At 37.6% G+C, this 288358-nt stretch overlaps 5 protein-coding genes and 2 pseudogenes across 8 annotated transcripts in view; 4 read left to right on the plus strand and 3 right to left on the minus strand.

Annotated features, from left to right (window-relative positions):
• Window positions 1–2627: 2627 nt before the first annotated feature.
• LOC107530235 (annexin A2-like) lies at window positions 2628–3825 on the plus strand (annotated as a pseudogene).
• A 4260-nt stretch (window positions 3826–8085) lies between these two features.
• Window positions 8086–61377, minus strand: CDC123 (cell division cycle 123). 3 transcript variants are annotated; one of them, XR_015715536.1, is made up of 14 exons: window positions 61041–61377; window positions 56657–56728; window positions 47371–47428; window positions 47078–47110; window positions 43600–43695; window positions 41668–41774; window positions 33932–33980; window positions 31130–31205; window positions 29390–29512; window positions 28468–28496; window positions 16355–16483; window positions 12219–12356; window positions 9366–11366; window positions 8086–8836 (listed from the first exon to the last, which is right to left on the minus strand). XR_015715536.1 is itself a non-coding variant. In XM_016203922.2 (13 exons), exons 1-13 carry the CDS (start codon window positions 61112–61114, stop codon window positions 11340–11342), a joined length of 1011 nt encoding a protein of 336 aa, XP_016059408.1. In that variant the 5' UTR covers window positions 61115–61377; the 3' UTR covers window positions 8086–11339. The 3 variants fall into 3 exon arrangements, 2 of the variants coding, with proteins under 2 accessions (XP_016059408.1, XP_087679759.1); XM_016203922.2 differs by having other exon boundaries at window positions 8086–11366; XM_087823633.1 differs by lacking the exon at window positions 61041–61377 and adding an exon at window positions 60305–60450 and having other exon boundaries at window positions 8086–11366.
• Window positions 61378–61422: 45 nt separating this feature from the next.
• On the plus strand, window positions 61423–93804 carry NUDT5 (nudix hydrolase 5). Its single transcript, XM_087823637.1, has 11 exons — window positions 61423–61612; window positions 71820–71929; window positions 81750–81817; window positions 84594–84692; window positions 85833–85882; window positions 87119–87226; window positions 88536–88631; window positions 89259–89360; window positions 91225–91233; window positions 91368–91421; window positions 93564–93804. Exons 2-11 carry the CDS (start codon window positions 71867–71869, stop codon window positions 93671–93673), a joined length of 759 nt encoding a protein of 252 aa, XP_087679763.1. The 5' UTR covers window positions 61423–61612; window positions 71820–71866; the 3' UTR covers window positions 93674–93804.
• Window positions 72800–76297, plus strand: LOC148094243 (zinc finger X-chromosomal protein-like; annotated as a pseudogene).
• A 2735-nt stretch (window positions 93805–96539) lies between the features above and the next one.
• On the minus strand, window positions 96540–124626 carry SEC61A2 (SEC61 translocon subunit alpha 2). Its single transcript, XM_087823643.1, has 12 exons — window positions 124557–124626; window positions 122622–122689; window positions 121490–121555; window positions 111040–111118; window positions 109809–109940; window positions 109579–109688; window positions 104590–104743; window positions 103455–103615; window positions 102935–103132; window positions 100295–100486; window positions 99758–99834; window positions 96540–97614 (listed from the first exon to the last, which is right to left on the minus strand). Exons 1-12 carry the CDS (start codon window positions 124561–124563, stop codon window positions 97428–97430), a joined length of 1431 nt encoding a protein of 476 aa, XP_087679769.1. The 5' UTR covers window positions 124564–124626; the 3' UTR covers window positions 96540–97427.
• A 4655-nt stretch (window positions 124627–129281) lies between these two features.
• DHTKD1 (dehydrogenase E1 and transketolase domain containing 1) lies at window positions 129282–169865 on the minus strand. The gene is made up of 17 exons (XM_087823650.1): window positions 169691–169865; window positions 158900–159055; window positions 157502–157713; window positions 156512–156706; window positions 154242–154511; window positions 149713–149884; window positions 147032–147230; window positions 144994–145306; window positions 143960–144044; window positions 143329–143468; window positions 139722–139872; window positions 138490–138596; window positions 137339–137503; window positions 134361–134443; window positions 133849–134018; window positions 132047–132132; window positions 129282–131239 (listed from the first exon to the last, which is right to left on the minus strand). Exons 1-17 carry the CDS (start codon window positions 169845–169847, stop codon window positions 131138–131140), a joined length of 2763 nt encoding a protein of 920 aa, XP_087679776.1. The 5' UTR covers window positions 169848–169865; the 3' UTR covers window positions 129282–131137.
• A 26561-nt stretch (window positions 169866–196426) lies between these two features.
• The window catches only part of UPF2 (UPF2 regulator of nonsense mediated mRNA decay), a 108124-nt gene continuing 16192 nt past the window's right edge, over window positions 196427–288358 (plus strand). The window contains exons 1-19 of one of the 2 annotated variants that reach the window (XM_016203930.2): window positions 196427–196489; window positions 201428–201807; window positions 204918–205697; window positions 212741–212901; window positions 224093–224287; window positions 229414–229566; window positions 230763–230866; window positions 236360–236445; window positions 253640–253748; window positions 261634–261747; window positions 264054–264170; window positions 267187–267372; window positions 269689–269892; window positions 270763–271038; window positions 273446–273629; window positions 281754–281893; window positions 283527–283631; window positions 283929–284027; window positions 287263–287430. In XM_016203930.2, coding sequence (XP_016059416.2) covers window positions 201446–201807; window positions 204918–205697; window positions 212741–212901; window positions 224093–224287; window positions 229414–229566; window positions 230763–230866; window positions 236360–236445; window positions 253640–253748; window positions 261634–261747; window positions 264054–264170; window positions 267187–267372; window positions 269689–269892; window positions 270763–271038; window positions 273446–273629; window positions 281754–281893; window positions 283527–283631; window positions 283929–284027; window positions 287263–287430 — 3543 coding nt within the window. In that variant the 5' untranslated portion in view covers window positions 196427–196489; window positions 201428–201445. The remainder of the gene's footprint in view (window positions 196490–201427; window positions 201808–204917; window positions 205698–212740; window positions 212902–224092; window positions 224288–229413; window positions 229567–230762; window positions 230867–236359; window positions 236446–253639; window positions 253749–261633; window positions 261748–264053; window positions 264171–267186; window positions 267373–269688; window positions 269893–270762; window positions 271039–273445; window positions 273630–281753; window positions 281894–283526; window positions 283632–283928; window positions 284028–287262; window positions 287431–288358) is intronic. The other variant, XM_016203929.2, reaches the window with a different exon arrangement.

Here is a 288358-nt window from a genome sequence, read left to right on the forward strand (position 1 = left end):
ATCATTAACTCTTGAAAGAGCACAATGAAATTAGGCTGTTCTAAAAGGAGTAAGGAGATTCCAAATCTTATTTTGTATGCTTCAAAAAGTTGTTCCTGTGCTTGGAATCTAGTTCATTAAAGTAGGAACCACTTGTGTCAATGGTCTTCACTAGAATTTTTTGAGGACAATATATATACGTTACTTGTGGGGAAAAGTTAAAAGGGCCACAGATGAGTCAAATACAGTCTGCACAAACTTCAGATTATTCTTGTACTTTTTGAGGTAGGATGACAGAGGGTAATGAGCAGGCTTTGGACTTAGATTCGTCTTCTATAAGATGGGAGGAAATTATTGCTTGATTCATAAAGCTATAGAGCTAAAAATTAGGTAGTATACATAAAGCATTTGGCACTCCCTCTCCTAGAATATTTTTATTATGAGGTTGGTCATTTCTTGTGTCTCCTGAATGGACACATTCTTTTCCAGTTCCCCATCTGCTGCTTTCATAGAATTGTATTTGAAGCACTCCTGATATATCTGCTCTATTTCAACTAAACTTTTACCCCTACACTGCTCCCTCCTCTCCTCATCCCAGGTCAAGTGGAGCAGCTTGGGAAATGCACATCCTCTATCTCAGGTAGAAAGTGAGTCTTGGGAAGCTGGAGGGATGTTGGTCCCATTACAGGCAATGCTGTGGTAGGGAAAAGGCCAGGTATGCAGGTAGGCTGGAGAAAGGAAACACAGAGGTCTCTCCCATTAGAACCCTTCCCCAAACTGAGAGAAAGGCAGAAAGCATAAAATGTTATTGGTTTATTATAATATAGAGGTAGACAGCTCACTGCAATCACATAATGATAATATATTAAGAGCTTCTATTTACTGAGCACTTACTATGATGCCAGGAACTGTCCTACATTGACTTCTGGCAACAATCCTGTGAGGCAGGTGCTATTGCCATCTCTATTTCATAGGTTAGGAAACCAAGGGCACAGGAGATTCAATACCTTGTCCAGGATTGTGCTGTGAGCAGCCAGCAGAGCCAATTCTCACCAAGGCAGTCTGGCTCTCGAATCCACTTGAGTAATCCTTGGGCTGTGCTGACAGGCAACCACAACCTGAAAGCCTGATTTTCTACTTAAATGCAAAACAAGCAAAACACAAATAGAGCTACCTACTAAAAGGTTATCGTTCCGAAAGATTTTTCAATGTGCAGAAGGCATGGCTCCCCAGGCAGTGGTCACAGATGTCTGTGCATGGCTCTTGTTGAAAAGCGCTTGTTGTGCTGGGGAATGGGGACCGGGAAGGAGGCGGAATGTCTGAAAAGATGAGTGGAAAGCAGCCATAGAACATACTGAAGTTCTGCAGAATTTTTTTTTTTTAGAACAAGTAAGTGGAAGTAATTACACAGTTGGAATTTATTCACGGTTTAAGGGCCAGTACATGTTGGATCATGAGTGTTGCGAGATGGGATCTCAGCAATAGTTTTTTGATGACCCAGTTCAGTTAAGGAAAGACAAGAGCTTGTTAATAACTGGGCGTATTGATCTCACAATGTGAATAAAAAAGACAGATTAACATACACTGACCTTGCATTATTCAACTTGCCAACCTTGGGAGTGATGCATTAGTCCTGGTGGTCCTCCTGTTGTAGAAAGTGCTTTTTTGCTTTTTGACTCATTTTGAATTGTTCGTAAGTCAGAACACCTTCCATGATGCTACATTACATTCCATGAGGCCAAGATAGAGCACAGACCAAGCACGGCGAGAAAAGGATACCATTCTCACCCTCTCTAGGTTTACAATTTGTATTATTGAATTATCACCTATATCCCACAATACTGGACAGGGGTCTGGCTGTAAAAGAAACAATAATATCAAGATGCTGTGAATATCCTGGCACAGAAAGCATTCTTTGGATATAATTTCATGAGGAGCAAGCCACATGAGCCAGGCCTTAAAGGCTGGCTTTTAATAAGTAGAAGATTGGGGTGGGGGTTAAAGGGGTGGGAGTGGTGAGCCACAGCAAAATAGGTGTGATAAAGACATCCTCGGCTCTCTCAGGTAGTCTAGGTTGGCTGGAGAACAGTATGTTCATACTGGGCTTCATAAAGACAGGCTGGCAATATTGCATAGGGCTTTGAATGACATCTAAGAAGTCTGTACTTTAAAATTAAAGAAATTTTAAAATTTCTAAGAAATGGAGAGCCTCTGAGAGGCTTTAAGCATTAGAATGACTGGAATTGTGCTTCAGGAAAATTATTGCCATAGTAGTACAGAAAATTAAAGCTTCTTGAAGTGGACATCTAAGTTTTGGGGAAATTTTGAACCAAGTCTGATGAATAAGAAAGAAGTGTGATATGGAACTGTGTGTGACATTTGGTCAAAAAACAAGGTATTCAATAAAATATTAAATTTTTTTCTGTGGCTTCTAAATGGATCTAAAAAAACTTCCAAAAAGATTCAAGAAAAGGTTTTAGAGTGACAGCAGCATCACAAAAATAAGTGTAGAGTCTTCCCTAAAACACCCACCTTCGAGGACAAACCATTCTAGGGCAAAATCAATGTTCTTCTTTAAGGGAAACCAGAATTAGCTTGGCATCTGGGGACACTCACAGCTCTCGGCACCCAGCCCAGCTTCTTTCAAAATGTCTGCTGTTCACGAAATTCTGTGCTAGCTCAGCTTGGAGGGTGATCACTCTATGGGTCAGTCAAAGCCTACACCAACTTTGATGCTGACTGGGGTGCTTTGAACATTAAAACAACCATCAGGACCAAAGGTGTGGATGAGGTCACCACCGTCAACATTTTGACCAACCACAGCAATGAACAGAGATAGGATGTTGCCTTCGCCTACCAGAGGACCAAAAAGGAACTTGCATCAACACTGCTGTCAGCCTTGTCCAGCCACCTGGAGAGGGTGATTTGGGGCCTATTTAAAACATCTGCTCAGTATGATGCTTCGAAGCTGAAGGCCTCCATGAAGGGCTGGAGACTGATGACTCTCTCGAGATCATCTGCTCAAGGAGTTGAGCAGGTTGCTGCAAGAAATTAAGGGTTTACAAGGAAATGTGCAAGACTGATCTGGAGAAGGACTTTATTTCCAACACATCTGGTGACTTCTGCAAGCTGATGGTTGCCCTGGTGAAGGGCAGAAGAGCAGAGATGGCTCTGTCATTGATTATGAACTGACCAAAAGATACCCGGGATCTCTCTCGTGCTGGGGTGAAAAGGGCTGATATTCCCAAGTGGATCAGCATTATGACTGAGCAGAATATGTGTCACCTCCAGAAAGTATGTGAAACGTACAAGAACTACAGCCCTTACGACATGTTGGAGAGCATCAAGAAGGAAGTCAAGGGAGACCTGGAAAATACTTTCCTAAACCTGGTCCAGTGTATCCACAAGCCCCTGTATTTTGCTGACCAACTATATGACTCCATGAAGGGCAATGGCACTCGTGATAACGTCCTGATCAGAATCATGGTCTCCCACATTGAAGTGGATGTTGAAAATCAGCTCTGTCAGGCCTGGCCGGGCGTGGCTCAGCGGTTGAGCGCTGACCTTGGATCCAGGCGATCAGGGTTCAATTCCCGGTCAGGGCACATGCCCGGGTTGCGGGCTCGATCAATGACTCTCTCATCATTGATGTTTCTGTCTCTCTCTCTCCCTCTCCTTTCCTCTCTCTGAAATCAATAAAGATATTAAAAAAGAAAAAAAAAAAGAAAATCAGCTCTGTCTGAATTCAAGAGGAAGTACGGCAAGTCCCTATACTACCACCTCCAGCAGGATACCAGGAGTGACTTCCAGAAAGCACTGCTGTACCTGTGTGGTGGGGATGACTGAGGCCCGCAAGGGCTCTAGCATCCAGGAGCGGTGCTCCTATACTTCCAGCTAACAGTTCTAGAAAATCAGCTTGTGACTAGCCCCCTGCACCCACCCCTGTGAGCACAATGTTAGCATTGCCCCCCTGCTAGTCCCTATCTCAGTTGCCTAAACATTGCCTTGCTTTCCCTTCTAGTCTCTCCTTTTAGCCAAAGAAATGCACATCCCAAGGAGCTGGAAGTGAAATCTATGATGTGAAACACTCTGCTTCTTGTGTACTGTGTCGTAAATAGACGAATAAACTGAATTTTTAGTTTAGAAATTTTTTAAAAAATCATAATTATTACTTACATCACACAGTATACTCTTGAAATAGGTCTATGGCTCTCCACCCCCAGAACCAGCTTCTGGAAGTGCGACGTGACCTTCCCCTCACCCGTGACGGCTCTCTGTGCATCAACCTGGCTAGGCCACCGTCCCGTTACTCACCCCCACTCATCAGGGTCCTGCTGAGGAGGGACTGTGGCAGATGTAATTAAAGTCCCTCTCAATTAGCTTTAAGGGAGATTATTCTTGTGGGCCTGACTTAATCAACTGGAGGGCCTCCAAAGCAGGGTGTAGGTTTCCCTGAGAGAGACAAAATTCCACCCGTGGACAAGAGCTCGATGCCCATGCCCATGGAGTTCTAGCCTGCCCTAGACTTTGGATTTGAGTAGCCATCCCCTTACTTACATATATCAATCCCTTATTTATACACAAGCATATGTATATACTTACATATATGTTATATGTGTATATACATACATATACACACAGTAAGATTTTACACATACCTATCTATGTATGTACATATATATCTCATACTGGTCCTGCTGCTCTGGTTGAATTCTAATAGTTTACTTTCTTTATGAGAGCTAAGAAATTATTCTATGAGCAGGATGTACTATAAATGAATTAATTACATAAACACCATTGTTAGAAATTGTATTTAAGTTAAAACTAAAGCTGTGTGCTTTACTTTTCTGAGGTGCACTATAAAATCGCACCATTCTTACAACTGCAGCAGCTCTGGTTTATAATCAGATCTCACATGGCTTGAGCCTTAATCTGGGGTCTACAACCTGCTGAAATCATGTGTTAAAATTTTTCTGAGGAGAGGCCATAGCTTTCACCAGATCATCAAAGAAATCTATTTCTCCTCAAATTATTAAGATTCGCTGTAGCTTATTTTGAAAGTTATTCTGCATTTATACTCAGTTCCCAATGACTGATTGTATATATGCTATGAATGGACAGTTGACTCCCCAGCTGCTCACCTTGTTTCAAAATTATTGCTGACATTATAGAGATTTTCTTTTTTTCCCCCGAGAGGGGTTCGGGCCACTTGTAATTAGTAGGAGAAATTCAGTTTAAGTTTTTACTTGATTGAAAGTCCATAAATGCATGGTGAGATAATCTACCTAGAACTCTACACATTAAATGTGAGTCTCAAATAGTCAAGAAAACAGTGATGCACAAAATACAATTTAAGTCATCTTTAGTTCATACCGAGGCTTTAACAAAATTAAGTAATGATCAATTAGTGAATCTCAAAATAATTATATTGCTAAATATTAACTTCTGTTGTGTGGAGAGAGATTTGTACTACTTTATAAATTAAAAATCACTATGAACCACCAGTGTAAATTTGCATTAAACATCCATATTAGGTCTTTTAACAAATTAAAAAATTACTACTTAAAATATGTGAGAACAATTTTTTATCTTATTCAACTTAGCAGTTTCCTACATAGTTGAACATAAAGCCATCTTTTGGTTTTCTTTCTTGACTGGCCACACCTCAGTCTAGTCCTACCATTCTACACAGGTTCTAACTGTTGGATTTTCCCCCAGAAAAGCTTTGCGGCTTTCTAAGGAATCCCATCCATTCCAATGGTTTTAAATGTTAATGCATGCCAACTCCCCGTTTTCATTTCTAGCCAAACTACCTTTTGAGCTCCATCCAATACTTCTTGACACCTTTATTGGGAGAAGTCACTGGAATCTCAAATTCCTCATGTCCAAGACCAAAATCTTGATTTTCCTCTCTTAGTGATCCCTTCTAGTCTTTCTCATTATTAGAAAAACAGAATCACCGGCACTCCAATCAGAAACCTTGAGGAGGACTATGCTAAGTGAGATAAGCCAGTCAGAGAAAGACAAGTACCACATGGTTTCACTCGTGTGTGGAACGTAGCTAACAAAATAGAAACAGACTCAGATATAGAGAACAGACTGGCAGCTGTCAGAGTAGGGTGAAAAAGGTGAAAGGATTAAGCACAACAAAAACAACAAAAAAACAACTCATAGCCACAGACAACAATATGGTGATTAGCAGAGGGAATGGGGGTAGGGGAGGGAGAAGAGGGTAAAAGGGGGATAAATGGTGACGGAAGGAAGCTTGACTTGGGGTGGTGAACACACAATACAATATACAGATGATGTGTTACAGAAGCGTGCACCTGAAACCTATATAATTTTACTAACCAGTCACCCCAACAAATAAAGGAAACCTCGGCATCGGTCCTGACTCCTCCTTTTGCGTCAAGCCCTACATCCTGTCACTGCTTCCTCTCGCCTGCATCTCTAATCTCCTACCTCATTTCATCTCAATAGCACCCCTGTAGTGGAGGCCATTAGCACTCCTAGGCATCATTCTAACTGATCTGTTTTCCACAGACACCAGAATTACATTTCAAAACCCCCAATTAGGCTAGTCTCTCCTTTGCTTGAACCTCTCAATGGCTTTCCACCTCACGTGAGAATGAAAACCCAACGTCTTGGTCAAAAGCCCTGGCATGGTCCAGGCCCTGCCCATCTCTCCTCTCACCCACAATGACCTTTGAGTTGCTGCAACTCTACCCCAGGCTCTTCCCACCGTAGGCCTGTCTTGCATGCCTGCTCCTGTGTGGAACACTTGCCCCTTTCACATGGTTGGTTTCTTCTCATCATCAGATCTCAGCTTAACCATCACCTCCTAGGACAATCCTCTCATCAAAGTAGACATCTGTATCGCACTCCACTATTGTTTACAGTACCCGCTCACCCCAGTCCCTCTCTCTTTACCTGTGTGTTTAACATGGTGTACCATACTGTCCGATCTGGGAAGGCAGGGACGTTGAGCACCCAGCAGTCCATTGAACATCTGCCAAATGAGTCCCTGCAGCAGTGTTCTCACCTTAATGCTCCACCTGTTAGCTTTCCAGTCTGTATATTTAAAATTGTTGTTTTATTTTGGTTTACTTGTTTAAAAAAAAAAAGACACAATTGAATGTATTCTTTCTTCAGGTAATTAATGCCAGACTCACTGCCCAAACCCATACATGGGGCTTTTAGCTATGTTGTCAACTACTTAGTGGTTACTAAGCCCCATACTCCTATTTCCCAAGCCTCTTCTTGATGTGTACACGTAATATATTTGCACTGTGTGCGAGTGGGGAGTTTACCATTATTTATTTTCTTAGCATACTTACTAAAACTGTTTTCTACGAGCCAATACAACATGTGACTAAATAACATTTAAAGAGAAATTTTGTTTGGTGCAGACCTGGTACCTCTTTGTGAAGCAGCAGCTGAGGAAACTCGGGCGCTCACCATGGCCCACAAAGAGCTCAAGGAATGAGTCAAGGCCGAGAACAACCACTTTATTAACCTGAAGGTGGCAGGCAGGATGGCTCTGTGAAGCAGGTTAAGATGAGGCATACAGCACCTATTAACCTAAAGGCCTACTGAGAAGAACAGGGTTTCTGGATGAGGCAGGTCAGATTCCGATTTAATGGGCCAACAATCAGTGAAACACACACCCGCCCAGCTAGACATGCAGGATGAAGATACTTCTGTATGTTCCAGCAGCAGGCAGGGGGTGTCTACCAAAAAGGAGACCTGCTACTTTACTCCAGAACCCAGTACTCCAGACCACAACGACATTCTCAATTAGAAAAACGCAATTTGGTGCCACCACATCCTGACCACTACAGTATAGTTTTTTCTCCTTTCATTTCCCCTTCCCCATTCCTTTATTGTACAAAGTACATGCACAAGATCTGCTTTTTTTAAAAATTTAAATGGTACATTTTGATCGACATCAAATGGAAATGTGATGGGGGAAAAACACTGGCTCTGTAAAATATCCCTTTTCTCCTTTAGTGTGGCCTGCTCATTCAGCTCTTATCTTTATAGTCCAATAGTTATTTTGCTCTCTCAGTTAAACAAACAAAAAATAAATAAAAATCTTTGCATACCTTGTTCAATTGGAGAATTTTAATATTTTTCATTTATTATTGTGAAATCAAGGACAATTTTATAATTTTTTTTGTTACAGGTAGGGCAATGTGTCTTTAAGTAGGGACAAATTACAAAAAATGAATCCTAGATAGGTTTCCCTTCAAATCAAGCGTCTTGTTGTTTAAATAAACTTGTTTTTATAAAATATGTCTAAAAATGGCTAAGTCACCTCTCAAGATCAGCCTGGTTAGTATAACATGAAACTGGTTAATAAACATGAAACTGAATTAATCTTTCAAAGACAGTTATTTTTCAATTTCTCTGTATTTATTATCTCTCCTTTTAGTTACTCTACATACAAATATGTAAGATGAATTTGCACTTTTATTTAAAAAACAATTTTTTTGAAAACAGCATTATTAAAATAACTTGTCAGCCTGGCCAGTGTGGCTCAGTGTCGACCTAGGAACCAAGGGGTCAGGGCACATGCCCAGGGTTGCGGGCTTGACCCCAGTAGGAGGCGTACAGAAGGCAGCCAATTGATGGTTCTCTTTCATCAACGTTTCTCTCTCTCTATCCCTCTCCCTTCTCTAAAACTCAATAAAAACGTATTTAAAATGGTAATAACAATAATTTGTCCTTGTTGAAACATAGCCTAAAAAATATTAGGCTGAAAAATCCTTAGAGAAAAACAGTTCTTTTGCGGTCTTGATTCTGCTGCAATTAAGGTTTTGCACACATCTCAACTCTTCTAGGCAACAATTTTCTCCTGTATTAAAAAAAAAAAAAAAAAAAAAAGATAGGAAAGGAGGGAGGGAGGGAAGGAGGGAGGAAAAGGCACTGAGCTGAATGATCTCTCAAGTCCCTTTCCACTCAAAATTTTCTTGATTCTGTTATGAAGACATTAATAAATACACAGAGGTCTGCAGAGCAAAATGATACTAGCTACAATTGTCAGGGGCTCATCACGTGCGATGCACTATATGAAAAGCTCTACATGGCTCTCTCATTTAATAGATGCATATACCAATGATTATTATTCTCCGACTTTATAGGAAAGAAAACAAACTTAAGCTCTAAAAACTCAGTCATATAAGGTTTATGTGGGGTTTTTCCCCAGACACAATCCTCAATTACCAAAAGGAGAAACAGCTGAGTAAATAGGAAAAATTATGAACTTAGAAAAGAAAAATCAAAGTGAGACTTTTTAAAGCAGCACTTTTGGGCAAAGTCCGCTGTACTGGAGGAGCATGGTACATGCCACTGCCTGCAGGACAAAGGGAACATGAGATGCCAACCTGTCAAAATCACCAGATGCAATGTCTTCTCTTCAGAAAACAGGATTTCAGGACCAGGCAAAAGAAAAACACGGGTATTTACTTTCAGAAGTCAAGCGAACCTGAGGTACTTCCAAGAAAGAACAGATAATGCCCAAAATAAAAGAATTCAAAAGTAATCTTTAAACAGGCATAAGTGGTATTTGAATTTAAAAGAATATTTTCTTTATGCTACCCTATATTTAATATTAACATCAGGATAATAAACTAAAATTAAATATAGTAAAGGAAACAATGAACAAAAATTACATTTTTTAATGTAAAGTGAGAGTTGAACTCAATTTCCCTAAGAAAATAAGTGCAAAATTTTAATGAGTTTTACACCACAAACTGTATTGTTTATGAAATATTTTGCTTGATTCTTTTTATTATATATAGTCTGAATTTTTTCAACTGGTATCAATACATTTATTTATTATTATTATTTTTACTAGTAAAATATCACCATGGTGAAGCCAGTTTCCAGTGTTAAGTTTAAACCTACTCACACACACACAAAAAAGCCTTCCGCTATAAGCTAACAGACACTCATGAGCAGTTTAAGAAAACGAAAATATTTTTGAAGCACCTATATGTCAAACAATTGACCTCAGAAATGGCATTTGAGCCCCGCTGGCGTGGCTCAGTGGTTAAGCGTCAACCTATGAACCAGGAGGATTCAGTCCGGGCACATGCCCAGGTTTCAGGCTCAATCCCCAGCAGGGGACATGCAGGAGGCAGCTGATCAATGACTCTCTTTCGTCCATTGATGTTTCTCTCTCTCCCTCTCCTTTCCTCTCTCTGAGATCAATAAAAATACATTTAAAAAAGAAGAAATGACATTTGATACACTGAGAACAAAGATCACAACTTGATCTTTGTACTTTGTATTTAAAGCATGAATATCAAGTGCTTATAACTGAGAAGCCACACAGAAAGCTACGGGATTGTGAGAGTCCAAAGAGAAAGGATATGCTTCAGCATCACACATAAGCTGACATAACTGTACAAAGAAGGCAGCTCTGTCTCACCTCTCTTCATATCTTCCTTGCGCAGCACTCACATGTGTCTCCTGTGCTAAGAAACATCCCTCCAACTAGTAAGATATTCTTTGATACCATGTTAAACAGATACCCTGGGAAACCATAACGTCTGTTTCTTCAAACTGCTCTGACGTAAAATAACACATGAACAGCACTTAGCAGAGTGTCCTGCATATATTCAGTGCCAAATCAATAAGATATCACCATGATGATCATCACCATCAATTAGGCCACGGAAGAATAATTACTGAAACTGTGGTCTAAAAAGTGAATCTACCTCTCAACGATTCTAGTATCTTTTAAAAAGGCCAAATTCTAATTAAATCTGTGATAGCTTTACTAATATACGCTATATTAAGATGGTTGTAATATATTGGAATTTTCAAGGTTATTTCAGTTTGAGAAGTCTGCATTCTTTTAGCTATACCCAAATTGAAGCTAAACTGACAGAAAGATTAAATGAAAATCCTCAGAGTAGAAAAAATATTTTCTATAGTAATATGAGGTTCTATTTTTTCCAACAGAGAGGGAATGATTAGATTAGGAAAGAATCCACTTCTTTATAACAAATATAATTTGCCCACCTACCTGATAGGTATAAAAATAGCACAAGAAACAAAAATACATCTAAATAGACTGAGTCAAAAGAGAAAGGTACTTCATAGAAAGTATTTTATCATCAGAACAGTATGGTTTCCTATGTTTAAGTTCTATTTATTATGTTATTTTTACAAGTAGCAAAGTCCCTCTGTTTTTCCCCAGCTTCATATACATGAATATAAAAAGCAACTGATTTCCACATTGCCCACCCCACCCCATCCGACTGGGTTGACAGGAAGTTGTGAACCATGAACAGCTTCCTGAAGGAGCAGTGGTTTCCTCCTTCACTTGGTCTTGAACTCTAGCACTCTACTCAGTCATCCTCTTGCTGATTTCTTTTCTATCAAAGGAAACCAAGACTGCATTAAAATAGCACATTCTAACTGGCACATTTAATCAGCCAAGATCATTTGTTCTGTCAGCAAGTATCATTTTTTAGAGGCCTTGGCAAAAGATGTGGGTGAAAATTATCATGGAAAAACATGCCTGAACTTATTTACTCAACTAGTTTATCACTTTGGCTCCGGGGCATATTATCCTCAGGTATTTGAGTATTTTCTACTCTCTTTTCTACAGGTACAAATATTCCCACCCAGAAACACACACACGAACATAAATATTCACTTTCTCCCTTGAGTGACCACAGCACGGCTCTGATCTCCTCTTAGCCCTGTAACTCCAGTGGACATACTTTCTTTAAAATTAGTACTGTGAAAATGATTCAAAAAGCATGCACATCATAAAAACATTTTTTGGCATTCTAATTATTAAGTAAGTTACTCCTTCAGCCCTAGCTGGTTTGGCTCAGTGGTTAGAGTGTTGGGCCTGTGGACTAAAGGGTCCTGGGTTTGATTCCAGCCAAGGGCATATACCTCAGTTGCAAGCTCATCCCCAGCCCCGGTGGGAGCACGTGCAGGAGGCAACCAATCGATGTGTCTCTCGCACATCAATAATTCTCTTTCTCTCTCTCCCTTCCACTCTCTCTGAAAAGCAATGGAAAAAATATCCTCAGGTAAGGATAAAAAAAAAAAGTTATTCCTTCAGCTCACATTACAAACTGTTTTAAAATGACCCAATTCAGTAATTCTCCTTAAGTTCATAGACATCAAAGAAGTCTAAGCAGAACAAGACTAAAATAAAATATTAAAAAGCCAATTTGAAAACAAAGATGCTAAGTACATATAGGCTTTACCAGCTTAAGGAAATCGATGAGTTTGTGAGCATCTTCCCCAGTAGAGAGGTCTACAAAGTCCTTGGGCAGTCGATAGCTCAGATAGGGACTGGGCTGCACTGTAACTTCACTGTTTGTACAACGGAAAGCTGGAGAATCCTTTACCAAAAAAAAAGAGAGAAAAAAAGAGGAAAGTCTATGAGAAATTTTAAGTCTCTTCTCCAAACTGGAAAAGATTCTATCAAAACAATTTCAACTCCTTGTTCTCTTCTGTACTAAGAAAGGATGAAATAAGATTTTGAAGTAAAAGAAGACACCAAGACTATAAAATATTTCTACATATTGACTACAATATAAACATGAGGTACCTGAAAAGTGTCATCCTAGAGAGCGAGGCCATTCCCTAAATGCTGCCAGGGTGCAGCCTGTGTGCAGTACAAATAGGGTATGTGTCTCTTTAGTTCTGAATGGGTCACAGGTGGCAGGCTAGTTATTGGTGGCCTCGAGCAATCTCATACAGGCCAGACTGCTTTATAAATATTACCGTTTTCTTCAGGTGCAATTAGGAAACACTGCCTTAGAAAGTAAAGTTAATAGTGAGGGGAAGCAACTGCTTTGAATTCCTAACACCTTTATACTTCTATGTAATTTAACTTATTTATGTATCTGTCCCATCACCTATGCAAAACTGCAAGCAAAACTGCAAATTCAGGTATCACACTGAACAAGTCTTCACATTCTTTCATGTACAGTTGACCCTTGACAACAGGGAGGTCAGAGCAGTGGAAAATCCTTGCATAACTACAGTTGGCCCTCAGCTTATGCAGTCCCAACCTTGGAGCTAACCCTTCAGCAGTGCAGGTTTTAACTGCATGGGTCAATTGGAAAAATATCCAAGTGCAAGTGGGCACATGCAGTTCAAACCCATGTTGTTCAAGGGTCAACTGTACCTGCTTAGAGCCTGCATATAATATTTACACGTTGCCTTGTGCCAAAAAGGATTTCAGAGACAGAGGCCTTGGGTTTGGACTTCACTATGACAGATATCTAGCTGAGGGATGGATGTGTCCAGCAGATGGGGACAGGCAAGAAGATTGAATGGAATAAGACCTAGAAAGCAGGCCAGTTTTGACAGACCAATCATCTGACAGATATTCATTAAACACCTACTTTGTGCTGGACCTTTTTCTAGGTATGGGAGATAAACTGATAAACAAGACAGGTAGACAGCCAAACAAATACATTAACAAGATTATTTCAGATAGTACAAAGTGTTATAATAACAAAACCACAGGCTGCTATCATAGAGAACCAGGTAGGCCACTTTAGAGGGGCAGTCAGATAAGACCTTGCTAAAGAGGGGACATCTGGATGGAGAGCTGGAAAGTATGATAAAAACAGTCTCCTGAGATCTGCGAGCAGAACATGGCTTTGAAGGCAGTGCAGAGACGCAGGGCTTTGAGCTTCAAGAAACAGAAGGAGGGGCAGGTTTCTGGGAAGTGGAAAACAGACAGGACGTGACGCTGGGAAAAGGCAGGAGCCGGTTCCTGTTTCCCTTTGTTATCCCCCAACTTCCAAAATAATGTTGCTTAAACTGGAAGGAAGGAAGGGAGAAGGGAGGGAAGAAAAAGGAAAGACTTGATCATACTTGGTCCATAGATTGACTCTTGTACAAACTTCTTCTATTCAATAACTGTGTCTCTCATATTTAAAACTAAGCCTCTCTTGAATAATTTACATTCTTCTCCTAGACTCAGATTTAACGGCCCACAGTTGTAAGATACCAGCAGGGCAAAATTCCTTCTCATTAATTCAACACTCATTAACTGTGCCTAGCAGTGCGCTATGCCCTGCGGATACGTGGAGAAGAAGCACTGCCCCGTGCTCAGAAGCTGGCCATCTAAGGCAGGGCACAGACAATTCAGCAGGCAGGCGCCACACAGTGGGCAAGGGCATTAACAGGGAGAAAAATCGAGTTGAGTCAGATCTACAGAAACAGGGCCAAAGAGGCCCCAGGACAGAGTAAGGATGAAAAGAATTATTTCAGAGATGGACAAAAGGAAAGCTGGTCACACTGAAGGCAGGGCAGCAGCCAGAAGAGCCGGAAGAAACCCAGGAGGGGAGCATGTGCCCCAGAAGCCGAGGGAAGAGGAGTGATGAGACAAGAGGGTAGCACATTCAAATGGTGCCAAACAGCTGGGTGAGAGGAGGGCAGTACATTGTTTACTTGAATTAACAACAAGGCCGGGGAGCGTTTGCCAAGAGCAGTCTATGTGGATGGCAGGGACTGAGGTTAAACGGGCTGGGGAGTGACGGGGGAGAAGGGTGAGAAGCAGCAGGCAGCAAGGACAGATGGCCATGTAAGGAAGTGGCTGTGACAATATACAACTACTGAGCAGTTACAAAAAAGCGAGTTCCTTAACAGCATGAGGTAAACTAGTATGACCCCACTATGTAAAAATGTGGTGCATTTATACAAAAAACTGTCTGGAAAAAATATTAAGTGGTGAGGATGGCTATTTCTAGGTGGTAGGATTCCTAGTCTTGCTTCTCTAATTCCCTTCTCTTTTTTAAAATTCCCATGTTAAAAAAAAACAAATAACTGGATTTTTTTTATTTATTATTTTTTTGTTAATCCCCACCTGAGGATATTTTTTCCATTGATTTTCAGAGAGAGTAGAGAGGAGAAAGGAAGGGGAAGAGAGGGGGAGAGAGGAAAAGAGGGAGAGAGAGACATATCGACTGGTTGTCTTTCACACGTGCCCTGACCAGGGATTCAAACCTGCAACCCAGATGCGTGCCCTTGGCCAGGGATTGAACCCACGACCCTTCGTTGCATAGGCCAACGCTCTAACCAATGAACCACATAGGCCAGGCCAAAAACATCTGTTTTTAAAAAGATGTAAAATACAATACTCACAAGTTAATACTAAATGAAAAATTTGAGCCTGGCCGGGTGTGGCTCAGCAGTTGAGCATCGACCTAGGATCCAGGAGATCATGGTTCAATTCCGGGTCAGGGCACATGTCCGGGCTAAAGGCTCAATTCCCACTAGGGTGTGTGCAGGAGGCAGCTGATCAATGACTCTCATTATTGATGTTTCTATCTCTCTCTCTCCCTCTCCCTTCCTCTCTCTGAAATCAATAAAGATATACTTAAAAAAACAAAAACAAAAAAACCCTTGAGATATATAAGTTCATATGCAGTATATCTGTATGTAGAAAAGGCATGTGGGTCTCAAGGCAGTAGGATTATGGGTGATTTAGAATTTCCTTTAAAAATGAACATGTAGTACTTTAATAGGCAGACTGAAGCTTTACAAAGTTGTTTAAAGGAAGTTTGGCTGTGAAGATATGGGCTTAAAGATTTTGTCTTTGTAAGATGGAATATCTGAATATGGTTAACTACTGAGAGGTAGGAATTGGTAGGCAGAAAGAGACAGGAAAAACAGGAAAGACAATAAATGACAGCACAAGGTATGTGGAGAGATGGGAAGGAATGATATGCTGGGCAGGTGGAGGTGTGACTTAGGAGGACGGCTGTAGACAAGGTTGGAGGTTTGATGACAATGAAACTGACTGAATTCTCACCAATGGATTATCTTTTCCTATGAAGAAGGACATGAAATCCCTGCTGCGAAGAAAAGGAAGAGAGAGGATCAGAGGAGCATTAAAACATGTGAAATGCCCACTGTGGCTGATGGAAGAGAAGCTGATGAGGGAAACGAAACACTGTAATAAGGACCACTTGAACTTGGGGTAATGGCCATGAAGAGACCCTAATCTGAGCACCTGGGTCATGTGCCTCTGTCACTGTCAGCAGCCTGGGGACCAGATCAGAATATACAGACCTGTGAACTGACCTCACCCACTGGGATAAAGTTATTCCAGGTAGGCAGAACACAAGGAGCCAAGAAAAAAAAAATTACCAGAAAAAAATATATCAGATGACCATTATTTCTTTAAATAAATTTGAATGAATGAATCTGCACGCACACCTTTTTTTGCTCACCTCCATGGGAAAGAATCTATTAGTAAATATGTTATATTCTATACTTCCCAAGGGTGTAAGTCACTGCCTATCCTAGTGCCTAGAGAACTACCCATTACTGAGAGGATTAAAAGATTTCCTTTGTGTCTTTATTTTTACCATCTTACCTGCTCCAGAGCATCTCCTTCACTAAAATCACCTTTTAGGTTTCGTTCAGATATCAGTTCTTCCCAAGTAAACAGCAGTGAATCTGTTACCTCACCAAATGGATTAAAATCGATTAGCCACACCTTCCCCTGTAGGACAGAAAGAAAAATTAAGAGGCATAGACTAAAATCAAACATTCAAACTCTATAATCTGTCTTATAAGAAAGATCATTTTCATATTATTTTACCTAAAATACAATCTTTAAAAATCGTATAACTTATTTCAAAGATAGTTAATTCCCCCAGGTCCCATTAGAGAAAGTCCTCCAGGTTTTATTGAAAAGGAGCCACCTGTCTAAATCAAGTGTCACTGCCTTATCTAAGGGAAGGCCGCCTGTAAATGCAGAGAAGAGGCCTAGAAAAGAAAAGCTGATGAAAACATATATTTCAAGTCCTGCCTCAAATCACATGGGAATTTAAGTCAAAAATCCAAGCAGGAAAAAGGAAAATCTCACAGAAAGTTAAACTGAGCATGACTCAAGTGCGGTCAGGGGGTGTCTGATTATCTTTCAAGATCATCTTTGCCCTGCGGAGGCAGGAAAGAGCCAGAACTTCCTGAGAAGCTGCTGCTGCAAAGGGTGCTTTTTTTAAGTATATAGAAACAGGCATGGAAATGCTCAGTTTTCTTTCATTTTAATGTAATATTTGTTTGTCTACATGTTAGAGCTTAATAGCACATGAAGGGGAGAGCTAAAAAAATATATCAATCCTTAAAAGAAATATCTAACTTCTACTCTGAGGAGAGGTAAGCAATGTGACAGGCTCAGGCTCAGAGGAACAACCCTTTTGAGCTGTCAGAGTGAGTTCAGTTAGTGTCAGGGGCATCTTAGGATAAAGTGGTAGAGCACTGACATTAAAGAACTGGGAATCTGAAATCCTGCCAAGAGAGTAAAGACTACAGATGACCACGGTGATATATGTGACATTTACTAGACACGTGTTTCCTTCAAAATTTTATCTTTGCTCCTCTTGATTTTTCTCAAAACGTTCATATCATTGAATCGTATTGTTGTTGATAATTAGGTTTTTCTGTAAATGAGTAGTAATCATGTCTTGATCAGACATAAGTGTGTGAAATTACAAATGCCTAAGAACTAGGTTGCCGAGCTACCATCACCAATATCTAGCACTGTTCCTCATATGGGTTAAAGAAAAACTTTTTTTTTTTTTTTTTTAGAAAATTTTTAAGAAATATCTTATTAGGCCTTGCTCCCAACAGCAGAAACATCTGTTAAGTGGCAAAGAACCATTACAGGAAGTTTGCACCACACATCGTTTGGGTAAGTTCCTCATTTTATACAATCCCAGGAGAAAGCCTACATCAGTTCCGCATCCACTTGTACAGTCTTTGACTACATGAAATAACGTGAAGTAATGTCAGCCACAAACTTCTTGATACAATGTCAGCTTTGCTTCTGGGGCAATTACTAAGATGTTTTTGATGTGCTATATGTTATTTCAACAAAATGGGTATTTTCTGACTTCCAAACCCTTTCTCCTTGAGGTTTTATAACCAGTAAAACCATCTCATTATAAAAAGAAAAAATATCGGAATATAAAGTTCTATAAACTAAAAATATGGTATACTGTAAAAAACAAAACAAACTTAAAAACACAAATAGATGACTACTTTTAGAACTAGTACCTGGCAGAGTTTGTTCTATAGTTCAGAAGACATCCGCTAATTCAAAGAAAAAGAAAAATAGCTGTCATCAGGCATAAAACTATCAAGATGAGGATTTTATAGCTAGAACATGGTTTTTATGTGACATCTCAGGCAGGAGACGACCTGAGAAATATTTTTAGGCAATCCATCAGATAAGACCCACATATAACCCTTCTTATAATCTACCAGCTGACCAGCCCCACAACCCAAATAAATCTCTGCACTAGACAGACACTATGTCATGCACTGGGGCATAAAGATTAATAACACAGAATCTATTCCTTCAAAGAGCTCAGCCCAGACCAGGCGACACACACCAAAAAAGAGAAACAAAAGCCATCCACAATCACAGTACACAGGGGACAACGGTCCAATACAGATAAGAAGAGGGTATTATAAGACTCTAGTAGAATGTAAGGAGAACCTACCTAAATCTGCATGGTGAAGCTGGAAAAGCTCACCATAGTAACTCAGAATTTGAAGATGAAGGTGATGATGATCTGGGAGGGTGGATGGTGGGAAGAAAATCAGACCATTTCGGGGAAAACAACAATAACAAAAACTAACAGGTGTGAAGGCCATGAAAAGACAGTCCACTCTGGGAACAGGTTATTTTCCAGAGTGTACAATAATACATGGGGGTCCCAGAAAATGGGGGCTACGGGAACTTTAAAAACCTCTCGTTCCAAATCAGATGAAAAACTGGTTAAAATAATCCCTTTAAATGTATAAATGAGATTACAAGAAAGGGGATCCCAGGAGCCAGAAATGAGGAGGAACCTAAAAAACAGAAATAAGCATACAAATTGATGCAGTGGGAAGCCTTGGGTGAGCTTTCCTCCCAGGAACCTCAGGGAAGGGTTTAATATGCACACAGGACAGGAGACTGGCCACGAGGAAGGGGATCAGAACCAAGAAGTGAACTTCAGAGGGCTACTACCTCAGTCAAGGAAGTATAATATAAAACTCCTAATGACTAGAAAAAGAAACAATGAGCTTGTCTTTCTCTAACTGGAGTTTGGGGAACGTGGAAGCAGCAAATGAAAAATTTTGAACTAAGAATCTTTGGGATTCTCACAGATTAAAAAATAAGTTCACTGAAGATGAACTCATGGTAAAATAAACACACTGGTTTACAAAACCAAGAGTAAGTAACATGAATGAGAATATGCAAATAGAACAACCAGGGGTTAAAGCCAAGAACTGAGGAAAATCATCATCAATCTGAAAGACAATACAAAATAAAGATACTGGTGTTAGGACAACTGGGTAAAAATCCAGAAAAAGACAAAGTTGAATCCATTATCACATGCCAGGACAAATGCCAAATAGATCAAAGACAAATGTACAAGCAGTAAGCCATAAAAGAACTAGGGAAAAAATGGGGAGGTATTTTTTTAAACTATGACTCAAACTGAAAAGTCATAAAATAAATAATATATTTGATCTCCATGGCAAAAGACTAATAAAGTGGGATAATCCCAAAGGCCTAATCTCTAGAATACATAAAGCACTCCTATATGTTAAGGATAATAAATAAGACAATAGGAAAAAATGGAAAAGATATGAGGCAAGAGTTCACAGAAATGACCCTTATGTATATGAAAAAGATAAACTGCATCCTCATTCATAATTAAAAAAATGGAACTTGAAACTATTCTGAAACATCACTTTTCATCTATCAAACCCACCACCACCAAAACCCTAGAAAGTTTGACCATATACCCTGCTGGCAAGCTTTGAGGAAATACCCAGGTATATTTCCAGTAGAATTATTTGGTGTAGCTTCGACAGAGGGTAAACTGCAATGTATATCAAAATTAAAATGCATTTAGCCTTTTGAGCTAGCAATCCCACTTCTAGGAATTTATCCTGTAGATATATTTTGCACATGTGTGAAACAACATATATATGGGATGTTTGCCAAAGCACAATTTTCAAAAGACAGAAACAACTTATGTGTTCATCCATAGGGAAGTAACTAAACTAAACAGTGGATCCACAGCACAAAACAGTGGGCCACAGTAAGAAGTTGAAAGCTCTCCAAGACACATTGTTTTAAAAAAACGTTTGAAAAGCAAGGTGTATATCATATGCCAACTCTGTGTAAGAAAAATGAAACAAAGATATTCCTTCTTTTTGCAGGAAGAAATACTGGAAGGATATGTAAGAAACTAATAAAAATGAACTTGCAGGAGAACAGGGGATCAGAGGTTTCTACATATATTTTCACACTGATTTGATTTTTAAGCAATGTGAACGTATTAGAAATTAAAAACTTAAAAATAACTCAGTAGGTTTACAGAGCAATGTTTTCCAGGGGCTAGGGCGCAGGGAGGGTCATGAGAAAATTTCGAGGAGTGAAGTAGTTTTACATCATCATTGTAGTAGTGGTTACAAAACTAGATGTGTTTTTCAAATTCATACAATTATACACTAAAAAAGATAAGCTCAACTCTATGTAAATTATATCTCAAAAAAATCTAAGCAAAAAAGAAAATCAATAATTTTAAATGATTTGAAATATAAAACAAATCAAACCTAAAACACAAGATACTACGAAAAAATAAGCAGATTTGAAAAGTAACCAAAAAGAATCTACAGAAATGAAAAATATAGCTGAAACAATTTAAAACTTAGTGAAGCCCTGACCAGTTTGGCTCAGTGGCCAAAGCATCGGCCTGTGGACTGAAGGGTCCTGGGTTTGATTCTGGCCAAGGGCATGTACCTTGGTTGCAGGCTCAATCCCCCGCCCCAGTAGGGGCACGTGTGGGAGGCAGCCAATCGATGAGTCTCTCGAACATTGGTGTTACTCTCTCTCTCCTTTCCACTCTCTGAAAAGCAATGGAAAACATATCCTCAGGTGAGGATTAAAAAAAGTAATAATAAAAAATAAAATAAAATTTACTGAATAGGTTAAACATATCAGATCAGAAATAGCTGAAGGAGAACTAGTAAACTGGAAGATATATCTGAGAAAATCACAAAACACAGTAGAGAGAGAGAAAGAGGCAGAAAATGAGAAGTCAAGAGACATGAGGATAAAGTGAGAAACTCTAACATACCTACATGTAAATAAAGTTCCAAAGGCCAAATGATAAAAAAAGAAGAGGCAATACTTGAAAAGGCAGCTGAGAATTCTCCACAGTTAACAAAGGAAATAAATTTTTAGACCTAGGAAGTATGACCCAAAAAAGAAAAGAAGCCAAATAACAATGGAACAGTGTCTTCAAAGTGCTGAGACAACAGAACCAGTCAACTGAAAATTATATACCCAGCTAAGCCTGTCATCATGCATGAAGATAAACAAAAGCTTTTCCAGCCAAGCCAAGGACTAAGGGAATTTATTACAAAAGAATATAGTACTGGGAAGAATTGGATCCAGAAAGCTGTGAGAGGCAAGAAGCAGTAGTAAGCAAAGAAACTGAACAGCAACAATCATGACTAATTTAGGGCTATAAACACAAAGTGGAACTAAAAATCAGACATCACCTGTATGACAAAATGGGTGCTGGGAATCAGTATATGAAAAAGTCTTTGCATCATGAGGACAACAGGAAGTGAAATTAACTTCAGAACTTATTAAATATCTACATTACAATTTAGTGGTAACTACCAAAATTAACAGAAATAAAAAACTAAACTTCAAAATTATTGGGGGGGGGGGAGGAAGAATCAAGAAAAACCCCTAATATAAATTAAAAGAAAAAAAAACATAGAAAAGCGAAACAAATTGAAAACTCAAGATAAGATGGTGAAAAACATTCAAATATCAAATACAATAAATGCAAAAAATACTCACCAGTTAAAACCAGAAATTATCAGTGATTAAAAACACAAAACCGGCAATATGCTGCTTATAAGACACATGCACATAACCTAAAACCTAATAGCTAAAAAGAAAATGACTGAAAAAGATAAAACTCTAAAACCAAAAGAAAACTGTACAATCAATATTGGGGCAAAACATACTTAAATGCCAAAAGCACAAAAGCATTCTTAAGAATAGAGAGGGTTACCGCCTGATGGTGAGAATTCACTGGGAAAACAAAACCACTGTGAACTAACATTTGTGGAAGAACATAACCCCAGAGTCTATAACACAAAAACTGACAGAATTAGAAAGCAAGAGCTGTTAACATAACCTTGTTTAGTACATGACAGATTAAGTAGAGAGAAAAATTAAGAAAGATACAGTTTTTATGGTTTTAAAGTTTTTAAAAAGATTTTTATATGTAAAAGATTAAACATATACAAAAGTAGATAAAATAATATAAAGAACCCAATGTATCTAACACTCAGTTTCCAGTGATCTTGTTGATCCCCATGGCCAATCTTCTTTCATCTATATCTCACCCATTCCCCCCTAAATCTGTATTATTTTGAAGGTATCATCCGTCATCATTTCATTCACAAGATATAAAAGACTTTAACATTACAAACAACCGTAGACTACCTGACATATTAGAAACTATACTTTCTATTTCAATCACACATAGAACAGTTATAAAAAAGTGACCAAGTTGCAAAGCCAATCTCAACAATATTAAAAAGACTCAAGACTAGACATAGTAACAAAACAGTAACATAAGGGGACCGGAATAATTTTTCAAGTATCTAAGGCAGTTACTCTAAATTCTAATGGTGCATTAGCATCACTTAAGGAGCACCTTACAACACATATTCCCAGGCCTCGTCCCAGACCATCACTTTACATACATGCCATTAGAATCTATCAGCACTGACTCTACTCACCAGCTGCAGTAAAAAAGTGGACACATCAAAATATTGCCAAGCCCACACACTTTAGTTATATTTCATATAGAGACCATATAAGAGTTAGTTTTCTATAACAAGAGTCATAAAATTATATATTAAAGAAAGTGCCTAACAAACAGTGATACAAGTCCCACTGACTAAATGCATATTAGTTTTACATCATGTTTTAAATCTCTCTTCAGAAACTGTCAGGGTGTTTATATTGGCATGCTTCTCACTTTAAAAACATACAAAAACTTTCAGTTGTGTAAGATCACAGCAGTAATTACTTATGCACTTCTCCAACTTCAATTAAGACATCTGCAGAACTGGACATTTGCCAGGGTAATACTGAGAGACTGGCCATTTAATTGCATTAACATATAATTGCTTCAGTTTTAATATCTGTAAAATGGGAACAAACAATACATACCTCACAGGGGTATATGGATTAAGCAAGATACTGAATTAAATGAGAATAAAGTTTGGGGCAAAGCGCTAGGCTTACTCCCTAATTGACTTTATCTAGCTTGTTACCATGCCAATTCCCTGGGTTTCAAGTCTTGAAGATTAAGCTCCTCAAGATCAGGAGATAATTTTTTTTTTTTAATCCTCATCCGAGGATATATTCTCATTTGCTTTTCAGAGAGTCCAGGGAGGGAACATCGATGTGAGACACATTAATTTGTTGTCTCCCGCAGAGGCCCAGACCCGGACGGGTGGGATCGAGCCTGCAACTGAGACACGTGCCTTTCAGTCCATAGGCCGATGCTCTCACCACTGAGCTAACCCAGCTAGGGCAGGCGATCATGTTGTTGGAAGCATGGTATCTAACACATCACAGGGTCTCCATAGATACTGGCTGCCTGAGTGCCTGGACATGGCTACATAGAGCCCTGGGCTTCTGTTTATCAGCTCAGGTTTCTACCCATTCTGTCACACTGGCTTCCCATTCTTTACCTAAGGTTTGTTTCCACTAAGTTGAAACTTTGCCAAGGAACATCCCTCTTGTTTACCAAATCTCAATTTATAACTCCTCTTTCTGATCCTTAATAGATACATCACCCATGAAGGCAGAAGGGTGAAGACAGTGTTATCTTTTGGCTTAACAACAGTTAAGTAAACAGTTAACAGTGATTTGGAAATATGACCATAGGGGCCAAATCCTTTTGTCCAAAAAATGATTCAAAGGTATCACAAGCATCACTTTACAGAGGCTGATGGAATGAGAAACACGGGGGTAATAACATTTGGAAATATATGGGCGATATATTTGGAAAACACACCTGCTGTCTTCTTAACATCTAAGTCAATAAGCACTAATCATGGGACCCAAATTTCTTTGAACAAGGTCGCATGTCTTGATAGTGAAATCTCTGCTGTAGGATTTGTTGTCAGGTTTTTGTTTTCTTTTTCATTATAGAAGTTTCCATCACTTTTAAATTTTAAAAAATAAATATAAACTACTCTAATCCTCATCTTAAGTCTAAAAATAAAAGTGACTCAAATCATGCTAAGGATCTTTAAGTTTACTAAAAATAATTACCTCAATATAAAATGACAAATTCCTGGCCACATTTAAGTGTGCAAACAGACAAAATGTGCCCAGGAGAGACTGCCTTTTGTCTGCTCATCCTAGGGCAGGGCCGGGAGCCTCTGCAGTTCTGCTCAGGCCTTTAAAACCATTCTATGTGGACTTCACTAGACAAGGGCTGGGAGAACTGTGTGGGGAATATCTGATTATTTCTAAATGTTATCTTGAGAAGAAAATAAAGAGGCTTTGTTGAGAAAAAAAATAAAAGTGTGCAAACTGAACTATTTTAAGCATACCTAGGCTTCTAACAGCAGTTGAAAGTAGGACATAAGGTGGCCATTTAGCCATGTTAAATTAATGATGCCTAAAATGCAAATTAAAACCTCAAAGAGATATCACCTCACCTGGCAGAATGGCTATTATCAATAAATCAACAAACAAGTGTTGTTGAGGATGTAGAGAAAAGAGAACCCCAGTATACTATTGGTGGTATTGTAAATTGGTACAGCCACTGTGGAAAACAGTATGGAGGTTCCTCAAAATATGAAAAACAGAACTGCCTTATCACCCAGTGATCCCACTTCTGGGAATATATCCTAAGAATCCTGAAACACTAACTAGAAAAGACATATGCACCCCTATATTTATTGCAGCATTATTTATAACAACCACGATATGGAAGCAACTTAACTGTCCAGAGATAAACAAATGGATAAAGAAGATGTGGTACATGTATACAATGGAATATTAGTTGGCCATAAAAAAGAATGAAATCTTACCATTTGCAACAACATGAATGGACCCAAAGGATATTATGTTAAATGAAATAAGCCAAACAGAGAAAGACAAATACCATATGATTTCAATTATATAGACTCTAAACAACAAAATAAATGAATAAACAAAACAAAAACAAACTCACAGATACAAAGAACAAATTGATAGCTGCTAGATGGAGGGGTGTTGGGGGTATAGATGAAAAGGAGAAAAGGATTAAGATGTGCAAATCGCCAGCTATAGAAATAGTCAAGGATGTAAAGCATAGGAATAGTTTATAATACTGTAATAACCATGTATGGTATCAGATGGGTACTACGTCTAATCACTTTATTGTGCACCTAAAACTAATATAATATTGTACGTCGACAGTAATAAAAAAAAATTAATTAAAAAAAATAAAAAACCCTGGATGGGTAGCTCAGTTGATGATTGTCCTGATATGCCAAGGTTGTGGGTTCAACAAATCGATGTTTCTCTCTCTTCCCTCCTTCTTTTCTCTCTCTAAAATCAATCAATCAAATAATCACCAAATCATCGTCATCATCTGGGAACGTTCAGTCAAGATGGCAGCATAGGTAACCATGTTACATTTTCCCACAAACATATCAAATTACAACTAAACTACAGAAAAACTTCATTCAGAACCACCTAAAATCTAGCTAAGTAGAAGTCCTACAACTAGAAATTTAAAGAAGAAGCCACAATGAGACTGCTAGGAAGGGCAAACGCTCAGAATGGCCTGGTCACACGCCAACATGTACTGGATAAAAATTGTAAGGGATATCTTGGCTGCAAAGGTCCCCACTGTGGAGTGAGGGGTCCCAGCCCCATACCAGGCCCTGAAGCCCAGGGTTCCAGCGGGAATAGAGGCTGAGTGAGATGGAGGCTGCTAGAGTCCCAGGCAGTTCCTCTTAAAGGGCCCAAACACAGACTTACTCTGACTCACTCCCTCTGACCTCCAGTGCTGGGACAGCAGCCCAAAAGGCACCAGGGACATACAGGGAGAAACTACAGTATCTGACATCAGAGCAAGAGCTGGAGGTGCGGGCAATTTTATCCCAGACAAAAGTGCTGGCAGAGGACACTGTTCCTTTGATGAGCCCGCCCCCCACAGAGAAGGCAAGCAGGTTCCATATCTGAGTCTCCATCAACCTGGCTAACACTGTTTGCCCCACCCTGGTGATTCCCTAAGATTCCCCCCACCAAACTTACAAGCCCACCCAAGCTGTTTCCAGGGACTTTTCCATAGGAATGGCCTCTCTTGGCTCATCTTCTGACTTTACTAAAATCTCTCAAACAAGCAGCATCTGCCCTCAGCATGCCCCAGATCTCTTTCTAAGTGCCCCCAAGCCCAGCACTAGGGGCAGCTGGCCTTGGTTCACAGCTGAGCCTCTCCTGGGCACCTCCAAGCTCAACACAAGTAGCAGGCAGCTGCAGATCACTTTGTAGCTCAAGCCGGGTGGCCCTGCACAAAACTCAGGCAGTGGCTGACCTTGGCCCACACCTCCCTGGAGGCCCCAGAGCCAGCACACTCGGTGGACGGCTTGAGATCCACGTCACACTACCTAACCTCCACAATGACACACTTAAGGGGCAAACTCAGCGAGCACCAGAGCCCTGATGAAATAAGTACTGCTTTGTAGGACAGGCTCCTGCACAGCTGATCCTCCATGGTTGTTGGTAGTCACAGCCAGTCCTTGCAGTGCATCAGCCTGGGGGTAAATCCCTCCCACTGATGCGCCAACAGCAATCAAGGCTCAACTACAAGCGGAGGGTATATAGCCCACATGGGGGGCACACCTCAAGTACCCAGCTTTGATGATAGGTGAGGCCGTGCCACTGGACCCTACAGGACACCTACAACATTAGGCCACTCTACCAAGCCCTAGAGATGTAACAGTTCTACCTAATACATAGAAATAAACACAGGGAGGCTGTCAAAATGAGTAGACAAAGAAACACGTCCCAAATAAAATAGAAGAACAAAACAAATGAACTAAACAAGAGAAAGAACTCCAGAGAAAGAACTAAATGAAATGGAGATAAGCAATCTACTGGATGCAGAGTTCAAAACACTGGATATAAGGATGCTCAAGGAACTTAGGGAAACAGTAGGTGAACTTAGAGAGAACTTCAACAGCATAAAAAAGGACATGGAAACCATAAAAAGGAACCAGTCAGAAATGAAGGATACACTAACTGAAATGAAGAATAATTTACAGGGAATCGACAGTAGAGAAGATGAAGCCAAGAATCAAAGCAGCAATTTGGAATATAAGGAAGCAAAAAACACCCAATCAGAACAGCAAAAAGAAAAAAAGAAACCAAAAAAATGAAGATAGTGTAAGAAGCCTCTGGGACAACTTCAAGCATATCAACATTCACCTCATGGGGATGCCAGAAGAAGAGAGAAAGAAATTGAAAACTTACTTGAAAAAGTAACGACAGAAAACTTCTCCTACCTGGTGAATGAAATAGACATACAAGTCCAGAAAGTACAAAGAGTCCCAAACAAGATGAACCCAAAGAGGCTCACACCAAGACAAATCATAATTAAGATGCCAAAAGTTAAAGACAAACAGTGAATCTTAAAAGCAAGAGAAAAGCAGTTAGTTACCTACAGGGGAGCTCCCATAAGACTATATCAGCTGATTTCTCAGAAATTCTGCAGACCAGAAGGGATTGGCAAGAAATATTCAAAATGATGAAAAGCACCCAAGGTTACTTTACCCACCAAAGTTATCATTTAGAATTGAAGGGCATATAAAGAGCTTCCCAGTCAATAAAAAGCTGAAGGAGTTCATCACCAGCAAACCAGTATTACATGAAATGTTAAAAGGGTCCGGTTTAAGAAGAAGAAAACAGATAAAAAATACAAACAATAAAATGGCAATAAATACATATCTATCAACAAGTGAATCTATAATGAATCTACATGGAGATGTAAAATACAGCATAGGAAATACAGTCAATAATATTCTAATAACTATGTATGGCATCAGATGGGTGCTAGATTTATCAGAATGATCACTTAATAAGTTATATAATGTCTAATCATTGGGGTGTACACCTGAAACTAATATAATATTGTATGTCAACTGTACTTAAAAAATAAAGAATTTAAATTTAATAATAATAATAATGATGATAATCCCCAAACTTGTGGTACATAATTATTGACAATATTATTAAGTATATTTTAAGGGGAGATTCTTGACCACTGTGAATTTCAAATACCTGAATTTGAGAAAATACTTTTTGAGCAGTCAGCCCTTTACATTCATAATAGCTATGTAGTCCTTGTTTTAAAGTAATCATTCATAGTGTTTACTTACCCTACTGTCTCTATATATATCGAATACAACTGTAAAAAAGAAAAAACTCAAAGTTAATAACAAACTACCTGTTTCATGATCTAAGCCTCCTTTTGAAAATTAAAATGCATTTTATTATTAGTTACTCCAACAGCAGAATATAATTAACCTGGAGGATTTCATCCTTCTAAATCTCAAAACTTTAAAGATAAAAAGACATGCTGCAATGTCTTATTTACATAATTTTGTTTTTCCTTTCTCTACCATCAGCCATAATCCATTACCTTTAAAAGTTCAAATACTGACATCATCTCAACCAGTTCACCATTATAAACAGGTTCTAAGTACTAGTAAAGGAAGCACCAATCACTGGGGATGGGGAATGAAATGAGAAAACTTTGTAGTAGGGAAGCATAAAATCTAGCTATGCTTATGGCATGACTAATTTTTTTTTTTAAAGTCAAATCTGCCATAGAACCAGGCTTGGAAAGTAGAAAAAAGGTAAACCATAGCAGACATAATTTTAAGATACATAAAAACTCTCTCTCATACACAATATACTTTCAATTCTTAAAACCAACTCTCAGTTATTTACTATATAACTGGAGCTATCTGATGATTCAAATAAAAAAATCTAGAAAGGCAGATTAATCACCTAGCTAATTTAGCTCTAATAACAGCATTTTGTCATCTGTGGAAAGACCCTTTGAAATGTATAATGAAAATATCTAAAATGGCAGGAGAAAAAACTCTCAGTATTAAAAAGGCACTCTGATTAAATAAGGTAAAATTAACACGCAAACCATCAGCAATACCAAATAATAAATATAGTAAAACACTTAAAATAGTGTTTCAAATCCCGTTTTAAAATATGTGCCACTGTGAAATAAGGTTAACATTATGTATTTCATTTCATTTCACTGAGTCAATAAAAAATACTCACAGTCTTCATCTAAGAATTTATACTGTATGTGTTTCTTGAAGAAGTCTTGTATGCATCTGCAAATCTCCTCCTTTTGTTTAGAAATATGATCATAGTATTGTGTGTAGTCCCTTTGAGAAATAGCTGACAAGAAAATATTTTATATTCCGTTACATAATACTCTTTGAAAAACATCAAAACATGACTTAAAACTCTTCTTGAGAGAACCATTAAAGTAGATCAAACAGCCAATCAGATGAATACTGATTGAATTATATATTATTCAATATACAGAAATATCAGCTGTAAAGGTTTATATGGATAGGTGAATCCTAAAGTTCCATAATGCCATGCATTCTTACTTTAGAAATAGTAATATTATCTTTATTAATATTGATATAATTAATATTAATTATAAATATTTTTAAATATTTATAAATATTTTTATTTAATATAATGGAAAGAATTCAAAGTCATAAAAATGCCTATTATGGAAAAAATGGCCCAGCCGGGCGTGGCTCAGCCTTTGAGCGTCGACCTAGGATCCAGGCGATTGGGGCTCGATTGCCAGCTGCAGCCGATCAATGACTCTCTCGTCATTGATGTTTCTATCTCTCTCTCTCCCTTTCCTTTCCTCTCTCTGAAATCAATAAAGATAAAAAAGAAAAAAAGAAAAAAATGAAAGAACTGATTTTAACCCTGCACGCAATCGCTTTTCTTTGATTTTTCCAATGAACTCTATAAACTGCTATTCTTCTGCACTTTCTTTGAGAAAATATAAAATATTCCTCACCATATGTCTTCAATACTAATATTGTATTTCATAGAAACAGTCTATTTTTCTTGTTCATACATGCTACCTTGCCTTCACAAGACTGATGTTTCAAGACATGGAAAAGTAAATATTCCTTTCTTCAGAATTGTTGATATTATTCTAAATAAACTAGAGAGACTTTTAGAAGAACTGCCTCAATTTGCTCTAAGTCTAAGAAAAAGTTCTGTGTTCTGAAAGAAGGGCTTCCACTCAATTTCTTAATCACATGCCAATATGCTCCCGTTTTTAGCTTGAAGTGCAGCCTTTTCAGTAATATCTAATAATATGATAAATTCCAACACCCCATTTCTCTTAGGTAAGCTAATAAATGTCAACATCATATTCAAGAAATAATACTGATTTGATTCTTTTCAAATCACACTTTTCTTGGTTGAAGAAAAATTTGAGTTCATGAAAAATGTGCGGAGACAAAAAAGAGCTAATTATCAATATTTAATTTGATCATAGGGAACAACATAATAACCTGAGCAGAAAGAAAATGGGTGGCTTTTAAAGTAACGCACGTATTTGTCCACATATATTCTCTTGCTAGAATAATAAACAGTGTTCCAATAACAGAAAACAAAGGTTTAAAAACTTCGCTTTTTATGATGCTTAAAATAAGCAGTGTATAGCTAGCAATACTTAGGAGATTCCCAAAGAGACAGCAGGTGACGTTAGACATATCCTAAACTGGGAAGAACAAAGGCCCTCACTTTCCACCCAGAACCCAGACAGACAAGGTAAACTGACAATACTGTGCCCTGTGGAAACTGAACATGGCCTCAGGCCCCTTCAATATAGTATTCAAGAGTCAGTACCCACTTGGTTAGAGGAAGAGTCTGAGATAAAAACTGATTGCTACCCCTGTCCTAATTACTAGAAACTTCCTTCCATCAAAAGCTTGTCTTCTTTTAACAATTACCTTCAAAGGTAAAAGAACTTACCAATAAGCTTGTTTTCCTTGACAAAACATCGGAACTCAGCCCCAGGAATTAATTCACACCACTTTCGAAGAACAAGCTGTAGAAAAAGGAAAAAATGTAATACAACTATATAACAAGGGGATGTTTACTAGTTTAATAGTCAATTTTATGCCTAGACTATGTCTTAACAATTGCCATTATAAATTTTTTTTTTTTTTAAAAGAGGAATCAGAAAACATTAATGTGAGATATAGGGAATAGCATTGTGACCTATCAGTCTAATAAATGGGAAACTGTGATAGGCTCTTTATGACAAAATGCATCTTTGTCATTTATTTGTTTTATGAGATCTGGCATAATATAGACCCCCAAGGATGATAAAGTCAAGTCTTATCACTGCTGTGCCTTAGTTGCCCAGTAATTTCTATGTTCTTCACTCCTTTAAGAATACTAAAAATACAATTTCAAATTTCTACCTTAAACACCATTCTGTGTGATGTACTCTGCTAAAATTATTATTATAGTTTATTACAAAGAATCGTTATAACCCTTCCATGACGTTGGCATTATTTTAAAGTAAACCAATTCTATCAGTGGACCAAGTCATAAATGAGTATTCTTACTGTAATTAATTACTTAGTATACTATTTATACATTATTGAATTGCTGCAATTTTATAAATAGAACAATTGACAAATGTATGCTTCTGAGTCTGTTTTTAAAATGTTCTTTGGAGGGAACTAGTTCTGTTCTTTCAACGTGTTAACTGTAATAAATGACTAGTGTCTCCAGCCTCCCTTATCCTAGCATACCGCTCTTTTCCCTTCAAAACCTGTGAGGCAGAACTTGAATTACTCTAGGTGCCATTCCAAATCCCCCAGTGGGCTCAGAACTCTCCTTTCTCACATCCTGTGCCTCCCATAGTTTCCTGTGCATGACATTCTATAGCAAGCACATATATACCATGTTATATTATGATAATTTGATATAAATATCTCACCCCCACTAAACAGTCACTTCGATAAGGGCAAGGAACTAAGTCATTTCAGTGTTCCAACACCAGTATGCAATACATGGCAGGTGCTTAAGAAATGTTTGTCAAACCCGGCTGGTGTGGCTCAGTGGTTGAGAATCAACCTATGATCCAGGAGATCTCAGATGGATTCCCGGTCAGGGCGCATGCCCGGGTTGCAGGCTCGATCCCCAGTCAGGGACCTGCAGGAGGCAGCTGATCAATGACTCTCCCATCATTGATGTTTCTATCTCTCTCTCCCCTTTCTCTCTCTGAAATCAATAAAGATATAATTTTTAAAAAAAGAAAAAAGAAATGTTTGTCAAATAACACAGTACATTTATAAAATAAGTAGCCACTAAAATCATGATACAAAAGAATACTTAATGAACTGGGAAAGTGTTCACACTATACTATAAGTGGGGGGGAGGGGGGGAACCAGTATGCAAATGGCCTTATGAAGAGTGTATGTATATATGCCTGGCCAGTGAGGCTCAGTGTTTGAGTGTCCACCCAGGAACCAAAAGGTCACCGGTTCAATTCCTGGTCAGGGCACATGCCTGAATTGCAGGCTCAATCCCCAGTAGGGAGCATGCAGGAGGCAGCCTATAGGTGATGTTTCTCTCTCATTGATATTTCTCTCTATATATCCCTTTTCCTTTCTCTACCTATTAAAAAAAAAAAAAAAAAAAGTGCATGTATATACACATACACTCTCTCTCTTTCTCTCTCTCTCATGAAAAGGGAATTAAAGACCCAAATGCTAATACTGAGGACATATCTGGATAATAGGTTCACATTTTTATGTAGTTTTACATTTTTTATAACAACTTGATTTTCTTAAAAAACTATATTGGCTAAAATATACCTTAGAAATTTAAAATGCACCGATTTCAATTTCCAGCATTGCGTATTCTTGTCAAGCTTTGTACGTGTCAAATTATTTTAAAATAACCCCAAACTAAATAAAGAACCCCAAACTAAAATATTACACTGTTCTTATCTATTAAAAGCTGATACTGGCATATATTTTTTCATGGCCATGGTAATTTTTATTCAAGCAAAAAAGAAATGAGCAATTGTTCCATACTAGTATTAAATTTTTGGAGAATTTGCATAATCTTAATTGAAATATTTTAGACAGGTACTACATACATCTGTGGTTTACTAAAAAAATACAAAATGAGAGAGAAGGTGAATCTTCCCCATCCAATCCCTTTGTCCTTCTCAAAGGCAAGGAGTGCTGTCAATTTCTCATATCTTTCAGAAGCATTCTATGAATATATGAGTATATATTATATACATTTCTTTTTAGATACATGCAGACAAGACCACACAATACATAGGATTCTGCTTGCAACTTTCTTCATTTTAATTACTCTAAGAATATTATTTTCCTAGGCTTTTCAAACTAGGTTTTTGTATCCTTAGGAGTCCTGGAACCAATCCCATGTGGATACTGAGAGACAATATTTTTCTATATACATTCTATAGAGAGAGAATACACAGGGTGTCCTCAAAAAATGTATACACTTTGAATGATTATAAAGTCAGTGTTTATTAACATACAGCTCACTTTCAAAATTTAAAAGAATCTACAGGAATGAGTGTGCATACATTTTGGGGGGGGGTCACCCTGTATATTTTTATATGTATAGTTCACAAATTTAAAAATTCAATGATCCTAGGTTCCTAGAGAAATAAATCCAAAAATTTTCATTCATTTCACTTAAGAATAGCAATTCTCAACACTTCATTTGGACTCAACTTCAACTTCATTGAGATGAGAAAAAAAAAAAAAAGTTTCTTACCTCATATTCCATACAAGGATCTGGGGAATCATCAGTACAATGGATAAATCTTTGAGGGGAAAAAACATAATGGAATCTTTTTTTAATGGTGTCAGTATATGCACACACATAACATATTTAACGTGAGATTAGGTTTTACTAAAAGTATTCAGAAACAGAAGACTAATTTGAATTCAATGAACATGTATTAAGCACTACTTGATGACAGGTGTTAGTAGTCTAGGCACCCTGAAAAGTCATTTCATTAGTCCTCAAAACCACCAAATGAGCTATTATAATCTCCATTTTTCTGTTACAAAGAAAAAAAGAAAATAAGACCCAGTAAAGAGCAAATTAGTGACCAAGCCAGAACTATAACCCAAATCGTCTTTTCCACACACCCCCAATCCTCACCCTAGGATATTTTCTCCATTGCTTTTCAGAGACAATGGAAAGGAGAGAGAGAAACATCGATGTGAGAGACACATCAACTGGCTGCCTCCCACATGTGCCCCGACCCAGGGCCAAGGATCAAGCCTGCAACCGAGGTATCCCTGGCCGGAATCAAACCCGGGACCCTTCAGTCTGTGGGCGGACGCTCTAACCACTGATCCAAACTGGCTAGGGCAATCCAAATCTTCTTAATGCAGGATTCTAAATGAAGGCAGGATGGCCCTGCAGTTTTTCAGTTCTTACTGTGTTCTTTATGGATAATCCAGAAGTCTCTACAGACATCAACTCTGCCATCTGAAGTCACACAGCCTGGCCAGAATGGCTCAGTGGTTGAGCATTGACCTATGATTCAGGAGATTGTGGTCCGACTCCTGGTCAGGGCACATGCCCAAGTTTCGGGCTCAGTCTCCAGTAGGGGCCATGCAGGAGGCAGCCAACCAATGACTCTCTCATCATTGATGTTACTCTCTCTCTCCCCCTCTCCCTTCCTCTCTCTGAAATCAAGAGATATTTAAAAAATAATAATAAAATAAAGTCACACAGTTCATCTAATCATTCGCCCACATGCACCTTAAAATTAAAATAGTTGATAGAGCTGGTCATTCCTCCATTAAGTGTATTGCTTCCTCCTCTAATCCTCGGTTTCATAAGCAATTTTTCATATTGTTTATTAAATGTCTATCTATGTCAAGGCTGGCTAGACACTGGGAATGCCAAAATGATTAACAGTCTCTTCACCTTGAGCTCAGTCTGGTAGGGAACGTCTAACAGATAGATGAAGAATTTCAAAAACACTGAAAATAAAAATAAAAATAAAAATACTCTGATAGCACAAAGGAAGAAGTGATTCGTTCTCAATACTCTTTACATTTCTTATACTTGGATTGTCTTTTGTTTGTGAATTCAGGTATGCATTTAAATCTCTGTTAATTTTATATTTTAGCCAGCACCTCTAGAAGTTTGTAACAAAGATTTTTCAAGCTATCTTAGCCTGCCATTTAACTAAAACCAGAAATTATATAAGCATTTTTTAAAAATACATCCACTTCTAAAATTTTTTCCTGGGTAAGTACTTTATACTAATGTGAAAGATGTCTTTGAAATTTTCAACAAAGAAGCAACAGAAGGTAGTATTAAATCAAACTTAACAATTTACAATCTAGGTGGAAAGGAAGCTCCTATGTTGAATTATAAACTCATAATTCTTGGCAGAATAATTAGTTTCTCTAGGTAACCATTAAAACTCCAAAGTATACACAAAAGTTCTTAAATAATGAATGCTACAGCCCGGCAGGGCGTGGCTCAGCGGTTGAGCGTTGGCCTAGGATCCAGGCAATCGGGGTTCGATTCCCGGTCAGGGCACATGCCCGGGTTGTGGGCTCGATCAATGACTCTCTCAACATTGATGTTTCTGTCTCTCTCTCTCCTTCTCCTTTCCTCTCTCTGAAATCAATAAAGATATATTTTTAAAAAAATAAAAAATGAATGCTACATAATCCACTGTGTGAATTACAAACTAAAAAAATTCTTACGTACAATATAGTAAAGATTTTATTTTGGGGGGAAAACACCCAAAGGTCTACTGTGATGAAAGCTACAATGGAATTATGCTAGTATATTTTTTAACTTATTTTGAAATTAGCCAGGAATTTTGGAGAGCAATGTTCTAGACCCAAATTTTTAAAAAATAAAGAAAATAGCCCTAGCCAGTTTGGATCAGTGGTTAGAATGTCAGCCTGTGGACTGAAGGGTCCCGGGTTTCATTCTGGCAAAGGGCATGTACCTGGGTTGCAGGCTCCATCCCCGGTCCTGGGTCAGGGTGTGTGTGGGAAGCAATCAACCAAAGTCTCTCTCTCATTCTGTTTTTCTCTTTCTCTCTCCCCCTTCCACTCTCTCTGAAAAGCAATGGAAAAAATATCCTCAGGTGAGGATTACAAAACAGAAAACAAAAATTTTTTTAGCCCAAATCTACAAGAGCTGTGCTTAGTGGCTAACAGAGGAGTGTCATCTATTTTCTTTCCCCTTTTATAAATCCTCATCCGAGGATATGTTTTAGAGAGAGGGCGGAAGACAGAAACATCAATGTGTGAGAGAAGCATTATCAGTTGCCTCCTGTATGTGCCCAGACCAAGGATCAAACCCGAAACCCAGGTATGCGCTCTGACTGGGAAGTGAACCCACATTCTGGTGTACGGGATAACGCGCCAACCGACTGAGCCACCTACCCAGGGCTTGTCTTTCTTTTATTTCTAACCAAGCTATTCCCCAGAATCATTCTTTCAGCTTAAACAAAGTTGTGTTTCCTGCCAGCCAAATGGTCTTACTATAAATAGGCACATTCATTATGCCCTAAACAATACCTTAAAATTGACATTTTTCTGTGAACTTCATAACTATCATCAACACACAGTTCTTATCATGCTGTCCCAAGTGTTTCACCCATTGAAAGAGAACAAATGTAATACATTCAATGATAAGGATGCATGTGTGTCGAGCTGGGGAGCATCAGAAAAATATGGATGAAGTATAAGAGATAAGGTAGATGTGCCCTATGCTTTACTGCCAGTGAAGAAGGGAAAGAATGAGAAAGGGTACACTGTGATGAGTTGTGCTATAATTAAGAAATCTATTATGTAAGAAAAAACCGGATGGAGGTAGAAATAAGAGAGGGCTCTAGTGGAAAATGTTTAAGTTGAAGATGAATCCCATTCGTTGGGGGTAAGATGTAAGATTAGGGCATCGGTTTACAATATTAACTACTGAAATGGTGTGAGTTCCAGCTCTACTTTGAGCCAATGTTGCAGGAGTAGGGGGAAGAAAATCACAATATTAGTATATGTTAAGAATAATATCCGTGTGACTTTACTCTAGACAACTTAGGAATTACCTAAATCCATTGACTGAGATTGCAATTTCATCATTTTTATAAGTAATAAGAAAACATCCTCAGTAAAGCTTTATAGAGTGGCAGAGAACAAAATCATGAATGCTTAAGTGGCATACCGTCCTAGATATTTACTACGGCATAGTTCTCACTGACAAAACTTTTCAAATAGTTGGAAGGTTACAGCACTGTACCTCACAGTAAATAACTCCTACATATAAGAAAAAAATTTTAAATCTTGGGCAGAATGAAAAAAAAACAGAGCCGGGGAAAGTTAAGGATCAAAATTCTGGTGGTGTAGCTTTATTGCTCATCAGGAACCAAAATAAGAGTTCTGGAAAACAGATTCTATTTCTTCAGATTTCACTGGTGGCAGAAAAGGAAAGATAAAATCAAAATGGCAATGAATTAAGGGAGATTAGGTGTGTTCATACTAATTTTCCTTCAAAAGCAACAAAACTGTCATCTAAATAAATGGGCCTTAAAAATCATGGGGTAAAGGTTCTGTTAAGTCCAGCTTACCAAATCTTACTCCTGAAACTGTTTGCTGCTAAATTTTAGGATTAATAACCAATTTTGGATTATCTTGAGAAAAGAGTGTATAAAAATTATGTTGAAACAGCTGAGTATAAATTACTAAGACAAGTGAAATGTCCTGACCTGTAGATAATCTCCTTAGTCACAAGCCAGTTAGAGAAAAAATGGACTAATTTTTCACTTAGCCCTTTCTTCTAAATGCCAAGTGAATATCAGATATTTTCTCTAGCTTGGCCTACTGAAGTGATACTTAATCAATAAAATAATTAAAGAAGCCTTATGACTCAACAAGTCTAATCAATAGAGTATTTATATCTGGGCAAATAATACACTCAGCAAGTAGAATGCAGACAGATTATGTTGAATGTGTCCTATTTCAACTTCCACTTTTTAAAGCTTCTTGGGTACAATAACCATTTGAGGAACAGGAAAAATAAGAGTACTTAATATTCTATATTAAATTACAATGATGGTAGACACTACTGGAGGTCTACCCTGTAGCTACTCTCAACTTTCATCCTTGCTAACAGAATTGTGACCTTTCCCATCAGGAAGCAATTGTGTTCCGATGTCCCCTACGGGATGCCAGGGATACACGTGCTGACTAAGTAGTCCTCAAGGTGAGGGCCTGGGTCAGCAGCATCAGGATCACCTGGGACATGTTGGAAATTACATTCTTGGTCACCACTCCCAGACTGCTAAACTAGGAACTCAGCAACCTGTGTTTTATCAAACTCTCCAGATGATTCTGATGCCTGCAAAAGTTCAAGAGCCCCTGGTCTAAACCAATTATAGCATTTCTGGTTCCTCTGCCAACTACTGGATTAGGCTAGGTAATGGGAAGAATCAGCCTGAAAGGAAGTCTCCTGGGAAGCTTCCAGAATGCTTTACTTGCTCACATACAAAGAATGAGGGGAATTACACTCCCCCCCCTTTTTTTTTTTTTAAATATATCTTTACTGATTTCAGAGAGAGGAAGGGAGAAGGAAAGAGAGAGAAACATCAATGATGAGAGAGTCATTGATCAGCTGCCTCCTGCACACACCCCACTGGGGATCGAGCCCACAACCCAGGCATGTGTCCTCACCAGGAATTGAATTGCGATCTCCTGGATCATAGGTTGATGCTCAACTGCTGAACCACACCAATAGGACCACCCTGTTTTTGATTCAGATATTGTCATGTCTTATGTGATACCTGGAACTGTAGCAGCATTTTGTAACCATTAGGTGAGAAACTCAAATACCAAGCCAATAGCCAAGGATGACAGCAGGGAAGGACTGAAGGAATCTGGGTCCCTGGTGACCATGATGAGCTGCTGATTAACCCTAGAAATACCCAATCTCCAGACTCCTTAAGTAATATCTTTTTTAAAACCCTGTATGTGTAAAATATTTTTAGTTGGCCTTCTGTTAACTTGCAATGCTGATTATAGTATCTTTGTTTTTGCGAGGCAAGTCCAAAATAGTATAAACAACATAACCTCACTTTCATAATATTAAATAATTGTATACATATCTACATAATTATCTGTAATATTTTATTCTATTCTGTTGTATTTTGATTTGAAGCATTTTGAAAAGGAGAAATTTATAACTTTATTAAGTGAAAATACAGAGAACATTTAGAATAATGTTACTGAAATCACATTCTGGTTTTGTAGCTTATGGGAATAAATTGCTTACGGATTTAGGCTTCAATTTTCTAACCAAAAGAAGACATGATTATGTCACTGATATCACCCTATCCAATTTAAAGAATTACACTGTTAATTCAATCTTTAAGGGGTCCTGAAAGGACTCTGTGACAGAAGTTCATCTTTCATTAAAGGTCCTATCAATAAGGATTTTTACGTTATGGTAAGACTTACTAATTGTTCTGCAACTGACTACCAACAAACTTCCAGAAAAGGGTGACTTAATAGTGCTGCCAGGCTGAAAGCTGAGTGTTTGGCATTAGATCCTGCATACTCCCAATTATTTATATGAAGAGAAAGATGGTATTCTGTGGGTAAACACTCTTAATTTAAGGCTTCAAATTCACTTGATGACTTAACTTCCTCCCCATGCAAAAGTCAAAAGGTACAAAATACAAAATTACTGACTCATATTTCTATCTTCCACTGGAATCACAGTTAATTCATGTAAGACAAAAAGGGAGAGATGGGCTAAGATAAGGCAGCAGATCACTAAACTGGAAAGATGATTTAGAAAACCAACAGCCACAGAGAATTAAAAGTGATTTACAATTATTTTTGGAAAGAAAAAGATTTCCTCACACTCTCACTACAATATTAAAGGTACACAAAAATTGGTATCTGATGAATAGGTACAGAGTATTTTTAATGTAATATATTTCAAGACCTTTGTACTTAAAGTATTAGATGTCAAAGGCTTTATAATGGAATAAAAGATAGTCACAATTTCCTCTAATCAGAGGGTGTTTCACAGAATAAAAATGCTACTGCACTATTACTAAAGCAAGGGTGACCATACATCTAATGCCAATACAGGTAAAATCCTTTTATAATAAACTACCAATACAGCCACACACATTTATTATTACTTAACTTTCTATAATGAATATAATACTAAAACCATATGCCCAAGCTGCAGAATTCAGATGCAAAAGAACTGATGCACAACTGACATGTAGTAAATTTATTTTTTCCTGCCAGGCTCCTCTTTAAAAAAGGACTTGAAGCTAAAATGAATGAGTGGGCAGGCCAAACTAAACTGGATGTATGGAGAAGAAAAGGCATGCATATGCAATATTTTCACCTGCTTAGTTTCTAGATTTTGTGATATGCTTTATTTTAGAGGTCAGTTTAAAGATTAGTTTAGTTGAGATAACTGGTCTGTTAAGATGGGGTAGGATGAGAAATCTAGAAGAATAACTGCTATTTGATGACAGAACAAAAGAAGCATAAAGAGATCACCCACAGCTCAACAGTGCAGTTGTGCTGTCTGGCTATGATGATAAAACAGACTCAAGTTCTTTAGCAACAGAGTAACTGGCAAAGGAAGAAAAACAGCAATTATACTTCTGGAAATTTATCCTAGAGAAAAATTAGGAAAGTGCACAAAGATTTAGACATTCATTGCAGAGTTGTATATAAGGATAGAAGATTGGTCAAACAAATTATGCTATCACTACCTAGTGGAATATTATTAAGGTAATTTAAAATAATGATGCATTTAAGTATTTAATAACACAGAAAATGTTTGCTATACACTGACAAGTGCAACAGCAGCCTACTGCTTAGTAGGAACTATATGATCCTGTTTTAGTTTTAAAAAATTAGAATATAGTTAAACATAAATATAATATAGATATAGGTATGTGTGTGTGTGTGTGTGTGTGTGTGTGTAGATATGGAAATATATATAGATATATATTATACCTACGTAAGATAAAATTCCGGGTGTATATTAGACCAACTGTGGTGAGATCATTGTTTTGTTTAGCTATAGTTCCTAATTTTGTTTTTCTATGCTAAACATATACTGGGGGAGTTGTTTTGTCTATTTATTTATTTATTTTTAATTTTTCAATTACAGTTGACATTCAGTATTATTTTATATTGGTTTCAGATGTAAAGCATAGCAGTTAGACATTTATATACTGATTTTATAATAAGAAGAAAAATACCAAAACATTTAATGGGCAGATATAGAAAGCCCATTTAGAGATATGCACTATATAGCAATTTCTATAAAAGGAAAAGAAAGGTTTGCTTTAATAGGTCATGTGAGAATATGAAATAGGCTTGTTGCATGGAACTGTTATTTACAATAGTTCTGGATCTAATGAAATTTCACCTGTAGAAAAACTCTCACAAGTACGGAAACTACTGACGTGAGAGAACAAGGAGCACACTTACGGCTGAGTGAAGTCGCGAGTGATGAAATCAGAACTCTTGAACAGCAGAAAGATGTCACTGAGGGTTTTACACTTCAGAGAACTATTCATTGCTATCCAGTATGCATCCTAAATAATAAAACACATGCCACTTAGTATATATCCCAACTTAGTTGCTATGACAGAAGCTCAGGCCTATAGAGCATATCAATAATGCTTATTTCTTTAAGGGCTTAAAAAAAAAAGCCAAGTAAGAATTTTAGCTATACTGGCAAATGTCCATTATACTTCTAAACAATGAATAGCATCACCACTGCATGCTGACACTCAGTTAAAGTCCTCACCCTTTCAACTTAGGCCCAAGCAATTCCCTAGGTTTTCCTTGCTGATGATGAAAGAAGGGGATAAAAGGTATCAGAAATGCTGACACGTCAGCTATAAATTACTGACCAATAACTAGTCTGACCTGTTACTCTCCAAGAAAAAGGAGATCCTTTCTCCTTTTCCTGTTTCTGGGGAGTGAGAGCTGGAACACCTGAAGTTTGATAACTAGAGCACTTAAGACCCAAGTCTATCAAATGTGGGAGAGAGGAGGAGAGATATTCTGAACTATCACAATTTTAAATGGTGAATCACACATATAAACCAAAAAACAAAAAAGTAAGAGTATCAGGCACAATAGGCATAAAGCTGCTTAGTGGAATATGCCTAAAAATGACAAAATAATTCTCATTTAAAAAACATACTTCTCCCATAGATAGATCAGACACAGGGAAATAATATAATTTTGAGAAAACTAATGCTTATTTTTAAAAGTATCCAATTGTCTACAATATAGGAAAGCACTTGCACATAGTAGGCACTTAATAAAGAAAAAATAAATGAACAAATGAATAACTTAAAACCACAAATAATTTACCCATCTTAAGTGGAAAGCCTCAATCTAGTTCAGTAGTTAAAGAATTAGTCAAATTACTGCTTAAATATAAAGTAAAAATGAGTTTCAATAACATCTTTATAGTAACTTCTTTTTAATTTTTCCCAATGAAAAAGATGATGAACTTCTGATTAAAGATGTATATTGAACACATAGAACAGTAGAAGAGAAAATAGTGAGGACAGGAGATAAAAGCTGAATCTTTCTGTTCTGGAGTAGGAAGTCAATAATAAATATCTAACACTGAATAAAGAAGTAGAGGAAAATAACAAAAGAATGCACTAAAATATTTGAAAGCCTCTGAGGAGTGGGAAATAGTGAAGCAAAGTGTGTCAGGATCTGCTGATTTTTGTAGAAAGTGCCCAGGAGCTTTTGAAAATTTAAACAATGTACATATGTAATTAATTTTAATAAGTAAAAATAAAAATTAGATTAAGTAAATGTCATTCATTTTAGAATAAAGAAAGATAAGCATAAGATAATTTCTGAAAATGCAAATAAGTCTTTGATTCTTTCAATGAGATTTGCTGACATAAAACTGTTTTCTATTGGATTAGAAAAAACAGTAAATTTTTCCACAGACCTTAACTTAAAAAAAAATCTTGTCAATGTAGTGTGAAAATAATAAAACATAACTTAAGAAGGTATCAGTTGTTTCTCAAATTGCTCTATTTCTAGATCCTATGACATTTAAATTTTATTACGTTTCAATAGAGAAAAAAATCTCTTGGTTAAACTAAACGGCTTAAGTTTTAAAAAGGACACAATATAGATTTCCACCATGATCAGCAGCACAAGAGGTTGAAACTGTCTTTTGGAAAAATGTACAGCACTCAACAGAGCCAGGAAAGTGTACTGCAAAGTCAGGAAATAAAATAACAAGGGAAAATAAAAATAAATTCCACAGTATTTTCCTTAAAATTAGGAATATAATTAGACCTCTGTGGGGACATAAAATGAAATGAATAGCACAGCAAAGAACAGTGAAACAACGAAAGAGTTACTGATGTGGCCTACCCTCGGGGCACTCCAGTTAAGCTTAGGAAATACACTGCCCCCCAGGGAATTAATAGCTTCTTGGACTGTAGTTGTGAACTCAGGAAATTCCGGTGCCTACAGAAAGAAGAAATCATTTGGGCAAGTCAATATCATCACAATAAATATGGAAAACAAGATCAAAATCCTAAGGTTAAACTATTTAGGGTGTTAAAAATAATTCATAATACAAATCACTATCAGAGTTCTGAACTCAGCTAAATAAAATCCATGATCAAATAACATTTGCCAGAAAGGGGGAAAATGTCCAAATATCACTTTTCAAAATAATTACAACCCACAAAGCCAAAGACAGGCATCACGATGCACCTGGGGATGTAAGGAAGGAAATGAACGGTTCTTTTAACACCTACATAAAACCAGTATTTATTTATTAATGAAAAGAGACAGATGAAGTATCACCTGTACATATAGTCCAATTCTCAGAAATAACACCTGACATTTAAAGGCCCAGAAACCTTTTCATTTGCAGGAAAAGATTCTTGGACAAATCCCCAAAGGCTTCATAAGAATGAGAAATAAATTATGTGGCAACTCTATTTAAACATTGCTATTTCCAGAAAAGTTTTAATATAAACAAAATTCAAAAATAGGACCTTGGTGAAGTTAAATTGTTCTTTCTTTTTTGGCTGATTTGAAAATGTGTATTTTATATAAGCAAGGAACCAAAACATTCTAAGTGTCATTTCAACCAGGAAGTAAATAGGAATACAGTTGTAAAGGAACTAAAACATAATTAGTATACTTTGCCTCAAGCCTACGTCACTATGAAAGGAGCACATAAACATGAAGTACAGAAAAGGGGAGTGCGTAAGAGATGTGAAGTGGAGCCTGCAGGAGACACAGAACACAGAAACAGTAACAGATAGGCAGTCACATTATCCCTTGAAATATGCTGCCCTCTACTGGGCAGCTGGAAATTCTGAAAAGTCTAGTAAGTTCTTCAGAGAGGGGGGAAAAAAGTTACAACAGATGTAGAATTAGCTAAACTACACACTGCAAAATAAATCGAATGAATCAAAAATTATACCTGATTTTTTGGTCAGATTGGCAAAAAAAGTATTTTTTTGGTGTGCCACAGAATTTTAGTAATTAGTTTATGTGTACCATGGGATGAAAAAGGTTGAAAATCGCTGGCTTATGTTCATCTTCAAGATCTAACCCAGTTAAGAAAGAGAGAAAACTGTGACAAGACTCTGGGAAACAGACCAAACAATGTAAGTTTTAAAAAATGGAAATATGTCCCCCTAACTAGAAAGCAACTTTAAGCAATAGGCTAGTGAGAAAAGACCGGAGAGACCAAGGGCAGGTTGAACAAACTTACTTTTTTGCTACTGATGTATACGCCCTCTAGACTAGTTAGCAGCATCGCCCTCTAGACTAGTTAGCAGCATCGTTAAGTTATTTGACAGCCTGCCACTGTATCTTCTGTTTGACTTTTCCAGCTTAGATACATAAAATTAAACTCTAGCGAGAGGCTTTCAAAATGAATAATAGCCTTGAGTGCTATATTTTCCATTCACCTTTCCCTATCAAAAGAAATTACCATTTATGCTAAGCCAATAATTTCCTTATAATCACCTGAAGTTGCTGATTTGGCTCCCCTGGAGCTCTATCCACAAAAACCCTTAGCTTAGATCAGCATTATCAATAATTTTGACAAATGGCAGAGTTACACAAAATTTACAACCTGAAAGGATTCAATCCTTAAAGATAAGAAAATTTAATTTTCCTATCCCATAAAACTTCACATAAGAATTGTTTTAGCCCTGGCCAGGTTTGCTCAGTGGCTAGAGCATCGGCTGAAGGGTCCTGAGTTTAACTCGGGCAAGGGGTACATACCTTGGTTGCAGGGTCAATTCCTGCAACCAATGGATGCGTCTCTCTCACATCAATGTTTCTCTCTCTCTCTCTCTCTCCCTCCCTCCCTCCCTCCCTCTCTTTCTCTCTCTCTCTCCCTTCCACTCTCTCTGAGAAGCAATGGAAAAAATATCCTTGGGTGAGGATTAACAAAACAAAACAAAATGTAATACATAAATTTAAAGTAATTCTTTTTTTAAAAATTTTTAAATCCTCACTCGAGAATATTTTTTCCATTGATTTTTAGAGTGGAAAGAAGGGAGGGAGGGAGGGAGGGAGGGGAGGGGAGGGAAACATTGATTTGTTATTCCACTTATTTACACATTCACTGGCTGACTCTTGTCTGTGTCCTGACTGGAGTGGAACTGGAAACCTTGGTGTATCAGAACGAAGTTCTACCAACTGAGCTACCGGGCCAGGGCTTTTGGGTTTTCTTTGAAGAAGTTATAACAACTGCCTGACTTCCTCATGAGTTAAATTAAACCTCAACATGTATTAGAGAGTTTTATATCTATAGGGGAAACATGCTTCTACCTTTTTCTGAAAATTATCTTTCAACAGATTTAACTAACAGTAACCTTTTAAGCTCATTGCTCAATGAGTCAATTTTAAATTTGTATAACACTTCAGTTGTCTTAGAAAAGGTTCCATTCTAAGTGGGATAAAATCCACACTTTAATCATATCCATGGATTTTCTGTGATCTGGGCTCACCTATTTTTTCCAGCTTTATCCACCAGCACACCTCTGCACCACGCCCATTCAGAAAGTGTATTCCTTTTTAAAAAAATTTTTGAGAACATAAAATGTTTTCAATATACAAAAAAAAAATAGACCTGTGTTCTCCTGCTTAACACTTTGCTGACCGGTCATGAGTATACATGTGTTTCTGTGCCCGAATGTTGCTGACTGGTCAAGAGATAACTCATGTCTGCACTTAAATTAAGTAATTTTAAACACCTTGCTGACCGGTCACAACGGAAAAGTAGCCAGTGCACAGGCGAGTTCTGGCTCGAAATAGCCAGTCAGCAATTCATTTACACAGGTATTAATGCATTTAAATGGTTTTCCCAGAGTTTAAGAGAAATAAGTCAAAGTATCAGTTATATGCCTAAAATACTTCCTTTGTACTCAAAGGGGAGAAAAGGGTGGGCCATGTTTGCCTGTAAACAATGATTCAAGTTCTTTTTAAAAATAATACATAATAGCCCTGGACAGTGTTGTTTGGTTGGTTGGAGCGTTGTCCCATGCACCAAAGGGTGGTGGGTTTGGTTCCCATTCAGGGCACATACCTGGGTTGTGGGTTTGATCCTCTGTTGGGGCAGTATGGGAGACAACCAATCTGTTTCTCCCTCTCACATTGGTGTTTCTCACATTAATGTTTCTCTCTCCCTCTCTCTCTCAAATCAAAATTTTAAAAAAAAAATTTAAATAATAAATTTAAAAAATAATAATACATAATAGCCAACACAGAAAATGACATTAGAAATGGTGGGTAGATGGGAACTCAGAGACACGCACTGAACCCTGAAGCAGCTGTGTGACAGTGAGGCTGTCCCATGCTGGCGCTCGGCTCTTACCGTCAGTGTGGCCGTGTTCTCATCATCCGACCACTGCGTGAAGAAGAGGACAGAAAAAAACATTAAGTGTACTGGGCTTCCAAAAAGCAGTGCTCCATGCAAAAATTATACATAAGCAGGTGACATAACTTTTCCTGAACACAAGTATATGTAAACAGAAGTATATGTCAGTGAGATTTCCATGTAATTTCTCACTTTAATGAACAGATGCTAAGATCTAAATGACAGAACCATTTCAGAGATCAATGAAATTACAACAGGCTACAGAACATAGTATTTTATTTTGAACCAACCTGTATTTCTTCTGCCTCATCATCACTGTCTGGCTGAGAACATGTTGGAGGATCTTCCCTAGGAGAACATGAAGCAAAAATTAAGCAAGAAAAAGGCTGTGTCCTATGTAGTCATAATTGCAGGTGTGCAGGTACTGAGTACATAAAAAGCCTTTCAATTGGAGGGTAATACAGTGGTGCCTCGGTTTTCGAATGTCTCCGCTGACAAACATTTCAGTTTCTGAACGCCATAAACCCGGAAGTCAACGCTTCAGCTTTCGAACAGGCCTCAGAAGTCGAACATGCCCCACGGCTTCCGCTGAGGACAAGATCCTGAGGCCCAGCTGTTGGCTGTTGATCCCTCAGTTTTCAAACTTTTCAGAACTCGAACAATCTTCCAGGACAGATTACATTCGAAAATCGAGGGACCACTGTATTAGGAAAAGTCCACTTTTTGAGACAGAAACTAATAAAAACCAATATCAAATTAATGAGTACAATAAAGATGGTGGAATTCTGCCTGGTTCTCAGAAATCACTTAGAAATAAGGAAAAGAAAACTCAAAGTCCACCTCTGATGACACTAAAAATCATTCACAACTCTGAGTTCAGTGATGAGAAAGCGCTGCCAGAGACAAGAAAGGTCATACAGGATGAAGGAACTGAGCAGAGCAAACATCTGAAGAGCTGTTCTGCACAGCTGATGGAATACCCCTCAGGGGCAAGACTCCTTTGTTTATAAAGTGTGTGGGCTGGTGGCCAGGGTTACCTGAGTCTGGACTGGTAACAGAGAGAGGTATGGAGGAGAGAGGGAGAAAGAAATACTCAGACACACTCTGTCTGAAGAAGCAGGTGCTGGAAAGGGCCCTCTAGCAGCCAATCTCATTGCCTGGGGGAAGCACAGGCTGAAAGAACTCAGAGGGGATAACACTGCCCTGGCCCCTCCTCAATACTCAACTACAAACAACTGGCCTAGGAAGAACTCATTCACATAATAGAAACAAATAATAATCAGAATAGGCAGCACAGCATCTATACCAAGAAACTATAAGAAAAAGGGAAATGGAGCCTCTGGTTAACCATGGGCATTTATCTATCCCTATGTTCCCTCATGAAACTCCACTAAAATGACAGGAAAGACCCCAAGAAGACAGAGGACCCAAAAGAAGACAACTGCAGAAGGACGATGGCAACAAAAGTTTGGAAAACAAAAAGCCAAGGGGGGTAATCCACTGAGCAACAGCTAGAATCTGGAGAACCTCTGGATGACAGGACCAAAGCTCTGGTGTATGAACACGGTGACTTGCGTGAGGTCCATAAAAACGGCAGTAAGACACCCAGTCTCCCTCAACTTGCAACCCAAGCAACTAATCCTCTTCCACGCCATGGCTAAGCAGGTTTATTCTCTGGGGGGGGGGGGGGGGGATGAACTAAAGAGGTTTTCGGATCAGGTCCATAATGGTCCAGAGGGATTTGGGAGTGAGGGATTTGGGCTAGAATGAGGAGCCATGTGAAAGTCATACTGAACAGTGAGAGCCCTAGTTCCTGCCTCCTACCCTGCTACCAGAATGCAGATTTTAGAATTTCCCTCTGTGGAAACTGAACCACCCCAGAGGAAAGACCTACAGATGTCATCTGGGAATCTTCCATCAATACCTGCTGATTGCTGGCAGTCTTAGTCAACAAGCCCCACTAAGTACACAAAGTTTCCAAGTATGTGTGTGTGTGTCCCTCACTCTTAAATGTGAATAAAGGCCTAAAATCATCAGAAAACTGAAGGAAGGCTCCCCAAGATTTTTTAAAAGAGTTTCTACAAAAAGGAGAGAAAAAAGGTACATGAAAGAAATAAATGCAATAAAGGGACCAAATGAAAAATATTTCAAACATGATTAATATCCTTACAGGTAAAAGATGACATTGCATCCATGAAAAAACAGAAGGCCATAAGAAAGGAAAAAAGGACAAGACTGAACCTGTACAAAGTGAAAATAGCTGAAATTTGAAAATTCAAAATGAATGGCAAAATCAAGGAAATTACCTAGAAAACAGAACTAAACAAAGAAATAGACAATAGAGAAGAAATGATAAAATGCAGAGGATTAATCCAGCAGATCCAATATCTAAATAACAAGAGTTCCAAAAACAGAAGCAAGAAAATAAGAGCAAATTATCAAAGACATAGTATTTTTAAATGTCCCCAAACTGAAAAATATAAGTCTCCAGAATGAAAGAGCCTGCCAAGTACATAGCGCAATGAATGGAAGAAAAGGGACAAAACTTAATGTGCAAAGATGACTACCATAATTCTTCCCATCATACTAGACAAGCCCTTTTGAAGGGTGACTGCTACTCTTCCCATGAATAGCATTCATTTTCCCATCCCTTTCATCTAGACCGGCTTCAAGATTCATTGTGACCAACAAAAGGTAGCACAAGTGACCCCATGTGATTCTGAGTCTAGGGGTCAAAAAAGCCTTTTTGCCTGGCCGGACATGGCTCAGTGGCTGAGCTTCGACCTAGGATCCAAGAGACTGTGGTTCAATTCCCGGTCAGGGCACTTGCCCGGGTTGCAGGCTCAATCCCCAGTCCAGGGTATGCAGGAGGCAGCTGATCAATGACTCTCTCATCATTGATGTTTCTATCTCTCTCCTTTCCTCTCTCTTCCTCTGTCTGAAATCAATAAAGATTAAAAAAACTTTTTAAAGCCTTGTCAACTTCCACTCTCACTTTTTAGGAATGAAGCCATCACTATCTAAAGAAGCTAAGATTAGTCTTTCTGAGGATGAGCGGCCACATGGGAAGAGAGGGCCAGCTGACAGGCAAGCATCCACTAGATATATGGACAAGGCCATCTTAAAACCACCATATCATTACAGTTGTGGGACCTTAGCAAGACCCACAGAGGACCCGCCCAGCGCCAAGTATTACGGAAGGCTCTGAGATATCGTCCTATGTGCAGGCTAACAAGTGAGCCTATTTGGTTGTTAGCTTTGTGCATCTGGAAACTCAATTCTATGGAATTACAAAAAGTTGATTAAAAGTTACGAAACCGATGTACATTAACCAAAATCACAACAGATTGATAAACCAATGTGTCCATTTCTTGATTTACAGAGGAGGATATGCCTTTCCCATGATTGCTAACATAACACTTAATATATAATATACCCTTAACAAATTTGAATGGAACCACTCTTGGTAGCTTTGTATTTCTTAACAATGTACTTATACTATTATTTCTTAATATTATCACCACCTTAGATATTATTTCTTGGCAGAGTTGAGAAGGTTTAAAACACAAACATATCTAACATGTATTTTATAACTGGCATCCAGTATTATTCTGCCGTCAGAAAGACAAACCTGGTGGAGGTGGGGGAGTGGGTGGGGAGAGATTAATCAAAAAACTTACATGCATATATGCATAACCCATGGACACAGACAATAATGTGGTGAAGGCCTGGGGAGGGGGGAGTGGATGCCAGGTGGAGGGGATCAATGGGGGGGAAAAAGGGTATCTGTAATACTTTCAACAATAAAGATAAATTTTTAAAAAAAGAAGAAAGAAACACAAACCTGGAACCAAAAAGGGACAGTGAGGATTAGTACTTGGGAGCATTGTCAGTCAGACCATTTGAGACACACCCAATTTGTGGTCCCAGTTCAAGTTATCACCTCTACTATAAAAATGTCCCAGGTCACTCCAGCTTACAGTTACCATTTAAAGTAAAAACAAACAAACAAACAACAGTGCTTATCAGAATACTGGAAGCTTTTATTCCAAAAACAAATAACAAAAAAAAAACCCAGATATCTACTTACATTTTTAACTTGGCTACTAAGCCTGGAACCCCAAGATAGGATGTCCCACCCATCTTGTTATTCCAATAACACACTCAAGCACCCACCTCACAGAAGGTACCCAATAATGTGCAATGAAAATGAATCAGTCTCGCCTGGCCAGGCATGGCTCAGCGGTTGAGCATCGACCCAGGATCCAGGCGATCCGGGTTCGATTCCTGGTCAGGGCACATGCCCGGGTTGCCGGAGGCAGCCGATCAATGACACTCTCATCATTGATGTTTCTATTTCTCTCTCTCCCTCTCCTTTCCTCTCTCTTAAATCAATAAAGATATATTTTTTTAAAAAAGAAAAAAAATTAATCAGTCTCTACCAGCAATGCATGTTATCAGCCCCTTTCCCACACCCGCTATGGGCAATGAAAATCAAACCATTCTCTTTCCCTGAACCCTGGAAGCAGCATCAGAATCCTCCTCAACACTTCACTCCAAGAAACCATTACTGATAGATCAGAGTTGGCAAATAAGTTAAATCTAGTTATCACCCTTGGTCTATACTATTCATTTCAATTAGTATAGGCCACCATAGAAAAGAGTGAAGTAACCACGTCCACTTATTCATTCACTCAACAAATATTTATTTAGCCCAGACTGTGCTAGGTTATAAATGTAAATAAGACCCTTGGAAGAGTGTGGAGCCTGGAGTGAAAGGAATATTCTGTTTGCGGAAGTAATGGGGGAAGGCATGAAGAATCAGGAGCTATGGCAGCCCCAACAGCCGTTTCCTCACTTCTCTGCTAGTAAGAACTCCAACTTGCTCAGATGTTAAGTGCCCCTGTGCCTTATGGGGATCCCCCCAATCACATGGTGACTACAGACAAGTCCCACCAATCATGGTTATTCCATTTCCTTGCCAAATAGGGACCCAACCCTGACCAACAGTTGCTAGAGGGTCCCCGGGAAAGTATGCCCTGCTTTCAAAAAGGGACATGAGACAGGACTTCACTTATTCTGACCTCTGGATATGGTTGGTAGTGTGAACATGATGCTTGAAGCTATTACAGTGAATTTGGGCTCCAGAGAGGAAAACCAAGAAATTCAAAAAAGCTAATTTTGAGTCCTAGCATCACTGAAGTACTACACTTTTCCGTAACTGCCATGCCTTAGGGCTTCTTGTTACATGAAGTAACATACTGGACCCACTGTTTAAGCCATTTTTAAAGTTGGATGTTGTCTTAGTCAGCTCAGGCTGCTGTAACAACACAAAATAGACTGGATGGTTTACCAACGGAAATTTATTTCTCACCATTCTGGAGGGTGGAAATCCAAGATGAGGGTGCCAGCAGGGTCGGGTCCTGGAGAGAGCCCCTTCTGGCTGCAGATGGCCACCTGCTTAGCGTCCTATATGGGAGAAGGACTCAAGAGCTCTGTTCGATCTCCTATACAAGTGCTAGTCCTATTCATGAGGGCTCCAGCCCCATGATACAATCATCTCCCAAACACCACACCTCCTCATACCTAATATCTTTGGGGGTTAAGATTTCAATATATGAATTTAGGGGCCAAACATTCAAACCATAGCAAATATTCTATTACTTGCAACCAAAACATCCCAATTGACACAGGGAGCAAACACAGAGAGCACTGGGTGGGTGTCAGGCGAAGGAGAATAGATAAGAGTTGAACAGCAAAAAAGCCACACTTATTTCATGGGAGATGAAACTGAAGAAATTATATTGAGACTTTTTCTGCCTCTTATTTCCTATGGACAAATAACTTGGGAACTTAGAGAAAAGCATTCAATTAGGAATTTTACTTTCTGAAGCAAGGTACTCTACTACACTAAAGTTAAGAGCATAAACTGGTACAATGGTTAATGGGCAATACTGGTCAAGAGTCTTAAACATTGTTATAATCTTTGCCCTATAACTGGAGTCTAGGATTCTTAATGTACAGAAATAATCCTAAATGCAAACAATGTTCTATACAAATATATGTTCGTTGAAGAATTATTTTTCAGTAAAGAAAAGCTGTAAATGACCTAAATGTCTGACAACTATGAGATTAGATCAATTACAGCAAACGCATATACATGAAAATTTTGTAGTTATTAAAAATAATATAATGCCATTTTTAAAGCACATGGGGAAATTATGCCATGATGTTCAATGAAAAAAAGGAATAGGAGCCCTAGCCAGTTTGACTCAGTGGCTATAGCATCGGCCTGCAGACTGAAGGGTCCCAGGTTTGATTCCGGCCAAGAGCACATACCTCAGTCGCAGGCTGGATCCCTGGTCCTGGTAGGGGTGAGTGTGGGAGGCAACCAACTGATGTGTCTCTCTCATCAATGTTTCTCTCTCTCCCTTCTACTCCCTCTGAAAAGGTAATGGAAAAAAAATATCCTCAGGTGAGGATTAAAAATAAATAAAATAAAATGGCTATTTTTAAAAAAAGGAATGAAACTATATAGTATATAGCATGCCCACCGCTTAGGCTAAAAAATGTGTTTAAAAAGACTATAAATTATAATTTGCTTCATTACCTTGCTCTTTGATACATAGTGTGCATTTCTCTGTCACTGTAACGATTGTAATGACAAACTTTCATCTTACTGCACAATCGAAATGGCACTGATAGGAATGAACTCCAGGGGCCGGGCCTGAGCAGGAAGGTGGTTACTTGGGCTGGTGCTCAACTGTATTGCCTGTACCTCTCAACTTTTGCCCTGTTAAATATATGCTATGTCATTAGATGGTTTTAAATCTTAAAAAAAAAGACTAGAAAAACAAATGTGGCAAAATTTGAACAGCATTTGCCTTTAGGTGGTAGAATTATGAATGATTTTTTTCTTTTCCTTTATTCTTCTCTGCAGTTTTCAAGTTTACTTAATGACAAGTATTACTTCTATACTTTAAAAAGAAGGCTGGGGGCATCTTTTACAAATGATAGAATTCTAAGCATTCATATTATTTGCCCTTCCCAGTGTTTACAGAATTTATCTTACTAAACAAAAATAAGTCATACACATTCCCATAGTCTATGTTTTAAAAAAAAAAAGATGCCTAATGAATATATCTCAATATCTATAAATAACTTACTGGCCTACTCACAATAAAAAGACTATTCACATTTCATATAAAGGAGATAAAATGTTCACACAGTAATAGATGCAGCTATGGTAGTCTATAAATAATACTTTAAATACACACACTCATTCAACAAACTGTTACTATCTGAACTCAGGGAGACAAAAAGATTAGTACAGCAAGGAATATCCTGAGAGGGATACACACCCAAGCCCACACACAAAACACAAACACTGAGTTTTAAAAGGAATGTTTGAAGAAAACTAATCAGTGATAAAATGCAACTTAGATGAATCTCAAAAGCATTAATTACATTGAATTAAAGCCAGACACATATATGATTCCACTTACATAAAGTTCTAGAACTGACAAAACTAAGCCATGGAGGTAGAAATCAGACCAGTGTTTGCCTGGGTGGAAAAGGGAAGGTAGGAAGGATAGACAAAAAGGGATATAAGGGACTTCCTGGGGAATGGAAATGGTCAATATTTTCAGTGGAGTGGTGGTGAGACAGGTGTATATATTTATCAAAACTCATCAAATTGTACATTCAAGATCTGTGCATTTTATTGTAAACATACCTCATTTAAATTATACCTATAATTTTCAAGTTTTTAACTATAAAAGTAATATAATCTAAAATTACTACATTTTTCAAATCAAAGGCTCAATAAATATCGCTTTTCTCAGACGGAGCAAATGACATCCACATTCATCGTGTTAGTTGTTGAAGCAGAAACCGGAGTAATTCCTGCCACTTCCTCCTCCATCGCCCAGTTCTGAAGGTGTGAGCACCAAGGCATGATAAATCCATACACTCTCCCTGCTCCAGTGTCACTGTCGAAGTTCAAGCCACTATCAGTTCTCACTTGGTCCAATGCAGTATCAGGCTCCTAACTGGTCAAGTTCCACACAGTAACCAGTCATGTTCATAAATTGAAATTTGCCAAAGACTCTCTTGCTCAGAGTCCTTCAATACCTTCCAATTGACCTCACAATAAATTTTAGGATCTTTAACACAACTACCACATACACACCTCAACCTGAACCCTACCCATCTCTTCCATTTCACCAAGACTCACACCACGTGACCCTCTATTAGTTTCTTGCATATGAAGATTTTCCATGCCTCAGAGCCCCCCTTAATGCTGTTCCCTCAACCTAAAGGATTCTTCCCTCCACCATTCAACTGACTACCTTCTACCCAAACTACATATCTCAGAGGCTTATAAGTTACTACTTCAGGGTTTTCCCTGACCCTCTGACCCTCCCTGCAATCCTCAGCCCACTCTCACCCCAGTAACTTAATATGTCAGTGGCCTCCCCACTTCATAGCACTTATCACAATTTTCACTTATATATTTACTGGTGTGTTTGTTTAATGTTCAGACTAAGATTAATAATGATGAGAGAAGTTAATATTTCTTAAGAGCATACAATATACAAGGCACTGGGCTAAACATTTTACACACTATCTCTTTTTCTCCCTGCCACAATCCTATGAGGTTAATTCTATGGTATCAGTCACCATTTACAGACAAGAAAACTGAGGCACAGAGAGCTATCAGTTTTACAAGATGAAAAAAGTTCTGGAGATGGGTGGTGGTGATGGTTGCCTAACATTATAAATGTACTTAATACCAATAAATTATACACTTTAAAATAGTTAATATGGTAAATTTTATGTTATATGTATTTGACCACAACAAAACAAAATTTTTAACAATTCTAAGGGAAAATTATTTCCAACCTAGAATTCTAAAAGAGTGATGTTCCAGTAAGAGTTAGTATTACGATACTTTAGAAAGGATGGTGGGGGATGAGCACTAAGATAACATGATTTCTGAGCAGAGACCTGAAAAAACACATAGGAACGTCATTAAATTGTATAACGCTTAAACTTTTTCAAGTTTGCAGTAAAAAGACTAAAGCATGGTAATTCTTCCTCTTACAAATAGAGGAACTACATGAATGGAGAAGCATGGAGGTGGGGCCATGGCGGGTTAACTGTGGGGAACAAAATGCTAAGGACTTAAATGATATACCTTAGTAAAGCTTTCTGTTCACAATAAACAATGAATTTCTTATCTTAAAATAACTGAAGAATCTCAAAGGGTCATAACATGCCCTTTTCTCCCTCATCCCCACCCCTATTTTCTAAAGGCAGAGAGAAAGGAATTGCCCAATTTCATAACTAGTAATTATTAGAGAAGGAAGTACTCAATTTTGGAAAGTCTTATTAATTGAGCATTGACAAAAAATAAAGGATCAAAATCAGCACATAATTTTAGCTAGGAAAATAAAGGGGAGAGAATAGTGCCAAAACTAATATATTTATTTTACATGGCAATGGCTGAGATTTAATCAGTACAACATTCCTTTATGATAAAAGTATTAAAAGTGTTTTTCTGATATACTTTACCTTCCTGAAACCACCAGAGTTCCATCATCAAGTAAATAATCCTTCACATTCTGAGGCAGTGGAAGAATGACACTATAAAGAAAAAAATGCATATACCAAAAAAGGTATTATTTTAAAAAACCAAGCATAAGCAGAAAGAAAAAAATTCCAAACTCAATTAATTTTTTAATTACTTGTTCCCATTATTTGACTATGAAGTGGAAAATGTTAATGATGTACATTTGGTGGCAGCAGACTAGAAATTAGAATATGAATAAATATTCCAGTAAGCTAAATTAGGTTCATAAAATTACCACAACTGTCTTTGTGGTAAAGAAACAAAAGTCAACTGAATCCAAAAAGGAGGCTGAAATCACAGAATGGAAGCCTAGTGTGAATTCTGAGTGAGTACAATGATTATATGCCTTTAGGAAATTAGAGACCAGCAGATAATTGCAGCAACAAGGGAAATGCAACAGACAAATAAGAAGAGGAATGGCATCTGACCACCTTCTAGGAGAGAGGGCAAAAGACTTAAGCTTCTGAAAACCATTCTTTGGTTGGCAATGAACACATAAGCCTAAGAATACATATTATGTGTGGATGTTTTCGTGGCATCCTACTTAACTGATCCCCAGAGGGATAAAGTTCTTTAACTGGCCATGCCTTTGCTTAATTTGTTTCAGATCATCATAATCAAGACTGGCAAAGCCATACCTGAAGTCACTTAAGAAACTTATTAGATCACTTATTTTTTACTCTGCAGTAATAAATCACACAAAAAGTCCTGCCTGATACCTACAGGTAATGCTATTATTTTGATCATGGGGCATATGCATTTTTTACATAAAATAGATTATGTCCTGCTTTCAGAGAGTCAATAGAATATCATCAACATAATATGCTTCATTTATTTACTGAATAAGTTTTTGGCACATTACAATGGTTTTTGTGCAAAGAAAAGATTATTTCATGGGCTACTGCGCTTTTAAAAATTAGTATCTGATTTATCTAAGTTACAATTTCACATTCAAATGCCTAGTTCTTCAGGCTTTTATTAAAAAAGTTCAACTACCAAATCTTATTAATGTATTTGTCAACCTGCTAAATTTTACCCAATATCAAGTGAGTCTCTGAAGCTTAAAAGTTGCTTTAAAAGTTTTAACTCTATTATAAAAATAATCTATTCATTTTTCTTTTTAAATACAGGAGTGGGTAAAAATAAGTTTACAGTTGTAATACAAATAAATAATACAATAATTAATAAGTAAATAATACAAGAATAAACTCTCTGTTTCATGTACTCACAAATGTAAACCTATTTTTGCCCACCCCTGTATGTCAACTGTCTAGATAAGCCTTCCCAGTTATTTAACTCTTACGAAGCCAGCAAATTAACCTGTAAGCATAGTGAATCTAAGGTTCTTGAAAACATTCCAATACTGTTTAAACACTTGAAAATCTTTCTTATAGTTTAATGTATCACCATTCTAAACCAATTATACAATTTAAATGTTAATTACCCTCAAAATAGCAAAAAAAAAAAAAATTTAATATATTTTTATTGATTTCAGAGAGGAAGGGAGAGGGAGAGAGATAGAAACATCAATGATGAGAGAGTCATCATTGATCGGCTGCCTCCCGCATGCCCCCGACTGGGAATCGAGCCCACAATCCAGGCATGAGCCCTGACTGGGAACTGAACCACAATCTCCTGGATCCTAGGTCAATGCTCACCCACTGAGCAACTCCTGGCCAGGCAAAAAAGAATGCAGCACCTGCTCTGGCCAGTGTGGATCAGTTGGTTGGAGCGTCATCCCATGTACCAAAAGGTTTTGGGTTTGATTCCTGGTCGGTGCTCATACAAGAGGCAACTGATCAATGTTTCTCTCTCACATCGATGTTTCTCTTTCTCCCTCTCCTTCCCTCTCTCTCCAAAATAATAATAATAATAATTTTTTTAAAAAGCAAAGCCTACGAGAGGAACAAGATATAAAAGAAAAAAATTACAGTACAATATGGTAAATGCTGTGCCAAGTGCTACCAAAACTCAGAGGAAAAGGGAACCATGCTCAAAAGAGTGAAGCCATTAACAAGTCACTGCCAGGCATGCTTTACACATAAGGATGTCAGAGAAGAGCTTAAACTGGTCATTGAAATCCATTATGCAGGCGAAAATCCAATGAGGCTTAACTGGCAGATGTAAAAGACTTAAATGACAAAATATCTATACCATCAGATTGATACAGTTCTATATATACAGACAAGTAACTCTAATGAATTTTTTTTGACACTTTATTCTAATGAAATTTTAGAGGGAGAAGGAGCCTTTACAAGAGGCCCCTATATAACCTTCATGTTTGAGGAAAGAAACAGATTTAGAAAGGTAAAGTGGATGGCCCAAAGTCTTCTAGCTAATTGTTCTAAAGCCTGAGTCAAAGTTCTAGAACTTCTCAAAAAAAATGTACTTCTATTCTTACCTGCATAATCATCCCTGAACCTAGTTAATAAACACCAAATAATAATGCTGAGTAAAAACAACAACAACAAAAAACACACAGCATTAAAGCCTGACAATGGCAATGACAAAGCTAACACAATTTTACTGGATTGGCCTGGGTTGTGGAGAGGTACCCTTCCAGATGTTAGGTTCAGTGATATCACCACATAAGTAACTACACTGAAGAGTTTAAAAAGAGTAAAGAACGGTTTCAAGAGACACAGCTTGGTCATTGACTGTTCAAAAAATCCCACCTCTTGGTTTATATTTCACTCTCAGCTTCATATGAATGTTACACATTTTAAGTGAACTAAAATTATTTTGCTTCAATGGAACGTTGATTAAATCCAAAATGTAACAACAGGCAGCATATTTGTTTACTATATGCCAGGAACAGTGGCAAGCGTTTTAAATGCTTTATCTCATTTAATACCTATGACAAGCCTGTTATTCTCTCAATTTTCCAAATGGGACTTAGATTACGCTCTTTGCTCAAGATGCAAGTGGAACCAAAATTCAAAGCCAGGCAGACTTGGAATGGCTAACTCCAGAGTCCAATTCATTATATTTTACTGCTGAAGGCAAAGAAAACTACACTAGAGGTTGCAAAAGAACTGCACAGAAAGCAAATGTGAGTTTTAAGTGAACTCAGTGTGAAAATGTCTGACAGGTTCACAAGCATACCTTATGCCAACCCAAAATAAATAAATCTATCATAACCTCAAACCCAAAGCCTATTTCAATTATGCAAGGTAATGAAAGACTGGCATATCAAATAGGAAGATTACTTCTAGATAGGTCTGCCGCTGCTGTTGAAGCTCTTCCTTTTCTTTTGGTGTAACTTTGACCATGTTCAAATGCAAAGATTATCTTCCTTTGAGCTACTCTAACCTCCACTGCACCATGGGTAACTGGAAGCTGATTCTATGTTTGAATAAGAGGATGGGAATGAACTGTCTTGAATATCTCCTTATGCTCTTTCAATCCCTCAGAATTTCAAAACAGTTTCCCTCTCTGCATTCACACTCCCTGCACCAAGAGGACAGAATGAAAGGCAAGGGACAGTTTATATCTAACTAAGCCTAAAGAGAGAGTAGGTAAAGTACAGAAAATGCTATTCATAGACATGTAGTTCTTCGATCTATCCCTCTTAGTGAACAAAAGCCTACCTTTGCATCGTGCCCCAGATGGCATGATCGCTTTTGAACATTTGGGGATATTCTCCTAGCTGTCTTGCCTACAATACCTGAGTTTCCTGGGTGAAGGATGAAACAGTTAATCCCATGCTTGCCCTGCAAAATAGGTATGGTTTTCTCCATTGTAGGCTGGAGAAATAAAAAGCAAATATTGTTCCACAACTTTTCCAGATAGCTTCCTCTAACGGAACATGACCATATCTAACAATATATAACTATACTTCACTAATGCTCCCCATATACACTGTCACATTGGAGCTTCACAACAGAATTTGTGGGGGGTATCATTGTTCTTATTTTATGGGTACTAAAAGCAAGTAAGTACCCCCGTGGGTTAGTCAGTGGCAAAGCCGGGACTACCCACTTCTCCTGATCACCTCCCTCTGGTAATTCTAAAAACAATGACGGTGACTGGCTTATTCCACTACTCACCAGGCTCTGACCTTCTCTGAATCATGACATAACCTTCTACCTCCTCTGTCACAGTCCCTGACACGTAACAGAAGGCCCGGCAAATACGGATCGACTTCATTAGTCTCCCTACCTGAAATACCACTAGGAAGTCGAAATCTCGGCCCTGGTGCTCCCATCCAGTCATTACAAGGCCTGCATTTTTTTTTTAACTTTTTTTTTTAATGGAGATAGAACTTGCCCAAAATGTCGCAGTTTCCTTTTGCCATCGTCCCGGCGTGGCCCCCTCCCGTCTTACCTCTTGATGGTTAGGCTTCGAAATAGTGGGTACCATGCAGAGAACTGACAGTGCAGCACATGCTCCTTCTTCATCCTCCAGCTGCCGCCGTCGTCCCTCTCCCTTCCTCCAGCACCCTCCCGGAACCTATTTCTCCAGTTCCGGAAGTACCCAACGAACTATTTTGGCTCAAGAACTCTTCCGGTCCAGAAAGCAAAAAGGAAGTGCCAGTAAAAGGAGCAAACGAGGAGACTTGTGGAGCGTACTTTTACCCTACACTCACACACGCACACAAAAACAGAGTTCGATCCGGAAGAAGAATTCCAGAAATGTTGAGAAGACTAGAAGAAGTGCACGCCCCACTTCCTCTCCTAGACGCGCACTGCCCCGGAAGTTAATCTTCTAAGGCTCCGTACCCGGCGGGGTTTCGACGGGTGCCGGGAGGGGCCATGTGCCTATCCTCATATAAACGCGAGGCGCTGCTGTGTCTCATGCTGTACCGGCTTCCCTGGAGACTGCATCCTCGGACTTCTGCTTTCTTCTTTCGTTCCCCTTCCCAAAGGAGTAGCCTTCCCTTCACCCCACACCTTGGAGTAGGTAACTGGGCTTGGGCCAACCACGTACAGATCTATTTGGGGAAGAGGGCGGGAGCACACCTGGAGCGCGCAGGCGGCCACGCGCATCTCCCGGGGGTGCCCTGGGCTCGCGCGCGGGGCAGCTGGGGGGGCGCTGCGGAGGCGCGGAGAGGAGGGCCGTGTTCAATGCAAGCCTGAGACTGGAATAGGAGAGTTTCGGCTCCTCGGAGTAATCAGGAAATACTAATTTAAGTGCAGTGGCTTAAGCATCTGCAAAGATGAGGAGTGACCCCGTTTCTTTCGTGGGGGAGGGTTATGAGAGGGCAAGAATCCCATCTGTACGATCCGAGGGAGTAGACTTTGAAGTACAAGAGGACAGGTAAACTTGGGGGAATAGAGGAAAGGGGAGCGGTTTCTCCTTTGAGCGTCGAGCTCATTTATAGCAGCCTGGAAAAGCCAGGTTTTATCAGTGTCCATGCCATGCTGGAATACTGAGACTGGCAGGATCCTGGTCTGACTTGTAATGCCATTCCTTTTTCTCCCCTTGCCTCCCCATCACCCTTCGATCTGTTTTCCCTACTCGCCCCGGAATGGCTTATCAGATCGCGACCACAAAATAGAATATTAAGGAAGCTCACGTTTGTTTCTTTAGAATGAAAGAAAAGACTGGCTGCTGAGAACCGTTTTTCTAACCTAGCCCTTGACTCTTACGGTTTCATGCCTTTGGGCTTATCCCAGGTGCCTGTGCCTAAAGACGCACATTTTAGACGTCTCCTTAAAAACCGTACAACTTACTGGTGCATCTAAGCAGTTTTAAATTGGAAAAGTAAGAACCTGACTACAGGCCTCTTTAAAAGGTATTCATTAGATAATTACTAGGTCCTCGACCTACCTGGAGTTAGAAATCCTTCCCCTCGGGAATATGCTTTGTTTCTTGTTTTGTTTTTCTCAAAATGTTATGGCTGTTTCAGTTGGGAGCATTGCTTTTAAAGATATATTTTCAAAACAGAGGTAAATAGATTATAACGTTGCAGTGTTTGTTAGGGAAGAGGGCAGTGGTAGTGCCCTCTGAGATCCAGGATTATGCAATACTTTCTGTTTCGAGGGAGAAAAAAGCAGCAGTATTCCATACATGTTAGGAGAATGATACCAGACCAATAGTAACCTTGTGCCAGATGGGGCAGTCACTCAAATATTGTTTGGATTGACCTAGGACTGGACAGTTTACAGCGAAGAAAATGTTAGCACTGATGGGGTGAATTTGGGTAAGCTGTTTTCTCTTGAAAATAGGGATTAATAAATAAAAAAAAAAGAAAGAAAATAGGGATTAATAGATGTATAGGATAAAGTAGAAACCCAAAACATAGTCATTCTGGGAGCAGTAATACAGTAAAGCCCAGGAAACTTGAGTGTGGTGGTTGTTCAGTGACTTTAGTAATACTCACAGTTGATTTAATATAACTCGTTACACATTTAACCAGCATCAAGTAAATTGACATTACAAACAGATGCTCCAGTATTTTTAATGGATACAGCAAAATTCGCTCTCACTCTTTTTTAGCCACCATGTTTGTCTTCATTTAGCTATGAAGTGTTTATATTCATTAAGTTTCTTTAATAAAACCTTTACAACAATGGAAATAGTTGCTTTTTCTCGTGCATGCCAAAAAATGTCAGTAGCCAAATGATTGGGTGTTATTGTGCAATTTAAAGATTAAATAATGGAAAAAAAACTTTCTTTTCTGTATCCATAACAAGATAATCCTTCTGTGTTAATATTTCCAACTACTGGCTGGTTTTCTCCACTTGGAAATCTAGCCAAAATCTCAAACTGAGTGAGTCCCAATTTGAACAGGGCACCACCCCTTTCTCCTTTCGATATCCCAGTGTCCTTTAAGATCATCTCCTTCTTGGAATTAGCTTTGGAAACCCCTTCCCCAGAAATTGTTTTAGAAAAAAAATAAAGAGTCTTATCTGCAAGGAATTCAATCTTTTCACTTCTGCCACCCAGGCCAAACCGCTGCCTGTGCTATTCCAAGAGGATCTTTAACCCATTAAACTTCCCAAGAGTAATTAACAGTTCATTCTTACTCAGCCCAACCCTCACCCCTGCCAAAAAAAGAAAAGAAAAACTTTCAGCGCCTTTCCATCATTCCTGTACAAATTAAGTACAGGAAGTCTTCATTATCTGAGGATAATTGTCAACAAAGAAAAGCTCACTTAAAGTGAATCCAGCTCGGCCAGAGTGGCTCAGTGTTTGAGCACTGACCTGTGATCCAGGAGATGGCGGTCCAGTTCCCAGTCAGGGCACATGCCTGGGTTGCAGGCTCAATCCCCAGTAGGGGGCGTGCAGGAGGCAGCCGATCAGTGACTCTCTCATCATTGATATTTGTATCTCCCTCTCCTTTCCTCTCTCTGAAATCAATAAAGATATATTTTTAAAAATATAAAATAAAAGTGAATCCATTTGGTTCACTTTAAATCTTATCATAAATTGTACAACAGGACTAATCAAAATATTAAAGTTTTATGATTATAACCAAAACTATCAAATAGAACTAATTGATTCTCTGTTCATTATAATAATTTCTATGCAATTATTCTGAAAGAATGTAGAGTGGCATCTTAGACATGTCCAAGCATTTGATGTTTGACTTTAACACAATCATAGTTATTTTTGCAAACACTGATCCTCTCCCACTTAATTTCTTTCAGAGTGCCTTGTTGATTTCTCTACCCAGTGATTAAACTGTTCCAGCTGCCTAACCTTCATTTCTTAATCAGATGCTTTGCTTATGATTTGAGCTCCTACATCTTTTATTTGGTTGAAAATAGATGGCATTTATAATATTCAGCTTTCATCTGGGAGAGACTAGCCAACATATAATTTCATGTTGTGATTTTTGCTTTAATTTGCAACCTCAGCAAACTGCAAATTGTGATTCAAGCATGATAATAATTTGAACAAAAATAATAAGGAGCCTAAGAGCAAACACCACAGCCTGGCTTTTGGGATTCTCTGTTTAACTTCTTGAATCTTAACTCCCACTTAACTAACCCAGCTGTTACTACTAATGCTGAAATACTCAAGTTTGTGAAAGAGCAATCACTTATCTTCCTCCCTTCAGTGGAGAACTGTAAGAGCTAACTCCAAGAGGAGCTTACCAGAGTGTGTGGTTTGCCAGTTAGGGTTTGACAAAAAAATTCTGAGATGTTCTATTAAAATTACAGATTCCAGAGAGCGAGAGAAATAGACAAAACAGTGTGTTAATTAATAGCTGTGGAACAGCTCTAATAAAAGACTGCTCACATTCCTGTATATATGTTGGAATTTGGGATTAATTTCCAGGTGGCTATTTCCCCCATCATCCAAAAGAGGGAACAGCCAGGTGCCATAGAACCCCAGGAGCCTCCACTTATTTGCACATGAACTTCCCAATCCATAGGAGCCCATACTTCCTTTCCGTCTCTGCTCCCCATCCTGGAACTAGCCCCTCTTACTGTTTTCCATTCTCTTTGTCTATAGCTAATGTAAATCCTTTCGGAATGGCTTACAAATCTTTCCCCTGCTACCTGGTCTATAAAAATGCTTGCAAAACTCCAGGGGAAGACAGACCTATTGTCTTTCCTACCTAGGCATGCTGCAGGTGGTTTAGATTCCATACCCCAAGACCATGTTTCTTTTTTTTTCTGCTAACTGGCCTTATAAACCCTTTCTTTAAAAAAAAAAAAAAAAAGTGAGCTGTGGAAGTTAAAATTTTTTAAACAGGTTATTGGGTGCAAATTTGGGAGAAGGGGGCAGGCATTCGGCCAAATCCAGCCCTTGGAAATGTGTTTGCAAATAGTAACATCCATTATGTGTGGGGTTTGAATGTTTTGTTTTTGTTTTTTTGAGGGGTTGGGGAGGGAAAGCTTGAGAACCACAGGGCTTGCCAGACTCCTATAACTTCACAGCTCTTGCCCCAAATAATATCTCTACTTTGTTCATGGTGGTTCCTTTTATTTGCAATGCTTTCCCTGCCTTCTTGGTCTGTAAATCTCACATATCAAACTTCCTCTTAGTATTAGCCCTTGAAAAGTCTACAGTTTTCTCACCTCCCAAGTGGATGTGATTTGTCCCTCATTTAAACCACCCTGGTATTGCATTATCTCTATAGCAGACATTTGCCTCTGTGGTTGTTTGCTAAACTAAAATCCCCAAGAGCAGGAATAGCAGTCAGTTTGCACTTTGTACACACTTGAACATTTCAACTGCCCATGCTCACAAAGTTCGAGATTCCACTGCACAAGAATTCTAAATCCTGTGACATTTTTCCCTCACTATAGTTTTTGTGCCCCAGAAAAATCACACATTTGACACACCATAGACCTTCACTGTTCAAACCAAACAGTTAAAATGGCTTTTGTGAATTAAAACAGTGGAGCATTCAACATTATGTACATAGATATTTCTTTTAAGTATAACACACAGAGCAAAATGTAGACAACCTTAAATTCTGACTAATGAAGTGGATAAGACTCAAATTAAACTTTACTTTTAAATCTCAACATAGCATTGTGTCAGCTTAGGAAAGCTGCTCCGTTGCGGTAATGGAGAGAAGAGTGTGAAGCATGGAACGGACACCTAATTGTTTTCTGCAGCCTGTTACTTGTAGTGACTGGCCCCCAAATGGCACCATTTAAAAATGGTACAAAAAACAATATTCTTTTTCTGTTTCTGTAGTATATTTGAGATGCTTTTATAATCCTGAAATTTGGGGGATCAGTACAGAATATACTTTTGAAATCACTCTTTAATCACATTTTCATCATTCACCCTGTCAATGGATTGCAACAGAATGCTGTTTCCCCTTGGGCCCATTGCTTAAAGTAATTACCCCAGAGAGGCACGGCCCTGCTTGCCACTTTTTTCCCTTTTGTAATTTGTGTCTGTAGCTTGTTTGTTTTTTTTTGTCTTTTAGTTCTCTACATTCTAGCTTAAATATTTTTAATATAATCTGTCTAAAACAACTGTTTATAGCTACATTTGCCGACCCAGGCTTAATCTTTTGATTAAGGACTGTTTTGTAATTTGAGTTTAGCTAACTTGAGTAAATGAGCAGATGCAGAACCGTCCTTCAGAATAGCACTTCTTTGCCTTTTTGGTGATCACAATCCTTTTGAAAATCTGAGGGATGCTATAAAGATATAAACCCGGGGGACCTAGCAGATAATTTAAATGCCTTAAAGTCTTATGTAAATCTGAAGGAACTAGTGGCCCTTTTGCCCCTAAAGATACTCACATGGTTCTGCAGGAAGGCCCTCTATGCTATTCCAGATTAGGTGCATTTTGTCTAGACTTTCTGGGAATCCAGATTAAGAACACTTTTCAGGCCTGGCTGGCATGGCTCAGTGGTTGGGTGTCACCCTATGAACCAAGTCACTGTTCAATTCCGGGTCACAGCACATGCCTGGGTTGCTTGCTCAATCCCCAGCCGGGGGCATGCACGAGGCAGCCAATCAGTGACGCTCTCATCATTGGTGTTTTTCTCTCTCCCTCTCTCTGAAATCAATAAAAACATATTTTTTAAAAAACCTTTTTCATAGAGAATATTACAGATTATCCTAGCTCTTCCCTTGGTATCTTCTGGTGGTATTTATTCTTTTGAAGAAGAAGATCAAATATGTACAGAAGTTATTTGGGGTCAGAGTGTTATTTTTTAAAAGGTAAAAAATTCACCTAATCCAAGCATTCTGTAGTATTCTAGACAGCTTATGTTGTGTATTAAATGGGGTTGCTTGGTTCCCTAAAAGTTATTTTCTCTTAATTGGTAGAATTAAAAGCTGAGGAAATTTTCCTTCTCTGACATTAATAGAAGGGATGGGAATCTAGAAGGTAAAAGTTCAGGTAGAAATAGTTCTTTTATCTGGGAGTGGAGCACTCAAGTAGACAAATAGCCAACCTTTAGTTAATTTTCATCTGGGTCAGCATTCCACTTTGACTAAAATAATGTAAACTATGTGTCTAATATAAACCACTGCCAGTTAATAGTTACGTAGTAAATTATTATCTGTGGTACTTTCAAAGGGATAACTGCCGGCTTTCTTACACTATATGTATATAGTCAATATGTAAATATGTGTCTCTAAATACCTAACTATCCATGTAGCTTCTTTATTTTGTTCAAGCCTCTTTTAAAAGTCACTAAAAAGGCCTTTCCTGATCACTCTATACATAGCAACACCCCCCCCAATCTTCTTCACTCTCCTTTTCCTTCTTAATCTTTCTCTGTAAAACCTAGACACCAGACATAACTAATGTATATTGTTCCTTTTTCTCCCTTGCTCCCCACGAGAGAGTAAACTCCGCCTTTGTTCCGTCTACCTCTGTATTCCTGACACTAAGAATGTTCCCTCACTTTCAGTGGCTCTGCCACAAGCTGCTTTAGCCAGGTTACCTAAGATAATCAATACTAGTTTTTTACAAATATTAATTAGTTTGTGCATACTTCTTCACAGTTTAAATGAGTGTGAAGATGTACAGACATATCTTTCTCTCATCCTCATTTAACATATAGTCATCTTTTCTTACCTAAGGCCTAAATTTTGCCTTTGTCAGAGTCCTTACTGGAAATTGAATTTCTAGGTTTACCCATAATCAGCAAGCAACAATGTTGGTAACATTTTAATACAAGAGAAATACATTTGATTTTGTAACAGAAATACATGTGCATCAGGCAGAATATACACCCAGGGGACGGTAAAGTGGTTGCTTGGTACAGCAATGCTGTTCATCCCACAAGCCTGCTGAGTCTAAGGCAGAACTCCTTGACTAGTCTCCTAGCTTTGTCAATCTTTGGACCCATTGTGACTTTCAGCAACCCAACTATCCTCAACACTTGCCTGTTGGAGATTTTAAGACTGCAGAGTTAGTGGTTGTTAATCAAGATGTAATTCACACACCATAAAATTCACCTTAAACTGTAAAAGTCAATGGTTTTTACTATATTCACAAGATTGTCCCACTATCACCACTATTTAATTCCAGAACATTTTCATCAAAAAGAAACACCACACCCATAAGCAATCACTCTCTATTCCCTCCTTCCTTCCCCAAGGCCCTTGGCAACCACTAAACTGCCTTCTGTCTCTGGATTTGCCTATTCTGGATATTTTATGTAAATGGAATCATACAACATTTGGCCTTTTGTGTCTGGCTTCTTTCACTTAGCATAGATGTTTTCAAGTTTCATTCATGTTGTAGCATGTGTGAGAACTTGATTCCTTTTTATGACTGAATACTATTCCGTTGTATGGAATACTATATTTATTTACACACTCATCAACTGACAAGACATTTAGGTTGTTTCCACTTTGGGGCTATTAGGAATGACACTTCCATGAACATTTCTGTATAAGTTTTTGTGTGAGCATGTTTCATTTCTCGTGGTTATTTACCAAGGAGTGAAATTACTGGGTAATATGGAAACTCTAGTTAAACTTCTGAAGCACTACCAGGCTGTTTTTCGGAGTGCCTGCGCCATTTTACATTCCGGCCAGTGGTGTATGTGTGAGGGTGCCAGCTTCTCCACATCCTCACTAACACTTGTTATTATCTGTCTTTTATTATAATCATTGTAGTGGGGCTGGTATCTCATTGTGTTTTTCATTTGCCTTTCCCTAAGGGCCAGTGATTTTTAACATATTTTCATGTGCTTATGGGCCATTCATAGATCTTTGGAGAAATGTCTATTTGCCCATTTTCCTTTGCCTGTTTTCAATTAATTGTTCTTTTAATTAGTTATAAGAGTTTTTTACATATTTCAGATACAAATCTCCTATCAGGGTTGCAAACTTTTTTTTTCATTCTGTGGGTTGTCTTTTTACTAGTTTGATGTTATCTTTAAAGCACAAAAGTTTTTAATTTTGATGAAGTCCCAATTTATCTCTTTTCTTTGGTTGCTTTGTGTTTTAGGTGTCATATCTAAGAGACCACTGCCTCATCCAAGAACATGAAGGTTTACACTTATGTTTTCTCCTAAGGGTTTTATACTTTTAGCTCTTAGATTTAGGTCTTTAACCTGTTTTTTTTGTATATGGTATAAGCAGAGGTTCATTTTCATTCTTATGTGTATATCTAGTCCCAGAACAATCTGTTGTAAAAACTATTCTTTCCCCCACTGAATTGTCTTGGCACTCTTGTTGACAATCAAAAGACCATAAATCTATGGGTTTAATTCTGGACTCCCAGTTCTTTTCCTTCAGTGTCTACCCTTATGCCAGTATCCATACCATCTTCATTACTGTGGCTTTTACAGTAAGTTTTGAAATCAGACGGTGTGAGTCATTTAACTTTGTGCCAAGATAATTTTGAAATTGAGTTTAACTGAGTCAAAGACAAGTAGATGAGGAACTGTTTTTCAGAACAAGTCTAAGCAGCCCCACACTAACCTAGTTCTCAGGAACAAATGACTCTCTAGACTTATCCAGCCAGATTCACTTTATTCCTTCCTTCATTTATTCAGCAGTGATTTTAGGGAGTTTTTATAGCAGCATAACTGAGCGATGCTCAAAATTTAACAATGTAAAGAAAAACCTAGTGTCTACGAGATAGTTTTGAAAATCATTTCATCTGAAGTGGGAGTGGTGATGGCAGGGATAACACTTTCAAGAAATGTTGGAGGTAGAATTTTTAGGACTTGCAATGGATAAGTAATGGTTGGTAAAGAGGAATAAGGGATTGGAGATACTTATGTTTCTAGCTTGGGAATAATGGGTAGATACAGTTAGGAAAGTAGATTGTGTTGGGCAGAGTAAAGATCAAGAAGTCCGACAAGGCTGGAGGAGAAAATGGTTATGAGAAGGTTGATTGTTTCTGTTTTGTTGGTTGTGTTTTAGGATGGGGGAAACTTGCTGTCTGAGATAAATATTGAAGATGTGATGGGTAGTTTAGTTATCACTGTAGGTCCCAGAAGAAACAGAGCAAAGCCAGTTTTTCCCTCTAAGTAAGAGAGGTGATGATTCTTAATGGTCTATATTTTCCCTGCAGTTAAAGTTGGGAGGTGGGATAGGTTAGGGACTATGGAACTTAAGAGCAGTGAAGGGTTGGAGTAGCCACTGAGAAATGTAGATTAAAATAACAAGGAAACAGAAAATAGGAATGAAAAAGACAGAGGATCAATTCAGGAAGTCCAGTAGCTAAACTAAATTTCAGTTCCTGAGCGAGCAGAGAAAATGTTGGCTGGTGGGGGGAGGGGGGGAGTATTGGTGAAATAATTCAAAAGCTCCCCATCAAGAAGCACAGTGTGAAGTTTCCAGATTGAAAGGACCCACGTGAGTATCCAGTACAGTAACATCAACACGAAGACATGAATGGCCACAGATTTGCAGAGAAGGAAAGCAGGTCTCAAAGAAAAGGGGTCAAGAATCAGGGTGGCTACGGGTTTTGCAACAGCAGCACCAGACTCAGAACAGCTGAGCAGCACCTCCCAGTTTCTGATAAAAAATTACTTTCAGCCTCTAATTCTATATGCAGCCAGATTATCAATTAACTCTGAGGACAGAAAAAAGATGTTCAGACATTCAGAGTACAAAAAGTGAGGGAATTTAGCCAAGAAAGAGGAAAGAGTAGTAAAAACAAATGGGATGGGGCTGCTTTTCTCATCGCAGGTCTTGTAGTACTAGTTAACTGAGACTTTGAGACATTAAAAACTTTGAATAGGCCACAATGTGAATGTACTTAATACCAATGAACTGTACATTTTAAGATTATTAACATGGTATATCCATTTACCACAAGTAAAAAAAAATTTTTAATGGAAGATAGAAATAGCCCACACAATTCTTAAAGTTTAGCTATGACAGGTTGATAAAGGACAATTGTCAAGGAGTGGCATGGAGAGTAGTATATAATCTTTGTACTGTCCCATTGGAAAGTCTATTAAATTTTGAGTCAGAGAATCTAAAGGTGTTATCTAAGGTGTCTTATGTACATGCACACAAGTAACTTGGCTGCTATGGCCTGGGCCTAACGGGGATGGATGGCTTTAAGTTCTTTCCTGGATATTTCTAGGGCCTTTGTGTTTACTGTTCCATCTAGGGCAGTTCTCCCAAATCCTTATATGAGAAAAGCAGCTTTAATGACAAATTAGTATTTTACCATTAAAATATTTTGACCAGTGGCCTATGAACAAATGTTTAATTCTGAAAAATAAATGTAGCCTAAACATATCTCATTCTCTTGCAGTGTGTGAACTTCTTGCCTAAGAACTGGGAAGGCTAACTAGTTTGAAAATGGAAAACCAAGAACCAGTGGATTCTTCTCGAAAAACCAAACAGTTTATTATTTCAGAGGAGGTATAAACTGTTTTTCACTTCCCTTTCCCCTCCCCACATAAAACTAATTTGCAAAGAAACATAGACTATTTGTTGTTTCAAATTATTGTTTTTAATTCTTAAAGACAGTTTTTAAACATTATTCCTGCTCCCTTAATAGGACTCTGGGACATTGTGCTCTTGTGTGGGAGCAGTAGTGTATCCCTCTTAATTATATGTATTAGTGAAATTGAGATTATTTTAAAAGTGGATTTTGGGTGTTGGTACAAAAATTCTTAATTTTTACTAAAAGTTTCCCTGGGTAGAACAATAAATCATATGTGAGTTTTAGGGCTTAGACATTTCATACTTAGGTATCACACCTTAATTAGCCATTTATGGTCTCAATATGTATAACAATAAAAACCTAACTTTTTAGTTGTAGTCTAAATTCCAGAACAAATGTATGTCTTGTTTGCTACTCAGTTTAGCTTTTAAAGTCTCTTCCTATAAGAACTGTTGCATTGGATAAATTTTAAATCCTTCATCTTGGAACTCTGATCTTGACACCTTTCTGCAATTCTTTTTGATTTAAAAATCTCTCCATGTGGTCTGGGACTTGTGTGGTCTGGTGAATCCCCATACCACCAAGGCAGTGATCTGGTCCCACCCAGTCTGGTGGGCGACCCGTGGGGTGGTAGCGTGGTGCACCGCTCCCCGCAGGCCCTGAGGAGGCCGAAGTTAGGTCCAGGGAGGAACCTGGATGCCCCAGCGGGGTGGCAGAGATGTGCTTCATAAATGGGCAGGGGTTGGGGGAGAGTCACCTGGTGGCCCAGGAGGCCTATGAGGGGCCTCTTGTAAAGGCCTGACCAGGAGGCGAAGGCTGCAGGCATGAGGAGCTGTGACTGATGAAAATTAAAGGCCGTGGATGAAGATGGACTTGAATTACAACCACAAGAGCCAAACTCATTTTTTGATGCAAGTGTTTCAGGACACTTCCCATACATTTCCCATTTGATCATCACAACAGTCCTGTGAGGAGCTGATGCTGCATACATGGACGGTGATCCACTTGTCACGAAGTACCAGAAACTCTTTTTGTTTCAGATATTGATTCAGACATAACTGTGCCTTTGTTCCTGATGACCCAGACTCAGTTGTAATCCAAGATGTTACTGGGGATATTGTTATAGATGATGTTCAGTGCCCAGGTATCATGGAAGAAGCAGATGTATTTGAAAGGGTCATCATTCCTGAGCAAGTGCTAGACTCAGATGTAACTGAAGAAGTTTCTTTAGGACATTACACAGTCCCAGAGGGTGTTTTGCTTTTTGTTGTTTATATATATCTTTATTGATTTCAAAGAGAGGAAGGGAGAGGGAGAGGTAGAAACATCAATGATGAGAGTCACTGATTGGCTGCCTCCTGCATACTCCCTGCTGGGGATCGAGCCCAAAATCCAGGCAGGTACCCTGACCGGGAATCGAACCTTGATCTGGATCCTAGGTCGATGTCAACCGCTGAGCTACACCCAGCTGGGCCAGAACATGTCCTAACAAGTGAATCTATACATGTGTCTGTATAGACACATTGAACCTATGTGGTTCATGATAGTGTGGTAGAGGCAGAAATCACTGATCCTCTGACAACTGATGTAGTTTCAGAAGTGCTGGTAGCAGAGTGTGCCTCTGAAGCAGTCATAGATGGCAATGGGATCCCTGTGGACCAGCAAGATGGTAACATGAGGAACTGTGAGGGATACCTTATGATTTCCTTAGATGATGCTGGCAAAATAGAACGCGACACTCTGGAGTGACCTTGGGCACAGAGCTGGAAATCAATCCTTGTAAAGTGGATGGCACTTGCCCTGAAGTCATCGAGGTGTACATTTTTTTTAAATCCTCACCCAAGGATATTTTTTCCATTGCTATTCAGAGAGAGTGCAAGTGGGGGGAGAGAAACATCAATTGGTTGCCTCCCACATGCGCCCCGACCAGGGCCGGGGATTGAGCCTGCATCTGAGGTATGTGCCCATGACCAGAATCAAACCCGGGACCCTTCAATCCTCGGGCTGATGCTCTAACCACTGAGCAAAACCGGCTAGGGCAGGGTGTACATTTTTAAAGCTGACTTTGGAGAGGATGACTTAGGTGGCACCGTAGACATTATGAAGAGTGAACCTAAGAATGACTATGGGGTTGAACCACTTGATCAGAATAGCAATATTCGTGTGCCAACGGAAAAGATGGCTTATATGACTGTCAATGATTCTCAGCAAGAAGATGAAGATTTAAACGTTGCTGAAATTGCTGACGAAGTTGATTATGAAAGTGATTGTAGGATAAGAGGATGCTGCTGCAGCAGTGGCAGCAGCCACCGCACACAAGCAAGAAATTAATGACAAATCAAAATCTTCATGCCAATATTGTGGGCAGCAGCTTATGGTAATAATTCTGATGGAACTGAAAAACAGAATGGCACTGCAAGTGCCTTCTTGCACATATATGAGTCTGCTGGGCTTGGCAGACTGGCTAAACAAAGAAGGAGAAGACCTGATTCCAGGCAGTACCAAATAGCAATAATAATTGGCCTTGATGGACATCCTTTCACTCTCTGTCCTTATATGATTTGTGGGAAAAAGTTTAAGTCAAGAGGTTTTTTTGAAAAGGCACACGAAAATCATCCTGAACACCTTGTCAAATAGTACCACTGTACTGATGGTGATTACACTACCAAGAAGATAAGTTTATAGAACCACCGGGAGGGCCACAAGCTGACCAGCAAGACAGAAAGCCATCAAATGCAATGAATGTGGGGAGCATTTCACACTGGCGCTTTGTTTACTCACAAAATGATGCAAAAGGAAAGAGGAGCCAACAAAATGCGGTCCTTAGCAAGAACTTTCCTTATATTTGCATGGAGAGCTCAAACAGCACATGCAAATTCATACTGGGGAGAAGCCATATCAATGCCAGAACTACAAATATAAGTCTGTGCACTCATAACTTGAAAACCCATGTAAAAACTAAGCATAGGAGAGAGAGACCACTCAAGTGTGACATTTATCTTCAGACTTTCTCAGATACTGAAGAGGTGCAGCAACATGCTTATTCACCAAGAAGGCAAAACACACCAGTGTCTGCATTGTGACCACAAGAGTTTGAACTCAAGTAATTTTAAACAACACACAATTTCAGTTCACACAGAGGACTACCCCTGTAAGTGTGACGTGTAATAAAGGCTTTCATAGGCATTCAGAACTCAAGAAACACGTGGCTGCCCACAAGGTTAAAAAAATGCACCAGTGCAGACACTGTGACTTTAAGATTTGGGATCCATTTGTTCTAAGCCGCCACATTCTCTTGGTTCACACAAAAGATCTTCCATTTAGGCGTAAGAGATGTAGAAAGTGATTTAGGCAAGAGAATGAGCTTTAAAAGCATATGAAGACACACAGTGGCAGGAAATGATCTGTGGGAGTACTGGGAGTATAGCACTACAAATGTCTCAGGCTTTAAACAGCCAAGTTATTTCCATTCATGTGAAAGACTACCCTAACCCTTGTGAGTACTGCAAGAAAGGGTTCCTAAGACTTTCAGAAAAGAACCAGCACACAGCCCTGGCTGGTGTAGCTCAGTTGGTTGAGCGTCATCCCATGCACCAAGGGGTCACCGGTTCGATTCCTGGTTCAGGGTACATGTGTGGGTTGCGGGCCCAATCCACGGTAGGCAGTGTGCAGAAGGCAGCTGATAGATATATCTCTCACATCAATGTTTCTCTCTCTCCCTGTCACTTCCTCTCTACATTTAAAAATAAATAAATTAAAAACACAGTTAAAAAAAAAAAAACAGCACACAATGCACGGCATCATAAAAGTGGGCCTGCCCCAACAATACTCCTGCAGACGTTTGTGGAGATGTTGGCCTTGACACAGGAAATTCATTTTATAGCCAATCAGTCTTGTTCACATACAATAGTGCATATTGGTTTATGCTGTGTATAAATAGAATATTGCTTCCAGTTCACTTTTTTTTTACACTTTGTTCAGTAGTGTGTTATGAAATCTGTTCAGTTTGTTTAATCAATGGGGAAAAGCAGCCAAAAGCAAGTTGCTTTTGATGAAGTAAACCTTGCTTCTGTACTGAAATTTTCTATCCCAACACTTTTATATTTATTTAAATATTTACCTTGCTTACCTTGATGGTACTCTTCTAAGACCATTTAACGTAAAGTTAGGGTGCCCAGCCGGGCGTGGCTCAGCAGTTGAGCATCGACCTAGGATCCAGGCTATCGGGGTTCGATTCCCGGTCAGGGCACATGCCCGGGTTGCGGGCTGCAGCCGATCAGTGACTCTCTCATCATTGATGTTTCTGTCTCTCTCTCCCTCTCCTTTCCTCTCTCTGAAATCAATAAAGATATATTAAAAAAAATTAAAATTAAAAAAATAACATAAATTTAGGGTAACTTTAGATTGAGTCAACATGATTACTTTCAGAGTAACCTTTTTTTTTTTTTAATTTATCTTTATTGTTGAGGGTATTACAGGTGCCCCATTTTTTCCCCCCAATTGACCGCCTCCACTTCGCTCCCACCCCCTCCCCCGGCCTTCACTCCGTTATTGACTGTGTCCACGGGTTATGCATATATATATATATGCATATAACATCCTTGGTTAATCTCTTCCCACCCTCCGCTCCCCTTCCCTCTTTCCTCTGAAATATGATCATCTGTTGCCTGCGTCAGTGACTCTGGATCTATTTAGTTCGTCAGATTCTTTTGTTCATTAGCTCCTTAAGACCCTTCAACTTTTCCTGTAGTGCTGGTCTGGTGGTGATGAACTCCTTTAGCTTTTCTTATCTGTGAAGCTCTTTATCTGACCTTCAGTTCTAAATGATAGCTTTGCTGGGTAGAGTAATCTTGGTTGTCTTTCCATGTTTTTCATCACTTTGAATATTTCTTGCCACTCCCTTCTGGCTTGCAAGGTTTCTGTTGAGAAGTCAGCTGACAGTCATATGGGTGCTCCCTTGTAGGCAACTAACTGCTTTTCTCTTGCTGCTTTTAAAATTCTTTGTCTTTAACCTTTGGCATTTTAATTATGATGTGTTTTGGTGTGAGCCTCTTTGGGTTCCTCTTGTTTGGGACCCTCTGTGCTTCCTGGACTTGTAAGTCTATTTCTTTCCCCAGGTAGGGGAAGTTTCCTGTCACTATTTTTTCAAATAGGTTTTCAACTTCTTGGTCTCTTTTTTCCCCTTCTGGGACCCCAATAATACGAATGTTGGGCCTCTTGAAGTTGTCCCAGAGGCTCCTTATACTATCTTCATATTTCTGGATTCTTTTTTCTTTTTGCTCTTCTGGTTGGGTGCTTTTTGTTTCCTCATGTTCCAAATTGCTGATTTGATTCTCAGTGTCCTGTACTCTAATGTTGATTCCCTGTAAATTATTCTTCATTTCAGTTTGTGTAGCCTTCATTTCAAATTGGTACTTTATTATGTTATCGATTTTCTCAGTTATTTTCCTAGTAGTATGCTTAAACATCCTTATGAACAAAATTCTGAACTCTGTTTCTGTTAGCTTGCTTGGATCTATTTCATTTAGTTCCTCCTCTAGAGATTTCTTCTGTTCTTCCTTTGTGACATGTTTCTTTGCCTCCACATTTTGGCTGCTTCCAGGTGTTTGTTTCTATGAATAAGGTAGAGCTGCTATGTCGCCTGGAATTTGTAGAGTGGCTTTGTGTAGTAGGTGTCCTGTAGGGTCCAGTGGCTCAGCCTCCCCAGTCACCTGAGCTGGGCCTTCTAGGTGCTCCCCTGTGTGGGCTGTGTGCACTGTCCTGTTGTAGTTGAGCCTTGGTTGCTGTTGGCGTCACTGGGAGGAATTGACCCCCAGGCCACTTGGCTGTGAGGACCAGCTGCAACTACAGCCAAAGAACTGCTGTGCTGGAGACATCCCAGTCTTGGTCCCTCTTCAGTTCCCTGGTTGTAGGACTCCTGTTCAGCCTGATTTCAGGAGGCTCTGAGTGATGGTGGTTCTGTATTTAGTTGTAATTTTGATGTGGTTGCGGTAGGCAGCAGGTGCAGCTGTTACCTACGCTGCCATCTTGATTTGTCTCTCCAGAGTAACCATTTTTCCCCTCCAGTAAATTTCTCACAATAAAATTGTCAGACATCTGCTAACATAGTGGGAGATTTAACAGTTAGGTCTAATTATGCTAACATGGAAGTCATTTACTTGTCTTACTTATTAATCTTTTCAGACCACATGACAGTGAAAGTTTCTATTTGAGCTTTTACATCCCTGGCATTGATGAGTAAAGAACAGTGGCTGGGCCCTAGCCAGTTTGGCTCAGTGGTTAGAGTGTCAGCCTACAGAGTGAAGGGTCCTGAGTTCAATTCCATGTGTCTCTCTCACATTGATGTCTCTCTATCTCTGTCTCTCTCCCTTCCACTTTCTCTGAAAAGCGGTGGAAAAAATATCCTTGGGTGAGGATTAAAAAAAAAAAAATTTTAAACTACAGTGGCTGGGTTTGTGTTTACTTTTCATTTTGTTTAGTGGATGAAATATACGTTTGGAGGGCTTTCTTTGGAGTATTTACATCTTTTGCCAGCATAGAAAATTTGACTGAAAAATTTTGCTTGATCCTGTTGTATTTTGATTATTAAGTCTGTGCTGCTTTGTCTTGGAATGGTTGTGTGCTACAAATGAGACTTACTGAGGATTGTCATTTGGAATCTCCTAGAGGTAATTTGTGGCTTATAGGATCTTTTGCAACTTTATATGTGTAAATATACCCTGAATTATGTACATACACATATATATAACATGTATCTGTGTGTATTGCTTATTTTACATCTTTATACACACAACCCCAAGTAGTAGTAGTTTAAAATCTACAATGAAAAGTATTAAATTTTCGCCCAGCCGGGCATGGCTCAGTGGTTGAGCATCGATCTAGGATCCAGGAGATCGGGGTTCGATTCCTGGTCAGGGCACATTCCTGGGTTGCAGATCAATGACTCTCTCATTATTGGTGTTTCTATCTCTCTCTTCCTCTCCCTTCCTCTCTCTGAAATCAGTAAAGATATTTTTTTTTTTTAAAAAGAAAAGTATTAAATTTTAGTAACATGAAAGATGCAGGGGTGTATGAGAGCATTTTGTAAATGATGCTCTTCAGAGAGACCACTCAGGTGAAGAATTAGAAGGACAATAAGGACACTGGTATTTTTAATGAGTAAAAGTATTTTCTTTTAAGTATCTTTGGTACTTGAAAAATAGAAGTTATTTCTAGATAGAATGTTTTCATACAACTTGAGCTCCATGCCTTTACATTATTCTGAAAAGCTAAGGTGTATCAGACAGACCTTCCTCATTCTCTCTGAGGAGCCCGAGAGAACTGTGTCACCAAGCGAGGTAGGCTAAGGAAGCTACAGCTCCACACACCAGAGATCAGGTGCTAATTACAATTTACACTTGGGAAGTTCAGCCTACTCTGTTATTTCTTAGCTATAGTTAGGAAACTTTCAAAAACTAGCTTTGATAAGAACATAAGATAAAGGTATGTTTTAAGTGCATGAGGAGAATCTTGAGGCCTTACTTGGAATATCACCAAGTCTTTCACCATTTTGTTTTTCTTTGAGAACTGACTTTTTTTAAACATACAGTTCTACCTCAGTCGTAAATTCATAAAAAGGGCTCAGTTCATTAGCATTTATGTTAAAATAAGTTTTGGAGAACAGAAGACAGTTTGGGGGTGCTTCAGTTGGCTGTCAGCACATGAGTACCTGGCATGTCATGGGTTTAGGACTTTTCTTCCCACTCGATAGCTCCCTGGCCACTAGATTACAGTGCTCCATCCACTTTGTGCTTCTAGGGTTTTACCTTTCATCTTTCTCTTTGCCATTGATATCTGTATTCAAGTGTTTATAGGGTGAGATCGAAATATTTGGTGTTTGGCAAGCCTTTGAAGTGCTGAATTGATTTAGTCCAGTTCTAAATCAAGTACTTTAAGCTGGCATGAACTCCAACCTGAATGCCAGTCAAAACCAAAGCATGGCCCTGCCAGTGTGGCTCAGTGGTTTAGCGTCGACCTGTGAACCAGGAGGTCACTGCTCGATTCCCTGTCCAGCCACATGCCCAGGTTTCAGGCTCAATCCCCAGCAGGGAGCACACAGGAAGCAACTGATCAATGACTCTCTCATCACTGATTTTTCTCTCTCTGCTTCCCTTCCCCTCTGAAATCATAAGAATATATTTTTAGAAAAAGAAAAAACAAAGCATGAGCCTGTCCCAGTGGGAGTTCCTGTGCCCTCTTGGCCTCCATAACATGCTTTTTTTTTAATTTAAAAAAAAAGTTAAAATTGTTTGATTCATTTTATTCTTGAAAGGTCTATGTTTTTTCATGAGAACCTTTAAAATCTCCCTTATTTTTTAATTTCTCCCAAAGGTAATGCAAAACACATTTAAAAGTGGAAATTTATTAATTTTAAAGCATCTTGTAAAATTAATACAGAAAATATAATTGGTCATCTACATATTTTTAAATATACTGAAAGATAAAGAAGACAGCATTTTACACACTTTATATTTCTCTTACATAGTCTGGAATCATACAGTTCTTTTTAAAGCATAATATTGAAACCTTTAAAAGGTATTTAAGGGTTTGGTCAAGTGAATATGATAAAATGTATAAAGAGAAAAATGAAATTGTAGTCACTGTTATATACTGGCATTGGTTACAACCTATTTTAATTCTTAAAAAAATTTTGATTAAGCAAAGCTAAAAAAAAAATGGGTGTTTCAGTTAAATATTTTAAAGAGATACAGATTTTTATAAGGACATAATATAAGTTATTCTGTAGAACTATCCTATTACATATTGTATGTCCCTCCCCCTGTATACTTTATTTAAAAAGTATAATACATAAAAAGAAAATCATATAGGGATGTGTGACATTATTGTAATTGTGTATTTGAGAATAACGTGCAACATTCAGGCTATTTTCCTGTTAAAAAAATAAATCTATAAAATAAAACTTTCTCCATGTTATTTGTGAATAGACCTGCTGGTAATTGGTAGGTTGCTTCTGGTAAGAAGTGAAAGGCAGGCCAAGCTGTCCTAGGGGCTCGGTTGGTTGAGTGTCATCCTGTATACCAAATAGGTTTCTCTCTGTCTCTCTCTCTCTTTCCCCCTTCTCTCTAAAATCAATACACATATTCTTGGGTGAGGATTAAAGGAAAAAGTGAAAGACCGGATAGTCAGAAGCATCTACTGCTTTATGTACACAGCGACACTTTCCTGTTAGTACAGTACAATGCCATGGGTAAGTTAGTCCTGGGAACCTAAACTCCTCAGTGTCTAGGCAGAATGGTGCTGAGGGCGCCACTCAGACTGGGTGGGAAACTCATGTGTCATTAGAAATCCAGTCATTGGACATGGTTTCCCCACAGTCAACTTTGTCGTGTAGTCACTGAAAGTAAAATGCCGCTGATATGTTCACATACTAAACACACATACCTATGTGTCTAGCACCCAGATCAGAGACCAGAATATAAGGCACATCCTAGAGAACCCCTCACTCCTTTTTGCTCCCTTCCAGTCTTCCCTCCCTCCTACCCCCAAGAGTTTTCGACTGTCATTTCTTTTCACCTCTCAGTAATACCTCCAAAACTCCAAATAGAAGCAGAACCACCTTTCAGGAAAACAATGTTTAATACTCTCAACTGGAAACTTGCACAAAAATTATTAGAAGGAAAATGTAATAATTGGGAGGGCCATACAGAGAAAATGTGAAAAGAAAAAAACTCTTCTAATAAAATACAACTCAGTTTGAAAGCTTCCCAATTTATCTATCATTTCATCTCCTTTTAGTTAATTGCAGAAGGAAAATGGGTCAAGTTTGAAAAAACAACTTACATGGATCCTACTGGTAAAACAAGGTAAACTATATCTTTTTCTTTATAAAATGCTCAGTATTGGGAGTTCTCAAATTCTCTATTTAGTGTTTGGCATAAACTTTGGTATTTTCCTCATTATAAACTCTATCTTAAATAATCTAATTTAGCTATTTTCCCATTGTTAGAATAAAATTATATTGTACATTTGTTACAACTAGTGAGGAAGCTATTTTAACACCATTCTCCCCAAGTAGATTAGTATGAACTTAAACTTTTGGGACAAGCCTAATTTAAGCTGATAAAGCAGCAAAACAGTTAACAATACAGGTTCCTTCCTTCTAATTAAACCAATTCTAATCTCTAAATTAGAATTAAAGAGGAAACACTGTGTTTGAGGTAAAAGTTACATGCTTAAACCTTGTTCATAGAAGTGTAAATTGGAAAAAAACGTTCTGTAAAGCATTTCACAATATGTACCAATTGCCATAAAAATATGGTTGGGAGCAGAGCTGTCTGGAGCCAGGTCACTGTGGAATCTAAGAGTGTGCTAAGAAAATTATTTAGAATCAAATTTATGCCTGAAAAATGTTCATCAATATTTTTTAAAAAGTTGAAAGCAACCTAAACATTCTAAAAATAGGGGAATAATTGTTTTAGTGTATTCATAAAATCTATGCATCTATCCACAAAGCAGATTATGAAGACAACCCAGCAAATGAGAAAAATTAGTAAATTGATAACAAAATAGGAAATTGTATATATGCTTTTTAAACTCTGCCAAATAATGTGTAAGAAACGCTGGAGCTCTGGCAGGTGTGGCTCAGCTGGTCGGGTGTCCTCCCTTACATGGAGAGGTCACCAGTTCAATTCCAGGTCAGGGCAAATGAGTTGAGGGCTCCATCCCCAGTAGGGGGTGTGCAGGAGGCAGCTAGTCTGTGTTCCACTCTCACACTGATGTTTCTCTCTCTGCTCTCCCTCTCTCTCTAAAAATCTTTAAAAAAATAAAAAGGCCAGAAGGAAAACTAGAAAAATATTAATGGCAGCTGTATGATTAACCTTTTTTTCTTTTTCAGATTTTCTGTTTAGTAATTTTTTATAAGTATCAGAAAAAAATGTATTAAAATAGATTAAGCATTTACTTTGTGAAATGTAAAAATAAAACAGAATGAGAAAATACAAAAATTAACTAAATTCAGTATATAGATTATATGATATAAATTAATATAAAAATTCCATTTAAGCCCTGGCCGGCAGGGCTCAGTTGGTTAGGCATCAGCCCGTGCACTGAAAAGTTGCTGGTTTGATTCCCAGTCAGGGACGTGCTCAGGTAGGGGGTGTAGAGGAGGCAGCTGATCAGTGTTCTGCTCTCTCTCTTCCTCTCCCTCTTTCTCTAAAAATCAATAATTTTTTTTTAACTCCACTTAAGTGATCAAATAAGAATACAGTTTCTTTGTGAGGAAATACATCTATCATCAGCGCAAAAGTACATGGACTTGCCAGTAATTTAAACAATTTTTTATTATATCTATTAAACTAACAAAAATATTAATAAGGCCCAATGTTGGAGAGCTGTGTGAAACATTAAGAAATACACAGCACTGTTAAAATAAAACCCAAAAGAAAACTAAGCACACTACAATCCAACAACACAGTTGAAGAGTATATTACCTATTATTTGAAGTAAGTTTGATGTATAGAACTAAATATGAACAAAGTAGGGGATTCAGAAATATGGGAAGGCCTAAACCTTAAGGAGCACAGTATGTTCCAATGTACTTATATCTGTGAAACTATAGACAGATTAGAACCCAATTTACAGTGATACCATTTGGTTCTCTTCCCTATAAAGTTGTTTAAGTTTGTAACACCCAATAAAACCCTTAACACTAGTCAGTCATGTGTTGGTTTGCACCAGCTCATCTCTTCGCCTCACTCTTCCTCCCTTCCAGCATCATAATTGGGGATGTGTAGCAGAATCATTCGGGGATTATTTTCAAAATACTCATTAGGTCTCAGTGACTACAGAGAGTCTGCTTCAGTAGTTTGGGAGCCGGCTCTAAAGTCTACCAAACTGCCACACTTACATTGCCTACGGACAGCATGTTCACCTTCAGTCTTCCTCACAGGTCTTCCTTGTGGCCTCCAAAGAGGCTTTCCATGAAGCACTGACATTTCATACAGAATGTGAAGCTCAGGAGAATGAAGCTCTGCATTTTGCAGGCCACAATTTATAAATTTAGAAAATGTTTTATCTATTACCTAACATAAAAGCATGTACATGAGGATAAAAGTAGCAGCTAGAGAATCCTTTGTTTCACTGTCTTATTCATGGAAGAGGCTATGGCATGAATTTTAGAAATGTAAAAGTATACTGGCATTATGCCCTTTTACAGAAGTCTTCCTCTTGTGGCCCTTCCAACCTTTTGTATTGGTTGATGAGGGAAGAAAGCAAAATGGGCTTTCCTATAACAGACTAAAAACTGGAGTAACTTTAACTAGAATCAGAATTCTAAAGCTACAAGAGGCCTGTGAAATAACATGCTCTTAATTTCATAGTTTTACAAATGAGAAAACAGTCTCAAGAAGGTCATGGCTATGGGTTAGCTAGTAGGTAAGTGGAGACTAAGATTTTCTGACTCAACCCAATGTCCATCTCTGAGAGTCCCTTTAAGAGATTAGAGCTTTCATGGGGCATTCTTGTTCTAGTGTTTCTTATAGCTGCATTTATATTTTATTGCTCATAGTTGATGGCTCATTACTGCTTATTTATATCATCTTAACCACTATAATGATGCTACTCTTTCTCCCTTATTCCTAGTGTATCTGGGATGGGACCTTCAGTGCTTTTTCCAGCACTGTCTTCTTCAGTCTTTAGGACTAACCTTAAGACGCAGCAGAGAGAGCTATCCCAAAAGGTGTTTTGTCTCTTGCAATCTGTATTACTGACTTATCAGAATTGCTTGTTGGTTGGCTTCTTGCTACTAACAGGAATGTTGGGCAGCTCTGAGTTGTCATAGTAGTCTGATTTTCATAGGTTAATTTGACATATTTGCTGTGTAGAATTTGAGTACAATACTGAAAGATCCACAGTTTATAGAAAGGTGTGTTTTTTAAAGCTAGATTAAATATCTGAATTTTTTCAAAACAGAAATGTGGTGAGATCCAAATCTCATACCAGATAAATAGTATGAGGGTTTCTCCAAGTAACACATCTTATACTCAGTTACTGTAGGGAGACAATGTTGTTGCCTTTCTTATGCCAATCCCCAGAGCCACTCAGATGTCTTCTCTTAGATCCAAAGTCATTTCCTTCTTCACTCCCATCTCTTACCACTGCTTTTTTCTATTTAAGGAATGAGAGTGAAGGGGGAATTTCTCTCATATGCCCTTCTCCCTGCAAACAACATGATTGTTCCAATAACTGGATTTTCACTACAGTGTTCCTCTGAAACAAATAGCTAATCAGGAATAAAGCCATAAACAGGAACAGGAGCCTGCTGTTACCTCATTTTCCCCTCCAATAAGATGTCACACACGCACAACAGAGCACTCTCCTAAATTTAAGAATTCCTCAGTTAATAAATGGAAAGGTCCTGCTTTCTTAAATTGTGCATTTTAGATCACACATTTTAAAATATAAGTTGCATAAATAACCAGCTCATTAGTTCTCATTATGCAGAGTACCTTTTTTTTCATAAGGGCTTATTGTGCACACGCTGCTTAACAGCTTTGAAAGCTGTCGTCACCAGCTGCGCTGCTCCCCTGTAGATTTATGATCCAAACTAAAGTATTTTGAGCATTGCTTTGAAAGGCAGCTCAAGTGACAGCACCCAGAAGCTAAATGTCTGGTGGCAGGTTCTCTTTAGTAATTTTCAGAAGTTGTAAGATAGCACAATTGGCTTTTAAAAAAGTACATATCTTTATTGCTGTGGTCTTGTTGACCAGTTGTACATTTGCATGCTTTGCATTTGTCAAGTTCTTGCTATATACACAACACCTAAGAACATTCTCCTCTTTAGCGCTAATGATTTTTTTTTTTTCTTCTCTGCCTAAACAGAACTTGGGAAACTGTGAAACGTACAACCAGGAAAGGACAGTCAGCTGATGGTATGAGTGCACACCTACTGTAACTCTTCCTAGGAGAAGTTACCACACATTACTGCAGTAGGCTAGGTTCAAGAGGGTTTGTTTTGTTTTTCTTTTCTTTTTTTACTGTCACCAAGATCTCAGGGTAGTTATCTTCAATTACGATCTTTTATCTTTAAATCTAGTATTACTTTTTGCAATGCTGTGTTAACTCTATCAAGCTTTTTTTATAAATAACTTCTGGCTCTTGTTATCTAAGCTCCAAACAGTGTTTTTGAGGGGAAGATGTACTAATATTTATAACCAGACACAAGTCAGTCAATTTTGAAGTTACATACTGTGTCTAGATATGTTATGACTCGTAGAAATCCTTTGTATTCTGTTCAAAGGCTCTGGGTGACAACCTTTAGTTTGGAAAACTTATTTGCACTGCTTCACACTCTCAACCATGTGGTTTAGAGTTGATGAGGAAATGGAATTAGGAAATGACTATTCATTCTATTCATGTTCCCTTCCAAGAGTGAAAAGTTTGACTGCAAAGGTCTCAGAAACAATCCTGACACTCACCTCTGGTCTAGGGGAAGTTGGAGAATACGTCTTTTTTGTTTTTCCCTTTTATTTTTCCATTCTGTTCTGTTTTTTACTTGAAGCAAACAGAGTAGCCTCACAGTGCTGTTTCTCCCTGCTGGGAAAGTGGCGGGGGAGTACTCCTCTTGGGCAGTTCGTGCTTTCTAGAACCCAGTGGGGTTTTGTTTTTAAGGCCAAGTAACTCACTTGATTTATAAATAATATGGAAGTGTGATTACTTTTTCTTTAATTACATTTGTTTAATCCTCACCCAAGATGTTTCTCATTGACTCTAGAGAGGAAGGAAGAGGGAGACAGAGGAACATCAATGTGAAAGAGAACATCTATCAGTTGCCTCACACACACTTCCCAACTAGGGATTGAACCCATAACCTGGGTATGTGCCCTGACCAGAAATCAAACCCGTGACCCTTTGGTGGGTGGAACGATGCTCTCACCACTGAGCAACACTGGCCAGGGCGACTCTTTAATTACATTTTTAAGTGAGAATAACTTCCAAGTTAACTGCCAGTACTGTAGCTTTTCACTCCCTATTGCTAATGGCAAAGATAAGGTAAATTTCAGATGCAGCATTTTTTAAAATATGGGATTTTAGTTAGATTGCTATAAACAGATTGCTGGCATGACTGACCTTTCATTAGACTTCTTTGTTTTATTTCTTGGTGACAGGTGTGACAATTATCCCAGTGCTGCAAAGAACTCTTCATTATGAATGTATCGTTCTGGTCAAACAGTTCCGCCCACCCATGGGAAGCTACTGCCTGGAATTCCCTGCAGGTGAGTCACTAAACACAGGGAACAGAACTGCTTCTTGAGACCTGTTGGACTGAGCCAGGGTGGAGCCTCAATACTGCAGGGTTTAGACATTTAACAACTTTCTATCTGTCCATGTGCTTTTAAGTTCAACAAAACCATTTCTGTAGTGAAGCACCACCTCCAGCCACTCTCCTGGTCCAGTCACCCACAGAGGCGATGGAAGGCATGGTGTCACAGCTCACCTTTCCAAGCCACCTGCCCTCCTCGTTCCCACATCCTTTCTAGCCTCTTAGTAATTGCTTTTCACTAATTTGTCTATTTACTTCATCTTCTATCACTAGCGATCTGCCTCTGACAAGAAATTGACAGTAATAACTAGGCCAGACTCCAAAAACTATAAATGGAAAAGATATCTTGACCCTTCTGTATGTATATAGGCCAAGTAAATTACCTTAATTTCCACTAAAATATTTTTTTCAGTTGCACAATAAGCTATCTGGAACTCACGCAGTGTATTATAGGACTTAATTGGGTTGTTCCATCAGAAGAGATTAGACCTCATTTATCATTAGTGGTTTAATGTTTATATTTTTAAACACCATCCCATACTGTAATGTATAATTAACAGCTTTATTTTCTTTCTCACTTACTTGCCATTTCACTGCAGAAATTAATAGAGTAGCCTGTATCTCACCTTTCTTTTTGCAATTTTTATTCCTTTCAGGAAAATGACTCAGAGTTGCTACTATCCTCCTCCCACTTAACCTCTCTCTCATTCCTCAAAGTGACCATGGTAGTTACCTAAAGCCCACCAGCCTTCAGTTCTGTCCTTTCTGTTCTTCTCCCTCAGAAGTGATCTTCTCGGCATTTCACTACAGGGTCTCAGTATTGTTCTGTGAGGGAGGAAGGCAAGATAGAGAACAACTGTCCCCATCTTACATAAGAGGAAACAAAAAAAGTAACAGTCTTCTTTTGTGCTGTAGTCACATAGTTAGGTCCAAAACCTGGACCGGTCAGCCACCACCAAGCCACTAGTCCTCACAGAGCAATGCTGTCTATGCTGGGGAACATTAGTGCTGAGATGCTCATGGCAACAGCTAGGTCTCAGGAAGAGAACAGATGAGGGCTGTGAGAACCAACTTAATCTGCCTCGGGTTTCATGCTTTTGCCCTCTTTTTTTCTATGAAAGTTCCAAACCTCAGTTTTTATCTGTAAGACTTATTTTTACAATCCTCTGATTCTTGTAACATAGGTCAGCAGAAGCTGTTAGGAGAGGTTAAAATAAAATTGGATTTCCCTCTCCCATCTCACAGATGATTTGGACTTTCAGGTCTCATAGATGACAACGAAAGCCCAGAAGCAGCTGCTCTGCGAGAGCTGGAGGAAGAAACTGGCTATAAAGGTGATGTTGCTGAATGTTCTCCAGGTTTGTATTGCTTTCCAGGTGTGGTGTGTACTTGGGGACAAACTTCTGAAAATTAGCCATGCAGTAGACCCTTCTGTGTATACAAGGATTGATTCTTTGGGTGTTCTTTATGGCCAGAATTCAGATGGCTTTTATTTCGTCGGCTAATTCACTGAAGAGAAATCATAATTTGAGTACCATCTACATGTGAACTTCCCTTCCCCTCCAAATGAAAGCAAGTTTGAACAGGAAGGACCTGAAGCTGGAAAAGAATTAGGAAATTGTGTTGCCTTCCAGAGTTTCTCACATTCCGAACTTTATTACATACGCACCTTATCTGTCTGCCATGCTCCTCTAGAGATTTTTTTTCTTGATGTAGTGAAAAGATTTACAACATGTCAGTAGCACCATCTAACCCCTTAGACTTACCAAACTTTATTGAGGAACTCTGGGGAAAATATGAATACTAACTACTTATATGCTCTGCAGTCTTACAGCATATACTAAGTGACTAAAATAAATTAGTTTTCCTGCATAAATTCTTTGTTAAAGGAATTATGAGACCAGTCTTCTTCCTAGGACATTTAAGTCATGAAACATGACATCTGACTGGTGTCTGTAAAGATGACATGTTGCTTCTCTCCATAGCTATATGTATGGATCCAGGTTTGTCAAATTGTACCACACACATCGTGACAGTAACTATTAATGGAGATGAGGCTGAAAATGTAAGACCTAAGCCAAAGCCAGGTAAGTGAGCACTGGCTATGTTGAAGGTAGATTAATTGCATTAAATACCTGTAAACTTCTAGTTACCAGATTGATTTTTGATTGGTCAAAAGAATAATCATCTTTTGTAGATGTTTCATTAGTACTCTTGTCTATTTTCATAATCTTGTGTGTTTTCGCATTTTTCTTTTTACCCCTTCTTTGATTTTTATGGTTTCTTTATGTAAGATGTTAAATTACACATTTCCATATTTCCGTATGAAGTTTATTCTCACTTAGTAATATTAGCTATAGGACTAAGTAGTAAATAATGAAAATCATCAAAATCACTGATTTCTGTCTTCATATTTATTGGAATGGCATAAGTAATTGTTACAGGACAGCGGCTTATTAACTCTTCTTGAGTTTCGTTATTTAGGAAAGCTTTTAATAAATTCTTTGCTCTGTGTCTCTTAAGTAAGTTTGGAATTAGAAGCTTTAATGCTTCTGTCAGTTCCATCTCCTCACCACCCCCTTAAAAGAAGTATTGATTCAAGAAATCATGAATGAGAGCTATAGTCTTTCATTTGTCATCCTCTAGTTGTTCCTAAATGTTTTGGTATCTCATTGCAGCTAATTTTCAATGCTCAATTTTTAAACTTGCAAAAACACATATAAATGCTGTGGAAAGAGTGTGGTACTTCCTCAGAGAGTTAAACATAGAAACACCACATGACCTGGCAATTACACTCCTAGGTATATACCCAATTATACTCCTAGGAATTGAAAGCAGGGGCTCAAACAAATAACTTGTACACCACCAATGTTCATACAGGTTTCACAGTATCCAAAAGGTGGAAACAATCCAAGTGTCCATTAACAGATAAATGAACAAAATGTGGTACATTCGTATAGTGGAATAACATTCAGCCATAAAAGAATAAAACATGCTGATACATGCTATAGCTTGGACAAACCTTGGTAAACATTGTGCTAAGTGAAAGAAACCAGACTAGAAGGGCAAATATTGTGATTTCACTAATATGAGATACCTAAAAGTGAGAGAATTCATAGAAACAGAAAACAAAGTAGAGGTCAACAAGGACGGGGAAGTTAGTGTTTCATGGGTACCAAGTTTCTGCCTGGGATGATAAAAAAGTTCTAGAGATGGATAGTACTGATGTTTGCACAACAGTGTGAATCTATTTAATGCCACTATATTATACCTTTAAAACTGGTTAAAATGGTAAATTTTGTGACCCAGGTTTCTGTTAAATTCTTCTGGCCTTTTTATTTTTAAAGGCCTACAGATTTGAGTTAGCACTCATGCAGAGTGTGTAGAGAAGTGAGGTTTAAAAAAGGTGGAAGGCCTCGGCCTGTGTGCTCAGTGGATAGAGCGTCGGGGTTGCAGCTTCAATCCCCAGCCAGGGTGCATGTGAGAGGCAACCAATCCACGTGTCTCTCATCAATATTTCTCACTCAAAAAATTAATGAAAAAAATATTCTCAGATGAGGATTGACAACAGCAAAAAAAAAGTGGAAGTGGGATGGGTAAGGTTTCCAGCACCTTAAGCAATTAGAAAATATCCCCCCCCTCCCTAAAGTTGACAGGCACCCACCCCCACCTCCACCTTCCAGGGACCACTATCAAATTTGCAGGTCCCAGGCAAGCATGCGTTTCTTTACCCCCGCCCCCAGGCTGTGGAAGGGAACAAACCTGGTGTTGCGCCTTCCTACTGCTCCAACTCTTTCACTTTAGTTTCCTCTCAATCCCACTCCTTCTGGCTCCCGGGCCAGAGAGCATGTTGAGCACCTTGACACCTTTTTTATTTGTCTTGCACAAAAGTCTTCCAATATTTTACCACTACAGACCTTACTAAAATTTTCCCCTTCTGTTTATTTTCAGGAGATGGAGGTATGTTATTCAACTCCCAATGGCTGACCATGTATATGGCTTAATGTAGTCATAATGGCTACAGGCATTTTGTGTTGCTCTGGTAGGCTCTCCTGTTCTTTAGCTTTGTTTTCACTTGCAGTTTGTTTGTTTAGAATTTGTGGAAGTAATTTCCTTACCAAAGAATGACCTGATGAAGAGACTTGAAGGTAAGCTTTCTTGAGATTATTACCTAACTTTCTCTAGTTTCCCCCTCCCCATCCCCAGCAAAGGGGAACTAAATAGAACTGTTTCTTTATATTCTTCCTCCTTAAAGTCAAATGCTTAGAAACTATTGTAAAACTGCAGTTGGCCAATAATAATTTTCCTTTCCAGTGGCATAGAGTTTGAAAATATGAAGAGAACATTCCATGACAGTGAAAGCTTTCAGCAGGGGGGCTTTTTTTCCCCTCCTATAGAAGAGTCAAGATTGTATTCCTACTAATTAGCCCAAACTATTCTGTACCCTAAATCTTTAACCCATGGCAATGCAGAGGCACAAATAGATATCACTTAGCTGATTCTCAAATATGCTAGTATGTAAGATGGTTCTTTGTGCAGGGTATAAGTTAAAGAAGAACTGAACAATATTCCTTCTGTAAATATTGATATCTACTATATGCTAAGTGCAATGTGCTAATATAATGAACCATACTAACTAGCAGTGTGACCCTTAGTAAATTACTGGTCATGTAGTTACATTGTGTAATTCCTGGCCAGCCCATCTCTTAGGGATTTTGTAAAATAAATAAATAAATAAAGTTATGCGGACAGATGTCCTTTGATACAAGTACATCAGGACATACCGTACTGAAGATATGACGAGGTTTTTTAAGAAGCTCCTCTATGCAGGCTGGGCAGGTGCCTATTCACTCATTTAATTTTTATTTCAAAAATTAATTCAAAGCACTATTTGACCTGAAGCTTTGAGAGCAGTCTCTTTCTTCCTCCCTTAAGTACCAGTGGCTTACAGTTTTATTTCTAATGTCTGTTGCTAATTTGAAAAGTAAAGTAGATCTTTCAAAAACTGCTGTGATTTCAGATTCCTAGAAAGTTTCCATTCCTATTTTGCTGTTTTAAAAACTAGACCTAAAGTAAAAGCCACCCCCAGATTCAAAGTCAAATTTAGAAATTCTCGTACTAAAAAGACTCAATAATTTATTAGGTATTTCCTCAGAGAAAGCCGTGGCCGTCAGTTATAGGCAAGATTTAACTTTGAGTCTGGAAGATCTGACTGGATTAGAGGATCAGCTGACCATGTGTTATCACAAGTTTCATAGCCCCCCTAAGCTTTTCTCATATATGGAACAATAGCCCCTAGGCAGCATGAGTAACAGTAAATGGCATAATGTTGACACATAGTGTTTAAATGTTACATGCTTTTTTTTTTTAAATATCAGAAAATTATTTTTAAAATTCTTTCCTTCTCCCTCTACCTCACTTAACTTCCCTTCTGGCTGTAGGAGAGGGGGAAATACAGAGCAAGAGCAGGAGGGAGGAAGGTAGAAAGAGTTAGATGGGGGAGGGGTAAAAGAGTCAGTTTTCCTAGCTTTACTAGAATTAAAAGATAGTAATCAATCATTTATTCAACAAATCACATTTGAGAAGTAGGAAGGAAGGTTTCTGAGTTCAGTTTGCTACAAGGAATAAGCTTTCAACACTTACCAAGCACCTGCATGCAGATGAGGACATAACCCTGCCTTCGAGGATTAAAATGTCTTGGCTTGTTCCTAAACAAATGGCTAGGAAAACAAGAGACAGATTTGAAGTCTGATAACCTCCCTGAGTGAAACAGTTCTCATTAGACCTCTTTTTAATAAGATCCCAAGATCTCATTCTTGTTAGAAATCTAATCCTATCATGCACACAGTTAACTTGCACGTGCAAAATATGTATCCCCTAAGCAGTGGGAAAGACGCACGTAAACGACTGAGTAATCATCACTATATATATAGCTTCATAGTAGGAGAGTCCAATAGTGAGCTCTAAATGAACAAATGGATCTAAAAAGCTTTGCTATTTTAACACACAAAATCATCATCTCTGATATATGTGCTCCTCTGTATTTATTCTTAATTTTTTATTGTTCTTGTCTCAATGAGCTGGAAATGTAACCCTGCTTTTATATCCTTTATCCTTTCACTAGAATAAGATCTTTGAAGGCAGAAAATATCTTGTTCACCACTGTATCACCAGCATCTAGAGCATAGAGACTAGCACATAGTAGTTGCCCAGTAAATACTGACTGAACGATAAGGGGTATTGTCCTTTATTAACTTCATTGTCTAACTTGTATCCTTTGCTTCCTGTAGCTCTGGTAGCTGAAGAACATCTGACGGTGGATGCTAGGGTCTATTCCTATGCTCTGGCGCTGAAACATGCCAACACAAAGCCATTTGAAGTGCCCTTCCTGAAATTTTAAGGCTAGAGGAAAGTGTCCATGTTTTTGTAAATGAGGCCACAAGGCTGCCTTCACTAAGACTCTGTATTCAGCTAAGTTTAATGGAGATTTGAAATTACCTTTTTCATATAATAAAAACAACAAAGAATGCATGTGGTGGTATGGAATTATAATTATAGATAGGCTGTAGCCTTCATTTAAATGCAAACATGTTTCATCCATTTTTTTTAACTTCATTTGTTATCCAATCTAGTCCAAGAGATAAGGGTATTTCTATAGAAGAGAACTGAATTCTAAATTAGGTCAACTGCCCAGCAAGGCGTGGCTCAGCAGTTGAGCATCAACCTAGGATCCACGAGATTGAGGTTCGATTCCCAGTCGGGGTGTGTGCAGGAACAGCCAATCAATGACGACTCTCATCATTGATGTTTCTCTCTCTCTCTCCCTCTCCCTTCCTCTCTCTGAAATCAATAAAGACATATTCCCACCCTCAAACCCCCAACATAAAACTCTAGCTGAGTATGCTAATAACTAATTACTATATAATTGTTTAAACAGCTTTAAAAGAAACCTATATAGAGACTTTCTGGGACCCTCCTAATTGAATTATCTGCTGTATGGAATTAATCTTCGTAGCAGAGGATGTAAAATCAATAGAGTAACATTCTTAAGCAAATGTTTACATTTAGCTATTGTCATTATATCTAACCTAACTACTACTGAAGGTAAACCAGCTCTATGTAATGAAAAATGGTTAACTCCATTCAACATAACAAGGTTTAAGAGGCTAATGAAAATACAAGGCCCTTCTCTCTAAAGCAGGGGTGGGGAACGTATGGCCCACGAAATCACTTGGTCTGGCCCTGCCAAGGCAACCGCAGTCGGGACTTGAAATTCAATAAATCGAGGAGCTTTTTAACATAACTAATTTTTAAGTCAATAATTTTGTATGATCCTTGAATGATGTTACAAATATCCAAATGGTTATTGGCAGGAAAAAGATTCCCCACCCCTACTCTAAAGCATATGGACACATTTGAGAATCTCATTTCCTATCCTTGCCTCAAAAAAGTACTTTTGTAAAATACCAAATCCATGGTAATAAGATTTATATAATTTGGCACACGGTTGTCTTGGTGTTCAAACATGAGTGAAGCCAGCAAGGTTAGCAAGTCCCAGAAACCCACTGCAAACTACTTTAAAGGAAAAAATAGGATTGTTTTTGGGTCATGCCATGCCTAATGCCTGTCATCCAAAAGGTCTACCAGGGTTGCTGGGCCATCGCCTTACCTCCTGAGCTGGGGCTCTTGCGTTAACTGTTACAGCCTCCAGCAACTCCAGGATCACTGCCTTTTCAGCTCAGCCCCCAACAGAATTCTCAGGATGCTTTCATTGGCCAGCCCTAAGTCATGATTAGAGCCCTGGACCCAGGGGTTAACCACACCCCTCAGAACCAGATAAAATCAGGGTACTAATGCCAAAAATGCTGCAATATAGTTCGTCCACAGGTTCACTGTCTTTTCCAGAGATACTTTTATGAACATAAATGTAAGATCTATTGTACTTCTTAAGGATGGAAAGAATTCTGGAACCAGAGAACTGTACAGATCAAGTCTACTCTCCCAATATATACTGTGAAAATTAAGCCCCAACTACTTGCTCTGATAGTGGCCTTCCCTTGTGCCTGTAACCCCTTTCAAAAAATCCTTATTTTTGCCTAGCCGGGTGTGGCTCAGAAGTTGAGCGTCGACCTAGGATCCAGGCAATCAAGGTTCGATTCCTGGTCAGGGCACATGCCCGGGTTGCGGGTTCGATCCCCAGTCGGGGGCATGCTGATCAGTGACTCTCGTCATTGATGTTCCTCTCTCTCTCTCTCTCTCTCTCTCCCTTCCTCTCTCTGGAATCAAGATATGTTTTTTAAAAATCCTTATTTTTAAACATGGGCATCATAATTCTCCAGAGATCTTAATCCTTTTCCCTCTCAAGGACCAAGTCCTCTAATTTCCCTTGTTACTACCCTACTTCAAAATCAAAAAACAAGGCATATATAAAACATATAGACTCTAGCATAGACCTGTCTCTCCAAATAGACTAGCTCTTCCTGAGCCACTCCCCACAGGAACTGAGAAATGTACTCTTAACTATTGATGCAGAGTTATTCGTAATCCATAACTGTCCTTTCCATTTTTTACTCCTCCTAAGAGTGCAATGTAGAAGTGACAGCTAAATCCTAGAACATAACCCTAATGCCACTTATGTTATCTATAAACATCAAAGGCTGTGCTTTGGAAATTAGTTGAGAATTTGCAATCTGGATGTTTTCATCAACTGGCACTGTTAGTCAGAATTTAAAACTTGAAGGTTTCCTTTAAAAGCCATATTTTTTACCTTCTCTTGGAGAAAAAAATCAGATATAATAACACTAGGTCCCTATTTCTGTGGTTGGTCTGCAGCCCTCAGATGTTCACCAACTGACCATCCTTGAAGTCCTGCTTGTTTTTACTTTATCTGCCTTTGGCTTTGTGATCCTAAGCTAAATAAGATATACTTCCTGCACTTACTAAGAAGGCAAACAATGATGGAAAACCATACTTCTGAAAAGGAAGCCTTTCAAAACTTAAGTCTGATCTCTTTTTGGACAATAAAGCACATATTTTAAAAATGAATTATTGATAAAGAACTGCTACTATTTCAAATGGGGGATGGGATACCATTTGAAACCACTGTTTTCCTGTTTGCAAATGTTAGTGCCATAACTGAGTAACCTTAACTTGGTCACTGTCCCTCAATATTTTAGAATTATACACTAAACTAATTACATTTGGCCTCTTGCAACAGGCATCTCAGGATAGATTTCTGTATTAGTACAATGAACCTACACAAAGCATTTAATATCACATTTTTTTATTTTTCCAACACAACTGAAACAGTTGTATTAAATAAGTTTATTGTCTACTGTTTACACTCATGTTGCTGCTGTCAAGTACAACAACGTACACAGATTCCTAGCATGAATTACTCATTGTTCACCCCCACTGAACTACAGACATTGCTTGAGAATTAGATCTCTGCTTTAGGGATTAAAAAAAAACAACTGGGGCATAATATCTTGAAAAAGCTTTCTCAAGTGACTTAGAATTCGAAGGCATAGCCAATACAGTAATAACAGCACCAACCGTGCTGTCACTGGGAAGAAAGAGGAATGGAAAACAGTAATAATTATAAGCAGTTTTTCTAGTGACAGAAGCTTGAAGAAGCTTGGTTCTGCCCATCTGGGCTAAGTGGCTGCTTTAAGAAGGGACAAATAAAAGGGGAGGGATGGAAAGGGAGGGTTGGAACGTGGATACTATGAGTTTAAAATGTATAAAAAGTAATTATATCTAAAATATAGATAGATAAGCCCAAAATACTGAAAAGTGGCAATCTGAACTATATTTATTTTTAAACAAGTGGGGGGAATAGTGAGTGTTTTGAATGTTGTGTGCAAAACTGATCCACGTTACCTCACCGTCAAAACTGAACACGGCAAGGCGGGTACATTGGTTTCCAGCATCACAGGCAACACTACATGTATGTTTTCTAACGAATAATGTAAACTTCGGTTTTAAGGCAGCTGGTACTAATGCTGCACACAGGCTTAGCTCGGTGCCCATTTCAGAAATGGGACAGTTAGCACTTGGAAAAAAAATGAGGGGAGAAAAGGGAAGCCAGCATTATTTGACAAAAACAATGTGTCAAAATGTTTTCCTTTCACACAAAAAAAGTACTGGAACATTTAGAAAAACAAAGCACCCATCCCACCTACTTCCGCCTGTTCCTTAACAAATATTTCAAAATACTGATAAATAATAGTGACTGCGAGCAGAATTCCAGTGCCAGAGCCAATGGCCCCTAAGAAGTCGGCCAACACTGACAGGGCGCCAATGCACAAACCGCCGAATGCAGCTGCGGTGGGGATATACCTAGAAGACAAAACCAAGTCAGGCAGCAGAGGGAGCTGAAAAGGGGCAACAGAAGCAGCAATATGTTGAAGTGTGATGAATCTAATCCAACAGGGAACAGTCTGCAGTACTGATGGGTTCTCCACAGCATTTACATGTTGATGAAAACTGACTAAGGGAATGACTTACTCCCTGATTTTGAGAAACTAGTAAATAGCCAAGAAAGGCAATACATGATTCTGATGACAGATTAGAATCCTCAACTAGATTTAAGTAGTAAAATGTTTAATACTATTTTAAAATGGATAACCTGTAGCTCCCCCTTCTAGATGAACAGTAAATTTCAAAATGATTTCTAAATATCGTATTTATGTCACAAGATCTGGATAATCCTCTTCCAACAGTACCTCGACCTTGGCTGCACATTAGAATCACCTGGAGAACTGTTAAAAATAATGGGATTGTATTTAAAATACTCCAGGAAGAAGGAGGGGGAAAATGGATTGGGGGAAATGGTAAATGAAACAAGAATGACAGAATAATAACTACTGAAGCTGGATACATTTGGATACATGCAGATTCATTATACTGTTCTCTACAATCTATGTTCTCAATAAAGTTTAAATATAAATCCTAGTGCCTTTTCAACAAATAATTATGTAACAATTGGATATCCACATGCAAAAGAAGGAATCTGCCTCTCACCAAACACAAAAATTACCTCAAAGTGGATCACAGACTGAAATGTAAGAGCTGAGACTCCTAAGATAAAAAGAATAAATCTTTGTGACCTTGAGTTAGGCAGTGGTTTCTTAGATACAACACCAAAAGCAGAAAAAAGCATCCAAAGATAAGACAGATCTATTAAACTTCATCAAAATTTAAAACTTGTGCATCAAAGGGCACCATCAATAAAGTGAAAAGGCAACTCAGAGAATGAGACAAAATACTTGCAAATAACATACCTCACAGAGACATCCAAAATATTTTTTAAACAATCTTACAACTCAGTAACAATAAGAAAATTCAAAATGAGCAAAAGAATTTAAAAGACATTTCTCCAAAAGACAATACACAAATGGCTGATAAACACAAGAAAAGATGCCCAACATCATAACTCATCAAGGAAAAGCAAATCAAAACCACAATGAGATACCACTTCGTACCCACTAGGTGGCTATATGCTCATCAAAAACAAACACTAATGCTGGAGAGGATGTGTGGCAATTGGAACCTTCATACAGGTACAGCCACTCTGGAATATAATCTGGCAGTTCCTCACCAAGTTAAAGTTACTATATGACCCAACAATTCCACTGCTGGAAAAATGAAGACATATGTCCACACAAACCTTCTACAAGTATGTTCATAAGAGCATGGTGGCCAAAAAGTGGAAACAAATATCTATCAACTGATAAATGGATAAATAAATGTATTACCCACACAATGGAATATTATTAATGGATGAACTCTGAAAACACTATGCTAAGTAAAAGAAGCTATTCATAAAAGATCACATATATGATTCCATGTGTATGGAATTTCCAGAATAGGCAAATCTAGAGACAGGGTAAAAAGTTGTTGCCTGGGGTTGGAGAGACAGGAGAACGGGGTTGGAATAGGAATTAACTAATGAGTACAAGGTTTCTTTCTGAGCGGTGGAAATGTTTTCAAAATTAGAGTGGAATGATTACACACTGAATATAGTAAAAAAATTTTTAAAAATAAACACTAAACCATCTACTTCAAATGAGTGAATTACAAAGTATGTGAATTATACCAATAAAGCTGTTTATCAAAAAACTGATGCCTGGGACCCACTCCACACCAAATAAATCACCATTCCTGGAGGTGGGATATTAGTTTTTAAAAGCTCCCAGGTGATTTTATGTACAGCCAACCAACAATGAGAACCTCCTATCTACAATACTTTAACATTTCGCTGAACTGTGAAGGGGAACACAATTCCAAATAAAATAATTGTCATTTTGATGTAGAGAACAATAAAATTTGTGTTAAATTTTGGTCCTTTTTGTGATGTAGAAATGCTTCAAATATGACTTTAAACAAATAAAGAATAATATTTGGCAAGAAATTAAAGATTGAAAAGCTGAGTATATGTGCCTGCCCCCCACCCCCCAAAGATGAAATCTAATGACCTTACCTATTAAGCTCATGAACCATAGAGGTATCTCTGTGGCCCCTCATCACCATTTGCTGTTCTTTAAGCTGTTTGGCTACCTGTCAAGAGAAACACAACTTTTAAAATCAAACTACTATCTCACTGTTCACTCTCTACCAGGTTCTATGTGAAGTGCTTTCCACACACTAATAAGTAAGATACAAGAACGCTGAAGTAGGTACTGTCATATCATTCCTATTAAGCATGAAGAGACTGAGGCTACAATACTGCACAACCATGTCACCCATAAACTAAATCAATGTTCTCAGTCTTTTTTCACTATCACCTCCCTTAAAAAAATTAATACTAAGGAATAAGATTTTGTCAGGTAGAGTTGAGCTTTGGAGGGTCACAAACCATTGTAAAATCTATAAATGTTTCACCTACCAGGAATCATTTTTTACCTCCCTGGGGGGTGACAGTACGTCATTTTTAATGTATCAAAGTTTAAATTACAAAAGTAACTAAGATTTGACACCGAAAATTTATAAATTATTTTTAAATAAACCACATACTTACATCTTTGGCTGAGGAACCAGATACCTCTATCCACGTCTTAGAAAAGAATGCACATGATCCCAGCATGAAGATGATATAAACAACAACATGGACAGGATCCTCAAATATGGCACCCATGGACTCCGGAGGAGAAAGATAATAACAAAGACCTCCCACTGGGTAAGAGCGAGCAGGTCCTCCTCCACTGACATCCTACAGAACAAGAATGAAAAGAACAAATGTATGCTAACTTTTTTATAACTTCAAACTCCTCAAAAATTATGACAATGTTTTAAGCTCAAAGCACCTACAGCTAATGGCTATATATAACTTAAAGATTTGCTTTTGTATCTAATATCTTCACTCTTTCAAAATTATATAGTGAGTACCACTTACATAAGGATGTGAATATATTAACAGAACAGCTATTAAAAAAACACACTATAATACATCTATAAGAATCTTCTCTTCCCAAAGACAGAAACAGGACTACATTTATAGTCAATCTCTGATTACATTTAGAATCTGCAATTTTTTGAACTATATAAGGGTATGCAACACATTAAGACCCTTACACATGATTCTTTCATTTCCAAGTTCTGTTAAGAATGCAATCAATCAGCCCTAGGCAGTCTGGCTCAGTGGTTAGAGGGTCGGCCCCCAGACTGAAGGGTCCCAGGTTCGATTCCAGCCAAGGGCACATGCCTTGGTTGTGGGCTCAGTCCCTGGCCCTAGTCAGAGCACATGTGGGAGGCAAGCAATCGACATGTCTCTCTCACACATCAATGTTTGTTTCTCTTTCTCTCTCTCTCTCCCTCCTCTCCCCCCACTTCCACTCTCCCTGAAAAGCAATGGAAAAAATATCCTCAGTTGAGGGTTAAAGAAAAAAAGAATGCAATCAATTGAAATACTGACAGAAGTCTAACAACTCACTGCCTAAGCTTTATCTTGTTTGTATATTATAAATCTTCTGATAAATATATACAATGGGATTTTGTTGTTGTTGTTGTTAGGAAGGGAGAGGGGGAGAGAGAGAGAGAGAAACATCAATAATGAGAGAGGCCGGCCAGGCGTGGCTCAGCAGTTGAGCAGCGACCTAGGATCCAGGAGATCGAGGTTCAATTCCCCGTCAGGGCACATGCCCGGGTTGAGGGCTCCATCCCCAGTGGGGGGTGTGCAGGAAGCAGCCGATCAATGACGCACTCATCATTGATGTTTCTATCTCTCTCTCTCTCCCTCTCCTTTCCTCTCTCTGAAATCAATAAAGATATATTAAATAAATAATAAATAAATAAATAAATAGAGTCATCATTGATTGGATGCCTCCTGCATGCCCCCAACCGGGGATCAAACCGCGATCTCCTGGATCCTAGGTCGAAGCTCAAGTGCTGAGCCACATCCGGCTGGGCATACAATGGGATTTTTATCCACACAAATATTTAAGAATTTGTATAGTAACAGAAATGGGAATGGCATGTATTTGCTCATATTAAATTAAAGTTCTGGAATATAGGGTGTGGGAAAGCAATTTCTGGTTGCAATGATTAAAATATCTGATTCCTGAATTTATCATTTCCAAATGATTCCTTTACTGTGCCTCTAGAATTACTATTACCAAATCAAAAGCACCGTTTATAGATAAATTCAATTTCCCAAGAATTCTCTCATTAAAAAGGATCTTAGTCAAGGTCACAGTATGCTCTCTACAACCATTCAATGCATTTATTACTTTGAAATTATTATAGTAATAATCATAGCTGGACTATTAGTTCACGAGGGGTGAAAAAGATTCCTCCACTCATTACAGGTAATCAAATTTATGTTGAATGGAAAAGAAGTATTATAAATAGAGCGAATCCTATTTCCTCCAACTAACATTCAAGAATCACTGTCTTATCCTGTTAAAGTTTAAATTTCTTTTTAAAATTACCTTCAGTAAAAGAAATATATCAGTCACTGTAAGTTATAATGTAAATGATACCATATTAAGATAAATGCACATAATAGCACATTTCAGTATAATGACTAAAAAATAATATTCTTTAGTGCAATACAAATTCTAGAATTATATACTCTGCAAAAGAATAAAGGACTTGGCATTTTTTAATTCTATAATTTTAAGGGAGAAAAATACTCCTTGGTAAGGTGATAGAACTTAAATCAATCAAAATTCAATCCTACAATAACAATGTGGCTGGATTGCTTTAGAAGCTATGACAAGGAACCTATAAAAGGAAGTCAGAATTTACTGGATTCTATTTCTAGCATCTGTTCTCTCTTCAATCTAATAATTACATGCCTGTCTCTAGCCCAGTTAATATCGCAAACTAGTTTATTGCCATTCAGGCCATGAAAAACAGAGGAAAACAGGAAAGGATAATTTCTGTATCCCATATATTATCAACAAATAGCTTCTTTTTAAAAAACATTATTGTAGACAATAGTGGAATGAGATTACAAAACAGAGAATCATGAGAGCCACTGTGATGTTAGCCTAAAAGATCACTCCAATGAGATGTGAAAATGCTTCCTGGTTAAATGGCTCTTAAAATGTTATAGCAACTACTTCAATTATGGCTCATCTCTTTCAGTTAAAAATATAACCATGAAATGCACACTACAATAAATGTAAACACTTAGAATAAATGACAAAATACTCACTGCCCACTGTCCTAGTAAATTAACTAAAAAGTTGCCACTGAATCGAACAGACAGCATCTGGGAAATAACATAGAGGTTTGACACTAAGGCCGACTGAAGAATGATGGGGATGTTCGAGGTGTAGAAGAGCTTGATGGGGTAGCTGCTGTACTGTCCTCGATATCGGGCCGACTTGATGGGCAAGTCAACACGAAATCCCTACAAAGTGAAAATTAAAGGGTAAGAGGAACTATACATATCACGTAAAGAATACAGAGAGCCAAAGCAGTTAACAGTAGGGAGTATGAAAAGATAATGCTAATAAAATGGAACCTTTCCACACACAGACATACAACGAGAAATCCCTATTTCATTTTCATTCTAGTTTTTTATTTACACGTCAGAGTCTAAAGAAAGGAATTACTTCCTTGGCTAGATTTTGAAACACTGTCTTATTAGATCCTAACATTTAAATGGCATTCTTCTCTTTAAGTGCAAAATAAAAATCCACATCCCACTTACTTCAGGAGAGTGTACTTACCTGAAAATATATAACAACAGCAAACACAAAAACGGTAGCAATGAGGTTCATGAGATTGGGTAAGTTCTGACGGTAGAAAGCCTCCCTTAAAGCTCGGACTTTGTCAGTCCTGGTGGCCAGTAAATGAAAGAGAGCGATGACTGCACCCTCAAACTCAGTACCTGATAAACCAAGAGAAAAATTAATTAACTGTAGACACATCACTCAACATTGTCCCAAAGGCCAAAACAAATAACCTTGAAGCTCCAATACACAGCAGAAAAAATGAGTCAAAATAATTCATCTGTATTTATGATATAGCCATATGTATAGCTTCTAAAAATATTTAGATCATTGAGGCAAAATGTACGTTTTTTAGAGTAAGTTTGAAGTTTTCTCAAGAGACTGTTCTTGAAAACAACCAAAGTAGAGTAAAACAAAAAAATATTTAGTTCCTAACACTTTGCTTCTCCTTTACTTTCAGGAAGGGAAGAGAGTATTTGGGGGGAAGAGGAGGGGCGGCAGCAGCAAAGCAGAGTAAAGAGGTCAGATTCCAAAGATATATGTTACTCTATCAAGCTTGCCTTCAAGTTTATTCTCCCAGGAACATTAATAAACCATTGTTGCTATTTTCTTAAGGCTGGGATCAGTTTAGATGTTAGCCATTACAAATCTAGGATGGCATTAGAAAGAAGTGGAGATGGGTAAGGGGAAAGACAGAATGAAATATTTCAAAATTTAGGTGCTATTACCAAGCCAAGTAGAATAGCAGCAAAAGTATTAGTGTTTCCCGATGATACAAAGATTAACAGTTTTTTCATCTGAAAAATCTTAATCCACTACCTTTTGATGCCCCCAGGAATGCTGAAATTGGTCAAATCAATGAGTTCTACAGCAATGGCTTAAGCAAATAAAAATTTTGAAATGTTTACAACACTGAAATTTTAAATAAGCAGATGCTAAAATTTAGATATTCTTTTTTAAGTACTATTTCATACTCCACAAATCTCTCCTTATTAACGTTTGAACAATCAGCATTAATTTGTCCACTGGAACAGCAAACCCTGATGTCTACAGGCATGTACTGCTCATTACGTGTTACTTTTCAACACCCATCCAGAAACACTCGTGCAGTCACAGACACTGTGCAATGTACCTCTGCCAGTGTTAATAGTAGTGGGACTAAAGGCCTTCCAGACAATGGTTTCACAGATGTTGGTGGCAATAAAGAGGGAAATACCAGACCCCAGGCCGTAACCCTTCTGTAGCAGCTCATCTAACAGCAGCACAATCAAACCAGCAACAAACAACTGTGGGGAAAGAAATGCAAGTAAGCAGAAGCAAGAAAAAACTCAAGAAAGGGGAAGACAAGCACCAGTGACTATTTTCAAAGTATGGACATGTCTAACATTCAAACCTAACAGTTACAATATCACTATTATGACTCTGCATCTTTTAACACGCTTTAATTTAGTCAGAAGCTAATTCTGAAAATCAGATTGGAAATATTGCTAAGTATTATAGCAGACCTTTTAACTTGTAAGTTTCTCTTACAATAAGGGAAATAAGGCTTATTCCTTTAAATAAGGCTTATTGGAAAAAACATTATAAAACAAAAATGTTCACAGTTGTAGAATTTATGACAGCGAGAAACTAACATATATCCCAGATATCTCCAAGTAAGTGAAAGGCCAAATGAATTATAACAAGGTACAACTAACTGTACACTGCCATGAAAGGAAAAGTATGTGAACTATGTTGATACATTTTTAAAATATTATACATAGTATTGTAAATATTGTGAATGTATGTTATATATATCTATAGAATAAGTCCAAAAGTAAAGCACAAATACACAGATTATAACAATGTATATAAGCATTCTATACATACAGCGACAGATTAAATGTAAATTTGAAGACAGTTAAGAGTTCACAGGTTCCTAAGTTTGTAAGTTTTAAAAAATAAAAGCATACTAATTTTATGTGAAATTGAAAATTCTTAATTTTCCTCTTGGATAAGACATTTCTATAAAAGCATGCACCAATCAAAAATAAGCCCTAGATCCTGGGGGGTGTGGCTTAGAGGGCTGAGTGTTATCCTATGCACCGGGAGGTCACGGGTTCGATTCCAGGTCAGAGTACATGCCTGGGTTGCAGGCTCAATCCCCAGTAGGAGGCATGCGGGAGGCAGCTGATCAATGTTTCTCTCTCACTGATGTTTCTATCTCTCTCCCCCTCTCCCTTCTTCTCTCTGAAGTAAATAAAAATATGTTGTGTTGTGTGTTTTTTAAAAAAATAAGCTTAGACTTGAAAGTGACCTTGGTCATATGACTCCTTGCCTGCGCTTCAGTAACCTAATCCAACAAGAAAAAAAATACACTTTACCCCATCTCACACCTGTCCCCACCCTCCTACAGAAGAAAATGCCACTCCCATTCCTCCCAGCTCTGAAGCATCCCCCCCTCCTCATTATTTACTCAGTTTCCCTGATATTCCCATTAGAAGACAGAGCAAACAAACTACAGTACACCATATTAAGCATGCTTACCTTACACAGGGTTTATTTTTCCTTAACTGTCATTTCAATGGTTGTACAGAGCCTAACTTGTCTATTGACAGTCTTTTAGTTTAACTTTCAATGGACTGGAAAAAGTACAATTCTCAAAACTTCTAAGTGAGTTCATGAATCCTTTACTGCCTTTACTGTTTGACATTTTGACAAGATAAAAGAAAAGTTAGGACTTACTATTGAGATTTTATTTTGACCACAATTACGTAATAAATAAATACTTCCAATCATACAGAAACCCATCTGTGCAGGGGATAATAGCTATCCTCGAACTATCAGCCAACCAAAAAGCATTATCATGGGCTTCTGACTAAATGACTGATTAAATGGCCTGTCCGGAATCACATGGGCATCTCTGAATCAACTGTAATTCAAACCACCTATTCAGCCCAATGTCCATCAGATTAGAGTGATTTCTGTATATCCTAAGAAAGTCAAACTCATTTTTCTAACTGGAGAAAGGAATTAGAGAGAAACCTAAATGAGAAATGGTTTCTATAATTAAAGAAACAAGATAAAAAATGGTAAAAAGCACATACATGACTATGAGAAGAATTATACACCAGGAAGTTATAGCATCTCACTGACTAGAACAGAGATAAGAACTGAATACTAACTGTATGCTTTTGTATAATGTACAATCTATATGAATCTCTAAGGCAGGCATAAAACTAACATTGTACATTTCAACCCTACACATGCATTCACACGCAGACACACAACTTAGTTTGACAAAAAAATACTTACCTTTACAATGTGCCATGCACACTGATAGTTTCAATTCTTTTTTTATTTTAATCAAGAACCACTATTTAGATTTCAAAACTCACTAGTTGAAAAACACTGACCATGTGAATGAAACAAGAATAATTAAGGTGAGAAATACCTTACATAAGAACATGCAAACTGTTTTTAAAACCTATGTTTCTAGGTAAAAACATGCTGATCCAATCATATCTCTTCAGTGTACCCACACATTTTCAGTGTTAGCAATGCCTTAAAAAGAAGCAAATGGGTCATTACCCACCCATGATTAAACATGACATATTTCTCTATACATTAACACTAGAAGAATTTACCATAAACACAATTATTTGTACACTAGAATTTATGTAAACAAATTAATATATATTCACTGTACTTGTTTCATTGCTGGAATATAACTATTCCTGGGTTTGCAACACTGAAAAAACATTAAAATTGCTTAATTCTATTTTATATCAATTTAAATCTCTAATGCTTTAAGAAGTCAATACTTTAACCCAGAACTGCTCAATTGAGGTTCCATAAAATCTAAATCTAGCCTTACTAAAATACTAGGAAAATTTTACTGATGCATAATTTTAAGAGATAGGTAACAATTCTGAGTATCTTTTAAAAATCAGGGTTATTCTAAACTATGGGTTGCATAAAGCAAATGCTAAAGAATAAAATAAAAAATAAAGCAACAATTAGTATATCAATATCTTCAACAATGCTGAAAGCATATGAAGAAATTTTAAGCACTGAAAGTTATTAAACTCAGTTTTTATTCAATGTTCTCTTCCCATCCATTCCAATGCTTCTTTCTCTAATTCCCAAGGGCTATAAATATGCCAATCAAGTGTTTTTTAAATGGAGAAGCAATGACAACGTTATTCTTTAAAGAAATGTACTTTATACCAAATAGTAACATACAGGGGCTCAGAAAACTACCAAAGTTCTAATTACCCATTAAAAATGTCTCCCCTTGTCAAAAGACCAAATGTTTCCATCTCACTAGAAAAGCCCTCTCTATTTTGTTGTTGCTGTTTGTTTTAAGTAGCTTAAAACCACCTAAATTTATGAGCTTATAATTCCGTAGATCAGAAGCCTGGGCAAGCTTGACTGGGTTCATTGCATCATCTCCCAAGGATGAAATGAAAGCATCAGCTAGCCTAGGCTCTTATCTAAATGGTCTAGGGAAAGATCCACCTCAAGCTCATTCAGAATCAGGTCAAAATCCAGTTCCTTGTGGACTGTAGGTCTGAAGTACCTGTTTTCTCCCTGGCTGTCATCCAAGGACTACTCTATTCCTGGAAGCCACCTGCAATCTTTCTCACGTGGCCTCCGCCATCTTCATGGCAGCAAGGGCAAGTCAAGTTTCTCATGCTTTGAAGCTCTCTGACTTCTTCTGCTCGCCCTCCCTATTGTTAATGATGCCAGTGTATACCTGAACAGTCTCTCTCCTTATCTGGAATCATGCTTGCTAAACGATCTTCCTATTATGATCTCCTCGCTAAATAGGGTTTCTTATTTTAAAAAAGAATGGTCAACCATGCAGTCTGAGATGCTCATATTTCTTAATACATATATAAATAAACTAGTATTTTTATTTTATTTACAACTATTTTTCTAACCTTGGTCCTTTTGACTATTAGAAAAAACTTCCTGAATTAATCCTAATTTCAGAGAGTAAGCAAGAAGAGGCATTTCCAAATAAGCAGAATTCTATCTAGATGCCGGTGTTTAATTTAAATAAACTTCTTCTCAAAATTCAATAGATAACTATGTAATTTAAGTACAATCTATCCGGGCAACTTCTCTAAATGATTTTTAAGGACTGTATGTTACAGAAATATCTACCAAACTTTACACACTTTAAGATACTTAGTAGAGGAGTAATAATGTTGGCCTTCAAAAATTTCGTTCCAGGGCACCCACTTAAAAAATTATTAGAATACATATATGGGTATTTATATAGTATTTCACTGATTTAAAGATATTACTTTTAATGTCACTATTTTGTGTACCACTAAGAAAGAAAAATAAGCTGCCAATTAAACTATGATACAACTTATTACCAAAAAAACTGATTTTCACCCAGCCAGCGTGGCTCAGAGGTTGAGCATCAACCTATGATCCAGGAGATCAAGGTTCAATTCCAGTCAGGTTACATGCCCAGGTTGTGGGCTCAATCTCTAGTAGGGGTTGTGCAGGAGGCAGATGATCAATAATGCTTCTCTCTCGTCGGTATTTCTATCTCTCTATCCCTCTCCTTCCCTCTCTCTCTCTAAAAATAAAAAAATAATTTTATTTTAAAAAGTTGATTTAGATATAGATGTTTATAATCTAGTTTGCTCTTTCTGTGTCTTTGTACACACAATAACTTTTCATTTCAATAACAAATCACAGCAGTTTTAGAAGAAATTTTAAAAAGCAATTAAAGTAAAAAGTATCAACAACTGATGTGACAATATGAAGGGCTATGATCAAATTGACCCACATATAGGAAAAGACAACTATCATGACTGCCACCTGGCTGAGAGCAACTGTAAGACACTACCAACTGTAAGAAAACATCCTGATTTCAGACATCAAAATGTGAAAAATGCATCTTAGAATCAATGAACTACAGTTGATTCATAATTCATTATATTGCACAGCTATGAGGCTATTAAAATAAATTTCAAATTTTCACATCAATACAACTGATACATGTCACTTCAATTATCAAAAGTAAGAAAATGAATGTATCAGTCAATTCTAAAGAATTGTTAGAAAAAAAGGGATGAAATTGTTTTGTTATCTGCATATAAAAAATAGGATTTCTCACCTGAATAATGATAAGGAGACAGATTCCAGCACCCATTTCAGCAGGATCCCCATACATGCCCGTCATAACATATACAATGGCTTGCCCAATGGTAATGATCATACCAAATACTGAAAAAAATTGAGGGAAAAGGAGTACATTACAACCACAGACATAAAAGACTGCAGAAAAACATCTTTACCACAAAATTCCCAAATTTGAAAAGGCTCCTTAATTGTATTAATGCTCACATTTCTGGGCTCCATTGAATAAAGCTCTATCTTTGGGTGTATCTCCAACTTCAATGATTTTGGCTCCAGCTAACAACTGCATAATCAAACCAGATGTTACAATAGGGGAGATACCCAATTCCATTAAAGTTCCTGTAAAGGAAGGGGAAAGAAGAAAATGATGTTTACTATCCACATGCAGATTACTTTAGAAGTGTCCCAGTCCTTAATTACGTCTATGGAAATACATACTTAAATGTTAACAAGCAAATTTTCATTTAACATTAAATTACTTTTAAAAGAAAACCACTATTAACACAATCTTGCAACAATGCATTAAAAAATTACTATAAATACTATAAAGATGTAAATTTCAGTAAATTCTAAACTTAGAATGTTAAAGAAATCTGTTGAAAGAAATCTTCCAAGATATCTGTCCAAATCATTATTTTTAAAACTTACACTAAACATTTTATTTTAATGCAAAATTAAAAATTACATTATCAAGCCCAAAAATTACATACCAAGCTAAAAAAAAAAAAAGATACTTCAAAAGCTTTGTGATTCTTACAATGCAATATATAAAATGACATAGAAAGTTATCTAAAACAATATTGTAGAATATTTAGTGGTACAAAAAATGTTCTTGACATAGTAAGGGAAAAAAAAAAAATATATATATATATATATATATATTAAAAAAATGGAAAAAATAGAAAATTAAAGGGTTGAGAACCAAAGACCTTGACAGTGCTAATCACTCCATTCTCTGTGTACTTCAATACTCTGTAATATATTTCTAAAATTAGAATAAACAGCCCTAACCACTTTGGCTCAGTGGTTAGAGTGTCCACCCAGGGTCCCCTGAGTTCAGTTCCTGCCAAGGGCACATACCTGGGTTGCAGGTTCAATCCCTGGCCCCAGTCGGGGCTCTTGTGGGGGGCAACCAATTGATGTGTCTCTCTCACATTGATGTTTCTCTCTCTCTCTCTCCACCACCCCTCCCTCTCCCTCTCCCTTCCACTCTTTCTGAAAAGCAATGGAAAAAATATCCTCGGGTGAGGATTAAAAATAAATAAATAAATAAACACATAGTTCTATAATTATTTAAATATTGGTCTCTTGTCCCAGGCAATAAGTTTCTATTATCATATCCTCCCACTCCTTATGGACTCAAAAAATAGTTTCTCCAATATCAGATCTATTTGATGTCAGTACTAGTAGGGAGGCAAAAAAAAAAAGAAGTACATACCTCTGTTGGATGCAAGAATAACTCTCATCCAGTAAAAAGGATCTGCAGAATCTGATGACATGATTCCAAATAGTGGTATCTATAATATGACATAAAACATTTTATAAAAATGTATTCTATAAATTAAGTTTAAACTTATTTTGTAACGCATTCATGTAATGTTTAAAAAATGCAATACTTTAAAAAAACACCATGATTTCTCATGTTCTTTAACAAAACAAACATACCTTAAAGGTAGTTTTTTAATGAAAATAAAAACAACAGAAATCATTACTTACAGCATTTCAGTAAATACTATCAGTATGAAGATCTATTGCACAACATGTGAATACACTTACCACTACTGAAATGTATGCTTAAAAATGGTTAAGATAGTAAATTTTGTGTTTAACGTAATTTTAAAAAATACTATCAGTAAATTATAGGAAATACCTATCTAGTCACAAAATAATTTTGCAAAGCTATGGGTACTAATGACAGCCAAGGCCACACTTCAAATTAAGACTGAAGATGATATATACGGTAGAAAAATTATGCAGCTACTAAAGATGGTACTTATGAAGCTTGTAACAGAATGAGAAAGTGCTTATATTGTAATACTAAGTATAAAACAGTGGTTCTCAATCTGGGACAATTTTGTTCCCCCTCCTCCATCCCAGGGAATATCTGGTAATATCTGAAGACATTTTTGGCTGTCACAAATTGAGAGAAGATGCTATTGGCATCTAGCGGGTAGAGGTCAGAGATACTGCCAAGGCACATAACAGCCTTCCACAACAAAGGTTTACCCAACCTAAAATTTACTGCCATTGTTGAGAAACTCTGGTATATAAATGGAAAGGCACAAAATTGTATATATAAAAGTTCAACACACTAAAAATATGTATAAAAGGTAACAAGGTGTAAATATTTTTTATATCCTAAACAATGATTATCTGTAGGTGGTGAGATAATGGTGGACTTTTTCTTCTTTATTCTCTTCATTATTTATCAAATTTTTTAAAATAAGCACATAATGCTTCCTATCATATTACTCATGCTTAGGACGCAACACTGGGCCATACCCCCTCTCCAACCATGTGGAGATCATACACAGAGAAAAATAACTTTCCAGTTTTCAAAAACCTTCTCTATATGAAGCTGATTTTTTTTTTAAATTTACAACCAAGAGAGCAGTGTAGATAAATGCGATACTCGCATGCTTCCACAACCATATCAAAATTACAACTAAACTACAGAGCAACCATCATGCGAACCACCTGAAACCTAGCTGATCAGAATCCTACAACTATGGATTTAAAGAAGCCACATGAGACCGGTAGAAAGGGCCAAGACCAGGAATGGGCTGGTCCCACACCCACGTGAGGATAAAAATCAGGAAGTTTATCTTGGCTGGAGAGGCCCCAGGGGTCCCTCCTGAGGAGCAAGGGGTCCCAGCCCACACCTGGCCCCCAAGTCCAAGGTTCCAGTGCTGGGAACAAAAGCCCCCATAACTTCTGGCTGTAAAAACCAGTGGGAATTGAGCCTGAGTGAGAGGGAGGGTTGCTGGAATCCCAGGAAGTTCCTTTTTTAAAAAAAAATATTTTTATTGATTTCAGAGAGGAAGGAGAGAGAGAGAGAAACATCACTGATGAGAGAGTCATTGATCAGCTGCCTCCTGCACGCCCCCCACTGGGGATCGAACCTGCAACCTGGGCATGTGCCCTGACCTATGATCTCCTGAATCATGGGTCGATGCTCAACCTTTGAGCCACGCTGGCTAGGCCCAGGAAGTTCCTTTTAAAGGGCCTACACACAGACTTACTCTGACTCACTCCAAGCTCCAGTGCTGGGGCAGCAGCTTGAAAGGCACCAGGGACATATGGGGAGGAACTAAAGTGTCTGGAATTGGGGCATGAGCTGGGGGGGGCAATTTTCTTCCAGACAAAATGCTGGCATAGGCCATTGTTCCTTTGATGAGCCCTCCCTCCACAAAGATGGCAGGCAGTTGCCATATCTGAGTCTCCATTAATCTGGCTCACACTGTTAAACCTGCCCTGGTGATTACCTGACACTTGGCCCCATCAAATCTGCAGGGCCACCCAAGCTATTTCCAGTAGCTTTTCCATACCAATGGCCTGTCTTGGCTCACAATTAAGACTTTTCTAAAATTTCTCAAACAGTAAGCATCTGGTCTTAGCATGCTCCACCCCTCTTGCTAAGTGGCCCCAGACCCAGAACTAGCAGCAGCCAGTTTGGCTTGGTTTGCATCTTTGCTTCACAGGGGCAGCTTCAACCCCAGCACAAGTAACAGCCATATGCAGATCATTTTGTAGTTCACGCTGGGTGCCCCTGGACAGGGCACAGGTGGCAGATGACCTTGGCCTTCAACTCCCAGGAGGCCTCAGAGCCAGTGCACCCAGTGGACAGCTTCATACCACACTGAAGCACCACACAACCACCTCCAAAATGACACATTCAGGGGGATGACTCAACAGACACCAAACCCCACTGAAGTCAGTCCTGCTCTCTGGGGCAGGCCTGCGCACAGTTGATCCTCTATGGGTAAATCCTTGCCATTGACATGCCAACAGCAATCAAGGCTCAACTACAGGAGGATGTGCAAAGCCTACATTGGGGGTGTGGGGGAGGTTGATACACCAGGAGTGCCCAGCTTGGGTGATTGGGGAAGCTGTGCCACTTGACCCTACAGGTGTCTACAGGACACCTACTACACTAGGACACTCTACCAAGCTGAGGAGACAAAGCAGCTGTACCTAATACATAGAAACAAACACAGGGCCCTGGTCAGTGTGGCTCAGTGGTTAGAGAGCCTGTGCACCTAAGGGTCATGGGTTAGATTCCCAGTCAAGGGCACATACTTGGGTTGCAGGTTCAAACCCCAGCCCTCATCGGGTGGCATGTGGGAGGCAATCAATTGATGTGTCTCTCTCACATCAATGTTTCTCTCTCTTCCCCCTCTTTCTCTATGCCTATCCCCCCCTTTCACTCTCTCTAAAAATCAATGGAAAAAATATCCTCCAGTGAGGAGTAACAAAAACAAAAAACAAAAAAACAAAAACAAAGAGGTTGCCAAAGTCCGGGGGGGGAGGGGGGGGCGACACACGACACATGTCCCAAATGAAAGAACAGAATAAAACTCCAGGAAAAGAATTAAACAAAATGGAGACAAGCAATCTACTAGATGCAGAGTTCAAAGCACTGGTTATAGGATGCTCACGGAACTTAGGGAAGCAGTAGATGAACTTAGAGAGAACTTCAACAGCATAAAAAAGGACACAGAAACCATAAAAAAGAACCAGTAAGAAATGAAGAATACAGTAACTCAAATGAAGAATAATATACAGGGAATCAACAGTAGAGTACATGAAGCCAAGAATCAAAACAGCAATTCAGAATATAATGAAGCATAAAACACCCAATTCGAACAGCAAAAGAAAAATAGAATTAAAAAAATGAAGATAGTGTAAGGAGCCTTTGGGACAACTTTACACATATCAACTTTCACATCATGGGGTTGCAAGAACGAGAAGAGAGAGAGCAAGAAATTGAAAACCTTTTTGAAAAAAATATTAACAGAAAATTTCCCTAATCTGGTGAAGGAAATAGACGTACAAGTCCAGGAAGCACAGAGAGTCCTAAACAAGATGAACCCAAAGAGGCCCACACCAAGACACATCATAATTAAAATGCCAAAAGTTAAAGACAGAGAATCTTAAAAGTAGCAAGAGAAAAGCAATTAGTTACGTACAAGGGAGCTCCCATAAGACTATCAACTGATTTCTAATAGAAACTTTGCAGGCCAGAAGGGAGTGGCAAGAAATATTCAAAGGGATGAAAAGCAAGGACCTACAACCAAGATTACTCAGCAAAGCTATCATTTAGAATCAAAGGACACATAAAGAGCTTCCCAGACAAGGAAAAGCTAAAGGAGTTCATCACCACCAAACTCATATTACATGAAAAGCTAAAAAGGGTCTTCTTTAAGAAGAAGAGAGGAGGAGGAAAAAGAGGAGGAAGAGGGGGAAAAGATAAAAAATATGAACAATAAATTGGCAATAAATACATGTCTATCAACAAATGAATATAAAAAACAAAACAAACAAGCAGAACAGAAACAGATTCATAGATACAGAGAACATTTTGATGGTTGCCAGATGGGAGGGGGGTTGGGGGGATGGGTGAGAAAGGTAAAGGGATTAAGAAGTACAAATTAGTTGTTACAGAATAGTCATAGGGATGTAAAGACAGCAAAGGGAATATAGACAATACTATTCTAATAACCATGTATGCTGTCAGATGGGTACTAGATTTATCAGGATGATCACTTAGTAAGCTATATAATGTCTAATCACTGGGGTGTATATCTGAAACTAATATATTATATGTCAACTATAACTGAAAAATAAAAGGTGATTTTTTTTTTTCAATTGCAAAAGATGCTGCCAGAAGTTTTAAACAACCCATCTAATCAACCTAAACCTCTGTGAACATCTGAATTTATTAGCTGGGGAGCAAAACTGATGAAGCAAGAAGCATGGATATGCAGACACACTTCAGCTAATGTGAGGGGTGGAGAGGAAGGAAGTTATCATATAAAAACAAACTGACAGTACTATATAGTCCATATCACAATATTCCCTAAGTGGGAAATAGGTCAGTCAGTCAAATTTGTTTTTTTAATTGCATCAGATGAAACAGGCACTATACCTCCATGATTAGATGGTATGTGGGATACTGAATAAGAAAGTCAGCCAACCACCAATCCTTTCCTGTAGTCAACAGGGTTATTAAACTCAGTAATTATACAAATTACTCAATATTGTACATGTACAAAATAATGTACATGTACTCAGTATTGTACATATACAGAAGTTGTATAATATAGTTGAATGGCAATTATATCTAAAAACTGGTTTCAATTTAACAAAATACAGTATAGTACTTCGGAAAAACAAGAATTCATGATTTAATGGAAACCCTGAACCAACCAGATGGAAAATAGAAAGTTAGCACTAGGGATTTCCAAAGGAAATAGGAACTGAAAACCAAGCAAGCTATTTCTGGGTTAAGATGACAAGTTGCAATTAAATTACAGAATTTCCCTCCTTGACACAAGAAAACATATATTTAACATGTAAAATAGTGAAAAGCTAATAAGAATTTTAAAAGCTAAGGAAAACAAGAACAAAATCCATAAAGCAGCCAAACAAAAAAAGGGATGATAAACTTGAAACAATGGTGGTCACAGGGGAAGAAAACAGCAGACAACGGAGGAGCAGAGAGACTCAGCACAAAGCTCCTCCAACCATCACAAAGGGAAGGCAACAGAATCCTCAGAATTCCCACTACATTTCAAATCCAGCCTGGAAAAGAGCAGACTACAGATATCTTTTTGCCTCCTTTAACTAGGAGGGAAGTAGAAACAGCAGCTGAAAAGAAATGATGAGAGAGGGGGCCATGGGGATCTCTGATAGGGCTGATGACAACGGGCATACACTTAATCGGAAATTGGGCAATGGTCTGAAGTTCGGAATGGAACAGAGCCCTGCTCTCTCACACAGGGAGAATCCTCACAAAACACTAAACAAAAATCTAAGGAGAGAGAGGGCAGAGCCAGGCAGCATTTACTGCACTTACCCCAGCTTATTACACTTTCCACCATTCCCTGGAGTAAAACAAAACAGAGTAGAACAGGAGACACCAAACTCTTAAATTGTGGCTGGAAGCAGAAAATAAAGCTGTTTGAGGATCAGGAAAAAGAGAATCAAGAAATCACCCACACTGAGCAGAACTGTCTAAGTAGGAGAAAGTCAGAAAGATACAGCTTAGCAACTATGTAAACATACTATGGAAAGAAAAATAAAGTAACATAAAATGCATAAACTTACTGCATGAAACAGTCATGAAAATTGTCATACTTAAAATATTTACTGCCTGGCCAGGCATGGCTCAGCGGTTGAGTATCAACCTAGGATCCAGGAGATCACGGTTCAATTCCCGGTCAGGGCACATGTCCAGGTTACGGGCTCAATCCCAAGAAGGGGCACGCAGGAGGCAGCCGATCAATGACAACTCTCTCATTACTGATGTTTCTGTCTCTCTCTCCCTCCCCCCCTTTCTCTCACTGAAATCAATAAAGATATATATTTAAATATATATATACATATATATATATATTTACTGTCTAGTTCTTTACAGAAAAATGTTTGCTGAACACTGGATCAGAAGATTCACTACTGTAAGGATGGTAATTCTCTCAAAACTCATCTGTAAATTCAATGCAATACAAATCATAATCCCAGCAGTCTTTCTTATAGAAATTGATAAACTGATTCTAAAATTGATATGGAAATATGAAGAACCTAGAATTCTGAAAAAGAAGAACAAAGTTGGAGGACCATTATGACCTGATTACAGGACTTAGTATAAAGCAGCAGTAAATAAAAAGGTCTGGTTTACAGTAACAATGGGCATAGTCAATGGTATAGAACAAAGGGTGCAGAAATAGATCCATCCATATATGGTTAATTGATTTTCAACAAAGATACCAAGGTCAGAGAGCACCTGATGTATCATCTCAAACACAATAAACATGCTCCTGAAAAAAAAAAAAAAAAATGCCAAGGTAGCCAGGCTGGCATGGCTCAGCAGTTGAGCATCAACCTATGATCCAGGAGATAGAGATTCAATTCCCGGTCAGGGCATATGTCCAGGTTGTGGGCTTGATCCCCAGTGGAGGGTGTGCAGGAGGCAGCCAATCAATGACTCAACATTAATGTTTCTATCTCTCTTTCTCCCTCTCCCTTCCTCTCTCTGAAATCAAATGAAGACATATTTAAAAAAAAAGATGCCAAGGTAGTTCATTGGAGAAAGGATAGCCTTTTCAACAACTGGCTATCCATACAGGAAAAAAGTGAACTCCAACCTTACCTCATGCCATACACAAAAATTAACTTGAAATAGATCACAGACCAAAACATACAAGCTATAAGATATTTTGAATACAGGGGAAAAACTTTCATGACCTTAGAATAGGCAAAAATTTTTTTCTTTTTTTTAAGTTTCTTTATCTTTATTGTTGAAAATACTACAGATGTCCCCTTTTTACCCCCATTGATTCCCTCTACCTGGCATCCATCCCACCCCCAGGCCTTCCCCAGACCAGTGTCTGTGTCCGTGGGTTATGCTTATAAACATATAAGTTCTTTGATTAATCTCTCCCCACCCACTCCCCCCTCCCCACCTTCCCTCTGAGATCCCTCAGTCTGTTCCATGCCTCTATGTCTCTGGATCCATTTTGTTCATCAATTTATTTTGTTTATTACATTCCACATATAAGTGTGATCATGTGGTACTTGTCTTTCTCTGACTGGCTTATTTCAGTTAGCATAATACTTTCTAGTTCCCTCCATGCTGTGCCAAAGGATAAAAGATCCTTCTTTTTTACAGCTGCATAGTATTCCATGGCGTGAATGTCCCACAGCTTCTTTATCCACTCCTCTACTGATGGGCACTTGGGCTGTTGAAAAACTTCTTAGATAGGAAACAAAAACCATGAGCCGTCAAAGAAAAAGATAATCTCATCAAAATTATAAACTTCTACTCTTCAAAATATATTAAGAAAATGAAAAGGCAAGCCATAGACTAAGAAAAATATTCACTCTGTGTGTGTGTGTGTGTGTGTGTGTGTGTATCTGACAAAGGACTTGTATACAGACAATATTAAAAATGCACATAATTCAATAATGGGACAATAATCCAATTTTTTCAAGTGGGCAAGAGATTTGAAAAGACACTTTACAAAAGACAAAAAGAGTGCCCAATAAATACACAAGAAAGTTCCTCAATATCACTTACCAGGGAAATGCAAAATACAATTTCAATATCATTTATCAGGGCAATATAAATTAAAACCATACCCATTGGAAGGGCTAAATTAAAATGTGTAACAATAGCAAGAGTAGACAAGGATGCAGAGCAACTGGAACTCCTATACCTGATTGGTGGTAATATAAAAATGGGGCGACCACTTGGAAAAGAGTTTGACAAAGTTTGACAAGTTTCTTACAAAGCTGAACATATATTTACCAAACAACCCAGCAATTTTACGCCTAGGTATTTACCCAAGAGAAATGTAAACATGTGCACAAAAGGTGTCGTTCATGAATGTTTACAGCAACTTATTTGCTATAGTTAAAATCTGGAAACAACCCAAGTGACTAGATGAACAAATTGTGATATAGACATACAGTAGAATACCACTAACAAATAAAAAGGGATAAATCATTGCTATACCAACAACATGAATGAATCGCAAAAAGCTGATGATGAAGTCAGGTTCTAAGGACTAATACTGTGTGATACCATTTATATCAAACTCTAGAAAAGATTAATCAAATCACAGGAAAAGAAAACAGACCAATGGTTGTCTAAGACTGGAGGTTAGGTAAGGCTTTTTTTTTTTTTTCAAATATATCTTTATGGATTTCAGAGAGAGGAAGGGAGAGGGAAAGAGAGAGAGACAGAAACATCAATGATGAGAGAGTTATTGACCGGCTGCCTCCTGCACGCCCCCGACTGGGGATCCAGCCCACAACCCGGGCATGCGCCCTGACTGGGAATCCAATCTCGATCTCCTGGATCCTAGGTTGATGCTCAACTGATGAACCATGCCCAACTGGGCGAGGTAAGGCTTTTTGAGACAGGTTACAGGGAACTTTCTGGAGTGATAGACATGTTCTATATCCACTGAGGTAGTAAGTATGTGGGTGTATGTTTGTCAAAACTTTTCAAAATGTACACTTGAAAAAATGGGTGTATTTTACCATACATAAATTATACCTTCATAAATCCGATTTTTTTTAAAGGGAGGGAAGGGGGATTTCTGAGATGTTCAAAGTACATGCTAGGGATATGAATGATTATGTTTTTCCTTGCACTCTCAGTATTTTTTAAAAGTTCTCTCTCCCTAACCACCCAAAACAATTTTAAACTGACTACAGCCCGGCCAGGCGTGGCTCAGCGGTTGAGTATCGATCTAGGATCCAGGCGATCGGGGTTCGATTCCCGGTAAGGGCACATGCCCAAGTTGTGGGCTGGATCCCCAGTCAGGGACGTGCAGGAGGCAGCCGATCAATGACTCTCTCATCATTGATGTATCTATCTCTCTCTCCCCCTCTCTTTTCCTTTCTGAAATCAATAAAGATATTTTTTTTAAATAAATAAACTGAGTACAATAAAATAATGATCAAATTGTCTCACTTCAAAAAATATATTTGGCTTTTCTCCAAATTACAGGCCTAATCGGTTTTACTGCTTAATATAATTTTTTAAAATGTACTCTGCCATAGCCAGTGTGGTTCAGTGGTTGGAGCATACACCCATGTATGTACAGAAGGGTCTCAGGTTTGATTCCTGGTCAAGGCACATACCTGGGTTGCAGGTTCAATCCCCAGCCCCCAATGGGGGCATGTGCGGGAGGCAACCAATCAACGTATCTCTTCCACATCTCTTTCTCTTTCTCTCTCTTTCTGTCTCCTTCCCTCCCTTTCACTCTCTGTAAAAATCAATGGAAAAAAATCCTCGAGTGAGGATTAACAAAACAAAACAAAAAATTTCTATGTATTTCAATAGCTTTCCAAAATCCTCAAAAAGCTTTCCCCTAAATTATCTACTTTAATCCTCGCAATAACCCTGTGACATGGAGAAGTCACATTTTATAAACTTAATCTCTAAAGAAAAATTTCTTAAAGCATCACTGAATTTTATTAATTTATAAACACAGTATATCCCTGGGGTTCTAGAATTTGGTGTTTTAGAATTTTTAAATTAATACATGCTATCTACAATATGGTAAGAGGCAAACAAAATGGAAAGAATATAAATGTCCATACATATGTAAAAGGTTTAACACTCATATTTAAAACCTATCATAGCCCAGGCGGGCGTGGCTCAGCGGCTGAGCATTGACCTAGGATCCAGGCGATCAGGGTTCAATTCCCCATCAGGGCACATGCCCGGGTTGAGGGCTCGATCCCCAGTTGGGGGCGTGCAGGAGGCAGCCGATCAATGACTCTCTCATCATTGATGTTTCTATCTCTCTCTCTCCCTCTCCTTTCCTCTCTCTGAAATCAATAAAGATATATTTAAAGGAGAAAAAAAACCCTGTCATAAATCAATAAGAAAAAAATCTCAAAGGAACAATGGGTAAAGATTATTCACTGAAAACTAAGAGAAAAAAAAGGAGAAAATGTTCAAACCCACTAGTAAAACAAAAGAAATACAGAGTAGGACAAGATAACCATATTCACTATCGACTTGTTAAAAATAATAATAATGCTCAAAATAATTCAGTATATTTTTTAACTAAAATAAGTTTCTCAAATTCTAACCAACCAAAACCTTAGAACAAGAGTACAGACATTTATTTAATTTTTTGGTTACATACCTGACAACATACTAAGAAAATGAAGAGAGTTATAGCAGTCCATAGTACCTTCTCTCTAAACTGGATCTTACAACAAAATATAAAAAACAGTCGATCAAAGCCAAGAAAAAGGAAATATAAAGCAAAAACCCCTATTAAAGCATAGCCAACATTCCCCAACATGACAAGCTATTTTTAACTCTTAAAATACTCTCACCCTTGATTAGCAGCAGCTAAACCAAACACCTGAACTTCTCAAACATAACTTTTTTTCTCAAATATAACTTTCTTTACTTTTGCAAGAATATAATTTAAATACAGGTGGTCCTCATCGCACTATACTGTTAACTAAAACCGAAAAGGATGCAAAGCAAGACACCATCCAATATGCACGCATTTCAGTTAACGGAGTGCTATGCAAAGCTAGGCCTGCGTGTAATAGTATATGAACATCTATTTTTATAACCTCAAAGCAATACAAAAGGAATATACTTCTAAATAAAAGAGTAAGTTTAACAAAAGTTTTATCTATCTCTTTTTATGTCTGTATGTCTGTTAGTTTCATGAGAAATCAAAATTACAGTAGAAGAGGAATGTCTGGGAACTGGCCAGTTTGGGATTAACAATATTTCTGGAATTTAAATACCCTATCTCCAGAAGTGCACAATGATGGAAGAACAATTTGATGCAGTCACAATATCTTCTTGAATGCATTCCTGTGATTCTTCTTTGCACTGAATGAATCAAAAAATGGAAGGTGTATACTTGCACAGTTGCAATTTATGTAAAACAGCTGTACTCTTCGAAAAGACCAGCAGGTAGGGCCATTCATTAGCAAGCACAGTGCACACCCCATACTACAGGAATTATAAAGATCACTACAGACAGGGAAACATTATATCTTACCTAACACACAGGCCAAAAAAACACTTGTTTTGGAAATGTTAGAACTTCAAGAACAGTTATTTTTGAAACCATGAGACAAGCTATCTAAACAGGTCTATACTAGTTTTATTCACTTCATGCCTCTTGGAAGAAGGTAATATTTTTCCAAGTACAACCACAATAGGGTTGGGGGAAAATAAATCAATCTTGCTAGTTTAGCAGAATAAATCCATTAGGAAGCCTCTATATTACTAAATATTATACTTACTTTCCTTTCAGGTTTCTGAATTTCTGGTAGAACCGCACAGAAAGGTTTGATAACTTCTAAAAATTTGACTGTGGGGGGAAAAAAAGAATAAATGTGCCTATCACAGTTTTTAAAAAAGAGATGTATCTTTTTACAGAATCAAATGCAAATGTTCTCTAACTTTTAATGTCAATTCATCCCATTCTCCACTCCCAAAATTAATCATAATGCTCTCCATTTCAAATATAGAAAAGAGAAATAATTCTAGAAACAAAATCCAAAAAGTTTAAGGGCTCAGTCAGTAAAAGACAAGTAATACAAGTATCCTTTTAATCATGATTTTGCTTCCTCATGCGTTATCCAATCCTTTTATACATAAAGAACATAAACCACATAAGTTACTTAATTTAAACTGAAAGATGCTGCAGTGAGTAAGATCATGGAATCGCTTTTATATATAACTTTTACTTCATTTCATTAAGTCACTATTCATTGCTTGAATGCCTTCCCACATAATGATCTGAAAGTACTTGCTTATACACAATAAACAGCCCTGAGAATGACAATTACATTTCATCAAACATAACTGCTTTCCCAGGCTACTCTTATAATATATAAAAGATAAACCAAGGTTCTTTAAGGAGAGACAGCATCTTCTGCTATGACTGAAGTCAAACCCTTCCAAAGAACTGGAGGGTGAAGATAATAATCTCTCAGTCTTCAGTCTTGGCCAGCGTCTGCAATATGCAGAAACACAAGAGGCCGCAACTAGCTATTAGTTATGATCATCTTCCCCATGATTCTGTAGTAGTATCATGAAATTGTTTTAAAACTGACAATTATACTTCAGCAGTTAGTCAAAGTCTATCTTTTTTATAGAACCTCAAAATGATGGCACTCACTGATTTATCTGATAGAGTTCTGAAATTCTCATGGGTGGATGTTTGTAACCCATACCATTTTGAACTATTTGGAAAGTAAATTTGAATTATGAAAGTGTTATCTCTGATACAAAACAAATAGCAACCACATCAGGAAACTTCCTAGAATCCCTTTATCCCTTTATCCCTTTCCCATCGCATATCAATCCAAGCCACCCTCCCAGATGTTCTGTCATTTCATGATCACCTGTGCTGTAGGATTTATGTTTAAGCAATGCTTTTGTCTGCTACATGTCTACTCTTGTGTTGCAAAATTTTACCCATTATACTGTAAATTAAATGCCAGAGTCTCCTCTACTTCCTTTCTAGCTTCCCCCAAAAGTCCACTAGTTGGCCAATGGGTGCACAGCTTGGGTGTGCAGTAACCCATTCATCCTACAACCATCTGAACAGCTATGTAATATGTGTGGTGCTGAGTGTCTGGGGGAGGGCCTCAGAAGACCCCCATAACACAAGGCCTTGTCCTTAAGGCTCAAACAACCTTACACACAGTGAGTTTTCAGTAAACGCCTCAGAATGACTGAAATAAAAATTTTAAGGAAAACTCTATGCTACCTAAACATATTCGTTTCCTCCCCTAAAATACATGACATGCATCACTTTTCTAAAATTAAACAAGTCTGGAAGCTTTACTCATCATAACATGCCAAGAAAGGGTGATTTGGCAATAAAAATATGACCTTTTATCTCCTGAAAAATTCAAAGTGGTCCAGGTTTTGCCCAGTTCTCTAACTCCACGCCCCCAAAACCAGGGGCCTCCCTGCGCTTCGCCACCCATGGAGCGCAAATACCGGCCCTGCGGGCCCGGGTCCCCGCAGGCGGCCAGGGCAAGGCCTCGCCAAGGTTGGAGGAGCTTCTGCTGAGGCCTCCCGCCCACCTCTACGCAGCAGCCCGCGGGCTGGACGACCCGAGCCGGCGTCAGCCCCACCGCCCGCAGGCCCGCGGGCCCGAGCCCTCGGCGCGAACCCCGCTCCAGGCGCCGCCTGGCGAGCCCGGCCGCGCCGCCACTACTCACTGCCCATGGCGGCGGCTGGGGCGGCCCACCCGGGCACAGCGGCCTCGGCGCGCTCTCCGCTCGGGTCTCGGCTCCAGCAGCAGCGCCCGCTCCCGACGCGATCTGGCCGGCTGCGCGCAGGCTCCGCGGCGGATCACGTGGCCCGCGCGCCCGCTCGCGTAGCCCCGCCCCCTAACGGGGCCGGTCTGGGGCAGCTGGCGCGGCCCGTGTCCTCCGCGTGGCCCTGGCCGCCGCCGGCGCTCCGGCCGCCTGGGACTGTGGGGCGTCTGCGAGCTCGTGGCTGCTCGGGCCTCTCCCTTCTGAGCTCGTGCCCGAGCTCAGCGTCCGGCAGCGGTGGTTTCCTTGGCAGTCCTGGGGGACCCCGGGCGCCGCGCGGGGCGCATGAGGACCGAGGCCGGCCCAGGGTTCCCACGTGCGGGCCGGACCTGAGCCTACCCGGAGGGCCAGCGAGACCCAAACAGCCTTTTTAATTTGCTTCCATCTTCTCGTAACCTCTTGGAAGTGTTTAAAAATTTATGACACTTTATAATTAATAGCTCATGAAATCCCACTCTGCTACTTCAGTGCCTTCAGCTTCTCCAAGATGCAGGGGATCAGGATTTTGTCCCCGGGACTAGTCTCCTTTTATCCCTTCTTCGACAGTATGGTAAAAAACAAAGTACACAAAGTTTAGAAATTAGCCAACCCTATTTTAATCCCTTCTCTACTTATTTTTTTCTTTTTTAATCTATCTTTATTGACTTCAGAGAGAGGAAGGGAGAGAGAGAAACGTCAGTGATGAGAGGGTCATCCACAGGCCCCCCCCGGGGATCCAGCCCGCAGCCCAGGCATGTGCCCGACCTGGAATCAAACCTCCCGGATCCCTGGTCCACGCTGACCTAACTGCTGAGCCGCGCCCCGCGGGGCCCTTCCCTACTTCTTAATAGCTTTGGCCAACTAGCCTTTCTGAGCTACATGGGTAAAATAAGGATAATAACCACATCCTACTAGTGCAACATTAAGCAAAGGTTAACACATAAAAGGCCCTCCTGTATTTTCCTCACTCAGATTTTAAGCCCCTGCAGTGTAACTTCTCTAACATCCGCTGAAACAAGCTATTTCAAAGGTCACTAATGACCTATAATTGTTACCAGAGAGGGCCTGGGCCCAGGGTGGGTCTGCCTAGCGCCAGTTGGTAGTGTGGGGGTTCTTGACTTCATGTAGGAAAGAATTTACAAAAAAGAGTCCAGGTGCTTTTGAAAGTATGTTTATTAAAGCTGGGGACAGTGAAATGAAGGGCAACAGGAGAGAGAAAATCAGGGAAAAGGGGGCCTTGGAGACAAGTTCAGGGGGTTAGCCCAGGTGGAGCTGCAGCTGTCTACTGCTGCTACCCTGGTTGCAAGTCTCCTGGGGTTCCTTGGAGTTTAGGTGATGAATGTCTGTGGGGGAAGAAGTTGGGGAAGGAAAAAGCGTGAGCTTGCTCCTAGGAGGAAGAGCTTGTGCAGGATCCTTTGTCTAGATCCTTTATCTTCCTTTGGCTGGTAGAATCCTAGAGGAGGGTCTTAACAGAATAGCTTTTCAGATAGATGTGTCTTTCAGTATGTTAATCTATCAAACTGTGTGTAAAATGCCCTAGCCGGTTTGGCTCAGTGGTTAGAGCATTAGCCCTCAGACTGAAGGGTCCCAGGCTCCATCCCTGGCCTGGTCAGAGCACTGTGCAGGAGGCAACCAATCAATGTGTCTCTCTCACATCAATGTTTCTCTCTCTCTCTCTCTCTCTCTCTCTCCCTCCCCCTCACTTCTACTCTCTCTGAAAGGCAATGGAAAAAATATCCTCAGATGAGAATTAAAAAAAAAAAAAAATGTGTGCAAAGGGGCCAGGGTTGTTTTGTGATTAGTTTTATTTTTAAAGAACATTATTGAAGAAGGATGGGGACTGAGGCCGGTCTGCTCCAGGACAATGTGGAATGTGTAAACCATTTGCTCCTAAGTGTCCTTGGTTACGGAAGATAAAACCGTGTGATTTATTAGCTGGCTGTAAATTGCTCAAATTGTTTGGCCTTGTCTATTTTGTCTCAGTTTCCCTTATTCCACTTGTCAAGGAATCGCCCTAGCTTCTTACTATTCTGCCTTATAATCACCAAATCCAATGATCTGTTCTAATGCTTAGGTCTATGTACAAGAAGGAAACAAAATACTTGTGTGTGTGTGTGTGTGTGTGTGTGTGTGTGTGTTAGATTCTCTCCTTGAGCAAACTCTAGCCAGGCTCCTCTGAGTCCTTTCTCCACTAGGCCTTAAGTTAGCCTATAAAGACTTGAACAGACACTAACATTTTCTAACAGCTCCATCCCAAGGATCACCCCACCCACCCTTAAAATATCTTCCTGAGAAAGCTCAAGTTTGCCGAAGAATTTACCTTTAGTTCCAGGCAACATCTGAAGATAGGGTCTCTGTCTCCCAGCATTAGTCAGAGGGTAGGAACCTAACTTCCATCAGTTCCAGTTAACAAACCCAGATGTGTTTAATGTGGGCCAAACCCTCCTTCCTGCTTTTTGTAATTTTTAACTCCTCCAAGTCTGTGAGCCCCCACTCACCTCCTCCCTGTTCCCTCATTCTCCTTCTAAACTGCCCAGTTGCCTCTACAAATCAAAGTTGAGTTTAGTTTATGCTGGACTGTTTTCCCTGCTGCAATAGTATATTACTGATTAAAATCTTTCCTGACCACTTTAATTAATGTCCAGCTTTATCTTTGAACACACACACATATATGGCTTGCATGAGTCTTTGCTCCACTTGAGGTCATCTGGGACAGCACCGAGGCTGAATACTTGGCTTATAAGAGGGCTCTCTCACTTGCTAGTTTGGCATTTGGTGCTGTCAGCTAAGACTTCAGGTGACGCTGTCAGTTCCAACATCTCCATGGGCCTTCTCCAGGTGGCCTGAGGTTCCTCACAACATGGCAGCTGGCTGCCAAGTCATGTCCTTGAAAGTGACACAGCATCACTTTCAGTGCATTATACTTATACAGGCAGGCACAAAGGCCTGCTCAGTTTCAAGAGGGAAGGGAAATAGGCTTCAACTCTAGGTGGGGGTGTGGCAAGGTTCTGAGCATATGAGACACAAAATACTGCTCTGGCCACTTTTGGAAAATGAAACCTGCCACAGTCATCGTCTCACGTCCTATGACTTCATTTTTACCTCTTTCTACTGTCTATTAGTCATTTTCATACTTGTCTAATCTCCCGACTACACCATAAACTTTTAGTTGGCAGGGAGGGTCTTACTTAATTTTTTGTATTATCTACAGTAACCCGTGAATGGTTGACTTAAATATAGTTTTCACACAAATTTCATGAGTATAACATCCTTTTAATAAAGATGCACTAAACTGAAAATCTAAATGACAGAAGGAAAAGAGTAGCCTGCACCTCTCTTTACTGCATATTTCTGGGACAGTTCCATGTTTCAAGTAAGAGCCTGGGAATAAGCTTTGGCACTCTAGATAACTTTTATTAATTACCCTTCCAACATTTTTCAGTCCTCTACTATCACAAGCTACTCATGGCTTTTCTTGTATAACCATATATGCCACCTAATCTACAACTATAGGAATATCACCCTTTCAACAAAAACATTTCTCTCTCTTCAAGTAAAATGTTTTGTCTTCTCAAGTAGATTATTAGTCCACTGAGGACAGAGGGGTACCCATTTTATCTTTATTCCCATGTGTTTTTCATGTCCAGAGCAATGCCATATATGCAATAGGTATCCAATAAATTATTTATTGAGGAAATACTATTTACTCTAATAGGGTCATTTCTTATTTTTTCAATTATGGATGGTTCCCCATATGAGTAAGAGAAAACATAGAGAAACAACGCTAAAGTAATATACTTTTATTAAAAGTTTTTTTAAAATTAACTGATTTTGCAATTGGCAGTGGGGAAATAACAGTCTGCTTTAGAGTATACTTTTTCAGATTTAAATACAAGCATGACAATGAATTATTACTTCCATAGAGTAATTTATGAGTTGCTCGTTATAAATATTGAAGAATTAAACATTTTATCCAAATTCCTCAAAAGTGCAATAGTTTTAGCCTGAACCCTATTGAGAAGCTAAAAATGAAAACCAAATATCTTAGTACATCCAAGAGAAATGTAGGTAAAGCTTTCGGAACTTCAAGACCCGAATGTCTTCACTCTTAAATCTGTGACTTCCTATGTAATCCCTAATTTCTTTTTTTAAATATGTTTTTATTGATTTCAAGGAGAGGAAGAGAGAGGAAGAGAGAGATAGAAACATCAATGATGAGAGTCATTGATCAGCTGCCTCCTGCACACCCCTGACTGGGGATGGACCCCACAACCCAGGCATGTGCCCTGACCGGGAATCGAACCGAGATCTCCTGGATCATAGGTCGATGCTCAACCACTGAGCCACTCCAGCCAGGCTCAAATGGTTCTTATAAGGAATAAAATTTTATTTTACAAAGAATAATGTGTCATTTTAAACAAAGTTAAAATTTTTTCATGGTTGTTAGCATTTCTATTCACTGAGTACCCAATTTGAGCTCTAGCCTTCATTGAATATGAAATTTAGCATAGATAGATACAAATGGGATACAAACATCACATTATCAATTTGTAAAGGAATAAAGTAAAATATTTTTATTTTACCATATTATATTTTTAACCCCATATTTTATCATGGGAGTATTTGATTTGGAATTTTTTGAATGGTCTCTTCCTGCAAGGGAATTCAAAATGCTGACCCATGGTGCTATAGTGATTGAGAGTAAGAAGGATAAGGTACACAGCTCATGGCTCAAGTTGGAGAAGACATAACAAGAAACCATAAACAGGCTTGTGAGGTATAAAGTTAGAAATTTGGACAGATCTACACTAAACTAAAAAAAAAAAAAAAAAATCTAGTTTTCCCTCTCATTTTGGGCTTACACTTTATTTATTTATTTATTATTACTTAATCTTCACCCGAGGATATTTTATCCATTGCTTTTCAGAGAGAGTGGATGGGGGGGAGAGAGAGAGAGGCAGAAAGCATCAATATGAGAGAGACACATCCATTGGTTGCCTCCCACATGCCCTGACCAGGGTGGGAGATCAAGCCTGCAACTGAGATACTTACCCTTGGCTGTAATCGAACCCAGGACTCTTCAGTCCATGGATCAATGCTCTAACCACTGAGCAAAACTGGCTAGGGCTTAGACTTACACTTTAAATTTTTTTAACTCAAGAAACCAAGAGATCTGGAAATGACACTGCTTTTATTTTTCAGTAGTTCGATACACAATACTGATAACCATTCTCATTAAATAGACCTTTGTAATTTTAGTGATTTACATGAGTAGCACCAAATTACATGATTTATAAGGCTTGATGCAGAAAGGAAGCATTAAGGTGTGTAAGAATAAAAGGGATCTGGACACTACAGAAATGTTAAATCAATGCTCTAATGCTTACATTTAAGATGTGAATCACAAATCTACTGCTGTGACCAGAACAACTTATATTGAGTCTGAAAAACATTGCCAGTTGCTATTAAAAGTGAAGAGGGTGTTCCAGTGCCCCAGTACTTCCGCCATAATTTCTGAGAAAAACTATCATGGCACAGGAATGGTCAATGTAGAGTCTCTGCAGCACAAAGCCACGTAAAGCTGCAGTTTGCTGCTGTTTAGTTATGCTTTCAGGACCAATTACTTTCAGAATAAGGGTTTGTGATCCCTAGAAATCTCCAAGTACCTGATGTTGGGAAGTTCCTGCTGTCAAAGTTAAAGTGTACCTTAAACACCACAAATAAGCATCATACTGCAATAGGGACTTTTAGAGACTAGATTGATTAACCAGGGGCTGAAATCCCCTTATCAGACACCCAAAATCAATTGAAAATATGAAAATATCACAGCAAGAACAATTTAGGAAAGAAAGATATTATGGCAAGGCAGACTACAAATCAATTTCATTGTAACTAAAACTCCTTCACTTAATAACACTATGCTAAAAGATCATACCCAGAGATTTGTATTTAATATATTTAAGGACAATGGGTAAAACAACAATCTTGAAAAACATAAATCAGGGAAAATATAGTACTGCTACAGTGTTTGGTAAAATGTTTTTCACAGCAGCTGAAGGACAACACCAAAAATGACAATGAAAATATTGGCCTTTGAATAAAGAAGGAGAAAATTAATGAAAGTGACATGCATCAAATAAATCGAGAGGTAATATTGAGGTAATCTATATGTAGCTATAAAATCAGGCTAAAGAACTTTCCTGGACATATACAGTTAATGAGAAAGAGTGTAGTCTGAAAACTCTGGATTATGACCTAGGTCTATAACTCACTCAGATCTAACCAAATTGTAACATGATTGTATTTTTAAGGATAAAAGTGGTTACATTTATATATTGATTCTCGTGGCTATTCCATGTATTCCAGATTAAACTGTCCTCATCACATTTTAGAGGGACACAGGCATTTCATGTTACCTAATGGAAAAAGGAGAGAGTAGAGGAAGCAGGCCTTTCTTTTTCTGGCAGTTTTCTTAACAGGAAGTTGTATTTCTTCAAAGTACATCATCAAGCAAAGGTCTTGGTGAGGACATCTTCATGCTGCTGCAGGTGAACGCTGCCAATTCCTACAGCAGGTACTGGCAAAGGGGGTCGGCTCACAAGGCGGAGCTATCATTGGAGCAGAAAAGAAATAAAATGACGTTGTGACCCAATCTGCTTAGTTCACCCAAGGAGCTGCCTGCATTTCTCTTAACTTGTTTAACATAAAGCACCTTTTTGGTAAAATGACTTACATAAAATAGATTGTCACAACTAAAACCAACTAAATTCCAGGCATGATAAGGTAATATAAATCCTTGAATTTATTCTATTCTTCAGTAACTATTAGTTTTAGCTATAGAGTTTCCTAAATTAGAGCTATTTACATGTGAAAATTATTTAGGCCTAGCCAACTAGTACCAAATGGAGCGGACAGAGCTCTAATCAAAGCAGAATAGAAAGATTAAACAGAAGTACAATTGCTCTTCTCATTGTTTTTCCTTTCCTACAGCATAATTAAGAAGAATTTGGCATTTGAGGGACCCCAGATGTATGGATGGGCCTGGAACAAGCATCATTGGGTGTCTCTATTCCCATATTGTAAAACAAGCCTGCTGGGCACCCAGATCCCCCATGGCTTGGATGTTGGCCTTTAGGATAAGAATGCTGAGTAGGCTAATGGGAAAGTTGCCCACAGGTAAGGGCTTTTACTTTTCTAAGTATAGTCACTTTTTGTTTTTACATGATACTAGTATGTACACATAGATTGATAAACACTCAGCATTTTCTTCTGAAAGAATAGCCTAAAACTAGACTTTATATTTTCGTTTATCTTTAAAAGAATTGGATTGATAATAGGGTATAATAAAAAGGTCTGTTGGCACTATAGGAAAAACAAGATACAAAAATACTACAAGAGAGGGAGAGAGACAGTACCTTGCAGGCCAGTTGCTTTTCAAACCTTGGAGAAACAAAACACCATGGACCCATGTTCTGAGGCTCCTCCTGACTCCAAATAAAATCTATAAAAGAAGAAAATCCATCTCAGTACCTCAAGTAAACATATACAACAGAAACACACTATATGTATATGGCATAGTGTTGTCTTTTTCTTTTTTGACAAATACACAGTAATGCATCCACCAGCAAAATGATGATACAGAACAATTCTATCAACCAGAAAATTCCCTCATCTTGTCCCTTTCTACTCAACTCCTCCTCCTACCACCAACCTCTAGCAACCACTGATCTCTTCTCTACCCCAACAGCTTTGCCTTTTCCAGAATGTCAAATAAGTAGAATCCTACAAATGTAGCCTTTTGGGTCTGGCTTCCTTGAATTAGCAAAATCCATTTGTGATTTTGCCAACAGCAATAGTTCACTCTCTTTTATTGTTGAGTAGTACGACCTTGAGTATGGATGTACCACAGATTATTTATCCACTCACGGTAGAAGGACATTTTGGTTTTTCCAGTTTGAAGCAATAATGAATAAAGCTGCTATGAACATTCATGTACAGATCTTTCTGGGACATGTTTTCCACTCTCTTGGGTAAACACCTAGGAGCAGGTCTGGCAAGTGTTATGGTGACTCTACGTGTAACTGCGTAAGAAACTGACCAACTGAGTTCCTGAGCGGTGGTACCAGTTTGCATTCCCACCAGCAGAGAATGAGGCTTACAGTTGCTCCTCATCATCACTTGATATTGTCAATTTGCTGTTTTGTTTCCATTTTAGCCATTCGAATAGGTATGTGGCCATATCTCATTTTCACTTATTTTGCATTACCATTGTCACTAATTATGTTGATCATCTTTTCATATAGTTATTTGCCATCTGGTTCTTTGGTAAAGTGCCTGTTCAGTTCTTTAAAAAATTGGATTATATATTTTCTTACCATTGAGTTTTAAGAGCTCTTTAAATACTCTGGATTGTCCTTTGTCAGATATCTATCTGTAAATATTTTCTCCCAGTTTGTGGCTTGTCTTTTTATTTTCTTTGCAGTGCCCTTCATAGTAGAGAAGTTTTTCATTTTGATAAAGTCCAATTTTTCTTTTATGGAACATGCTTTTGGTATTACATCTAAGAACTTTTTGCCTAACCCAAGGTGACAAAGATTTTCTTCCATTTTCTTCTAGAAGTCTTGTAGTTTTACATTTACATTTAGGTCTATAATCAATTTTTTTTTCAAATATGTCTTTATTGATTTCAGAGAGAGGAAGGGAGAGGGAGAGAGGGAGGTAGAAACATCATTGATGAGAGAGTCATTGATCGACTGCCTCCTGCACACCCCCCACTGGGGATCGAGCCCGAAACCCAGGCATGTGCCCTGACTGGGAATCGAACCACGATCTCCTAGATCATAAGTCAATGCTCAACTGCTGAGCCACGCCGGTCCAGGATCTATAATCAATTTTGTTTTAATTTCTGTATAAGATGCATAAAGATATCCAATTATTCCAGCTCCATTTGTTGAAAGGCTTGTTTTTTACAATTATAATTGCTTTATCATAAATGATAGTAATTCCCTCCAAACTCTCAAGAAATTAGATGTTTTAGATGAGAAGGGAACACTGAAAGAAACACAACAAAAGACATGAAGACACTGACTCTAGAAGTATTATTTTCATATCTCCAGATTCCATGAGATCCAATTTTCTAATAACTCTCACTACCCCCATAACCTCTTTTCATAGTTCCAATAGGTTTCAGGTATCTGAAAATCAAAGAACCTTTTACCTTTAACATGTTTGTATTTGCTCATCTCTTGTTGTAATGAGTCCAGTGGGAATGGACAGAGTTCTTCTATTCGGATAATGGCAAACTCACGCTTCTTGGCCTCCAAAGATTCTCTTTGCTTCAGCAGGGCATAGAAGTGTTTGCCACAGCAAAACACCAGACTCTTAACACTGTTGGGCAGAAAAGAGACGGTAGGGTAGGGAAGAAATACCTTAAAGTAAGAATTGTATCAGAAGAAAGGGGAGACCACATAGATTTAAATGCTTCACTAATAAAACACTGGGGCTCTGTAGGTGGGCTCAGACATATGAGATGCCCTGGCAAGCCTTCTTTAGCAACATATACCTCCAAAGTTCACTCTTCCACGCATATTCTAATTCCTACCCCACTCACCTAAAGGACTTATATTAGGAGGGAGGAAATTTGGGTCACTCTGGGTTCCTTAACATGAGCTAGTTCTCCAATTAAAACTCTACTGCTGAGTATAAAAACAGAAATACACATCAAATTACTTTTTTGGATCCACAGATGAATCACCAATGACCGGTTTGAATGTTGTTCCTGGTGCCATTTCTTGAAGAGTTGACACAGCTGCCTAAAGAGGAGGGGAAAAGCCACAAATCTGTCAAACAGTGGAAAGGAGCTGCAAATGCTTTTACTTATAAGGGATCTTTACCAGGTAACAGTATCAAAATTCTAGCCTAAGACCATAAGTACACATATGTACTAATAAATACAATAGCTTTCCAAAAACAATTCAGTTCTGAATACTTCAGAATAAATTATTTTCCTGAGGTTAGATAGCAGTCCCTTTTGTCTGGTGCCACAATAAAATTTTAAGAATCAAAATTTCAATTTGATCATACAACTTTAATATTAATAAAAAGTACACTTTAGTTTTTTGGAATTAGAAACAACATTTTATAGAATTTATATTGTGAACCAAAACAGCTAAGCTAGGGCAACTATTTTTCTCTTTAAGTTCTCTATTATAATTTGTAAGTGAAACCTATCAGTCAGAACAAGCAGGAACAATAAGTGAATATTTCTGTGATGAAAAGAAATTTTATTAATGAGCTCAATTTAAATAAATGCTTGTTGCAAAGAACTTAGAGTACAAAACTAGTGAAGCCACGGTTAGAGATTTGATCAGTTTTGTTATCATCTATCTGTTTCCTTACAGTCTAGTCCCAAATGGGCATATGGCACTTTGACTAAGTCACTGTGGGGAGCCACATTGATGCTGGGATATTGTGACAAAACCTAAAAAATTAATATTAACTACTCAGCTATTCTTACTACTAATTAATGTGATCTTTCTCCATTCTGAACCAGAACCCTTTGTCAGTCCTCACTTCCTAGGGCAGGAAACAAAAGGAGCTGGTATTCAGAGCTGGGTGGGAAATTGGAGTGAGATTTAGGTACCACGTGACACACAAACTCCCTATAGTCATGTTTGTCATGTGGCAAGTCATCTCTGAATAGATCGTCAAAAGAAAGGGTTGACTTGTATTCTGATAGACCATTTGTACCAATAAGCAAAATTTCAGGAGGAAATCAGAATTCAGTAACGGTCATACTCATTTTCAATTAATAAAAGAACTTAGCCCAGCTGGGCGTGGCTCAGCCGTTGAGCATCGACCTAGGATCCAGGCGATCAGGGTTTGATTCCTGGTCAGGGCACATGCCTGGGTTGTGGGCTCGATCAATGACTCTCTCATCATTGATGTTTCTATCTCTCTCTCTCCCTCTCCTTTCCTCTCTCGGAAATCAATAAAGATATATTTAAAAATAATAATAATGAATAAATAAATAAATAAATAAATAAATAAATAAATAAATAAATAAATAAAAGAACTTATATGTTTAATGATGATATTTGACTCTTTAATAAGAGTAGTTTTTCACTTGAAAGTCTATAGGATAGCTGTTGATATTTTTTAAGACTCTCAAATAAGGCCTCTTTTATTGGATAAGTTATATCTTAGACTTGGGGCAAGGGGTGAAATATTAGGGCCAGAATGTGAACTCTTATTCTCAGTTTCAAACAGCAAAAGATATTCTCAATAAAATTTCTAATAGTTCACTTAATACTTGGTAATATACATATATTATATATTTAATATCATTACATTTGATATTGATTCCCAGAGCCAGAACTAGGATAAGACAGGTGAGGTGCCTGGAGTGCAAAATTTAAGGAGGTGTTCACTTTAGGATCACAGAAGTGCTGACCAGGAGAGTATCTCCTTACCCCCTTTTTAGGCACTGCTTAAAAATGCAACCAGTGAAAGCATATCACTCGTAGCTTTCCTCAACACCCTTCAATTACAAATCTGCACTCTGAAACCTTTGTGCAAAGCACAAGACAGTCCTGAACAGCCAAATCATAAATGCCTTATTTTACCTCAGCTGTAGCATACAAATAAATTCAAGTTTTTAAAATGTTCATCCTAATTAAGATTCTCGTATAAAACTGAAAAAAGTATAGCAGACAGGATAAATAAGTGCTTACTGGTATTTATTTACCTTGTATCACTTGAATACTAGCATATTTGTTATTTAAAAATATATTGTGCTCTTAACATTTAGTTCAGGTAAACCAAGAGAAAATGTACACTTTTTTAAAATGTGTACTTTTAAAGCAGTATACAATAAGTTATACTGTTATGATGTTGTGCTTATCAAAACAGGAATCTATGTGTGATAAATCACTTAACGGAAAAAATCTAAACAGAATTCAATGAATAACACCCCTTGTTTTCATGAAAATACTCTAAATTCCCAAATTGCTACTACCAACACAGTAGTGCTTAGAACATTTGGGCTTTTAAACTTTTTCTATAAAATTGTTTCCTCTGAGACCAGGATACCAGTGTGATAATATCGACAATCCTGTCCTTCATTACAATGAAACTGAGAGCTACCTATATTTCCAGTTATTCTTTTTTTTTTTTTTTTTTAAGCTGGTTATTTTATTATTTTATTTTATTTATTTTATTTTATTATTTTATTTTTTTAAATCCTCACCCCAGGGTATTTTTTCCATTGCTTTTGAGAGCGAGCAGAAGGGAGTTGATGATAGATAGATGATGATGATAGATAGATAGATGATAGATAGATAGATAGATAGATAGATAGATAGACAGACAGACAGACAGACAGACAGACAGACAGACAGACAGACATCGATTGGTTGCCTCCGGGGATAGAGTCTGCAACCAAGGTATGTGCCCTTGGCTAGAATCAAACCGGGGACCCTTCAGTCTGTAGGTTGACGCTCTAACCACTGAGCTAGGGCTCTAGTTATTCTTGGAGAGAGAGAGAGAGAGAGAGAGAGAGAGAGAGAGAGAGAGAGAGAGAGAGAGAGAGAGAGAGAGAGAGAAGCAAAGCCAACTAAAACTAAAAAGATGCTTCTGTAATTTAGAACTATGATTAGATACAGAAAACAGAAAAAGAGGAGAAAGGCTTCCAACCATTTTCCACTTACAGGGAACCTGAGTAACATCTTCGGAGAAGCAACAATGAGGGGTTTTCTGAAGTTCCGGACCATTTGTCTCCTGAGCAAATGGAAATACTGAGCAGGAGTCGTGGGGTGTACCACAAACATGTTCACGGTGTCCCCATCCACCCCCTCCTCTGCACTGTCACACATCTGGGAGAGAAATGTAAGAAAGGAGAATGTTTAGATCATTTCATACAATCATAACAACATCGGCTCTCCAAAGGGACCACAGGGCTCTCCGTGATGAGAAAATATATTTCCCTCCATTACAGAAAATACTAGAAAGTAAATTTACAGCCTATGAAGAATTAATCAGAGGAGAGATCTCACAGCTTCCCCTATCTGCCTGAATCTGCCTCACAGCTGATTTCAAGAAGCATCTGGAAGGGACCTTTTAACAAATACAGATTCTGATTACTGTGGAGTTAAGATGGTAAAAGGAAGCACTGTCAGAATCTTACTCTCCTAGTGAAATAAACACAATTATAGTTTGGTTTGTTTTTTGTTTCAAACACAAAACAAAAACAAAAGCAGCTAACAAGGTTGAAAAGTTGAGGGCAAGGAATTAAATCTCAGAAGACCCTGGTGGGACAAAAAGCTGAGGCATGGCTCCTAACCCCACTCCAGAAACAATGGAGAGAAAAGAAAGTGACAAGCCCGGCCGGGCATGGCTCAATGGTTGAGCATCTACCTAGGATCCAGGAGATCGGGGTTCGAGTCCTGGTCAGGGCACATGCCCGGGTTGCAGGCTAGGCAGCCGATCAATGACTCTCATCATTGATGTTTCTATCTCTCTCCCCCTCCTTTCCTCTCTCTGAAATCAATAAAGATATGTTTAAAAAAAAAAAAAAAATGGTGACAAAATCCTGACAATTATTACCAGTCCCCTCCAATTTGGAGAGAGGGTGTGTGTAGGCAACCCTGGGGGAGGGGGGGGAATAAAGGCAAAATCTAGAGAAGGAGCCCCTACGGTATTCAGTGGAGGCGACGAGGCTGCCAGGCTGGCCACTTCCAGGGCATTATATCTGTTTCATTCAAATAGTACAATGTTTTACAGTTTAAGGTACACATGAAGTACCTGCAGGAGGCAGTTCTGGTTCAAACATTCCTGGGAATCCAAAAAGCATTGGACATACCTGCAAGAAACGCTCTATGCGACAAGAGGAGTGGTCGGGTCCAGCTCCGTCATACCCGTGGGGTAGGAGAATCACAATGCCACTCTGGAGGAGCCACTTGGCCTCTCCTGGAAAAGCAGCAGGAGAGAAGAAGACCTCTATGAAGCAGGAATGAAAGGGTCTTATCTGACTTGGGTAGTGGAACAGATATTAGTTTGCTGCCTGACCCCCTAGAACCCTTTTCATCACATGTACTGTCTAGCATTGTTACACCGTACTTGGAAGAAAGAATATCCATCTTACCAGTTGAGACCCTAGAATGCCACGTCCTGGGTTTTAGCAAGTGGAAGACAAACTCAACGGTGAAGATCTGGCTCCCAGGACAGCATGGCCATGCTGACTCCACTCAGGTACAACTCTTACCAAGACTGGGCAGCCCCTACTTTTCCTCATAGAACCCCTGACAACACAGGCCACTATCCTCACCTAAAGACACAGGCACTCTGGAACAGTCTCTGGACATGTCAAAGTCCAGTCTCCTCATGGCACGTTTCTTTTTTTTATTGTTTTTATTTTAAATTACATTTATTGGGGTGACATTGGTTGGCATGTTTCTTACAACTACACAGTTACAGAGAAATACAACCAAAGGAAGGATCTATAGTGCACATTCATAATCCAAGTGTAGTTGCCCCCAAAATGGGGTGAACATCTGGGGGAGATTCACACTAGTACTTTATGTACTTTGAATTTTTACAGTAAGCAGCTACTGCTTTTATAAATGATTATTTAAAATAATCAAGATGCACAACTTCCAACATTCAGATACTTGAGTGTCCCTGATAGAGGGAAGTGGATTTTCAAGTTGACATTCACTGTGATCACAAATCCTCACTGTGTCACTATTGCCTGCTTGTGATTCAGGTCATGGTTTATCAATAAACCTCAAAAGTGGATGTGAAGGTAACACTAGCTAGGACCTGGTAGGTACACATCCTACTCCATACAGCCAAACACATTGCCCCGCAGATGGGAAGGTGCTCCCTGCACAGTAGCTGAGTGGTATGCAGCCCTTGGGCAGCTTACTTAACTCTAATAGTTGCCATGCCCCAGTGGATGACAGGGCAATCCCCAACTCTCCCCAGGATCTGTGGTACAAGGAGTCTCATAAGCAGCTACAGCCTCTTTTCATTCATTTGTCCCCATGAGGCTGGCATCATGTGTCCACTATACACCCATATGCCAAAACTAACCTCCAGAGATGAAAGTGTCAAAGATGATCTGGGCGCCATTGAAGAAATCACCAAACTGGGCCTCCCAGATGGACAGTAACTTAGGGCTCTCAATGCTCATCCCATACTCAAATCCCAGGACAGCCTCCTCTGATAGTGGGCTGTTGCTGACCTGATGCAAAGGAAGAAAACAGAGACACTGTCATGCCAGAGAAGTGGTGACATGAGTCAGTAAAGCTAAAAGCCTAATAGTTATACAAACCTCTCAAGGGGAGGGAGGGCAGAGAGAGAAACTTTGTTTTCAGGACTCTCCACATGCCTTTGAGAAAAAACCCTCTATGAGTGACGCATATGGGAAAGTTGGGACAAAAGAGGAAGAGATGAAAGGTGTGGAATTTGGGCTTTGAAGATTTTCTTCAAGAATAAGCAAAATTAACTTCTCAGATGACCCACCTTTGGAGCTGAGAGTAAAACTATTATATAAACTTTTTTTTAAAACATGTCACAGTCCAGCTGGTGTGGCTCAGTGGGTTAGAGCATCGTTCTGTGCACCAGGAGATCACAGGTTCAATTCTGGTCAGGGCAAGAACTGGGTTGCAGGTTTGATCCCTGGCCCCAGTTGGGGTGTGTGAAGGAGGCATCCAATCAATGCTCCTCTCTCACATCAATGTTCTCTCTCTCTCTCTCTCTCTCTCTCTCTCTCCCTCCTTCCACTCACTGTCTCTAAAAATCAATGGGAAAAAAATATCCTCAGATGAGAAATAAAAAGTAATAATAATAAAACAAAAAGAATGAGGCCCTGGCCAGTGTGGCTCAGTTGGTTGGGGCGTCCTCCCAGGAGGTTGCTGGTTCAATTCCCGGTCAAGGCCACATGCCTGGGTTTCGGGCTCCATCCCTTGTAGGGGGCATGCAGGAGGCAGCTAATTGATGTTTCTCTCTCACGTCTGTGTTTCTCTCTCTTTCCCCTCTCTCCCTACCTCTCTCTAAAAATCAATATACTATTCTTTAAAAAAAAAAAAAAAAATGAGAACTTAAGACAATTTCTAAGGAGGCTTCTCAATCATCTAGGCAGGAAATCACGGGGACATGAATTAGGGCAGTAACAGTGCAGATGGAAGATGGTACCAGATTTGAGAACTATTCAGTTAAAGGACTTAGTGGTAGATGTAGGAAATGAAGAAGAAAGACTAGTGTCAGTTATTTTCTAGCTTTGTGACTTGGACAACTGGTATATGATGACAGCATTCACCCAAACAGAGAGCAAAGAAGAGGGCGCAGGTTTGGTAAGGAAAGATGATGAATTCAGTTTTGGACATCTGGCTTAGAGGGAAGTGAGGGGAATGAATGACATAGAGGTTTCTATTAGAGAAGTATACCTGGAGCTAAGGCAAGAATCTGGCCTTGAGATCTAGATTTGGAAGTAATTGGGATGTATGAGTGTTTGAAACCGAAGGGGTGGGATAACCTCCCTGAGAGACAGCAGAATGAGAACATGGCCAAAGGATAGAGTCTTGGGGAAACCAACATTTAAGTGACTATCATAGGAAAAGTATTTCCCTAAAGAGCAGCCAGGAAAGCAGGAGAACTAGAGTCACTGTGTGATTGAACTCAAGGATGGAGGAGTCAGATAAGAGGAAGAATAGCATGGTCATTGGATTTGGCAACTAGAAGGTCAAGGGTTGACCTCATGTAGAGCTTTTTTTTTTCTGTGTTAATTTGACTATCTCATTTTTATGTAGAACTATTTTAGGGGAGTTATGAAAGCAGAAGTTAGAGTATACTAGAGAGAGAGAGAAACATCAATGTGAGACACATCGATTGGTTGCCTCCCACATGCATCTGGACTGTGGCCAGGGATTGAACGCGCCCTTGACCGGGAATTGAACCCATGACCCTTCGGTGCACCAGCTGATGCTCTAACCACTGAGCCAACACCAGCCAGGAAGGGCCTCATTCTTTTTTCAACCTAGGCTCCTAAGGAGTTATCTTTCTAATATGAAAATCAGACCACCTATCAGAATTCCCCCATTGTTTCTCTTTACATAGTACCCAAACTATGTGGATAGTTTTTTCTGGCTTATCTCCTCTTTTTTAACTCTCATATCCACTTTTCAGTTTAATCTCCAGTCATATGAAGCTATTTGTAGTTCCCTGAGCATGTCAGTTCCTCTTATTTCTCAGTTTATGTGCTACGGTGTCCATTTGAATGTTCTCCCTACATGTGTTAGAACAGCAACTAGTGATGTCCTTCAAATCCCAGCTGAAATCTGGCTTCCCTGCCAAGATTTTGCTGATTTCCCCAAGGAGGATAACCTTTCCTCCTCCTGTGCATCTACTGTACTTTGTACACTAGTATACCTTATTTTCTTGAATCCAATGATGATTTTATTTATTCCAAAAAAGTATTTAAGATGGCTTGTAAGTATACATAATATATAACATGACAGTGCAAACTAAGTGCAAGGAAAGAAGAGAAATTAAGATTGAGAAACAGAACAGAGTTGGGGAAAAGACATAACCTAGTAACCTACTCACTTTTATCAAGGCTAGTGTGGCCTCTACCCCTTCATAGAAGCATTATATATTTTTTTGAAAAGTGCATATATTGTTTTATTTTCTGATTTTTATCAAAGCCACTATTGATAAGAGAATGCTGGTTAGTTGCAGAATTCATGGTGTACACACAATAAAGGCAAACCAAGATCAATCAGGTGTTTCTCCCAGGGTCTTCATATAAAATACATGGTACTAGATAATAAAATCTTTGATAGCTTCCTCATAAAAGAGGCAAGGCATTTAATTAGGGCTTTTTGAATACTAATATTTAAAGCTAATTGATACTATATATCAAATTACAATTCAATAAAAGTCATTGGTGGGGGGCATAATAGTAAACATTTCAGTATCTAGATCACCAATCTGATTTGACACAGGGGTGGACTTTAGACTGACTTAAAGGAAAGCTAAGCACTATGTACTTTAAGTCATCTTCCTGGAAATTTTCTTTTGACAAGTAAACTTTTTTACAAATATTGATATCAATGAACTCAAAGTCATACTCTCAAATGGCTAGAGTAGGAAAAAAGAGGACAAACCATTAATTGTACCTTAAAGGAAAATTTATTTTAATAAACATCTCATGCCCGGCATATGCTAGTTATTGGAGAGACATAAATGAGATGACCAAGCCTCTAACCTTGACTCTAATGAGTATAGCACAGTGACTGACACATGGAAATATGTGGCAGTGGATATATTCAAGCCTTCTGAACCTTAGGGAATAAGGTAACTTGATAAAATGATTTTTTTTAAATAGGAAAGAAATGTTGACTAACTACTCACACCTTAGGTTTACTTTAATGACTCCAGCAATATGCAGTCTATAATGTCAATTTTTGATTGACAAAATGAACATCCCTTTGACATTTATGTGATTACAGATAAGTAGCCAGAGTAAAATGACTAGTCTACTTGCTAATATGTTACTTCTATTCCAAATTCATAGACTTATAGTCTATCCACTCAGCATCCCTTTACTTCAAAAAGCATTGAACCCCTAGTTGCTTTAAGAATCCTTAACTATAATTATCAGCATCTGGATTTTACAATAGATAAGGAAGCATCTTACCTCTAGAAACCCCTTCTGATTAGGGTCCATATGGTTCAGAGGGATGTAGGTGTCATCAGTCTTTTGGCAAACAACCATTGCATGCCTTTGACTAAATGTTCCACGGCCAACATCTTGGCCACTCAGGCGGACATTAAAACCTTAAGCAAGCAAGAGAGGGGAAAAATCCAGATTCCCATGAATAACCTAGTAATAATAAGACATGGTGACCCTGAATTCTTATACATCAGCGTATCCTGAGACTTTTCCTTAGCAAAATAGATTATCCTTATTAAAATATACCAGTCCTATATGCAAAAGTCTGTAGTCAAGGTGAGATTGTTAAGCATGGAGAGTATTCATTTGCCCTACAATTTTTAGAGGAAAATATCTTTCTAATACATCCAGCCCTGAGCCCTTTTTTTCCAGGTATAATTGCTCTATTCTCTGATGAAGGTTGTCAACATGACACATACTAAGATTAAATAATATTGTCAGGTAAGAAAAGATAACATGTTTTAGAATCTCTCATCAATGAAAATAATAGGATGTAGTTGTCAGTTAAAAATCAAAAATCTGCAAGGACCACATGTAATAAACATCATATTAAAGCATCCCCTACCAACTGTGCAGCTAACCAGAAACTTCTTACCTTGAGCAAGTAATGAGCCCAAGGCAAGAGCTTCTGCCGTGGCCCAGTCTAACTTGGTTCCCTCTATCACCTTCTCCAGTCTAGACTGTAAAATTGAAGGGGAGAAAACAAGAAACTTTTAAGAGTCCATTATCCTTTATCGCAGAGTTCAAAAAATGTAATGCAACAATGGGAAGTACCAAAAACATAATATTAAACAAAATGAAAAGTGCAGAAGAATATATGAAAGTCTGAATGCAATCATATGGCATTTTAAAACAGGCAAAGCACACAGGTGCTCAGGTTAGTTGTTAACCCTGCGGATGCATGAGAGATGGCAGCAGGGGGGCTCACGGGGAACTGTATTTATAATACTTTATTTCTTCACCTGGATGGTGAGCATGTAGTTTGTTTTAATAGTCTCTATACCTATAATTAAAATCCCAAAGTGAAGTTAGTGTTTTGAAAATAATTCAAAGGGCAAAATTTCTTCATCCAAGTTTAAGAAAGATAAAGGCCTTTAACTCCTTGTTCTCCTGTTTTCACACTGAAAGTTTTGCATTCCAGGAAATCCCTGAGTCCCAGGCAAACCAGGAGGGTTTGTCACATCTATATTTCACATGAGACAATATGTAAAACCTAAACATGATTCAGGGTCTAAATAGCTGACTCGGGGACAGGGGGTGAGGAGGTGTTGATTTTTATTTATTATGTCTAAGCCACCCAAAAGAATATAAGTGTTTTCTGGTCAAAAAAATCCAAACAACCATCCTGGTATTGCTGTATATTTAATAATGTGCAAGTAGTACATGCACATTTAATGTATTAAGCATGAATGAATGAATGAATGAATGAATGAATGAATGAATGAATAAGAGAAGTAGACAAAATCTGAGTTAATTGACAATCAGTACCAAAACACCCCCAGGATCTGTCCCTAGAACATAATAACACACAATAAATATTTGTCAAATGAATTAGCCAACCAAAGGAACCTATCAATTCCTTTGCTGCACAAAAAACAAACAATAACCGGAGATTTCAGGGCTCCCCACCTGAACATACATCTTCAGAAGGTGACTGTGCATCTGGAGTTCCTCCGGCACCTCCACTGACTTGACACCAATAAACCGAAGGAGGTCTAGGGGCACACCTGTGTTCCAGGTGGTAATTTGAGCTTCTGGCTGAACCAGGCCCTGCCAGTGGGCCTGCAGGTGAGTGGCAGGGGGGCTATAGTGGGTCAGGTTACTTAAATGGTCATTTAACTTTGCATAGTAGGAGGATTTGATTTCTGACACCTCGTCCTGGGTCATGAGTCCATTGGCAATAAGGTGCTCTGCATATGTGTCTGGAATGCTCTTTCGGGCTCTGTCCAAGAAAGAGGGGGAATCAATCAATCTGATTTGTAAAAATCAAAGAGAGACAGATACAGTCATTGTCAAAGGTATTGTGGAATGTCATCGCTGTAAAAAGACATTCAGGAAATGCTTTGGAACTAGGTGGTTGTATGACATTGCAAATGTACTAAATGCTACCAAATTTTAAATGGTCCATTTTATGTCATGTGACTTTCACTCCGATAAATTATTTTTTTTCAAAAAGGCAGTGGTGAGTAACAACTTCATCCAGGCAAGGAAAACAAATGTATCTTTATGAATTTTTGTCTATATTAGGTATAAATAATTAGTATTTTTTCTATCAATTGGCAAATTCAGTTATTCACAGAACTGACCTACATAATCTACCCATTCAGCACTCCTTTGTTTTAAAAAGTATTAAACCCAAGGCTGTCAACATCTGTTTCAAGTGTCTTTAAGAATCCTATACCTATTCAGCTCCTGGGTTTTATAACAACAGTAATAAGACTGCCACTCTATATTTGCTTAACACTTTAAAAGTAATTCAGCTGCTAAGCTCAGAGCTAAATAGAGAACGCAGGTTTGTTCTTCCAAGAGCAGCCTGCTACCTATCACCTAAAAGGTTCATAAAATGTCACCACGTTTTTTCCTCTGCTTTAATTTATGCATATGAGGAAATAAAGCAGAGAAGAGGGATCTATTTCACTTTCTAGTATCTAAAAAGGAAATTCCATGCCTGGCCAACGTGGCTCAGCAGTTGAGCATCGACCTATGGTCCAGGAGATAGAGGTTCAACTCCAGGTCAGGACATCAGGGCTTGATCCCCAGCAGGGGGCGTGCAGGAGGCAGCTGATCAATAACCCTCTCTCATTATTGATGTTTCTACCTCTCCCTCTCCCTTCTTCTCTCTGAAATAAAAATATATTTAAAAATAAATAAAAAGAAAATTCAAAGTGACATTTCTCTCTATCACATCAACCCTCCGACTCAGCACCGTCCAACAGAAATATAATACAAGCCAATGTGGATTTTAAATTCCCTAGTGGTCACATTAGAAAAGGTAAAAAGAAACAGGCGGAACTAATTTTAATCACATTTATTTAATTCAACATATCCGAAATATTGTCACTTTAATATCTAATCAATATAAAATTATTATTGAGATAGTTAGCATCTTTTTTCATATTAAGTCTTTGAAATCCGGTGTGTTGATTACACTCACAGCACTTCTCCATGAAGACTCACCACATTTCAAGCATTCAGTAACCACTTAAGTGGCTTCTATATTGGACAACACAGTTCTGGACATTCATTAAAATCCATCATGTAACATCTTGCCAAAGCACAGAGTAGGTCCCCATCTGTAGTTTGCAGAAGTGGATCATGGAGATTCTGTTTCTCACCCTGTCAATGCTGTACTAAGTAACTTCAGGCAAAGCTCTGCCTAAGTCCTTCTATTCCATCTTCCCATCTGCTAAATGAGGTTGTTAAGTTGCCCCCTTTGTCTGCTCATTGAGGAAACATGTAGTTTGGAGAATATGGGGAGCTTTCCTAACCTCATAGGTTGACCATCCCAGTCTGCCCAGGACTTTGGAGTCCCAGTTTTAGCATTGAAAGTTTCACATCCCAGGCAAACCAGGAAAGTTGGTCATTCTAATTGAGAGTGTCTAATAAAAATCATGTGAGCACTATGGAGAAGAGGGTATATTAAATGAAGGTGTATAATTAATTGTACCTGATGATTTTGTACATGACTGGGTTGGTGAAGAAGGGCTCGTCCAGCTCATTGTGGCCCCACTGTCTGTAGCATAACAAATCAACAATCACATCCTTCCGGAACTGGCGCTGGTATTCAAAGGCCAGCCGTGTGGCACGGACCACCTCCTCTGGGCTATCTCCATTGACATGAATGACGGCACAGCCCACAAGCTTCCCTGAGGCAGAGAAGACCAAGATGAAGTGGGCCAGTTCACCCAGATGACATTAGCCCAGCGCCAAGTCCTGTTGCCTGTGTGGAGAGGCAGCCCACATCCTCAAAGATAGTTTGGGTTGGTTGGTAACCCAAACTTTGGAGTTCGGCTGACAAGAGTGAATTCAAGTCACAATTGTGTGACTTATTGTGTTACCTTGGTAAAGTTATGAATCTCAGTCTCCCCATCTTTAACACTAGAATAACAGCTCCTACCACTTAGCATTGTTGTAAAGATTAAATGAGTTAATGCATATGAAGTGCTTAACAGTGCATGGTGTGTAATAATTAACATTTATTTTGTTATTGTCATTATTACTATTATTTTTCCTCCTAAGATAAAGGGTCATGAGAAGATGCATTCTAGAAAAAATTGGATTTTCTCCAAAGAGAAATTCAAGAATGAGTTTTCTGGCCCAGCTGGGCGTGGCTCAGTGGTTGAGAGTCGACCTAGGATCCAAGAGATTGGGGTTCGATTCCTGGTGAGGGCACATGCCCAGGTTTCGAGCTGCAGCTGATCAATGACTCATCGTTGATGTTTCTATCTCTCTCTCTCCCTCTCCTTTCCTCTCTCTGAAATCAATAAAGATATATATATATTTTTTAAATCGAGTTTTCTATATCTCTAACTAATCACAAAAAATTCACATAGCCCCAAAAAGCACCCAGGCCAGGCTCTGGATCTAAAAGAGAAATGCTCCTACTGTCTAACAGTTCCTATAATTCTGTGAAACAGGGACTGAGTAATAAAAGCCTTGTATTTCTGCCCTGGCTGGGTAGCTCAGTTGGTTAAGAGTGTCCACCCGATATGCCAAGGATGCAGGTTAGATCCCGAATCAGGGCACATACAAGAAGCAACCAATGAATGCATAAATAAGTGGAACAAATCATTGATGTTTCTTTTTCTTTCTCTCTCTCTCTCTAAAAATCAATAAATATAATTTAAATATATATATGTATTTTAAAATCCTGCATTTCTCATAACACTGCCAATTTTCATAGGTTAAAACAAGGCAACCTTGCTTCTTTGCATCTGATGTCTAACCAGACTACTTGGCCAAATTTAGCAGCTGAACATATCCATATGTGCATATATATATGTATATTTGGCAAGTTAAAATTTGTAAATTCAAGATATATAGAATATTACTTTGATACTTTATATATTGTGATGATTGCCACTAAAGCAATATTTATCACATGATATCACTATAATGCATATTAATGACTATATTCATTATACTGCACATTAGATCTCTACGGCTTATTTACTATTCAATTACTATTCACTCATTTATACCCTTAAACACCATCAATCTTATCCCCCACCCCTGACGCCCCTGGTAACTGCCATTTCACTGTTTTTTTTTACAGCTTTGACTTTTTTTTAGGATACCACATATAAGTGATATCATACAATACTTGTCTTTTTCTGTCTGACCTATCTTGTTTAGGATAATGTGCTTAACAGTTCATCCATGTTGTCACAAATGGATGGCAGGATATCTTCCTTTCTCATGACTGAATAATATTCCATGTGTATATATATCACATTTTTTTATCTAGTCATTCAGTGATGGACATTTGGGTTGCTTCCATATCTTGGCCATTATGAATAATGTTGCCATAAACATGGAGTGCAGATATCTTGTTGAATTCCTGTTTTCATTTCCTTTGCATACATATCCAGAAGTAGAATTTCTGGATCTTATGATAGATCTATTTTTAATTTTTTGAGGAATCTCCATATTGTTTTCCATAGTGGTTGGACTAGTTTACACTCTCATTTTCACCAACAGTGTATAAGAGTCCCTTTTTGCCAAATCCTTGCCAGCACCTGTTGTCTCTTGTCTTTTTGATGATAGCTGTTCAAAGAGGTATGCGGTGATATCTCATTGTGGCTCTGATTTGCATTTTCCTGATGGTTAGTGCTGCTGAGCACCTCTTCATGTGCCAGTTGGCCACTAGTATATCTTCTCTGGAGAAATGTCTATTCAGTTCCTCTGCCCATTTTTTAATCGGATTGTTCTTATTATTAAGTTGTATTAGTTCTTTATATATTTTAGATATTACCCCCTTATTGAATTGAACATATCCTTTTTGACTAAGATTTGAGTACTCCAAGTTTGAACATCCTAAAGACAATTACTTTAATGCTGACTAATTGTGCCAATCTCTCGTTTCCACCAGATCATTCAACTGGATATTTAAGCAATTTGAGATTGCACATTGTAAGTTCCATTCTAGTCTTATTTCCTTGGATATAAAGATTACACTCAGAGTTTAAAAGGAATATTAACTAACAACACTGACAGTGACTATTGACTGTGTCTGATCCAAAATTTAAAATGGGATAACCAGTGAGGCTCACTGTTCCAAGTGAACTAGAAGTTTCTCTAGAAATTCCATGTCTGACCCAGCAATACCAACAATTCTGTGTTACATACCAATATCACTACAGTATAAGGAAGACCTTCCTCTTTCTGCCGGAGTGGTATAACCCAGCTGGTTATTGACAATCAGATGGACACTTCCACCAATTCTGAAATGTGGGAGATTAGAGAGCGTAAATGTTTCAGGAACAATCCCTTGACCACAGAAAGAAGCATCACCATGAACCTAAATTATAGGGGAGAAAAAAAAGAAAAGGAACATAAGCGATGGAGAAATTTAGGTTTTCAGACTGGAATAAATTGTTTTCAAATAATAACAGGAATAAAAACAAACACCCTTTCACTGTTCCCCTGCCTTCCTAAAAATTTGCTGGTTGTAGGATTTTCTAGAATAGTTATGCTGACCTAAAGCATCTTTTGAAGATGCTAAATCAGTTCTTTTCCTCTTGCAGCCACTACCAGTTGACCTATTCCTTCCACACCATATCAGTACCTATACCCATCACTTCTAGTATACTCATCAACAGTCTAGTACACACAGCAGCACCATAGGAGGAAGGGCTGTTGGAGGTGCAGAAAAGAAAATCAGCCCTAGTAGAACTTTCATGGAAACAGCCTGCGAGATATAAGGAACAGTGCATGGCTTTGAACGCTCCCTCTTGCCCAATCAAACCCTCCACCCCCCTCCCCAAAAACAAAAAGAGAAACAGGATGCTTTGAGGGGAAAAATAAAATATTATTATGAGAGAATGTCTAAAATATGCTACTCTTCTAGAACATTTGAAGTCTGCTAGGTCATAATATCACAAAACCTGGTAAACAAAAGGTGGCAGAGAAGGGGGAAATTTTTTTTTTTTTTTAGAAAAGCTGAAAGCAAATAAGGAGGAAAATGTAGATCTTAAAAGAAAATATAAGCCCTTAGAAGTATAATACAGACTTTGTGCTAAAAAGACAATTATAAACAGCCAAGATACTGAACTAAAGAATAAAATTATCTGATATGCCCTAACTTAAAGCAGTCTTTGTGGCTCTAATAGTAACAGAATTAAAATACCTAAATATAAATTAAGAAAAAATATTTAGAAGTTCATTTTTAATGACACGTTAATGTCCTGTGGAGAGTTATTTTTATATAAGTAGAATATTTTGAGTAAGAAAGGAAGAACTCCTCTGCCTAAGTGAAATTTCCAGTCCACACCTCCCCACTGCTAGAGTCTAGAGGGATAACTGATACTTTGGAATATTTATACATAGTAATAACATACCCTTACATTATCTCCAAAGCACTATAAATTATTTCTACTGATCCACTCAACAACCAGGTTGGGGAGCGGCGGCAGACAGGTTAGGAAGTCACTACTGTCCTTTTTACAGATGAGAAAACCAAGGTTCAGAAATAGTATATATTTCACATGACTTGCACTAGACTAGGAGTGGGGAACCTTTTTTCTGCCAAGGGCCATTTGGATATTTATAACATCATTCTCACGCCATACAAAATTATCAACTTAAAAATTAGCTATGAAAAAAGCTTCTAGATTTACTGAATTTCAAGTTCCACCTGTGGTTTGTCTGGCCCTCAGGAGGGCCAGACAAAATGATTTTGAAGGCCATATATGGCCTGTGAGCCAGATGTTCCCCACCCCTGCTCTAGACCCTAGACCTTCTGTGATTGTGATACCTTCATTTTCTACTTATTTCCCCACCTCTCTAAGACTTTCTCCTGGATTAAGGAACATATTATGTACAGTCTCACTTAATCCTCAGAATACGATGAAGAATGTAATATACTCTCATTTTATCCATGAGATTCAGAGAACACAAGAACCAAGCAAGCCAAGCTACAAGGCAGCAAAGCCAGGATTTGAACTTAGGTCTTCTTGGTTCCAGAGTCCTTGTCTTTTCTACACTGTGTTACATTGTAAAGTCCAACCAGCAACCACACAGTGACCCACACAGGGTCAAGGGTTTCCTCACCCTTAGATTCCCTTGCTGATAGGATTTCTTAAGAATGTAAAATGAGGTCAGTAAAGCAAGGAACAGAGATGCGTGCCTTTTCTGCTCCTTTACAAAAATGTTACAGTAGAGGCATTAATAGGAACATAAACATATGTTCATAGCTTGCATTATTTTATCCTGGTCTTAGGATTCTTGGCACTAAAGCACACCTGTGCCATTTGTTAATTTTATTTTCCCTCTTAAATAAAGAAAGAAACCACACCACTATGTTCCATAAAGCTTTATGGGATTAAAGGTCCAAAAGCACAAACAAATGCTGGGTGAGGTGGAAGCTGCTCAGCCAAACATGACGGGGGTGGGGGTGGGGGTGGACACACACAGAAGATCACAAATGAGAATCCATTTTCAGCAGGTCCAGGACTAAGAAAAACAGAAGACAGGCAGAAAAAGTAGCGTCAGGAATCTCACTCACCATGATTTTATAGGCTCCAAATTCAGAGTTCCCACAAGAAATTAGAATCATGTACTTGAGCAAGGCAAGACATGCACAGACAGAGCAGGGCAAAATGTTTTGGGAACACAAAGCAGACAAAAGTGGACAGTTTCTCATCATTTTAAAGAAAATGCCATTTTCACCTCTTACTTCAGAAATCAATCTTAAGATCTGCTTAATGTAGTGGGTAAATGTAAATGACTAAAACATTTTAGAGTATAATGAGCTAAGTCAAAAGAAAGGTAAAGAGAATATCTGGCTGATGATTTGAAGGTTTTTATTTAGAGATACTGTGGCAGGACAGTAAGCAGCTAGGGAATTCCTTGACAAGTGGAATAAGGGAAACTGAGACAAAATAACTAAACAAGGCCAAACAACTTGAGCAATTTACAGCCAGCTAATGAATCACAAGATTTTATCTTCCGTAACCAAGGACACTTAGGAGCTAATGGTTTACATATTCCAGACTATCCTGGGGCAGACTGGCTTCATCCCAGTCCCTCTTCAATAATGTTCTTTAAAAACAAAACTAACCAGAAAATAACCTCTGATCCATCTATATGCACAATTTGATGAATCAACATACGGAAGACATCCCTAAAAAGCTAATGAATATTCTGTTAAAGACCTTCCCCAGAGACCTCCCTAGGATTCCTGGCCAGCCAAAGAAAGATAAAAAGCCTCAAGAGAAAACAAAGGACCCACAGTATGTTCTCACTAAAGAACGCCCACACCTTGTATCTCTGCTCTCTTTCTCCTAAACTCAAAAGGTCCCCAAGAGACTTACAACCAGGGCAGCAGTGGGCAGCGGCAGCTTGTCCCGGACTTACTCACTGAACCTGTCTCCAAGGCATCTTTTTTTTTCTGACTTTCTAGTGAGCTAAGAGCAGCCCCACCTTGGGTCACTTCTATCACTGTTACTTTTACTTCTCAGTGAGCCAAAGCAGCCCCGTTAGGATCTCCCAGGTTGCTTCTTCTACCTTAAGGCCTTCCTTTGTTTCAGTCCCCAGCTGTAATATACATACTCTCAAAATAACCTGGTCTTGCCCGGCCAGCGTGGCTCAGCAGTGAGCATCAACCTATGATCCAGGAGATCGTGGTTGATTCCTGGTCAGGGCACATGCCTGGGTTGCAGGCTCGATTTCCAGTAGGGAGTATGGGGGAGGCAGCCGATTAATAACTCTCTCATCATTGATGTTTCTGTCTCTCTCTCTCTCCCTCTCCCTTCCTCTCTCTGAAATCAATAAAGACATAGAAGAAAAAAAAATCATCCGGACTCATGTAACAAAATCTTCCTAAGCAAAATCAAGAACCCACACACTATCGGCAGGACCTGGGCAGACCCGCTCCAGGTCCAGATCCCATATGCTAACAATGCCATATCATAATCAAATCCAGTCTGCCTACCCACAAGTATTTTCCACAAGTTTCTGGCCCTTGAAAAATCAACAAATAAGATAATGTGTTTATCTGTATATACAGCCAAATATTCTATTGCCTTATATATAGATTTATAAATTTTATTGGGTTTAAAGACTCAGTTACCGATATCTCAGTTACCAAATAATTATCTCCCAATAGTTAAAGGTCCACATTTAAATGAATACTCCTATTTAAAAAAGAAAAGTGACTCATAATCCAAACCTCTAAAAGATACCTTTTGGATTATGAAAAACTGGGGGAGAGAAGCAAGAACCACACTAATAATCTGTATTCTTTACATTAATACCAAAGATCTTCATTTTAAAACAAACAAGCAAAATAAATAAATAAATAAATAAATAACTCCAGACTCTTGCAGCCTTGTTATATGGGTACCATGTGGTTTCCTAGAAGGCCATACTTTCAGAGAAGTGATGACATATATCCTCCTAGCAGTAGCAGGTATGCCAGTCAATACCCCCTTAATTAATTCATAAATCGAACAAGGAAAAATACAGCCTAAAGTCAATTGTTTTAACACTAGACCTCAGATCTGTTATTGATTTTTAAAGGACCCCAGAATATTTTTTTCCCAAAAGTTCATCTCCGTTTCATCTTGAATGTCTGCCATTTCCTTTCAGACCCACCGACTTGAACATTCTCCCTCATCTTCCCAACATCTGGTCACACTTCCTGAAGCTACAAGTACCTGCAAGCAAATGACTTTGTCCCCAGGCTGAGCTGAAATTTCTGGAGAGTAATCCCCATCCTGCCTAGACTGCTGCCTTCCTCGAGTCTTCCCAACAGCCACGGGGTTAACGGCTTCCAAGTGCGAGGGGTTAGGCAGCATTGTCACATGCAGAGGATGGTGTGCACCAAAGTCCAGGTCAACTGAGGAGGTCAGGTGAGACAGGACATCTCCAGTGGCTGGGACATTTTCCGGAAATTCACTTAAGCCTCTCATTTTGCGAAACATCAGCTATTGTGGATACACATACAAGAAAAAATGTTTTTTTATCAAAACGGAGACTAGGAAAAAAGTGACTAGTTTAAATTATACAATACAAAACAACGTTATGCACATGCTTTTATAATTATTATTACCATCCATTATTTAAAGATAGGCACAAACTTCTAACTGCTCCAATGCACAGAACTATTTAGAGAGCTTCACAATCAAATGAACTACGAACACTTTTTGAAGAGTCTAACATGACATAGTAAGTTACCTCTGCCTTGCAATAAGCAAAATAACTTTTCTTAAATACACCTGTTAGAATATATTTGCAAAAGAACTTTTTGAATTAATTTCATTAAAGGTCAAGAGGAAAATAATAGAACTTAATCCCATTTAGAGAAGGGATGACATATGTTCTTAGCTCAAGTTACATCTAAAAAACTATAGAAGTCCAATATTCAAAGGACTTCTCTACATACATTGTCTCACTTCATTTTCAGTCTGCTAAGAGACAGGCATTTAAAGTGAATAAGCAAGAGAAATTCAATCGTTAAAGGTCTCTGGCTAGTAAATAACTAAGCTGGGTCTCAAACCAAAGTATTAACCAAAACCAGCATGTTATTCTCAATTTGCCAAATTGTTTGAATGACCCAAAGCTTCTCTAGTTTGCAAAAGCTTCTTATTTACCTATCTACAAATAGAAACATAAACAGTGTACATATAGATGTGTTTGTCACAAATATGATCATTTATAATCAATTTTGTATCTGAGTAATTTCTTTGAGATATTTTAGGAATGCAATTTTTGGTTCAAGAATTTCTGCATGTATGTAAGCATATGCCTCCATCTGTCAATCACTTTATTCTGCATGCTCTACCTTTTCTAAGGTATTTGTTATTTATTTATTTATTTGTTTGTTTGTTTATTTATTTATTTATAGGCTTTTATTGATTTCAGAGAGAGGAAGGGAGAGGAAGAGAGAGAGAAACATCAATGATGAGAGAGAGTCATTGATTGGTTGCCTCCTGCACACCCCCTACTGGGAATTGAGCCTGAAACCCAGACATGTGCCCTGACTGGGAATGGAACCTCGATCTCCTGGATCATAGGTTGATGTTCAACCACTGAGCCATGTCAGCTGGGCGGTATTTGTCTTTTAAAAGCTGATTATTAATTTCTTAGCATCAGAAAACACTGAAGTATGAGTAATAGTGATAAAGCTTGGCCCCTAGGCATGATTTTCTAATATTCTAATATTATTAAAATAATAATAATATAATATTCTAATATTAGATTTTCTAATATTCTTAACAACAACACATCTTTTAGTGGGCTCTATTCACTCCATCTAACTTTAACAGTCCCTTTAACATTTGTAGTTATTTTTAATCCCCAGACAAAGGACAGTAACGAGGCCTATCCACAAATAATGGCCACAACCTTATTGAATATCAAATCTCTCTGATGTTCCCTGACTTCAGAACTTCAGTCCTGACTCTCAAGTCTTTTGAAAGACTTACAGAGCAGAACAGCTGAGTTGGACTGAACAGAAATACCAAGATCCAATTACCTATAAAACCACTCACTTGGGTAGTCTCTTAAGATAGCAATGTATCATTAGTTTTAATACAACCTAGTAACTATGAACTGCACATAAGTGAAAGGTAAAATTGACTTCTTTGAAGGTAAAATTGTATAGAATTGCACAGATCTTTGTGTTCATTTGAACAATTTTTATGAAGTAAGAAAAGCATGCTTCAAAGAACAGAATTTATCTATTCATATCATCCTTGAGGAAATAAACTAACATTTAAATTCCCTGAAAGAAGAAAGAATCCATACAAGGATATGTAGGAAATCAACCTAAAGACCCGTTCTATCCAGCAGCACTGGGTCCCATCAGTTAACTAAGCTATATCCTGGACCAATGATTCATATGTTTAGTCAGTTTTCTAAAAGGAATTATCACCATCAGTTTTATTCTGTTACAGTCAACTGTATGTCATAGAAAGTATTTTACCTCTGGAGGGAACTGCAGAAGGCCTGTCAGTAAATTAAGTCTCCCCCTATGGGGCATCCCAATGATGACATCAGTGATTCCACTGTAGGCTGACATTTTCAGTAACTCATGGAAAAAGCCCATCATGCTTTCAGCTCCTTCACCTCCATATCGCTTCACTGTGGCAAACTTGGTGGCCAAAAAGTGATCAAATTCCTATGGGACATCACATCAGACACATCAGTTACACGAAGGTAGCTGAATACTTAGATCAAAGTCAGACATGCTTATGTGTGTCGTTAAGAAGATCCTGCCTTACCTCAAGTGGCTGCAGCCATGCCCCTTCTCTACCTACCCCAGAGAAAGACATAAGTCACCCAGAGTCCAGCAGGAAAGCCTTGCCAAGGACGCCATCCACAGTAGGGGGTGCAGAGAAAATAACCTGAGAGGTAGGATAACTTACCCCAAGAGAAAACCCATTAAATGTGTGTTCTTCTAGGGTAGAGGCTGGGGCTCAGATTTCTGCTGCCTCAACCAGTACCTGAACTTTAGTATCAGGCTCTACAGTATTATTTTATCAAGGCTGCAAACTAGCCTACTATCTGAATTATTGGGAATAAATTTCTTGTCATCTTGATATGCCTGAGTCCTGATCATAGCCTTGACAAACATTCAGTTCCATTAATACGACTGATTTGTTTTCCATGCATAGTTTTTTTTATTCAGGTAATAAAAAGGGAAGATCTTAAGGATTTTGTAATCTTTTATAGAGTGAATAGACAAATCCACATATAAAAAGTATTCTGACTCTGAGGAGAACCAATAGCTCCATTTGGGGACGTGCTTTTTTCTACTCAGAATTAAGTGGTGTGTTTTATTGTCTGTTGAGGCAATGGGAGCTAAGAGGAGGTAAGTTCAGAGATTTAATGTCTAATTTCCTCTCTTCAGTATTTAGATATCTTTGTAGGAAATGAGCTGACCTATTCCATTTATTAGCTGCTGCTTTTATACCTGAGATTCTAGCATTAGTTTAGACAGGTGTTTTCGCTCTTCTGTGGTAAATGTCTCCTTTTTCAGCTCCTCAAACCGCTTTGCAAACCAGTCTTTCTCCTCCTGGCTCTGAAGTTGGGAGGTTTCAATGGAAATCTGCCCACAGTAGATTTGGTTGAGATAGGCTAATACTTCCTCAAGAGAGGCCTCGTCCTTCCCCATGTTCAATAATCCTATGGAATGGAATCAAAGAGATCCTTTTAAAGAAGAATCAACCATGCAGCTACTTATAGAACATACCAAAGTAATTATTTCAATTTAGAGCTTTTTGTTCCAAATAACTTGGGTCATTATCAGTGCTTATCTACATTTTTCTAGAAGCAAAACTAAAATATGGTCAAAAGCCATAAGGTAGTAAAACTAGAAGAGGAAAAGAAAAAATATTTTCTTCAGAAGCACAGAGCCACACTGTTTTATGTCAAATTTTGATTCTGTAGTCATTTAAACTAAAACTTCAAACCCACTTTTCATCTGCTTTATAGCTACATAGCTTATGTCTTACTTTTATCTCAAATATCTGTCTAACAAAGTGTTCATGTCTTAATAATATCTATAAGGCAATGTTTATTAATAAACAGTTGGTTTTAATGTGAATTAATATTGATACCAAAACAACATTTTAAGGTAAAAGGAAATCTCCTTGATATCAAAGAAAAGGAAAGTTCGTAATATGTCATTAGCTCAGCACCAAATCAGTTATCAGTCATTTGCCTGAAATCTACTACGTGAGGTAACAAACCAGCGTTTACTTTATATTCCTTATGGTTTCTTACAATAAACTTTAGATCTTTGATATTGATTAGCCAATGCTGCAGTGAATATGGGAGTGCAGACATCTCTTCAAGATCCTGATTTCAATTCCTTTGGATAAATACCCAGAAGTGGAATTGCTGGATCATATCATGGATTTATTTTTAATTTTCTGAGGAGCCTCCATGGTGTTTTCCACAGCGGCTGTACCAACTTACATTCCCACTAACAGTGCACAAGGATTCTCTTTCCTCCACATCCTCACCAATACTTGCATCTTTTTTTTTCACAATAGCCAATTCTAACAGGTGTGAGGTGCTAGCTTATAGTGGTTTTGATCTGCATTTCCCTGAGTACTTTTTCATGTACCTATTGGCCATTTGTCTATGAGTTTTTTAATGCAGGGGAAATGAGTCCTATTGAAAGACCATTCTAGAACTTCAAGACTATTCCTCCCTGATAGAGCTTGAAAGTGCCCCTCACTGTCTCCTCACACCCTATGGAAGCCTCCGCTCCACTGAGCACATGGGTTCTTCAAGAACAGAGAAAGGAGCCCCACCTCTGTTGGTAGTTAACTCATATGGAAGGTCTATTGTCAATGGGCTTTACCTGTGGTATTAAAGGGTCCCTGTAGAGTCTGCACAAGAGCTTGGATTTCAGGCACATTCTCCTGCAGGGCTTGTCCAGTAAAGAGGGGGTTGATTTTGGCAGCTTTATGACCATGCTCACAGTATACTGTCACCAACCTGGCAAGTCCATGATCAACTAAGTTAGGAGGAAAAGAAAGCAATACAAAAGTTTAGGAAATGCCCTCAAACCACAAAAGTCAGTTTTTCAAAGAAGCCTTTGTGGCCTTAGACATTTTCAATGCATTGCTCCTACCCACCACATCTACCAGTGGTTTTCAGGATTAGAGACTCAGAATCCAGGAAAACACACTTATTTCCTTAAATTTATCTCAGGATAACTAAAGACATTAAAAAGCAAAACAAAATGTAAATAGAACTGTGATAGGCAGTTAGACAGACTTGAGCAGAGCAAGATCGATGGGCCAGGTACACAAGGTCACCAGGATGGAGAGCCCTGGATGCCTAGCAAAGGACAGTTGTAGGGTGGGACCTGTCCCCCAGGGTGACCTTTCCTCCTCCCTTAGCATATTGCTGGTCATTCGGTTTGGACCCCCTGACCTTTCCTCCCTAAAGATAACATTTAGGCCTCAGTTGTATTTCAGCTCAAGTCCCAGACAAGCAACAAAACCAGCAACGGCTGACCTCAGGACCAGCAGCATTGAATGATGGTCCCCACAACCCCGAAAGGACACACCTGGAAAGCTGCTGAATATTATAATGAGATTTTTCCCTGGGACCTCCCCTAAGATGTCTACAGTTAAAACCATTAAGACCAAGAACCCACTATGCTCTTCCTCCTGGGAGCACTCTGGTGCCTTTCCCTTTCTCTTTCTGCCACCCCTCCCCCAGGTGCCTTAGCATTGGCTTCCTCACTCCCAAGCTCCAAGGGCCCTTTCTTTGCCTTTGTAACTTGTTTCCTAAGCCCATTTCTTCTTCTACCTCTGTAATTTTACCAAATAAATGTTCTCTTGTAGTTTGGGTCTTAGCTATGAATTCTTTCCTAGCCAGAACCCAAGTACCAAGGTTGCTGAACCCAATCCCAATCTGACCCCACTGGACTAACACCAAGTGCTGTTCTTGACACCTACAACAGAACTATGAGTATACATTTATAAAAATAACTATGCACATGAATAAATATTAAAGGGAATACCTCAAATTGAAAGAAACTCTTACAGTGCTAAGATTATGGATAATTAATTTTCTTAGTGTTTAAGATATTTTTCAACACTTTACATAAAAAATAAATTGAGATAGGTAGAACTACAAAATCAATGCTACATTTGTGGACGAAAAAGGGCCACATACTAAACCTGACAAGCTCAGGGCAGGCCTGCATGGTGGCCTTGCAAACTCAGAGACCTAAAGTAACCACAAAGGATGGTCTGAAATTAAAACTTTTTAAATATAAGCAGTCTATGGTTGGTAGCCATGTCCTAAGGCAGCATTTTTCCCTAACAAAGGTTAACTTTCACCTTAACTAAGCCTGTTGGTTGTCTTTTGCATCTGAGATAACATTCCTGATTAACACATGCCTTTGCAAAACAAAGTAATTTCCCCTTTTTCCAGGCCCTCAATGCACCAGTGCAGAGACCACGAAACCTCTCATTGATATTATCTTTTTAACTGTTGACTGTTAACAATCCTGTACCCACCTATGTAAAAGAAGCATGTGTCTATCATTTTACTTTTTATCCAGTCCCAGAGGTTCCACATCATCACCACCATCCCGGCCCCCCACTTTGCTTTCTCCCACCTCCCTAAATCTATCACCAATGAATTTCCTATAGCCCACTTGCGTTTTCTTCTTTGATTGTAGTCTATAAAGCAAGGTGCAAAACTGCCATTCTCAGAGCATTATTTCAATCTGTTGGGATTTTGGCTCCTTGGGAGGTATCAACACTTTGGCTCAAATAAACTCACAAAAAATTCTTCACAGGTTTGAATGTTTTCTTACATTAACACATTTCTTTTTTATTTCTTAAAGACCCTAGCTACATAGTTATTTCATAGGCTCATGAAATTTTAGGTGCAGAAAAGACTAAAAATTATCATGTCACTCACATAATGCAAAACCCCCAAAAAAAATCCCCTTTGTAAAGTCCTAAATGAGTTATCCCCAGTCTCCACTTAAAGGGGAGCCATTATCTTTCAATGAATCCAATTCTATCTGAGATAACTTAATATTCAGCCAAAATCTGCTTTACTTTACTTTCCACATGCAATTCCTAAAATTTGGGCAGGGGGTGGGGAGGGGATTACTAATGACCACATTCAGTTAACCTTCAGTTTGTCAAGGGTAGTCTTACACAAACTGAGCACAAATTCCTGAGGATGAACAGATGTGCTGTAGAGGGCACACAATGTCCTGAACATTTTTTAAATTTGCATTTTTATTTTCAGAACCCAAAGAAAACAATTAGCATATTTTCAAATATATAATGACCATTTTTTTCAACATGTATTGCCATACAACAATTTCACAGTTACAAACTTGCCGGGGTTTGTATTCAGCATACTGCAAAGGCTCAGAGGAAAGAACAGAGATGTATTGAATATGTAAAGTTGTGTTTGCACTAACACTGCAGTTAGAAGGATCCATATTATGTCTAATGCACCAATCAATCCCAGTAAATGAACTGACTTCTGGATGGAAGTTAATCTTCTATATTGCCATAGGGTTCTATTCTGAACCGTATTGAAGTTCTTAACTGCTATTTTATGAAGTAGGAAATCTTCACATTTGTAGCTAAAATCCAGATATATCATGTCTAAAGCACTGTCCTTTTGTGTCAACTCCTAAGTGTTCTAGAGTATCATTAAAAGTTTGGCTGGTGAGCATTTAGAAATTGGAGCAGTGATCTCTGTAAGCTGATGTTTACTGAGAGAATGTTTTAAAAAAGACTACTAGGTTGCTATGAGGATGGTGATGGTAACCCCGTATATTTACTATTGGACTTATCCTACTAAAGATGGAATTCTGTAGGTAATACTGAAAGCTGTGGAAAGTAGAGATCACCCACAATGAAAGTAGATTGAGAAAGTGGCCCTGGGCAGACCCATAGAGTACCAATATCTTAGAGATGAGCAAAGAGGAAAAGACCCCCCCCCCAAAGTGACCGAGGTTGTTAGGAGGAAAACGAGGTTATTGCAATGCCACAGAGCCAAGGAAAGAATGTATTTTTAAGAAGGAGTGCTAAGTCCAAATATGGTGTGGCCTGAAGGACACCCAACACATATTATGGGTGACACTGGAGCCGAGTACGCTAACAGCTGTGCTCTATGAACCCACAGAAAGCTTCTACCACTATTCCCAGAGCTACCTCTGGTTTATTCCACATATCCTTCAATTCTAGGAAATACCCTTGTATCTTTCAAATAAAATAGTGAGAGTTGGTTTCTGTTGCTTGTGACCAAAAGAATCTTAGTTAATACAGGAAGTAAAAAATTAAATTTTGATAGGGATATCTATATCAGTTACTTTATTCTCTGCTGTAAGCAAATATGGTGGGGGCACTGAATAGTGTTTTCTTATTAGGAAGTATATTGTTCATATTAATCAGCATGAAGCACACTGACAGATACACTCAACTAAACTTATTGCTTAAACTAAAAGTCAATACAATTTGTTTTCATCATCTGGTCATAAACAGCTTCCCCCAAAAATATCTAGATCATATCCACAGTATATTTCCTTTCAAGGCAGCATATGCTTAAAGCAAGTGGGAATGTTAGATATCTATAAAAACACTGAAGATTCTAAGAAAGGGAAATTCATAACTGGAGTTCCTTAGAACCCTATAAAAATGAGATGGTTATTTCCAGCTTCAACTTAGGAACTTCAGAGATAACAACATTAAAAGCCAAGACTTTGTACCAGAATACTAATTCTGTGCAACAAACTCAGATTGACGTAGGCTGTGCAACTGAGTTCATTTCATATCATACCCTCTCTTCCCATCTCAGACATAATATCTTTATAAAATAAATTTATTTTGCCATCTATTTCTTTTTTGCAAAAACAAAAATAAAACAAAACCCCCAGACTTTAAATAGAAACCTTATTCTGGTCCTTTCCATTTCTCTCTACTCCTTTTTCTTTTTTTTATCCTCACCTGAGGATATTTTTTCCATTGCTTTTTTCAGAGAGAGTGGAAGGAAGAGAAAGAGAGAGAGAAACATTGATGTGAGAGAGACACATCGAGTGATTGCTTCCTGCTTGAGCCCCCACCGGGGCCAAGCCTACAACTGAGGTACGGGCCCTTGGCTGGAATCGAACCTGGGACCCTTCGGTCTGACACTTTAACCACTGAGCAAACCGGCTAGGGCCCTAATCCTTTCTTAAATCATTACCAAGATAGATACATAAGGGTCACAGATTGATAATAAGTGACAGTGGCCATTTACTGAGTACTAACTTTTGCTACACATTGCGCTGGATTTTTCACACACATCGTCTTACCTAGTCCTTGCAACAACTTGAAAATAGGTGTTCTTATCTGCAGAATAGTAAACTGCAGAGATTAAGTGACTTGCAAAAGGTGACACAGATAATTAAGAAGCTGGAACTTGAATTCAAGAATATTTTACTTCAATCCAGTGTTTTATCCATTATACTATAATAAAAATTATATGTTGTACACTTGAAACTAATATAATATTCCATATCAATTATAAGTGAAATTTTTAAAAAGAAATTGAAGAGAGAATTCCAGAGCCTATAGCAAAGGGATGACACAACTAGAAGTCATTGAGATTTCTTTTTAAAATTTCAAGACCTAATGTTATTAGCCCTTTTGGTCTGCATTTGTGCTCCAGATTTACTTATATTTTAAAAAATCTCTATTGCGGTAAGATTTTCTTCAAACATTTTTCCCATGACTCCAGTAAAGGCTCCTGTTATTTCTAATGTGCAACATGCCTACAACCTCTCCTTCAGCTACTAAAGCTCAGTGTCAAGGTCAGTAACCACTAAAGGCTGTTTGGAATCCTGTGACTCCTATCTCCTGATGCTCACTAAATTCTCCTGTTTCTTATAGCCCAAATCCTGCACAGTGAAATTTATGTCTGTAAGTCACCACTCCTAAACCCACTCCATTTTAAATTGGGACTGTCGATAATTAAATTCAAGTTTACTTGGAAATTGAGGTTTACAGAGGTTAAAGTACATGCTGTTACTAATAGTCAGCTATAAAAAACACCCATCACAGGTCAAATTTTAACTAGTGAAACCATGGCCATCCAAAAGATTAGAAGAAACAAATTCAATATCTCTTTAAAGCCTAATACAATGGAAATCTTGGTGAATGATGTAGTCATCCTGTGAAGGCAATGATTTTCAGCCAAGATAAACATGTGAAGAAAGACAACTGACAAAGGGCAAAAGGGAGAAGGGAGATACCATAACTCTGACTATCCCTCCTCCCTCTTCTTACATCACCTTTGATGTTGGAGGATGCTATGAGTCATTTCAGTAGGATTTGTCCTTTAATTTACTTTGCCAGTACTGAAAGTTATGTACATGTTCCACCACACTAACGGTCATTCCTCTCAACCACATGTTACCTTTTAGGACAAATGGCAAGTGACATGCAAAAGACTAGAGCCCAACAAACCATGTCCTTAGTCTCATCAGCCTCCTGTCCTAATTAATGGAACTGACCGTAAGCACACATACAGAATTTAAGAAAAAAACCAACAAGTCTTAAATGACTCATCAGCAAAAAAGCAGTTATTAGTTTTTTCTGAAACATAGTACACATTGTTACCAATATAGTAATAGAAATATAGTGGATTACCCAATATATAAAGTGCTCCCTTTTTTGGCACTTGAGGTTATAGTTGTATATGCAAAATTCAAATGCACTAAATGTCACAAATAAATTGCAAATAGAGAACCCTATTTCCATGTCTTAATAGGACTGAGTCATTTAGTAAGTTTTCAGTTAAGTGTAGAACTGAGAAGAATCTAAGACTAGGTCTTTACCAGACAGAACCTTACACACAATCAGAAAACATTCAATAGAGTCCAAAGGGCTCCATACTGAGAGTTGAGGGAGTTCAGGTCAGGATAGGCTGGTGTTTTCTGGAAAGATACACGGAGGATCTGGGAATGGAGCCGGGCCTTGGAGAACGGGTAAAAAGTGAAAAGGTCCACAATGAGGAAGAAGAACTTTGGGTAAAGACTGACATGTGGGGGCATTTATGCTGGAGGGAAGTAAAAAAAAAAACAAAAACGTAGGATGAGTCGAGATACATGAGGGCACTGAAATCAAGCTAAAGAATTTGGATTTTATTGTGAGAGGCAAAATAGAGCCTTTGGAGACCTGAGTAAGAAAATGACTCAATGAAATCAGTGTTTTAGAAAGACTGGACTAAGCTAGAAGGGAACTAGGTTATAGTTTTCAATACCAGAGAAGCTGGCAGTTTTACCTTTTCGAAGTCATGGATCTCTTTGAGGATTTACTAAAAGCTACAAGCCCTTTGCCTAGAACAGATAGACATACAGAGGTGTGTGAAGTTCACAAACCCTCTGAAACCTTTTCATAGGGGTTCATGGACTCAGGTTAAGAACACTTGAGTTAATCTTTTTTTGTAGCAGACCAGAACTAAAGGTCTAGACTAGGATCCTAGTTAGTGAAAATATAAAGGAAACAAGGCTTTAAGAAATCTAGTGCTCAAAATTTTATATGAAGTATGAGGTGAAAAAATTGAAGATGGAGTGCTTGCTCCAGAATTTTACAATACATCTGTAGCAGAGACTGCTATAACTCCCAATACCCATTTTCCCTTCTCTTTCATGGTAATAGATAGTTAAGTATATGACCATCCAAAATAGAGATACACATTCCTAGCCTTGATGCAGCCAGTGTGGCCATGTGACTAAGTTTTGACCAATAAGAAGGTAGTAGAAGTGATGTATGCAACTTTTGGGTCTTGACTGGCTCTCTTCCCTTCCCCCTTTCCTTCTTCCTACTGGTCAATATATGGATACAGTGGTGAGCTATCTCAGGCCAGAGTTGAAAGCAACACCCACAGGATGGTGAAGGAAGAACATAGAAGGAGCTTGACCCCTATGATATTACAGAGCGAAGGTGCCATACCAGTTTAATTTTTTAACTTATCCTGCATTATTATTCCAGGTCTCTGGCACAGCACTTGAACTCATCCTATCTAATACAGGTTTCAGTACCCAAGGTGGTTTGCTGCCATAATAGAACCTAAAATGTATGACTGGCTTAGCAGCCAGGTAGTGAGTGTCAAGATCCATATAGTTCAGAATAGAAAGCTGATGAGCATTGTTATGCTATCTGACAAAACATTTGGTAAAACTGGCACCTGCAATACCCTGAAAGGCAGACTACATGCCCACAGATCCTGTAACTCAGTAGTGAGTGTTCACTATTTCTTGTCACTTTCAGAGGAAAGCCCTGGGAGAAAGATGAGGTCAAGTTGGAGCTAGCTAATCAGCAAGAAGAGATGGCAGGAAATTCACTCGGAGGTACTCTCTGTCTGTGGTCAAAGTACCTAGAAGGCAGATGCTGCAAGTTTGGAAAATAGGAAGTATTTAGAAAAGGTGGTTCTGAAAAGACTAACAGGAGATAGAACAAACAAAACCCTGCTTCAAGTACATTCTAGTAAGCATTGTCTGTTAGACAAGGGGAGCCAGCGGAGACCTCAAGATCCAATAAAGGATGTTGCCTGCCCACTCAAGCCTATTATTTTGGTTGATCTCAAGGTAATCACCATTAAATTTAGGGAGCTGAGTGGGTAGAACACAGAAGCAATAAATAAAAGACTGAAGTTTTCAGGCTTCAACATCAGGTCTAAAGGTCCCGGCCGGGTACCTCAGTTGGTTGGAGGGTAGTCCCCTATGCCGAGGTTGGGGGTTTGATTTCTGGTCAGGGTACATACAAGAAGCAACCAATGAATGCATAAGTAAGTGGAACAACAAGTCAAGGTTTCTCTCTCTCTCTCAAATCAATCAATAAATAAATATTAGGTCTAGATGAGATCTTTTCTTTTTTAATCCTCACCTGAGGATATGGGTTTTTTAAATTGATTTTTAGAGAGAGAAGGGAGAGAGAGAGAAAAAAGAGATGTGAAAGAGAAACTTCCATCAGTTGCCTCCTGTAAGTGCTCCAACTGGGAACCCACAACCTAAGTATGTGCCCTGACCGGAAATCAAACTGCAGTCTTTTTTTGGTACATGGGAAGACACTCCAACCAACTGAGCCACCCAGCCAGGGCTAGATGAGATCTTTGACTGGCAATTTGCTCATGGAATGACGAGAAGGAAAAAGGCTGCAGACTTGAGAATTTTATAAGAAAATTGTATTGCCAAATAAATCCCAACTGTGGCCAGAAAAAATAAAACCTGTAACTGATGACCCCCTAAGATAATCTCAAGTTCTTAACCTTATCAAAATAGACTGTGAAAGGAGTACAGTCCCCAAGGAGAACATGTCCATGTCAGAGATGGCCACAGAAGATACTAGATAAAGAAAAACTCATTAGGCAAAGTCAAGGGAATGGGTAGAGGGCAGAGTTGAAGGGCCAAATAAACTTGTGAACTTACTACATAGCCACATCAAGGAGCTTTTATCATTCCTCCCCAATAGGATTTGGTAACTGATTTGAACCAGTGACTGCTATAGATGCCTCATTTTTTCCTTCTACAGATGGAAGTTTTCTTTATATATCATATGTGTATATATGGGGTGGATGGCAGATCCATGAGGAGTCACACAGCCAGGACAGATGAAGAGGACCACACATTCTTCAGAGATAATGGATTTTGAGCTGGATTCAGGAATTTAACGGAAAGAGGTGAACACATTTTATGTTTGGGAAGAAAAGTTTAGGATACTTGAGTGGCCAAAGGGATCAAGTGTGGTGATTACTGGTTATTTTCTGGTATCTATTTTCCTCTTCTTTCTCAAGATAATTTTTAGCTGGTACATGGCCACCCTGAATAAAGACTGTGTTTTCCAATCTCTCTTGCATGTATATAGAGACAGGTGACCAAGTTCTGGCCAATGAGCTACTATTGGACATGATATATACAATTCTCCTTCCCCTTTCTCCCACATAGCCTAGTAGGAGGTAATGATCTACAAAAAGAGTTACTATAAAATAATGCGAGGAATCAAATAGAGACCAGTTTGAGGGAAAACCTCAAATGAGATCACAATAATAGTGCACTAAACACAGGCTAATATGATCTTAAATGAAGAAGAGACTGTCAAACACATTTCACACATACATCTCTTATTGACTATAACAGCATTTGGACATGGATGGCCATAGACCTCCTGTTAGAGAATTATCTGGGGTGCCTGATAAAAACACATATTCCTGAACCTCATCTCAGACCACTGAATCAGAACCCAGGGGAAGAGGGAGGGAAGGAGGCCTGGAAACCAGCATTTTAAATATCACTCAGCCCTAGCCAGGGTTTGGCTCAGTGGTTAGAGCATCAGCCTTCTGACTGGAGGGTTCCGGGTTCGATTCCAGCCAAGGGCACATGCCTCAGTTGCAGGCTCAATCCCTGATCCCTGTCTGGTGTGCGGGAAGCAGCCAAGACACATTGATGGTTCCCTCTCTCTCTCTCTCCCTTCTACTATCTCTGAAAAGCAGTGGGAAAAATATCCTCAGGTGAGGATTAAATATATATATTTAATTCATTCAGAACGATTGGAACACACACTTACATTTGAGAAATGGTATGTAAAAATCTTGACACTCATTTTGCAAAGTGAAATAAGATACTTATAATCTTACCCTCAAGGGATTAACAATATAGTTCAAAAATGCCTTCCCTAAAGAAACCCTGTTGCATTCAAGAGAAAGAAATCAGGTTTATTCCAAATGTCCCCTGGGGTCAAGAGCAAAAATACTGAGATTCCAGTGTGTGATGTAAGATTCAAAGGTCAGGTGCTCAGATGATGGAGGGGATCTTCACTGTTACTCTAGTGACTGGATCAAAGATACCAAATGACTTTATTCTGATAATTGACCTGTATTCATCTTCTATTCTGTGAGGATGAATAAAGATACAATAACTTTGGAGCATAAATCAAATCTTCAAAATCTCTTGCACACAAGCATGTAACAGAAGAGAGAGGTTCCAAAAAACTGATACTTATGTCCTCTAACTCATTAAAACTCCAGTAACATGGCTCTAAATTCAGCCAAGAGTTTTAAACTCTGAAATTAAAGTTAGAGGCTAGCTGGAAGACATACACAGCTAATAAAGACCATGCTGCGGTCCGAGACCACCAGCTGAGCGCCCGCCTCACCCAGCAGCGCAGCGCTGATCCCCGCGTGCGCGCTCGCCCGGGGCTTGGCCGCGGCCCTGAAAAGTATCCTCGTGTAAACTCCAGCAGCCGGGAGATCTTAGAACTTTTCTTTGCCCGCAGCCCCGCCTCCGCAAAGAGCTAAGTTCCCACAAGTTTACAACCAAGGAATAGAAAAGACAAGAGCTCACAAAACCAGTGTGAACTCGGAAGGTGGGAAGAGGAAGATCACCCAAGCGTGGAGCCGACGCAGAGACCCTGACCTAGTTCCTCAGCTACCCAGGCTGAGGGGGGCGACGCTGACGACCCTCACGCCTGCCTCTCTGCCCCTCCCTCCCCTTCCCGCCCACCGGCCAGCGCGGACAGCAGCCCCCCTGACGCCCGAGCTCCCCCGCGAAGCACCCCACCGCAGGCCCGGCCCGAAGCGCCCCCGCCTCCCCGGCCCCGCGCCCACGGCCCAGCCCCACCCGGACCTGGCGGGAGCGCCAGGCCGCCCCGGGGTTCCCGGCTCTCGGGCTTCCTCGGCCGGTAGCCGTAGACACCCCTTTCGGTCTGGTAGCCGCGCTGGAGGAGGAGCGGAGAGGCCCGACCGAGGCTCCGTCTTGCTGCTGCCACAGTGACCGAGGCCATGTTCCGCCTGGTCCCCTGGCCCGAGGACGAGGGGCAGCGGCCGCCCGGAGCAGAAAGCGCCGCTCCAGAGACTCGTGGAAGCCGGGCACGCGCCTCGGGGAGGCTGGGAGCGGGAGCCAGCCCCTGGCCAACGCCCCCGCGCCTGATTGCCGGATTGGCCGGGGGCCGGCCCCTTGGAGCCAATCCCGGGCAGCAGCCCACCAGGCGAAGCCCCGCCCCGGGACGCGGCGGGACTCGCCGGTCCTAGGGGCTGAGGGTGGCGCTGGATTTGGAAAGTGTGCGGAGTGTTGAGCAGAGCGTTTCCGGCTTTCTGGTGCCACACCTGATATCTCTGTGTATCTTACAGTCTCCCGCCGGGAGTATTCACCCCCAGCCCCTCTGCTGGAAGCCGGAGGGCACAACCACGCAGACACCATGTAGGTTGTCACACACAAAGAAAAAATCAGGGACTGGGTTCATAGAAAGAGGCCAAGGGACGCAAGAAGGAAAGATCATATAAATGAGCCAGAAAGTCAAATATCTCAGCCTTTTTAATTACAAACATTGAGGGAGCCCAGCCGGCGTGGCTCAGCGATTGAGCATGGAGATCCCCGCTCGATTCTGGGGCAGGGCACATGTCCGGGTTGCCGCTAGGGGGCGTGCAGGAGGCAGCCAGTCAATGACTCCCATCACGGATGTTTCCACCTCTCTCTCCCTCTCCCTGCCGCTCTCTGAAATCAATAAAAAAAAAATTTTTTTTTAAAGAAAAGAAACATTGAGGGAGAAAGTAAAAAATAGGGGCGGAGGAGCCTGTGGGAAAGGGATAGAATATGAGTGAAAAGAAATTGGTCATGGAAGATTTCAGCAGTGTAGAGATAGTTGAGATTCTTCACTGGTCTGTCTCTGACAGTTTCCCAAACTATTTTATTCTGTTTCACCTTTAACTTTGCCACTACGGTGGGGGAGGAAGGGAATCTGAATCCTTTCCTAGTCAGGCATCCATTATTCCATTCCTGTACAGCTTACCCCATACTCCTAAGAACACTACACATAGGAGCCCAAGATACTTTTCTACCTCATTCATTCAACCACTATGCCCAAGGGGTACTCTGCTAAGTTACAGAGATTAGCAAGATATTGTGTCTGCCCTTAATCAGTTCTCAGCCCAGTAGCAGACAGAACTCAACACACAGTATGAGGCAGGCATGGGCAGGTGCCCTGCAAGCACAGAGGAAAGGCATTCAGCACAAACGGGTGTATCAGGGGGACCTCAAAGTAGATGCAACACTAGAACAAAATCTTCAGGGAAGAAGTTTGTTATGGCGATTAAGATTTTTTTCTTTACAATTTTAACATGAGAGTTCAGGACATCTTTGAAAGATGTTACAAAATATTAAGTAAAAAATACAGGAGAGAAGGATAATCCAGTGGACTGAGGTACACACAGAAGCGGGAGGGGATGGGATCCAAGCACAGAGGACACTAGAAAGGAGAGGAAGCATGTTCTCCATTGATTCAGATGAAAAGAAGAGGAGATAGGTGCAAAAGCAGACATAGCTATAGATTCAGTGGTGGGACTCTGAGGGAGTTTCTTCTATGTGAAATATGAGACCAGATAATTTCCCCCCAAAGAATTACCTGAGAAAGTGCTAGGGAGTGGGGAGGTGAGTCAGAGTTGAGAAAGGTGGAGACAGTACAAAACTGTTATTGAGGAGAGTAGTAAAATGTACTACTTTTGGGGGTCACACAGTGAAGTTGGTGACCATGAATAGAGAGAGATACTGATTTCTGCTCTTTTGTGATTTTCTCCATTAGTGCTCAGTTGCCTTGGTACTGAGAAGGTCAGAAGGCTGATGATTGGGTTCATTTGGGGCAAGAGTTTTTCCAGGCAGATGTGATAGAAAGGCCAAGAGGCAAAGGCATTTAAGATATTGGTTAGAGAATGATTGAAATAATAAAACATGGGCCCTGGCTAGTGTGGCTCAGTGGTTGGAGTGTTGTCCGGTACACCAAAAGGTCTCAGGTTCGGATCCCGGTCAGGGCACATACCCAGGTTGCGGGTTTGATCCCCTGTTCGGTGGGGTGCATAAACCCTGGTCAGGTGCATATGGGAGGCAACCAACCGATGTATCTCTCTTACATCAATGTTTCTCTCTCTCCACAGCTCCCTTCCTTTCCACCTAAAATCAAGAAAAACATGTCCTCGGGTAAGGAGAAAGAAAGAGGGGGGGGGGAGGGAGAGGGAGAGGAGAGGGAGAGAGAAAATAAGAAAGAAAACATGGACTCTACACTGGGGTGGAAAAAAGGCTAGCAAATATAAGAATGAACAGATTCTGTCTTTGGACCCTAAATACATCCAAAATAGTTTTCAAATCCATCCACTTTCCCTAGTTAGGGCCATCAACACCTCTCCGGAAGTACCACAGTAGCTTCCTAAGTGGTCTTTTTGCCTTGGGTTTTTCCTTGCTTAATCAGACTTCTTCCACATTGAAGTCATAGTTATTTCTTAAAATTAATATCTCATATTGCTATTACCTGAAACCTTTTCATGGTTCCCTGTTCTTCATTGGATAAAGTCTAAATGTTTTAGCATAGCTTTAAAGTCCTTTAAAGATCACTAACCTTGACTCATTCCTTAAAATTCCCATCTCCCCATTTTCCAGGCAGAAACTTTAATATGCCATGCTTTTCCAAACTTCCATACTCTTTTCCTTCACAATTTCATTCACACTCATAGCTTTAATGAGCAATAATATAAGAATGATACCAAATGTAAATCACAAGCATAGATTTCTCTTCTGAACTCAGGATTCACATATGTGGAATATGGTCTACTGACATCTTTACTTTTTAGTGTATCACTACAAACTCATGATATACCAGACTCCATGATATGTTAAAATATCATCATTTTGGAAGTTGGTGGCCCACAGGTCCCAAACAAACTGCTGATGTATGTATGCTTTGTTTGCCATCACGATGTCTTTAATTTTAAAATTGGATGCTAATGTTAAAAATGTGGAAGATTGCGCAGCTGGGCATGGCTCAGTGGTTGAGCATCAATCTAGCATTCAGGAGATCGTGGTTGGTTCAGTTCCTGGTTGGGGCACATGCCTAGGCTACGGGCTCAATCCCCAGTTGGGGGTGTGCAGGAGGTGGCCGATCAACGACTCTCTCATCACTGATGTTTCTATCTCTCTCTCTCCCTTTACCTTCCTCTCTCTGAAACCAATAAAGAATATATATATATATATATTTAAAAGTGGAAGATTACATATTAAAGTCCAGACTTTCAGTTTTTCTTAAAAAAGCTAGAAGATCTGGCCACATTGAGCCCACTTTCCTTTATGGCAGTAATCAGCTGGAGTTGAGTGCTGGCTGTCCTCTTTAGATGGCATGTGTATGCCAGTTTTGTTTCCACTGCTCTTACCCTTATGCGGTCTACCTGCCTGAATTCTTCAGCTACTTGTGTTTGCAAGCCCTAGTCTGCTGTGATTTTGCCTACCTCTTCCTTCACCTTTATGGAATCACACTTCCTGAGAGGTCTTTCTATGCTCCCTTGAACACTTTTTTCTATTTTAGGGTCCTCACACATGTCCTTCCTTCTGCCAGGAAAGCTCTCGCTCCTCCTCACCCCAACCTCAACAACACAGACACCTGGGTAATTCCTACCCTCCTTCTCTACTGGGCTTAGCATTACTTTCTGAAAAAAAGTGTTCCTGACCCCCTTGGCTAGTTTAGTTCTCCCTACTTACACTCTCATAGCACTCCATACATTTCCTTATTAATTAGTATAATTTGGTAAGTGCTTTATGAGTGCCAGATATGTCATAATTGTAGTTATCTAAATTCTTGCCTAGTTATAGTATTTTAATGGTTCTCTTTCTACTCTACCCCCCAAGCATAATTACATAATTGGTTAATTTCATGTAGCTTAATGTGAGTGTAATATGACTTCCTGGTGGGTGACCCTCCCACTAAACTGTAAGCTACAAGACTGTGGGAATTATGTGTTTTCTTTATTGCTCTATTCTTAGTGCCGAATATACTAATACCTAGCAGGTGCTCAGTAAATAAATTTGAGTACATGAATTAATGAAAGTAAAACATAGGATGCAGTGATTGGACATAAAGAGTACGTAGGGAGGTGGGGACAAAAATTCCTGGCTTCCAGCTTGAACACTGTATTGTTGGTGGTGCCATTAACTGAGGAGATAAGGTATGTTGGAAGAATAAAAGGTTGTGAGGCATGATTATTTCTATTTTGGACACACTGATGTTGAAGTGTTTATGGGACTTCTGAGTGCAGATATCTGGTACGTAGTTGGACATTTAGAGCTGGGGAAGCCTTTTAAGGGGGGTAGTAGCACCTTTGTTTTGCAGATTTGATGTTCTACAGACCCAAGGCATGTACAATTAATAAGCAGCAGAGATAGTACTTAAATGCAGGTCTGAGGTCTAATACTTCCCATTCTCTTCCTCATTGCTATGATGCTTGTTATACTATAAAGAACATTATTCATTTATTTATTTATTTTTAAAATATGTCTTTATTGATTTCAGAGAGAGGAAAGAAGTCAGAGAGAGAGAGATAGAAACATCAATAATGAGAAAGTCATTGATTGGCTGTCTCCTGCAGGCTCCCCACTAGGGATGGAACCCGCAACCCAGGCATGTGCCCTGACCTGGAATCAAACCTCGATATCCTGCATCACAGGTCAATGCTCAATTGCTGAGCCATGCTAGCTGGTCTGAACATTATTCATTTTAGATCTCTGTCCTTCTAAAACATTCATTCTTAACAAAGCCTATAAAATAATAAATTTTAAATTATAATCTTCAATTTCTACTCACCATTTTATTTTGTAGTTAGTTAAAAGGATTTATTACCTCAAAATGGTGAGACAAATTATGAGAGTGAGAGAGAAAATCCTGACAATCTTACAGTCCCTAGTCCCAACTGTTGTGAGAATCAATCATATTTCTTCTGTATACTCACCGGTTCTTAATCTGAGGACAATAACTCACCCTTATTCTCAAGTACTGATATGAAATTGCATAATGCTTTTCTGCCCAGAATCTAATACATCTCCAAAGGATAAAGAACAGTGTGGCCTGGTGGGAAAAAGGATATGAGCTCTGGGTCAAGAGAGATATGGATTTGAATTCAGGCTGTGCTACTTACTACCATAGGAGAAAAGGAAAGTTTTCCTCTACTCTCTCAGGTTCTGTTTCTGGAGGCATGAGAATTAAACTGAGAAAAACAGAGTAACAGGAGAAAGGGCATATGTTTTTATTGACGTTAGTATTTTTACATTTGCAGGAGCTTCACAGAAAAGGAGTGGAAACCCAGAGAGGTGATTAGAGCTGGAGGCTTATATACCATTTTAACAAAGGGCAATAAATTATGGAGACATGACTACACAAAGGGAAAGGGGTTGGGGGTACTAAATTGTGAAAGATGACTAGGAAGATGACTAGGAACTCTGTGGTAGAAAAGGGTTGTTTAGTAATGTTTTATTTCTTTTTTAATCCTCACCTGAGGATATTTTTTCCATTGCTTTTCAGAGAAAGTGGAAAGGAGAGAGAGAGAGAAAAAAAAAACAAAACATTGATGTAAGAGAGACACATCGATCAGTTGCCTCCCACACAAGCCTGGACTGGCATCAGGGATCAGCCCAAAACCAAGGCACATGCCCTTGACTGGAATCAAACCCGAGACCCTTCCGTACATGGGCCAACACTCCAACCACTGAGCCAAACCAGCAAGGGCTAGTAAGGTTTTTAATGTAGCCTCATGTCATCTCTCATAGTAAGAATCATTCTCTTACTGGTATGGGAGTGAGAATCCTTTACAAATGGAACTTTATGTCATCCTTACAAAGGGAAATTTATGCCCTGCTTTTAGGCAGGAAGAGTGAAGGGCAGATCCTTTGTCTGCTGATTCTCAATTGCCTTATGCTCAAAATAATTAATACATCACAGTGGCATATTGTAGGTTGGCATACCTCAATCCCCTTCACTACGTAAGTTTTAAACTCTTAGTTCATATACTCACATGTAAAATATTTAAGTATTTATATAAAACACATAATTCGCAGTGCCTGGAACATTAGTACATGGTCAATAAATGGTAGCTATCATCATTATCATTACTATTAAAAGGGTAAGAGAGAGATTGAGAAGTTGGAGTTACATATTCTAAGGGGTAAACAGAACAGTGAGTAAACTAAGGCAGGGAGACAGACTGACAGAGAATAAAGACAAAGAGGCTTGATGTCGTGCTGAGGTAGGAGGGATGGTAAATAACACTACAGGGAGGAGAGAGTATTAAAGGATTGCAAGTTCTCAATAAATAGTATGTTGGCATGTGAGATTTTAGAAATGAAATATTTGACTATCAGTTCTGCTCCAGGGCATGGTAATTGGAGGGGTATGCTGAAGAGGAGTGAAGGTTAAAATTGTCAGAGCTAAAGTTAAGGTCCAAAGAGATTAGGATACAGGACAGGGTCTTCTACATGGACAATGAATTGTCCTAGGATAATGGTGGGCCTTTCAAACAATTTTGTCATCAGTTTCTGCCTATCTTCCTCACTAAATTGTGAACTCCTTGAGGCCAGGAACAGTGCTTTATTCATTTTTGTATTTTTATTTCCAAAATAATGATGGATATATAGCAACACATTAAAAATTAGATGGGTGACACTGTCTGGTGTGTGATCTTTGAGAATGAGAACACAAGCCACAGACTGGGAGAAAATATTTGCCAAAGACATGTCTGATCATAATGATGGATACATGTTAGTATATATTTGTCCAAACCCATAATATATAACACAAGAGTGACCCTATTTCCTGACCAGTTAGCTCAGTTGGTTAGAGCATTGTCCTCATATGCCAAGGTTGCTGGTTTGATCCCCCATCAGGGTATATACAAGAATCAACCAATGAATTCACAAATAACTAGAACAGCAAATCTCTTTCTCTCTCTCTTCCTCCCCCCCCCCGCCCCGCCGTGTAGGTTTGTCAGTTGTGACAAATGTACCACTCTGGTCGGGAATGTTGATAATGGGGGTGGCTGTTCATGTGTCCGGGCAGGGATATGTGGGAAATCTCTGTACCTTCCCCTTAATTTTCCTGTGAACCTAAAACTGCTCTAAAAAATAAAGTCTGGAAAAAAATACATACCTTATAAAAGTCTATTATCCGAGATCCAAGATGGCGGTGGACTGAGTGGAAGGTACACTGACACTCTTCTGGGACCAACCTGGATTTACAACTAAAATATAGAAAAACCATCCTGAAAAACAACTAAAGATAAGCTGGAGAGCACCCTCATAACCAAAGAGGAAGAGTGGAGACTGCAAGGAGACTGGTAGGAAGTGTGGACACGAGAGGGCTGGCTGGGCTCCCACAGGCAGCAGCTGAAGGTCCAGAGGGATATCTCAGGTGTGGGGGTTCCCACTGAGGACTCTGGGGCTTAAACCTCAGGCTGGGCTTCCCAGCCAAGAGCACCAGAACTGAGAAAGCTGCCCACATAAAATCTGGCTGTGACAAGCAGCCAGGTTTCTGTCCCCCAGGGAGAGGCAGCTGGAACTGCAGGCTCCCTCCTAAAGAGCCATTGCACAACGTTTTGTGTGCAGCCACTCACCTTGGACTCCTTTGGAGGGGCAGTGGAGTGGAATGGAGCTGCGTGGGGAGAGTCTGGGGAGAGTCATTCCCCCAGGCTGTGGAGGACATCTTTCTTGGGAGGCTAACTTTCAGCTTTTGCCTGAGGGGAGAAGCAATTGCCCCACCCTGCTGGAGAGCCTCTTGCCCTGCCCAGAGGAGTTTCCACATCCTGAGGATTGTTAAGAGATTGATAACAACTAGCTGCCCCACCCTGTGGTGCTTCTACAGCCTGAGGCTCATTAAGAGGATCAGATTAATAAGTCTGCAGACTGAGGAAGACCTCAGGGTGCTTTGAGTTTTTGCCTGATCTGTTTTGGGACCTGGGCCTTAGAAAAGCAGACTTTGGTGGGCATCTCGGTCCTGTCCAAAGACATCCAGCCCCAGCAATGGAGACCTCAAGCCTGGGGTTGTTGATAGCCCCAAACAGGATACTCAGGGCCAGTCACAAACTGCGCCTGACACTGGCCTGTACCAGAGACCCTCCAAAAAGACTGAGAATCCTAGCAGATCTACCTAACATTTAGCCAAAATGGGGAGACCAAAAAACAAACCCCAAATGAAAGAACAAGAGAAGTCTCCAGAAAAAGAGCCAAATGAAACAGAGATAAGCAACCCCTCAGATACAGAGTTTAGAATACTGATTGTAAGGATGCTCAACAGCATGAAAAAAGATCTGGAAACTATGAAAAATGACCAGGCAGAAATGAAGAATGACATAGCAGAAATAAAGAATACATTAGAAGGAATAAACAGCAGATTAGAAGAAGCTGAGGGTCAGATCAGTGAATTAGAAGACAGGGTAGAAAAAAATCACTGAATCAGAGACCCAAAAACAAAAAGCAATTAAAAAATAGGAGGACAGCCTAAGGGAGCTGTGGGACAGCATAAAACATAACAATATTCATATTATAGGAATGCCAGAGGAGGTTGAAAGTAAGCAGGGGTTAGAGAACCTGTTTGATGAAATAATGGCAGACAACTTCCCTAACCTGGTCAAGGAAAAAGGCACACAGGTTCTGGAGGCACAGAGAGTCCCAAGCAAGAAGAATCCAAAGAGGCCCACGCCCAGACATATCATAATTAAAATGTCAAAAATCCAAGACAAAGAGAGAATCTTAAAGGAAGCTAGAGAAAAGCAAACTGTTACCTACAAAGGCTGTCATCTGACTTCTCATTGGAAACTCTACAGGCCAGAAGGGAATGGCATGAAGTATTCAAGGTAGTGCAAAACAAGGACCTGAAACCAAGACTACTCTATCCAGCAAGATTATCAATCAAGCTGGATGGTGAAATAAAGAGCATCTGAGACAAAAAAAAAAAAAAGGTTAAAAGACTATCACTACAAAACTAGCTTTACAGGAAATGTTAAAGGGACTGCTGTAATTAGACATAGAAATAAAGAGAATGAGAAACAGCTATAAAGAAACAAAATGTGAGTAGATAAGTATCTTTCAATAATAACCTTAAATGTAAATGGATTAAATGCCCCAATAAAGAGATAAAGAGATAAGAAAGCATGACCTAACTATAGGCTGTCTACAAGAGACCCACCTCAGAAAAAAGACTCATATAGGATGAGAGTGAAGGGATGGAAAAAAATTTTCCATGCAAGTGGAAATGAAAAAAAATCTGGGGTAGCAATACTCATATCAGACAAAACAGACTTCAAAATGAAGGCCATAACGAGAGACAAGAAAGGTCATTACATAATACTAAAGGGGTCAATCCAGCAAGAGGATATAACCCTGGTAAACGTGTATTCACCCAATACAGAAGCACCTAAATTTATTTTAAAACTTCTAGAGGACTTTAAGGGAGAGATTGACAGCTATACAGTCATACTTGAGGACTTTAACACCCCATTGACTTCACTGGATAGGTCTTCCAGACAAAAAAATCAAGGAAACAGAGACCCTAAGTGACACACTAGATCAGATGAATTTAATTGACATTTACAGAATATTCTACCCCAAAACTGCAGAATATACATTCTTCTCAAGTGCACATGGGACATTCTGAAAGATAGACCACATGTTAGGACACAAAACAAGTCTCTATAAGTTCAAGAAGATTGAAATCATATCAAGCATCTTCTCGGATCATGATGGCATGAAACTAGAAGTCAACTACAATAAAAACACTAAAAGACATTTAAACACATGGAGAATGAAAAGCATGTTTTTAAATAATGAATGGGTTACCAAAGAGATTAAGAAAGAAATAAAAAACTTCCTGGAAACAAATGAAAATGAACACACAACAACTCCAAATCTATGGGACACAATGAAAGCAGTCCAAAGAGGGAAGTTTATAGCACTACGAGGCTACCTCAAAAAACAAGAAAAACTTCTAACAGACTCTTTAACCCTACAACTTAAAAACTTAGAAAGGGAATAACAGGAAAAGCCCAGAGTAAATAGAAGGAAAGAAATAATAAAAATTGGAGCAGAAATAAATAACATAGAGACTAAAAAAACAATACAAAAGATCAATGAAACCAAGAGCTGGTTCTTTGAAAAGATAAACAAGATTGATGAACCTTTAGCCAGACTCATCAAGAAAAAAAGAGAGAGGACTCAAATAAACAAAATCAGAGACGAAAGAAGTGAAATAACAACTGACTCAACAGAAACACAAAGGATTGTAAGAAAAGACTATGAATAACTATATGCCACCAAGCTGGACAACTGGATGAAATGGGTGAATTCCTAGAAAAATACAACCTTTCAAAACTCAATTAAGAAGAATCAGAAAGTCTAAATAGGCTGATAACTGCTGTCGAAGTTGAAGAAGTAATCAAAGGGCTTCCAGCACACAAAAGCCCTGGCCCGGAAGGCTTCACAGGGAAGTTTTACCAAAGATTCAAAGAATTAACACCTATCCTCCTAAAACTATTTCAAAAAATCCACTTCCAAACTCTTTTTACGAGGCCAGTATTAGCCTAATTCCAAAACCAGATAAAGACACTACAAAGAAAGAGAATTACAGGCCAATATCCCTGATGAACATAGGCACTAAAATCCTTAGCAAAATATTAGCAAATCAATCCAGCAATATATTAAAAAGATCATACACCATGAGCAAGTGGGATTTATTCTGGGAATGCAAAGCTGGTACAATATTCACAAATCAATAAATGTGATACATCACATAAATAAATTGAAAGATAAAAATTGCATGATCATATAAATAGGTGCAAAAAAAGCATTCAATAAAATCCAACACTGATTTTTGATAAGAAACCTCAGCAAAGTGGGAATAGAGGGATCGTACCTCAACATAATAAAGGCCATATATGACAAACCTACAGTCAACATCATACTCAATGGGCAAAAACTAAAACCATTTCCTCTAAGAACAGGAACAAGACAGGAGTGTCCACTTTCACCACTCTTACTCAACATAGTGCTGGAATTACTAGCTACAGCGATTAGACAAGAAGAAAACATAAAAGGCATCCAAATTGGAAAGGAAGAAACAAAACTGTCATTCTTTGCAGATGACATGATATTGTACATAGAGAATCCTAAAGACTCCACCAGAAAACTACTAGATTTAATAAATGAATTCAGCAAGGTAGCAGGATATAAAATTAACACCCAGAAATCAATGGCATTTTTATACACCAATAATGAATTCTCAGAAACAGAAACTAAAAAAACAATCCTATTTACAATTGCAACTAAAAAAATAAGATACCTAGGAATAAACTTAACCAAAGATGTAAAAGACCTTTACTCAGAAAACTACAGGACACTGAAAAAAGAAACAGAGGAAGATATAAACAAATGGAAAAATATACCATGTTCATGGATTGGAAGAATTAACATCATTCAAATGTCCATATTACCCAAAGCAATCTATAAATTCAATGCAATCCCTATTAAAATACCAACAGCATATTTCACAGATCTAGAAAAAAACACTTCAAAAATTTATCTGGAACCAAAATAACCATGAATAGCCACGGCAATCTTGAGAAAGAAGAACAAAGTTGGAGGGATCACAATACCAGATATCAAGATATAATACAAAGCCACTGTAATTAAAACAGCCTGGTACTGGCACAAGAACAGACATATTAATCAGTGGAACAGAACAGAGAACCCAAAAATTGACCCACGCCATTATGGTCAATTACTATTTGACAGACAGTCTTTCCAATAAATGGTGTTGGAAAAATTGGACAGATACATGCAAAAAAATGAAGCTGGACCACCAACTTACATCATATACAAAAGTAAATTCAAAATGGATAAAAGACTTAAATGTAAGGCATGAAACCATAAAAATCCTAGAGGAAAACACAGGCAGTAAAATCTCAGACATCTTTCATAGCAATATGTTTGCTGATACATCTCCTAGGGCAAGAGAAACTAAGGAGAAAATAAACAAATGGGACTGCATCAAAATAAAAAGCTTCTGCACAGCAAAGGAAACCGTCAACAAAACAAAAAGGGAGCCCACTGTATGGGAGAACATATTTGCCAATGACACATCAGTTAAAGGGTTAATATCCAAAATATATAAGGAACTCATACAACTTAACAAAAGGAAGACAAACAATCCAATTAAAAAATGGACAATGGACAATGGACCTAAATAGACACTTCTCCTAAGAGGACATACAAATGGCTAAGAGGCATATGAAAAAATGCTCAACATCGCTAATTATCAGAGATGCAAATTAAAACCACAATGAAGTATCACTTTCACACCTGTCAGAAAGGCTACCATCAACAAGTCAACAAACTGTAAGTGCTGGCAAGGGTGTGGAGAAAAGGGATCCCTAGTACACTGCCGGTGGGAATGCAGACTGGTGCAGCCACTATGGAAAGCAGTATGGAGTTTCCTCAAAAGATTAAAAATTGACCTGCCATTTGACCCAGTGATCCCACTTCTAGGAATATATCCTAAGGAATCCCAAAGAACTTATGCACTCCTATGTTCATAGCAGCACAATTTACACTAGCTAAGATTTGGAAACAGCCCCAGTGCCCATCAGTCGACGAGCGGATAAAAAAGCTGTGGCACATTTACACCATGGAATACTATGCAGCTGTGAAGAGGAAGGACCTTTTGGCCTTTGGCACAGCATGGAGGGAACTAGAGAGTATTATGCTAAGTGAAATGAGCCAGTCAGAGAAGGACAAGTACCAAATGATCTCACTTATATGTGGAATATAATAAACAAAATAAACTGATGAACAAAGTGGATCCAGAGACATAGAAACTTAGAACAAACTGAGGGATCTCAGAGGGAAGGCAGGGAGGGGGTTGTGGGTGGGGAGAGATTAATCAGGGAACTTGTATGTTTACGGGCATGGCTCACGGATATGGACATTGGTGTGGGGAGGGCCTGGGGGTGGGATGGATGTGGGGTGGAGGGGATCAGTGGGGTTAAAAGGGGGACATCTGTAATGGCCTCAACAACAAAGATAAAGAAAGGTTAAAAAAAAGAAAAAAGTCTATTATCCAAAATATACAAAGAACTCATAAAATTCAACAATAAGAAAATGAGCAAATTGATTTAAAAAATGGGCCAAAGAAACTTTATCAAAGAAGATATATAGATGGCAAGAAAACATATGAAAAAGGCTACACATTATATGTCATTAGGGAAATGCAAATTAAGAGAACAATGAGATACCACTACACACATATTAAAATAACCAAAATACATAGCACTGACAACACCCAACTCTGGTAAAGATATGGAGCAACAGGAACTCTCATTCATTGCTGGTGGGAATGCAAGATGAAGCATAGATGTTAAAACTATTTCTTCCTTCCAAGAGATGATTTTTGAATTATAGTCCTTTGCATATAATAGACGATCAAGACAGCCCTGTCAAGTGAATGTGTAGGTAACAGTTGGTAAATAAAGTGGTAAGAGAAAAGAGGATTAGCTTCCCCCATGCTAGCTTTGGGAGAACTAGGTTTTAGAATTGTGCCTTGCACCTGGACAGCATGGCTCAGTGGTTGAGCATAGACCTATGAACCAGGAGGTCACCGTTTCGATTCCTGGTCAAGCCACATGCCAGGGTTTTGGGCTTGATCCCCAGTAGGGGGCTTGCAGGAAGCAGCTGATCAATGACTGTCATTGATGTTTCTATCTCTCTCTCTCTTCCTCTCTCTGAAATCAATAAAAACATATTTTTAAAAAAAGAAGAAAAAGAATTGTGCCCCAGTGGTTAGAGTGCTGGCCCATGGACCAAAGGGTCTTGGGTTTGATTCCAGCCAAGGACACATAGCTTGGTTGCAAGTTCCATCCCTGGCCTGGGTCAGGGCTCATGTGGGAGGCAACCAATTGATGTATCTCTCTTATACCAATATTTCTCTCTCTCTCCCTCCACTCTCTTTAAAAAGCAATGGAAAAAATATCCTTGGGTGAGGATTTAAAAAAAAAAAAAGGATTGTGCCTTGTAATTTTTGGGCCCCTGCTGTTGACCAGACTAGGGAGAGAACTTCGTCTGACTCTTGTCTTTGAGCCTGTTCTACAATCTCACAGTTGGGTATTCTTATTTTCTAAAGAAAAACAAAACATGGACGCAAATGAATTAAAATAAGAGCACTTAATTTTAAAAAAACTTGCATAGTCAACTGTGGAGAAAGAAGTATTTTAATCATTAATAGGTTATTAATGCTGTTTTAAAACTATAGTCAATATAATTTAAGTATTTGTATTATTCCTAGAACATTAAATATTTTTTCTCTTTTTTACTACTGTTATTTCTATTTAGACTATAGATATATAGAGTTATATAAAAAGACTTTTATAGATAGTTCCATACAGATATCTAGAATTAAAATATAATGCTGTTGTATTTGAATGAGTACTGTGCTGGTTATTGGGCTACCAGGTTTTAATTCCATCTTTTCCATTGATTGGTTATGTGACCTTAGAACTATGTGAACTTGGGAGGACACAAGCTCTCTATTGCCTCATAGCCTACATTGTTTTTAAGGTTCCTTCAAGTTCTAAATGTTTTTGATTCTAAAGTTTAATATAAAAACTAAAAGGATGTGTATTGGCTCAGTAGATGAGAATTTGAGAATGTGGGCTTTACTTACTCATACAATGGAATGTTACAAAGAAATTAAAATAAATGAACTAGATCTACACATACAACATAAAATAGGCCCCAATAATATAAAGTGGAGAGGGAAAGAGATAGAAATCATATTCACACAAATTTTTTAAATATTCCAAATTGGTCTTTTAATGAATATGTACATATGTAGTAAAGGTATAAATCTATAGATAGGTAGGATGACTACCAATCTCAGTAAATCTGGTTATATGAGGGGGCACAGGGAGGAATGGGATGGGCAGAGCAGGGGCTTTTGTGATTTATATAATGCTTTAGTTCTTTGAAAAGTTCTGAAACAAATCTTTCAAAATGTCAGTATTTATTAAATTGTGGGTGGTGGTATCATGGGTATTTATTTTATGATTATACTTTTCAGCATTTTAAAATATTTAAAATATTAACTATTGTATATTTTAAAAATTTTAAGAATTATAACCAAAAATTAGAAAAAAATAAAAGAATGTTATCTTCTCGATGAGGTATACTCTAATATCCTTCTTCAAATTGCAACTAACCTCATCACTTTTTATATTCCTGGTCCCCCTCACTCTGCTTTACTTTTAATTTTTACAACCACATGTATCATTTCCTAACATACCACAAATCTATTTATCATTTTTTGTCTTTATACCCTGACTAAAATATAAGCTCCATGAGGGCAAAGATCTCTGTAGGCTTTGCTCACTGATATATCTTAAGTGCCTAGAATAGTGCCTGGCACAAAATAGCTACCCCAGAAATAGCTGCTCAGTAAATGTATGGTGTCAGAGCTTAACTGCCTGTGTTCAGATCCTGGTGCTACACTCACTAGGCATGGGCAAGTTAGTTGAACTCTTTCTATGCTTCAGTTTCCTTATCTGGAAAATGGGAATTGTAATAGTACCTATCTGATAGGGTTGGTATAACTACAGGTAAAACACTTTAAATAGTGCCTAACATATTGTAAGCATGTAATACGTATTAAATATTATTGTTGGTGTTATTATTACAAGGTCTTATTCATGGTAGTGCCCCTCAGCGTGATTCCTAGCATTTAATGATCTTGAACCTGTATGAGGCCTGATGAGCAAGTCTGTGTATCAAGATATAAGGGCAATTAACAATGACTGAGAATAAGAACAGGAATATTCTAAGTATCAACTGAATGAGTTCAGACTAAGCTACGCTCAAATATGCCACTGGCAGAAGAATCATTTTGAGCTAAAGGTAATCAAAAATAAACAGACATAAGAACCAGGATGGGCAGGAAGATTCTTAAGACCTAGAAACAACTATAGACTCTTGTCAGCACAGAGAAGGTACCAGAGAAATCTACATAAAACAATCCTTCTCTTCCATTAGTTTCTCTAGGTATTTACCTTCCCACAGTTTGCCACTACTAAAAGTCCAAACCCTTTTCCTTTGTCTTTTCACTTCTCTATAAATTTATTGTTCTTTTAGGATGCTACATAAACCCAAACTCTAACCCTTCTTTGAGTTACTACTCATCACTGTTTCTCCTGCATGTGTGTTAATAAACTCTTTGTTTTTCTCTTGTTAATCTGTCTGTTATCAGTCTAATGCACAGAACCCTAGACAGAGAGTCTAGGAGGATAGAGGGGAAAAGTTTTTCCTCCCCTACACAGCTTATTCTGTCTCATTAACAGATTGTTCAAATGTGGGAATGGAGAGTTCATCAGACTAGCAATAGGCCTATTTTATATTTGAAGAAAGGTATTTTCTTAATTCTTTGCTTTAGTTTTAAAGCTTTAAGCATACTAGAAGTTATACTTTTGAAGCTGGACTAATTTCTCCCACCAGCAACTTTTCATTAAAAAGAATTCTCAAATTATCACGATAATGGGACACACACATGCATTACTACATATTATATATAGCCCAAATTTTATCTATCACCAAAGTTGACTAATTTCATTTTCTTTCTTTACCCCTATCCACTTTTATTAGGGATGTTAAGAATAATAGGGTATACAGGACCTGCTGAAAAATAACATCCTTTCTCTATTGCTGTTACTTAATCTCATTTCTCCCCTGAGTAATAAAAATTCCTTTAAAAACAGCCTCTTCTTAATTTCTTTTCTTTTCTCTGGCTAATATGCAATGTTTCCTCTTTGTCCTCTTGATTCCCCTCCCCAACATTGTGAAATATATCATACTTATAAAAAATATATATATGTATTTTAAATATATCTTTATTGATTTCAGAGAGAGGAAGGGAGAGTGAGAGAGACAGAAACATCAATGATGAGAGAATCACTGATCACCTGCCTCCTGCATGCCTCTGACTGGGGATCGAGCCCGCAACCCGGGCATGTGCCCTTACCGGGAATCAAACCACGATCTCCTGGATCTAGGTTGATGCTCAACCGCTAAGCCATGCCTGGCTGGGCTATAAAAATATATTTATATAAGTATATGTATATAACATTTAATATTAAAATAATTATCATATTATCTATTATAACAAATAACTCCACAATGTAGTAGTTTGAAACAACAACCATATGTTATCTCACAGAATGTATAGGTAAGCAATGAAGACACAGTTTAACTCTGCTTTTGGCTCAAGGCCTCTCAGGAGGTTGCATTCAGGCTGTTGTTTGAGATTGTGAGCATCTGATGGCTCAACTGGGGGAGGCTCAGCTTTCCCTCTGCTCACTCATTTGGCAGGATTGAGTTCCTCATTGGCTGTTGGCCAGAAGCCTCCCTCAGTTCTTTGTGGTGTGGTCTTCTCCAAAGAGTAGCTTGCAACATGGCAACAGGCTGCACTAAACGAGAGAGAGCCCATAATGAATCTACGACATTCTGTAAACTAATATTGGTACTAATGCCCCACCACCTCTGCTGCATATAGTCACTAGAAGTCACTCAATCCAGCTTACACTTGAGATAGGATTACACAAAGGCATGAATACCAGGAGGTAGGGATCCTTGAGTGCCATCTTAGAGGCCACCTACCATACCCATGTGACCATTTTTAGAAACGCATGAGTGAAGGATGCACAGCATTCTTCCTTATGGTCTACCAATCACGTACTCTCTCATGTAACTCTTCCACTGGCTGCTATGACATTCTGCCCCCAAAATGATAGTCATTGTTATTAAGTTATTACTATTAAACTGATAATGAATGTTGGGTGTGAAAAGATTAATACAAAAGGGCATTCCTTTTTAGATGAGTCTTTCATTAAATCAAAATGGGGTAAACACAGTGAAATGGCTATTTCTACAGTTTCCAAGGGGAAAATTTAGGGAAGTAAAATGTATATATTATATCGGCAGTGCAGAACCTTCCAGAAGAAAAATTACCTGGAAATGACCCCTGTTCCCTTAGCAACTGATACAAGAACTGAAATGATGCCAGGAGACTCTCTGGGTAATAACTTTTTTTTCCAGTTATATTTCTCAATGTCACATTATCATCCGGGGTTATGAAGGCAACCATTTTTCACTTGGATTCTTAAACATTTGGAAGCAATAAAGTGTGTTGCCAAAATTAAATTAATAAAGTTGGGGACCATAAAGTGTAACCTATTCATTTTTTAAGTGGTACATCCATGTCACAGGCAGGTTATAAATGATTTGGCCTATTTTCACTATGTTACACGTGCAGTAGCCAGACTCTAAATGGGCCATCAGGTCTTTAATTCCCAGTCCACTCCTCTTTCCTTTGTGCTATCATGGGCACAGGTTTAGCAACACACTGGTCTGACTTAAGCAGACATTTTTGTTTATATATATTGGTCCATCTTGTTTGAACTAGATTATAAAATCATGTCTTTTCCTTTTCTACATTCTGATTGTGTAAAAGGGGATATCTGTATTATGTGTGTGGTATTTGGTTATATCAGGTAGGGGAAACATTTTAGAATGGGAGGAAATATTACATAAAAGCATGAACTTTGGAATCAGGCAGTCCTAAGCAGAGATTCTATTTAGTAGCTGTGTCATCCTGGGTACATTATTTAACCATGCTAAGCCCTAGTTTCCCCATCTAAAGAAAATAAGAAAACAGTATCTACTAAATAGACTCATTGGGTAGATTAATGCCTCACACACACTAAGAAAGAGGCATCTGTTTATTTCTCTTCATTCATCCACTCAACCAACCACGCAGGTTACAAACTTGAATTACCTTTAATAGAAATAAAAGGGGTATGGAATCCTGTATTTGGACTGTTAACAGTTGGTATATTGCTTGGTAAACAAAAATGAAACTGTAGTCTATGATGGTTTCCTCCAAAATATTCTGCTCTTTTCACTGTGGTTTAATCCTACACATGCCTGCATCAGTACACAGCTTTTTCTTTTTCTTCCAAAAATGCATTTATAGGGGAGAAAAAAACTTTTCCTCTGCCCTCTTAGGTTCTTTCAGTGGAAGAGTGTGAATGAAACTAACAAGACAGATTAGCAGGAGAAAAGGCATACAATTTTTATTAATATTTATGTTCATAATTCACAGAAAAGAAGTGAAACATAAAGAGGCAGTTAGAGTTGGGGCTTACATACCATTTTAACCAAGGACAGGGGGCTTAGGTTTCAAGGGATGACAAATCTTAGGGAAGTGACTAGAAAATATCTTATTTGCATAAAATATGCAAACACATCTAGTTGTTGACACTCCAACTCCCCTGATAAGAGTTACTTTCTTCTTCCTGACAGGCAGTAGGGGGTGAGGGGTGGATATCTACACAAAGGGAAATTCACTCACTGCTTTTGTTTTTAGGCAGATAAAGGGGAGTTCTAGAGAACTCTTCCTGAACCTATTCTTGATTGCCTTCACCTCAAAATAATCCTTACCACGAAGTGGCACATTTTGGGGTGGCATATCTGGATCCCCTTGAGCACCATTAATTCAAAGAATAAAAATAGAAAAATAAGTAGATGGATTTAAAAAACAATATTAAGTTCAGTTTGGGACTCTTTAGATTTGACGTATGTGGATTATTTCATCACAGACATCCCACAGCAAAGACTTAGCAATATAGGTCAGGAATTAAAGAATTAAGACCAATTAGATGACATACATAGGGTTAGCTTTCTCACCACTTATCCATTAGTTCCCCAAAGACTATCAAGGATGATTATTCTACTGGACAAATTGAAGTGATTCTGAAATTAGAGATGTTTATAAACCTCTGTCATTATTGGTTATAATAGCAGAGAACACTTCCTTTTTCCTCTTTTCCTTTTTTCCAGCTTTATTAAGATACAACTGACAAATAATAATGTAAGATAATTGAATTGACAAATAATATTATAAGCAGTGATTTGACTTTTCCATTTTCTTTTTAATATTTATTTTAAAGTGCACTGTCTTAGCAAAATATATAATGCTGGAGTATAAGTTTTCAGGTCACTGGTTTCACACCAGTGTTAGGGCAAAGAAAGGACTGCTTTGAAGCAACATTTATTCAAAATGCAAAGCCATTTAAATTGTGTTTATTGTTTCCAAAATTAATTGGTAATAGCTAACAGATCATATACTATGAACTCTGTGTTAAGTGCTTTTATTTGAACTACCTCATTTACTATTCAGAAAACCCTCTGAAAAACTACTACACTATTACTATTGCCATTTTTTAAGAAGAAAAGTCTGTGATCTAAACTGGTTAAAGAACTTGCCCAGGGTCAAACAGCTTGTAAAAGCTGGAACTAGAATTTTTTTTTTTAATCCTCACCTGAGGATATTTTTTCAGAGAGGGTGGAAGGGAGAGAAGAGAGAGAAAAACATCAACTGATTGCCTCCCACACACCCCCCGACTGGGGCCAAGGATTGAGCCTGCAACCAAGTTACCTGCCCTTGGCCAGAACTGAACCCAGGACTCTTCAGTCTGCTGGCTGAAGCTCTAGCCACTGAGCCAAACCAGCTAGGATTTGAACTCATGTAATCTGACTTCAGAGATGCATGTTCCTTGCTTTCCACTGTGGCTTCCAAATCAGTTCTCTTTCAAAAACTTTGGCTCCTTTGGGCTCGTTCCTTCTGTCTATGCCTCTAGCTACTGCAGCTCTTAAGAACCACCTTCTGATATCCTATCTCCTTTAATTCACAGAAATTTTTGGTTCTTTCGTCACCGTTTTCTTTTCACCCTCTACTTTCAATTCATTAACCTATCCACACTCACACACATATTTCAGGTCCCTTAACTTTCCTTCATGACCCAGCTTAGATTCCATGATCTTTCATTATAATCATTCTTTTGCGAACATCCCCAATTCCCTTACTCTTCCATTTCTCTGTCAATACTTTCATGGAAAAAGACAAGCTACAACCCTGATTAAACCCAACTGTCCAGTTCTGGCTGATGTGGCTGTTTTTTGGCTGAGCATCATCCCATGTACTGAGAGGTTGCTGGTTCAATTTCTGGTCAGGGTACAGGCCTGGGTTGCGGACTAGATCCCCAGTAGGGGGCATGCAGGAGGCAGCTGATTGATGTCTCTCTCTCTCCTTCCTGCTTCCTCTCTCTTCTAAAAGCAATTAAAACATATTAAAAAAAAAACACAAAAAAACCAAGTCTGGCCGGTGTGGCTCAGCGGTTGAGCATTGACCTGTGATCCAGGAGATCACAGTTCGATTCTTGGTCAGGGCACATGCCCAGGTTGTGGGCTTGATCTCCAGTAGGGGGCGGCAGGAGGCAGCCAATCAATCTCTCATCATTGGTGTTTCTATCTCTCTCTCTCCCTCTCCCTGTCTGAAATCAATAAAGACATATTAAAAAACAACAAAAACCAAAGCAAATGAAACAATAGAAACACTTAACTGGAGAAATTGGCCTATGTAGGCTGACCTTGCCTCCAATTCCACTGAGAAAATAGGACCAACAGTCCTCCCCCACTGCCAAATCCATACGCCAATCTGCAGGTGCTTCCATCTTCTTTGTCCTCTCTCTGGATATCATGTAAAAATGCTCCTACTTCTCTCAACTGGTAGAACTGGATAACTGGGAGCTTCTAATTCTCAAAGGCACTCTTTCCACTCTACTTTAGATTCCATTCCTTCTCACTGCGACAGTATCTTGCTTCTGTGTTATTGTTTTTCCTCTCTCCTGTATCATTAATATTTCCTTCCCCACTGGATCATTCCCATTAGTATACATTCTCCATATCTCTCATTAAAGAAATGCTAAAAAGATACAAACAAAATTCTCCCTGACCTCACATTCTCTGAGAATTATATTTTCTGCTGCTCCTCACCATAAAATTTCTCACATACCAATCTGTCCCAAAATATTCCACTGAACTGCCTCCTTCAAAGTCAGTATTGATCCTTATGATGTCAATCTGATTAGCACATCTCTCAGAAACATTTGAGACAATCACTTTTTCTTTCCTGAAGCAACTCTTCATCTGGCTTTCAAAATACTACACTCTCCAGGTGTTCCCTTTCCTCACTCACTATCCTTTTTAGAGACCTAACCTCTTATATTTGTAAGTGTCTCAGGGATTAGTACTGGACCCTGTTTTTTATTTACATTTCTTTTGGTGATCTCATTTTTTTCTTATGGCTTTCAATACTAGCTATGTTGATGATGCTCAAATTGTCATCTCTAGGCCAAAATTCTCCTCTGATTTCCAACTACCCATTTAATATCTGTAGTTGGATAAGTGGGACCTTCTAATTCTTCAGGTTTTAGCTCAAATTTTGCACTAATAAAGGCTTTCCTGATCACCCTGCAGAAAGCCACACTTTTCTCTCACCAGTTCCACTCCATGATATTTCCCTGTTTATTTCCTTTGTAGCATTTGTTTAACTTTTTTTTTTTTTACTTTTAAAAATAACCTATTTTAAAAAATTTTTATTGATTTTTAGAGTGAGAGGAAAGGAGAGCAAAACATCAATATGTTGTTCCACTTACTTGGGTATTTATTGGTTGATTCTTCTACGTGCCCTGACTGGGGATCAAACCCAAAACCTTGGCATATGGGGACCACACTCTAATCAACTGAGCTATCGGGCCAGGGCCATTTAACCTTTTTTAAAAAGTACATCTTTATTGATTTCGGAGAGAGGAAGGGAGAGGGGGAGAGAGAGATAGAAACATCAATGATGAGAGAGAGTCATTGATCAGCTGCTTCCTGCATGTTCCTGACTGGGGATGGAGCCTGTAACCCGGGCATGTGCTCTGACCAGGAATTGAACCATGATCTTCTGGATTCTAGATTTCCTGATTTCCTGGGTTGTAGGCCTCTGCTCAACTGCTGAACCACATCCAGCCAGGCCCATTTAACTTTTTAATTTGCTTTTTTACTATCTACCTGCTGCATTAAATCAAATCTCATTTGCCGGACTTTAAGTTATCTGCTATACACTGTTCTAAGCATTCTATAAGTTTTATGATCTAATTTGCTTTTTTGACTAACCATATTTATTAAAAGCTAAAATAAAATGAGTAACCCCACATTGCTTCACTTCTCTTTTGGTGAAATTAATAGAAGCCGGTGTTAGTAAACTGATTTTCAATCTTATAGTCCAAGAGAAATTTCAATATGGTTTGGTAGCTGGTACTACTATGTTTCAGATACTTAATATTTACCCTTGTTTTAATGTACCCTCAACACTTTTCTTTCTTTCTTCTCTTCCTCTCTTCCTCTCCCTTCCTTCCTTCCTTCCTTCCTTCCTTCCTTCCTTCCTTCCTTCCTTCCTTCCTTCCTTCCTTCCTTCCTTCCTTCCCTCCCTCCCTCCCTCTCTCTCTCTCTCTTTCTCTCTCTCTCTCTCTCTCTCTTTCTTTCTTCTTTCCTCTTTCCCCCTTCCCTTCCCTTCCCTTCCCTTCCCTTCCCTTCCCTTCCCTTCCCTTCCCTTCCCTTCCCTTCCCTTCCCTCCCCTTCCCTTCCCTTCCCTTCCCTCCCCTCCCCTCCCCTCCCCTCCCCTCCCCTCCCCTCCCCTCCCCTCCCCTCCCCTTCCCCTTCCCCTTCCCCTTTCCCTCTTCCCCTTTCCTTCTCTTTCTTTCTTGTCTCCCTCCCTCCCTCCCTCCTTCCCTCCCTCCCTTTCATCTTCACCAGAGGAGTGAGGATATTTTCTCATTGCTTTTTACAGAATGTAGAAGGGAGGGGGGAGGGGGAAAGGGGGAAAGAGAAAGAGAGAGACAGAGAGCGAGAAAGAGAAACAACATTGTGACAGAGACACATCGATCAGGCCTGCATGAGCCCCTGGGGTGGGGATCAAAACTGCAAACCAGGTACCCGTCCTAGACTGGGAATCAAACTGGAGACACTCTGGTATGCAGGCCAACACTCTAACCACTGAGCAACATGGGCCAGGTCAACATTTAGATTTCTTATTGAATAGATACAGCTCAACACATTCATTTTAGAAACTGTTAAGAGACAGAGGTGAAGTTGTTCAAAATTTTCCACCAGAGATAGACCACGAAGAGGCAGCTGCTTGAAAAGCAGGTAGTTTAACCTAGCTTAAAATTTAAATTAGTTAAATTGGACACTGGCTTCTAAAAGGCAGCTGGAATCATTTCTATTACAACATACACCTAGCGGCGAACCATATAGTCCATTTCACATAAAGTCTGTCTTTTCTTTTCATACTCAGGGTGTGTCCTATCCTGTAATTATAATCTCTTTCCTTGCTGTTTGCTTTCTTCTGTGAAGCAGCATTATAACCAGGTTTTAAGTAGAAAATAATATTATGTAAAAGAAAAATACATGTATATATAGCAGTTTTCCCTTTTTTCAAGTGGTGTAGTTCTGTGAATTAAAGCAGGTAAAAAGAATGGGCATTTTGAGAATATTCTCAAATAATGAAATATCTACATTTAAAAGCTTAATATGATGTAGCTTCAGAAAATAGTCAAGTTTGAATATTATCAATATAAAAAATGATGGTTCTTCAGAGCAGTGTTTCTTCCAGTTACAAATTGCAATGATATGCCACATGATAAGGTTTTTGGTAGTTAGCCTGACAGCCTTTCTTTGGAAAACAATGATTGGCAGCATTGCTAGGCAATGTAAAGGCGTACATAAAGGCAGTGGAATATAGCAGAAAGAACTTGGGTTTTTGGAATTAGACTTGAGTATAATACTACTAGATAACATACTAGTTTTGTGGTCTTGAGTAAATGACTTAGTCTTTCTGTGACTCAGTTCTTACAAAATGGGGATCATAATACTTACTGAATTATTCTAATTATTAGCTAAAATAACAAATGTAAAATAGAAAATGCTCAATAAAAATGCCCTCTTTCAACACCTGATGAAATGCAAAGATTGACTTAATTTAGGATAAGAGGGATTTATTATCAATAGCATGGGTAAATCTTAAGTTAGCCGGACAAAATGAGAAAAAGAGAACTTTAAAATGCTGGTGGCTATCACCAGTGTTTGGGGACAGCTCTCTCATAGTCATCAATGGTACTAATAGCGGTATTTGTCTTTTTCTTTTACTATCCTTTCGATGATTAACCTATTAGTATTTTGGAAAAAAACATACTTAAATATGTACAGGAAGCATCAACATTCAGTTTGGGAGGGCAACTTGCATGCTAAGAATGGGAAGTAAAACACTAAAAAGAGGCAACTGGGCAAAAGCTGAATAAATGGGAAACTACACTTGCCTCAAGTATTTGAGGTTGGTAGCAGCTTGTTTTGTGGGCTTGGAAATCGGGTGGGGCGCTGCACGTCAAGCAAGAATCAAGACCAGTTTTGCACCTTTGTTTATTTGGCTCCAGACCAGCCAAAGCCGACAGACTCAACACCTAGTCAGATCATGCTGGCAGACCCTAGCGCTGTTTCAATAAAAATCGGAGGCCAGATGCACACATTTAGTAATTTAAGAGGGAGTAAGCTGTATGGATAATCTGATACCTATTTTAAAGTGTCGACTTGGGTTCGCATTTGGAATGACAAGACTAGCTATCAGAAAAACAACACAGGAATGATTTCATTCGATCAACAAAAGAAAATGACCTCATTGTAATTTTTAAAATTTGCTTGCTAGAGCCCGGTACTTTCTAAGACCGGGTTCTGTACGGAAAAAGCCTTGATTCTTCACGCTGAGATGTTTTTATGTCTAACACTAAAACTGCTCCTGGAAATCCCCCCACGGGACTTTCGTACTTTCTCCAGGGCACTCGTAAATCTAGACCCATTCCTAACCAACTCCTACCTTCCTCACCAGCTATATTCTTTAGCTTTTCCAGTTTCCTAAATCTTCAACCTCATTCCTCGAATCAGTTCAATCAAACTTTCCCTTCTTAGACCTCTTCCTTGTGTTAACTCCAGGAAACTCCCACGAGAATCACGTGGCCAAACTTGTCCTTCCTGGAGCTCCGTAATTCTCCTACGGTTCCACCGCCCTTCCTCACCTCCTCTTAGCTCCGCCCTGCCCATTCTCGCTTCCCCTCCCCCCTCCCCCATAGGCCTGCGCTTGCGCATCTCCAATACAGGCGCTTTCCCTTTCCTGGCGACCAATCCACTTCCTGCCTCCGGCCCTCGGAACGCTCCTCCCCTCAGCTGGGGCCCTGGCTCGAGGTGCTGGTTGTGGCTGTCCTATTGCTTGCCTGTCTCAAGAAATTTTCTCCTCTCATCAAGTGGGCAGTTCGAACGAACCATCGAGTGTCTGGTTCCTATCTGAGCCTTTGCTCGCGATCTGCCACCTCGTAGCTAAGCTAAGGGCATCGGTATGCTGGGGGATGGGCGACGCGGACTGTTTTCGATCTGGCAATTTAGAGGAGAGCTTCATCCTTTCCACCTCCCTCCGCCCCGCCCCCACCCACAGCCAGTCCGCGCTGGTGAGTGGCGGGCGGGAGGGCCGTCGGGCGGAGGGAGGAGGGGGAGCTGAGGGGAAGGCGGGCCCTCGGCTGCGAGATAGGTGGGGGGAGGGGAGGGGAGAGCCCGAGCGCTGGAGTTGGTGCTGAGAAACCCGGGGCTAATGTTGACAACAGGCTCGAGGTGAGTCCGGGAGAACCTCCTTCCTTTCCGCTCCAACGACCGGGAAGAAGTGGGTCTGGGGGACACCGGCCTGGATTCCTACTCCCTGGGGGGACCCAAGAAGCGACTCTTCACCCCAGCGCTCCGGGGGCGGCTAGCAGGAGACGGACTGTGGTCCAGCATCGTCCTCCTCAGACCTTTTTCTCCGAGGCTCCTACCAACGCGGGAGCCCCTGGTCCGGGGCAGGCATGAGGGGCGTCTGCCCCACATGCCGGGGCTGGGCCTCGCGGCTGGAGGCGGGGAGCCTGCTGTGTCGGGGTGAATGTGTTTGGGGGTGTGGAGTAGAGCGAGGGGAGGCTGGGGAAAGCTCTTTAGGAGCTGGGAGGGAAGCGAGGGCGAGGAAGTGGGGAGGGTGCTTGTGTGGGAGGATGTGGAGTAGGGAGACCAGCCGGAGAGTTTCAGTCTTCGGTGGTGAGGGAGTGTGGGGTGCGAAGTTAGGGTTGGGGCTAGGGGTGGTAGTCGAAGGTGACCGCGGATACCCGTAGCAAGGGGACTTGTGGCGGGGAAGCGTGGTAGGTATAGGAACGTGGAGCGAGAGCAGGGGTTTGTGGGAGATGTGTGTTAAGGGGAAGGGGGTTTGGTGTATTTGGGAATGGTGGTCGTAGATTATTTGGTTTACTTCAATTTAGTCTCGTAGGCTGATGATTCTTCGCTTTGCCTTCATCCCATGGCTCATGGTACTCTTTTTAGTACTGTTGAACCAAGGAGATGATCGCAGGATATTTGGTCTCCAGGTTGGCCAAGCAGAGCCAGCTCAGGGTACACACTGGACCGGACCTTCAGCTCTTTTTGTTTTAGGACTTGTACATAGTGATGCATCAGACAAAAGTGAAACTATTACTCACCCTTATCATTTATCATAGTTTTTAGGTGTTTATAAAAATTGTACAACTCATCAAGAGAATCCTTTTGAACACCGGTGAAATTTGTAAAAACTTTGAGTGAGTCTTTTATACTAAGGATGTTCTTTACATTCAAAGACTGGCAAATAATGCCCCTGTGCTGTTTTGCTCTTAGAACATATGAATAATACAGAATTAAAAGGTAAACAGCATTCTCTTACTCTGGAGTATTTTCAGAGCAGTCTGATTGTGATTTCATACAGAGTCCATATGGTACTTTGCAAAGGAGGATCTTTAAAAGGGAAACACCCCTTTCTCTGCACTCTGTCCCCCAGTACGCTCCGTTGGTACCTGTTTTCCTAGTGAAGTAGTTTTACTTTCTCTTGGAAGTTCAGATTATATTTAGAAAACTAAATAAAACATAAAGCTCAAGGGCCAGGACACTATTTGGGGAGCTAAGAATGTGGTTTTAAAGCATGGGTTCCTTTTAAGGACCATCTGAATGTAATTGTACTCAGTAAAATAATTTGTAAGAGCTAATTCTAATTAAAAGATCGCCAATTTTTATCTATTATTTTGAGACAGAATTTTTTTAAAGTTCTAGTTTTCACTTGAAAAACTTTTTGAAACACTTTAGGTAAAATATTTGGCTCTTTATTGAAGCATGGGTTTATTGAAGTAATATAAAAAGTTTAGCATTTCATTAATGCTGTTTAATTTTTTTAATAATTTTTTCAAATAATACAAATGCACACTGATCTCAATTATGTCGTTTGTATATTTTATTTGGCCTTTTAAATCTTAGAGTCAGGGTGTATAGTGGAAAAGAGCACTGGACAGTGAGTCTTGACCCAGCCACTAAACTAGTTGTGTAATCTTGGGCAAGTTACTGTTCTGAAGCCACCTCAATGTAAAAAATAAGAATTGGAGTAAATAAAAATCTTTAGTCCTAACTCTAAAAATCTTTAATCTTATGATGAACTTTTTAGTGTTCTGTGTTAAACAACATAAACATTTATTGAATGCCACCTTTATGCTAGAAGTATAAGAACTCTGTAAGAAAGGTAGCAATATTTCCATTTTATCAGTAAATAGACTCAGAAGTTGTTGCCCAGTTTCCAGGTTGCAGAGTTGAGATGCAGACTTAAAGTTTTTCTGACTTTAAAGCCTATATTATTTTTTTACATGTTGCATTGCTACCTTTATATGAACCTTTAGATTTTTACATTTTTTTGTTCACTGAAATTTAGTTCCAAGTATGCTTGGAATATATGTTTGTAATATAAGGATGAAATGATTCAAAGAAGATACTAATACCAAGACTTAAGTGTGTTATTTAGAATCTTTTTTATTATGCTCTAGAGCAGGATCTAATTTATGAGTGCCTCCTACAGTGTGATGTAGTAGGCACTTAAAAATTTATTAAGTGAATGAAGACTATAGCGAATCACAAACATTTGGGAGACTCTGTTGAGCTAATAAATGATAATCCTTTATGAATTCGTCAGATTTCAAGTGAATTTCTTAATGTTTTAACAGGACTTAATATCTAATTTTATCTTAGAATTGAGACATTAATTGTAAATTTATTATTAGTTGTATTTCTTGTATTGCTGAAATGTTGCTTGTTGATGCTTGATATTAAAATACAAATTCTTTATAAACATTTTTTTACACATAATGACGAATATCATAAGTAAGATTGTATTGGTTCCTCAAGAATTATCTTGCCCCTGAATGTTTTAGCTAGAATCTACCAAAATTTAAAAACATAATGTAAAAACTGCTTAGCCATTACCCGGAACTCTTTCTACCCTGAGATACATAATTTTGTGATTTTTCTTAGTATCTATTATGAAGTCTTCCAGCTCATCATTTTTCTCTCTCAAGGTTCTTAATAGCTTTGGTTAAGCATATGGGTTCATCAGATTCCATCTCTGTCACCAGCTGTAGAGACCTTAGTCAGGTTACTTTGTCAGGTTTCAGTTTGCGCATTTGTAAAATAGGGAAAATAATACCCACCTCATAAAGCTTTTAGTATTAAATGAAATAAAGTATACGTTTACTATGGACCAGTGAGTGGTAGCCATTAGTATTATCCTCTCTTTTCAAAGATTTCTTGCTTTAAGGCATGATATTTTCACATTAAAGATGGGTATTTAATTAAAGCAGTATAAGAATTGACAACTATATTTCCCAGATAATATAAATAACTCTGTCTTGCCACATAAATAAGTTATGCCCTTTCATATTGCAATGATTGCTTAAGTAGGATTAACATCCTTTTTGTTCTGAGTTCCACTACTGGAGTTAACTAAAGCCTTTAGGTATCATTGTCAAAATACTGTACAGAACATGCAAGTAAGAGAGTAAGAGAGAGAAAGGGAAAGGAAGAGTTGACTGACATGTGCCTTCAAAAATTACTTAAAGACCTAGGTTGTCTTTCTGTGATAACATTTTATTAGTGCTGAAATAAATGCTTTGTGTGTTAACAAGTAATATTTATTATTGCAAATGTTTTGTTTGCTAACCTAGTTTTTATTGCTTTAATTTAAAACCTATATTTGGAAATATTTAAGAGTACTATGTATGTGTTAATAAAAAACTAGGCAGTTAAATAGAAAATATTTTGATTTTCTCGTACAACTTTCACATGATTTAGGGGTTAAAACATGGAGCATTGTCCATGAAAAATTATATTAAGACACTAGTTCTAAGTAGAGATATTTATTTTTAGAAATGAAAAATCCTGAATTTTGCAGGGAAATACATTTTTTTGTTCCAGAGTTTATTTCCAGCCAACTGTGTAGAGCCTGTACTGTAGACCAGTGCTATCCATTAGAACTTTCAGTGGTGATAAAAATGTTCTATATCTGCAAATGTCTGATTGGATAGCTACTAGCCACATATAGAATCTAGGACTTGAAATATGGGTAGTGGCTATTGAAGAACTGAATTTCAAATTCTATTTAATTTTAATTAATTTATGTATGAGTAGCCACATATGGCTAGTGCAGTGGTTTTTGACTGGTGGTGATTTTGCTCCCAAGGGACATTTGGAAGTATCTGGAGTAACTTTTGGTTGTCAAAACTAGGGAGATACTACTGGCATCTACTGCATAGAATTCAGGGAATGCCACTAAACTTGGTATAGTACGTTACTACCCGTCTTCGCCACCCCCCACACAACTCTCCCCAAAAACAAAGAATTATCTTGCCCAAAATGTCAGTAGTGCTGAGGCTGAGAAACTTGGCTGGTGGCTACTGTATTGGCAGATAAAGAACAGAATATACAAATTTTTATTAGCAACATGTTTACTTACACATTAATTTTGACTAATACTAATGAAGAGATTAAAAGTCTAGTCTAATTTGAGAGAGTTGACAGTTCTTGTATTTGAAAGTTTGATAAGGTTAGAAGAATGAGGCATCATTTGTGAGTCTTCTATTTTGTCAGTCAATTTGTAGGAGGCAAGAACTCATTTTTTCTCCAACTTAAATTTTTCTATTGAATATTGTATGAAGTGATGCCACTAGCATCTCTTAAAGGGTGTGAAATGTTGTCTGATACATTAGTAAAGTATTAATGATATATTGTTTTGCAGTTGATAATTTAGGGTGATGCATATTTGGAAGTTTCTTATATTGTGCTCTCTACTTTTGTTTCTGTTTGAGTTTTTTTGTTAGTAAAAAAGTACTTAGACATAGGCATAACTAATAATGATAGAATGTGGAGAGTGACCAATATATTATTTTATCACAGAAATAGTATTCATTTTGCATGCATTTCTTTAATCTCTCACAATTGTCAAATTGCATTAGTATGTTCAGTTTTAAAAAATAGTGTTATATTACTAAAAAAAGTCACTGCATCTATGATACTGACATTCTTTTTTGTTTGACTACATGAACATATTTATTTAAACTTTTATATTTCCCACAAATATCCACAGATAAACAAGAAGAAAAAAGTATTGGCAGTGTATTTAATAGACAGTGTTAATATTCTTTGTATGTAAAGCATTCTTACAATACTGACATTCTTTTACTCTTATAGATTGTCCTGGGTAACATAATGCCAGCTGAGCGTAAAAAGCCAGCAAGTATGGAAGAAAAAGAATCTTTGCTAAACAACAAGGAAAAAGACTGTGGTGAAAGGCGGCCAGTGAACAGCAGGGAGAAACCAAAAGACGAGATCAAGCTCCCTGCCAAGAAGGAGGTTATTAAGGTCCCTGAAGATAAAAAGAAGAAACTGGAAGAAGATAAGAGAAAAAAAGAAGACAAGGAACGCAAGAAAAAAGAAGAAGAAAAGGTAAAGGCGGAAGAGGAGTTAAAGAAAAAAGAGGAAGAAGAAAAAAAGAAACATGAAGAGGAAGAGAGAAAGAAGCAAGAAGAGCAGGCAAAACGACAGCAAGAGGAAGAAGCTGCCCAGTTGAAGTAAGAACATTTTAATGATTGATGTGAGAAATGGGAAGGTAGAAATGTTTTGGAAAAGCAGTGATTTGAAATAAAACTTTTGGGGTGCAGTTCTTTAAGAGTTGGGAATATCTTATATGCTCTGTTAGTTTCACTGACTAGAGGCATGCCTACAGTGCTTTAATTCTTTTATTTTTTTTAATCCTCACCTGAGGATATTTTTTTCCATTGCTTTTCAGAGAGAGTGGAAGGGAGAGAGGGGGGAAAGAAACATCGATGTGAGAGACATCGATTGGGTGCTTCCCTGCATGTGCCCGACTGGGGCCAGGGATTGAGCCTGCAACCCAGGTACGTGCCCTTGGCTGGAGTTGAACCCGGGACCCTTCAGTCTGTAGGCCAGTGCTCTAACTACTGAGCAGAACTGGCTAGGGCAGTGCTTTAATTCTTTGAATTAAATAATAGTAATCTTTAATAAATATTTTTTGAGATATAGAGTAATCTGAATTATTTTGTTTTTTAAAAAAGCTTTTCAAAAAAAAATTCTATGGTATAATGCTCTACCTTTTTAAGTTGAAAGCTGCTATTTGTTGAGTTGTTACTATATGCCAGGCACGAGGAAGTGGATCAGTGTATATCCTTTAAGGCAGTTCTAATGAAGTTTTATGATCCTCATTTTACAGATTAATAAAAGTTAAAGAAGTTAAGTAACTTGCCTGAGGTCATAGTAAACGGTGGAGCACTGGGATTTGAACCTAGGTTGGGCTGACTTTAAAACCTTTGTCCTTAAGTTCTATAATGCCACCCATTCTTATCTTTATCGGAATTTATTTTTAACTATGTAAATCTATGCAAATAATATAGTAAATGGTGAAAAAGGTAGTCTTCATAGGAAGACTACTAGAATGTAGTGCAAATGACAGTTGTTGAATGGCAGGAGCTCTTCTCTTTACATATATAATTTAAAAAGCTGTCTGCAAACATGCATTGTTATGGATCTCTAGAATAGCTCAGCCACCTACTTTCTTACAGAAGTTCTTTAGTACAGTACTTTTTTTTAAAAAAAGATTTTTACTGATTTTTTAGAGAGGAAGGAAGGGAGAGGGAGAGAGGAATATCTATGTGAGAGCATCGATTTGCTGCCTCCTGCACGCCCCCTACCTGGGATGGAGCCCGAAACCCCAGCATCTGCCCTGACCAGGAATCAAACCAGCAACCTGTCAGTACACCAGAGGACACTTAATCAACTGAGCTACACTGGCCAGGGCAGTACTTCTATTTTTAATGAGGAGCTGACCCTTAAGTCTGGAAAGCAATTGTAATGTATTATAGTTTTGGAATATTTAGAATCATGGTTCTTGAGAGTTTCTTATTTTATATTTTACTTTTTTAAAAAAAATTCACAAAGCTATTTCGTTTTACTGTAACTTTGGCTCCCTGTTCCCTCAAATACAAAGACCCTTAACATCAACAAAAAACCCAACTTTTTTTGGGAAAAATTCATACATATGCAAAAATATCTCCCCCCCACCCCCCAGTCTATACAGCATCAAAAATTATGTACATTTTTCCCCCTGGAGTATTTTGAAGCATCACATTATTTCACCTGTATATATTTCATTATTTAAAAGTATTTTTAATACTGGTGAAAATTCAGTTACTCAGTGCACATGTATAGTGCAGTCTTGCTCAAGTTATAGTTTCTTAAAGTACACTCACTGTTAACCCTGTGTTTGTGTGTGGCTGGGAGACTTCCAAGAGATACATATCCCTGTTCCCAGTGATGGATGCAATCCTGTTGACATTGTGGTTTGTAGTGGGAAAAAAATCAAATATAGGGTAGCTCAAGATGATGAAAATCTACTTTTTAAGATATAAATATTTTAAAGTTATATATTTTGGTATCTTAGAAACCTAAAAGTCAGATTGTTTCCACTCTCCCACTCCTGCCCGTTATTTTACTGTATCTGCAATTTAAACATGTTTCATCTTTTTAGTAGAAATATAGGTAGATTTATTTTTAACTATTCTTTTCAGGATAAACTGAGTTTGTTAACCTTTTATTAAAGGAATTTTATCCTATAGTTTTCTTCTGGTTCCTTTCCAGATTTTTAAAGTTATACTTGAATTTTAAGACCCAAATGTAGCAAGGTACTTTAACATCTCAAAACATTTTTTTAAAAAATAGGTCTTTAGTGACTTCAGAGAGAGGAAGGGAGAGGTAGAGAGAGAGATAAAAACGTCAATGATGAGAGAGTCATTGATTGGCTGCCTCCTGCACGTCCCCTACTGGGGGATCGAGCCCAAAACCCGGGCATATGCTCTGGCTGGGAATGGAATGGTGATCTCCTGGATCATAGATTGCTCTCAAAACATTTTTAATGTATTGTTTTATAATGTTTATTTTTTAGCAAAACTATTCTTTGTGGACAGTTTTTTTCTGTTTTCCCAGTTCTTTTATCTGTTTCAGGTTTTTTTGTTGTTGTTGTTAATCCTCACCTGAGGATATTTTTTCCATAGAGAGTGGAAAAGAGGGAGGGGGAGGGGAGGGAGGGACAGAGAGAAAGAAACATTGATGTGATGTGTGACACATCGAATGGTTGCCTCCTACATGTGCCCCAACTGGAGTTGGGAGTTGAACCTACAACCCAGGTACATGTCCTTCATTGGGAATGGAACCTGTGACCATTTGGTGTGCAGGCCAGTGCTCTAACCACTGGGCAACACGGGCCAGGTCAGTTTTAGTGATTTTTATCCTTCCCAAGCATATTATTTTATGTTTTTTATATTAAGCATCATGTATTTTATGTTTTTTTTCAGCTTTATCAAGGTATAAATGACAAAAATGCTTTATGCATTTAGCTTACTAGTTGGCAGAATGATTTTTAATTTAGGTATTTAAAACATCTGTTTTACTATATATGGCATTACCAGTACACTGAGTTCTTACTATCTTAAGTCATTAATAAAATGTCTTTAAAAGTAGTGAAAGGGCCTTTTGCATTTTTTGTTTTTCTTGGATTCTGATGCTTATGTGATTACTTTTTCATTGGCTTTCACCTTTATGAGATTTGGCAATGCTGCTTCAAAGGTAAATGGTATTTTACTTGTTTTTTGTTGTTTTTTTTATATAGGGAGAAAGAGGAATCTCTTCAGCTTCATCAGGAAGCTTGGGAACGACATCAGTTAAGAAAGGAACTTCGTAGCAAAAACCAAAATGCTCCAGACAACCGACCAGAGGAAAATTTCTTTAGCCGACTAGACTCAAGTTTGAAGAAAAATACTGCTTTTGTCAAGAAACTAAAAACTATTACGGAACAACAGAGAGACTCCTTGTCCCATGATTTTAATGGCCTAAATTTAAGCAAATACATTGCAGAAGCTGTAGCTTCTATTGTGGAAGCAAAGCTAAAAATATCTGATGTGAATTGTGCTGTGCACTTATGCTCTTTGTTTCACCAGCGTTATGTCGACTTTGCCCCATCACTTCTGCAGGTTTGGAAAAAACATTTTGAAGCAAGGAAAGAAGAGAAAACACCTAACATTACCAAATTGAGAACTGATTTGCGTTTCATTGCGGAATTGACAATAGTTGGGATTTTCACTGACAAGGAAGGTCTTTCTTTAATCTATGAACAGCTAAAAAATATTATTAATGCTGATCGGGAATCACATACTCATGTTTCTGTGGTGATTAGTTTTTGTCGACATTGTGGAGATGATATTGCTGGACTTGTACCAAGGAAAGTAAAGAGTGCTGCAGAGAAGTTTAATTTGACTTTTCCTCCTAGTGAGATAATTAGTCCAGAGAAACAACAACCTTTCCAGAATCTTTTAAAAGAATACTTTACGTCTTTGACCAAACACCTGAAAAGGGACCACAGGGAGCTACAGAATACTGAGAGACAAAACAGGTGATTTTCAAATGTTTCTCAGAATTGAGAATTTATTTTGGAGCTCATGCTTAAAAATGTTTAAAGTCTTCATGCTTCTGAAAGAACTTGTGGAAAAGGGCTCATTGCAGGTGATTTCTTAACATTCCAGGAAAATCTCAAAGTGTAACAGTCTAAGTACTCATATTTAAATGTGGGTCTATCATAGATTTTGCATCTGGTTTTAAAAGAAATCTGGCAAGCATATGGTGATTTTTACTTTGGATTTGTTTTCCTCCTGTGATCTAAAAACTCAATGCCAAGGGATAAATTTTCGTTTTCTATCATTAACTTACCTTCTATTCTTTTTCTGTGTGTTTCACTGTTCCCTCTCTATAACAGGTTTGGTCTTATTGTTTTGTATTTTAATTTATTGATATCACTATTGATGTCACTTGCTCTTTTTTAAAAAATGGGTTATTTATTATCAGTGGTATTTTAGATCAGAAATTTGGCAAATAGTGCACCAAATTTGCTGTGAAAAAAAATTTTTTTTAAATATTTTTATTGGTTTCAGAGAGAAGAAAGGAGAGGGAAAGAGAGATAGAAACATCAATGATGAGAGAGTCATTGACCGGCTGCCTCCTGCACACCCCCGCCTGGGGATTGAGCCTGCAACCCAGGCATGTGCCCTGGCTGGGAATCGAACCCCGATTGCCTGGATCCTAGGTAGACGCTCAATCGCTGGGCCACGCCCGCTGGGCTGTGAAAAAATTTTTTAAATACCACTGTGTGAAGTGCATTTATAGAAGTTTTTCTCCTGGGGATATCCATTTAAAATACTAGAGAAATGATGTATGTGCATGTGGTAATTAGTGAAGACACCTGATTTAGGTGCTTCCTTTGTTGTTAACAAGATACTATAGACTACTGTATAGTATCTGTAACTAAGAGTCCTCAACAAACTAGAAGTTGATGGTAGCTGGTGGCCATTAGGTCAGCTTTTACAGAGGGTAGATTTGGAGGAGGGCTGAAGGGGTACAGAAAGGAGGCAATAGCAATAGTCTGGCTGAGTACTTTGCAGCTATTTAAAGTTTATGGCTGAAAGTCTGAAATTGCTGTTGATAGAAAGTAATACAGAGAGTACACGTTTCTGTTGCCATAAGACTAGTTGGGAAGGAAAAACTGGTTTAAGTAGTTACCACTAGAAGGTGATTGATTTAACTGGAAGAGAAGGCTAATATAGTTCATGTCAGTAGTACAGTTATGTCAGGATCAAGATAGGTGCAGAGGCTATATGGGTAAACTTTGGTGGTTGAGGGTTATTCATTCAGAAGTGAGAATTTAAGATGGCAATGTTAAAAAAAAAAGATGGCAATGTTTCTTAAAAAAAAAAAATTCTGGTTTTGTGATTTGAGTAGTGAGGACTTTTAAATTTTGAGGGGGCAACCAGAATGTATTTATATAGTCCGCAATGAATTAAAAAGGAAAACAGTGGTCCTCTATTAATAAATTTCACATATTTAAGGTTTCTTAATTAGGATTTACATAGTGTTTTGTCATTTTTCCCGTCTTTTTCCTTTTCACATATGTTCTACCTAGTACATCACAACTGATTTTGTAAATATGCGTACATTACTTTTTATTGGCTGCTTTAAGGATTTTGTGTCTCTTTGCTTTTGATTTGCCTCACAGAGGCATAGAGGCTAGAGAAATTCTACAGTGATTTAACCTAATCACCTTTCCAGTGCAGGAATCCATTTTATAGGTTATCTGATAGATAAATTCTTTCTCTAAAAAACTCTCAAAGGAGATTAGTGGTCTGAACCATTCCAATGTTGGACACATGTATTTGCTAGGAATTCAAGCTGAAATTTAACTCCCCATAAAATGGTTCCCTTTGATTTATTTTTTCTAGTACAGATGGAATAAAGCTACTCAAACTGGGGCCATGACCTGCTTACCTATTCACAGCGAATTAAATACAAAAACTGAGACTAAGCATTTGGACATTTTAATAGCAATTTTCCATTGTCATGATATTGTTACTATATTTTGTAAAAGTATCTGTAATGACTGGGAAAAACGTATTCCTTTATCACAGATAGTTTGAGAAGCACTGGCTTTTCATTCAGATACTAACTCATGATAATAACTCAAATACAGGGTGGGGCAAAAGTAGGTTTACAGTTGTTCATATGGCAAATAATTAATAAATGATAATATAAGAATAAACTTTTGTGTTTTGTACACTCACAACTGTAAATCTACTTTTGCCCCACCCTGTATTTGACAGATTGCTTGGTTTCCCTTTCATCAGGCTAAATACCTCCGGTTCCTTAGGTTTGTTCCATGATTTCCAGATACGTCACTGTTCTTAGGACGTTTGTTTTGGATGCATTCTTTTCTGCCTAGGACCTAAAATTCCATTAGTTTTTATATTTGCCTTGTCATTCTTTTGACTTTTTGTTAGGCTTATATACATCTAAAGCTTAATTTCTTAACTGTTGCCAAGCCAGTTCTTCACCTAGAGCTAGTAAAGGAATTTTTTAAACCTAATTTCAGACTTATCTCTTATAAACTTTATTTAATGCTTTTGACCTATCATTTTAACCTAATGATGATTTTGAACATTGATTATCCACTGGTCACTTTAAGCTTGATAAGCAGACCTGTTTTTTCATTATTCAAGTCACCATGAAAATTTTGTACAGGAGGATATAGTGTTAAAAGCACAGTTTTGTGGCCTTTCTCCAGAAACTTTTACACATTTAAGTACAGAACATTAACTTGTGGTTATTAGAGGAGGTTATTTACCTAATGTAAATTGACCTTAGCAGTCTAGCAGTCATTTTGTCATGGGAGACTGTCCACTTAGATGTAATAATTTGGGGGATGTGAGAATCTTAATCACAATATAGAAAATAATTGGCATTTGGCTTGATAAATAGCTCATGCTTTAGGATAGCTTCAGTTTGAACAGCCTCTAGTAAAATGATTTAAATACTTGACTGAACAAAGAAGACATGAAGTGGATTAGTGCAGAGTCCCTACTTGGCCTAATGTTAGGCTCCTTACTTCTAAGAGGGCATGATACATTTCCTCCCTCCCAATCATTATCTAGTAGATGTTCTGAGGTTTTTCTACATCCTGGGAATAAATTATGAGCAATAGTTTTTCCCAGTAGGTTTCTCTTAACGCCTGATAATGCTAGAAATCTAAGTGGATATTTAAGACTCATAGTTAAATTACTTTAAGCCTTTATTCAATATCTTGATAATGATGGTTTAAAAAAAATCAAATATACTGTTTGCATTCTGTAAATCTCAAATGCTTTTGGTCATTACAATTAGCTTGGGAGATGGCACTATTCTTAGAAGTTGTGATGTCTTATCTATACTCATTAAAGTCTATACTTAAAAATTCTTTCAACCAATTTAAAAAAGTAGAGTAATGACATCTCTGGTATTTTTTTAAAGACACTAATGAATGAATGAAAGGCAGTACAGAATGAGACTTACTAAGCCCCAGCTGTTCTTTTCTCATGTTATCTGGGCTGATACCATAGGTATTAGCTAGCTAGTTCTGTTTCCTAAGCCCCTGAGAGATTTAGATATTAGCGAGCAATACAACTGACCCTAGGGTTGGGTAAATTCTAAAATTTGAGTTTATAAGCTTTTTGTACTTCAAAGAATATTTAAAAAGTACATTTTGATTAAATGATTGATCTGGGGAGTTATAATTAATATCTACACATTTAAAAACATCATCTAGTAATATTTGCCAATTTAGAGTTAATAGTTTTACTTCTTGGTAGATTTTGCTTTGTATTACATTCGGTGCTTTTTATACTTTAGATATACTTTGTACTTTGAGATATTATTCTCATAGAGGTCATATGACTTAGTATTTTGGGGGGCATTTAATAAAAATTTGTCAAAATGACTTAATTTTTATTAGATACAACTTAATTGTGTAACAAAATTATTTCTTTCTGTATAGTGAAATCATGAATTCAGATATGTAGTGAGAATTTTGCCTGAATAATTCTGAAGTGTTTTAATTCCTTTTTTTCTCCCTAATTGGTGGGAATGGTGGCAAGTTTCTCTATGCATTACTGGTGAATTACAACCTTCATAATTGCATACTAAGTTCAGCAGCAGTAAGTGATTTGCATTAAAGTTTATTAAAAAAAAGAATTGTAGGTAGAATGTAGGCTTTTCCCCCCATTGTTAATAAAATCAGGAGGTGTTTTTTATTAATGCAAATTCACTAGATATTACCAATGTTGAAACTTAAAAACGCATCGACCTTAAATTAAATAGTGTTACCTTTTACTTTCCTTCCAGGTAAGTTGTGCCTTGCCTTTACAGAGAGATTGTTTGATAAGCTGTGTAGTACTTAAGCACTATTAAGATGTTATGACGTTTTGCTTTATTAGACTTAGAGGCTTTAACAATTTTGTAACTGCTCTAAAATTGTTACCTCCTTGCAGATATTCTCTAATTTTGATTCCGTGACTTTGACATAGTTCTTTAAAAATATTTGATTGTCCTGCCAGTGTGGCTCAGTTGGTTGGAGAGTCATCCCGTACACCAAAAGGAGGCTGGTTCGATTCCCAGTCAAGGCACATGCCCAGGTGGCATGTTCCATCCCCGGTTGGAATTCGGACAGGAGGCAACCAATCAGTGTTTTTTTTTTTTTCTCCTCTCTCTCTCCCCCTTCCTCTCTCTCAAATCAATAAAGAAGTGTCCTTGGGTGAGGATTTAAATATATATATATGATTGAGTATATGCTTAACTGTGCTCTAGTATCTTTTCATGCAAGGTTATAAGACATTCATAACCGAATTCTAAAATGAAACCAAAAGAAAATGTAAGTTAATTCTCATGAAATTTAAGTTATTCTCATGAAAATTTGACAGTGTGCTAAAGGAGATGAAAAGTAAAACCAGGTAGTTTAAAAAAATTTTTTTAAATTGATTTTTAGAGAAAGAAAGAGGAAGGGAGAGGGAAAGAGAGAGAGCAACATCAGTGATGAGAGAGAGTCATTGATTGACTGCCTCCTGCACGTCCCCTTCTGGGGATTGAGCCTGAAACCTCAGCATGTGCCCTGACTGGGAATCGAACCCACAATATTTTGGTGTCCAGGGGACACTCCAAACAACTGAGCCACCTGGCTAGGGCTGTTATTATCCATCTCTTTTAACATAATTTGCTTCAGAATAAACAATTTTTTATTAACATTTTTCGTAATACATTGCAGAACATTTAGAGTAGCTGACTTTGAGTAGTATTCAAATAATTTATTTTATTTATTTAATTTTAATGACTTTTGTAAACTTCCAAAATGACATTCTAATGGAAATTTCTAACAAGCTCATTCAAAGTAATGTTAGTCGCTTCTTCCGTGGTTTGAATATTTTTAAATGCTTTGGGTTTTTGTTTCAATTTTTAAAATTTATTTATAAAACCAAAAGATACTTTGTTTTTGCCAGTAAAATTAGTCTGAAATAAATGTTTGGAGAGAGAAACTCTCCTCTATGATAATGTTTTTAGTTTTAAGAGAAATGCTCTTTAGCCTGGACTATTATGGATAAACTATTTTGACATTTTACTCATCTGTCCATAGAATTATATGATCTAATGTATATTTAAGTCATAAGAAAGTGATTGACAATTTCTCATTTTAGATCCTAATAGGCCAGATTTTGAAAGAAAAAATTGGAGTTAATGAATAGTAATTTATATACATTGATCTCTCTTGTGCTTGTAATGGGAACTGATATTCCTAAAATAGAAAATGTTATTTGGAATGTAACAACATTTAAACAAAAGTTTATGTGGGTAGGAATGAAATAAGATGAGGAAGCCTGGAAATTGTTTCAAATAAGCAGGAACGAATAAGTATAGGCATGGGCTTTCCACTTTATTTACTGTAACTTTTAAGATGAAAACATCACCAAAAAAGCTTCTAAATCATTTTCTTCCTTGTTCATAAGAAAACTCAAATGACAAGGAATTAAAAAAATTTATAAATATTCCTTTTGAAAATTACTTTTAATTTACAATTGATAATTGATGTTTTAAAATCTATATTGTATTTGCATTAAGACTTATAAATTTCAAATGTTACACTACTACGTAAATATTTAGTTATTTAAAAAAACTAGATCCAGTTATAGACATCTCAACCATCTATGCTAATATAATAAGATTTTTATTTGACTTTATACATTTTGAAAATTTTTAGTAGTTTTGCATTTCTAATTATGGGTGGCTTATTAGTAAACTGAAGAGTGGAAGAGAAGTTGTGTCCTCTGCTCCTAGAGATGGCCTGGCCTTGGTTAAGTGGGTTGTTCACTTAATATTTGTTACATGGATAAATAACCAGTACTTGCACAGTAAATTGAGAATTGGCTATGTGGAAGATAAGAGCTTTTTCAAAAGATAATGTCGATTCAAATAACTGTAAAAGTTTAAAGATACTGGTTCTTTCAATAACCTTTTGTTTTTGAAAATGAACTTGTTTAGGCTATGTTATTTTTGGTTAATTCTCTCTTAGGGGAGTATGGCTGTAATAAGACTAAATAATTTTTATTTAGTGGCATATTGTTAAATTTTATGTTTGTAGGCATAATTGTTTTTTTTGTTTGTTTTTTTAATATATCTTTATTGTTTTCAGAGAGAGGAGAGAGGAAAGGAGAGGGAGAGAGACAAATAGAAACATCAATGATGAGAGAGTCATTGATCAAGCCCACAACTAGGGCATGTGCCCTGACCAGGAATCGAACCCTGATCACCTGGGTCCTAGGTCGACGCTCAATGGCTGAGCCACGGCCAGCCGGGCTGCAGGCATAATTGTTAATCATACTCATTCTTTGAAGAACCAGTGTTAAAATGTAATTGCTTAGGTGAATTATACAAATTTTAATTTTCAGATATATCTTAAAAATGTTAAATAAAAAAAGTTGTCAAAGAATATTGTGGTAATAAGCTTGTGTGATATATGGAACATTACCAGTGTAATAAAACATGATCACATCTATTTTGGTAAGATTATTTTATTTTTATTTTTTTTTATAGGCGTATTCTACATTCTAAAGGGGAGCTAAGTGAAGATAGACATAAACAGTATGAGGAATTTGCTATGTCTTATCAGAAGCTACTGGCAAATTCTCAATCCTTAGCAGATCTTTTGGATGAAAATATGCCAGATCTTCCTCAAGACAAACCAACACCAGAAGGTAAGATATCCTTAAAAACAAATACTATGGTTTTTAGTAAGTACTACCATGAAAGTGTATTATTGTCAGATGTGTATTGAAAATTTAAGCCTTTTAAATGCCCTTAAAAAATTTTAAATGAAGTAGTAGTAAGACCTATTAAGAACCTTGAAAAACTACTTGAAATGCTCCTCTGAATGTAAAAGCCTTTAAACTTAGAGAATAATAATTAACTCATAATATTAGGATGAGTTCCTTTGGGTTCTTTTGTAACAGATACCCTTTATATCCAACGGGGGCCTGTCTTAAGCCATACTTGGAGTTGCAGAAAGATTCACTTTATTTATCAAATAGGTGATAAGGTGCATTGGACCTTTGGGATTCTAATATTTCTATATCCTTATTTTTAATCTGTTTGTTTTGAGTGATATATTATCTTAAATTGTTATTCAGAACTAAAGCTTACCTTGCAGTTTTGTGATATAAAGTGTTTATTATTTTGTGAGAGGAGTTGTTTTTCATATTATTTCAAAGGTGTATTTTAAATTTTCTTTATTGATTGTCCTTAGGTTGGTAGGGCCCCTAATATGTTACTCTAACCTGCCACACTAAATACTTGATAAAATAATTGTTAGGTAGATAAATGTTAATAAATTGTTAATAATTTTATTTTTATTTTTGAAATAAATTATTAATCTTGAAACTACCTGGCAATTTTATTTACTTAAAAATTTTAGCAGTGAAGTATTTGTACAGTCTTTGTATTACATGCTGTTGAGCCGACTCCAACTCCTGGTGACTCTGTGATAAGTGATGTGCAGTGTCCTGTTCTCAGCAGCCCTGCTCAGCTCCTGTAGACTCATGTCTACAGCTTCTTTTATGGAGTCAATCCATCTCATATTTGGTCTTCCTCTTTTCCTGCTGCTTTCTATTTTTCCCAGCACTCTTGTCTTTTCCAAAGAACTCTGCCTTCTCATGATGTACCCAAAGTAGGGCAGCTTCAATTTTGTCATTTTTGCTTCCAGTGATGTTTCAGGCTTAATTTGCTATAGGACCCACTTGTTCATCTTTCTGGCAGTTCAGGTATTGGTAGAGCTCTCCTCCAACACTGTATTTCAAATGAATCAGTTTTTTCCTGCTAGCCTTCTTCACTTCCAATTTTCTCATCTTTACATAGTAATTGGGAAGAGAAGGGTGTGGATGACCCTTAGCCTTGGTCTCTAAAGACACATCTTTGCTCTTGGGGATCTTTCCTAATTCTTCCATTCTGCCCTTTTGAGTCTCTGCCTTCTCTTGATTTCTTGGGTGGGGTCTCCATTTGAATTGATAAGTTAACCAAGGTAAGCAAAAATCTTTAACAATTTCAATGTCTTCATTGTCTGTGTTAAAGTTGTGTGTTTCTTCTGTAGTCATGATTTTTGTCTTTAATGTTCAAATGCAGTCCTGCTTTGGCACTTTCTTTCACTTTTGTCAGAAGTTGTTTGAAATCATTGCTGCTTTCTGCCAGTAAGATGGTATCATCTGCATATCATTTTATTTTTTAATTAATTTAATTTTCTTATTTTTTATTTTATTGATTTCAGAGAGGAAAGGAGAGGGGGAGAGAGAGATAGAAACATCAATGATGAGAGAGAGTCATTGATCGGCTGCCTCCTGCAGGTCCCATGCTGGGAATCGTGCCCACAACCTAGGCATGTGCTCTGACTGGTAATCGAACTGAGATCATAGGTCGATGCTCATCCATTGATCCACACCAGCCAGGTTCATCTGCATATCTTAAGTTATTGCTATTTATTCTACCAATTTTCACTCCTTCTTCCTCTGAGTCTAGCCCAATTTTTCATATATTTTCTGTGGAAAGATTAAACAAATAGTGAGATCAAATGCACCCTTCTCTGACACATTTGCCTCTAGGAGGTCATTCTGTCTCCATATTCTGTCGTGACAGTGGCTTCCTATTCAAGATACAGCTTATACATCAGGACAATTGAATATTGAGGATACATCAGGACAGTTGAATACTGAGGCACACCTATTTCTTTCAGAGCAACCCATAGCTTTTCATGATCAGCACAATCAAAGGCTTTATTGTAGTTTATAAAATGTAGACTAACCTTCTGAAATTCTTTGGGGCACTCTAGTCCAGTGACTGCTTGCAATTAGATCTCAGGGCCTCTTTCTTTTCTGAATCCAGCTTGAACATGTGGCATTTCTTGCTCCATGTAAGGTAGAAGCCTTTATTGTATCACTTTGCATATCACCTTACTTGTGTGGGAAATTAGAGCAGTGTTGCTATTGTTATTGTACTCCTTGGCATCTCCTTTCTTGATGATTGGGCTATATATTAAACTTTCCCAATCTGTAGTCTGTTTTGTTTTCCATATATGTTGACATATTTTTCTTAGGATTTTAACAGATTCAGTCTCTGTGGCTTGAAATAATTCTGTTTGTATCTTATATACCCCTGGTGATGTATTTCTTCTCAGTACTTTTGAGGGGAACTTTCACTTTACTTTCTAGAATTACAGGTTCTTCCTCCTAGTAATCTTCAAAAGTATCTGTCTCTTCTGTATAGATTTTCAGTATACTATTTCCACCCTCCCTTTTTTTATTCTGGTCAGATAATGTGCTTCCTTGTTGGTTTGTTCAGCATTCTAACCTAGGTTTGAATTTCCCTTTTTTAATCTTCTGGTAGAGTACTCCTGTTTTTCCTTTATTATTCTCTTCTATCTCCTCTTTATTTTTATGTGATAATTGTTGAGAAACTGAATTCAGGATTCTAATCCTGCTTTGTCACATTTTACTTTTGCCCCTCATCTATTTAGTATCTCTATTTTTCCTCCCTTTTTTCTTCTTCATTGTCTTCATTCTTCCCTAATAATATTTCCAGTTTCATTCCCCAGTTCTTCTGGTTTTTGGTCAGTGAAATTTAACCATGCAAATTTTTTTTTTTTAATGTGGACTTTAAATCCATCAGGAATGTTATTTACATTTTATTTTTTAGTGCTTTTCTTCACTTTTATTCAGTTTGAAATTAATAGTTCATGGTCAGTACCACAGTCTGCTCTTGGTCTTGTTTTGGCAGAGAAAATGCAACTTCACCTCCTGCTTTCAGTTATGTAGTCCACTTGATTTCTGTATTAGCCATCCCATGATGTCCATTTATTTATTTTTTATTTTTACTTTAAAAAAAATATATCTTTATTGATTTCAGAGAGGAAAGGAGAGGGAGAGAGAGAGATAGAAACATCAATAATGAAAGTCACTGATCGGCTGCCTCCTGCATGCCCCCAACTGGGGATCAAGCCTGCAACCCAGGCATGTGCCCTGATTGGAAATTGAACCCTGATTGCCTGGATCCTAGGTCAATGCTCAACTGCTGAGCCACGCCTGGCCGGCCAGTGTGTCTTGTTTTGGTGTATGATTAAGTAATTCTTGGATACTGTGTAAAAGCTTTCAATTTCACCCTGGCTGGTGTTGCTCAGTGGTTACAGCATTGGCCCTCACACGTGGTGGGTTTGATTCCTGGTTAAGGGCACATACCTGGGTGGTTGTTTCAATCTCTGGCCCTGTTCGGGGTGCCTGTGGAGGCAACCAATTGATGTGTCTCTCTCACATCTATGTTTCTCTCTCTCTCTCTCTCTCCCTCTCCCCCCCTCCCCTCTTTCTCTCTGTCTGTCCCCTGTCCCTCTATCCCTCCTTTCTGCTCTGTCTGGAAAAAAAATAACCAATGGAAAAAATATCCTTGGGTGAGGATTAACCAAAAAAAAAGCTTTCAGTTTCATCTTCAGCCTCTGTGGTTGGAACATAGACTTGAATGATGGTTATGTTAATTAGGTTTTCTGGAAGTCTGATATTATTGGGTCAGACCTTGCATTGCAGCCCCTAGCTTTCTGTGCTACATCTTGCCTCAGTGTTGCAGCAATCCATTTTTTCCGAGTTTGTCATTTCCAAGTAGAACACTTTGTAGTTGCCCAACTAGCAATATTGCATTCCAGTCCATTTTCACTAACTGCAGGCATTTCAGTGCTTAGATGTTCCATTTCTTGCTTTATAATTTTTAGTTTACCTTGGTTCATGCTTCTCATGTTCCTAGTTCTGATTGTATATGCTGTGCAGCATCGTACTTTCCTTTTGCCTTTGTGCACATCGGCTGGTAGATGTCATTTTGGCTTTGATCTGGTTGTCATTAGCAACAATGCTCTTCCCTAGTAACTGTTTGACTGGCTTCCGATTTGGGAGTCTCATCGTTCAGCACTATCTCCTCTTTCATTTTGGACTGTCTCATTATATTGTTTTTAAGGTAAAATGAAAAATTAAAAAAAAAATGATGAAAGTGTAGTAGTGGCTTACCACTGCCTTCTGCTTCACATTGTGTGCGTCCACACCACAGGTGCTTGAGTCTATGGTGTCGCAGTCACCAAACACACATGAGATGTAAGGGCCCTTTGGGTATTTTTTTTTTTAACTTTTTATAATTTTTATTTTTGTTTAAAGTATTACAGATGTCCCTTTTTCTCCCCAATGACCCATTCCCCCCCGTTCCTTCCCCCTCCCCAGTCACTCTCCCCACCATTGTCCGTGTCCTTGGGTTGTGTATATATGCACATAAATTCTTTGGTTACTCTCTCCCCCTCCATCCCCCCGCCCCCCTCCATCCCTCTGACATTTGGTCAGTCTCAACTATGCTTCCATGTCATTGAATCTATTCTGCTCGTCAGTTTATTAAGTTCTTTAGATTCCATGTATAAGCGAGATCATGTGATATTTTTCTTTCGCTTATTTCACTTAGCATAATATTCTCCAGGACCATCCATACTATCCCAAAGGGTACGAGCTGCTTCTTCTTTACAGCTGCGTAGTATTCCATGGTGTAAATGTCCCACAGCTTTTTTATCCACTCATCTACTGATGGGCACTTGGGCTGTTTCCAGATCTTAGCTATTGTAAACTGTGCTGCTATGAACATAGGGGTGCATAAATCCTTTCTGATGAATGTTTCAGGATTCTTAGGATACATTTCTAGGAGCGGAATCACTGGGTCAAACGGCAGCTCCATTTTTAATTTTTTGAGGAACCTACATACTGCTTTCCATAGTGGCTGTACCAGTCTGCATTCCCACCAACAGTGTACCAGGGTTCTCCTTTCTCCACACCCTCGCCAGCACATGTCGTTTGTTGATTTGTTGATGGCAGCCATTCTGACAGGTGTGAAGTGATACCTCATTGTGGTTTTAATTTGCATCTCTCTGATGATTAGTGACATCGAGCATTTTCTCATGTGTCTCTTGGCCGTCCGTATGTCCTCTTTGGAGAAGTGTCTATTTAAGTCCTTTGCCCATTTCTTAATTGGATTGTTTGTCTTCCTCTTGCTGAGTGCTATGAGTTCTTTGTACACTTTGGAAATTAGCCCCTTATTAGATTCATCCTTGGCAAATATGTTTTCCCAGACCGTGGGGTTCCTTTGTATTTTGAGGCTGTTTTCTTTTGCTGTGCAGAAGCTTTTTAGTTTGATGTAGTCCCATATGTTTATTTTTTCCTTTGTTTCTCTTGCCCTAGGAGTTGTATCAGTGAAAAGTCCACTACGTGGGATGTCTGTGACTTTCCTGCCTATGTTTTCTTCTAGGATTTTTATGGTTTCGTGCCTTACATTTAAGTCTTTTATCCATTTTGAGTTTATTTTTGTGTATGGAGAAAGTTGGTAGTCTAGTTTCATTCTTTTGCATGTATCTGTCCAATTTTCCCAGCACCACTTATTGAAGAGATTGTCTTTACTCCATTGGATACTCTTGCCTCCTTTGTCAAATATTAACTGACCATAGTGGCTTGGGTCTATTTCTGGGGTCTCTATTCTGTTCCATTGATCTGTATGCCCCCTTTGGGTATTTTTAAAGTATCCTTTTATAAGAAGGTGTTTTGTATTTTACGTCCTTAATAAGAAATGCCTATTGTACACTATGAATACATTTATTTTATTATATTTATATATAATCATGTACATAATTTCTACTAACTTTTGTATCTCCTGATCATTGATCATTGAACTTTTTAATTTTTTAAAAGAGGTTCTACCATAGAATTTGTTTTTTGGTTGAATCTGGCTGGCTTCTCAGACATTTTAAAATATTTATTATATTTTAGAACCGAAATATTTTCCTGGTGTTTAGCATCCTTTGGTGTTTACTTGGTTTATTTCTACCAAAGTTTTAGGTAGGTTTTGTATTGTTTTTGTTTGCTTTTTAATGCTAAATTACTTTATAAGTATTTTTAGGCATTTTCCACAGATAATAGCTCTTGACAAAACTTTGTGAATGTTTTTAAAAGCTATATACTTCCACCAGGTGTAGAATTTGAGGGTGAGACTTTTCTCTTTCAGTACTTTAAAGATGCTGCTCTACTGTCTTTTAGCTTGCATTGCTTTGAATGAGAAAGGTGCTATTGTTCTTATCTTTGTTCTTTTCATAATGTGTACTTTTTTCTGGTTGCTTTAAATTTTCTTCATTATCACAGATTTTTAAGCAACCTAATTATACGTAACTTGGTGTAGATGTCTCTGTTTTTTTGTGCTTGGGGTTCATTGGACTTACTGAATCTGAGGGTTTATAATTTTTATCGAATTTAGAAAATTTGACTCTTATTTCTTCAAATATGTTTTCTTTTCTTCTCCCCTCCTATGGAGATTCAATTAAAATTGTGTTTGGTGGTTTGAAGTTGTCCTTTTGATAAGTATTTTTTTTTTATTGGATAGTTTCTATTGCTGTATCTTCAGATTCACTAATTTTTCCTTTTACAGTATCTAATATACTGTTAATTTCATATAGAAATGTCATTTTTATCTCTAGAAGCTGGTTATATTTTTCATGGTCTTGAATATGCTCAGTCTATCTTCTAGCTTGTTAAGAATCTGAAATATAGTTTTTTAATGTCCTTGTCTACTAATTTTATAATTTATATCATTTCTGCATTGCTTTTAATTGATTGATCTTCTAAACATTTCTGGTAATTTTTCTACTTCTTTGCATACCTGGTGTTTTATTGGATGTGTGCTGGATATGTTTTTTATTCTTAGAAATATCATTGAGCTTTGTTCTGGGCCTACTTAAGTTACTTGGAAACAGTCTCATTCTTTCCAGGCTTACTTTGTTAGGGGGGATCAGAGCAGCTTTTATTCTAGGACTAATTTTCTCTGTTACTAAGTAAGTATTCTTCTGTACTGATTTCCCATGAATTAAAAGGTTCATGAGTTGCCCAGCCGGGTGAGGCTCAGCGGTTGAGCATCGACCTAGGCTCCAGGAGATCGGGGTTCGATTCCTGGTCAGGGCACTTGCCTGGGTTGCGGGCTGCAGCCGATCAGTGACTCTCTCATCATTGATGTTTCTCTCTCTCCCTCTCCCTTCCTCTCTCTGAAATCAATAAAAAAAAAGGTTCATGAGTTATTATTTTCTCAGTTTCACCTAGTTCCCTTACACATAAGGGCTGATCAATATTTTCAAGGGACCTTCTGCATATCTCTGTGTTCTTTTCCCTGTGGTACTCTGTCTTGCAAAATTTAGCCACCTGGGCTAGAGTTTTGCCAGACTCTCAGGTCTGTCTTCCTCAACTCATGGAAACTGCTGGAGTCTGCCTGGGTTCTCCCTTTCTTGGCTGTGGTCTAGAATATCTTACCAGGCAATAAGCTAGGACACTTAATTGTAGGGCTCAGTTTCTTCTCTCTTAGGAATCATTCTCCTGTGCTACCTGATAGCTAAGTGTTTGATAACCATTGTATTATATTGTTTGCCTGGTTTTTTAATACTTCATCTTGGCCTGAAGAGGCCTAAATTTTTCAGTAATTAGAATATCCTTTTTTACCTCACAGAAATGAAATTGTATCATAAATACTATTCTGCAACTACATTTTTAAGTTAATCATATCTTAGATGTCTTTTTATATCAGCTTATATTGAGTCTCATAATTGTTTAAAATTGCTGCATAGTAACATTCTCTTGTATAATTCTGCTGTATTTACCTTGTCCTCTTTTTACATTTAAGTTATATCTGATTTTTACCTATTACAGTCAATGCTATAATAAAATTTTGTACCTATGACTTCATGTGTACTAGTATTTCAGGGATAAATTCCTAGAAGTAGAGTTCTGAGTTAAAAGGTTATATGCATGTGAAGGTTCAATATATAACACCAGATTTTCTTCTGAAGAAATTTGCATGCCACTAAGTATATAAGAATGAATGTTTCCTTTTGCTGAACCACTGAGCACACTGGCCAGTGTGGAAATTACTCTTTTTTATATACATTGCAGTATTTCCCCCCAATTTTCTGTTGTTTTTTGACTTTATAGCATTTTTGCCTCTCAGAAGTTGAATTGTTTTTACAATTTAAAATACTATGCAAATGTATTATTTTTAAGATTTGCAAAATATTTGAGTGTTATAGAGTTAGAAAGTGAAAGTCTTCTGTCATATCCATTCTTTTTTCCAAGATAACCGTGGTTAAGTTTGATATGAATCTGTCCATACGTTTTTATATACAAAATGTATATGCAAAATATATAATCAGATATCATCTATATGTAGCTTTACTGTTAATTTATGTAAGACGACTTCCTTTTTTCTTTCAATGATGTATTTTTGAGAGTCCTCTGAGTCAGTTCAGGTAGGTATGCCTCATTTATCTTAATATCTGTGTCATTTGTTAGCCCTTCTAATATTGATAGACATTTAGATTCTTTCCAGTTTTGCTCTGTTGCAAACAGTGTTACAATGAACATTCGTGTAAATCTTAGTTTGTATTTTCTGTTATTTCTGAGGTACCATTCCTAGATGGAATCTTACACAGTCAAACGTTATGCTTATTTTAAATATTGACAAACAGTGACCAGTTAATCTCCCCCAATGCTAAATCTGTGCTTTAATAAAGAGAAAAGGGTGCTTACTTCCCTACTGTCTTGTCAACATTTGTTGGGATCAATCTTTTAAACATAATTTTATAGGTCAAAGTGATAAAAGTTTGTTTTAACATTATCCTGATTAATACTGAGGTTAAGGATCTTTTCATATGCTCTCTTACTCATCTGTTTAGAACCTTTATTTTTCTATTGGAGTTTTGGTCTTTATTTGTAGAAGCTCTTTACATTAGCATATTAATTCCTCTGTATAAATATTGCCAGTATTGTCTTCTAGTTTGTCTTTTCCTTTTGTTAATTTTTTATTAAACAAGTTGTAGATTTATCAGTCTTTTCCATTAGAGTATATGGGTTTAGCATCCTATGTTTAACTATATTTGTTCTAAGGCATATAATTAATGAGTTTGGGAGCCAGTGTTTTTTTGTTTTTGCTGTTCTTGTTTATGCTTAATAACTTTTAATGAATAATCTAATTTTTCTTAGGGTTATTTTTAATCTGCATGATCATTCTCCTATCTACAATTCTTGTTTGGAGAGAAGCACAGTGAGAATAGATAAATTTCTGAATGGTCTCATGATTATGAAGTGGGAAGTTAATTACTTTTAATGTTTTCAGTTTAAGAATATATAGTTATATATAAAGGTAGACTCGTGTGTGTGAGTGAATTTATGTATGGTTTTCTACTCTCTACTGAAATATCTATGTATGTCTTAATCTTTCCTTCCCTTTTCCAGTTACTTATCAATTGACCAGTTACGACAATCTGCCTTATACCAAGGATTATGCCAAAAGGAGGGATGCTCTTTTCTCCCAAATTACATTTTTCAATTACAACTTTCATTCAGTATTATTTTATATTAGTTTCAGGTGTACATAGTAGTGATTAGACAACTATATACTTTACCCACTGTTCCCCAGATATTTCCAGTATCCACCTGGCGCCATGCATAGTTACCAAAATATTATTGACTGTATTCCCTGTGCTGTACTTTATATCCCTGTAACTGTTTTGTACTTTTTTTTTTTAAATATATCTTTGTTGATTTCAGAGAGAGGAAGGGAGAGGGAGAGAGAGATAGAAACATGAATTATGAGAGAGTCGTCATTGATCGGCTGCCTCCTGCACACCCCCTACTGGGGATCCAGCCCACAACCCAGCCATGTGCCCTGACTGGGAATCAAACCTTGATCTTCTGGATCCTAGGTCAGTGATCAACCACTGAGCCACTCCCTGCTGGGCTGTTTTGTACTTCTTAATCCCTTTACCTCTTTCACCTAGTCCCCCAAACCCCTTCCTCTCTGGCATCCACCAGTTCATTCTCTGTGTCTATGAGTCTGTTTCAGTTTTGTTTGTTTGTTTAGTTTCCACTTATAAGTGTGATCACATGGTATTGGTCTTTCTCTGACTGACTTATTTCACTTAGCATAATACCTTTTAGATCTGTCCATGCTGTTGCAAATGGTAAGATTTCATTCTTTTTTATGGCCAAGTTATGTTCCATTGTATATATGTACTACAGTATTTTATCCACTTATCTATTAATGGGCATTTGGATTGCTTCCATGTATTGGCTATTATAAATTACGCTGCAGTGAACAAACTGGTGCATGAAGAGGAATGCTTTTAAATTAAGGGTTGCCCAGCCTTCGTGGCATCAACCTATGATCCAGGTGGTTGCAGTCCAATTCCCGGTCAGGGCACATGCCCAGGTTGTGGGCTCAATCCCCAGTAGGGGCATGCAGGAGGCAGCTAATCAGTGACTCATCATTGATGTTTCTGTCTCTCTGTCTCCCTCTCCCTTCCTCTCTCTGAAATCAAAAAAGATATATATTTTTAAAAATTAAGGGTTTATGGTCTACTTGGGAAGATAATTGTGATATAAGAGGGTTGGGAGTCATAAAAAAAAAGCTTTATGGGGGAAGTGAGATATGAAGCTGGACATTTTAGAAATGGCGAGGCTTATATATTTTTTATTTTGGTTTTAAGTTTCATGAAGATGGGCTTAATATATCAAGTGGCTACTTAACTTTCTTATTAATTGTTTAAAACATTGAAGAGAAAACCATCTTTATCCTATGCTGTTCTCTAGTTTGTCTTGGTTTAGAGCTTTACCTAAAACAATTTGCAGTTTGATGTTAAAGATGGTTATGTGAACGGTCCAGAGTGCTTGGTGATTGAAGAAGGCTTCTGTTAGTTGAATATTAAAGATTTATTAGTTATAAAATTGAAAATGTAGAATGTCTTGTGATGTTTAGCATGCTTAACCTGAAATAGTTTTTAATTCTCTGGGATTTACTTTTTTGTAGAGCATGGGCCTGGAATTGATATATTTACACCTGGTAAACCTGGAGAATATGACTTGGAAGGTGGTATATGGGAAGATGAAGATGCTCGGAATTTTTATGAGAACCTCATTGATTTGAAAGCTTTTGTTCCAGCCATCTTATTTAAAGATAATGAAAAAAGTCAGAATAAAGAGTCCAACAAAGATGATTCTAAAGGTAAATTCTAGAGGACAAATATTTACATTAAGTGATATAAAAATTAGTTTCAAAATAGTATTTGTAAAAAAAAATATTTTTTAGTTACTAGTTTTATAATATGAACCTTGAATCGTTAGATTAAATGCATGACAGAATAATATGGAATGAAGCATGACAAGTTGATAATTGATATACTTTCAACAGTGTCAAAACTTTTAAGTTAATGTGAAATAATTTGAATATGTTTATTTGTAATACAGTGAATTCATGTGAGCTCTTGATAAGATCTAAATATCCCCCAGTTGGTTGGTTAGGGACAGTGGTAGATCTTCAGTGCTGTTTAGTGGAATGCTTTTTCTAGGCTAGATATCCCTAACTGTTTGTGAGAAAGAGTTACTTTAGAAAAATCAGAAGCTTTGAGATCATTAATATGGTGGAAGGTCCTGAATGCCAGTCACACCATGTTTTCTAAAGGAAATTCTGCCAAACCATAGAGATGGAGAAGAGATGGAAGGGTGTGGTGACAAGGATTTGGAGAGAGAGCAGATAATTTTTTTAAAAGTAATCTTGTATTCTGTTGTATTTATTAGGGAACCCATTTAAAAAATAATAGCTGATAATTTTTACTTAATAATCCCTTTATGCCAAATACCATTTTAGCACTTTATAATATACAGAAGAATTTATTTAATCATAATAACCCTGTGAGACAGCTACTACTGTTACTCCTGTTTTCCAGATAATGAAACTGTGGCACAAAGAGGTTAAATAACTACCCAGGGTTAAATAACTTACACAGCTAGTAAGTGGTAGATCTGAAATTTAAACCCTGTCAATGACTTGTGCTCTTAATTGCTCTGTTATACTGCTTTTCAAGTTATGTTAAGATTTTGTATTTTATACTAAAATTAGGAAGTAGTGTACTTTGCTTTAGATGTATAAATATTGTAATACATACTTCCTAAAACATTCATTTACTCCAGTACCCATTAAGCAGTTTCTTCCCCTTCCTCCCTTCCTCCAGTCCCTGACATCTACCAGTTGGCGTTCTGTGTCTATGGGTTTATCTATTTTGAGTATTTCATATAACTGGAATCACACAATGTGTGATCTTTTATGTCTGTTTTCACTTAACACCATGTTTTGGGGGTATATCCATATTGTACATTTATAAGTACTCCATTTCTTTTTATGGCTGAATTATATTCCGTTGTATGTGTATACTACAACTTATTTATCCATTCATCCGTTGATGGATTTTTACGCTGTTTCTATAGTTTGGCTATTGTGAATAGTACTGCTATGTATATATACTTGTTTGAGTCCCTGTTTTCAATTTGTTCATTATATACCTAGGAGTAGAATTGTGATGTCATATGGTAATTCTGTGTTTAACTTTTTTGAGGAACTGCCAAACTCTTCCACAGTAGCTAAGCCATTTTACATTTTTACAGCAATGTACAAGGGTTCCAGTTTCTCCATATCTTCATCAGCTCTTGCTATCATCCAGTTTTCTCTTTGATTATAACCATTCTTATGAGTGTGAAGTGGTACTTCATTGTGATTTTGGTTACATTATTGTAATGACTAGTGAGTGACGTTGAACATCTTTTCATGTGCCTGTTGTCCATTTGCATATCTTCTTTGTAGAAATGTCTATTTGCCCGTTTTTTAATTGGGGTGTCTTTTTAGTGTAAGCATTTTTAAAATACATCCCGAATACCAAACCCTAATCAGATACATGGTTTGCAAATATTTTTCCCTTTGTAAAGATTGCCTTTGTACTTTCTTGATTATATCCTTTGATGCAGAAAGGTGGTTTTTATTTTAATGTAAACTTAATTTTTTAAAGCAGTTTTAGCTTCACAGCAAAATTAAGTGGAAAGTACAGTTTTCATATACTCCCTGCCCCATACTGGCACAACATTCCCCACTCTCCCACATCAACATATCATTATTATTTAAACACAAAGGTTTTTTAACTTAAATTTTTAAAAAAAGGATTAGTTTTGTCCCTTATTTCATGTACATATATATTGAATGGGGTGGGGTGGCGCTTGTTAGGATTGCTAATTAGAAGAACAGTAAAACAATTCCTTACTTTTTATAACATTCTTCACGATCTTAAGTTAAAATACACTGAACTTTAAAATTAGGCTTTTTTTGTGAAAAAAGATAGTGGGGTCATCTTATGGTGAGAGAACCTTACAAGAGGAGGCCCTTGTGGTTCTTTAAAATAGTAAAACCTCTTGGTTGATCTCAAAGATATTTTTACCTTAACTTTATACTTTATGAAGAGTAGTATTGAAATATTTTAAGTATTTCAAGAATTAAAGGGAATAATGTATATAAAATACTCATTTTAGATACCTACTATCCAGTTTGTCAGTTAAAATTTTTTTTATTTTTTTGATTTCATAGAGAGGATGAGAGAGAGAGAAGCATCAATGATGAGAGTGAGTCACTGATGAGCTGCCTCCTGCATGCCCCCCTACTGGGGATTGAGCCCGAAACCCAGGCATGTGCCCTGACCGGGAATTGAACCTCGATCTCCTGGATCATAGATCTTTGCTCAACCACCGAGCTACACCGGCTGTCAGTTAAAATTTTGAGTTGACATCATTTCTGTCTTCACCTCACTCTTCCATGCTCTATAACACATTTTTAATTCTCTAGTTTTTATTCTGCTTCCTTCCTTAGCAGGAGATTATGCTTGGTATAGTACTTCATAGAGAAGATAGGAGCCATCAAACAAATCTCTCTTGATATTGTGCTGCTGCTTATTTATAAATCTACCTGGCTTAGTAGTTATAGAATGTTTCTTCCCTGGGTGATATGGTAAACTTCTACACCTTCTATCAAAAGCCAGTCCATCTTCTCACTCTGAATCTTGTCTTTTTGTTTCTTCTGAACCCTGTGCAACCCATTATTCCTTTTCTATGTCTTTAGCACCAGTCTTTCTCACTTTTTCTGTCTCTACTGTATCCTGACCTCAGTATACAAACATTTTCTCGTCTTTTAAAAACAAAACAGATCAAAACAAGTTGTGAATACTTTGAAACCACCTGGGCCCCCTTTTAGCCACTGTCCTATTTCTTTTCCTCCCTCCCTCCCTCCCTCCCTCCCTTATCTTTATTGATTTCAGAGAGAGGAAAGGAGGGGGAGAGAGAGATACAGAAACATCAATAATGAGAGAGTCATTGATTGAGCCCACAACCCAGGCATGTGCCCTGACCGGGAATCGAACCCCGATCGCCTGGATCCCAGGTCTACGCTCAACCGCTGAGCCACGTCCGGCCGGGCGAGTTTACTGATTTCTTCTTGGAGCATTTCCGCCCCTTGACTTCTGTGATACTTAACCCTTCTGATTTTGCTTTCTACTTATCTTGAGCTTCCACTTTCATATGTCTTCTAAATATCAGTGTTTCTCAGGGTCCAGTGGAAGAAGAGGGAATAGTCAGTTTAGTAATCAAGTCTAGGTACCTCAGATGTACTTTATCTTTACTGCTATTATTCTAATGTAAGCTACCATCATTCTTAACCTGGGCTACTGTATGATAATCTCCTACCTGGCTGCCCTGTTTTTGCTCTTGCTTCCTCTGTGCATTCTAAAAGATGAATTTTACTCTTCTACCTAATATCTTTTAATGACTTTACCTTTATTTGTAATATAATGTAAACTTGTTAACTCTACATAGTTTGGTTAGTCTTCCTCTCCAACTGTGTCTGTTAAGGCATTGCCCTTTTTTCTCCTTTTTAGTCTCTGCAACAGCCAGTCTTCTTGCCTCATGGCCTTTATGCATTGTTCTATTATTCTGCTTGCAATCCTCTCCTCAACTATACCCCACTTGACTCTCAAGTGCATATTAGTTTAATTTCCTCAGATAGACTGTAAATTTCTTGAGATCAAGGGTCACATTTTAAGCTTTTTCTGAATGTTCAACAGCTTACCATTGTTCTGAATACATAGTAGCTAATCAGTAAATGTTGGTTTTTGATAACCAGACATCAGGCAGCACTGGAGAATGAGTATATATGCAATATGGGCAGGGTTTTTGTCTGGGACAGAGTTGTATCCTTGGTGCTTGGAACACTACTTGGCATGTAGTAGGAATTTAAATTTTAGTTGAATGAAAGGAAGAGTGAATGAAAAAATATTATTAGGTTGTCTCCATTTAGAAGCAGCAAAACCAGTCAATACTAGAGTTCTGATTGTCTCAAATATGGTATGGTTAAGTGTCAGTAAAACATTTCTGCTTTCAGTGCAGAAATTATGTTATTGGAAGACTGTAAGGGAAGATGAGGCTGAGAAATGTAACAATTTCATTTATACTGTAACTTCATTACTCTTTGAAGCATAAATTCTTGAACTTCAGATTTTTTTTTTTTTACTTACGAAAATTTTCAAACATAGAGTAAGGCTAGTGTAGTAAACTAGCAATTACCTATTACTGAGCAGTAATTATCAACATTGTGCCAATCTTGTTGAATTAGGTTCAGTTTCTTTTTTTTCATCCTTGCTATTTATTTAGTCTTTTAACAATTCCTGGCCTTTTTGTTTTGTTGCAATTTTTTGATTTCCTCTAACCTCTGACATTTAAATTATAAGAATGTTTTACTAATTGGTCTTTATATATTCTATTCTTTCCTATCTTTCTCATTTACCTTGTATATTGTTGGTAAGTTAATTTTCCTGTCATATCACATTTAAATGTTATTCTCATGACCCAGCAAAGGTCATACTGTATAAAAGAGAAAGTCTGAGCTCATCTTGGGGTTTGAGACCTTCCTTAACCTGAGTCCACTTTATTTAATCAACTTATTTTCCTCCTCATCTTTACCTCAGATCCTCATACCATGTATGTCTCCATCCATCCATCCATCCATCCATCCATCCATCCATCCATCCATCCATCCCTTCAGTGAACAGATGGCATACAAAGTCAAAGAAGTTATGGTTTTGCTTCTCATTGATCATATGTACTTTATAAAATCTGAATATATTAAATTTATACTCAAATGTTGCCAGGTATATATATAGATTCTAAGACAACTGATGCAAATTTTGTGAATTCTTACCTCTTTTGAAGCAGGATTTCAATATGACTTTTAATTCAAAGACACACTGGTTGTTTGTTTTTAAGCAGAGGCAAAAGAACCTAAGGATAATAAGGAGGTATCAAATCCTGATGATTTGGAACTTGAGTTGGAGAATCTAGAAATTAATGATGACACCTTAGAGTTAGAGGGTGCAGATGAAGCTGAAGATCTTACAAAGAAACTTCTTGATGAGCAAGGTAAGCACTATTTTTCCAAAATTTTAAATTTTTGATTAGTTTTTCTACCCAAAACTCTAGCCTAAGAATATGGATCTTTACTTAATAATTTCTGTTTTCCTTTTGTTTCCAAGCCATCGTTTTTTTGGAATTTGATTTAGAACAGAAACATTGCATGTTCCGTATTATGCGACTATAAGCTTTAGTGATCATCTAAATTCTAAATATCTTAATAGATATTTCTTATACTTCTCTACTTCCTAGCATTATTATGAATTTATTTTAATTCTATAATATAATCTTTACAATCTTAATGTAAATGTATTTGAGATTTATTCTGAAATGGTTGAGAGATAACCCTGGCCAGTGTGGCTCAGTTGGTTGAGCATTGTCCCATGCACTGAAAGGTTGCCAGTTTGATTCCTGGTCAGGGTACCAAATAAATAAATAAAATGGTTAAGAAGTAAAGAACAACTAGTAGATCAGTTCATCTGTAAAATGATCACTAGTAGATCATTTTATCTGTCTTTATAATTGAGTAATGTTTTGTATTCATTAATAAAAAACATTGTTAGTTTTATTAGTTAGGATTCTTTACTTAGAAGGATCTCTTCTGTCAGTATTACTTTTCTCTCTATTGGCTTCATTGTTTCCTGCTGCAGATTTTCTTTGTCTGTGTCATGAAGGGAGGATGGGCATGGCTGGTGGTGCCCCCTGCTAAAAGCATACCAGCTGGTGACATCAAAGGAAAGAGAGATTCTTTCCACTGTCTGAATATAAGTTTCATGGAAGGACTTAGCTGGTCCTCTGTCATTCTTACCTGTGACCCAGGGGAATGGTGGTGTGCTGTGATCTGGCAGCACCCTTCCCCATCAAAATCCCATGGATTTCTTTTAAAAGGCAGCAATGAGAGTGCTGTTCATTGAAGACTTGCAGGAAGGGATGCTTAGTAGATAAAAATAACAAATTTACTATAAAACTACATGCAATCTATGATTAAGATTTTGTGTCTAATGCAAAAGTTTGCTGCTTTATTGTTGATATCTGAAAGGCTGTAGTGACATGGGGTTGTGATTTTAGAGATACCCAAACTTTCTAGGGCAAAATCTCAAAAAAGGCTTCCTTTTTTCATTGGTAAGAAAAGTGCCCTAGGTTGTCTATTTCCCAAATAATTAATAATCTCATGTTTTAATTCTTATATTGCTTCTATATATTAGAACAAGAGGATGAAGAAGCCAGCACTGGATCTCATCTCAAGCTCATAGTAGATGCTTTCCTCCAGCAATTGCCCAACTGTGTCAACCGAGATCTTATAGACAAGGTATGATTGTCTCAATATAACTTGACTCAAGCATATACACCTTGTAGGATAGCTCTAATTAGTAATGTCTGTGGTTTTTGGACTGTTTTAGCCATAGAATGAACCATTTCTTCAAACGGGATCTTATATTGGTATCCAAAATAAATACATAAAGTTGGAGCCAATCTGTAGATGTTCATTTTGGAAGTGGAACTGTCTCTAAAATCCTGTTTGCTTGACACCTCTTCATATAGGGACCCCACAGTTTGGAAAGTAAACCAGAAATTTTTAAAAGTATGCTCTGTAGATTACTGGTGTCTTCTGAGGCATTTAGGGGGTCTATAAGGTCAAAACTTTTTTTATACTAATATTAAGGTGTATTTTATTCCTTTTTCACTGTTTTTGATATTTACAGAAGTGATGATGGGTAAAGCTGCTGACATTTTTGCACAAATTCAGATGAAGCAGTAGCAGACTGTACTAGTAGCCCTTGTTGTCTTTGCTGCCGTGTATTTGAAATTTTAAAAAATGCCACTTTCACTTAAGAATCTCCTTGATGAATCCATACAAATTAGTGCTTTTATTTCATTTCACCCTTTGTGAGTACCTGCTGTTTTAATGTGATGAAATTGGAGGACATGTAAAAGCTCTTCTGCTGTCTCAAAGCTGTCTGGAGAAAAACCACTTGTGTTTGAGTTGCGAGCTGAACTATTTTTTTTTCATAGAATACCATTTTTACTTGAAAGAATTGATAGAAAAACATTTTTTCAAACTTGGGTGTTTAGCTGACATTTTTCTAACATAAAAGGTGACCCTCTCACTTCAAGGATAACAACTAAAAGTATTTATTGCCAATGAACAAATTTGAGTTTTCAACAAAAATTAGAATTTTGGAAAACTTATGTCTACCACCATAAGCTTGACAGCTTCCCAGTTCTTTTCTGAGGAGACTTTATTCATGAGACTTTTCTGGTGGGATCAGTGGTGATATTAAATAATGTAATTTAAAAATATTATTTATGTGTTGGAAGATCTGCGTAGCTCAGTGAACCATTGTTTTGAGTGACCAGTACACAGTGTTAACAAAATTTGCTAGGGTGTTAAAGATTCACTCAAAGTGCGAGATAGATTTTAATCCAACAGTGGGGCAAGTTGATAAGGTTTCAGATTCCACATTTCTCCTAGCCCTTAAGAACTACCACTTGTCAAGTTTTGGTGTAGTATCGAAGAATATTTATAAATCCTGAACAGAATATTAAAATTAACCTCTTTTCCCCAGCTATATGTATGTGTTAAATTGGATTTTCTTCATATAGTTCGTTAAAACAACATATCACAACAGATTGCATGCATAATAGATATGAGACTCCAGCTATCTTCTAAAAGAGTGCTACTCTTCTGTCATTAAATTTTTATTTATTTTTATTTTAATTGCTTTAAAATATGCTTTTTATTGATTTTAGAGAGAAAGGAAGGGGGAGGGAGAGAGAGAGAGAGAAAAACATTGATGTGAGAGAAACAGTGATCTTGTACTTCCAGAATGTATCCCAACCAGGGATCCAGCCCTGGGCACATGCCCTGACAGGGAATTGGACTGGCGACCCTTTGGTGCACAGAATGATGCCCAACCAACTGAGCCACACTGGCCAGGGCAATTTTTAAAATTTATTTTGAAAAATATAGTTACTTCCAAAAAACGTTAACAACTATACTTCAGGTCTGTAATTTGTTGTTGTTAATCCTTACCAGAGGATATTTTTTTCCATTGATTTCTAGAGCGAGTGGAAGGGAGAGAGGGAGGGGGAGAAAGGAGGGAGAGAGAGAGGGACAGAGAGAGAAACATTGACGTTAGAGAGACACATTGATTGGTTGTCTCCCTCATGCATCCTGACTGGGGCTGGGGATTGAACCTGCAACCCAGGTATGTGCCCTTGACCAGGAATTTAACCCGCAACCCTTTGGTATGTGGGCCAGCATTCTAACCACTGAGTAACAGTGGCCAGGGTGGGTCTTTAATAATTTTTAAGAGCATAAGGACTCTTGAGTCCCAAGGCTTGAAAATGGTTGCTTTAGGCCGTATTTTTGTCAAAGTGGAATGTAATCTTTTATCTTTTTTTCCCCATAATGCTTTGAGGGTTCCCTATAGAGAGCTACAGAAGTTAGGTTATTTTTTGACTTTTGCTTGTGCAGCTATTCTTAAATAATTTAGATGTATTTCAGTAACTATGTAATCAAACAGTCTTTAAACTCTAAAATGCCTTACATCTTGCAGTGATTAGATCAATGTATAGTTTTCAGAAACTTTGTAATTACAGATTTATTTCAGTTTTAGGTAGTCTAGCCCAGCTGGGTGGCTCAGCTGGTTGAGCATCATCCTGTACACCGAAAAGGTTGAAGGTTAGATTCCTAGTCAGGAGCATCTATCTAGGTTGCAGGTTTGATCCCCCGTCAGGGTGCAGATGGGAGGCAACCAATCGATGTTTCTCTCGCACATAGATGTTTCTCTCTCTTGCTCTTCCTCTCTAAACAATCAATAAAAATATCCTCAGCTGAGGATTAAGAAAAAAACAAGAAGTATTCTTGATTTTTCTTTTAGAGTATATTAGAAACCACCTCTTAAACTATTGCTTATTTTTCTAATTTGGGATATCATTGAATCTTCCCCCTGCTAAATTTTCATTTACTTATTGGATATAAACAAAGGATGAAAGAGAGATACTTTGACACTCCTGCTCCATCCCCAATACCCCATTTTGAGTGCTATAATGGAAGTTGAAGGTGGGAAAGATCTCATCAGTTTTGTAGCATTACTGTTACAAATCTTTATTAGAAAGTATCCTTTAGTGCCCAGCTCAGTATTAAGTGCTGTTGCCAGTAATGACCATATATTAAATTCTGAGTTAGCTTTCTAAGGTCAGATGGAAAATAGGGGGCCACTCCTCCCTGTTGGATTGGACCCTGGTGGATTCCTCTGGGAGTCCGCTTTCTCATGACAGGAATTTCTTCCATATATGTTGTCAAAGGTCCAAATGGCTTAAGAGGGAAAAGTATTTGGGAAATAGGTAGAAAAATTGAAGAATTGTTTGAATTCAATAATTAATGTAACTCTGTAATGCAAAATGAAGATTTCTTCTGGGTGACTTGTGTGGGTAGTGTCATTCATGGTAATGCTTATTTCTGCATGCATTTGATGATCAGAAGAATTTATTTTTACTTCATAAAATAAAAAATGGTGTTGAACTGTCTTTCATTTACCTAAAACATTTTGAAACAAGTTTTTAAAAAAGTGCTGACTGAGTTGTTAAGCAACAATTGTAACCAAGGCAAGTGGACAACACCAGTGTAGGCATCTCCTTTGCTTTCATTTCTCCCCATAGGGCAGGACTAGTTAAATCTAACAATTAATGTGACACTTTTTTTCTCTTTTTTAATTTTCTCAGGTTTATTAATTCTGGCAGTTTTTTTACTCCTGTGAGAAAACTTTTTACTCTACATATTTATTGAACCCCTGTGGTGTGTACCAGGCATTGATATACTTTATGAACTTTTAATCTGTGGAGAGTTTTGAACATTATAGTGGTGTTTGTTGGTTTTTTCATGTAACTGGCCTTTGATTATTATGGTAGGAAAAGTGTTTATTGACTTCTCTATTTCTATACAGTTTACTTAGATTATGCAAAGTATATATGTATTTAAAAGGATAATGTCTAAAATAGTTATTGAAGTACTTTTTATTTTTTGTGTTTCCTAGTTATGTTGAAACCTAGGCCATTATTAGTCATTTAAAATTTTTCTTAATATATTTTTTAAAAATGTTGATAGGAGAGTTGCTTTTCTTTTTGTTTTTGGCGTGTGTGTGTGTGTGTGTGTGTGTGTGTGTGTGTGTGTGAGTGTGTGTGAGGCTTCCTATTTTCTTTTGACCAATTTTCTTTTATGAGTACATGACCTTTGGGATTTTTTTTTAGTAGGTCTAGAATTTTTCAATGTTTCATATGGATGAATTGCTTGAAGGACTTTTGGGTTTTCTCTTTGTTATTCTCATTAGCTATGATAAGCTTTAATGTTATAAAATGTAAACTTCAATGATATTTATTATATTTCTTTTACAAGCAGAAGAAAAATATAAATTGATTTTACTTTCTTGACTAATATTGATCTAAAGATTCCGTCTTGGTGGATACTTTCACTGTGACCTAGGTTTAAATCTTATCAACCTCAGTTGTGCCATTTATTTCATCAAAAGTTTTAACCAAAAGGGAGATGTTTTATTATATCACTATCTACAGTAAAGAGTAGAAATCGTTTCTAATTCAGGGAAATCCGAGAATCTTTTATTTGTATCTGATCTTCAAATCTACCTAAAGATTGGTATGGAAAATAAAATAATCATGTGAGCCTATGGAAGGAAAATATTTGAGAAACTCAGAAGGATATATGATAATAGTTTGTTCCTTTTTAAAGTGTAACTTGTTATTTTCTGAAACCAACTATACTGAAAATTTTTTAAAAAATTAATATACTTGCCTACATTTAAAAAATACCAGTTACTCATGTTGTTGTTTTTCAATGGTTTTCCAAAACATGTACCTCTCCTAGCCTTTTTTTTTAATGTTAAATTTATCTTTATTGTTGAAAGTATTACAGATGTCCCCATTTTTCCCCCGTTGACCTCTCCCTCCCCCCAGGCCTTCATCACACTATTGTCTGTGTCCATGTGTTATGCATATATGTATATAAGTTTTTTGGTTGATCTCTTTCCCTCCCACACACATTCCCACCCCCACCATCCCTCTGAGATTCCTCAGTTTGTTCCATGCTTCTGTATCTCTACTCTAGATCTGTTTTGTTCTTTTACACTTATAGTAGATGTTAGACATGTTGATGAAATATTGAACAAATATTTTTGTTATTAAAATATAGAACAGTGGATTGCTATACTAAATAGTCCTGTGATGTTGTTTGTTTAATTAAGTTACCAAATCTGATTGCTGACACTGAAACTTTCAGTCATTGTTGAGGCACTTTTACATGTCTTTTACATGTTTCTGGGAATAATCTATGCCTATCTCTCTTCATCTTTATTCCTTTTTGATGATTGGTTTAGTAATTTCCTCGGCTCCTGGTAAATGTTCTTGCTCCTTTATAATTTTACCAGAAAACTTTTCTGATATCAACATTGGTTTATTCAACTCTAATGAGGTTAAAGCATTGATTGTATATTTAATATAATTGTTTGCCAAACATTGCATGATCTTCAGTTCATCCACTCAAAGTTCTGTTTCTAACACTAGGTTGCAATTTAAAAGTTTATTAAACAAACTTTGAGATAAATAAGGATAGAGGAGCCTTAAGCTCTGTAATCTTTTAGTTTGGGATATGCTTACAATACTAGTGTTTAAAACCATTTGAAGTGTTTAGGAATGAGTGGAAATCCATTGTAGCATCCAGGGGTTTTGCTGTTAGTACCTAAATAAAGATTTTTTTTAAGAAAAAAGTTTGCTTTTTCTCCTATAGGCAGCAATGGATTTTTGCATGAACATGAACACAAAAGCAAATAGGAAGAAGTTGGTACGGGCACTCTTTATAGTTCCCAGACAAAGGTAGGTATTTTTTTTTTTTTTTTAAAAAGAGTAATTTGTTAGTGTTTTTACTTTTGCAGTGATGATTGTAAGATCAAAGTTTTTAAAGTATTTAATTCTTTAAAAACATTCCTTGTCAACAGACATTATTATTAGCAAATTTTTAGAACTTGTTTCTCATTGATTTTTGTTCTTTTTTTCTCATTCTAAGTGGAAATATTTAGAGAATGTAACTTAATAATCTTTGCTAGAAGCAGCTGACTTTGATTTTTCCTTTTGAGAAGAAAAAATAGTAAATGGTATATAAGTTTTTTGGAGAGTTTTAATTTTGTGTAAAGATTAGACTAATTGAGTGTGTTTAATTCTTGCCGTTGTGTTTAAATGAAAATTTTCAAGTTATTTTGTAATTATTATAGTTTGGAATTGGAAGTCATATTAGTATGTGCTGCTAGGAATTCAAGTAGCATATTCAATTGTGTGCATTATGCTCTTAGAGAATTCTAATGCTCTAAATTACACTAAATGCCCTACTTCATCTGCAAATTTCAGGACCACTCATAGATTATTCACCTTTGGAACTTGGAGAAGATTCATTTCTGTTTATTCAACAGTAAATAATTAAAGAATTTTATTAACTGTTATGATGATTACATACAAGTTAGCTAAGATAGATACAAAAAAGATAAGAATTCTAAGGGATTTTACTAAAGGTTTCTTAAGCAAGATTTTAATTTGGTTCTTTCATTGATAGGGGCCCATGATCTCTTAATGGTAAGATTTCTCAGTGAAACCAAATCACTACCTTTTTTCTCTCTTTAATACTGGTTTTTATTTCTTCTCAGCATCATTAATATGAGCACTTGGTTTTTTATTTTAGTGGGGCAAAGGAGATGGAATGTGCTAATATCATAAGGAAGTAAGAATTATCTAGTTGAGAAAGTAAAAAAGATGAATATTTTTATTACATAAAATTATATATTGCATTTTATCAAATGCAAGATGCTATTAGTTATGAGGTGTGCCAGTATTTTATGTGCAATAAGGAAGAAAAATATTGGCAATTTTAAGGCTTTGATTATGAAGCATATTTCACTTTCATATACAGGGGCAAAAGTATGTTTATGGTTGTTCATCTGGAAAATACAATAATAAATAATAACACAAGAAAAAACTAGGTGTTTTCTGTATTCACAACTGTAAACCTACTTTTGCCCCACCCTGTATTTGTAAATGGGAAAAAGTGTGCACCTTGAATTAATGAGAACTCAAATATTTTTTTCCTCCGTGTCTTGGACCAGATTTTCTCAAGTAATGCTTTTCTTTACCTTATACAATGGAATGCTTACTTTCATATATTTCTTCTCAACTGTGTATTTGAATGAAGAAACATGTATAGCAGTCATCTGGAATTATATAACAGAATAAAGCAGAGTTAGCAAAAATAAAAGGCTTTATTAACAAAAGAAATCATGCAGTGATATTTAAGCAGTTTACTTATAAAAGAGCATCTTGTTTCTCTGTATTCCCATTTCATTCCACTCTACCATGACCTGTTCCCCCCTCAGAAAAATAAGTTCTCAAAGACTATGTACTATTATTTGGTTTTATACCAGTTATGTCCTTTATTGCTGAATTTATGTGCTTTTAGCTTAGCAGTTATCTGCAGATTAGGAGTAGTTGGAATCTGCTAGAAACCACAGACTTGAAAGTAGTAGGAAGTAACAATTTAAAGTTTAGTTTGAGAGGAGAAGAAAAAAAATAAAAGATACAAGTACTTAAAATGAATGTATAACATTCTGGAGCCATGAGGAAGAGTCTTACATACCTGAAAGGTATAAATATAATAATTTAGGTTTTTGGTGTTTTTTAAAAATCCTCACCCAAGGATATAGTTTTTTTAATTGATTTTTTAGAGAGAGAAGGGGGAGAGAGAAAAATATCAATGTGAGAGAAACATTGACCTGTTGCCTCCTATGCACCCCATCCGGGAATCAGACCCACAACTTTTTTGATGTACTGGACGATGCTCTAAGCAACTGAGCAACCTGGCCAGGGCTAATTTAGGTTTCTCATAATCAGTCTAAGTGATCAGGAAAGATTAAATTATGTTCTAAAATTTTTTCACTCATTGACTGATTCATTAAGGCAGCAATTTTCAACTGGTATGTGCAAGAATTTTTAAAACATGCAGTACCTTACTATTTAATCAGAGGCACTGACTTCTTTTCCCTTAGATTGTCAAATAAAAAAGTGACAACAGCCAACACAACAATGTGAGCAAATCAAAATTATACTAAATTTCTTGTCAGATCAGCAAAAAATATATTTTTTGATGTGCCACAGAATTTTAGATTAGTTTATTTGCACCATGAGATGAAAAAGGTTGAAAAATCGCTGCATTAAGGGTTTGCTGTATACCGTGATTAGTGCTGGAGATACAGTAGCGAACAAGAGAGGTTTGTCTCTTGTGTTCACGCAGACTACAGTTTGGATAGGAAGACTAGGAAATCTAAGTGCAATTACCAAGAAGAATCTCAGCATGCTTTCAAGTATATAGCAAGTGGAACTGATTGATTTATTCTGGGGTGAGAGAAGGCTGCCTGGAACAAGGTCATTTAATCTGAGTTCTGAGAAAGGAATTAGCTAGACTAGGGATGAGTGAGGAACGGGAATGTTGAAAGAGCATTTCTGATAGAGGCAACAGTGTGTGCAAAGAGCCAGAGACACACATCAAACTACTGCAAAAATCTCTTTCTTGGTTTTCCTGGACATTGACCTCTAAAATAAGCTGCAGGAAATGGCCCTGTGTACTTCTTTATCTCTGGCACTTAGCACAGTGCCTGACAACTAAAGATAAGATCAAGTACCATGGCATTTTATACGCCATTTCAACTTCTTTAGCCACTCTTGATCTTGGAAAATCCTCATCTGTAATGATATTTTGACTACCCTTTCTTCTCTCTACTTCCAAGCTTCTGTTTTCTATTCTATCTGTGGGGTATCCTTTATTATGCCTCTGAAAATCTCTGGCTCAGCCTTTAAGTCTTAGCATCAGAGCTGTCTTCACTGAATAATCATCCTTATTTCTTTTTTAAAAAATTTATCTTGCCCTGCCGGGCCTGGCTCAGCGGTTGAGCATTGACCTAGGATCCAGGAGATTGGGGTTCGATTCCTGGTCAGGGCACATGCCCGGTTTGTGGGCTAGGCAGCCGATTAATGACTCTCTCATTGATGTTTCTATATCTTTCTCTCCCCCTTCTTTCCTCTCTCTGAAATTAATAAAGACGTTTAAAAAAAATAATAAAAAATAAAAATTTATCTTTATTGTTAAAAGTATTACAGATATTCCCCCTTTTGCTCCTTTATTCCCCTCTACCCTGCATCTGCGCCCCCCCCCCCAGGACTTCACCACACTATTGTCTATGTCCATGGGTTATGTATATATGCATATAAATTCTATGATTAATCTCTCCCTACCCACTCACCTACCCTCGTCTTCCCACTGAGATTCATTAGCCTGTTCCATGCTTCTATGTCTCTGGATCTCTTTTGTTCCTCAGTCTGTTTTGTTTATTAGATTCCACATATGAGTGAGGTCATGTAAAACTGAATCAGGAAGAATCAGAAAACCTGAATAGGCTAATAACTGATAAAATCGAAGCAGTAATAAAAAAACTCCCAGCAAACAAAAGCCCTCAGCTTCCTCTAATCTACTGTTTATTCCTTCCAATGTATTCTTTATTTCTGCTATGTCATTCTTAATTTCCTTCATAGTTTCTATATATTTTTTCATGCTGTTGAGCATCTTTATAATTAGTATTCTGAACTCTATATCTGATAGATTGCTTATCTCCATTTCATTTAGCTTTCTTTTCGGAGGCTTCTCTTGTTTTTGCATTTGGGGCTTGTTTTTTTGTCTCCCGATTTTGGTTGCCTGTTTGGGTTGTTTCTATGTATTAGGTAGATCTGCTAGGATTCTCAGTCTTTTTGGAGGGTCTCTGGTGCAGGCCAGTGTCAGATGCAGTTTGTGACTGGCCCGAGTACCCTGTTTGGAGCTATCAGCAACCCTCAGCTTGAGGTCTCCTCTGCTGGGGCTGAGTGCGTTTGGACAGGACCAAGATGCACACCAAAGTCTGTTTTTCCAAGGTCCAGGTCCAGAAGCAGATCAGGCAAAGACTCAAAGCACTCTGAGGTCTGCCTCTGCCTGCAGGCTGATTAATCTGATCCTCTTAATGAGCTTCAGGCTGTAGAAACTTCTCTGAGTAGGACCAGAGGTTGTCTGGCAGGGTGGGGCTCTTGCTTATCCCCCCAGGCAAAAGCAACAAAATGTCTGAGAAAGATGTCCTCTACAGTATGGGGAAATGAGTTGGCACAGGAATCCAGAGGGGTGTGAGCTCTATCTCCAGAGCCCACAATGCTAGATTCCCCTCACACAGCTCCAGTCCACTCTGCCCTCCCTCTGCTGAAGCCCAAGGTGAATGGCTGCACACAAAATTTTGTGCGTTGGCTCTTTAAGAGGGTGCCCGCAGTGCAGCCACCTCTCCCTGGGAGATAGAAACCCGGCTGCTTTTCACAGCCAAATGTTATGTGGGCACCTTTCTTAGTTTTGGTACTCTTGTCTGGGAAGCCCATCCTGGGGTTCAGGCTCCAGAATCTTCAGTGGGAACCCTCACAGCTGAGATGTCCCTCTGGACCTTCAGCTGCTGCCTCTGGGATCCCCCCAGCCCTCTTGCACCTCCGCACTTCCTACCAGTCTCTATGTGGTCTCCACTTTAGGTGCTTGGTTATGAGGTTGCTCTCCAGCTCGTCTTCAGTTGCAGTTGATTATTCAAGATGGTTTTTCTACATTTTAGTTGTAATTCCAGTTTGGTCCAGGGAAAGTGTCAGTGTAGCTTCCACTCAGTCTGCTGCCGTCTTTAATCTCCCCTTATTTCTTTTATGTAGATATAGGTGCTCTTTTGTAGCACTTTCAACGTGTCTTCATATGAAGAGCTAGGCACATTATATCACAATGTTGGTTTGCCGCCTGTATCCGTACCACACTGTAAAAAACTGTAAGCTCTTTAAAAGAGAAGACTAGACCTTTTCATTTGTACATCTCCAACAACAGGTGTCGTGTTTGCTATACAGTTAAGTGCTTGAATATATTTGATGAGTTAATGTTGGTCATATGCAAATTAAAAAATTTATTTTAAAAAAATAATATACCCACAGGGCTCACAACTCAGAAGTATAAAACATTACATCCTGAAAAGTATCCTTTCTGTCCTGGTCTCCCTATCTACCTAGTTCCCACTCATCCTAATGGGAAACCACTGTCTTGATTCTTGTGTACCCTTCCAAAGTTTCTTTTGCATTTAGGACAAGAAAATACACTTATAGGTTCTTATATTTCCTGATTTTTACACAAGGGCAACTTATTGTACCTATTACTCTACTACTCTTTTCACTGAACGTTATCTTGGCGATCGATCTTTTCATACCAATACATAATTTCCCTTGTTCTTTTAAAGATGCATTGTTTCTTTTTAATGTATGTACTATATTTAACTGTTTTGGACATTCTGTTCTTTACTGTTATGAACAATGCTGTATTTGTACTTCACCTTTTTTTCTTTTTTCTCCTCTTGATTATGTTAGCTAGTGGTTTATTCATTTTATTTTTTTATTTTTACGAAGGGAGGGAGGGAGGGAAGGGAGAAAGAAAGAAAGTGAGCTTCTGGATTTATTGTTTATGTATTTACTCTACTGTTTTACTGTTTTCTTAGTCATTATTTTTGGCCTTTATCTTTGTTAATTTTTTCCGTTTTGGTTTCATTCATTTTATTCCTTTTTTGGCATTTAATATATTGTTGTCCTTTAAGCATGGTTTTAGCTGTGTCTCTTAATTTTGACATGGGATAATTTCTGTTTTTATGTTTTCTAGAAATTCTCTAATATCAGTTTCTTTAATTTTAAGTTTTATTTAGTTTGGTTACCTAATGAGATATTTGAGAGAGAATTGAAATTTTTATGTCGTGAGACTTTTTGTTTTGTTTTCTGACTTGGTTAATTAATTTATTTTTTTTGCACGGTGATTAGAGAATAGTATTATTTTTACTTTTTGGAATTCTTTTGAAATATTCTTTGTGGCCTATTCTATAGTCAATTTTTATGAAAATCCTATGAGCATTTTTTAAAAAAGTTATATTCTTTGTTTTTATGGTGTAGAGTTAAATGGATTGATCAGACAGGTTTACTTTATTTTTAAATTAAAAAAAAAAAAAAATCTTTATTGATTTCAGAGAGAGGAAAGGAGAGGGAGAGAAAGAGATAGAAACATCAATGATGAGAGAGTCATTGACCGGCTGCCTCCTGCACACCCCTGACTGGGGATCGAGCCCGCAACCTGGGCATGTGCCCTGACGGGGAATTGAATCCTGATCTCCTGGATCCTAGTTCGACGCTCAACCACTGAACCACACCCGACCGGGCAGGTTTACTTTATTAAATCACTATTTTATTAAGGTCTTGTGTTTCCTTGACTTTTGTTTTGTCCATTAGCCTGGGGTTATGAGTTGAGAGAAGTGAATTGAAGATAAATGCAGTTGATATGTTTTTTCTTTTAAATTTTTTTTTTAAGTTTTATTTTATTTTTATATCTCTTTATTGATTTCAGAGAGAGGAAAGGAGAGGGAGAGAGAGATAGAAACATCAATGATGAGAGAGTCATTGATTGAGCCCGCAACCCGGGCATGTGCCCTGACCAGGAATCGAACCCTGATCTCCTGGATCCTAGGTTGATGCTCAACCCCTGAGCCACGCGTGGCTGGGTGATATGTGTTTTTTCTGATAACTGCTGTGTGAAGATAAAACTTATATCTCATTGTGAATTATACCTTTTTTCATTATAAAGTGTTCTTGTTAGTCTTATTTAATGCTTCTTTGTCCTAAACACTAACTTATCTGGTATTACGATTTTGGTTTTTATGCTTTCTTTTTATTTTCATTTATTCCAGTATACTTTAGTCTTTTTATATTCAGTCTTTTAGAATCCCTTCCTCCCTCCCTCCCCTTCCCTTCCTTCCCTCCCTTCCCTCTTTCCTCACCTTAGTATATTTTTTTCATTGCTTTTTACGCATCAACTGGTTGCCTCCTGCATGCACCCCAATGTGGGGAGTGGGGGAGGGAGGCAGGGAGTGAACCCCAAACCAAGGTACTGGGAATCAAACCTGCAGCCCTTTCATTGCACAGGCCGATGTTGTAACCACTGAGACACATTGGACATGGCAGAATCACTTTAGTTGAGTCTCTTTTGTATATTATTGATTGAATTTTACTTGGAGATTCATTCTGAAAGTGTTTCTTATGATAAGTTAAACTATTTACATTTTTGCTAAGACAGATAGGAATTAGTTTGAGTTCTGTTATATTATTTGTCTTTTCAGTTTAATTTTTTAAGTTTTATATGATCTGTTTGTATTGTCTTACTTAGTGTACACATGTGGGTTTAGGTGTTTTCTGATTTTAGGATGGTTTTTGTATATTTGTTTGAGTAGTTACTTTCATGATTATAGGTTTGCTTAGTGATTGTTTAGACAGTCTTACTGTTTCCCATGAGCAATGATAAAATAGCCTGTGTTCTCTCCCCTTTTTCCTCTCTTATCACTCTCCTCACCCATCTGAATTTAATCAATAATGTTATCTTCCTTAATATGTATTTTTTTACTCCTGAATGTGCTTATACTTGTATTATTTGTCATCTTTGAATGATATTTAACTTTTCAACAGTACAAGTAGGCACAGCAAACTTAATGACTTTCCGTCTTTTTCATTCTTTCTCCCTTTTTTTTATTTCTACGTTGATAACATATCTGGATAGGGAACATAACATTTCCATTCTAATTTGTCACTCTAACCCCCTCATTTGTTTTTATCTTAGTTCTAAAGTTTAAAATATTTTATGTTCCCTGCCAGTCCTCTTTCTCTGGTTTCCCCATTTATCTGTTTCATTGCTGAAGTTCATCTTCTAATAATTTTCTCAAGAAGAATCCTTGGGAAAAAAATATCCTTTGAGTTCTCGTATATTCAAAATGATATATCTGTGAACTTTTTACTTGGTTAGAAAAGTCTTTAATTTTGAAGATCTTTTGTCCTTGACACTCAGGTGCCTTTCTACCTTGCCTGCAAAATTTGGCTTGACCCTGAGGATTATAACTTGCTACCTAGGGAGGCTGGAGTAGAAAGATAGTAGTCAACTGCTACTAAGTCTCTTCTTCTATTTCTTATTCTCTTTTTCCACATCCCCATGTACTTACAGACCTTTCTCCAATCTTTGAACACAAGAGAAAAGTAATAGCCGTCAAGGGGAGAGGTAAGGGAACAAAAAGGGTTGCTTCTAGAGTGAGCAGGCTAGAATAGTCTCCTGGGTAGCCAGTTAGATGGTATTAGAGATAGGAGCAGGTTACTCTGTGAGCCCTGTGGACTTAGGGACAAGCTGGGACACTTTGGGAGAGAAGGGCAAGGAAAAACTTAGCTCCTTTTAGCTCCTGTTCTCACCTAGCTTCATTATCCTCCCATGCCCACCTAGTCCCTGTAGGAAGGACCTTTTAGTAAACTGTCTCCTTCTTTGTGCGGCATTTTCTCTCCCTCACCCAATTACATGAATCCTATTGAATATCTTTATTCTTTTTTGTGGCCAGGATTTCCTCCTTCATCCATCCAGCTCATTCATCTTGACCAAAAAAATGAGCTAACAAAACAAGAATGAATTATTTAAATAGTAATTTGAGTGCCTAGGACTATAAGGAACCAAGAGTGTTATATATGTGTATATATAAATAGTCTGTGGTAGAGAATTTAACAATCTTACCTAGTGTGTGTAGTTTGGTTTGGGAAGCACTAAATTAGGTAACTCATAAGGTTCTTTATAGTTCTTTGGGGAAAAATAAAGCTCTATTGAGATATAATTCACATACCATACAATTCACCCATTTGAAGTGTACAGTTAAGTGTTCTAAATATATGCAACCATCACTACAATCAAATTGTAAAATATTTTTGTCCCCCTAAAAGAAACCTTATGTCTGTTCGCAGTTAATCCCATTCTGTCTCTGCCTACCCTCCCCCTGCCCTAAGAAACCACTAATATATTTTTAGTCTTCATGGATTTGCCTATTCTGGATATATGATATAAATGAAGTCATATAATATGTGACCTTTTGTGCCAGGCTTCTTTCATTTAGCATGTTTGCAAGATTCATTCATGTTGTAGCCTTGATTAAATTTTTCTTTTTAAGGCTGAATAATATTTTATTGTATAGATGTACCACATTTTATTTACCTACCCATTCATTTATCAGTTGATGGACATTTGAGTTGTTTCTACTTCTTAGCTGTTGTTAATAATGCTGCAGTTACTATTTGTGTACAAGTTTTTGTGTACCTTTTATATTTTCAGTTCTCTTGGGTATATATACCTAGGAGTGGAATTGCTGTGTTTTATGGTAACTCTATGTTTAACATTTTTGTAACTGCCAAATTTCTGTGGCTGCACTCTTTTACATTCCCAACAGCTGTGATTGAAAAATTCCAGTTTCTCCATATCTTCACCACTGCTTGTTGTCTCTTTTTGCTTATAGCTATCCTAGTGGGTATGAAGTGGTATCCCATTATAGTTTTGATTTGTGTTTCACTAATGGCTAATGATTTTGAGCATCTTTTCATGTGCATATTGGCCATTTGTACGTCTTCATTGGAGAAATGTCTGTTTAAATCCTTTGCCCTCGTTTCAGTTATGTTGTGTTTTTGTTAAGTTTTGAGTTCTTTATACTTTGTACATGTCCTCGTCAGATATAATTTGCAAATATTTTCTTCCATTTTATGAGTTATCTTTTACTTTCTTGGTATCAATTATAGTGCAAGTTTTAAAATTTGATTTAGTCCATCTTTACAATTTTTAAAGGTTTTAACTTTCAGTTATCTTCTTCCTTTATTAAACAAATAGTGGTTGGCCCTGGCTGGTGTGGCTCAGTTGATTGGAGTGTCTTCTGTGCACTGAAGGGTTGTGAGTTCAATTCATGGTCAGGGCACATACCTAGTTGATCCCTGGTTGGGGAACGTAGAGGAGGCAACCGATCGATGTCTCTCTCTCTCCCTCTCTCCTTTCTTTTCCCCTTCCCTCCCTCTCTCCTTTCCTCCCTCTCTAGAATCATTAAAAAAAGAATAGTGGTTAAAATAATCTCAAAAAGCTGGCATTTTATTGCTCAGTCTATTAATTTGAAGGACTCGACAGAAAGGACATCTAGAATTTCCCTTAATTGGATATTATTTTATAGTTAATTTACACATTTATACACACATGTAATTGAAATTTCACAGAAGTGTTTATATCGTAATTATACATATGTTATCAAGATTAGAATCACTCCTAGCACCTCAGAAGGCTCCCTCACCTAGCAAACTTATTAGTGTAAAGTCAGAATCAGGGGAAGTACCTAGGGATCTCTTAGTTCCTTGTTTTAAATATAGACAAATCTGGTATTGGTTTAGTGACTTTGAAGCCATATAGATTTATCCAGATTTTAGCAGGTGGATGTTCAGATTTTCTTTAGATTAATATAAGCAGAATATTCTTTACAGGCAGAATACTTCTCTTGATTCTTGAACAACTTTTCCTGGTCCAATTTTTTTTTTTTTTTTGGTGAGGTTGCTGGAGTTTTTATGAGACACTTGCTAATTGAACCTCTCCCCTCCCTCTTGCTGAATTCGGATATACGAAAAAATGAGTTTGTGGGAAATCTATTAGTATGTTATACCACTTGATGGCACTGTTGCACTGGGAACATCAACATTGTGAAAAAAGTCTCAGAGCATTTGGATATTGATTTCAGAGTAAATGACCCCAGTCTTTTGTATATTATATTTCATCTTTTTTGAATCATCATCTGCTTTAGTGTTTCCTATGAAGAAAATCCTTTATATTCTTTAATTGACTGGTAACAGTTTTCTGTCATTTTTTTCCAGGCATTTTTAAAAAAAATTTTATTTTTGTTTAAAATATTACAGATGTCCCTTTTTCTCCCCAATGACCTGTTCCACCCTTTCCCATCCCCCTCCCCAGTCCCTCTCCCCACCATTGTCCATGACCTTGGGTTGTGCATATATGCATATAAATTCTTTGGTTACTCTCTCCCCCTCCATCCACCTGCCCTCCTCCATCCCTCTGACATTTGTTAGTCTGATCTTTGCTTCCATGTCATTGAATCTATTCTGTTCATCTGTTTATTAAATTCTTTAGATTCCGCATATAAGCAAGATCATGTGATGTTTGTCTTTCTCTGCCTGGCTTATTTCACTTAGCATAATATTCTTCAGGTCCATCCATACTGTCCCAAAGGGTACGAGATTATTCTTCTTTACAACTGCGTAGTATTCCATGGTGTAGATGTCCCACAGCTTTTTTTTATCCACTCATCTACTGATGGGCACTTGGGCTGTTTCCGGATCTTAGCTGTTGTAAACTGTGCTGCTATGAACATAGGGGTATATATATTTTTTCTGATTAGGGTTTCAGGTTTCCAGGCATTTTTGAACACATAAAATTTGTAACTTTCAACAGTTAAATTCTTTAGATCACATTGATTTTTTTTTTTTTTTTTTTTAAAGAGATGGAGGGAGGGAGAGGGAGAGAGAAACATTGCTGTGAAATTGAGACATTGATAGGCTGCCTCCTACATGCCCCCTACTGGGGATCAGGATAGAGCCAGCAAGCCAGGCATGTGCCCTGACTGGGAATCGAATCAGCAACCTTTTGTTGGACAGATTATGCCCAACCCACTGAGCTACACTGGCTAGAGAAATTCTTTAGATATTAAAAAGAAAAAAAGCTGGAAGTTTCTTTTAGGAAACTGATTATAAGATAAAAGCCTTTAAGAACCCCCTCCCCCCCTCAAGTAGCAAATGTGTGTTTGTTCCTGAATTCTTGTTATTGCTTGTACTTGGTGACTGGATGTCTACTAACTTGATGATCATTAACTTCTAGGAGAATACTTAAAATGTGTGATTCAAAAGGCCTTGAAAGTATAAGCAAGGTTTTATTATTATGTAAGGAAAAAACATCCTTTTAAATGGTTCACTCATTAACTCTTAGTAAAATAATTATCACTCTCTTAGATGATTATAGAATTCAGTTTTCAAAGGAAAGATATAAGGTTATTTTCTAGTTGACTTTCAGAAAAGTCAAATAAAATACATACCTAGCTTAAATTTTAACACAGAAATTAGCTCTTTATGTTGATTAAAATGTTATATTTGTGTTTAAATAACTTTAATGTGATTGATACAGAATTTGGCACTCCATTTTCTTTCAGGCTCACATTTGTAGAGAAGGTAGAAAAGACAGAAAAGCACGCTTGTGCAGGACTAGCTTTGAAAAAATGTATTACATTATTTATAACATTAGGGATTTTATTTTGTGAAGTAATGAATGAAGAGTCATAGAACTTGAAGATTTAAGTAGGGCAGAATGACATTTAGTTTCAGCTATCTATCTAATTGTAAAAGTGTAATGGAAAAAGAGGAATTTTAGGAACTTGTTAGTTTGAGAAGGATGTGTTGAGTTTAATAGGGAGTAGGGGATTCTGAGAGAATGAAATATCTAACTTCCGTGTTGCCAATTCCAAAAGAAACAAATACGAGGATTACACACTACCTGGAAAGGCTTAAAAGAGTTCAGATCTTCCAGGGAATCCTTAAACTATGCTTTAAATCTGTGCTGAAGCTGAAAACACTTATCTGTGGTGTTAGTGCACTGATGGGAGCCTGAATGGATAGCACAGACTACTTTACTTTAAAATAAATAGCTATACCTACCTTTTTTGGGGGGCTAGGAAAAAGCTTTGAAGTAGATTCAGCTAGTTGGAAAAAGAAAAAAATGAAGCAAAACGTAAGGGTCTTGCCCAGGAAAAGAAGAAAAAGGAAATGACCTAGTTGAAATTATTTTTGATGCTAAGTTATAATCTGAAATTTTATTGAAAAATACATTGAAAAGACAACCAAGATTAAAATTAATTTTAAAATTTAAAAACTCAAGAGCTGGTTCTTCAAAAAATCTAAATAGAGAAGCATTTAGAAAACATAAAGAAGAGAACATTAAAAAGTTTAAGAAATGAGTTATGATATGCTAGAAATATTTAAAAACTACTTGAAAATCTCAGTGAAACAGGTAATTGTTGGGAAAAAATACACATTTTATAATTATTCAAGACAAAATAGATGAGTTATCATGGGAAAAATGTAAAAAATTATATTTTGTTTTGAATAGATTAAGACTAGATAGCTTTATTGAGTTTTTCCAGTCTTTTATGGAACAAGTGATTTTTTTCTGCTATATTGTTCATTCCAGACCATAAAAAAGAAAACTTGCCATTTCATAATATTCAGAAATAGGCAAAATTTATAACAAAAAAAGTGAGAAAAGTTAAAAGTATTAACCAATCTCACTTTTGAATTTTGATATAAAAATTTTAAGTAAACCACTAACAAATCATATTTAATAGTATATTAAAAATAAAAATCTAGCCCTGGCCAGGTGACGCAGTTAATTGGAGCATCATCTGTATACCCCAAAAGGTTGTAGGTTCGCTTTCTGGTCAGGGCACATACCTAGGTTTGATCCCTGATCAGGGTGCATATGGGAGGCAACCTGTGTTTCTCTCATATCGATGTTTCTCTCTCTCTAAAATTAATAATATATCCTCAGATGAGGATTTAAATAAATCAATAAATAAATATCTTGTGTGATCAAAAAGGATTGATCTTAGGAATGAAAATATGTATATTTTTTTATTTTTAATCCTCTCCAGAGGACTTTTTGCTCATTGCTTTTTAGAGATAGTGGAAGGGGGGGAGGGATAGAGGGAGAGAGAGAGAGAAACATCAATGTGAGAGAGTGACATCAATTGGTTGCCTCCTGCACACGCCCTGACCAGGGCCCGGGATCGAGCCTGCAACTGAGATACGTGCCTTTGGCTGGACTCAAACCCAGGACCCTTCAGCCCACAGGCTGATGCTCTAACCACTGAGCTAACGGTGCTAGGGCTGAAATATTTTAAATAGGAAACCTATTATTATATATGTAACAAATAGGAAACCTATTAATATATAATGTTAGTAGTGAAAACTATATGACTATTTCTTTAAAAAAATTTTTAAAATTTATTTCGAGAGAGAAACATTAATTTGTTGTTGCACTTATTTATGCATTCATTGGTTGATTCTTCAATGTTCTCTGACCAGGGATCGAACCTGCAACCTTGCAATATTGGGATGATGCTCTAACCAACTGAGCTACCCAGCCAGGGCCTATGAATATTTCATTAATTGCATAAAAGATATTTGATAAATGAGCTTTTGTTTAATAAAATAAAACTTGATCAAGTTTAATATTCGTATAAAAATAGGATATTTTCTTAATATGGTGAAGAATAGACTAAAAGTTAACAATATACTTAATATGTGAGATACCAGAGACATTCATTTATCTAACAAGTGTCTATTAAGCACCTGCTATGATCTAGGCACTGTTTTGAGAGTTGATAAACTGTCTCCCGTGGAGCTTACATTCTAGTGGGGAAGGGTGACAAACAAGATAACAATAAACATAACAAGTAAGTAAATTATATAATATGTTGGAAGGTGATAAATTCTATCTTTAAAAATAGTGCAGGATACAGGAATTGGGAGTAGTGGAGTGGGTGGATTTACGTTTCAGTGGAGCATTCACAATGTATCTCAATGAGGAGGTGTCATTGGGACTGACTTGCTTCCTGAGGGAGTTAGCAGCATGAATGGATATTTGGGGAATTAGAGCTGTACTCCAGCTACCTGAGAACAGCCAGTGTGGAGGCTCTGAGGTGAGGGCTTGCCTGCTGTGTTGAGAATTAGTGAGGGGCTGGTGAGAGCAGTGAGCAGAAGACAATAGTAAATGAAGTCAGATCAGTTTGTGAGGTCACAGGAGTACTGTTTGAGAGACTTAGAACCCAAGTCTCCTAACTTCTAGTGCATTGCTCTTTGTTATCCCATGACCTTAACTCATCCTAATTTTTCTGACCTTTAGTTGTGGTAGTTGGAAGCGATGAACCTAAGCATAGGTCTAGAGTCCTATATTTGTATTTGGCAGTTGATTATGTGGAAAAGAAAAAAGTAAAACCTAATAATCTAATTGACATAATTATAATACATTAAATTATGATATTCTAACTAAAGTTTGGAAATTTAGCAAGTAAATTTGGTATTGGCATGAATCGCTCTATTATGCAAGAAAAGTAAATGTTTGCCCTAGGCTTTTTTTTGCACTAGCAGACATTCAGAAAATTATTACATATTTATGAGAGTATCTTTTTTTTTTTTTTAAATATATCTTTATTGATTTCAGAGAGAGGAAAGGAGAGGGAGAGACAGAAACATCAATGATGAGAGAGTCATTGATCAAGCCCACAACCCGGGCATGTGCCCTGACTGGGAATCGAACCCTGATCTCCTGGATCCTAGGTCAATGCTCAACCGCTGAGCCACGCCCGGCCGGGCTATGAGAGTATCTTACAGTAATATCTCACTTTTGTAATATCATCAAGGAGTGATGTGACCCACATGTGTGCATTTTGTGTGACAGGAGCATAACCTTCAATTGATACAACTTTTGAAATAATTTTTATAAAACATTTAAAATAAAATTTACCATTAAATTTTCTGATTCAGATCTTTCTATACTAGATTGTACTTTTCACTGTTTCTTTAAAGACGGATATGATGCATTTAAAAAGCTTATTGAATTATCCACTATAAAGCCACCATGTTGTTTACTTCTCTTAACATCTGTTCCCTTATTTCTGAAATGATGATTATAATGTCCACCTCATAGAATCAACAAGTTAAATAATGTATGTTAGATGCCTAAAACTGGGCCTGGCACATTAGTAAGAATTAAATAAGTGATAATTTTTAAAAGAAATTATAATGGTAAAAGAAATATAAAGTTTTTGAGGTCTTAGGCATGAATTTGAGTACTTTCCTTTTCTTGACCCTACCTTTCAAATTTTATCTGCGTTCTTTCTTCCTTCACTATGTCCCTTCTTCCAGCTAAGGCTTAATCTGTCCATGCTGGGAGTTTTCAAGATCTAATTCTAAGCCTTTCATGTTATGCAGACTTTTCTCTGATGATTAAACCATTTTCATGTATTATTCTATAGTGATAGATTCAGGGATAATTAAGCCATAGGATTATTTGCATTCTAAATGTCTTCAGGCTATTGTCATTTGGGGGCTCTTTTGTTGAATTTTTATAGTTCTTAGCTTCCTTCTTCACTGTCAGCTCCTATTACTTGTTGCTGTCAATGCAGCGGTTTTTTTGTTTTTTTTAAATTAGTTTCTCACTGCTTCTCATCTTTAGTGTCTGATCTGCTGAGTGTTGACTTATTGAATAATCAAGTTTTATAAAGTAATGTCTATGGCAGGAATGGAAAGTAAATTTTAGCTCGTGTGTTGATTTTGATTGGTAGTGGTTGCCCGGAGTGCTGTGTTAAGCAGGATTCTACATCCAAGTTTGATGAGAAAGTTCTCTGATAATGAAAAGGGATGGCAGCATGAGTAACCACGTATTTGCCATTTATTGTCTAAAGTAAGAGTAAATAGGCACTGCATGAGAATCTGAGAGGGTTCTGTAGTGAATAAAATATGTCACTTAGTATGTGGGTTGTGATATGATTTTTACCCTTAGATGCCTTTTTGGTTATTGGTTACCCTTTTACCTTAGACATCGATGTTTCCAAATAACTTATCCATTGATAGGTAAAGGAAATGGCTTAAAAGGATTCTGTCTCGCACTATTCAAGTTAACTTCGTTTACTCGGTAATTATGTGATTAAAAATTTAGAGTATGTAAAAACTTAGAGTTTTCTTCACTTGATATTCTGTATTTTATTAAAATTGCATACTAAGTAAAATTGCAAATGTATGATTAAAGCACTGAATGGAGAATACTGGATTATTAATAAGCTTTCACAAGGCAGACTGAATTTCTGTGTACTTCATTATGATGGCAATAAATAGGCATGTCTGTATGATTATTAGTTTTTATAATCATCTAATTTGTGAATATATTTGAGGAAGTTTAAATTTTTTAATGAATTATTTCTGCTGTCTTTTCTTTTACACATATCACCTATAACTTTTGCAGGTTGGATTTGCTACCATTTTATGCGAGATTGGTTGCTACATTGCATCCCTGCATGTCTGATGTAGCAGAGGATCTTTGTTCCATGCTGAGAGGGGATTTCAGATTTCATGTATGTATTTAAGCATTTATTTTGTAATTTACATATATACATATACTTGAAAGTTGAGTGAAGATTCTTTAGCTTAAGAATATGATTACTTTATTGGTAAGCATATTTTTGAAATTCGATAGTGGTCTGAGAGTTCAGAATATAGGTCTTCTAAATTTTTTAAATATAAATTTACTCAACAAAGCTTGAAAAGATTAAGTGATATTCCAATTTGCGGTTGAGCTGTTGCTGCTACCTTGTTTCCCCATTGTAGGTACTGCACATTTTGCTTTTGTAAAGTGGACACCATTCTCCAAGGTCACACCATTGGCCTCCAGCAGACCTCATTGGTGTTCCCAGAAGAAACAGGATTGGCCATTACAAGTCAGGGCATAGTGCCTGTAGGATGCCTGTTTAGGTTTCGGGGTTCCAAATGTTTGGGGCACGTGAGGTTTCACAAATTATGTGATCTCAGTGAATGCTGTTGTAGCCCATGTTTTTATTGATTCTTGCCTTAAGAATCTTTACCTTGGATACTGGTGAATTCTTTAAAAAGTACCCTGGTAAGTACCAGGGACCTGTTACAGACAACTTGCTTCCCTTTCCGGTCCCAGGAGTCTTAGTAGACTGACTGCCTGTTAGTGGTTTTTCAAAACCCATGTTACCCAGTTATCTTGTGGAGGTGTTAAAGTTTCAAATATAGTCTTGAAAACAAATGATACATTGGAGGACTGAAAGTGAACATTAGTAGACTTTGAAAAGACATGAAATTAAAGTTTTTATGTTGTTAGCCAATGGAAAAATTGTGTTTACAAAATTTAGCTTTATAGCAAGTTGCTTGGAATGCAAATAAATGTTTGCTGTGCTCAATATGCACTTTATTGCACTTTACACAAATCAGTATTGTTGAGCACTCAGAGAACAATTCCTGCGGTCGGGACTTTCACTATGTAGTTGGGGAGATAAAGCATAAGCACTCAGAAAAGCTAGAAGAGAAATAAAAATTTAAACCCTAAATATATTTCATATTATAAGGAATTGCATGCTTAATTGCCAAATGACTTGAGAGTCATTACCTTGAGTTTAGAGAAAGGCGAAAGTATCATTGATGGGTGGGACCATCTCTAAAGGCTTCTTGTCCTAGGTGTTAATCTGTTAATATGAGATTTGTGGTTAACATTTTTCTGGGCCAGCTTTTGCTAAAGTATATTTCAGATTTTCATAGTATTAAGTAAAGGCAGGTTCCTATGTTTAAGGAAGTTTGGAATCACTGAGATCAAGAAAGTTAAATGATTTTGTTTTTACTTTATTATAAGAAGTCTGAAAACTTTAATAGGGTAATGTACACTGTGAACCTTCTGGAGGGAGTTAAATATATAGCCACTCAAAGAACATACTTTGATAAATGCTACTAGTTCAAGGACAGATGCATCAGAAGCCATGATATTCTTGTTGATATATTTAATCTTATTATACAAACAAGAAAAACTGTTTTACTAGCAGACAGTATGATTGTATTATATTGAGGTAAATGCATATGCCCTCAACCAAATCCAAAATTAAACAAAACACAAGTTGCTGCACCAAACGTAATTAGTGCTTTTGGTGAGAAACTTAAAATTAAGAAAATTCTATTCATGTATACTTCCCCTCTCACCTTTGAAAATTGGAATGGGAGTTGAAGGAACTGGTATATTTTGTTACTGATAGCAACTAGAAGAATATCAATGTTAGGAGAATACTTTGGTAACCACTGCTTTCAGGCGAGAGGAGAAAGGGAACTTGAAGTTATTGATCACCTACTTTTTCCACAATCTGTTTGTTCCCCACCCCCAAATCTGCACACTTTGCCAATGACTTTTTATTAGGTTATAAGTATGCTTAACACTAATATCCTTAAATGAAAATAAAATAATAGCAACAAGCAAACCTATCCCCCTCCCTGCCCCTCCATTCTCTTCCGTTTCCTTCTTGTTCAAGTTGTTTTTTGTTTTTTTTTAAAATATATCTTTTATTGATTTTAGAGAGAGGAAGGGAGAGGGAGAGAGAGATAGAAACATCAGTGATGAGAGAGATACTGATTGGCTGCCTCCTGCACGCTCCCTACTGAGGATTGAGCCCGCAACCTGGGCATGTGTCCTGACCAGGAATTGAGCTTGCGATCTCCTGGATCCATGGCTCAACCGCTGAACCATGCCCAGCCAGGCATTGTTCAAGTTTTTTAAAGTATACTTGTCTCTTCTACTGCTGACATTTATCCTTTGTTCTACCATCATAGCACCCTGGCAGAGACCACCAGTGTCTTCCTAATTGCCTAATGTTAGTTGATGTCTCTGCAAATTCTAAACTGCTGGACTCTTCTGCTTTTTAGGAAACTCTCATTCTGGCTGTACCACATGCTAGCGTTGTAACTTAGCGTTGGCCAAGTTACTTAAGTGTTCTAAACCTCAGTTTCCTTGCCTATTAAATGGGGATAATAATTGTATCTTTTAAAACAAGATTGTTCTTAAGGATTAAATGAGATAATGCATATAAAGTTGATCACACATTGCCCAGACACAGATATCATTGTAATAGTAATTCTTTTCTCCCACCACTTTCTCCTAGTTCTTACTTATGACTACCATTCTCAGTGTCCTTTGCTCTTTTTTCCAGCTGAGTTTATGTGTTGGTGTTCCTCAGACTTTCTTCCTTCACCCTCCTTTTTGATGGAACACATTTTACCTGGGGTTCAGTTAACATCTCTTTCCCAGCAACCTCCAATACATATCTCTTGCCAGAACCTCTCTCCTGGTGCTTAGTAAGTTCTCATGTACTTCTAGCCAAATAATGTTCGTAAAATCATTAATTTCTTCTAAAAAATGTCTTTATCCTTCTCTTCCTTATTATATCAACTTCTATACTCTCCCGGTAAATTTGCAATATATTTTATCTGATCACTAAGAGAAATACCTCGATTTTTGCCCCTCTGACATTTAGGAGCCAGTGGTCACAAAATTCTGTTGATACTGTCTTCTATAACACCTTCTCAAATCTAGGGTTTTCTCTTCATACCCACTGCCACTGCCTTCCATTTTCCATAGCTTGAATTATGAGAATAGCTTTTTAACCAGGTATATCCCCCATCTCTGCTATCTAGCTCCATCATATTGTGACAATCTGATTTCATTTGACCTTGCTTAAGAATCTCACCTGAGAAATAAAGCTGGTTAGCAGAACTGCATGAAACACATATAGTAGTCAAAGAAATTCTAGTATTCTAGTTAAAACAACAGATTCATTAATTTGACTGGCAGAGTAGTAAAGCTAATAGAAATGAAATCATTCACATATACTATGATAGAAATTTAGAGAGGGAATTTGGCAATATGTTTCAAAAGCCTAAGAGGCATTCATAAATTGGACAACTCTGAGAATCTGTCCTAACAGTTCTATAGACCCCCAGTGCTTTATTCATATCATGAATTGTAATAGGAAAAAAGTGGAAAATAGCCTAAAAGCCAAACAATGGATTAAGAAAGTGATATAGAGCCATTGAAAGTGGTATTTACCAAAAAGTTTTCATTTTATAGAGAAAGCACTTTTAGGGGGCAAAAAGCAAGCTATAAAATCTTACACGTATAAACAAAGTTACGTTAAAATGCATTATCAATATGTTAGCAGTGACTATCTTTGAATAGTGAGAAATAATTTTTCTTTTTTAGTTCTCCGTGTTCTCTAAATTTTTAGCACAATCTACTTCTCTGATAATGGAGGGGACAGCTTTTATATAAAATATAAATAAGCATATCACCCTCACAGATTGACATTTTAAAAAAAATTTAATTTTTCCCCATCACCATTTATCCCCCCATACCCTCTTCCACTCTCCCTCACCCCGGCAATTACCACACGGTTGTTTGTAACTGATTGACATTTTTAAAATTAGTGTTCTTTTAGCTTTATAAATAAGCCTCTCTTGCTAAAATAAGTTAACCACATATCCCAATATAGGTATATTTATTTATAAATTATATGCATTTGCAATTGTACCAAGTATTTTATGTACATTATAAAACATACAATACTAAATTGAAAAGTGTTATATAAAAAACAAAAACAAAAATAGAAGTTCCAAAAAATTTTTCCCCCACACTCCTGTAGATCAAGAGTCTTGCCCATCCTACTTTGGAGATTAGTGGTCCACAGAATAAAATAAGCTTCTTTGAAGGAAAATTTACTTGTTTATAGACTTAGTGCTTACTTAGTATTTAGCCTATAGTAGATTTTCCAAAAAATTAGTTGAGTGATTGTGAGAATAAAGTTTATTTAAAACAAAATGAACAAATTACGGAGAACAGAAAGTATGTCTATTATAGATGACATTTGGGTGCGGGAGTGTTCTTTTGATAGGAAAATAATGAATGATAGGCCTTGGAAATTCTTTTTATGTGTTGACATATCTTAAGGCTTTTTATTAATAATGCATATGAATTTAGTTATTCAGTTAATCTCAATTTCAGCTCTCATTAATGAATTAGCTGTAAGCACCATTTTTGCTAAAGATGATTGATTATGTAAATAAGGAAGCATTTCAAAAATGATACACTGAAGCTGAATATTTAGGGGAAGTAGTAGGACTGGGAAATACATATACATGTTTTTAGAAATCTCCTTGGGTGATTCAGGATGCATAAGCTCTTAACTGCAGTGGAGTATCATAGAATTTTAAGTATTACTGAGCATTACAGCTTTTAAAACATGTAACATAGTGTATTATCCAGTTACTCTTAAATATCATTGAGGTTAAAAAGATACAATCTCACTAGCATGACAAAATTATAGAATTTTCAAATGAAATATTAGAAATCAATTCTCTCATTCCCTTATTTTTATATGAAAAAAACCTGAAGGCTTTTCAAAAGACTGTAACTTATGCAAAAAAAAAGACTAACTCATTCTGAATCGTCGTTCAATATTTTCCAGTCTCATTTGTTGACTCCTTTTGATCAAAAGGTATGTCAAAACACTTCTGCAGCCTGGCTGGTGTGGCTCATTGGTTGAGCATCGACCTATGATCCAGGAGATCGAGGTTCAATTCCCGGTCAGGGCACATGCCCGGGTTGTGGGCCGGATCCCCAGTCGGGGCCATGCAGGAGGCAGCCAATCAATGACTCATCATTGATGTTTCTGTTTTTCCCCCTCTCCCTTCCTCTCTCTGAAATCAATAGACATATTTAAAAAAAAACAAACAAAAAAATAAAAATTAAAAACAAAAAAACACAAAAAACACACACAAAAAAAACTCCACTTCTGCAAAAATAAATGCAGATGAATTAACGATGTATAATTTTCATATATATTTTATTTATATATATTTTAATTCAGTAATGTCTCAAAAAATTTTAACTCTAAAATAAATACATGCTTAGTGTGGATGATTTAGAAAATATGAAACATATTAAGTAGAAAGAAGGCAGGACAACCACATAATTTCATCAATTAAAAGCAAACCCCAGTGATATTTTAGTGTATTTCTTTACTTTTATTCCTCAGTAGTTTTTCATGGATGAATTTATATTGTATGTACATTTTCCATTCTTTATTTCTCATGCAGAAGCATTTTACAGTGTCATTTAAAACACTTCTTAAACATCATTTTAAAGATTGTATAATCTTTGTCTCGTATATTACTTGCTTATTATCAAGTGAAGTATAGTTATTATCATTACCACCACCACTACCACCACCACCCTTATTTTTATCCTCTTTTACCAAGCGAACCAACAGGTTCAGGGAGTAAATGTGAATTGTGCAAGATGATATACCCTCAAAAAATGGCACAGAATGACCATAAGGGCTTACTTAGATGGTCTGACCATAGACAATTTGTTCTTCTGTCTCTGCAGTACATACATAAACATTAAGCGTTTTCATTTATTTGTTTACTCAGTAAACATTTAGTGTCCATGTATTAGTGATACAAATATAGATAAAATTAATAGTAGCTAATATTTATTGGGCTCTTCCTGGTTCTTGTAGGTACTGTTGCATGTGCTGTGCATATACCAATTCACTTAAGACAACAGCCCTACTAGGCATGTTAGAATTGAGGCATAGAGTTTAAGTAACAGTGAGTAAATTATAGAGCTGGGATTTAAACCCAGCAAATCTGGTCCAGGATCCACATTCTTAATCTATCTAGGAGTTCACAAAGTAAAAAAAATTAATAAGATCAAACATATTTGTGAAAGGGTCTTTATGAAGGCTACATTCTTTTCTAAATTGCAAGGCTAAAACAGTCAAGTTTATTCAGTATAATTTTGTTTAATGTTAGAAACTAGAATCTAGTTAGTTCTATTATTTTTCCTGTTTGTCTCTAATCCCAAAGCTATTTTGAATTCCTACATGATGTGATTAAAGTTCTGTAAGTTAAGTTTTTGTGATTTTATTTTGAACTGATGCAGTTTTATTGATGCTTTAGATTAAATACACTTATAGTGAGCTCTAATTTTTTTTTTTTAAAATATATCTTTATTGATTTCAGAGAGAGGAAAGGGGAGGGAGAGAGAGAGATAGAAACATCAGTGGTGAGTCATTGATTGGCTGCCTCTTGCACACCCCCGACTGGGGATTGAGCCCGCAACCCAGGCATGTGCCCTGACCGGGAATCGAACCCTAATCGCCTAGATCCTAGGTTGATGCTCAACCGCTGAGCCACGCCCGGCCGGGCTAATTTTTTTTTTTTAATGAGTAAGCAGTTTTATTTAAAAATGATCACTGAAGATCTAAAAGGTCTAAATACCACCTCTGCATGCTATAGAAAATAGGTCCTTAAAAATGAAGATGATAAATTTTATTTAAGTGTTAGCTGCCTGAGTATGTAGAATTTAGTATTTATATATAAATGATTATTATTAGTTGTCCAGCTGCTGGTCAGGTTAGGCCCTCTTTCAAACCCCAGCACATACTAGTGTAGTGGAATTCTCAAGTAACAGAAGACAGGGATTTTAGTGCTGATCCTTGGCCAAGTGATTTGTTAGGTTTGTGTTCTTTTATTGTTGTCTTAACTGTCAGATCAGAATTGTAACAGGTATTGTTCCTTTTAGAATGTTGTTATGTGGAACAAGTACGATAGTGTTCTGAAAAAGAAGAGAACACCAGACTAGTTCAGGCACCAACATATTTTTGTCCTTATTGTTCAAATAAAAGGTTTCAAGTCTGTAGGTTTGAAAATATAATTCTTAGGTTAAATTCAGTTACATTTATCTTGAGGTGTCTGTTCACATTGTCTGTTGTAATAGGATTTTGTCATATTCTGTATTTCTTCATATATGTGCCTAAGTAGGGGGTTATATTTGCAAAGGACTTGAGCTTTGATATATGACTGTGACTGGTAATAAAAAAGAATAGTTATATTGGAAATTTTATTATAATGAATTTTTAATAAAAATGCAATATATAGTTTGTCACCATAATACACCAACTGAGCCTTCATAATATTTTTGCTTAAGTGAGCTCTCGGCGTTCATTATTTATAAAGCAGCATCTCCTAAAGTGTGTTCCTTATATATTAATAAAATGGGAGGCTAACTAGTCAGAGTTAACATTTCCAAGGGGGGATTTATGTTGCCAAATAAATTTGAGAAACATTGAATTAAGTTCAACAGATTTCTTATTTTGAGACCCTCTTAAGCCTGATAAAATGCATTATTTGATTATGGAACTGTTTGTGCAAAGCACATTCTGGCACTGGTGTTCTATAGAGCTTGTTTTGCCTTAACTGAAAACAGTTTGAATATTGCAAGAAACTATACCCAAATTTACTTAAAGTATTGAAGTGAATTCAGTATTATTAAAATAACAGTTCTTACCAAAGAGATTTCAAAATGTTAATTATCTAAGGAGTATCTCTTTTAATTTGTAGGTGCGAAAAAAGGACCAGATCAATATTGAAACAAAGAACAAAACTGTTCGTTTTATTGGAGAACTAACTAAGTTTAAGATGTTCACAAAAAATGATACACTGCATTGTTTAAAGGTTAGTGCTGAATTATTTGAATTATTTTTAATAGACAAGTTTATAGTTTTAGTTACAAATGCTAGAAAAATAATTTAAAAATATTTGATTAATCCAAAGGAAAGCAAGAAGGGAGTAAAAAGGAACATTAAACAGATGAGCAAAATAGAAAACAAATAATAGGATGGTAGATACAAAAACACAACTGTAACAGTAATTGCGTGAAATATAAGACAAAATACGTCAAGTAAAAGCCTTAGGACTATAAGGCTTGATTAAAACACCACCACTATATGCTGCCTATAAGAGACATACAGGCTTGGGCAAAAGTAGGTTTATAGTTGTGAGTACGTGAAACACAGTTTGTTCTTGTATTATTATTTACTGTAGTATTTGTACAACTGTAAACCTACTTTTGCCCACCCCTTTATAAATATCAGAAAGGCTGAAGTAAAAAGATGGGGGAAATATACCATGGAAGCACTATTCAAAAGACACTTGGTTGCATTATTATCAGACAAAGTAGACTTTGAGGCATGACGCTGTATTAGAAATAAAGGTTAGCCCTGGCCTGTGTGGCTCAGTTGGTTCCATGTACTGAAAGGTCACTGGTTCAGTTCCCCATCATGGCACGTGCCTGGGTGTAGGCTCTATCCCCAGTATGGGGTGAGCAGGAGGCAGCCAGTCACATCAGTGTTTCTCTTTCTCTCCGCCTCCCTTCCTCTCTCCCTAAAATCAATAAAAACATATTCTAAAAAAAAGAAATAAAAAAAGGTTAGTTGATAGCAATGAACGTGTTACTTCCTGAATTAGTATGCATCTAATAATGTAGCTTGAAAATATATATAAAGCAAATACTGACAGGGAGAAGAGAAATAAATCCACAATCATAGTGTGGGAGACTTGAAAATACTTTTTAATAGCTGAAAGAACAGGCAGACAAAATTAGTATGTACTGTATATACAGAATTGAACAACACAATGAACAATCTTGATCTAATTGGCACTATACCCAATAGCATCAGAATTTACAGTGTCTTCAAATGCAAATGGACCATTTACCAAAATCAACCGTAAAGAAAGTCTCAGCAAATAAGAGAAGGTTGAAATTATTCAAATTTTGTTTTTTGTCCACAATGGAATTTAAACTAGAAATCAGTAACTAATATGTATGGTAAAGTTGATGCAGCTAGATGGAATAATTCTATATATGGAATTGTTCATTATTAACAATAATACTATCAAATTGATTTCCTTGGGATATTACTAGGTATATCACACAAAATGGGTCTCATGGATTCAAGTATATTTGGAAAACCCTGAGTTAAACAAATTAAACAAATTTCTTTACAGCATGGTTTATTAGTGTTTAAAATACTAATAGTCATTGTAAATATTCAAGGGGTTAAATTTTCTAGGTCTACTTGGAACATCTCACGATACTATAGTACATTTAGGGAAACTCTGAACAGCATTTTATGAGGGATTGTGAAAGTTTCCTCAATACTATAATTGAAAGGAATAATTTTAACAGTATATTTCTTTGGACTAAGTATTAAAACTTATTGGAAGGGTATATTTCTTTGACAGAAATTTCATTTCTATAAATTGGTTTTAAGAAAATAATCATAAATGTGTGTACAGATTTATCTACATGGATGTTTGTCACATCATTATAATAGCAAGAAATTTTAAACAATTTGAATGTCCAATAAATAAGAATCAATTAAGTTTTAGTACAGTTTATGTTATACAGTAGTACTTTTAAATCATGCCATAGTAAGATAAATAAGGACATGGGAAAATATTCAAGTTAGCCCAAACAAACAAACAAAACAAAACAAAATATCAAATGATGTGATATGTCTGAATCTATTTTGGTTTAGAAAATATGCATAGTAAAAGATTGGGAGGATAAATACTACTAAAATGTGGTAATGTGTTGTGTTTGTAACTTTCATACAATAAGTCTTTTGTAGTCAGAATTTTAAAAATAACTAACACAGAGTCATTTAGAAAATGTTAGCTATGTATTGTGATGTGTTTAAATGTGGCATTTAATAATACATTTAGAAAGAGCTTTGATATTAATTTCCATATAGCTGTCTAAAAGGAAAGACATTAAATATATTGAAGCTTTTAGGTAAGATTTTTATGGAGAAACACAAAAGATGCCCAGCAATGAAGATTGTTAAACTAAAAGACTAGCTTTTGTTTTTTATACTGATTTTTTAAAGTTGTTACACAAATTAGAAATATAATATTTTTTTTCTCTAATAGGATTGAAGTATTGTCTTTGTGGTTTTTCATCATTATTATTATTACAGATGCTTCTCTCAGATTTTTCCCATCACCATATTGAAATGGCATGCACCCTACTGGAAACATGTGGAAGATTTCTTTTCAGATCTCCAGAATCTCACTTGAGGACCAGTGTACTTTTGGTAAGGGCTTGAGAATCCTAGCAAAAGCTTGAGATTCTTGATTTATTTGAGGGGTTAAAAATATTGACCAGTGCCTCTTACCTTGCTCTGCCATATAAACATAAACATTTCTACCTCAGTTCGAACATCCCATACATATGAGCTGCCATTCCTGGAGAGTTGTTGGAATTTTTCTTACTTGGCTCTCATCTCAGTGAGTTAATAGTATTTGTGAATAGGTATTAAGTTTAACCAAAAATAGCTTGACAAATGATGAAAATGAGCAGGTACTCTTAATACTATTATGTTAGTTTAGGTTGGTGTGCCATAAGCACGTAAAGTATAAACTTAACATACAATTACATTTTAAAATGAAACATAAAAATATAAGCCTAAAAAATTACCTTGGGGGAGAAATTATTTCTTAAGTTTATTAGGATCCCAAAATGGCCATTGAGTTTATTAAGCAATTAAGTTATTATGCTTATTGATAATATCTATGCATTTTGCTGGTAGCCTTTGGCAAGGTTGGTGTTAGTGTTCAAGAGGGCTCTTGGTTTAGGAATCCCTGGGCATGCACAGTCTTACATCAGTGTTGCTGTTAACAAAAGTCTTGATTGTGTCATTTTCTCTAGGTATGTTATTTTTTTAGAATCTAGTTGTGAGCCTGAATTCTCTGTCGATGATATTTAGAAATGAAGAAACATGAGAATTTATTTCTCCTAAACAAAAATATTAATGTGAAGGTCATCAAATGGAATTGACTTCCAAATTCTTTCTAGGTTTATATCATATTAATCATATAATAATTATTCCAAGTTCAAATTTTTATTGTAACAAGGAGAAAACTCTTCCTCCTCTTTGACTCATACTGGTAAGGTTAAATGAGACACTGCATATAAAAATGTATTAGTTGAAACTTATACAATGTTTTTAACCAATGTTACCCAATAAATTTAATTTAATAAAAATGTAACAGAGATGCTAGGAAAGCTTAGTTTTTAATATCTACTTTTTATTTACAACATTGAATCCTCAGTATTTATTTTTTGCTGGGGAAAATATTTACTAATTGTGGTAGTATGAGTGAATATCATACTACCTGCCTTCCTGCCTGACTGGTTTTCTTGGCTTAGTGGATCTTTTCCCCTCTTATAGCAAAAGAAGCTAGCCTTTATCAGTGATTCTCTTGCTTTCTGAATAGGAGCCTTATTTATCATTTATCATTTAACATTTTTGTGAGACCTATGTGTCAGGCATGTTAAGACTGGTTAGGAGAAGTGGTACAAAGAATATAGTTGTCAAAGTGGTCCACATCCAGTGCTAATTCTAATACATTGTTGTAAGTGCTTTAATAGAGGTATGCAGAGAATATGGGCTCATGGAGGGGGTATTTAAGCCAGACTGATGAGTTAGGAAATACCTTCCCTAATAGCTTCTTAGTATTCATTGAGTGCAAACCCTTATGTTAGACCCTTGGGATATATAGAGATGAAAAGATAGTCCATGCTTTCCTGGAGTTTAATAAGTCAGAGGAGTAAATAGGCAATTGGAATACATGGTGGTAAATGCAGTATAATAATGTGGGTAAGCATAGGGTATTATGGGCATAGATAGAAGAGGCACTTAATCTAGTCTTGGTATGTCAGGATAAGTTTTGTGGAAAAGTGGCGTTTATTTTAGAGACTAATCTGAGTCTTAAAGGCAGAGAAGAAATACACATCGAGTCAAGCGGGTGCAGATAAGACTGGAGAGGTGGGCAAAAAACTAGATTTATAAAGAGCCCTGAGTGCTTTACCAGCAGTTTCCCTCTACACTCTTAAAACCCAAAGTTCTTACTGTGTCTTCAGAGTCTGGTACTACTTAGCTTTCCCTATGTCTCAGATCTCATCTCATGCAGTTTTCCTGTGGGCACCTCAATGGCCTTCTTTTGGTTTCTGTAACATATATCTCTCCTTAGAACCTCTGTTCTTGCTGTTGATTCTGCTGTGAATGCTGTCCCCATGGCTTTTCTCAACGTTTGTCATCTTTCAGATCATAACTTAGATGTCACTTTCTTAGGCCATCCTTAACCCTCTCTACCTAAAGTAGTCTCCTTGTGACTCTCTAGCTTAGTGCCTTATTATTTTCCTTCATACCACTGATCACAATTATTATTTAAAAGATTGTTAGTTTATTTGTTGAGTTCTTTGTTCTGTCTTCTTATGCCAGACTGTTAGGCTTCATGAAGGTAGAAATCATGTCTGTCTTATTCACTGGTGAGTTCTAGCACCTGGAATAGTGCCTAGAACATAATAAGTGCCAAGTAAAATGTTTATTGAATGACTGGATAAATTCAGTAATCTTAATGCTTAGTATGATGCTGTTTTAAGAATTAGTGCTATTTAAAGATCTTCAGCTAGTCAGTGGTTCTCAACTGGCATCTAGTGGGTAGATGTCAGAGTTGCACAAAACAGTCTACAATGTACAGGAACAGCTCCCATCCCCCCATGGCAAAGAATTATCTAGTACACAGTGTCAAGTTGAGAAAGCCTAAAGTAGATGATGATTGATCAGATCTGTGTTTTTAATCACCTTCTCTGGGTTGATGCTCTGGACAAAGATATAAGACCTTGGAGGCTTTTAGTTTTCTTGTCTATAGAAACATGTCAGATTTATCTGGTATAGTATCAAATGATACGTGCTCTGAGAATAAATTTTTTTTCTCAGTTGTATGTGAAACAGCCAGAGCCAGAGTCACCCCTTTTGTTCATATTTTGTAGTTTGGAAGAGTTATAAATTACCTTTGTTTGTAGCAAAAGTTCTCTGAGTATCTTATTGGACAAGGCCTGAGACCAAGCAGTTATGAGCTAATTTGTTATAAACAAATGATTAGTGGTATATTATGCTTGCACACTCCTAGAAATATCTAGTGATTGTGTTTTTTCTTTTTCTAGCCCTTTATCCTGAAATCTTTTCACTGAGAACAGAAGTTTTGTTAGGAATAAAGAAACCTTAGAATGAACATATATTGACTAATGTAGACTTTTTATTTTAGGAACAAATGATGAGAAAGAAACAAGCAATGCATCTTGATGCAAGATATGTCACAATGGTGGAGAATGCATATTACTACTGCAACCCACCTCCAGCTGAAAAAACAGTGAAAAAGAAACGTCCTCCTCTCCAGGAATATGTCCGGAAACTTTTGTACAAGGATCTTTCCAAGGTTACCACTGAGAAGGTAAATCTTGATGGAATCATGGTCAACCTGGGATTTGTGGTAGTTATATAATATTCAACTAAAGGAATTCTTTTTCATCCTAATGATAATAGTGTTAAAAATAGTGCACTTTTTAAATAGCCTGTGCACAAAATTTTAGGTCAGGGACATATATTTCAGTTTTCCTAGATCAGTTCATTTATAAATTGCTTCAGTGCTCCACAAAGTGTAGATCAGAAATGCAAGTACCTTGCATTATTCACATTTTGTAAATGGAGAAATTGAAGCAGAGCTATTAGTGTCCCAGCAGTAAAGTTTATGAGAGTTGGGATTTGATCCCAAGTTCCATTATGATTGACTTTATACAAGTCACCCTAAGAAGGAATTCATATGATGATATGTAATATATGGGACAGCGTTTTGTTTTCCTGTTATGATAATAACTTCTTACTTTAATTAAAATGGCCATTCTTCTAAATTGAAATTTTTTTTTTTTTTAAATATATCCTTATTGATTTCAGAGAGAGGAAAGGACAGGGAGAGAGAGAGATAGAAACATCAATGATGAGAGAGTCATTGATCGAGCCCGCAACCCGGGCATGTGCCCTGACCGGGAATCGAACCCTGATCGCCTGGATCCTAGGTCGACGCTCAACCACTGAGCCACGCCCGGCCAGGCCAAATTGAATTTTGATGCTGTATATATATTTGAAACTATGACTGTGTCCAGTATTCTGTCGTAAATAAGGCAAAATTTATTTTAATTTTAATAAATTTTGCTTCAGAGCAAGGGATCTTAACTTTTAATAGGCTTCAGGAAGCCCATGACCCTCTGAAATTTCATAATTTTGAATTCTGGGACTGTCTGTATTTTTCTGGAGTGAAGGTCTGTGGCTTTCTTTAGATTCTTGCAAGGGTCGCTTTCCAGAAAAGTTGAAGAAGCACTGATCTGTTATCTTAATTATTGTAGTTACCTTGTTAGAAACTTCACTTTTAAAGTAAGATACATTGAACAAAATATTTCTTGGTTAATTCTACAAGTTGAAACAATACAATGTAGAACTTTTTTCCTTTTAGGAGAAAAAATAAAGTAAATTAACTTCTGGACAGAGAAAACCTATGGGGAGGATAAAGGCAGGAAATAATACATGGGTGGGGTAAAAGGAAATAGGGATGATAGTGCAGCCTTGAAAATTGAAACCAACTTTCAGAGAGTCAGAATAATAGTTGTTTAAAACATAAGGATTTTGACATCTGTTTAGAATTGACTAGAAGTTTGAAAAATATGGAATGCTTAGGCATTTGAGACGACATTAACATTGCCAGTGAATCTGATATGAGAAAATACTTAGTGCTTAAAAGATGGATTGTGGCCCAGCCAGGCATGGCTCAGCGGTTGAGTGTCGACCTAGGATCCAGGCGATTGGGGTTCGATTCCCGGTCAGGGCACATGCCTGGGTTGCAGGCTCCATCCCCAGTCGGGGGCATGCAGGAGGCAGCCGGTCAATGACTCTCTCATCACTGATGTTTCTCTCTCTTCCTCCCTCTCCCTTCCTCTCTCTGAAATCAATAAAAATATATTTTTTTTAAAAAAAAAAAGGTGGATTGTGGATATAGAGATGAAAGGAATACTTTGCAATCTGCCAATAGTATCCATTTTCTTTCAGAATAAAAGTGGAAAGAACTCGATTACAGGTAGAGCTCTGCTGATTATGTCATTACCAGTAGAGTTTTTGAAATAGCAATACCTAACTTTTATGGGGTACTTAAAATGTGCCAGACACTTTCCTACATACTTCACATGTTTTAACTTACAACAGAGTAGGAGGTGCTTTTATTATCCCCTCCTTTTACATATGAGGAAACAGGACAGTGTAATGTCAGTCTTGATGTTATGTTCTCCATCTTAAGTGATCTTTTAACCAGTTCACCTTGGGTTTATTTATTTATTGGAAATTTTTGATTTATAAAAGAAGTGTCTAAGATTATTTACATCAAATGAAGCACAAAAGAAACATTATTTTTGGTGAGCCTTGGCAATTTCTTTCAGTGACCTTAGTATATAAGTATATACTGTTAGCGTGACTGAAGACCTAGAAACTCTAGGAAATTTGGGGGCATTACAGAAAGACGTAGGGAAAATGTGAGTACATTTTGTCAATAATTAGAAAAATCTCATGTTTCATCTCTAAAGTGAAAAAGCCGATAGAGGATCTCCAAAGTATTTTCCATTTCAAAAGTTCTTTATCTGTATAATCATAATAACATATCTATATTATTGAGCATATTGGACTATGTGCTTGTCTTAGTAATTTAATTAAAATTCTCTTCATTTAGGTTTTGAGACAGATGCGAAAGTTGCCCTGGCAGGACCAAGAAGTGAAAGACTATGTTATTTGTTGTATGATAAACATCTGGAATGTGAAATACAATAGTATTCATTGTGTGGCCAACCTCTTAGCAGGACTAGTGCTCTACCAAGAAGATGTTGGAATCCATGTTGTGGATGGAGTTTTAGAAGATATTCGATTAGGAATGGAGGTAACAAGGACTTTCTTTAAAGTTGTCAATTTGGAGTTTGGGAAGAATTTAAACAACTCTTAAATCCTATTATTGAAAAATAATAATTTGAAAACCTTCCTTTCCCTATATGGTGTTGTTTACTATTATCTCTCCAGAACTAGTGGTTTCTTAATATAAACCCTGTTGTACTAGATTTACTAGGCTTCTCTCAGGCTTAATGCTGGGGTTTATTTTGCCTCTTTTTCTCAAATACAGTTGTTTATTTTGGAAGACTATAGTACATTTTTATTATTTCTGGGTTACTATTGGGACTCAAGTTATATGACCCTATAAACTTTTTAATTAGAAGATTGATAATCATTTGGTAAGACTTTCTGTAAGCAGAAGCCTTTTTCTGTAGGCTTATTGTTTTCTTAATTCATGGATAATAGAGAAAATAAGTTATGTGGGGGATAACTACATCTTAATTGCTTTATAGACTAGCAATTCATTTAATGATAGCTTAATACTAAATTTAACATTTAACGTGTTTTTATTAAACTTTTTAAAAAATTGATTTGAGAGAGAGAGAGATCGATCAGCTGGCTCCCACATGTGCCCCAACTGGGGATTGAACCCACCACCCTTTCTTGCACGGGATGACACTTCAACTAACTGAGCCACACCAGTGAGAACATTTCATTTTATTTTGTTTTATTATTAACATTTTATGGATAGCCATTTCCGAGAGAGAGAGAGAAAAGGATATTAGAAAAAAAGGAAAGAACCCATTTTTTTCTGTTTAGCGTTTTTTCAGTAATTGATACTGTCAAGTGACAGAGGGGCATTTTACCTCTTTTCAAACACATTACTGTTCTTTAATGCAAATCTTTTTTTTTCTTCTTTTAGGTTAATCAACCTAAATTTAATCAGAGACGTATCAGCAGTGCCAAGTTCTTAGGGGAACTTTATAATTACCGAATGGTGGAATCAGCTGTTATTTTTAGAACTCTTTATTCTTTTACTTCATTTGGTGTTAACCCTGATGGCTCTCCAAGTTCACTGGACCCTCCTGAGCACCTTTTCAGAATTAGACTAGTGTGCACTATTTTGGATACCTGTGGCCAGTACTTTGACAGAGGTTCCAGTAAACGAAAACTTGATTGCTTCCTTGTATATTTTCAGGTATATAAGCCGAAGTATGCATTTTGGCATCATTTAATACATTGTTTGTGTTAAAAAATAGCCAAGCAGAGACATTGTAGCATTCACATACCATATATGAGGTATATTCATAATTAGATTAAATTTGATTTAATCTGCCTGCAAGGATGGTTTAGAGATTTTAAAATGTTGATGAATTTTATATAAACATTCTAATTGCATTGTAACTTAAAATTCATAATGATTGATTATTAATTTTGGAAATTATTTTGGTATACTTTATAAGTTTAGTATAGTAATTTGTGAACTATGTTACAGTAACTTATGAATTAAGTAACTTGTGATTTTTATATATACATTTTTAACACTCATTTGTGTTGTGGTTTTACATCTAAGATTCTTATTTTTAAATGATCAAATTTTCTTTTTTTAAGGAAAAAACTGTCACTCTAGGGAAAATGAGTTGTTTTTAACACAGAAATATTAGTTCATTTATTGGTAAACTCTTGGGTTGTGCTTTCTATACCATAATTTTTGTTAATTATGTAGACTTATGATTTCGAGCAAGTATAGTATAAATTAAATTCAGATAAAAATACAGAGATGTTTCTCCAACTCCTATAAAGTAGGTATTCCAAAAGTTAACTTTGTAGGTTGGTTGTTCGGAACCCATTCACTATTTCCCATAAAATACAATGTTACAAGTATTGATTACGGTGAACAACTCACTATTGAATTGTCCAGATGTTACTGAAATAAAGTATGAATAGTACCATTCAAGTTTATATGATCACTATTGTTAGTATTGTTTTCATTCATCCATTGATGAAGAAAATACATTTAAAACTACAACTGGAGGTATCAAAAATACATTCACATAATGGCAGGTGTTAAGTGGGGGCAAATACTCTAGGGGAAGAGCAGTTTAACTTTATCCATCGACAGGGGGTTGCACATTTGAGAATCAGATTCCCTGTTGTCTTTGAGGTCTGCCTTAGGTTGGAGACTGCCTGTATTGAAAACCAGTTTTGCTGCAAAGCATTAGCTGTAATTGTCAGCATCCAAAGTAAAATCTCTTTCAGAAGAGAACCCTTATTTGCATTCAGTCTGACATCCCAGGTGGAGAGGAAAGAGCTACCCCAAAATATCCAAGATCAGAAAGAATTAAAAGCATTTTCCATATTGATTAACAGGCAGAAATGTGCAGAAGGGATAAACATGGGGGAATGGGAGTAAAAAGTGAGGCCTGGGGAAGAGGTGAGTGTGTTTTGCCTAGAATGTAGAGTGAACAGTTATGTCTTGGAAGGCCAGGTAGAAAAGATCACCCATAGCAGTGCTTCTAAACTTTAATGTGCATACATATTACCTGGGAATAGTGCTGAGATGCAGATTATGATTCAGTTGGTCTAAGGTGGGAGCCTGAGATTCTGCATTTCTAACAAGCTCCAGTTGAGGTTCGCACTTTCGAGGAGCAAGGACCTGGAACAAACTGGGGAGGAAGAGTGAAGCACTCAGATGTATAACTGTTTATATATAAGTAAATTCTTAGGCCGTGCTCTTTAGTTAGTGTTAACTTACAAGTATAAAACAAAATGAGGGAGCCAGGATAGGAGAAGAGGGAAAATATCTGAACAGTGCCATGTACACAGTAGGTGTTCAATAAATGATTGTTGAGTAATGATTTTTATGTAAAAAAAATATATATATTCAGATACTTTAATTTACCTTTTTTAAAAACATGTATCATAGGGAAAATAACGATCACTTATCAAAACTATGCTTTTGAATCTAGTTGTTTTCATAAAAAGAATTTTTTCTGTAATCCTCACCCGAGGATATTTTTTTCCATTGCTTTTAAGAGAGAGTGGAAGGGGGAGAGAGAGAGAGAGAGAGAAAGAGAAGGAGAAACATCAGTGTGAGAGAGAGATATTGATTGGTTACCTCCCACACAAGCCCCGACAGGGCCAGGGATCGAGCCTGCAACTGGAGCACATCCCCTTGGTCAGAATCAAACCTAGGACTTTTCAGTCCTTGGGCCAATGCTCTCACCACTGAGTGAAACCAGCTAGGGTTGTTTTTGTAAAATTTAACATTTAAACTTGGTTTGGGATTGGGGTTTCTGACTTGTTTTATTATCTGAATATTCATTTGGTATTTTATTCACAATTTTTCCTTGCCTTTAAAAAGATTATGACAGTTATAATAAAACAGTATTTAGATTCAAGTCACCAAATGGCTTTGAAATTGTATAGTTGGAGGGAAATAATTGGAATTAGGATCGTTGCGGTTGACCATTAAAAATGGTAGGTGTTTTGTACAATTTTTTTAGCTTAGTTGTCATAGCTAGGTGGCATCACATTACAGATTATTTTAAAATATTTTTGTTATTAATATTTTATAGCTAAATTTATTTTTTATTTGTCATCAGCGTTATGTTTGGTGGAAGAAAAGTTTGGAGATTTGGACAAAAGATCATCCATTTCCTATTGACATAGATTACATGATCAGTGATACATTAGAACTGCTAAGACCAAAGATCAAACTCTGTAATTCTCTGGAAGAATCCATCAGGCAGGTACACGACTTGGAACAAGAATTCTTGATAAAACTAGGTAAGCAATTAATTACAGAGAGAAAATGAAGGTAATATTGGGCAGATTGTTTTTAGAATTTGCTTTATAATGTTAAAAGAGTTTCCTTTTGTATACTTTCCATTTTGATATTGTTACATACTAGTATTAGCTAAAACCTGGGTGATGTATTTTTTTATTTCATTAAATAATCCCAAATTGGAGGTAAATAGTCATGTAAGAATTGAAGCCAGTGATAGTGATGAATAAAGAATCCTGTTGGCCCCCTCTTAGTTTTAGAATTTTGGTTGCTAATATAAAATCTACTTTTAATCAGAGCAGTTCTTAAAATACAGTATGTAATTGTAACAAGCATTATTTCCCAAGACATTGTAGGCCACTATCCTACAGAATTTGAGACTTTATTCATTGGGAGAGTTGTGTATTTCTAAGGACTAGAGAAAATGTGAGAAACGTGCTATGGGAGAATTGATCTATTTACTTTCTAAGTGTCCCTCTGAGACTGTTGTGGAAGAGTTGTTAGCTCTTTTTTTTTTTCTTAAATGTCTTTATTGATTTCAGAAAGGAAAGGGGGAGAGAGAGATAGAAGCATCAATAATGAGAGAGTCATTGATCTCCTGCCTCCTACGTGCCCCCACTGGGGATTGAGCCTACAACCTGGCCATGTGCCCTGACTGAGAATTGAACCACGTTCTCCAGAATCCTAGGTCAGTGCTCAACTGCTGAGCCATGCCGGCCAGGCAAGAAGAGTTAGCTCTTGAATACCTCCCATGAGGTACTGTAGGAGCCGACTAACTTTGTCAGTGGAAATAACTGGAACAACATATAACCGTACTAATCTGGTTTTCTTGCAGATAGTTGTTAGCATGTTTCATTTTAGTCATTTCAAAGTGACATATGTTTTCAAGCTGTTAAGCTAGTATTTTGTTTCCTGCTAGCACTTGGGACTCCTAAGTCTGTCATTAGGAGATTCTTACCTTCACCAGTTACACTAATTACATAAATTTACTACTTTGCATATCTGAAGAATTTTTTTAAAATTTATCTTTATTGTTGAGTCTTACAGGTGTCCCATTTCCCCCCCCAATTGACCCCCTCCACCTCGCTCCCACCCCCTCCCCAGGTATTCACCCCGTTATTGTCTGTGTCCATGGGTTATGCATATATGCATATAACTTTTTTTTTTTTGCATATAACTTCTTTGTTTAATCTCTTACCACCCCCCACCCCCCTTCCCTCTTCCCCTGAAATATGATCGTCTGTTGCATGCATCAGTGTCTGTGGATCTACTTCATTTGTCAGGTTCTTTTGTTCATTAGCTTCTTAAAGAAGACCCTTCAACATTTCATGTAGTACTGGTTTGGTGGTGATGAACTCCTTTAGCTTTTTCTTGTCTGAGAAGCTCATTATCTGACCTTCAATTCTAAATGATAGCTTTGCTGGGTAGAGTAATCTTGGTTGTAGGATCTTGCTTTTCATCATTTTGAATATTTCTTGTCACTCCCTTCTGGCCTGCAAAGTTTCTGTTGAGAAATCAGCTGACAGTTGTATGGGTGCTCCCTTGTAGATAACTAATTGCTTTTCTCTTGCTGCTTTTAAGATTCTCTCTTTGTCTTTAATCTTTGGCATTTTAATTACGATGTGTCTTGCTGTGGGCTTCTTTGGGTTCCTCTTCTTCGGGACTCTCTTCCTAGACTTGTAAGTCTATTTCTTTCCCCAGGTAGGGGAAGTTTTCTGTCATTACTTTTTCAAATAGGTTTTCAATTTCTTGCTCTCTTTCTTCTTCTTCTGGCATTCCTATAATACGAATGTTGGGCCTCTTGAAGTTGTCCCAGAGGCTCCTTATGCTATCTTCATATTCTGGATTCCTTTTTCTTTTTGTTCTTCTGGCTGGGTGTTTTTGTTTCCTCATGTTCCAAATTGCTGATTTGATTCTCAGCGTTCTCTACTCTACTGTTGATTCCCTGTCAATTCTTCATTTCAGTTCATGTAGCCTTCATTTCTGATTACTTTCTTAGGTCATTGATGGTCTCACTTGTTCTTGTAATAGTCTTCCTAATATCCATGATCATCCTTATAACCATGATTCTGAACTCTGTATCTGTTAGCTTGCTTCGCTCTATTTCATTTAGTTCCTTTTCTGGAGATTTTTGTTCTTTCCTTTGTTTCTTTGCCTCCACATTTTGGCTCCTTCCAGGTGTTTGTTTCTATGTATTAGGTAGACCTGCTATGTCTCCTAGAATTTGTAGAGTGGCTTTGTGTAGCAGGTGTCCTGTAGGGCCCAGTGGCTCAGCCTCCCCAGTCACCTGAGCTGGGCCTTCTAGGTGCTCCCCTGTATGGGCTGTGTGCACTGTCCTGTTGTAGGTGAGCCTTGGTTGATGTTGGCATCATTGGGAGGAATTGACCCCCAGGCCAACTGGCTGTGAGGACCAGTGGCAGCTACAGCCAAAGGGCTGCTGTGCTGGAGACACCCCTGTGGAGCAGGATTTACTTCAGTGGAGCTTTGGTGTTCAGCAAGTGCACCCTTTGAGTGTGTCACTCGTGGATGTGGTAGGGTTTTATCCAGTGTGGTCGAGGCTGACCACCAGGTGCACTGTCTCTGGGGCCTCCCTGGAGGTGCAAAGTCAGCCTGTGCCAGTGCCTTACCAATGGCCACCCAGCATGAGCTACACAGCAAACCATAGTTGGCTGCTACTTGTGCTGGGCTTGGCGTTGTCCAGGGAAGGCCAAGCTATGAACCAATGCAGACTGCCACTAGTTCCAGGCCTGGGGCCACTTATCAAGACATATGGGGCACGCTGCTGCTTGTTTGAGAGATTTTAGGAAAGTCCTAAGCATGAGGCACGAGAGGCCTCTTGCACAGAAAAGCCACTGGAAATGGCTTGGATGAGCTTGCAAGTAGGGAGGGGTGGAGCCTCCGGGAATTACCGGGGCAGGACAGAAGTGTGAGTCAGGTGCTGGAGATTCAAATATGGTGCCTGTCTGTCTGCTCTGTGGGGGGAGGGCTCCCCAAAGGAGCAGTGGCCTCTGCCAGGTCTTCTGCCTGGGAGAAAGCTGCCCTTCCACCTCTCTCCCCAATTTCAGGTAGGTTAGTTCCTCCCCAAATGTCCCAGGTTCCTTTCAAGCTGCTGCCAGGTGCTGGAGCTCAGAGGAAGCTCCTCTGAGTGAGTCCACGCACGGGTCCTTTAAGAGGAGCTGCCTGCGGCTCCTGTAGTCTCTGTGACCCTCAGTGACAGTCCTCGCTGGTTTTTACAGCCTGAAGTTGTGGGGACCTCTCTTCCCGGCCCTGGAACTCTGAGCTGGGGGCCCTATGTGGGGCTGGGACCCCTCCCTCCTCCGGGAAATCTCCACAGCTGAGATTTCCCTCCTGGGTTTAAACTGTGGCACCAGGTGTGGTCCCGTGGCCTCGTCTCCCGGATTCAGCCCCAACCCACCCGCGTTTCTGCCTGTCCTACCAGTCTCGTTGCTTCTTTAGTTCCCTGGTTGTAGGGTTTCTGTTCAGCGAGATCTCAGGAGGTTCTGAGTGATGATGGTTCTGTATTTTAGTTGTAATTTTGATGTGGTTGTGGGAGGCAGTGGGAACAGTTGTTACCTATTTTGTTTCTGAAGAACTACTTTTTATAGTGAAAGCATTTGTAACTTTTTTCCCTCTAAAACTATTTTTTCATAGTACGTCCAGCATATTAGTAGGATTTCTTTTTCCATAGGTAAATCCTCTTTTGGAGAATATGATTGCTGTTATTTATTTGAGCATTAATTTTAAAGGTGCTTCTAATTATACAACTATTAACTTTTCCTACTACTCAACCCATAAAGGTATAGTTGATTCTTTTTTTACTTTGTCCCAGATTGTCCATTTTCTTTTCCTTTTAAACTTCTAGTTGTATAAAATTATAATTTTAATCAGAGTGCTTATTTATTTACTTATTTCATTTTTTATGCTTTGAAATAGTTGAGTCTTAACCTTGTTTCTCAAAGACCCTTTATGAATGATGTCTTGTATAGTGGGCATGAGGGAACAGTAGTTTGACAGCCAGTTGGTAACAGTAAAGAGAGCAGTGTGCTTTATCCTTTATAGACTGAGGGTTAAATTAAAGGACTAAACGCTCTCTGGAGGAATCTGTCCTTGTTTAGAATATGGAAAGGGAAAAATAGGTCACCATTTGCAAATGAAACTCTAAAGATGATGGCAACTGGAATCATGCTACAAAATTGTCCCATGTTTTCCCTGTTTTAAAGTCTAAAGATCAGGAAGAAGAGCTATATGAGTAAATCTACATTAAATTTATTTCCTGTTGATTAAACCCATAAGATAATACAGTATCAAGAGCCTTTGGTAGTTTTTTGTGTTCAATCACTTAGCAAATTCATTATCTCAGTTTTACAGCAACCCAATTCTAGCATAATAGTTAATGGAAAAACACAAAAACTTCTTTATAATTATGCTTAACATCAGTTTTAAATCATTTTTAGTATTATTAAAAGTAATATATGTTCTTGGCAGAAATTTTGAAAAATACCAAGAAGACAAAAATCAATATTCCATACTTAAGGGTAATTATGTGTTAACATTTTGATATTTTCTTCTATTCTTTAAATTTTTTTCTCATGTTTATACAGTTTTATAAGTGGATTTCTCTCCACAAAATACATTATAAAATTTCTTCCTTACGTAAAGTATTTCTCTAAATCTTTATTCTTTTTTTAAAAACTGGCTATGTTCCTTTTTATGAATGTGCCATAATTTATTTAATTCTATTGTTTGACACTTAGATTATTTCCAATTTTGCACCATTATAAATAACATACTTGAGTTATTTTCGTGTGCATCTTGATTTTCTTAATAAAGACAGAATTATTGGCAAGGACATTCTCTTTAAATTTAATAACAAAAGTAAGGTGGTAATAAGCAATATTATTTAATTCTGGTTTGGAAATTCTAACTAGTAGTATAATAAAAGGAACAAAAAAGAGGGAAATAAAGTGAAAAAAAGAAAAGAACCCATAAGAATAAATTACATTATAAATCAAAAGAGTGTATTTTATAAATTAGAAATAAAATCAGTAGGATAGAATAAAAGGCCTAGAAGTTGCCCAGTTAAATAAAAAACGTTTTAGTATATGGTGAACTAAGAATGTTAAAGATAGAATATGGGCAACAGGTGAGCATTTGGGAAGAAAATTGATAGAGAGCCACATCTTATCATAAAACTCTAGGTGGATTAAAGAGTTAAAATATTTACTTAAAAAAAATTTATTTACATTATTATTATTTTAATATATCTTTATTGATTTCAGAGAGAGGAAGAGAGAGAGATAGAAACATCGGTGATGAGAGAGTCACTGATCGGCTGCAGCCCGCAACTCGGGCATGTGCCCTGACCGGGAATCGAACCCTGATTGCCTGGATCCTAGGTTGACGCTCAACCGCTGAGCCACGCCCGGCCGGGCTATTTTATTATTTTTTAATTATCACTTGAGGATACTTTTTCCATTGCTTTTCAGAGAGAGTGGACAGGAGATAGAGAGAGAGAGAAATATTGATGTGAAAGGAGACACATTGATTGGTTGCCTCCCCACATGTGCCCCAACCAGAGCCAGGGATCAGGCATGCAACCAAGGCACATACCCTTGGCCGGAATCAAACCTGGCCTCAGTCTGGAGGCCAGCACTCTAGCCACTGAGCCAGACTGGCTAGGGCTAAATATTTACTTTAAAAGTTAAAAATAGATCTATTAAATATTTGCAGAGTTGTTAATTTTCCCAAATTTTAAAATGATAGAAGAAAGCACACATATGGGACAGATTTGGGTGTTTAAAGATTATAGAATAAAAAATTAATATGAAAATAGTTTTCTTGCCAGGTTATTAGCACTTGCATAAAGAACACAAATTAATAATAAAGTAGAACACCCCAGTAGAAAAATGAATATGACATAATCAAATAAGGGAGAGCAGGGAAGAGTTGGTGGTTTTATTGAGTACTATCTTTTTGCCAGAATGATAGAGGAAGGTAATGTTACTGGTGTTTGACAGATGAGTTAAATAAAGCCCAAATCAAAACACTAGGTTAAGCAATCAAGCCGACTTTGCTCTTTCTGACATGTTAAGTATATGAGGGAAATGCTCAACATGACTAGTAGACAGAAATATAAATTAAAACACAATCTGAAAGGAAATATTAGTTATTACCATCTCTGTTATGAATGAGCAGGAAAACTGAGGCACCAAGCAGCTCAAATTTAAGTGAACAGTGTTTGATTTCTATCCCCAAGTACACTTAACTTCTGACAGATATATTTAAATATTTTACTATCTAGAGTTTGCATTTTGTCATCTCTGTTCTTTATATGTATATATTTGTCTGAATTGTTTATTTTAGATTGCAGTGACTTATGGGTCAGCAACTGGGTAGTTATATAATTTAGCTAATGCAGAATATAATATTTATAAAACGTTTTTAAAACTAACTTGCAATGCAAATGAAAATATGTTAGGAATAGTATGTATTTTCCTTACAAATTAGAAGTATGGCTATCAAAACAAAGCTATTTACACAATATAGTTCTTCCTGTGACGAATATTTTAAGTGGATATAACAAATGTGTAATGGTGTCTCATGCCATGTGAGTTTATCACCACTGTGATATTTTTACTAAGAATGCTTAGATTTATATATACAGTCCTGACTTTCAGTTTTTTGCCTCTGATAACTTAAATAACAGTCTAATATTTTGCTGCTTCAATTCCCTGTAAACAAATAAAATTTACACATATAAAATCTATTTTTATCTATGAAAACTAATAAGTAATAGGTAGGAAATATTTAAGTTAATGGAATTTAAATCTGAGGCACCAACTTTTTTTCTCAGTATTATTTTCCATTTAAAATAGATCTCGCCAAGCTTCGTCCATTTTCTCATTTTTTTTTAAATTTCCCAACTTGAATGTACCCACTTTAATCACCCTGTACTTCCATATTTTTGTCAGTTTTTAATTACTTAGACTTAGGACACTGGGGTAATTTTTACTTTGATTGGTTGGGTTATTCAAACTCTCTTGGGTTCAGTATTCCTCATAAAATGGAAGGGTTAAATCACATTAGTAAAGTTTTTTTGTGTGCTGTTGCCCAAGATTCTGTGAGTAAACTACTATTTATTAAACACCTACTGTGTATTTATCCATATATGGCCTCTGATAAGTTTTGAATATATGTATAAAACAAGTTTTTTGTTCTTAAGGGTATTCTAATCTAATGTAACATTTGTGAAATCATTTTAAAAATATTACATGGTGTATATATTCTTAATGTAAAGTGCTATGGTAAACTCTCCAAGTGCTTTAGAAGCAAGTAGTGGGAAAAGTAATGGATTTTATATTGAGAAGAGTATTGATGAGCAAGATTGCAAGGTAGTGTGCTTCAGTGATAGAAGAATCTGACCTCACTATAGCAGAAGGCTTGGGAGAAAACAGGGGAAAGAGATCAAATGAGGCCATATTATGTACCTCTTGAAAGTAGAGAGAATAGTTGAGATTCCAATGATAAGAAGAATTGAGTAGGCAGTGAAATCTGGATGAACATGGGGAGGTGGAAGCAAATCCAAACCAGGGAGTTCACTCAGGAGGAGAATGCTGTTACTGAAGGAAAAAAACTAAGTTCTGTGGTGACCAGCTGCTAGGTGTGTCACCAAATTGCTTTGTCTTTTCTCAGTCTTAATTTGCAGACATTCAAATTGATAGACAAATATGATTTCTCCATTAAAGTGACCTCATTTTTTATCTTTGCGTTTTCAGAGATTATTGAAATATTTGATTATAAAGTGCGACCAAGGTGAATCTTATATGGCTGAGGTGGCATCTTATGTGCTGCTATTTTTTGCCTTTGTTTTTTTGAGACAGTTTGAAGTTCTAAGAGAAGGAAAAAAAATATATTTACATATATATATTTTGCTAGTGACTAAGAAATCTATCAGTTGAAATGAAGTTCTGTTTTTTAAATGTTTGTCAAACTAGTTTTAAATTCTGTGTTTATTTTACTATTGTTTTGAGAAAGTGGCTGTTGAATTTTCTTTCAAATGAAGTGGTATAATATTGAAACTTTGTCTTTTTTAAATGTGTTTTTCTGCTTTCCCCTCACATTTCAAGGCCTAGTAAATGACAAAGATTCAAAAGATTCTATGACAGAAGGAGAAAATCTTGAAGATGATGAAGAAGAAGAAGAAGGAGGAGCTGAAACAGAAGAACAATCTGGAAATGAAAGTGAAGTAAATGAACCAGAAGAAGAGGTGATAACTTTTATTTATAGCAAATAGGTACATTTGTACAAGAGTATTTTGATTATATGAGCCAAGATTTTTTTTATAAAATAAGATCTACCCCTCAGTTTTATTATAGTAAATGTAACTAATAGTATATTTCTGTTATAAAATCTTTAGGTTAATTAAGGGTTTTTCAAAAAGTAAATACTGATCATAGGATTATTTTTATTATTAAGACTATTTTTTTAGAGCAGTTTTAGGTTTATAGCAAAATTGAGGGGTAGGTACGGAGATTTCCTGTGTATCCCATATGCTATCCCAGACATGCAAATCCTCCTCCATTATCAGTCCTCTTCACCAGAGTGGTATGTTTGTACGTTGATGAACCTACATTGACACATCATTCAATCATTCATTCTTGGTGTTGTATAGTCTGTGGACATGTATAATGATATGTATCCATTATTATGGTTAGGATTTTTATTTAATAAGCATTTGAAGAAAAAATTGTTTGATCTCGTGTATCTTAATCTCACTTTTGAATATGAATTTTTAACCTGTGGGTTTTATGAAAACAAAATTATTGACTAGATATGAATGAACTTTGCTTTATTTTTCTCAGATATAATGGTATATGAAATCTGAAATTCATCATGCACCATGATAACATGACTGTATTAGGCTAAACCATATGAAATTGCTCTTCTACCATTTTGGACCTACCAAAATTTCATTTTCATATGGGTCAAGCTAATAGTCACAATTTTTTACTTTTTTCTTCTAAACATGCTTAAGCTTTAAAAGTTCCAGCTAAAATAATAGAATGTCTAAAAGTTGCTTCATGATCTGGAGATAGACTGAGGATTGTTACAGGTATGAAAGAAACTATAAACTGACCATGAGCTAATAGTTGTTCAATTGTTAAATGAGTAACTAAGGGTTCATTAAGCTATTCTGTCTCTATTTATATATATTTAAATTAGAAAGTTAAATAAAAAGCAGGATGAATAAGAATAACAGAAAAATAATAATGAAAATAAAATTTAAACCATGGAACTAGCATTTTTTTATTTGTTTTAGTATAAGCATAAGTTTATAATTATTAAGGTTAATATTAAGGTGTGTGTGTTTTTTTGTTTCTTGGGTGCTTAAAGCATTTAGGAGAGTATGATAATTTAAAAGTGTTATTTTAACTTTTCTGAGCCTTAGTTTTTTCACATATAAAAATAGAGACAGTAAAGCTTATCCTTTCTTCTTCTGAATTGGGTAAAACAAAAACAGTGTAGTACTTTATAAAATTTAGTCACTGCTTTCAACCAGTAATGTTAAAATTGAATTCTTGCTTTTTGCAGAGTTGGATATTAAAAAACAACTATGACAAATTCAGTCTCTTAAGTTAGGGAGGAGAAAAGTACAAAAGGTTCAGGAAGCTCATTCCTTGTGGAATTCAAGGAAGAGATTCTACAAAGGATCTTTGTATTATTAGATTAGTGGAAGATAGTGAAATGGGATTTCAGCCACTGGTGTGTAGTAACTCTTGCCAGCTGACTTTGCCCTTCCATTGAAAATAATAAACAATTATACAGACATTTCAAAATCTTTTTAAGACATGTAAAATGTAATAACCCTTTTCAAAATGTTTAATGTTAAATAATTTCAGGAGGGTTCTGATAATGATGAGGATGAAGGAGAGGAAGAAGAGGAAGAGAATACAGATTATCTTACAGATTCAAATAAGGAGAATGAAACCGATGAAGAAAATACCGTATGTATGGCTGAAAATTTGCTTCTTGAAATTGTGCAGCATTTTCACAGTATTTCAGTTTCAGCTACCAAAGTTTTATTTCTTCTGATTATTGAAAACTGTTTCTTTAGACATTTATTTTCAGTTTGTTTTCCTAAATACTTCTTTAACAAGTGCTTTTAACATTTAATAATGTTATATATTTTACTCACTCATTCCTTGAGTATGTTGAACAAGTTATCAATACAAAAGGCTCTGCCATACAAAACATTAGTGTTAAAATTCTGGACTAATTTGTTTTTGTTTTGTTTTAATAAGGAGGTAATGATCAAAGGAGGTGGACTTAAGCATGTTCCTTGTGTAGAAGATGAGGACTTCATTCAAGCTCTGGATAAAATGATGCTAGAAAATCTCCAGGTGTGAAATGTTGCTCTAGTCCAAAATATCTTCTCAATATAAAACATTGCAGCACATTTAGTTCTGGTTAATAGGAGGGTCTCTACTCTAAATATTTGCCTCTTGAGTATTTTCCTAATTTGTACAGTTTGCAGCTGTCAGTACTTGCATTTCATGTCCTGATTTGCACCTTTCTTTGAGATAGAGTGGGGGTAAGTGTAGTAAATATAAGACCTGGAGTAGAGTAACTTCATTGTACCAACTTCCACCTTTACTTTCTGAATCATCTCTAAGACCCTTTACTTGCAGTTTCTTTAGGAGTCATACTTTGCAGAAGATAAATATTTGGGGAAATTTAATTTTGTAAATTCCTGAGTTTGATTTATAATTTGAATAACATAAATATTTAAAGGAATATTGGTTGATGTTTACAGAAATGTTAGTTGTTTAATGTATTCATGACATTAATTTACTGGATTTTATAAAAAGCTTCATCATCCCAGTAATTTAGAGTAGTTACAGATAAAATCTCATAGACTGTTTACTTTAGTCCTATACATAGTAGCTGTTGTTGAACACTGGTGACTTGAAATGAGTGCTTTTGTTGGAATGGTGGAATGAAAGCACCTTGGGGTGGGTTCAATGGAAAATGGGAAGGGAGGAGGTGAAAATGCTGGGTAACAAGTATAGCTAACTCTGAAGGAGTTTTATTAGAAAGGGAAGAAAAATAGGGAGGTAGCTAGAGAAGGTCAGGTTAAAAGAGGAGGATTATTATTAAGATTGAAGATACTAGAGTCTATATGCTGGTGGGGAGTAATCCTTTAGAGAAGAAATAATGGATTTTACTTTTATTGATGCTACTAAGGTTGAAAGCTATGATAATGTACAAATTACTACTATAGGTATATTAGGCCAATTTGCTTCTTTCTACATATATAAAAATTTCATATATCTAGAAAACTCTTTATTAAATAAATCCTATATTCATGTCATTTAGGAGCACATCAAGTAAAACAATCATAATAATCTATACTCCCTTTGAAGAGATAATAAACAATTTACTTCATAAAGAAACTTGTCCTTTCTTGAGTCAGAAGCCACTTACTTAGTCATTCATTTGTCTAGCAAGTATTTATTGAGCACCTACAGTGTGCCTAACACTGTGTAGCAACAGGTTTATTATAAAGTAGTAAGTAAAAACAGACGTGCTTTCTACTCAGAAAATGTAGTTTTATGGGGAAGGTAGATATTTAACAACTAAACAAATTCATACTTTCAAATTGTAATAAATGCTCAAGAACTAAAAGAACAGTGCTTTGGTAGAGAGTAAGGAAAGAACCTTTAGATAAGATTATCAGGGAAGGATTTCTGAGATCGTGACTTTTGAGTCATCTAGGTGATGTAGGGGAATGATTTGTCAAAGTTCCTGAGGCAGAAAAGAACTAGAAGGCCAGTCTTAGTAGAACATAGTCTGTGGAAGGGTAGCACAGCATGAGAATGGATAATTGGATGGGACACCTTTGGAGTGGCCTGGTGGTATATGGAGGTGGTTCAGACTGGGACATACTAAAAAGCAGGGAGACTAATCAGGGAGACTGGATAGAAGGCTGTTGTGGTAACCCCAGGTGAGACATGATGGTCGTCTGTCTTGATAGTGCCAGAGCACCTGGAGAGACATCTGGATTTGAAAGCTGTTTAGGTGGTAGAATGAACTAGATTTATTTGGTGCTTGATTGGATAGTGGTGTGGAGGATGAGGAGTCAAGGATGACACTCAGTTATTTAGCTTGGGCCACTGGCTAGTCTCTCTGACAGGAAACAAGGGCAGATGAGCAGGTGTTCCACTTTGTCATGGTAAGTTTGAGAAGCCTGTGGAGATGTCTAGGTATCAGAAGAGAAACAAATGGAGTGGTTGTTAGAGCATATTTAAAGTCTTGACAATGAGTGAATTACTCAGGTGTAAAGTGTGGAGAGAAGAGAAGCAGATTCAGAGTTGAACCCTCAAGAACCCCAATGTATAATTTATAGACGATTTACAAGTCAAGGATCATCTAACATGATCCTTTCAAGTTTTAAGTAAAATTTTTTTATAAATCTTATGAACCTGGGAGAACTTCAAGCTAATTCTAACAAATTGGAACTTAGAAATAAAAAAGCAGTGAAACCTTACACCTTTATTACCATTTTGCTTGATTTGCAAGTCTCTTGCAAGTATTCAGTCTGTATTAAAAGGCTGTTTAAATTGTAGTAAAGCCATTTAAAACCTTCATGGCCTTTCAGGATTACCTGCTTAGCTTTGAATAATCATATTTACCTTTTTCTCATTTGTGCTCTATTCATCAGACATAGAGATTTATTTGCAGCTCCCTAAATGTGCTGTGCTGTTTCATATCCATATTTTTGCACCTGTTCTTCCCCTGCCTAAATTTCCTCCATATCCCACCTACTCAGAAGAAGTCATATGAAGTCTTTAACTTCTCAAATGTCCTATTTTTATTCAACTTTTTGTGAAATCTCAGCACTTGTTCATTCTCAATTAGGCAACTCCATCTCCAACACAGTTTATATAACTTAGGTGAATCATATTTAATTAATCTATTTCTCTCTTGCTTAATACGTTTATGAGTTCTTTGAGAGGAGAGACTTTTAAAAAAATATTAATATATCCAAGCCTAATGCAGTAAGTCTTCAGTGAAGGTTTGTTTAAATAAATTGGTTGATAAATCTAGTGTAAATGTAAAAAATAATTGATATTAACAAACAGGAAATTGATCTGAGCATTAATAGATTCCATTTATTTGTAAATATTAATTGACTACTTGCTATGTGTAAAGCGTTGCTATAGAACACTAGGGAAAAGGGTATACAGTGATGAAACTCACTAGTCTTAGGGAGGATTCTCACAGATAAGCTTGCACTTATGACACAGGAAAATTATGAAGGAAGAGGTTTGCTGTGATTATGAATGAAAGGGCACAGTACATTAGAGGAACAGGGAAATTTAGTAGAACCAACGTTGTGTGTTTGGGCTTGGAGGGGCTAGAATGATAACGAGGAGCTAAGTCATAGTTCTTCCAAGCCAGATGTAAGGGTTCGGGGGCCAGGAAAGAATAGTTTCATCTGCATTTCACCAAGATTACTCAGACTCTAATGATTGCGTTTTAAGAAATACAACACTGAGTGAATTGTTTGTGGTTTATATTTACATATGTCTGTGTACCTTGGAGTATTTATATTTTTTAATTTTTATCTTTAAGCAACGAAGTGGTGAATCTGTTAAAGTGCATCAACTTGATGTTGCTATTCCCTTGCATCTCAAAAGTCAACTGAGGAAAGGGCCTCCACTTGGTGGTGGGGAAGGAGAGGCAGAATCCGCAGACACGATGCCATTTGTCATGTTAACAAGAAAAGGCAATAAACAGCAGGTAAGAAACTGTCCACTGTATTCACAATTGATTGTTAGTTATCAAGTATAAGTAGTAACTATGTTTTTTAGGTTCTGAATTCTTCTCTGCCTACAAGGGGAAAAGAGTGGGAAGTATTCAGTGGTAGAAATAATTTTATCTAGCATATGTACAGAAGACACATCTGACTTGTTACCGAATGGTATTTTTGAATGGAAAGGACATTTATTTCAGTAGGAAGGTTTCCTAAGAATGTTTATAGTGGGAAGGGAAAAGAGGGTGATGACAGATACACCTCAAGAAAATGCTCAAGCCCTGGCCAGGTAGCGAAGTTGGTTAGAGGGTTGTCCCTATACACCAAGGTTGCGGGTTTGATCCCAGTTAGGGCACATGCAAGAATCAACCAGTGAATGCATAAGTAAGTGAAACAACAAATCGATGTTTCTCTTCCCCTTCTCTCTCTTAAAAAAAAATTTTTAAAAATCAAAAAAAATCAAATGTTGATCATGAAAAAAGGAAAATGCTCAGTTGTCAAGGTTTTTCTTGAAAATTACTGTTTTTTGACCCTGAATCCTCCATTTTCCTTAGATTGCTTCCTTCTTCTTTCCTGTACTTGACAGATGGCCCTCAGAATCATTTCCCTGACTCCTAAGCTGTTTCTTCAGGGATTCATACATTGACAGCTCACATCCTGCTAAGGGAGATAGACAAACATCATATACTTGCAGATAGTGAAAAGTGTTATGAAGAAAAATAAAGCCCAGCCCTCAGACACAACTCTATATGATATATCATGTATTACCAGTGCTGTAAGAACATTTTTGAAGTCAAGCTGCTGCTTAAAATTGATAGAATCTTGTGATAATTAACAGTATTTTCCTGTTTTAGTGGTTTGTAAAATAATAGTACATCTTATAATGGAATCTTAGATTCTATGAAATAGGGCAGC

This window comes from Miniopterus natalensis, chromosome 1, assembly GCF_054644295.1.
Source record: "Miniopterus natalensis isolate mMinNat1 chromosome 1, mMinNat1.hap1, whole genome shotgun sequence".
Taxonomy (NCBI): Eukaryota; Metazoa; Chordata; class Mammalia; order Chiroptera; family Miniopteridae; genus Miniopterus; species Miniopterus natalensis.

Excerpts from the sequence above, each read along its gene's own strand:
- CDC123 (XM_016203922.2), bottom strand. The coding sequence starts at position 61,114 with ATGAAGAAGGAGCATGTGCTGCACTGTCAGTTCTCTGCATGGTACCCA. Across the intron at positions 41,775-43,599 it reads TTAACTGGAGTGCCCCGAGG|GATGCATACTGGATAGCAAT; the intron begins GTAGGCCACATC and ends TTTATTATTTAG. Across the intron at positions 31,206-33,931 it reads ATCCTTGTATGGAATATGAG|CTTGTTCTTCGAAAGTGGTG; the intron begins GTAAGAAACTTT and ends CTTTTTCTACAG.
- DHTKD1 (XM_087823650.1), bottom strand. The coding sequence starts at position 169,847 with ATGGCCTCGGTCACTGTGGCAGCAGCAAGACGGAGCCTCGGTCGGGCC. Across the intron at positions 134,444-137,338 it reads AGATGTTACTCAGGTTCCCT|GCAGCTGTGTCAACTCTTCA; the intron begins GTAAGTGGAAAA and ends CCTCCTCTTTAG. Across the intron at positions 134,019-134,360 it reads TCATCTGTGGATCCAAAAAA|TGTTAAGAGTCTGGTGTTTT; the intron begins GTAATTTGATGT and ends TCTGCCCAACAG.
- NUDT5 (XM_087823637.1), top strand. The coding sequence starts at position 71,867 with ATGGAAAACCAAGAACCAGTGGATTCTTCTCGAAAAACCAAACAGTTT. Across the intron at positions 71,930-81,749 it reads AGTTTATTATTTCAGAGGAG|TTAATTGCAGAAGGAAAATG; the intron begins GTATAAACTGTT and ends ATCTCCTTTTAG. Across the intron at positions 84,693-85,832 it reads AGAGAGCTATCCCAAAAGGT|AACTTGGGAAACTGTGAAAC; the intron begins GTTTTGTCTCTT and ends CTGCCTAAACAG.
- SEC61A2 (XM_087823643.1), bottom strand. Across the intron at positions 121,556-122,621 it reads TTCAGAAACCTGAAAGGAAA|ATCCAGTTTAGAGAGAAGGT; the intron begins GTAAGTATAATA and ends TTTTGTTGTAAG. Across the intron at positions 103,133-103,454 it reads CTGTTGTTATATATTTTCAG|GGATTTCGTGTTGACTTGCC; the intron begins GTAAGTACACTC and ends TTCACTTTGTAG.